The sequence below is a fragment of the Besnoitia besnoiti genome, chromosome VI, assembly GCF_002563875.1.
Source record: "Besnoitia besnoiti strain Bb-Ger1 chromosome VI, whole genome shotgun sequence".
Classification (NCBI taxonomy): Eukaryota; Apicomplexa; class Conoidasida; order Eucoccidiorida; family Sarcocystidae; genus Besnoitia; species Besnoitia besnoiti.
Window position 1 is genome coordinate 3,475,805 of NC_042361.1, and position 249,656 is coordinate 3,725,460.

At 58.0% G+C, this 249,656-nt stretch overlaps 35 protein-coding genes and 4 non-coding genes across 39 annotated transcripts; 17 read left to right on the forward strand and 22 right to left on the reverse strand.

Moving 5' to 3' along the window:
* Positions 1–1,131: 1,131 nt before the first annotated feature.
* BESB_068960 (exonuclease III APE) lies at positions 1,132–8,830 on the reverse strand (the record flags this gene model as incomplete). Its single annotated transcript, XM_029365289.1, has 14 exons — positions 1,132–1,398; positions 1,608–1,673; positions 2,335–2,396; positions 2,843–2,922; positions 3,522–3,589; positions 4,013–4,094; positions 4,370–4,406; positions 5,074–5,159; positions 5,623–5,672; positions 6,285–6,344; positions 6,807–6,838; positions 7,059–7,214; positions 7,556–7,604; positions 8,030–8,830. The coding sequence occupies 14 exons, from the start codon at positions 8,828–8,830 to the stop codon at positions 1,132–1,134; spliced, it is 1,896 nt and encodes a 631-aa protein (XP_029218872.1).
* A 3,877-nt stretch (positions 8,831–12,707) lies between these two features.
* BESB_068970 (HEAT repeat-containing protein) lies at positions 12,708–18,971 on the reverse strand (the record flags this gene model as incomplete). Its single annotated transcript, XM_029365290.1, has 8 exons — positions 12,708–12,865; positions 13,317–13,445; positions 13,873–13,993; positions 14,350–14,541; positions 14,939–15,184; positions 15,564–15,658; positions 16,126–17,242; positions 17,982–18,971. 8 exons carry the CDS (start codon positions 18,969–18,971, stop codon positions 12,708–12,710), a joined length of 3,048 nt encoding a protein of 1,015 aa, XP_029218873.1.
* Positions 18,972–23,164: 4,193 nt separating this feature from the next.
* Positions 23,165–25,779, reverse strand: BESB_068980 (uncharacterized protein; the record flags this gene model as incomplete). The annotated part of the gene is made up of 3 exons (XM_029365291.1): positions 23,165–23,870; positions 24,280–25,181; positions 25,606–25,779. The coding sequence occupies 3 exons, from the start codon at positions 25,777–25,779 to the stop codon at positions 23,165–23,167; spliced, it is 1,782 nt and encodes a 593-aa protein (XP_029218874.1).
* Positions 25,780–25,922: 143 nt separating this feature from the next.
* Positions 25,923–27,623, reverse strand: BESB_068990 (uncharacterized protein; the record flags this gene model as incomplete). The annotated part of the gene is made up of 2 exons (XM_029365292.1): positions 25,923–26,330; positions 26,646–27,623. 2 exons carry the CDS (start codon positions 27,621–27,623, stop codon positions 25,923–25,925), a joined length of 1,386 nt encoding a protein of 461 aa, XP_029218875.1.
* A 1,423-nt stretch (positions 27,624–29,046) lies between these two features.
* BESB_069750 lies at positions 29,047–29,119 on the forward strand. Its single transcript has one exon. It is a non-coding gene; the product is annotated as a tRNA-Arg (tRNA).
* Positions 29,120–31,136: 2,017 nt separating this feature from the next.
* Positions 31,137–35,966, reverse strand: BESB_069000 (methyltransferase domain-containing protein; the record flags this gene model as incomplete). The annotated part of the gene is made up of 7 exons (XM_029365293.1): positions 31,137–31,409; positions 32,223–32,322; positions 32,777–32,883; positions 33,703–33,766; positions 34,050–34,103; positions 34,446–34,540; positions 34,908–35,966. 7 exons carry the CDS (start codon positions 35,964–35,966, stop codon positions 31,137–31,139), a joined length of 1,752 nt encoding a protein of 583 aa, XP_029218876.1.
* Positions 35,967–36,421: 455 nt separating this feature from the next.
* BESB_069860 lies at positions 36,422–36,494 on the reverse strand. Its single transcript has one exon. It is a non-coding gene; the product is annotated as a tRNA-Lys (tRNA).
* A 957-nt stretch (positions 36,495–37,451) lies between these two features.
* On the forward strand, positions 37,452–40,329 carry BESB_069010 (dolichyl-phosphate beta-glucosyltransferase; the record flags this gene model as incomplete). The annotated part of the gene is made up of 3 exons (XM_029365294.1): positions 37,452–37,654; positions 38,020–39,583; positions 40,072–40,329. 3 exons carry the CDS (start codon positions 37,452–37,454, stop codon positions 40,327–40,329), a joined length of 2,025 nt encoding a protein of 674 aa, XP_029218877.1.
* A 1,317-nt stretch (positions 40,330–41,646) lies between these two features.
* On the reverse strand, positions 41,647–44,596 carry BESB_069020 (ribosome recycling factor protein; the record flags this gene model as incomplete). Its single annotated transcript, XM_029365295.1, has 5 exons — positions 41,647–41,835; positions 42,304–42,360; positions 42,488–42,571; positions 43,116–43,210; positions 43,900–44,596. The coding sequence occupies 5 exons, from the start codon at positions 44,594–44,596 to the stop codon at positions 41,647–41,649; spliced, it is 1,122 nt and encodes a 373-aa protein (XP_029218878.1).
* A 1,357-nt stretch (positions 44,597–45,953) lies between these two features.
* Positions 45,954–51,648, forward strand: BESB_069030 (putative thioredoxin; the record flags this gene model as incomplete). The annotated part of the gene is made up of 9 exons (XM_029365296.1): positions 45,954–46,840; positions 47,240–47,540; positions 48,211–48,333; positions 48,682–48,782; positions 49,183–49,246; positions 49,606–49,700; positions 50,225–50,495; positions 50,993–51,085; positions 51,520–51,648. The coding sequence occupies 9 exons, from the start codon at positions 45,954–45,956 to the stop codon at positions 51,646–51,648; spliced, it is 2,064 nt and encodes a 687-aa protein (XP_029218879.1).
* Positions 51,649–53,287: 1,639 nt separating this feature from the next.
* BESB_069760 lies at positions 53,288–53,360 on the forward strand. Its single transcript has one exon. It is a non-coding gene; the product is annotated as a tRNA-Asn (tRNA).
* Positions 53,361–54,309: 949 nt separating this feature from the next.
* On the forward strand, positions 54,310–54,382 carry BESB_069850. Its single transcript has one exon. It is a non-coding gene; the product is annotated as a tRNA-Lys (tRNA).
* Positions 54,383–54,973: 591 nt separating this feature from the next.
* On the reverse strand, positions 54,974–64,764 carry BESB_069040 (putative tRNA synthetase; the record flags this gene model as incomplete). The annotated part of the gene is made up of 7 exons (XM_029365297.1): positions 54,974–55,067; positions 55,384–55,820; positions 55,911–56,455; positions 56,972–57,759; positions 58,264–58,470; positions 59,115–59,219; positions 59,753–64,764. 7 exons carry the CDS (start codon positions 64,762–64,764, stop codon positions 54,974–54,976), a joined length of 7,188 nt encoding a protein of 2,395 aa, XP_029218880.1.
* A 2,374-nt stretch (positions 64,765–67,138) lies between these two features.
* Positions 67,139–68,524, reverse strand: BESB_069050 (uncharacterized protein; the record flags this gene model as incomplete). The annotated part of the gene is made up of 1 exon (XM_029365298.1): positions 67,139–68,524. One exon carries the CDS (start codon positions 68,522–68,524, stop codon positions 67,139–67,141), a length of 1,386 nt encoding a protein of 461 aa, XP_029218881.1.
* A 2,184-nt stretch (positions 68,525–70,708) lies between these two features.
* On the reverse strand, positions 70,709–72,160 carry BESB_069060 (uncharacterized protein; the record flags this gene model as incomplete). Its single annotated transcript, XM_029365299.1, has 4 exons — positions 70,709–70,864; positions 71,096–71,142; positions 71,310–71,615; positions 71,983–72,160. 4 exons carry the CDS (start codon positions 72,158–72,160, stop codon positions 70,709–70,711), a joined length of 687 nt encoding a protein of 228 aa, XP_029218882.1.
* A 2,302-nt stretch (positions 72,161–74,462) lies between these two features.
* BESB_069070 (NMD3 family protein) lies at positions 74,463–77,656 on the forward strand (the record flags this gene model as incomplete). The annotated part of the gene is made up of 3 exons (XM_029365300.1): positions 74,463–74,731; positions 75,294–75,507; positions 75,794–77,656. 3 exons carry the CDS (start codon positions 74,463–74,465, stop codon positions 77,654–77,656), a joined length of 2,346 nt encoding a protein of 781 aa, XP_029218883.1.
* Positions 77,657–78,459: 803 nt separating this feature from the next.
* Positions 78,460–80,748, reverse strand: BESB_069080 (uncharacterized protein; the record flags this gene model as incomplete). The annotated part of the gene is made up of 1 exon (XM_029365301.1): positions 78,460–80,748. The coding sequence occupies one exon, from the start codon at positions 80,746–80,748 to the stop codon at positions 78,460–78,462; it is 2,289 nt and encodes a 762-aa protein (XP_029218884.1).
* Positions 80,749–83,715: 2,967 nt separating this feature from the next.
* Positions 83,716–85,236, forward strand: BESB_069090 (uncharacterized protein; the record flags this gene model as incomplete). Its single annotated transcript, XM_029365302.1, has 1 exon — positions 83,716–85,236. The coding sequence occupies one exon, from the start codon at positions 83,716–83,718 to the stop codon at positions 85,234–85,236; it is 1,521 nt and encodes a 506-aa protein (XP_029218885.1).
* A 1,136-nt stretch (positions 85,237–86,372) lies between these two features.
* On the reverse strand, positions 86,373–86,891 carry BESB_069100 (uncharacterized protein; the record flags this gene model as incomplete). The annotated part of the gene is made up of 1 exon (XM_029365303.1): positions 86,373–86,891. One exon carries the CDS (start codon positions 86,889–86,891, stop codon positions 86,373–86,375), a length of 519 nt encoding a protein of 172 aa, XP_029218886.1.
* A 2,539-nt stretch (positions 86,892–89,430) lies between these two features.
* BESB_069110 (peptidase, T1 family protein) lies at positions 89,431–91,862 on the forward strand (the record flags this gene model as incomplete). Its single annotated transcript, XM_029365304.1, has 4 exons — positions 89,431–89,499; positions 89,975–90,128; positions 90,667–90,909; positions 91,546–91,862. The coding sequence occupies 4 exons, from the start codon at positions 89,431–89,433 to the stop codon at positions 91,860–91,862; spliced, it is 783 nt and encodes a 260-aa protein (XP_029218887.1).
* A 1,583-nt stretch (positions 91,863–93,445) lies between these two features.
* BESB_069120 (OTU family cysteine protease) lies at positions 93,446–95,113 on the reverse strand (the record flags this gene model as incomplete). The annotated part of the gene is made up of 2 exons (XM_029365305.1): positions 93,446–94,163; positions 94,824–95,113. 2 exons carry the CDS (start codon positions 95,111–95,113, stop codon positions 93,446–93,448), a joined length of 1,008 nt encoding a protein of 335 aa, XP_029218888.1.
* A 1,985-nt stretch (positions 95,114–97,098) lies between these two features.
* BESB_069130 (uncharacterized protein) lies at positions 97,099–100,080 on the forward strand (the record flags this gene model as incomplete). Its single annotated transcript, XM_029365306.1, has 5 exons — positions 97,099–97,319; positions 97,536–97,641; positions 98,313–98,449; positions 98,758–99,130; positions 99,622–100,080. The coding sequence occupies 5 exons, from the start codon at positions 97,099–97,101 to the stop codon at positions 100,078–100,080; spliced, it is 1,296 nt and encodes a 431-aa protein (XP_029218889.1).
* Positions 100,081–100,990: 910 nt separating this feature from the next.
* Positions 100,991–115,306, reverse strand: BESB_069140 (uncharacterized protein; the record flags this gene model as incomplete). The annotated part of the gene is made up of 12 exons (XM_029365307.1): positions 100,991–101,213; positions 101,440–101,503; positions 101,868–101,937; positions 102,182–104,755; positions 105,033–105,579; positions 106,131–109,811; positions 110,172–110,260; positions 110,690–110,761; positions 111,174–111,424; positions 111,647–111,835; positions 112,389–112,536; positions 112,967–115,306. 12 exons carry the CDS (start codon positions 115,304–115,306, stop codon positions 100,991–100,993), a joined length of 10,248 nt encoding a protein of 3,415 aa, XP_029218890.1.
* A 4,069-nt stretch (positions 115,307–119,375) lies between these two features.
* Positions 119,376–120,558, forward strand: BESB_069150 (uncharacterized protein; the record flags this gene model as incomplete). The annotated part of the gene is made up of 6 exons (XM_029365308.1): positions 119,376–119,416; positions 119,556–119,739; positions 119,838–119,940; positions 120,121–120,238; positions 120,329–120,402; positions 120,512–120,558. 6 exons carry the CDS (start codon positions 119,376–119,378, stop codon positions 120,556–120,558), a joined length of 567 nt encoding a protein of 188 aa, XP_029218891.1.
* A 764-nt stretch (positions 120,559–121,322) lies between these two features.
* Positions 121,323–122,888, reverse strand: BESB_069160 (meiotic recombination protein DMC1 family protein; the record flags this gene model as incomplete). Its single annotated transcript, XM_029365309.1, has 10 exons — positions 121,323–121,356; positions 121,416–121,542; positions 121,594–121,643; positions 121,703–121,862; positions 121,916–121,934; positions 122,002–122,163; positions 122,220–122,374; positions 122,430–122,577; positions 122,641–122,733; positions 122,787–122,888. 10 exons carry the CDS (start codon positions 122,886–122,888, stop codon positions 121,323–121,325), a joined length of 1,050 nt encoding a protein of 349 aa, XP_029218892.1.
* A 4,816-nt stretch (positions 122,889–127,704) lies between these two features.
* Positions 127,705–132,395, reverse strand: BESB_069170 (RNA methyltransferase, TrmH family protein; the record flags this gene model as incomplete). Its single annotated transcript, XM_029365310.1, has 6 exons — positions 127,705–127,810; positions 128,173–128,260; positions 128,615–128,750; positions 129,067–129,199; positions 129,652–130,374; positions 130,942–132,395. The coding sequence occupies 6 exons, from the start codon at positions 132,393–132,395 to the stop codon at positions 127,705–127,707; spliced, it is 2,640 nt and encodes an 879-aa protein (XP_029218893.1).
* A 3,781-nt stretch (positions 132,396–136,176) lies between these two features.
* BESB_069180 (uncharacterized protein) lies at positions 136,177–143,864 on the forward strand (the record flags this gene model as incomplete). Its single annotated transcript, XM_029365311.1, has 8 exons — positions 136,177–136,223; positions 136,897–137,080; positions 137,667–137,792; positions 138,368–139,264; positions 139,929–140,133; positions 140,605–141,648; positions 141,930–141,986; positions 142,753–143,864. The coding sequence occupies 8 exons, from the start codon at positions 136,177–136,179 to the stop codon at positions 143,862–143,864; spliced, it is 3,672 nt and encodes a 1,223-aa protein (XP_029218894.1).
* Positions 143,865–144,182: 318 nt separating this feature from the next.
* BESB_069190 (phospholipid-translocating P-type ATPase, flippase subfamily protein) lies at positions 144,183–149,370 on the forward strand (the record flags this gene model as incomplete). Its single annotated transcript, XM_029365312.1, has 9 exons — positions 144,183–144,308; positions 144,790–144,974; positions 145,071–145,275; positions 145,757–145,897; positions 146,452–146,673; positions 146,866–147,081; positions 147,720–147,841; positions 148,146–148,602; positions 149,191–149,370. The coding sequence occupies 9 exons, from the start codon at positions 144,183–144,185 to the stop codon at positions 149,368–149,370; spliced, it is 1,854 nt and encodes a 617-aa protein (XP_029218895.1).
* A 2,330-nt stretch (positions 149,371–151,700) lies between these two features.
* On the reverse strand, positions 151,701–155,221 carry BESB_069200 (uncharacterized protein; the record flags this gene model as incomplete). Its single annotated transcript, XM_029365313.1, has 6 exons — positions 151,701–151,775; positions 152,322–152,431; positions 152,975–153,046; positions 153,481–153,619; positions 154,174–154,223; positions 154,483–155,221. 6 exons carry the CDS (start codon positions 155,219–155,221, stop codon positions 151,701–151,703), a joined length of 1,185 nt encoding a protein of 394 aa, XP_029218896.1.
* Positions 155,222–156,417: 1,196 nt separating this feature from the next.
* On the forward strand, positions 156,418–157,962 carry BESB_069210 (uncharacterized protein; the record flags this gene model as incomplete). Its single annotated transcript, XM_029365314.1, has 1 exon — positions 156,418–157,962. One exon carries the CDS (start codon positions 156,418–156,420, stop codon positions 157,960–157,962), a length of 1,545 nt encoding a protein of 514 aa, XP_029218897.1.
* Positions 157,963–160,327: 2,365 nt separating this feature from the next.
* Positions 160,328–199,247, reverse strand: BESB_069220 (uncharacterized protein; the record flags this gene model as incomplete). The annotated part of the gene is made up of 22 exons (XM_029365315.1): positions 160,328–163,527; positions 163,936–164,462; positions 164,582–165,000; positions 165,055–167,794; positions 168,319–170,651; positions 171,045–171,947; positions 172,144–174,018; positions 174,315–174,797; positions 175,135–175,909; positions 176,133–176,625; positions 177,067–177,110; positions 177,381–177,844; positions 178,127–178,812; positions 179,163–179,275; positions 179,339–180,477; positions 181,038–183,808; positions 184,341–189,367; positions 190,049–193,177; positions 193,515–195,347; positions 195,802–197,936; positions 198,380–198,616; positions 199,047–199,247. The coding sequence occupies 22 exons, from the start codon at positions 199,245–199,247 to the stop codon at positions 160,328–160,330; spliced, it is 31,527 nt and encodes a 10,508-aa protein (XP_029218898.1).
* Positions 199,248–202,755: 3,508 nt separating this feature from the next.
* On the forward strand, positions 202,756–206,166 carry BESB_069230 (uncharacterized protein; the record flags this gene model as incomplete). The annotated part of the gene is made up of 5 exons (XM_029365316.1): positions 202,756–203,442; positions 203,610–203,672; positions 204,210–204,255; positions 204,383–204,587; positions 204,813–206,166. 5 exons carry the CDS (start codon positions 202,756–202,758, stop codon positions 206,164–206,166), a joined length of 2,355 nt encoding a protein of 784 aa, XP_029218899.1.
* A 1,118-nt stretch (positions 206,167–207,284) lies between these two features.
* BESB_069240 (adenylate and guanylate cyclase catalytic domain-containing protein) lies at positions 207,285–211,950 on the reverse strand (the record flags this gene model as incomplete). Its single annotated transcript, XM_029365317.1, has 13 exons — positions 207,285–207,411; positions 207,539–207,720; positions 207,868–208,017; positions 208,209–208,277; positions 208,379–208,645; positions 208,776–208,922; positions 209,037–209,189; positions 209,617–209,799; positions 209,919–210,115; positions 210,252–210,441; positions 210,627–210,717; positions 210,889–211,177; positions 211,527–211,950. The coding sequence occupies 13 exons, from the start codon at positions 211,948–211,950 to the stop codon at positions 207,285–207,287; spliced, it is 2,469 nt and encodes an 822-aa protein (XP_029218900.1).
* A 6,109-nt stretch (positions 211,951–218,059) lies between these two features.
* Positions 218,060–219,118, reverse strand: BESB_069250 (uncharacterized protein; the record flags this gene model as incomplete). The annotated part of the gene is made up of 1 exon (XM_029365318.1): positions 218,060–219,118. One exon carries the CDS (start codon positions 219,116–219,118, stop codon positions 218,060–218,062), a length of 1,059 nt encoding a protein of 352 aa, XP_029218901.1.
* A 2,080-nt stretch (positions 219,119–221,198) lies between these two features.
* On the reverse strand, positions 221,199–222,575 carry BESB_069260 (uncharacterized protein; the record flags this gene model as incomplete). The annotated part of the gene is made up of 1 exon (XM_029365319.1): positions 221,199–222,575. The coding sequence occupies one exon, from the start codon at positions 222,573–222,575 to the stop codon at positions 221,199–221,201; it is 1,377 nt and encodes a 458-aa protein (XP_029218902.1).
* A 1,683-nt stretch (positions 222,576–224,258) lies between these two features.
* Positions 224,259–226,824, forward strand: BESB_069270 (ACR, YggU family COG1872 domain-containing protein; the record flags this gene model as incomplete). The annotated part of the gene is made up of 5 exons (XM_029365320.1): positions 224,259–224,416; positions 225,028–225,209; positions 225,628–225,726; positions 226,314–226,369; positions 226,747–226,824. The coding sequence occupies 5 exons, from the start codon at positions 224,259–224,261 to the stop codon at positions 226,822–226,824; spliced, it is 573 nt and encodes a 190-aa protein (XP_029218903.1).
* Positions 226,825–227,071: 247 nt separating this feature from the next.
* BESB_069280 (uncharacterized protein) lies at positions 227,072–228,284 on the forward strand (the record flags this gene model as incomplete). The annotated part of the gene is made up of 2 exons (XM_029365321.1): positions 227,072–227,339; positions 227,698–228,284. The coding sequence occupies 2 exons, from the start codon at positions 227,072–227,074 to the stop codon at positions 228,282–228,284; spliced, it is 855 nt and encodes a 284-aa protein (XP_029218904.1).
* A 2,427-nt stretch (positions 228,285–230,711) lies between these two features.
* Positions 230,712–236,641, forward strand: BESB_069290 (putative eukaryotic initiation factor-2B, gamma subunit; the record flags this gene model as incomplete). The annotated part of the gene is made up of 11 exons (XM_029365322.1): positions 230,712–230,804; positions 231,322–231,472; positions 231,935–232,231; positions 232,581–232,808; positions 233,141–233,307; positions 233,776–233,827; positions 234,191–234,330; positions 234,749–234,847; positions 235,240–235,323; positions 236,003–236,206; positions 236,549–236,641. 11 exons carry the CDS (start codon positions 230,712–230,714, stop codon positions 236,639–236,641), a joined length of 1,608 nt encoding a protein of 535 aa, XP_029218905.1.
* Positions 236,642–237,745: 1,104 nt separating this feature from the next.
* BESB_069300 (RecF/RecN/SMC N terminal domain-containing protein) lies at positions 237,746–248,374 on the reverse strand (the record flags this gene model as incomplete). The annotated part of the gene is made up of 14 exons (XM_029365323.1): positions 237,746–238,261; positions 238,855–239,155; positions 239,621–240,225; positions 240,657–240,784; positions 241,550–241,661; positions 242,043–243,038; positions 243,471–243,677; positions 244,131–244,286; positions 244,869–245,015; positions 245,431–245,658; positions 246,168–246,377; positions 246,942–247,124; positions 247,615–247,818; positions 248,159–248,374. The coding sequence occupies 14 exons, from the start codon at positions 248,372–248,374 to the stop codon at positions 237,746–237,748; spliced, it is 4,209 nt and encodes a 1,402-aa protein (XP_029218906.1).
* Between the last annotated feature and the right edge of the window lie 1,282 nt (positions 248,375–249,656).

Sequence of the window (249,656 nt, forward strand, 5' to 3'; positions counted from 1 at the left end):
ATCTGCCAAGAAGTGCGCTCCTGTCGTTTGCTCTGCGTGGTGGTCGGTCGCGCTTTGCTCCTGTGAGTATCCTCAAGGCAGTTTTCTCTCTCCCTGTCTCTCTATCTGTCGTCTTGTCCCCTGATTGTCACGCTCCCTAGTTGCGTTCGCGAAACTCAGTCAACTGACCCTGCGGTTGAACGGGCACGGCCGATTCCTGCGAACCCGTGTGGCATGTTTGATACTTAATCGCCTTTGGTGGGACGCCAAAGAGGTGTCCGCTGTCTTTGCATTGACCTGGCAACTTGAGTCCTCCCGTGAGACTGTCGTGGGTATCAAGGATGCTGAAGCCTTACAATAAAATCCATCCTCTTGAAAGCAGGAGTCCTGCACTTCCGCACAACGTTGAAAAGCTGTCTCTCGAGACACCATCGTCTAGCCTTTGTAGCCTCGAGATGGTGCTGCCAGCACTGGTGCCGAGAAGCGCACGTGCATCCACATGCACACATCCACATGCGCAATTACTGCAACCTACCTGCCCGTACAGACGCCTGCGTCTCAAGACACGCATGTCCGCACGTGTGCAGGGTCGAGCTAGCGGGCTGATGTATTGCTAAATATCGATACAGCGGTATCCCTCCATGTAGATTAACTCTACGTGCATGCACGCGGATGCATGCGCAGACAGCACATTCCCACAGGGTGCCAGGCGGACTTTCTGCGGGCGTCCGGCTCGCGCTGAGAGACCCTCGAAAAAAACAGAACCAAGCCGCTGCCTGTAACACGACGCCTTGACTTCTTTCGGGAACCCAAAAGCGAATAACGCACCACAATTTCCTTTCATGTAGTACGTTCACGGAATTGAGCTGCCAGCAATGACAGTGCTTCCTCGCGTCGCCTCAGATTCCACTGTCTTCCAAACGCTCGGTTTTATGTCGTCGCACTTTCTGCGGCGTCTGATTCTTGTCGTGTTGGGTGCTGGTGAGTTGCGCGTTTCGCTTCTCGTTTTTACCTGTCTGTGGCTTGCTGGGTGCCCGATTCCGCCCCCGTGTTGCACGTATTTGACGCGTCCTCCCCCTTATTCTGTTTCTGTGTCACGAGGCAGAGTAGTTCCTTCAAGGCGCACCAGGACTCCGCCAAACAGCTCCTTCGTTAGACGGCTTTGGTCGCTTCGCTCCTCCTCTCGCTGTCGGACGAGTCGGAGACGACAATCGCCTCGGATGCTTTCTCAGGCTGCTTCTGCTGTTCGCGGCGCTTTTTCTCGAAAAAGCCTGCCAAGGCGCCCTCCCTCCGCTTCTTCGCAGCGGGCGGCGTGGCAGACGCGCAGAGGGTTTCAGAATATACCGCCGGGAGCTCTGCGACTTCGCGCTCCTTCAGGCGCACTAAAACGGGACAGTGATCAGACCCGAAAAAATTCGACTGCGCATGCACACGAAAGAAAGACAAAAAACACGAAGCCAATGCACAAAAAAGCCTGCTGGAGCTTCTTATCGAGACAAAGAGGCTAATCACGTCTACTCGCTCGCAGGCGAACGGCAGGCAGACCCGGGTTGCGGACGAGTTTTACTAAAATAGATTTTTTGTATGAAAACATACAGGCGACACGCCGTTTAGCTGAGTCAAGTTACCTTTGACTTCCCGGCTCCACAGATCCGCACGAGCTCCACTGCCTCCATCAATGGCTTGGTCAGAACCTGCGTGGCGACAAGGGCGACCGAAAACAAGAAAACCTCAAAACAAGAGGGCAAACATCTTACACAATACAAGCATCTACGTTATAAACCGCGGTGGAATATGTGAGAAGTATCCACAACAGCTACACGCCCGAGACAGTCACAATAAATACTTCACGTCGATTGCGCGCAGACCCGCCGTATTACAGACGTAGACGTTTCTCTAGGGGATCTCGACAGTGTCAAGCATACACGCAGGTACAAGGATACTTATGCATATATATATGTGGCACGCGCAAAAGAGTCCATCATATACAGTTATCAATCCACTCTTTTCACAGAGATCATTCCCTAGGGATTACGAAAGGCGCGCACGCATATCTACCCCTAAACCTTACACGCAGGGGAATAAATACATGTATATATATAATAACGCACGCCATGCCAATAGTGCATGCGAGGCTCCCAGCCAGACACATCATACGACAGCGTATATCCGCGGGCTGCAGTCTCAACTAGCCACATGATACGGCAGCGTATCTACGCGGCTCCAGAGGGCACATCTACTAAAAAGAGAAGAGGCTTTGCCCCCTCCGTGCGCGTGTAACGGACTGCCTCTGCGCCTCTGCTGCAGATGCTTTCGCCCCATAGGGTTCAGGGCTTCCGCACACAGGCCGCTTACGATGTGGTCGAGCCGCATGCCGAGGCCCCGCAGCATCCCGCGAGGTCCCGTTCCCCCGAAGCCTGAAAAACGAAAACCAAACGGACACAGAGCCACTCCTTTGCGGCGTCTCCTCGGCTTGCGCGCACACGCGCAGACAGAACTTCCTCTCTCCCGCCGGCTCGCGACGTTCCTGAGGCTCGCCCCGCTCACATGCACTTTCTCTGCATGTGAGCGGGGCGGCCACTGGCCATGGGAAACCAGGCGAGACGGCGACAGAAACCCCAAAAGCGAAACCTGAAACAATCGAAGGACCCGCGCACGGATGCACGAAGGGCAGCCGCCGATGAAGCGCCACGCAGCGCTTCCAGTCCGCATCGGGAGCGAAACGCGCGCCCCCGCGATATCTTTCGATGTTGCAAACATCCACGCGCGCCGCTCGGCTCAGCCGCGCAAGCGGAATGGACGCATCTCTGCACAGCCGATCGGCGGTCCAGCTACAGTTGATCAGGACTGCGCAGGGACTCACCGCGCCAAGAATACTCCGCGCTCTCCAGCGGCGGCGGCTCCGTGCGGGGATGCAGCCCTCTGAAGGCGTCGACCAAGTCCCTGGAGGAAACAGTGAAAGTTCAGCAAGAAACAAATTTAGATTAGAGCCGCGCAGAGTCCTCTGCTGCCTGTGAAGTGCGGGTGTCCGCTAGCAGCCTGCTAGCGAGGATAGAGGAAGAAGGAAACGGACGCACCGCAGCGGCCATAACACGTTCAGCTCAAGCAAGAGGCTAGACATATGTACATGTAGGGAGGCAGAAGCGTCGTGCGATACACAAAAATAGAAATACACACAGATGAAGACATATGAAGACATATACACATAAAAAGATAGACAGATACATAGACATATAGACTGAAAGGTCGAGGCATGGATCAATAGACATATATTACACAGAAAGATATACAAACAAAAATACGAACATACAAGTGAGTTGATGTGTGGCTGTGTGACTGCAGGGTGCGTGAAGCGAGGGAGATATCCTGAACAACGCGGCGTCGCCCGGCATCCCACACACACACATCCGCGAACACGAGCGAACGGCATCCACAGCCTCTTCGTCATTGTGTGACTGGTGGCGTTGCGGGACAGACGCCGAAACGCATGCAGTTATCTCGCGACCAAACGCGTCGAGTTGTCCCCCGCGGGTCTCGCTCACCCAGCTTCGAGGATCTCCCTGAAGCGCCTGCGCTCAGCATCTGTGCACCCGGCTTGACCGATATTCTCCTACAAAAATAAAATGTTCGCCATCCTCCTCGGAGGCGTATCGAGGCGATGAGCAGGGGCGGTGTGCAGAGTGTGGCTGCGGACGACCCCCCGCGCATAACGCTGGAAGTAGCCTCGCATTCATACATACGGCTGCGCAGCAAAAGGACGTCATAGCAGTTTTCCTTACGCGAACACCTTGTGCACGGACCTGTCCGTTGATGCAGGTCTACCCACTCTCATCTGCTCACGACCGTGCTCGGCCAGGCGCAAGGTTCGGAAAAAAGGGTGCTGTCGCAGAAAGCTGCTTAGACCTCTCAGCAAGTGGACACTCAACAGGCGGGGGAGCAAGAAGGCGACACGGTGGTGACTAAAGAAGCGGCAAGTGCTCTGAGACCTGCAGGACTGGCTAAAAAGGTAAACATGCAAAGAAAAGAGCCCTACAGGATCAATCGTCCCGTCGTCGTTCTCGTGGATGACCGAACGAAATCGCTCAGGATCAGAGAGGTCGATGTCCTCCGGAGCGCTGCACGCGCGAAAAAAACGCAGACATCCAGCACAAGCAACCACAACCCTAAGCCCTCAAAACGGGTGAACCCGAGGGGCCCGCAGCGTGTTTCCTTCTCTCTGCGTTGCCTCCTGTGTGCCGGGCGCCCCCTTTCCCGCCCGTGTGTATATAAATTATTTTTTGAATTGAAGGCCTGTCTCGGACTGGCTGGTATCACTTGTGGAGATGCTTATGGGCAGCGGGAAAATAAGGAAATATTTGAAAATATCCGAGATCATGCCCTGGGAGCCTACCAATTGAGATCTCCGACCCAGATCAACGGTTTTTTCACTGCAAGCGCACAGGCGAAAGTCCACAGAAAAACAGACTTGCCTCTATAGACATACGAGAAGATTCTCTTTTAAAAAGACTTATGTGTCGACCCTATATACGCACTCTCGTCGTCTGAAACGCCCTGTTTGACGCGCTTCAGGGACGGCCTCTGTATGACGACAGAAATCCGCCGGGCACGTCCAGCGGGTGGCCTGTCTAGCGCTGGGCACATGCACTTATGCGTTTACATTTATAAAAATGACCATGTGTGATTAGATAAATATATACAGTTTATGGACATGTGTGCGCTGATATATTCGTATAGACATTCACAGATATATTTATGCATGTATGAATATCGTGTAGAGAGACCTGCGTTGTGACGCTCGGGTGTGGTATAGAGCATCCATGCGCAGGCGCGCCGAAGCCTGCGTACGGAGTTAAAGGCCAGCCTAAATGATACAGGAATGCGCCGCAGCGAGACAGCATGTCGCCCACACATATCAAACTGCAGAATCAAAGCCAAAGATCCCCTGTGACACCCATACACTGGAAAAAGGACATCCCCCTCAGCCGTACGTATGTACATATATATACACAAGTAAATATATAGTTCTATGCATAGATGTGTGTGCATGGACTCACGTGGCTGTGTGTGTCGCAACGCATGAATGAGGAGACTTACGTCGCGTGACGAACTCGCGCATACGCTCATCCCACAGCCGCCGCCTCTGAAACGATTTCTGTGTACCGCCGTTGTTGGGACTGTACCTGGAAAGAGGCAGACATAGCGAAACCCTCAACGCCAAACCTGGAAAGCGGCAGAAATAGGGAAACCCTAACCCCTAAACTGCGGGCCCGTAAGATCTAGAGCAGTCGCAGCATACGCGACGGAGGCCGACAGGCCGCGAAAACTGAGACGCAGAAACCTTCGCAGCGCCTGCAGGCGCGCATGCACCTGCCGGTCCTGCAGAACAGTTTGCAGCGATCATGGGCCAGCCCCGCTACCGCCAGCAGGAACACATACTTTTGCATATTTCACAGCTGTCCACGTGTGACATGCATGCGACCACACTACACTGCAGCCCCAAACTACAGTACCACACATATCCATATATATACATACATATATGTGCATTAATCTATATAGACAAGACAGAATCACATAGGTCGGAAGCTCGAAGGCGGCTAGGAACGAAAACGCAAGCAGGCGGGTGTGTTGAGGGCAACTTACGTTGCGAGGACGCAGAAGGGATCGAATTCAGCCAGAATGACGCGGCCTTCCTAATGGACGAAACCAGACAAGAATCCTCTTGGCGAGGTGACACACTAGAAAAAGAGAGACAGCCAGATTTACAGGCAGATCTGTAGATAGATAGAGAGGTAGAGATGCACAGATTGATAGGCAGATATATAGATCGATAGACATATCGATAGACAGATGGAGAGGCAGCGAGATGAAACGCACTGTCAGCATTGGCGAGGAAGGTGCTTTCCGAACAACCAGGCCAACAGCCCGCAACATGTCGAGCGACGCTACACAGGGGGAAGCGCATGCATATCTGACTCGGGCAAAAAACCCCAGTGAATTCGAACAAACGCAGGCATTATAGCCTGGGCTAGTGACAGTGACTCCAGCTACGAGGTGCAGAAAACAAAGTCCTCTAGGATTGCAGTTCTCCGCTAACACACTGGACTTCTTAAGACAGCTGAACGAGTTGCACGGCGCCACTGAAGACGCGCGAGGCCTTCTCCGTTCGCGACCGTCTCGCAGCAAACACCAGAGAACGCAGACGACTGAACGCAGGCCGGGCAGTTCAGCAACCGTAGCGAGGCGAGCGAAACCTGGCGAATGAACAGACTTTTTTTAGCGACAAGAAACCCGCGCAGACTCACCGGATCATGCTGCTGCGCTGGCCATTCGCCCAGGCAAAGATTGTAGCGCACAGACCGGACCTTCGAAACAAAGACCAAACGAAGAAAGAAACAAAAAGAACGGGGACCTCACGCAGCCGGCGAGCCACGCGAGACGGGGGACGCACCTGGACACAGTGGGGCTCAGGCGAAAAGAAAAAACAGCCTTCCCCAAGATGTGAAGCCTATGCATTTGCTCATTCAAGTCATCTATCTGGCAGGATCCCCCCCTCGCGGCTTCTCTGGGAGCCACACCATTCGCCCTGTGACTTTTTGGCCTTTCCTGAAACGCGCGAAAAACTCAAACCAATATACGTCCATATACATGAACACAGGGACTATATACGCTGCTAATTAGTAGATCTAGACACACTCGCAGAGCTCGTTGCACCGTGCGACTCCAAGGCATGTCTCTGGTTAAACATGTACATACAAAGGCGTATATATGTGTATCCGTATATATGCAGCAGACATTTGCCCTCGATTTGATGACTTCGAACGCACCTGGATGTCTTTTTTGATAAACATCATCTGCCCTGAAGACAGCACACGTGTAGAAACGCAGAGCGTCCTCATCCATACCCATCTTTTCTCCGCATCTCTGTCGCTTCCTTTGATATATTTAGGCTCACCTACCTCCATAGTTCGCGCTCGCCAAGACGAACTAGAAGCAGCTCCTGCCGAAAAAGCCTACCTCTCCTCCTCTCCCCCCCCCCCCCCCCCCCCCCCCCCCGGCCGCCACTGAAGAGTTCTTACCGCTGTAGCGCCAGTCGGCGAGGGAGATGAGGAGCTTGTGATGAGGCAGGAGTGCGCCGAGCGTCTCGGAAATCTCCTTCGCCTCCACGCTGCTGACCTTGTCGGACGACTTTATGCGCGAATGGTCACGCGGCATGCCGTCGCCGCGCTTCGCCCCTGCCAGACAAACCAAATGCAAGAAATATACGCACACACTAATCCATATGTATATATATATACACGTACTTATATTTATATATATATATATATATTCACATGTGTATGTTTGCAGATACGCGGAGGTGCACAGGCACGCAGTGGATACGGTAAGGACACAAACACGTGAAAGAGGAAAAGGTAACGCGCAGACACCCTCACGAAAGCATGTACTTGGAAGCCAGTATATATATGTGTACATATATACATGATATGTATATATATGTATACACATTCGCAGCTATGGAAGGCTGGAAGCGTCTCATCGAAGCCGGCAAGATGGTCGAAGGCCAGCCCCTTACCAGGAGGTCCGTGGGCAGCAAGCTTGACTTCCTGGAAGCAAAGAATGTCCTGCGAAGTCAGCAAGGGAACACAAAGAAAACAAAACGTGAATGTCACGAGGCGAGGTCGCCAAGGTGCACGGGACGAGCGGCACCAGCGGCGAGCGGGGACGGTCGCGGGCGACCCGAGAGCCAGTCCGCTGAACAGCGAAGAAAGCGGAAAAAGAGCAAGGGCAAACGAATCGCAAATGCCATCGAAAAACCTTCCGCCGCGGAGTCGTGTTCGTAGCTGCTAGGAAGGCGCGGAGGCTCGAGCGTCGCGCCTTCATCGACCCTACAACCTATGGAGGAAGAAACGAGAGACTCAGCACGGAAAGATGCGACGCAAAAGACCAGGGATGTCTGACTTCGAATACGTGACTCTCATCACAGTTCTGCTCCCAACAGAGAGAGCTCAACGCTGCCGCTGAGAGGGGGGCAAGCTGGGCGCCATACCGGCTCGGTTGTTTGGAGAAAGCGCGAGAAGAAAAACCACTGCCGCGGGTCGCGCATGCGAGCGGCGAGACTGTTGACATTCCAGGTGACGATGCTCAGCGGTGCACTCCGTTTTTCCAGTTTTCTCTTCGCAGGTTGTTCCCCCGCATCGCAGGTCGTTTCCTGCTTACCCGCCACACTCTCTGGCTGCGGCACAGCGGAAGCGGACGCGGCGGAGAGCGGCGATGCGAGCGAGGAGGCAGTCGGCGCGGCGGGTGTCCCTTCCGCGGACATCTTGGTGCGTCGTCTCCTCTTTAAAGGTCGCTCGGGCTCTGCGGCGCAGGACGTTGCATGCGGCGCCGCCGAGGCAGGAAGTGGTGCGGGCAAAGAGGAAGTCGAACGCGACGCGTGGGGATACCCACGCGGCGCAAAGGCCGGATCAACGGAAAACTTAGAAGAAAACCGAGGCGCCAGAGGAGGAGGCGCCGAAGAGGACTCTGGATAGTCAGCAGCGAAAGTGCAGCCGCCGCAAGAAATCGGGCGAAGCTGTGGCAGAGACCTCCGAGGAGACAGGGAGGAGAAAGACCTTTCAGAAAGACAGGACGTAGATAGCCGCGGCACGGGAGCCGCCAGAGAGCGAGAGAGAAGAATCGGCGCGCCTAACGAGGCACCCGAGCGAGGGTGGAGAAAAGACTGAAACTCGTTGCAGCGGCGGCTGCAGACATGCACCCATACATCTGGCTTTTCCTGCAACGCAAGCGCGCGGCACGGTGTCGAACACACATGGACCAAGGAAGGGAAGAAGAAGCCGAGAGGCCGCATTGAGAAAAGCGTAAATCCTGGGCAAGAGGGACGCGAACCGAGTTCAATGACAGATGAGGAGCAGCGAGAGTCAGATAGAGGAGAAGAGCCAAAGACACCAACCTCGAGGAAGAAAACGAGCGTGCCGAGAAGCTCGCGACTACGAAACACAAGAGGGAGAGGCCTACAGAGGCAGACGAAGAAGGAAGATTCACGAACGAGAAAAATCAAGACAGGAGAGTCCGATGATGGAACAAATGTGGGCGGAAATACTCCATTGGAGGGTAGACATCAGGAGACAACAGCAAATCTGCCATATGAAGTAGACGGGGGCATATAACAAAGAGAACGAGATGAAAAAGATCAGAAACTGGATTTGAGGGACGACGATAAAAGGCAGACGTGGAAGAGAGGGTTACGTGTGTACGGACGGAGAGCGGAGAGACACTCGGACACAGGCACAGGGTAATCGTAGGAACGGGCGGGCCCGCAGGAAACCAGAAAGCAAAGAAACAGACAGCGAAATGGATGGGTGGCCGCTTTTAGAACAGAAACGAGGCAACCCAACGCCTCGGAGTGTTGCACAGCGGAAACCTCTTTAGGCGTCCGAAGTAGAGACAGCGAGACACTGGAGTGCAACTTTGCGTGACTCGACGACGCAGCCTGAGACGGACGACGCAGCGGAAACGGGCACCGCAGTATCCTTAAAAGACCTTTTCTAGGAAACAAGAGTGTGCAGTGAGTCATTTACCTAGGAAATAGTCGAATATCTGTGTAAAAAACGTCTTCATCAACCGCTGAATCTCGCGCAGTACCGCAGCCAGCGAGCGCTGTGCGGAATCGTGTGTATGTAGACTCGACTCTGAAGCAGCAAGCAACGTTCGCGCTCGCCAGCCGCCTTGCAAGGAAATTCTTTGCAGCGGAAACGAGGGAGAAACGTACCTCGGTACAGAAGCATGCTTGATGCGAGAAAGCATTCCCCCGTCTGCAGCTCGTGCAGCTGGCGAGCACCCTCCTTTTGTCTTACTCTGGTCCGGCTCACTGCCCGCCCGCTTGCATGCGGGTACAGCGCGCTATTCCGACTTCCCTTGCGTTGAGCCTCCGCACTCTCAGCTCAAGGGTGAAGCTGAGGATTATGGAAGTGTAAGGGCTGAACAAGAAGAAGACGCCTTCTGGAAACATGCCTCTTCTGCGCTACCCCTCGTTGCTGCAACCTTAATGCACGCTTACAGACGAAGAGCGCTCCTGAGCTGCATACGTATGTGAGCAAGAGATATTTCTTTGGACACATGCATGCGTCATGGTACCTCAAGCTACACCCATGGCACGAACACGTAGTTCAAGTACTCTCAAAACTGCTGTAGATCGCCCATATAAACCAATGTAGGTACACATGTCCATATATATATATGTATATGTATATATATATATATATATATATATATATATATATATATATATATATATATACCGTGATTGGGGCGAAAGCGCGGATCTCCGTCCCTGTAGACGCAGCATTCCTTCGTATTTCATGACAACCTAGTCTTCTTCTGCATGAACCCTGAAGGCTCGACGTTAGGCAGAAGGGCCTCCAGACTTCCATGGCTATATAACAAGCCTAATCAGAGATAACCGTACAAGTATTACATATATATACATATGTATATATATATATATATATATATATATATGAACACAGCCATGTACTGCCTGTGGTGTCTAGAGAATGTCTGCATACGTGTCGCGGTGTTTCCTCGGCTCACGGGTTCCCGCCTTTTGCGCTAGCGGTTTTTTCTTAGCTGAATGTCAACAACGCTACCGCATGCGGTGCATCTCGTTGAAAGCGAAATATGCATATGCATATAAGGATAAATAAGAATACACATATCGCCAGATAATCAGCACTCAGTCTGGCAATGTTTCCGTCGAAACGTCGGGGAGCGGCGGACGCAGAGGAATGGAAGAAATAAATTGAACATGGTGTTGATATCGTGTTCTACGGAAAACATACGTGCGTGAAACGGTGCATATATGGGCTCGAAAATGCATATGCTATATACGTCTTTGCAGACGCGTGCACGCTTCGCTTGCGAGAAATCCATACGCATATACACACATTTACATGTACAACGTGGACATCGACTGTGCTTGTGCTTGGCTACATATCTGACTACCTACATAACGGCTAAACTGCATGTGGAGGAAAACGAAACACCCCTCTTCGGAGCCCAACGCGGGCCGCAGGCGGCTGTGCTATCCTACAACAGACACTGTAAGAGGCCTGCAGAAGACGCTGCCTCTCGAAACAAAAAAAGCCCGTCCCCTTGGTCACATATAGTAGACACGCATACACCCCGGCATACACACATACGTATTCTGGCTACATGCATATCTGTAAATGTAGTGGAAATAAATGTACGCAAACAAGAGGCTCTCTCCCTGTGTCGAAAAAAAAAGAGGGCAGATCAACGCTATACAACGTGAAGAAAAAGAAGGAGCGCGACTCGAGAGCTACAAAAACACACGTCAGTGAACGTAACTGTGCGTAATTGTTTAAGACTCAGGGGCACATAGCAGACAGAACGAGCAGAGCCACACGCGCACCTGCAAGTGCGAAGCTCCCGCGGCTTTCCTCCCCTGCGTCCTCATCTCGAGGAACAAAAACCGAAGAACGTCGCGCTCTCCGCGACTCACGAGACCCACGCCAGCCTGCGAGCCGACCGAGGGAACGCGCATGCGCGCAGGACATCCGCGCATGCGCTTCACGCAGACAAAGGCGAAGAAGAAAGCGGAAAAGCGACAGACAGGGAAAACGTCGCAGCTCGCGCTCAGCGCGACAGGCGGCGCGGAGGAAGGACAGCCAACGGCCGAGAGGTGAAGAGCGGACAGCGAAGAAAAAGGGACCAAAGGCTGCTTAGGCCCCCTGAGCGCCTCGTTCGCTGGCGCTCCTTCGCTCGAATTTTCTCGATTCGGCTGGCCGCGAAGCAGAAAGCGAAAAAGACAGTCCACGCGCGAAGGAACGACAAAACGACGCGAAAACACAGAGCCAGACGAAGAGGCAAAAAAGCGTGCGGGAAGCAGCGAAGCGGAAGACTATAAAACACATCCATAAAACAAAGACCTCAGACGCACCGGACCGACGCGGCCCTGGACGACAAAGACACGTACTCACTGACGCATCGAAACACGCACACGGCTGGCGAGCGTAAGCGAAAACAAGACAGCGGAGACGCCCCCCCTTGTCTCACGCTCCCCTCCTCATAGAGATTCAAAACAAGAACTCTTCCCACGCCAAGGCTCTTGGGCGCCGACGCGAACGCAACACGGCGGATGCACCCACGAACGAAGACCCTTCCATGCTCTCAACAGTGACGAACCCGACACAAAAAAATTCACGCGCGCCACAGAAAGCGGCCTTGCTGCCTTGCTCCCTTCTGCAACTACAGAGACAGACACAGTTGTTCGCTCCTTCACACATGCATGCATATACATATATCTAAATATATACGTACAGAGAAATGAAGGAGACGAGGGCTTGAGGCGGCCCGAAACGCGGCACGGGCGCCACGCAACGCGCACTTCTCACTTGTACGTCTGCGCGTGTGCTCACCACGCAGACACCCGACGCAGGTGCCTTGGACGTGTTGACTTTCGCCGTCTCTCACGCAGGCGTCTGCTCTTCGTTGAGGCCTGGCGCACAAGCTCCCTCTCTTTCTGGCGGACGGCGCGCTGCGACCGAGAAGCCGCAGCGTCTGCGTATTAGCGCCTGCAGCAAGCATGCGCATGCGCTGACGCACAGGCAGAGCATCCCCGGGGACACACACTGAGGCCACTTCGCAGCTCACGCTCACACCGGCGCGCGACAGACAGACAGACGCGGGAGTCGACAGACGATGGCTTAAGAGGCGCTGGAGAGCGTGAGCGCCGCCTGGGGCCCCTGCGACGGAAAGAACCGAAGCTGAACGGCCTGCTGCATCGGCGGCGGCAGGAAAGGCCGCTGCGTCTGCGTCGTGTCGAAAAGCGCCTGCCAGTGATCCGGATACTTCTGGCTCAGCCCTGAAAACACATCCGCAGGCATCCACAGGCGACGATGCAACGCCACGAGACACACTACCATCACGCAGTCCGCGCGCTGCGGACATCCGTGGACTCAACGCCAGACGCACAGCGAGGGAGAGACAGATGGACAGAGGTTAAGGCCACGAAAGACCCTCTCATCGGCCGCTGCGCCAGCAGCACGCTTACACGTTGCACACGACTTAAAAACGCATATAGAGATGCATATATAACATATATACATATAAATATGTTTTATAATACTTATTCGGTAACCCATCGACGCGGAGGCACGCTCGATGATCACGGCCGACGCGCACACGCGTGCAGAGACTGCGAGACGTGCAGCATGGGGCCTAACATAGATCCACGCATAGATCTATTGTATATGAGATTAAGGCAACCGCAAGGCAGATTGAAGCAGAGAGACACGCAGCTTCGGTGGGCGTACCTTGAACGACAAGAGTGAATTTCTGGTTTAGTTTCTCGGGGCAAGGCTGAAAGGCGAGCATGCAGAAAACGAGCTCGTAGAGCGTGTCCTTGCAGCCTTCTGGGTTGATCTCAATCAACGAGCAGATACCTGAGGAGATAGAACAGACAAAAAACGCGTCAACTCAGTTCACAAGTTTAGGACGGGCACTCCACGGACCTACAGCGCGGCGACGTGGCGGACACGTCGAGAGAGAGAGAGAGACTGCGGGACACGCGAGCGTCGCGCCACGCGGGGCCTCACGATTCTCGCGCGTTCCCCGAAGCGCCGCAGGAGGCCTCTTGCCGAAAAACAACGCACATTCCGCGCAGCGAACTCCAGCGAGCACAACAATCTCGCACGCAGTCTGTGTGTGCCGCCACGAAGAGTTGCGGATGAGCGGTTTTCTGACACCTTCTCCGCCTGCGGCGAAAGCCGCAGGTGAACTCGTGGAAGAGCCCGAATACAGGCATTCGACTGAGAGACAGACAACAGACTCTGCGCCAAACACGCACGCGAGCTCCGCAGCACTACTAACCATCAAAGCCATTGGCCTTCTCCTCGTCGTTCTTCGCGTGACGCATGATGATGCACCACTGCTGAAGGAAGTCGCTGAGATGCGGCGCAAGCTTTGCTGGGCATACGAGCGCCAGTCGTCCCTGCGAAACAGCGGAGAAAAGAGATTGACGCAGGCTTGTATAACCATTTAATGTAAGCAGAAGATGCGTAATGCAAGTAGAATGCAACGTACACAACGCAATATAAAACGCAATAGAAAGATTCGTTTTAATGGTACAGTCGTGTACGCTGGCAAGAGAACGCCCGGCGCGGCAGAGACAGCACCGAACGGAAACGCTCGCGCCGCCACCCGCGCTCACGCGATTCGACAAACGCAACACGAAGGCGAGGGAATGTGCAAGCTCCACGCGCACACTCAAAACAAAGAAAACGCGAGATGCGCGACGCGCGAGCAGCGAAGCGCGCCCGCAGAGCGTGGAGACATTGACTATCTTACCAGAGAGATGCAGACGTTTTGCAGCAGCGAGCGGTGCAACTCCGGGCAGTTGATGATGCCGATCAGCTTGGAGGCGATGCTGTCCACGTGCGGCTCGATGAACTGCGGCTCCGCGCGCAGAGCCAACTCGCCGATCGCCCAGCCGGCGTTGTTTTGCACGCTCGTCGCGTGGTGCAACAGATGCTCAGACAGCTGACAAAAACAGAAAAGCGGCAGAGACGAGCAGCTGATGAGTGAGGAACACACGCCGAGTCGCGCCCTGAGTCCAGGCGCCATCCTCTCGACACTCCGCCCCACATCTCCGGCTCAGCCTTCTGTCCTGTGCAGAATAATTGGGACTATCCCGTTACGTTAATGATACTGCATTTGGTAATGGGCTTTACATCTTAACTGCTATACATTTCAGCCCTCGCGGGAGGCGCCACTCTCCCACTGTCAACACACGGCACAACTCCTCCTGCAGCCTCTCGCGGTGTTCTCCAGACTCGCCACTGAGCAACCAATGTCTCATCCCCACCCCCCCTCGAGAAGGGCCGCATGTGCGCGACCTCAGGACAGCCTCTTTTCTTTTTTTGTTTTGGGAACTTACTATGGGCATGAGGACGGCGAGGTGGGGCTGGAGAAACTTGGCGCAGTGCTTTGAGAGGTCGCCGACGAGCGCGAAGGACGACTGGAGCATCCCCGCGGAGGGATCCTGGCAGCAGCGCTGAAGGAGTTGGAGGAAATTCAAATTCTGTTGCGCGAGCAAGTCGCACATCTTCGGTCCCAGCGCCTCCGTCACGCCGCTCAGGAGATCCAGGCACGACTCAATCAAATCCCGCGAGGGACGCTCCGCCTGCAGGAAGCAAAAAACCGTGTTCCAAAAGGGCTGCAGCGTGACGAGACGGGAGGCGAGGGCCGCAGAGAACGAACAGCCGCGAGGAATCCGAAACAACAGAGTTGCACCATCCCGATCAGCCGCTGAGAAAGTGAGAAAACGGCAAAAACACACTGCTCCACTCCAACTGCCGAAACTCACCACGCCTGTTCATATATACATATATGCATAAATACATATATGTATATATATGAGAGAGATATACTTGTATATATATATATATATATATATATATATATATATAAACCCGCGATCTGGAAGCATGGCATACGACTGTGAATGAGGATGCAGCAAAGCGTCGATGCCAAGAGAGTAAAGGCGAGTGAAGAAAACGCACCTGCTCGCCCTTCTCGAAGCGGTCGACTTGCGTCAAGGACTCCATAAGGATCCAGACGCAACGTTCGGTCACCGCTTGCGCATACGGGACAAAATCTAAAAAAAAAAAAAAGACCGATAAAGTGAGCGCCCATAAAGCATGCCGGCGTTCTCGAGTGTGGCTGATTCTCGAGAAAGAACGGCACGGATAGTCACGTGGCAGCGGATGCAGCAGACATGGGGCCGAAAAGTCAGACAGCGTAGACTCGTGCGCGGAAGCAGCAGCCGCCTCATGAGAATCGACGACGTCTCTCGCGACAGCATCATCATGCAGACACGCACGAAGGCGTGCGTCAACACAGTCACCCATCTCTCTCTATACGCAAACATATATATATATATATATATATATATATATATATATATATATATATATATATATATATATATATATATATATATATATATGTACGCATGTGTTAGTATATACAATCATATATACCATATACACAGATGTACATGCGTATCTATATCCCTATGAATACAAATAATATGTATATATGTTTGAGTGTTTTGGGCCGTACATGCTCCGAGAGCAGTTGCGCAGTTGGTGACGCATTCGAAGAGGCCGATAAGGCCAGGGTCCTGGAGGGTGGTGATGGCTTGGAAGCGCCCAAAGAGAGGTTCCATGATTTCTCGGCTGTAGGCCTCGGTGGCGAGGGCCGATCCAACTGAGTCGGCGAGGGTGCCGACGGCGTCGTAGAGGATGAGCAGGTTTTTGGTTTGGTAGAAGCGGAAGGCCTGTTTGAGTGTGGAGAGGATGTCGGGGAGGAAGGGTAGGAGATGCAGCGAGGCCTCTTCCTCAAGGGTCGCGAAGGCGGAGCACGCGGCTTCCTGCACGCGCTTGTTCCGGTCCAAGACGTGCTTCAGGATCTGCGCCAAGACCGGCTTCAGGAACTGCTCCTCGTGTCTGCAAATCCACGACGCGTAGCGACTCACGCACCAGCACGAGATGCTGCGCAGCAGCGGCTTGGGGTCGTCGCAGAGGTTGAGCAGGAACTGGAGCACATTCGGCAGGTAGGGCTCGAGGCTGTCCTGGCAGCCCTGCGCGAGCGCGCCGAGGGTGAGGACGGCGGACTCGCGGCGTTCCCAGTTGGGATCAATCAGGCTCGCCTCAATCAGCGGGAGAATCTCAGGAAGCACGGCCTCGCGGTAGACCGAGGCGATGTGATCCAGCGCGAGTGCGCTGCCCTTTCGGACCGACCAGCCGTCGCCCCAGGTGCCGCGGCTGTCTTCTTCCTCGTCTTCCTCCTCGGCGGCGTCGTCGCACTCCGCAGCGCCTGCCCCGTTGTTCTGTCTGTGGAAGCGCGGCTTGATGTCCCGCGCCTCGTCGGCAACTTCTGCGTTGTCGTCCTCCAGCTGCGAGGCGTCCATCGACAAGTAGTCGTACTCGTGGTAGGTCGTGTTCCGCACGAGCAGCGGCAGCAGCGTGGGCAGCTGCTGCCGCAGCAGCTCCAGCGCGCGGTCGCGGTAGTCGTGCAGCGGCTGGTGGTAACCCGAGTCTCGCAGCAGAACCGGCCAGAACTCGACAGCATCCAGCCGCACGCGGTAGTCCTCGTGCCCGCAGCACCGCACCATGAACGACAACACCGCCTCCCCGCTCGTCATGTTGAACACCACGTCTGGGCGAACCTCCACGACCTGACCCCTCGCACACACACACAAACGTACTCGATTCAGACCCACACACTCATATACACATACACACATATACACATATATGTGTGTGCACACACACACGCATACACGTCCATACAGAGTAGATAACATGCATACATACATGCTCGTGTTCATACATCCATACACATTTCCACACATATACATATACATATAATACGGAAATATATATACTTACATAAATACAGCACTCGAGGCAGAGGCGGGTGAAGCGCACGGCGTGTTGAGATCCACAAAGCCCAGTGGGAACAACGGAGAACCAGACTGCCAGTAAGGAGGCAAGAATCTACACCTGCATCTACAGACGTATAGTGAGCTACCCATGCACTATACACACCTTCGCAGGAACATACACGTCGTAGCGCGCGACATGGCGCGCCGTGTCGCGACGCCAGCGAAAACCTCAAAGTGTGACTCCAGCTTGAAGACGCATCAGCGGAGACGCACACAGCAAAGCCTCGAGGAGAGGCATATGTACAGCGTTAAACGCGTCGCGCTTCCCCGGCACAGAGTCGCCGCCTCATCCCGCAGAGTTGACGCGCTCACGCCACCCGAAGCACAAGCACGTACACTAACACAATGAGAAATAGTTACGTCAATATGCAGATAGGTGGACGGCGTGGTGGTTAGATATGTATCTATGTAGATATATAGGCATGGGGCGTGCAAGATGCGCACGCGAGTCTGTAGTCTGTCCCCTCACCTGAACCATGCCCTGGACGACGAACCGCGTCATTTCGGAGTCCGCTTCTTGCGCGAGTTGTCCGAGGAGTTGCCAGTAGCGCGGGAAGAAGCTCTCGAAGATTTCCTGCGGCGCGAACGCGCGGTTCTGCGCAAAGTGCCCGAGGCAGGCGACGGCGTGGCGCCTGACGGTCGGTTTGTGCGCGGGCAGAGCGAGAGTGAACAGCTTGGGGAGCAGATGCGCGACGCAGAACTGCGCAAACAGCTCCTCATCCTTCCCGTCCTCGGCGCCTGCGCCCTTCTCTGTGCCCCCGCCGCGCCCATTAGGCAGCGCGTCTCCGCCGCGCGCGGCCGCGGCGGTTTCGTTGGGCAAGTCGGCCTTGGCGGCGGCGCCCTGCGTGCCGGCTTCTGCGCGCGAGGCGCCGAGGTAGAGGAGCGCGGGGAAGGCGTCTTCGACTATCTTTGAGAGCGCAGAGAAGGCGCCGTCGACGACGTCTTCGCGGGGGTCGTCGAGGAGCTGGAAGAGGCGCTCAAGCGCCTCCGGCCAGGCGCCGATGCCCTCGAGCGAAAGGAGACAGGTGATGGCGGAGCCGGCGGCAGACCGCACGTTTTTGTCGTTCTCCTCGATCGCCGCGAGAAGGCGCGGGCGGATGTACAGCGACACGAACGGCGGGAGCGACTGCGGCTGCTTTTGTTGCAGGTTACTCTTCAGCGTCAGGCCAGCCAGCTGGCGCACGTCTGAGGGCAGACGGGTGGAGGAGAGAATCTCTGTCAGGTAGCAGGGCGCGTCTAGCATTGCGTTCAGCGTCTGAAACGCCTGTGCCACGTGCTGCTGCACTGCGTTGTCTGTTGAACCGGCCTTCTCGAACAAGCCGACGATCTCCGCAAAGTGGTCCGCGTTCGGCTGCCACTGCGCGCCGCCCGGGAGAGACACCGAGGACCCAAAGGACGCCGCCGCGCTCGCCGCCGCCGCCTGCGGATGCAGCAGCGAGGAAACCGGAGGAGACGCCATTTTCGGGGGGGAAGAGAGGGGGGAAGGGCGGGAGGATGGAAGGAAATGGGAGGCACGGAAGAAAAGCCGCGAAGGAGAACGCCAGCCAGGCACCCGGGATGCAGCTGCGGGGGGGGGAGGGGTGTAGGATGGGCGCGACGTGAGCAGAGAAAGAGAGAAGAGAGAGCGAGAGAGAGACAAGAAAAGCGAGACAAACGGATGTGGAGAAAACAAGCTAGCGCGGGAGCCGTAGGAAGAGAGGAGGCAGGGGAGAGAAACGACGCGATCCGCAACGAAAATAGACTCAGCTCTACGGAGACACCTGCGACAAAACAAAAACTCACAAATTACGAAAAAGGCGTACGGGACGCAACGGAAAAAAACGGATACAAAAACGACACAACGGAAAGAGAGGGAGGGACGGCCTTCTACCTCTGCGAAGGAAAAACGAAAAAAGTACCCACTGTCGACGCGACAGCGAAGAAGAGAGGGGACCGGCGGGAGAAAAAAATCGAAACAATAACGGGAAGAGCAACGGCGCAAATGCGGCGAGACGGCGGCGCGGGCAAAGAAGCGACGGGCAAGCGGGACGAAGGAGACAATGGGGCACAGGCAACAAAAAAAGTCTGACACAGACGCGAGGAGAATGCGAAAACCAGACAAAACGAGCGATACAAGCGACTCGGGAGGCGGAGGGAGCGCCGAGACAGAGATGCAGGAGGGAGAGAACGGACAGACGCCGGGAGTTTCGAGGTTTGGAGGCGCCTCCTCTGAGAAGGAAGAGAGGGAGAAGAGTCGATGAGAAGAGAGCAGAAGAGGAAAAAAGAGCTGCAAGCAGAGCGATTGTCCCTCTCTTCTCTCTCAGGTCTCTCTCCGGTCTCCCTCGCAGAGAAAAATGTTTGCTTCTTCTTTCCCGCGCCTTCTCGCGAGAGCGGAAAAAAGACACAAAAGGGCAACGACACCGAACGAAGGGGACGCGACCGCGCAGCACCGCCTCGGCCGGCGGAAGACGCCGCTTTTTCAGAGAGAAGAGAGGAGAGAAATCGGCGGTTTCTTGAGGAAGCAGAGAAGAGAGACTCGGCGGCGAGAGGCACGCGCAGAACTCCCGCGCATGTTTCCTCAGGGAGAAAGCGCGCGCGTCAAGCACCCGAGTTCTCTCTGTCTCCTGCCGGCTAAAGGACGCCGAGAGAGCAAAAGACAAAGCGATAGAAACGATGCCGACTACAGAAAAGCGCCAAGTCCACACAAACTGGAGAGAGCGAGAGCTGCGTCAAAGCGGCCGACGACTGTGTTTCCCCTTCTCAGGTCTCGGGAGAGCGACACCACGACGAGGGTGGCTGAGAGAGAGAGCGGGAGAGAGACAATGCTCCGGCGGCGCGAGGCAGAATGGAAACTACCCAGCAGGGAAGGAAAAAGAGGCGAAATGGGACAACATCAGGAGAAGAAAGCACAGACGGGCAAGGCACCTCCTCTCTGACGGGCCTCGCTTTTCCGCTCCTCCTTTCTTCGCTCTCGACTCTATGCGTCGTCCTCGTGTCACAGAATATAAGGCGAACCGTCAAAAACGTACCGCCTCGTGCGGCTCTGCTCGCACGCAGACTGCGCTTTTCACCCCCCTCAGCTTCTCAGCCGCGCTGCCGCAGAGCTGCACGTGCGGTCTTCCGCGACGTTGCGCGGGCGCGGCTTTGCGCGGTCGCTCCGCGGAGGCGCGCAACGCGAAAACCCGCGCTTTCGGCTTTCTTCTCGCCCTCCGCCACCGCGAAGGCGCCGAGAAAGTCATGCATTCCAGAGCGGAGAAGAAAGAGAAGGCGTGAAGACGCCGGAGGGCGACGCCGTCCGGCGTTTTCCCCGCTGCGCGCCCGGCGCACATCGAAAGAGAGCAATGCCGCGGAAGAGGGCGGCGACGCTCCCACGACCGGCGGCGCCGCGTGACTTCGCCCAAGAGACATACGCCGCTTCCCGGCGAGAGGTGACAGTTCCCGCGTCGCTTCCGCCGGCTGGGCTCTCGAGTCGCACGGCCGCACACGCGGAAGCACCATAACGGAGGCGCAAGCCCGATGGTCTGCTGCGCCAGCCGCCAGTAGACACGCACATGCACACCCCACCGAGGCGCGACGACGCCTCAGGCCTCAGGCGTGGCGCGAGGAGAGAGACGGAGACGCCTCTCAACTCGAAAAAAACGAGGCTTCGCGAACCCGAGAGCGCTCACAGGCGCCTCCACCCGTTTAAGTGTCGAGGCTCTTTCTTCACTGCGATCTAGAACTTGGAGGCGCGTCAGGCGACGTCAGGCGTACGCGGCAGCCGTGCGCAAGCCTGGCGAGGTCGCTTCTCGGCGAGGGCGTCTTAGACCACACCCTCTGAGGGCAAACTCTTCGCAGTTTCACGCGCCGCTTTAGATGAATACTTCTTCCGTGTTGAGCGGCGCCGCGACCATGCTCTCCCGCTCGCCTCGGAGGGCAGCAAAACCCGCGCGCCCAGTGTGTCGGCACGACTGAACTGCGCCGAATCCGAGCAGCTCTCTGGATTTACGGAGAAAAGCCAAGAGGCAGCGGACGGCGTCGCCCTGTCCGGGACGAGGCGCGGCCTACGGACTCTCCCGTGTAGCGGCAAACCGTCCACCACAGGGCTTCATGCAAATACGAAAAAGCTCTCTCTGCGGTTTCCCCCCCTCAGAGGGCTTCCTGCCCGCGTAGGAGCTCCGCGGGGCAGACGCCCAGGAGCCTCTCGTGCCGCTCGACTCAGCTGCAACACCAGGCAGTCGCCTGGTGTTGCAGGAATGGATGGATATCTCTGCCAGTTCGCCTTTCGAGGGGAAGCTGTAGACGATTAAGCGATAGTCCACTCAACTAGAAAGGGGCGGAGTGGCGAGCGCTTGATATTTTGCTTTTGAGCGAGATGGCAACGGCCACACACTACCGAAGGCAAAAGAAGCAAAGTACCCCCTGCCGCAAACCCGATGGACGCCTCCGAGCTGCATTTGGGATCACGCGAAGCGCCGGTGCGCCAACGCCCGGCTTGATTTGGTCTTCCCTTCTTTACTCCCTATCGTCTTTCGCTCTCTGGCTCTGTTCCAGTGCTCTCTCTTTGCCTGTTTTCTCGCTTTTCAGTCTCTCTGAATGCCAGGTGGGCGGATGCCTTCCAGCCCGGGAACCTCCGCGCACTCATCCGACGGTTTCTGTCTCTCCTCAAATTGAGGCTTGCTTTTCTTTAGCCCCTGTTCTTCTCGCTTTCCTGAGCACGCCCATGTGGCATGTCTGGTCTGTCTCTGTACCCGTATTTCTCTTCAGCTTTTCTGCCTGTCGCTCCTACATTACGCATTGCCGACTAGCGACACACAGCAGTACCAAGGTGACTACCAGGCCTACTACAACGCATGCGCAACTCGTTTTACCCTAACATTAGATCATAAATGCTCGACAGCGACCTGAGCGGAACAACGTAAGTCACACAATGTAGCTGAACTCAGAGTTTTAGCTGTGAGCAGTTTTTTGTCTGCTCTGACGCCGTTTCCGCGGCGGCCAAGCGCCGCAGCGAAAACGGTCTCGTGGGTACACGAGAAGACAAGAAGAAAAACGACAACGAGGTCTGCTAAGACTTCGCGAAAGGAGACGAGACAGCGCCACGGCAGAATGGCGACGGCGCAGAGAGGATCAAACGGGGATCGGCCGTACCGAGACGCGCAACAAACCCCCCTGTGAGTCCGCAGAGAGAAGAGGCAAAATCGATTTGAGCAAAGAATATCCGCGAGCACGGGCGCCAGTCAAGAGTCCCACAACGCACGACGCGCGAGGAACCTAGGGTAAGAGAAAAACAAACAAAATCCGGAAAATTCGGATACATCGAGGGACGAGTCTCATAGCTGGACACACAGAAAGACGAAGTTGCCTCCATTCCCTGCTCGGTTCCACTGCTTGCACGACGACCACCACCGCGCGCCTGAGACCGCAAAGCACGTCGGGCGCCTGCCTCTCAAGCTTCTTCGCAGAATCTTCCGCCCCTCCGGTCATGACACATCGGCAAGAAGCGAGGGCGCCCTCAGACGTCCCTTCTCCTCCTTCCCTCCCCTGCCTGCGCCTCGCAGCCCTCTCTCCACGACGATCCATGCGCACCCGTGTACACTTACACAGATGCACGTATACGCTGGTGAATATGCAGGTGTGTGCGTAGATGAAGTCATACGACAGCATGCAGAGTCGTGGTGCCCAGACCGCGCGTCATTCGCTGGTCGCTGGGACCGAGCTCGTCGTCGCTTTGAGTTTCTTTGGCAGCTGGGCGGTCGCCCCCTGCGCGCCTGCGGCTGGGTGTGCGAACGGCCTTTTTCCCGTGGACTTTGAGAACTCGTTCGCCCAGGAGCTAATGCGCGTCTCCATCGCGTCAGACCAGAGCGCAAGTCGCGCCAGCGCCTGGCTGAGTTGCCGCGGGTCGCCGAGGCCCTTTGCAGCCTCCGCGGGCGCGCCGAGGACGTCGGTCAGAGTCCGCCCCAGCGCCGCGCCGACGCCGTCGCGCAGCTCGTCGAACGTCATCGAGGCGAAGGGGATGACCGCATCGCGCGCAGCCGCTGCGTCCAGCGGCGCCGCGCACTCCAGCGCACACGCGAGGAAAGGCCCCAGGATCTCCTCAAGCACTCCCCTCACGCAGAGACCTTCCGCGCCGGCCCCCGCACCCCCAGAAGCCGACGAAGCGGCTGCGGCGGAGGACGACGCAGTGGAGACGGCCGCCACCGTGCGCTCGATGTCGAGGAGGCGCTCACGCATCTCGCGGTCGCTGTGTGCCGACATGACGTCCAGCTTCTCCGCGAGGGACGCGAAGGCCTCCGCGCCCAGAGACGCGGTCGCCAGCGAGGCGGGCCACGCGTCGGAGCCCAGCGGATGGAAGGCCGCAACCTCTGCGGCGAGCTGGCGGCAGTACGCCCCGAGGTCACTGAGAAACGCAGACAGACACTGGTGTCGCCACACCTGCTGCTCCCCCTAGGCTCCAGTCTCTTCACCGTTCGCAGTGGGTCCCGACAGTCGCACACCTACCTCGCTACCCTTTTCGGTTCAGGTGCATGTCGCTCTACCTACTCGGGTCGTCGGACGAAAGGAAAATAAAAGTATACAAATATGCAAGTCGACTCGTCCATCACCTGCAGCCGCAACGAACTGGCCGCTGCACCCGAAATTCGCGACTACATATATCTGTATCAATGTCTATACCTCTCTCTATCCAGCTATCTATATCAATCCTTTTCTATCACTCTACATCTACCTATCTGTATCTATCTATACATGCGGATATGTGCAAAGGGGTGACGGCTAGCAGCGTCTCGGTGCGCGTCATTCCCGCTCACCCGTTCTTCAGCGCGCATGAAATTGCCTTCGCATCGCCTGCGTCGCTCGCGCCTGCGGGTGCCGCTGCAGCCCCGGGGGCGGTGCTTGCAGCCGCCACGCCCGAAGGCTTGGCGAGGGCGGTGGCCTTCTTCGATGCGACTGCTTGCGCCGGGCTTCCTTCTGCAGCCTGAGCGCGTGCGGCTGGCGAGACTCCGACCTTCTGTCCCGCCTTGCCGGCGAGGGCCGACGCGGCCGTGGCCTTGGCCTGCGCGCCGCCCCGAGCCACGCTGCCGCTTTTCGCCTGCACAGACAGCGACGCACCCGCCGCCGGCTGAACCGACGGCTGCCCTGCGGGCGGGCGTTTTGCGGCGCCGGCTGCAGACGCAGGCTTCGCGAGCCCACGCGGCTGAGCGACGGCCGCCGCAGACGACGACGCAGCCGCGCTGAGCTGCGCCTGCGCAGGCACCGGCGGAGGCGGCGCGGCCTTCCCCCCCCGCCAGGCTGCGGCGCCCGCTGTGCCGCTCCCCCGGCGGGAAGGCGCGCGGCGACAGCGGAGCTCTTGGGCAGCGGCGTGGCGGAGGACGAAGAGGCGGCAGGCGGCAGCGGCGGCGCGGCAGCTGCCTTCCCGAGCGGCGCCAGCGCAGGAGGCCTGCCTGGGTTCTTTGCACCAACTGCGCTCGGCCTTGGCGCAGACGCGGGCTGCTTCGCCTTCGCGAGGTGCGGGGGCTGCTGACCAGCCTCGGCGGCTGTCTGCGGAGCAGCAGTCCTGAGGCCTCCCGCGGCGAGTCCTGCTTGCGGCGGCGCGCGGCGGGACGGACTCGGCGCCTTCTGAGGAACGTGTGGCGCGCCGACGGCCTGCGGCCCTGGTGCATGTCCGCCGAGTCCTTCTTCTCGTTGCAACGGCTGCGCGACCCCAGCCGCCCTGACCGTCAGCGAGACACCGCCCACCCCCCAGGAGGCGGAAGAAGGCGCAGCGCCAGCGACGCCTCCCCCCCCTCCCCCTGCTGATCTCTCCACGCTTGGGGCGGCAGGGCTCCCAGCGGAAAGCAGCGGCGCTGAAACAGATGCAACGGCGTCGGCTGCTCCCCGCGGCGCCAGCGGCCGCGCGGCGTGTCCTGAGGCGGTCTGCGCGTCCGCGTCAGGAGGCCGCTCCGCCCCGCGCTGCGCGTCGACCGCGGCGGCTCCGCCTTGTGCCAGCGGCGCGCCCTCGAGCGCGAGAGGCGACGCAGACCGCGAGGGCGGCTTCGAGGAGACCAAAGATGGCGGAACTTTCGGGGAGAACTTGCCTGCGGCCGATTCCCCTGGGCGTCCCCTCTGTCCGATGTAGGGACACTGCCGGCCGCCACCTGGGGCTGGCGAGCCGCCCGCGCGAGGCCCTCCGCCGCGGATGCCGCAGCAGAGACGCCTGGTCCAGGATGCGACACGCGCGAGGAGGCAGCCGCGGTGAGCGTCTGCTGCTGCTTCATCCTCTCCGCCATCTGCGCCTCTCTCTTGCGTCGCATCAATTCCTCAAACGACATGGGTGCGTCGAAGTCCTTCTCACTCCCCCCCCCGTTGTCCCCCGCTCCGCTCCCTGACGACGTGCTCGCGACCTGCTGCCCGGCCGGCGGCGGCGCGGCCGCGCCTGCCGGCTCGGCTTTCAGCGACCCCGAGGGACCCTGCTTCAAAAGAGGCTGCGCGTTGAGCGCCCCTCGCCCCCCCTTGGCGAGCTGCGCGCCCGCGCCCGGAAGTCCCCCCCAGCCTTCTTAGCCGTGCCGCCCGCGGAGACCTCTGCCTTCTTCGCGCTCAGAGGCAGCGAGCCTCCAGCGCCGCGCGCAGTCTCCCCCGCCTCGACTTTCGGCTCCGCGCCGGCCTTCGGCGCAGGCACGCCCGCGGCTCGCTGCGGCGACAAGAGAATCTGCCGGCGCAGCTCCACGCCCGCCGCGACGCGGCCTGCGGAGACCGGAGCCCCAGGCCCCGCCGGCGCGGTCGGAGCAGGCAGCGGCGCAGACGCGGCGTCCGGAGCCGCGGCCCCCGCCAGCGGCCCCCGTACGGTGGGAGGAGACACTGAGCGAGGCCCGGTCGTCGGCGGCTGCGCGACGCAAGCAACACACCCCAAACGCAAAGAGGGTGGGAGAAAGCGATTAGCGCGAGCAAGGATTCGCTCTCTGAGAACGGCTGAGGAGGAGTTGGGCTGGGCGTCAGCAAAACGTGAAGCTGCAGTTCCCCGACAAGAAACAGTTTGCATGTCGGAATTTTCCGGTGTGTGTCCAGTCGCGATGTCCTCCCTCTCCCGTCCGCGTTGCCTTCCGTCGCGCTGCATCGCCCCCGCCCCCCTCCCCCTCCCCGTCCAGCCGCAACCCCCCTGTTGCACATCCTCCTTCCCTTTTTTTTTCGCTTTCCTTACCGTTTTCGAAGGCACTTCTCCGCCCGCAAACTTCTCCGCCCGCGCCGCGGGCGCGGCGGAGCCCCAGGTGGCGATCGCGGGCGGCGGGACGACAGGCGCTGCCTTCGCGCCGAGTCCCCTGCCGAGGGCGTGCGTGGCGGTCGCCTCTGTGGGCGCGGCTTTCTTTTGAGAGGCCACGAGCGACGGCGGGGGCTTGAGCCGCCCGTCGCGCTTCGGCTGTGGCCCCCCCGCGACACCCGCCGCCAGCAGCCGCGGCGGCGAGCCAGCTCCCAAGCCGCCTCCTCCACTCATCCCGCGGTGCAAAGGCGCCGCCGAAGCGGCTTCTGGTGCGCCTCCGACCAGCCCCCCCCCCTGCGGCTCGACAAACACGTCACGAGGCGGCGAAACCCGCGACGAAGGGCCTCCGTCCGCGGCGAACGCGCTCGCCGTGAGCGCCGCCGCCTCCTCCGCGCCCGACGCAGTCAGCGGCAGCGAGGGGACGTGCAGACCTTCAGAGGGCGGGGGGGCCACGAGCGCGGAAGGCGCAGCCCCCAGAGGAGGCGTCCCCGGCGTCGATGCGGCGGCCGCTAGCGCGCTGCCCACCGAGGCGCCTGATGATGCGGAGCGCTGCAGCCGCGCACGAAGCGCATGCAGCCGACTGAGTTTTTCCCCGACAAACGCCCCGCCGTCGCCACGCCCCGCGCCGACCTCTGCGGAAGGCCTCGCAGCGCGCGCAGCCGGAGCTCGCGGATGCGCGCCAGCGGAAGGAAGAGACGCGAGCGAGGCCGGCGGCACTGCTGGGGCGAGCGCCGGCGAAAAAGTCGCGGCTGACGCAGGCGGCGCGACGAAGGCCGTGTGCTCGCTGGAGGCCGGGGGGTTGAGCGCAGACAGAAGAGACAGCGGCGGCGGCGGAGGCGGCAGGCCAAAGTGAAGCGAAGCCGAAGGATGACTCGCGCCTTCCCCTGCAGTCACAGGCGGCGGAAAGTCGCCTTGCCTCATGGCGCCCGTCGAAAGAAACAGAAAGGACGAGCGAGAGGATGCGGTCGACAGACACGTCGCAGAACCGCGGAGCGACAGCGATTGAAGCGGCCGCCACAGGGGAGAGATGGGAGCAGCTCCGGATGCGAAGCGAGCGAGGGCGAGAAGAAAAACAACACAGGCAACACAGGCGTGGGTCACGCCTTTCTTCGCGGCAAAGGCGAAACAACGAAGACCTCGCAGCGAGCCTTCCCGCAGTCTCCCCCTGCTGGCCGCTGCTGGATGCAGAGAAGGCAGATGGGCGAATACTGCTTGGACTCGAGACGCAGATTAACAAAGCGGAAAGGAGAAGAGAAACAAAACGCGCCTCCCGCCGCGACGGCGACGGAGGAAACGCGAAGACGGCGCGGAAACCCCTGGATGCCGCACGAAGCAGCCTGAGAAAAGGTAAACCTCGACACCTGTACACGTTTTCTTGAGGTCTCACGCGTAAGCAAACCGATGAAAGTGTAAGCGAAGCGGAACGCAGCACACTCGACTTTCTCTCTGTTGTTCAGAGAGATGTTTGCCGTTCGCGCGTGCTACCAGCATGCCCTCCTAACGTTCTTCTGTCAAGTGAGGGAAGAAAGGGAAGGCGATGGAAAATCGTGACGTCTCCCCCCTGCTGCAGTCGCGGGATATCGACAGGAGTCCGAAGAAAGGCGTAGAGAAAGAAAAAAAAGAGTAAATATGCCTCGCCTGGTCCTCCGTCGCTTTCCTCGGCCGTGACAAGGGGGACACAAGGGGGGAAAGCGGGTGTAACACACTGGAGGACAGCGGAAGTGTTCTCGCCTTGCGAAAAAGAGAGAAAACCAGGTCTGAAACACCCTAAAAATTCTTGCCCGTTGAGTGTACATACACCCGACCGAACACCCGTTCGCAGGCATTCGCCATTTCCAACGGCGCACGCAAAGAAACACATGCTTGGCTCAGGATAGCTGTTCTTTTCCGCCCCGTTCTGAGTCTCGCATGCCGAGCTCCGGCGGGGCCCTCCGTCTACTCGGCCGCCTCGACTCACATGTCTCAAACTTTTCCGGCGGGTTCAGACGCCTTTCGGAGACTCAGCAACCTCTCTCCTTGAACCTCGTGCCACGCTTCGTGTGTAGCTGTTTTCCACTGTTGTGGTTGACGGAAAAATGGAGAAAAGGTACCACGCCGCAGCAGTAACAGAAGCACGTGTGAAAAAGCTCCCAGCGGGGGTCCGTGTACCTGCGTCGGAGCGCGGAGGAGCGGCACACCGAAGATACCGCGCTTTTCTCGCGCGTTTCCCTGGATTTATCAAGGATTGAGAAGTGATTAATGAAGGCAGACACTAAACAATTCTACTTTCCCGACGGAAAGTGGAACGGGGAGTAGTGGCAGACTTAGTCTGACTCCTGGTTCGCAGCACCAAGAGGCGGTGTCAGGCGGCGTGGCCCAATGGATAGGGCGTCTGACTTCGGATCAGAAGGTTGTGGGTTCGAGTCCCATCGTCGTCAAAATGTTTGGTCCGGATAAGAGCACTTTTTCTGTTCGCTTGTCTTATATTATGCTGGAAACAAGCTTCCAGGCTCCATTCTTTTTGTGTTTATATTCTTGGGGTTCATCTGAGGTATGAGGCACAGGAGAATTACATATGGCGTTCCACTGTCTTGCCATTTTTAGTTTATTCGCGCTTTCCTTGCTTGTCGGTTCCTGTCTCCCTTTCCGTTTTCGCCTCCCTGAAACCGGTCTAAACGAGACGCGGAAGACCGCTCCGTCAAGGCTGATGCCCTTTCCACTCCATGGCTAAGCAGACGAGATGCGTTTGGCAGCCATACATGTATATGTATGTTATATATATATATATCTATATATATATATATATATATATATATATATATATATATATATGAATGTATATACGAAGAGGCATATCACTGTGCCTCATATGAGGAACATGATACAGTAGAAGCTCGGGGGGAGGTGCAAAAACAAAAAGAACACGCAGTTTTTCGTGGAGGGTGGATTTCCACAACTCTTGAGACAGCACCAGAACGCGCATACGCACTCGTCAAGGCCCGCCCATGCTCATGCTGACACGTGGAGCCCTTCGCGTCCACCACGCTCTCGCCTTTTCTACCTGAAAGGCGGCTGGATCTAGATTTCGCAGGCTTTACATCTCACCAGTGGAATTATAGTAGTTCAGGCACACCCTTTCGAGCTTCGTTCACGCAATCCGCGCCGCTGCGGGCAATGCCCAGCGAACGGATCTTCTTCTCTAGCATACATACGTATATATAAGGATTTCGATACGTAAGTAGATCAGTTCCGCCATGGCTATGCTAGGGAGTATGTATAACAACATATACTTTCGTCCAAACGACTGTTTAGGGTTTAGTGCTACTGACGTCGCTCATCGCGAGTCATCTACTAGACGGTGAACCAGGATCTCTGCTGCAGTATGAATTCTGATTCTGTGAAACTGAGCGGCCGCCAAAGGGTGCAGAGTCCGCCTGTCAGTGTACGCATCATCTGTGAACGTGTGAGCGTTCACGTGTGACTGAGACACGCGCCTATTCTGGCCTCACGTGCTTGCAACTCGCCTCCATCCACATGTATTGCTCGCTAGCTGGTGTGGCTCTTCCCGGGAGAGTCACTCGATGCAGACCGCATGAAAGAGCGTGGGCGTTGCAGCTGCCTTGGCAGGAGAGAGGAAAACCGCAACTCCACTCCCGGGCACGCAGGGTAAAGCCGAAAAGAAGGAATTAAATAAAAATTGATTAAGTCGAAGCTCAGATGCCGCCGGGGCGTGCTACGGAAAGGAGGAGCCGCGCTGCCGTGCAACATAAAAGCGAGACCCCCAACAAGAGCCTGCACCCCAGAGTAACGACTTTGCAGTTTCCTCAAAAAGCCGAGACCCGCTGCCGCCAGATAAAACATGCATGCGCCAATAGTTATGCTCTCAATATATATGTATATATCAGCAGCGTGCCACCCTACACTAGACAATTATATACATATATCTATATATACAGTTTTACTGTGACTAGACCTAGATTCAGTTGAGGCATAGGCCCGCCGCAACGAGACCCGCAAACAACGAAATCTCGAAAAGAAGAAGGAATAAAATGGGAGCAAGGGCACGAACACAAACAAATCTTCTAAAAGAGGCCAAAGTACAAGAATAACGCAATATGTCTTCGCTCTGTGTGCGGCGAGCAAACACTGAGAGAATAAAAACGCGCCCTCTACAGCTCTCCTTTTTTCTGGCGACCTATCGTGCCTGGTCTCCAGCCCCCCTCTTTCGTATTAAATCCTGCGTCTTTTTTTCGCATTCCGTCCTCTCTCATCGCCCCACTCTGTCTCCCTCTTGCTGCATGTTTTCTGCCAGGCCTGCTCAGCCGCCTGCTTCTCCGCCTTGGTCGGCCTCTTGCCCCTTATCCCTCGTTCATCCGCTTTCTCTTGCACTCTCTCCGTCCTCCTTGCCTTCCTTGACTGCATTGCGCCGCCTCCTCCCGAGTGTCTGCCGTCTCTCTATCGGCGTTTGTAAATGCAGGGCCGCAACAGCGACGCTTCGAGCTTCGCCGCGGCTGCCCCTGTCTCGTTCTTCTTTCCCTGAACCTCCCGTGAGTCTGCGCCTCGCTTGCCTTCGTTCGGATGCTTCTGGCCCTTCACTCCTCTTCCCTTCGCCTCCTCGCGCTGCGTAGCCTTTTTCGCGCCTGCACTGTCTCCACCGCCCTTCCGCCTCTCCTGGCCAGGCCCGCCCTTGCGAAACTCCAAGAGAATGAAAAACGACTTGATATTCTCCTAAAGCAGCATTCACACACCCACACGGCTCGCAGAGCATTCCTCTCCTATCCCGCAGTTGCAGAACTCCCGCGCCCGCGAGTTACCCCCTAAGCCCTTGACCCTACAGCGGACAAAGGGTGTCTCTCTTCTGGTCTTTTCCGCGCTTTCATAGAAAATGACCTCTGCATGTGCGCCCTCTGCTGGCCCTTGCGAAGGGCGTGCTGAGGCTGCAGAAAGCATCCGCGCCGCGCGTTTGTAGCGAGCGGCCGCGGGCATGCCGCGGCGTCTTCGCCTGAACGATTCTCGGCTTTTGAGAGTGACTGGCGCTCGCATGCACACCACACACGTCGAGGTCCCAACACCCACGCGCGGAGCGCCTGAGCGCTGCCTGTTCCTGAGTGCGACCTCAGATGGATGCGGCGCAGACTCTTCTGCAACTCAAAGGTGGGTTCGAACGAAGATCCGCTGAGCCGCGCGGGCTGCCCGGGAATTCGACCCGCGGACCTCTCGCACGCAGAGCGAGGAACCTCCACTCGTCGACTCAATCTCACGCGGCCTCGGCGCCAAAGTCGCCATTTTGCAGTCTTGGTAGCGAACTTGAAGCACACAGCGACCTGCTCTCCTGGTTTCCCTTCCGCGCATGTGCCCCAGCCTGATACTAGACCTCACAGCCGCCGCCCGCATGCCCACACTTTATGATATTACTATAGAAGAGTGATGTTTTTATACCACGCTCGGACTCAGCGGCTGGCTTCTCCTCCTCGCCGCGAAGGCGTTTTGGGTGGAGGCGCTCGTTTTGGGATTTTCTCCTTTCAGCGGACTGCGTCTCACCGTGGGCGCCGCGAGCAAGAAGCCCAGGCCCTCTACACCCCGGATAAACGCCGAGACGTCCTGCACACGCGAGAGGACCTCCGCGATCTTCAGAATCCCTCTGAGCGAACGCAGCGAGGGAAAGAGGCATGCAAGGCGGCAACAAATGAGAGGACGGATTAAACAGCCACCCGCAGAAGACCGGCCTCCCAACATACACGCAACGGAGCGAAAGAGAAAGAAGGCGAGACCGCGTCGGGAATCGAGTCCAACGGCACGCGAGGGAGCTCTCGCGGCGAAGGCGTCCACGTGGAGATGAAGCTGCAACGAAGTGTGATATTTAGGTCGAGAAAAAACGGCGGAGCGCATGAAGCGGGGGAGGGATGGCGGCACAGCATTACAAACGAGAGACACGCAAGAGAGAAGGCGGGAATCGAAACCTCGAGCGATTCTGGAGGAAAATACGCAAGCCCTCGGGGGGCCTGGAGGCGCGCGGGCACGCCTGCTGAAACCTCATCAAGAGGAGGAGAAAATTGGAGAGATGCATGCAGCAGAGCGCAAATCAGCTTCCTCACCCAGGCCTCAAGACGCGGTGCGCCTCTTGCACGAAGGAGGGCCAATCACGTCCCATGAGACTCAGGCAAAAGACCGCCGCGTGGAGAGTCGCCGCCTCCAACGGAAGCTGAAAACACGCACGCAAGCATTTTTTATCAATCCAATTAATCTTTTTTATAAAAAACTAAAAGTTTAGAATACCTTTATTTCCATACCTTCCACATAATTTATCTCCTACTGTTAAAAATCTTTTTTACAGATAAATATTCTACTCTTTAAATAACTATTATTACGATTTTTAGATTTATTAGAGTAGGAGTTTATATTTTTTAGAAAAAAATCAGTGTTACTTACTCTACCATTGTTTCCAGTTAGAATATATAAAGGGTTATCTTTAATGTTTCTAGTTGTTTTACCAGAACTGGAATATATGAGTTTAAGTATAGGTTTATATGTAGAAGTAGGTCCGAAAAACCTCTCTGATAGAACCGCGCCGTCGCAAGAGAATAACTCAAGCCGCGCGCGGAGAGGCGCGCGGAACACGGGCAAGCTGAATCGCGGCGCAGCCACGCGACATAGGCGCACAAGAGCGTGCAAATCGCCAGACACAGAAAGGAAACAGAAAGCGAGCGAAACAGAAGGCGCTGAGGCAGAGAGACAGCGGCCACAGGAGATGGCAGAAGCGTGCGGGCGCGAGGCGCAAGACGAGAGAGCGGAAGGAGATAGAAAATTACTGTCTTCAGAAACCAAATTCGATGCAATGAAGCGTGAGAGGACTCAATCACGACACGAGATAGAGCCTTAAAGCGGCGACCTAGGAGGCAGGGCCACAAGCGAACGAACAGACTGGAGACGCGAACGAACAGACTGGAGAAAGAGAGAAAAGGCGCCACGAAGCTGGTAAGGAAAGTAGGAAACGAATGGAAGAGAGGGTGATGCTTCTCACATGTGCGACATTGCAGGCTATGACTTCAGGCCGGGCGGCGACAAGATCGAAGGAGAGAATATTCCTGAAGAAGACAAAAACCGCAAACAAAAGCATCTCCCTCAGACACAAAACGCGCGTGCGAGACCGCGGGCGTCGCCAGCAGACTGAACAGACATCCGACGAGTCACGAGCTCTTATTCTCCAACGCGAACTCGAAACGAAAGCCAGAAAACCCCGCAGGACACACATTCGGCCTGACCAGAGCTTACGCTAAGAGCGCGACGAACGCCTCTGCAGAAGATGATGGGCACACGCCACGGTGGAAGAATAAAACATAAAAAGAAGGAACAAACGGAAAATCCTACCTTTCGGGGAAGACGCGCGAGAGCTCCGCCTCGCCGCACCCGAGATCCGCGATCCTGCGCAAATCGAAAAAAAAAAAAAAACCGGAAAAACCCTGAGGTAGAGAGTGCCAAAGTCCAACCAGCAGCGTCTAGAAATGAACTCCACACCGAAACACGCAGACTCGTAGACGGCGTATACGCATATACATATACATAAACGTAGGAACATACATATACAAATATGTATATGTACATATATACATATATATAAATATATTTCTATATACAGCATGAAAAGATGGAGCGCGAGACAGCAGACAGGCGCAGAGGCTGAGGCGAACTCGAGGTGCGCTATGCATGCTGAAAAAACACGAATCGAGAGCCGTTGGCTCGACCCTTGCCGCTTGGCAAACGCACCTCCACGACGGCGGTAGGGTTCGAACCCACGTCTTGATGTAATCGAGGGGGTTGGAGGGCCACTGCGCGACTTGCACGCGGTAGCCTTCGTGGTACTGGAAAGAAATCGAAAACAGAAGAGACGCCAGAAGGGAATCTGCGACAGAGGACTTCGCTGGCGACCAGAAGGCGACAGCCCAGCCACACACGCCGGACAAGCAAAAAATGCCGCGAGACGAGGCCAGAGGCGACGCACACGGCAACCGAAGCGTGAACACGCAGAGAGGAGGGAGGACGCAACAAGCATGCTGCAGCAGATCCTTGGCCTGCGAATGTACCTGCTCATCGCAGAGACGAATAGCTCCATTTTTACGTGGACTCGCATCCACAAGAGAGTACTCACGAGCGAGGCGAGCGCAGTTTGGCTGTATGAACTCTCTTTCTGTTTTTTCTCGAGACAGGGAAGTCTTCCGCGTCGCCTACCGCGTGGAAAAGCGAAGGATCTTTGGTGAACGCCGCGAGCGCCTGCTGGCCGGTTGAGGTGTACAGACACTGGTTCAGGGAGCGGAATCGACTGCCTTGGAGTTTTTGAAGCAGCGTGTTTTTCTGCGTTTGTAGCGCCTCTCTGTGCCGCTCGAGCAACGACCCGCCGCCGCGAGTCTCGCGCTCCACCGCCGTCGCGTCGCTCCTTCTGTTGGAAGGGTCGCTCCGTTTTTGTTTTTTCGGCTCTTCCTGTGCGCCGTCTTCCTGCTTCGCCGCCTTCTGCCGGTGTCTCTTCTTCTTGCTTCGCGCCAGGTCGTCGCCTCGACTCGACGCGCAAGAATCTGCGCAGTCGGCCTCGAATCCACCTGCCGCCAATGCCTCTGTCTGCCCACGGTTAACCTCCCTGTCTTGGGCGTCTCGCTTTCTTTGGCGTCGTCTCGCCTGCTTTGACATCCCAGCCGCGGCGACATGATGCTCGGCGGAGGCACCCGCTGCACGCGAAAGCGACACGTGAGGAGCAGGAACAAAATTGGAAGCAGCGGCAAGCTGTTCACCAGCGTCCGTAGAGCCCTGCGGGCGGGTCACGCCAGCCCCGGGCTGCTTCTTCTTTTTCTTCTTCCGCCTCCCTTCATCCGCCGACGAGCGCGAAAGGACTTGAGGCTTTTCACTCGCCCTCTTTGCGCTGCTGGATGGAGCCTGATCAGCGGCCGCAACCCCTCTCTCGCGTCTTTTCTTGTTCTTCTTTCGCGCTTGCTTTTCTCCCTCGGCGTGCGGCTCGCGGCCGGCTTCAGCGGTGGACGTTGGAGATCGCTCACGAGTCTGGGCGCATCTCGTCTCTTCACTCTGCGCGCGCCGCAGCTTCAGCTCGTCGCCGCTCGACGTTCTGTTTCGCTTCCCACCGTCAGTGAGCTCAGAGGAATAAACCCTGTCGGCGGCGATTGCAGCGAGGCCAGGAGGCTGCGACGGAGTCAGGCTGCGCGCGAAGGACGCAGAAGGAGCGGAAAACGAGGAAAAATTCCTCTTGGGCTTGCGTCCCGAAGAGTAACGCAGAGACAACATCACGTCGGAAAGCAGAGGACAAGGCGGAAACTCCTGGCAGCATAGAAAAAGAAGAAAAAAGGGGCATGCACTCGAGAGAGCGCAACGGTAAAAGGAACGCACAGAAGGCGACGCACTCGTCACGCAGCGGCCTCCTCGCTTTCTTCCGTCTCTATCAAAATTCAGAACTATCTTCTCCCTTTTCCTCTAGTGCGGACCCAAATGAACAGACACCAAAGAAAACAATAACGCACTCTCTCTTCCTTCTTACGTGATACGTCGGCATGCGCATGCAACGCACAGAATCGACGCGAACGCGTCGACGAGTCTCGGCGTTGCAGGCTTGCGGCTCTTCTTCGGATGGAAAAACAAAGGCGAAACGTTCGCTGACTGAGTAAAACTGTAGAAGCTGCGTGAGCCGTAGACGTGAACAGGCAAAAAGAAGGAGGCCAGAGAAGAAAAAAGCGCTAGAGTAAAGCCGACGACGGGGCTCGAACCCGCGACCACGAGGTTAAGAGCCTCGCGCTCTACCGACTGAGCTACATCGGCGAGGACGCAGAGGAGCACAGTAGCGGTTGAGAGAAACGGAGCAGAACGGTAAATAATTATCGACAGAAAATCTAAATTTTACGGAAAAAACTCAATCAACAGCAGTGAGCTTAAAGAGACTTTTATCTTTCTTCTTGCTCTTGCTAGTGGGAAGAACGGAGACATCTGAGCGGTACGGTGCGTGTGCGTGGCTGGCGATCAAGGAAGCCAGACGACAAAGGCGGGTGAGGCCAGGGCTGGTCGCCTCGGGGTCTTTTTTGCGCAGTGCTGAGAGAGAGAGTCAAAACTCACGAGAGGCGAGAAAAGAAGCGTATGTTTGAGAAAAACTAGGCAAGACGAGAAGAACGCGCGCGTGTGTCTTGAGTGGTTTTCTGTCTCCTCGCAGGTGGGAGATGGCCGGCGAAGCAAGGCAAATGCGAACGCGCGCTCGAAAGGAAGCGTTTCACCCTCTTTTTCATGTTCTTCTTCCTGGTTTCTTCTCCTTTTTTTTCTTTGCCTTCACCACTTCTCCAAAACACCTCTATTCTTCTCCCTCCTCATCTCTGTTCGTCTCTCTCTCCTTCTTCTCTGTTCTTCCCTCCTTTCCTCCCTCCTGTCTTCTCTCTGTCGCGCCGCGGAAAGCTCGACTTCTTGTCTCAGTTCTCTCTTCCTGCGTCTGCCATAGTCGCCTTCTCTCCACTTTCTCTTTTTCGCGCACGTACTCCTTACTATCCTTCCCTATACGTGCCACGCGACGCTCTGTTTTCAGCAGTTCGGGTAGCCTTTTGACGCGGCGCTTCCGCCGCGTCCTCCCGTATCGTCTCCGCTATCCAGGCTCGCTTCTGGGTCCTCCTTCGCTCAGTCTCTCTCTCCTTCTCTGCGGCTGCGCCAGCTCTCCCTGCACACGTCCCAAGCCCTTCCGCGTTGAGTCGTCGTGTCTCTCTCCTCCGGTCTCATTTTTATAAATTTTGCAGCGCCATGGGGGGCAGCCTCGCAGCGCTGCTGCTCGAGTTCGCCGGCGTCTGGCCGCCAAAGGGCCTCCCAGCCGCGCGGCCGGCGCCCGCGCCATTTCTTTTCTGCGTCCTCCTCGCGGCTGCCCTTCTGTGGGCCGTCGTCAAGCTCCTCCTCTGGCTGCTCGAGCCGCTGCTGCAGTGGCAGCAAGAGAACGGAAAACCGCCTAGGTGCGTCGACCGCGTGCGAAAAAAAAGGAGTCGCCGAAACGAAGACGCAGCGAAGCTTCCTCGCGAGCTTCTGCTGTGCGTCGTCCCTGTGGCGGCAAGGATTCAAGGCGCCTGAAGGATGCGCGTCGCAGATGAGGAGAGGGTGGGGGGGAGCGCTCAGGAGAGCAGCACCCTCTCAACTCGACTCTGCTCGGTGCGTGAAGCGGCGTCCATGAAATCCCCTCGGCAGCACTCGCCGGTGGTAGGGAAGGAAGCGTCTCTGCGTGGAGGGCGACGGCGTGTTGCGGCTCGAAGGCTTTTTCTGCAGCGAATAGGAGAGAGGCCTTCACTCGCTTGTTCGCGTGTATATGCTGCCGTGTGTTCAGGTCGTTTCTCCTTGCGCCTTTGTCGTCTCTCTCTCCTGGAGCTGCGTTTCCATCGTGCTCCCTGCCTCCCGCCGCGTCGCCCGCGTCGCTTACTGGGGCGGCCGAAGACCTTCTGCAGCGTCCTCCCTCCGTCGACCTCACTGTCGTCGTTCCCGCCTTCAACGAAGCGCTGCGGCTGCCTGTCGCCCTTGCTGAGCTCCTCTGGTTCCTTGAGGCGCGCCGCGCGGCCTCGGGCCTCTCTGCCGCGTCTTGCCGTCCGGCTTCTTCTCTTTCTTCTTCCCTTTTATCTTCTCCCGACTTGGCCTCCAGCGCACGCGCGCGCCCGGAGCGGCAGGCCACTGAAGCCGCCGGCGCGGGGGGCGTGCCCGCGACCGCGTCTCGCGCGCCTTCTGCGCCTCCAGACTCCTCGGCGTCCACCTTTTGGGCGCGTGTCGCCTGTCTGTCGCCGCCCGCGGGGCTCCTCGAGCAGGCCGTCGAGCGGGCGCCTCAGTCGCCCTTTTTCACGTACGAGATAATCGTCGTGGACGACGGAAGCTCGGACGGCACATGTGACATCCCCGGGCTGCTCGCAGCCGCGATCCTCTCACCTTCTTCGTCGCCCTCTGCAGGTCTCGCCGCGCGTGCCGCCTCCGCGGCCTTCGAAGAGGCGTCGCGTGCATGCGGAGAGGTGCACCGCGGGACAAGACTTGCCGAGCCCAGCCGTCAATCCGCGGCCTGCGCCTGCCCAGACGCCTCTTCTTTCTCTTCTTCCTTCTCGCTGCAGTCTTCTGTCGCGACTGCGGCGGTGCGCGCGGCGGCGAAAGTCCATCTGCGCGCACAGCATAGACTCGCCGAAGCGTGCCCTTCGCCCGAGGAGAGGCCTGCAGAGGCGAGCGCAGAGGCAGAGAGTGAAGCCGCGAGGAACGACGCCCCGTCGCCTCCGCTTCGCGGGGAGGGGGCGGGTGTTCCCGCGTCCTCGCCGCTCGCTGCGGTTCGCCTTCTGCGGCTGAAGACGAATCAGGGTAAGGGATTTGCTGTGAAGCTCGGCGCCAAGTTCGCACGCGGGCGACTCCTGCTGATGGCGGACGCCGACGCCGCAACGCCGGTCGAAGGCCTCGTGCTGCTGGAGCGCGCGCTGGCTGAGAAGGGGCGACGCACGTTGGGGACTCTCGCCGCGAACGACGCGCCTCAAACAGAGCCGGGCGCTGCCTCACAAGCGCACGCCGCCGCGCCGGAAGTCTGCGACGGCAGCAGGGAGGAGAGTGACGATGGCGCCAGCGAGCGAGGCTCTATGCACTTGCCGCCCTCTGCGTCCACAGATGCGACCTGGCGAGTCCTATGTCGGCTGCGCGCGGTGGGTGACTCCGGCGACAGCGCGGGAGAAGAGAGAGAAACAGGAGAGGCGAGTGGCGAGGGAGACGACGGCAGCGCGTCCTCTGCAGCTTGGCGGACGCCGCTGGTCGCTTTCGGGTCGAGGCGGAAGCTCGAAAAAGCGGCAATCGCCTCCCGCAGCTGGCATAGGAACTTTCTGATGCATGCGTTCCACTGGTGTGTGCGCGTCGTCGTTGGCGATTCGCGAGTTAAGGTAAAGCTGCGGCGCGAGGCAGGAGGTGCTGACGCGTGCAGAGTGCATTCCTCTGCGCCAGTATGACTCCAGCCGGAAGAATCCACCCACAGCCAGTTTCCTACCAGCATATCTACAGTTGTACATTCTCGTATGCGTACACAGATGTATCTATCTATAGAAATATAGATATGTAGATGTATGTTTCTACGTCTATCCATATCTACATGTCTATCTGTCTCTCCGCAACTATCTTTCTAACCATCTGCCCATATATCTATATACACATTTTTCTCTCTCTCTCTCTGTATATATGTATATCTATCTTGTATCGAAATCCATAGCAATACATTTGTACAGGCCTCGTCTGTCTTTGTGCGGAATGGCTGCGCGAGGCAGCTGGGCGCTGTCGCGCCCTCCGCGCTGTGTCCCGCTGCGGCTTGGGATATGTACGGAGGTCTTGAGAGGTTGCAACGCGTGGATGCTGATGTGCCTCGTGCGTGGCTCAGGACACTCAGTGCGGGTTCAAGCTCTTCACGCGGGCGGCGGCTCGCACGCTGTTTCCACGCATCCATCTGCGTCGCTGGGCCTTCGACGTCGAGCTCCTGCTTCTCGCGCGGAAGCTGCGCGTCCCCGTCGCCGAAGTACCAGTCGCGTGGCTCGAAAAAGAAGGCAGCAAACTGCATGTCCTCCGCGCCTCCTTCCAGATGGCCCGCGACATCTTGCTGCTCAAGTGTATGTACGCTGCAGGCATCTGGAAGGCGTGAGTCTGGTGCGCGACGCAAGCGAAGCGCTTGCGTCGCGCACCTGTCCTCGAGGATTTTCTTTTTCTTCTCCGCCGCCGGGCGCTGCGAGCGCACCGCCGCCGCGTAGAAGGCCTTTTCAGAGGGAGCGGGCGACGCACGGAGGATGCGAGGCCGCAGGCGAATGATCATATTTTAACTTTTCACCCGATCTGCTAGGACTCCAAGTGCGAAGTGAGGCCTCCCATTACTTTTTGAAGAGGAAACGTCGAGGCGTGTCTGTGGAGGCACAGAGCGCCGCACGGCGCCCCTCGCTTGTGCAGAAGTCTGCAAATCGTTCTGAAGGATTGTTGCGCGCAACCGCGCCTGATCCGCCTCAGGGCCGCAAGGCCAAGAGGCGACCGCCCACTCACGAATTTAGCGGTTTCAGGTAGACTGTTAGAAAAAATTTCTCGTAGCGCCCCGAAGTGAGATTCTTAATACTATTTATAGGTATTGGTGAACAACTCAAGACGAGCTATGACTCCTCCTGTATCGTGCCCTTAAGAGCTGATCTACTAGCCACATGCTTGCGTGAGTTTACTGTTTGAAGCAAGGCAGTGAGGCTCTTCTGGCGTTTTGCCGATTCGCGGCCTCACTCGTTTGCATCTGCCTCTCTAGCCCAGCGAGAAGAGATTCGTAGATCCTGTCGGGGCGTCTTCTCTGCCTGCACTACATCCTACAGAAACAAATGCGTAATTCTATACCAATCGACGCGTAGAAAGCTGCGCTTGCGTGACTTCACGCGCGACAAAGAAGGACAGCAGAGAAACGAACTGACTACAGGGCGCTGTGTTAAGCGCCGTAGCTCAGGCGCGAATCGCTCTCTCAAGGAAGTGCCGATTTCGCATCACGGGACGCGCAGCAGTCAAGGGCGGTTAGCCGCGGCGCGGAGACCTCCTTCGCCGTCACAGACGGCTTCAGCAAGGAAGCGAACCACATGCGAGCTTGGCGTCGCGGCGACTCGACGTGTGCATCTTTGAAGACGAGACTCAAAAAAAAATTGAGAGGAAGCACATCTCGTGAACTGCGCTCTCGTAGTTCCACGCAACGCCCATGTACGAACAAAACTCAAAGCCAAGAAAAAAGTCTAATGCGAGATGTGGGGCCGGTTTGCACTCGCAGAGCGACTCCGTAAAACATTACTTACAAATATATATATAGTTATATAGGTGTAAATGGGGATGCAGACCGAAGGACAGAAAACGAGAAAACCGCCAGGGAGACGCCCGAGGCAGTCTGCACAGAGGCCTCTACGCATGTATGCATGCGTAGATTTATATCGAGAAGCGAGGCGTGACGCTAGACCAGCGTTTGTTGGATTTTATCGTTGAAAACTTTGTCGCACTTGGTCACGTAGTTCTCCATGAGTGACGTAAGCGTGGCGTCGAGCTCGCGCCGCTTCACGTCGTCGATGCTTCGAGTTTTGAACTGCAGCTTATGCAGCTGACTTCGCCCGGCCTGCCGCAGATTCCGAACTGCACTCTTGGCCTGGGAAGGAGAAAAAATACAGAAAACGCCGAGATTCCCGCGGCGCACCTATCACTACGATGCACGCAATCTCCACCTACACTATACGAAAGGACAGAGAGACAGAGGGTCAGAACTACGTTTGTAAGAATCTAGAAGATGCTGAAAAGCTTAGAGATACGTAATCATATAAATATATATATATATATATGTAATACACATAAACCTAACAAGCACGTATGCGCGTAAGTGCACAGATCCACGACTAATGACTGGAGAGGCCAGCAGCGGATCTCCATCGCAGGATCAAAGTGCTTCTAGCACGCGACTCCCGCGCGATGTCCAGCGTATATAAATATATGTGCATGTATAGAGACATACAGATAAACAGGTAAATAAAAAACTAGATAAAGACAGACAAATATATGTACATATATAAATATATGTGTGACCTAGCACTGTGAGAGGTCTCGTTGATTATTTTCCTACGGTAACGAGGAAGACTCGCGCCTTCGTCTTGAGCTCCTCGCGCATTTCCGGCGTCATCTGAGCAAAACGGAAAACATCGGACACGCATGCGCGTTTTTTTTTTCGCACTTCTGTATCTCTCGCCGCGGCTGCTTGAGTGCACCATTTGCGGGTTTGCAGAAATTGCGGTTCTACAAACGCCTACCTTGGGAAGCTGCAGCTTAATCCCCGAGTTACCTTCCTGCTGAATCATCCACTTGGCATCTGCCACGCGCAGAGCCGACATAACCTGCGTAAGAGTATAAAAAAAATTGAAAAAGAAGAGTCGTGTTGTGGAACGGAGACAGGAAATGGAAGATACAGGACGCGCACAAACAGAAACAGTTTCTGGATATTTTTACTAAGAAATTACGATCGCGAGGCGCGAAATACCGCCTCACGCTCGCAGATGACATCCGGGCGGCAAGACAAACACAGGCTGAGCCTGCACCGTTCGTTTTGACTGGAGAGAGAGAACTTCTGAGGCCGCGCAGGATGAAACCGAAGGCTGCCTCGCACGCCAAGCACCCGGGTGCCAGCGCGAAGGAGGCGAGCTGAGAGATTAAGATCGGGCCCATGCTTCCGCGCGAGGCCCTCTGCTCCCCGCGCCCGCGGAGTTTCGCGCAAGCGGCCTGCGCCAGAAGCGGCATGCGCCAGAAGAATCGAAGCGGAAATCGGCGAACCCCTCCTCCTCTCGCGCGGAAGGATGGGTTGTGCACTGTTGTTTTCCTTTTGCCGAGATGCGCCGACGGACATGGAAGCACGGATACCGCTCTCCGCCCTCGCCTGCCTACCTTCGACAAGTTGCCTTCGCTGAACACGTGGACGTGGACGGTCGACGCGCCTCGCACGACGACCTGCGCGAGGTCTGAGAGAGGCTTCTTCTCCCCTAAAGCAATAAAAACAGAGACACATACAGAAAGGAAGATAGACCCAGATAGAACCAGATAGACACGCAATACAGAGATATAGATATGGAGAGATATAGATAGATATAGGTACACGGACATACATAGATACATAGATACATACATACATACATACATACATGCATACGTACATACATACACAGGGTGAGACTCTTGTTCACCGCCCACGCACTCCCAGCTGTGTTACGCGCTAGTTGCCTTGTCGTGTTCCCGCTTGAACGCATTCTCCTCAGGGCCGCGACCTTAGAGAGAAGGATGTTCTGCGTCAAATGTACGCGCCAAGCGAGTTCGCCGGAAATCCTGGGCGCGGTGGCACTTCAGGGCGAGCGCCTCCGGCAGGTTGCGCAAGAGTGCAGCTTGGAATACCCGAACGGCGACGCGGGAACAGCATTTTATGACTCGAGACAGGGAAGATGCCAAGAGTTGTGCATGGTGATCTTCTCAAACCGTATGGGCGGCGCCAGTCCACCGGGACGTTCTTTAATCCTCTCTGGCGCCGGCAAAACACTGAGAAGTCACGAGGCCTCTGCAGCGTCCGCGCGGCATGCAGAGGGTCAGAAGAGCACCGACTCAGAAGCGTCGTCTCTGCCCAACACAATCGCCAGCGAGAGAGCCAAGAGGGAAGCAAAGATCTCGCTGTCGGGCTTACCGCCGGTGGAGATGAGGATTTTTTCAAAGTGCTCCGCGCGCTCTCTTTGCACGAGCAAGGCGGTGAGATCCGTGAGCATTTTCTCGATGGCGTGCTTCATCTCCTCTTCGTACTGCTTCACATCGAAGGTATCTACGTGAGCGTCGCGTCCTCCGCGACTCGCAGGATGCTCCCTGTTGTCTTCTTCTTCATCTTCTTCTTCTCTCGCGAAGCCGCGAGCCTTGGCGCGCTCTAGCCCCTTCGCCCTGCCGCCCACGCCGCGCGGAGCGCGCGCAGGCGCGTCGTCCTCTCTCTCTGCGTCGCCGCCGATAATTTTTAGGACTTTGCGCATGCGCTTGTCTTCCTGTCTCCCGTCATCCTTGCCGCCCTTCTTCTTCTTTCCGCCGGCCATCTCTCGCCGCGAGTCGCTCAGCCAAGGAACCTGAGTCGCTAGCGGCTGCAGCGACCCTTCCGTGCCGCTCACCGCAGAGAAGGGCGAGGAGAATGACGCACAGCAGCCAGGATAGAAACAGGACGGAAACGAATACTCCAGAGGCCAGCGATCAAGAGACGAAGACGTGTAGGAAGGAGCGGGTGACGGCGAACCCGTCGCAGCGCGCGAAGAGGCCTCGCGGCGGCGCAGCGCAGCTGCAGACTCCAGAGGAGACGACGCAGAGAGAGAAGGTAAAGCAGGAAGGCGCGGCACAGTGGGAGACATGTAAGACGACGACAAGAAGGCCAACGTTTCCAGGGTACGAACGTACGGTTGTCTATGACAGCGTGGGCGCGACGAGATAAGCGACAGCCGAAAAGCCGGCTCCCTCAGCGAGGCGGACGCCTGCATCGTCAAAAGACATGAAGTCAGCTGCCTCTCGGGTCACTTCCTCTATTGAATCCTCCTTTCCTTTGTCCTTCTCCAGCTTCTCTTTGTTCTACCGACTTCTGTTCCTCTTTCTCGCTGCTTTACTCTGCATTAACCTGCAGCTCGACGGGGGCGGAGCCTCGTCGCACGATCGAGTCCGGCTGATACATCCAAGGCAGCTCGCTGCGTCTTCACAATCGGCCGCGGAGATATTCCGCTTTCTATTTTGGGGAGAGCTTCGAGGCGAATCGCGGAGAAGCAAAGGACGCCGGCTCGCGATTCGCGAGGGAAGAAGTGAGAGAAGGGGGTCGCCGGGGCGCGGCTGGGAGACAGCTGCGCGGAAGAGATGAAAAACGGCAAAAGCGAGCGGCGCGAAAAGAGCGAGAACACACGCCAGTAGGAAAGAACGACCAGAGAGAGATGAGTTGAGGCTTTGAGAAGTCCCATAGCTACATATTTTCTTGCACCTTGCAACAGAACGGTGACTCTTTTCGTGCTGCATGTAAGTGTGCGATTTTTCACGGGGTGTATGTAAACGGCAGATGCGATGGCTCGCAAGAGCGTTCGCCGTCTCCCTTTCTGCGATTGCAGTGCCCGACCGCCTCGGCAACCCGAGAAACACTGCCTTCCGCTTCATCTCTGCATGCTCCTCTCCATCTGCATGATTTCTGTTGGCTTTCTTTTCCGTGAGAAAGAGGAACGTCGCGGCTACGCGTAGAACGGTGAGTCGGAGTTCGCGCCGTTCTAGTCTCCCGCGGTCAAGGCGGGGCTGAGGCTGGATCGCATGGATGTGAGGTCCCTTTTCCTTTTCTCTTCCCTCTTGATCGCCCGCTGAGAGCGAGGTCACTTCGTTTCGTCGCATTTTTTCCGCTGTCCCTCTCCCCTCTGGCTGCATGCCGATCCGCTCTGCCGGCTCAACCTCAACTTCTCGCAGTCTCCTCAGGGGGGCCCGATCTTTCTCGCTTCTTTGCAGAGCGAATGCGCATGCCGCCGCGTTTGCGGTCCATGTTGTCTCCAAGCGTATGTACACGCGCGTCAGTTCATGTTTTAAACCCTTTTTCTCCGGGTTCCTCCTGCGTTGAGAGCTTCCCGGTCGGTACCTTTTCTGCTGGGCCGCCGTCTGTCGCCGCCCCTTCTGCTCCATTTTGTCGCCGATCTGCGCGTATCAGGTCGCTTGCTTTGTTTTCACTCCGTTTCGTGCCGACCGTTCACGATGAAGCGCGTCACGCTGCGTTCTGCTTCTTCGCGGGCCTCTCTCGTGTCTCTCTCTTCTTCCTCTCTCTCCTCGCTCTGCAGTCTCCGCGCGCCCGCTGCACACCCTGCCCGCCTGTCTCCCTTCGCGGCGTCGGCGTCAGTCGAGGCTCGCTTTCCACTGCTCCTGGCTGCGGGCGCGGTTGCGCGTCGCGGAGTTCAGATCAGACTGGCCTCTGGGCAGAGTCTCTTCGCGTCGCGCGAGTCCCTTTTCGCAGGTACGTGGGCGCGGCGGGCTGGCAGACGCTTCCTCAGCTCCGCAGACAGCGCGAAGAGCTCCACCTCCGCGCAGGAGACGCAGGCGAAGCCTGAGGCGGCGCCGGCTGCCGAAGGGCTTGAGGGCGAGGCCGCGCAGCCTGTCCTCGAGGGAGGAGAGGCCGCGAAGGCGGAGCCGCATCGCGGCGCGGCGTTCTCGAAGTGGGCGCGGAGAGTCGCGTACTCCTCTCTCCTCTTTGTGGGGGGCGGCTTCACGTTCCTCTTCTTCGCCTTCCCTGCAACACCGGGCGGCGACCGGTTCGCCTCGACTGTGGAGGCGGTCGCGGCGCTCCTGGAGATCCGGCGCGGGGAAAACCAACTCGAGAAGGAGAAGAAAGGCCGCGAGCGCGCGAAGGACACCTCGCCCTTCGCCTTCCTCGCGGGCGGAAGGACGCAGGAAGACCCGCTGGCTGACTTTAGCCTCGTGACCGACGCCGAGTTTGACAGAACCGACGAGGCGCTCGTTCTGTTCGTCGACGGCGAGAAGGAAGCCGAGGCAGAAAGAGAGAACATCCGCAGCCTCAAGAGCCTCGTGGAGCGGCTGCAGGCTGAGGGAAAACTCAGCAAGAACATCCGACTCTTCTACGCATGGAGGTACGTGCCCAGATGCGAAAGCGCTGGACACGAGCTCGCCGCCATGCGCGAGGCAGCCCGTTTCCAAGAGACTCTGCGCACCTCCGCAGGACGGTGGCGCTTCGGCGCTCACCTCAGTGGAGATTCATCTTTGGGGAGCGCGTGCGTTTTAACACGCGTTCAGAGGAATCATCAAGTTAGCTTCTCGCGTTAAAATGCATGCATATACATGCATGTGTTCACACGCGTGCGCAGGAGGGGAGGCGAACAGCGGACGACACGATCTCAGGCTCTCCTCTCTCTGCAACGCGCAGGTTTTCGGCGGCGTCTAGGAGCGCGAATCAAGTACTGGATGGACCGTGCTCGAGGTGCGCGTGAGTACGTGTCTGTCTTTCTCGCCTTGTGTTTGTTTGGTTTCAGGACTGCTGCCAACTCGCCGTGTCGGGGCGAGGGTCCTGCGGTCATGCTCTACAAGGGGCAGCGCCGGTCGCGGCATCCGCTCGAGAGTCTGCTTGACGCTGGGAGCGCGAAGCAGGCCGCGGAGAAGCAGAGCGGCGGGGCCGAGCCTCGCGCCGACAGCGACGTGGCGCAGGGGAAGGAGGAGCGGGTTTTAGAGACGTTTTTCGTCCCGATGAGCGAGCCTGAGAACAAAGCGCGGACCAAGCGCGAAAAGGAAAAACACCTGCCCCTACGCGTCGTTGGCGCCAACTTCCAGAGAGACGTGAGAAGGAGGAACGTCTAAAGAGAAAAAGCGGAGGCTCGCAGCGGGCTGCAGCTACACACAGAGAAGCCGCGGAGCGTTCTCGCCCCGTCGAGGGTCGAAACACTCGATTTCTGTGCGCGCAGAGACAGACAAAGCGAGCTTTCATAGTCTGAGAGAGCTGCTTCAATCGCTGGAGAAAACTTTTCGACAAATCCCGCCATATATGTGCACGTTTTTTCTATTAGATACACAAAAGTATATACCCAGCATTTCGTGCTGCAGTGTTAAAGCGAACAAGAGGGATAGATACCGAGCTGAGGACGTGAAGAGGCAGATTCCAGTCGCGCGATGAAACAGACGTGCAGATTTAAGTAAACACTGTGGCGTGGAGGAGGCAGAGAATGCGCGGCTTCCGGACACCTGAATCGTGGTCACGAAGTGCAGCTGACCGCGGAAGTTTAGGTCTCTTACGGAATGCGTTTTAACCCTAAATCCTAGGTGGCGGGGGCGGCTCGGCTACGAGGCGAGGCCTCGTAGAGTCACCTCGGCGCCACAGTGGCATTGCTCTGCTTCGCGAGATACCTCCCGCCGACACGCGGAGGAAAAGGTCTCGCTGGCGATTCGCGTGGATGCCTCACTTCCTTGCATGCACCACGCCTGTGGCGGTGCGCTGTTTTGCTTTTTTCAGGTGTTGGACGAGGCGAAGGGCGGTAAAACCATCATTCTGCAGCTCTTCGAAGATTCGTGCTTCCTCTGCTTCCTCATGCGACCATTCATCAACTCTGTGAGCATGCTGCTGGCAGAGTACGAGGTACGCTCCAGCGCTCGGCTCGATTTTTTTTACCTTCCTCCATATGTCGCCCCTGGCCTCAGCCTCTCTGCGTGAAGGCGCCGCCGTCGTCCTCTTCTCTTACGCCTCTCCCTTGTTGCTAGTGCGTCAAATCTCCTCTTCTCGCGCTTGAAGCTGTCCTGCGTCGGGAGATGGAGCGCCCTACTCTCTGAGTTTTTGTTTGCCTCTGCGGCGGTGCGGTGTCGCTGACTTTAGCGGCGGAATGAACATCGCGTGCACGGAGCTTGCAGCTGCTTTCTCGGTGTCGGCGTCTTCCCCCGAGCGCCGGCGTTTCGGTTGTGTTTTGTAAACTGTTTTTTTCCCACGCAGGTGCCTGTGACTCTGAAGAGACTGAACATCGAGAAGAACGACTTCCCCGAAGGCTGCCCCGTCACGCGCGCGACGCCGACGTTCGTTCTCTACCGTGCAGGGTGAGAAAATGAGAAAGGCGTAGAAAGTGGAAAAAATCAGAAAAAAAATATGTGACTTACAACGCTTCGCGGAGGCGCGAACGTCTCTGCCGTACAGCATATGAGCCGGCGAAACGCGTAGTGTCTCGCGCGTTTGCCACGCTCTGCTTCTTGACGGCTGAGAGGTCTTCCACTCCCTCCTCCGCGATCGTCAACTCTCTGAGGTCGTTTGTCCCCCGCCCCCAAGTGTCTCGGTATATAGGACGCCATCGCTTGCTCCTCTAGCTACATACAAATACATGAAGATATAGATATATAGATAGGCAAATAAATAGGTAGATCTCTATCCATGTTTATCCGTGTTTTGAGATCTTGTTGGCATGGTTCCACTGGTTCGTGTGTCGCGCATTTGTTTTTCCAGGCAGGAGGAAGGCGAGAAGTGGATGGAGTTCAGGCCGAAGGATTTCATCGAGAAACTAGAGAAGGCAAGTCTTGAGAGAGGGTCAAATATTTCAGCTGACTCAATCTTCTGCCTCTGTTGTGTCTGTGCCTCCCACCTACAAACTGTCCGTATATATATATATATATATATATATATATATATATATATATATATATATATATATATCAGATGCATATGAGCATTTTAGAGGTCACCGCGCATGTGAATCTCTACTGGTGTATGATGTGGTTGCGAGTGCGAGGATTCAGCGTCGCAGCGACTCTGAAATGCAAAAGTGTAAATACAAGTATGTTCAGCATGCAGGCGGGATTCGCACTCGCGCAGAGGCTGCTTGTGTCTGCGTGCTTCACGCGTTGATATTCTTTGTGCGGGTTTTTTTAGGAGTTCGACATCCCGATTGAGCTGCGGCTGAAGTTCAGCAGTCTCCTCGACCGCCTCCACGAGCGGTTCCGCCGCTTCGGGCTCCTTTCTGTGTGGTGCGTCGCGAATTCCACGGCTGTTTTGAGTTTTCAGCTTCTCTAGTGCCTGACCTCTCTCCTGTTGCGTATGTCCTCCTGTCCGCACGCGGGAGTGCCTCAGTGTCTGCGAGAACTTGTGTTGGGTTTCCGCTCCAGCATCGGTCCTCTTTGCCAAAGGAGAGAGGCGCGTAGCAAGACGCGAGAAGCAAGTTCATGGACACGCGGAGTAGAATGTTAGCAGCCTGGAGGGGCATACAGTTGCACACAGTTACGAGTATCTATACAAACGCTGGTATGGCGTCGCCTGTGTGCCTGTCATGACATATATATATATATATATATATATATGTATATATATCTGCATATATATGTATTTATATAAATATACGTACGTGTGTGTGTACATGTGTACCTAAGTGTATTTATGTATATACGTATACGTATGCACATGTGTACACATGCTTACATCTATATATGTGTATGTGCATGTGTGCGCGCGGGATCAGGACTGTGGCTGCGGCGTGTGTCGTTTTCCGCGTCAGGCTGTTGGAAGTTCGCAAAGTCGAGGACGTGCTGCTGGCTGCCCAGCAGCGAACCGACGCGCGGGAGCAACTCGAGCGCCACGGCCTCGGCAGCCACGTGGAGCCTTCGGGCGCGTCTTCGCCGACTGCAGAGACTGCGCGCCGCGCCGAGGCTGCAGGCGTCCAGAAAGAGGGCGACGGTGACGCGAAAGGCGACGCGGAAGGCGACGCGGACAAGAAGAAGAAGGACGACCTCGAGTTCGATGCAGTCGTGTCCATGCTCATGAGCCAGGTGAGGCGCAGAAATGCTCTTCGTGCTCAGAAAGTGCTCATCTGTGCACACTTGCATATATATATTTATTTGTAGAAGTTTTTCAAATATTTGTAACTTAAACTGAGAAGTCAAGTAGGTACAAACCGTACAACGATTAATTATGTCCATCTGTATATCTAAGTTGAGACTATCGGTTATATATTTTAGACGCGAACTTCCCGGCTAAACATCCCTTTTCTTTGAAACACACTTAAATACAAATGTATGCACTCGAGGTGGGAAGCGAAGGGGGATTTGAGCTGTGGCGTGTGTCTCTTTCTATACGGTTTCGCAGAATGGAAACTGAGTTGGGATGCACGCTGACGGTTTTTTCTGGAGCCCGTGCGGCTTTGCTGGAGACGTGCGCTGGCCGTCTGTCGCTGTCGCTGTTTCTCTCCTTGCTCGTTTTTTTTTTCACTGTACCGTCCTCGACCTTTACGAGAGGAGAGTGCGCGGCGCGTGCGCTGTTTGCGCAGGACATGAAGCGCGAAGACGACTTGGAGGAGAACCTGAAACACCTTGAGCGAGAAGTCGCGAACGCTGAGGGCGACGCAATGGCATTTGGAGTTGTAAGAGATGAAATCTCGCAGTTGCATGCAGACAAGAGGGGCTATGGCACGAAGACTCTTCAGAGCCCACCGAGCGCGCGCATCCGTTGCCGTTTTGGGCTGGGGCGTGCGTGGGGGTGGGCGCCCTCTGAGAGCAGCTGTCGCAGCTTGAGCGTCGGTCTGAATGCAGTTTTATTCTTCGTTTTTAGCTAAGCTCCTCTCGCCGGCTCCTATGGTTTCTCCCAGTTGAGAGCAGCCTGGGGACGGGATCTCGCTCGCCGCGGCTTCACTCGCCGTCGTCGCCCGAGCTGCATTCATCGAAGCAAGTGGAGCTGTGCGCCGAGCGTCAGACAGCGCCAGAGGCTTCCCCTGAGTGCCTTCGCGTTACTAAAGACGCGGTGTAAGTGACCACACCATCGTGTGATTTGTCTGTTTGCGTTTTCGCTGCTTTTCAGATGCTGGGAGAAGAGATCCTGCGCGCAGACGTTGAGCACATCGTGGACGCTTTGCTCGAGACGGAGGGCCGTGCCAGCCAGCCTGCACCGAGTGCTGACGCAGCGGAGAAGCAGATTCCGAAATTCTAATAAATGCCCCGAAAAATCGTGACCTCTCGAGGCCATTCCTGGCTCTACTGTGTGCCCGTCTTCTCTCTGCGCAGCGCTCGCCCTCCCCCCCTTTGCAGGAGGGGTTGCGATCTCTCTCCCTCTCATTCTGGCTCTGCCAACTCAGTTTCTAGAGGCCTGAAATAAAAGAGCTGAGGCTGAGGGAGTCTTTTTCGAGCGTCGGCAGCAGACGCAGGCAAGGAGGAAAAGAGGAGGGGGAGGTGCACGTGTGTGTGTGTCTGTGTTCGGCGCGAAATCTACAGAAAAGACGTTGCGGGGGGAGGGGGGGGCGGGGAGGCAGCGGCTGAGGAAAGGGTGAGGAAAGGGTGAAATGCCGCCGCTTACCCGGGTGTGTCTCTGTGTCGGCCGTGGAGAGAAAAACTCTTTTTCTGTGGGCGGTGCTGGCTGCGTGGCTCTGTTTGTCTTTTCTGTTTCGTTTTTTTTCTAACTCATCTGCGTGTTCGTTCAGTGAGCCAAGTGAACAGGCAGAGAGTAGGAGGCGCTTTTCTGGTTGCCTGCCTGTCTTCGTCTTCTGTGAGTTGCTCTTCATCTCAGTCTCTCCCACTCGAAAGATCGCGCGGCGACTTTCTCCTGAGTTTTTTCCTTTTGCTCGCGCACCAGCTGCCCTTCTTCACCGGGTGCTGGTTTCTTCAGCGGTCGCTGTGCACGCTGGCGTCTGTGGATGCTTTCCGTTGCTCAAAAAAGCGAATAGAGAGCCGAAGTTGTACTGGGAAAGACACCGAAGGGGACTTGCAGCGGGCGGTAATAGCAATGGTCAAGAACGCACTTGGATCTCTGTCGCCTGCGCGGCGTCTCAACCGAATTGGAGGACATAGGCCGCAGTTAGGGGTGTCGAGTGCACACGGAGGGGAGGGGCACTTCGAAGAGCTGCTCGCAAGGAAAGATTTAGTCCACAGTTGAATCTGATGTTAGAAGGAAAGTCGCGCCGCACACCGCGTTCTATCGGCGTCCGCAAACCTCTTAGGGCTCGGGTACACCAGTCAAGTGACCGCTCATTGCTTCGTTGCTGGAAACCTGGCTCTTCGATGAACCATAGGCTCACACACAAGGAAAAAGGTTCCACGCTATCCTTTCGGTAGCCACATACTCCCCTAAGCGAGGGATGCTCCATGGTTCGTCTTTTCCTTCTCATTTTATGGAATTCCACAGGACTGGAGAGACAGGAAACTAGTGTGTGAGAGACATGCAGCGCGAGGTGGACGTCAAACCTCTTACCTCGTATTTAGATCGAGAACATAGATAAGCCTTTCAGTACAGCGACTCACCTCGCGCGCTGCCTTGTGGTTTTTGTCAGCCTCAGAGCCTTCGCCTGAGAGCGGAGGACAGGCTCGGTTTCAGTCTGAGAACGATGCTGCTGAAAGAGGAATCTTTGCTCGCAAGTTGAACAGGCCTCTGCACTGCCGCGCTTGGCATTCCGAGAGGTCACCGCCGCTCCACTTCTGCTTGAGGTGCTCATACGCGCCCACTCAGACACATTTCCAGCTCATCCACTCGCACTCGTCACCCTGTATCCAGTTTGGTGTTGGTCATCTTTTTTATGACATTCTTTTGGCGGAGTGATTGATTTCCACGTGGCCGTGCGACTCTAGACGTAAGCAACGTCGATGTAGCTCAGTCGGTAGAGCGAGAGGCTGTTAACCTCGCGGTCGCGGGTACGTGCTCCGTCGTTGGCTTTTCTTATATGTCGTTCTTACCTTTTCGCCCTCTCCTTGCTCATTGTTCTTTCTTCTTTTCGCTGTTTTCTTTGTTTCGCGACGCTCTAGCGTCGCGTCGCCCCTTGCCTCTGAGGCGTTTCTCCGGCGCTCCAGCAGGCCAGGCTCCGGGTCCGTGTGCGTGATCTGTATCTGCGTCGTTGTTTCCTTTGCTTGGCACTCAAGTTATCATGAGTCCCTAACCGCCTCGGCATTGGCAGGCAGCTTCACTGTTGGCTGTAAAACCTCGAAAGCCACGCGTGCGGTGCGTCTCATTGGCGTGTTGCAGCCGTAGTGGATTCAGTACCACGCGCTCGAAGAGGCACTCGCCAGATGCAGGCGGCGGACTATAATACACGACCACATCGCGCTTTAAATCCCATTTTGTTTGGATCTAGCGCACCTGCCTAGACGCTTGCCTGCTGAGGAAGAAGCTGACGAAATGGTGCGTGTTGCGTCTGCTCGCCTCAATCGCCAACCTCTCGGCACCCCCAGTCTGAGATCCGCAGACTGGAGGTTCAAAAGCATAAGCGCCATCACTCCTCGTGTAGTGGACTGCTGGCAAGGGGGCAAAGTGTGCCGAGTTCTGTTAAGACAACTGACACTACGTCTTCATGCAAGACTCTCTTTGTCTTTGTACCAATATATATTGGTGGTTCGGAAGTCGTTTTCCCAAGAACTAACGCGATCTCCTACTTTGTACTGGCGCAGTAATACAGTGAACGATGCGCTCAGCCGTTCTCCCTCGTACCGCGCCCCGAACTCGCCCACCACCGTGAGGCAGCCTGAGCCTATCGCAAAACGGGCCTGTCACAGGCTTTCAAAGGCGCTTGTCTAATTGAAAAGTCTGGTCCGGTGGAGAGAAACTAGTGGGAAAAACACAGCACCAAAACGAGTTCAGTGTGACAAGCTCCCGCAAAGGACACGCAACGCCGATGTAGCTCAGTCGGTAGAGCGCGAGGCTCTTAACCTCGTGGTCGCGGGTTCGAGCCCCGTCGTCGGCTTTCTCCTTCATTTCCTTCGCCTGCGACGAGGGTCCTGCAGGCGTGGTTTCCTTTTGCTTCTCCCCGATTTACTTTGCTTCATTCTTCGTTTTTTACTCGACGTCACCCCGCGTCGTGAGGTCCCCAGCCCTCAGCATGTCCCCGGGTCTGGGGTCTCTCGTTTTGTTCTCTCTTCTCATTCGTGTGTTTGCCACAAGAATCGTCGCTGCCTCTTTGCTTGCCTCTTCCTCAACTTCGCCATTCTTTTCTTCCTCTCCTTCCTCTCGCTCTCCTATCTGCGCTTTCCTGTCTCAAGCCCCCGCTGCCTCAGGCGTGTGTTCGTTCGCAGCCTTCCTCCTCGCCCTTTCATCAACGTGGCTTCACCATTCTTTCTTTTCGCTCTCTTTCTCTCTCCGCTCCCTCTTCTCCTCTCCGCCTCCTCATTGTCCTTGTCATCGTAATATCACTCGTTATCTCTTCCTCTCAAGAGGGACTTCACAAATTTCGTTTCAACGGCAAAAACTCCCTTCGTGTTCTCTTCCGTTCCAGTCGCTTTCTTCCCCTGTCTCTCCTCTGTTTCGTGTGCTTTCCTCTCGTGGGCCTCCCTCTCCTTCAAAGTCTCTCTGCCTTCGCAAGCTCGTGCTTCGCGCGCTCAAGCCGCACACGCAGTTTCCGCTGGACGTCTGCCGGAGCTCTAACCGCGAATCTGAAGGAAGAAACAAACAAAATGCAGGTGAGAACGGCATACAGAGCGAGTCTGCGGCCTCAACAAAAGAACGAAAACCTGTGCTCTGCCAGGGAATCGTCGTCGCCTTCGCTTCGCTCCGCAGTCCCGTCCTCTCTGTGATGATCGTTCCTCTGTTTCTGTTTACGGTTGCCTTTTTTCTTCAAGCGTTCGCATCCAGTACGTTTCTTTGGTCTCTGGCGTATCGTGCTCCCATTTGCTAACTTCCCAGCACCTTCATCCGACCGGTCGCTTCTTCTCTGAAGTATCTTTCTTCGAGTGGAGTTTGCGGGCTTACTCAGGCACTGCGAGCCGCGCCTCGAGCTCCGCAATCTGTTCCTTCAGCTTCTCGCCCTTTCTGTGTCGCTGCGCCGCGCTCTTCTCGCGTCTCCTTTCGGCGGCGTCCGCTTTCTGTTTGTCATCACCGTTGTCTTCTCTTTCTCCTCCGCACTGCCTCGCTGGCTGCGACGCGGCGCAGGGCTGCACATCTTCAGGCGGAGAGCACGCAGAACGCCGACTCGCGCACAACGGCGACGGCAGCGACCGGCTTACGCGGATTTCCATTTTCCGCACGCTGGCGTCAAGCTCTGAAGCGTCCTCGCTGGCGCGTCTGCCTTCTTCTAAAGGCGTTTCGCGAGCTGCGCGGGGCTTGCATCCTGGTGACCGAGAGCGGCGAACGACGGAGAGCGCCGACGGCGCAAGGGCCGCCCACGTCGCTACGAAAAAACGCTCTCTCTGAGGAGTAAAAAAACAGAAAAATCGAAGATTCCCGCGAGTGGAAAAGCGTCAACGCCACCAAGAGAGGACGCGGAGACCTGCGCTCACGCGTGCAGCGCGCAGAGGAGAGAAGGCCGCGCGCGAGGTTCTTGGGAGCCACACGCACGCGGTGCCCAGACGAAAGGGAAACCACAAGTGAGCGCCAGAACTTCGGAGCGTTCCTCTTCGCGCCTTTCTCTCGCTGAAGCACCCAGAGAAAAGCAAGTTAGTCAGCCCACACTCTCCTTCTCCTCCCGCGAGCGCGTATCCTTCCTCCGCGAAACTGACGCTACTGGGCACGACGAGAACGACGCCGCGCACACATGCAGTCTCCCTTCTCACTTCAATCAAGGCGCTCAGCGCATCGTCCTCCGACGCAAGTTCTACTCGAAGCTCGCCTCGCGGGACTACGCGCTGACCATCTCGATCTACTTCAGGCATTCGCGAGAAACTCTCTGTTGTCCTGCTCGGATCCTCGTCCTCGGGTCGCCCGGCGGGCTCCGCCTCTGGCGGCTCTTGCGGCTGGAACTCCTTCACAGCTCGCCGAATTCGCCTCACGACAGTTTGCAGCACTGGGAAGAGCCGCAGCGCCTCAGTGTCGAGGCGCGGCCTCTCTGCAGAAGCAGAAAAAGCGAGGAAAATGCATTAGAAAAATATTAGAAAAAACAGGGGTGATGCCTTACGGCTTTAACCTTGATCCGCTCATATAGCGTGTGGTAAACGCGTTTTTGCGTCCTTGGTTTTCTTTTGGAGAATACCTCGGGGCTTCAGGGTTTAGGGAGAGGGTAAACCCTAAACCCTAAACCCTCAGGGCTTGTTGAAATCCATAGGAGGCGGGATAGAGCCGGGAGGGTCGCAGAAGCCCGAGCGGACGAGTAGTTCCGCGACATGTCCACAAGACGACGCGCCGAACGAGACGTTAAGACGCGAAGGCGAACCAAGGTGGCTCGGGACGCCTGCGAGGCGCACTACGAGGCAATCGAGAGACGCGCAGCGCGCCTCAGTCGAGATCGTGGCGGCATGTCGGGGCGAGGCACAGCCGGAAGATTCAAGTCAGCCTCAAAAAACCTGATTGTTTCGCAGCTGCTTCACAATGGACGCTCAATAAAAGAACCTCGAAGGTCACTTACCTGAGGAGTGCAGCGCCCAGCGTGAGGCCGCCAGTGCGCGAGGCAAATTCAGGGGCGGCGAGGAATCCAGGCCAGAGACGGGCATCGACGCTGAAGGACCTACGGCGCCTCGAGCCTCAGAGGACACAGTGGAGGACGGCGACGGCGTTGAAGAATGGGCGGATGTGCCAGGGTGAGGCGCAGCTGAAGCCGAAGGCGCAGGTGAAAAAGTTGACGGGGTCTCTCTAGAGAAGGTTGAGCAATCAGAGGCCCTGAGCCGCTCGTGGTGTCTCGGTGCGTGCGGGAGAACGACTGTCTGAAAGAGAGCCTCGGTGACGAACGGCACAAAAGGGTGCAGCAGGCGCAGCGAAACATCGAAAACGGAGAGGAGAAGTTCACTCCACAAGCCGAGATCTTCCACTAACGCAAGGCGCGTCTCAGCGTTCATCCTTTGCTCTTGCGTCGGCCCCCCCTCTTTGGGCTCCAACGCGGTCGCACGCGCCCCCTGCTCGCCCGTCGCGGCCACGATCGTCTCCCAGGCCTCGGGGCGCGCCTCGCCGTCGCCGGCGTCTGCGCGAGGATCCTTCTCTGGCGCTGCACGCCCTCCACCTGCGTCTCTCTCTCCGCCGTCAGTTCGTGCGGGTCGCGTCTCTTCGGGCCTGCCGGAGTAGACCCGCGCCGCCGCGGCAGCCGGGATGAGCCAGTCCGCGACTTCTCGCCAGAGGAAACTCTGAAGGATCTGCGCAGCTGCACCGGTCTCCATTCGCTCCAAAAGCGCAGAAACCTCGCGAGCCACGGCCAGCGACCGGCTGCACGCGGACAAAAACTCCACAGCGCTTTCGAGGGTGTGCGCCTCATTATGGTTACGACACACAGGCATGAGATTTCGCACACACATACATATATATACTTACACACATAAAAATACATATATATACATATATACATGTACTTCTGCGTGCAGAAGTTGTTTTGGTGGAGTTGCAGCTTCAAACGAGTTCACTTCTCGGCCGCGACCTATTGCGCCGGAATCCGCGAGAGCATCTGCGCGCGTGCAGTTCCTATGTATGCGCGCAACTACGTAGACAGAAACAAAAGTATGAGTATATCAGATAAATATAGATATCCATATATACTTGTATATGTGCAGCGCGTCTAAACTGGTGACGAGTTTCCAGGATAACCTGGTGGCAACTGATGGCTAGCCAGGGCTCCGCAGGTCTCGCAATACGTGAAGGCCGGCGAGCCTCGTCTCTTTGCGAAGCTACAGTTGAAATTTGATGCGCCTGAGCCACGTCCGAACGATGGCTTACCTCCAGAAGTAGCGCGCCACAAGAGGAGACTGGCAGCTTCGTCTCTCCGCGGATTCCTCTTGGCTCGCCTGCCCTCGCGCGTCTTCTGCCGGTCGGTGGCATGCGCCGGCGGTCTCGCCCCGGGCTTCGCTCTCGCCGCACGACGGAGACGATGCCCGCGCCGAGGCGGAGAACGGAGGAAAAGTCGCAGCAAACCTCTCGACGAACCTAAAGCGCGAGATGCAGGGCAGCAAAGGAGCGTGTGCGCATGCGAGAGGGGCGAATTTGGCCAAAGGAGATCTGCGTGTTTTGAGAGCTCGACGTCTGGTATTCGTCGTGCAAACATCTACGCTCACAAGCTTCCACGCGGAAACAGACCTGTTTCCGTCGATGCACACACACGTCCTCCCATGCAGAGACGGGGGGGCGGGGTGGGGGGGTGACGGTGCAAATGACTAATGGTAAATGCCTATTTTGCTTAATTGTTTCAGTTTTGTTACGAACGGCATGTCAATCGAGACTCTAAACCCTACGCATGCAAGTCCGCCAACCACCCCGCAGAAGTATGCAGTTCGCAGAGCCGAACTTGATCACACAATTCTGTGTGCAGACGCATACTTATGCACGCCCCCTGACATGCAATTTCGTAGGAAAATACCCCTACTTGCGCCACGCTCCCAACATGTCCTGCGTTGGCTCATGCGAAGAGACAGAGGAGGCAAGCGCACCAGCAGATCTCCGCTTCGAAAGCGGAGGAACGATCTGGCTTCGCGGCGGCGACTCCCCGTGCGTGCGTCTGAAAGATATGGTCGATAGTCCCAACTTAGATGCGCAGGCGAAGTAATGAATCCGTTGCGACTTTTTCGGCTCACCTGCCGACGTTCCACAGCTTGTGCAGAAACCGGCGCGAGACCGCGAGGGCCTCTTGGTCGAAGGCAATGGAAGAACCCGGCGAGATCCCGCTCAGCAAAGTCCACCTGCGCGAGCAGAGAGACGAGATTCGAAGTCGAGCAACGACATGCAGTCTGCGCGCGGCGCGGAAGAGCCTCTACATAACGCCTGGAGGCGAAGAAGGTGCGCCGCTGCATCGTGCATCCAGGAAACTATGCTCCCATTAACGAGAACCATAGTGTAAGTCAGCAGGCATGCACTACCAATTAGCGTGCCCGCCTGCGAGGAAAACGTGACAAAAACTCGAGTCACAGCGAAGAGAGGACACGAACGCAGACTAAAGAGGGCGAGGGCGCGCGGAGGCGTCCCAGACAGGACGCGACAGTCTCCTCACGCACGAGCGAGACGACCGCGGAGATGGGACACACACCACAATCCGAGAGAGACACGAGAGGCACGCGGCACACGCTCTCCTCGCTGTTCGCTCCCAAGCGACCTCGACGCCTCACGTGTGCCCCCTCCCCCTTCGCCCTTATCTTGTCTCCATGCTCGCGCTCGGCGCGTTCTTTCTCTTTTCTTTCTCGCCACTCTCTGTGTGGCGTCTTCTCTTTCTTCTCACCTCAGCGCGTCGGCGCCAGCCTCCTCGATGACGCGGTTCAGGTAGCCGCGCGCGACGTTTCCCTTCGTTTTGCTCAGCTTCTTGCCTTCGCCGTCGACCAACAGCCCGTGGAGGGTTACGCGCGAAAAGGGCGTCCGCCGCGTGAGCGCGCCGCAGAGGACGAACTGACGCAGCACCCAGAAGAAAAGAATGTCTTCGCCGGTCACGAGCTCCGTGTGAGGCGCGCGCGGCGCAGCTGACGGCGCGCATCCCCTCCCCTCGCGCGAAGAGAGCGGAGGCAAACGCGCACTGTCGCACACAGAAAGTGAGGCGGAAGGCGAAGATAGAGGGGATGGCGATGAGGAAGGAGGAGAAGAGAGAGCAGTAGAAGCTGGAGAAGGGGAGAAGGGAGCGACGGCGGCAGGTGTCCCACTTGTTCGCTCTTCGCTGGCATCTTCATTGCTTTTACGATCTCTGCACGCGGCCTCTGCGCAGGCGAGAGGCCAGAGGGCGCTGCTGAACCAGGTATCGAGGACGTCTTTCGTCTGCGCAATCTCAGCGTAGATGTCTTCTTCTTCGCCGCGCGTCCGGGTCGTCTCGCCCCTCCCGTTCTCGTCTTCGCCATCCCCTTGTTCAGCTGGAAGCTCTCTGGCGCCGTGGCTCTCCTGTCCACCGCTCGAGGCGCGCAGCCGAGCTCCCTGCAGAATCGTCGCTGCCCTCTCCTTGGGGTTCTCGATGCCCGCGCGAAGAAGGTGCCTGACGATTTTTGCTTCAATCGCCTTCCACGCGTCCTCCTCCGAGGCAGCCACCTCATCCCACGCGTATTCCACTCCCCCCCCCAGCTCGTCTTCCTCTCGCGCGTCGGCCCCTACTCCTGCCTCGCCGCCGCCCTCAGTCTCTCCGCTGTGCGGCGCCTCACGAGCGCGGTCGCGGCGCCCTGCGCGGCCGCCTGTCTCCTCCGTGCCCCGCGGTCCTTCTCCGCTCTCTTTTCGCCTCTCAGCCTCCGCGAGGAGGCGCGCGTCAGCCTGAGCAGCCCCCCTCGCGTCCCGCGCGCTTGCTGGTGTCGCGTCTTCGCGCGCCGCCTTCGCACTCACGCCCGTGTCCGTGCCCGTTTTCTCTACAGTCTGCGCGGCCTTCTTTGCTGCGCGAGACACTCCGAAGAGCCGCACTCGCCACACGGGAAGAGGCACCCCCCAGTCCAGCTGTCGGGAGAGACACCAAGGCCGCAGGCTCGCCTGCGCGCCGACGAACTTACTCCACTGGCGCTCCACGCGTTCAGGGAGCAGTTGCAGCCGGCGCCGCGCACTCCGCGCCGGTGCAGCCTCTGCGTTTTCTGCGCGCCCACCTTCCTCCTCGGCGTCTTCCTCAGGGCCTTCGCCCTGCGAAGTCCCCGCGAGATTCGCCGCTTCGCGGGCCGCTGCCGGGAGGTCGAGCAGCCACTGCGACGAAAGCCGCAGCTGGACTTCTGCGCCCGTGCGCGTAGACGTCCATTTGGGCCAGTTGCGAAGGAAGCTGCGTGGCGCGACCCCTGGGGGGGCGTCTCCGCTCTCGTCAGCGTCTTCCCAGTACCCCAGCGAACCGCGCTCGCGGTCTATCTGCCTCCACAAGTCCGAGGACGAGGCCGACGCCGAAAGCGCAGAGGATGCGCCGCCGCGGGTCGGGGCGCTGCTCCCACTAGTGGACGCGCGGCAGAGACGCTCGGGCGACGGCGCGCCTGCAGCGGCGGAAAGCGAAGCAGGCGCAGCGCCGAGGGCGAAGGACGGCGCAGACGCCGTGGCCTGCGGCCCTGAGGGCGGCGTCGGCGCGCTCATCTCGCCCGCGTGCGGACCCTCGGAGAAGGCGGTCACGCCGACGCAAGCGACGCGCAGCGCCAACTCCCTCTCCCGGCTGGGCGCAAGGGTCTCCGCGCATCCATCCGTTCCCAGACGATCCTCCAGTGGCGCCCGAGAAACACCTGCTGGGTCGCCGGGGCGAGGCCAGCTGGCGACCGCGCCAGTCGTCTCCCCGATGCAGGATGAGGAAGACGCGGCCGGCGCAGACGATCTTGAAGAAGAAGCAGAGGACGGCCGCGGGGCTTGGAGCTCGCGAAGGCGCGTGGCGGCAGCTGCAGCAAGGGGATGAAGGTATTCGCCGTCGTGGATGAGGAGAGGAACGGAGCGACCGACCCCGGGCAGGACGACCTGCCAGGGAAGCGGACGGCCCGTGGCAAGAGGCAGAGAGCCCGGCCTCGCACGAGAGGTGACACGCGCGAGAGAGGAAGGGAGACCAGCGGCGTAGTCTTTCTCAGCTTGAGCGCAGAGACGCTGAAAAGCATGCGGCTTCACGCATACGGCGGCGACATCGCGGAGCTGCCGCGGGTCTTCCAGGCAAATCGCGACGCGGAGATCGTTCTCTGGCGCCTTTGCCTCCTGCCCCTCCTCGCGCATTCCTGGGTCATCTGCCCTCTCTCGTTCACTGTCCTCTGTCCGCGGCCGGTCGCCGGTCTCAGGGTCTTTTGTCGGGAGCCCCGGGACAAGTTTGCAAGCGAGGAAGTAAAGCCGGGAGGATTTTCCTGATTCTGTCGTCTTCTGTACGCCGACGTCTTTCCCGAGCACTCCACTCGCGCCTCCGTCTTCATGGGCCCTGAGCCACTCATCCCGCTCCTCTAAATCTCGGCGCTCAGTTCCTGAATCGGCGTCCGCGCTCAAATGCGACGCTGTGCGCTGGAGCCCCTTCTCGCAGCTCGTCTGGCTCCCTCGTGGCGCGCGACCGACCTCAGTGCCACCGTTCGCTTGAGCTACGCTCGTATCCGCCTCTGCCTGGGGGCGAAGCGCCTCGTGAAATCGCGGACTCGCTGGCAACGCGCCGTCGCCGCGCGCATGCTTCAGGGCGTTTTTTTCGGCCTCGCGCAAGGCATCCAGAGAAGGGAAGAGGACTTCGAAATCCGCGAGCGCGGTCCGCGCCTCCGTGTCCCACAGCGTGAGGTACTTGCCTTTCCGAATCAGGCTCCGCCGCCACAGCTGAACGAAAACCCGCGCGACCAGTTGGCTGTACGCGGGGTCGAGTGTATATACACTGCGACGCCAGTCGCAGGAGCACCCCAGTCTTCTCTGCTGGCACCGGATTACGTGGCGGCAAACGGCCGCCCACCGTTCCAGCAGCGCACGAGCCCCGCGCCCGCTCTGTTCTGCGACAGGCGACTCGCGCGCCGCGAGGCCTCGAGGCGCGGCGTTTCCTGTCTTCTTTTTCCGCTGCGCCACGCGTCGCTCGTGGCGGCGCAGGAGCCAAGCCATGGCGAGGCCTGCGTGGTCCGTGCCGGGGATCCACTCGGTCGGGCACGCAGACAACAAGGCGTCGGGGCGGCGGCCGTCGCCCTCTTCGCTCAGCGGACGGCTGGCGGAAGGACAAGTCGGCCTTGCGAGCCGCGAAAGGCTGGCTACTTCTGCGTCTCCCGCCCGGCTGGCGAACTCGCCTCCAGGCAGATCCGTCTCCGCCTCGGGGCTCCTCTCTGCGTCGTCGACGCCCTTGGCCGCCCGCTCACCGTCGCCGCTTTCCCTTCCTCCACCCAGGTCTCCCCTCGCGCGTTCCTCATTCTGCGAACTCTCTGCATCTGCGCGAATCAGGAGCATGCGTCTGAACCTGACCAGGAGATCCTGGAGCGCCAGGCTGGCTGCGTGCCCCAGGTGCAGCGGCCCCGTGAGGTTGGGAGGCGGCATGAGCAAACGGAAGCGGGTGGGCACTGCGTCGCGTGTGTCTTCCTCCTTGCTGCAAGACAGCGGGTCTCTGGGGTCGTTTTCGCAGAGCGCCGCCAAACGCGGGCGTGCCGGAAGCGTTGCATCCGCAACCACGTGCGCCGCGGCGGTGTCGGCATCGAAAATGTCAAGAGTTTTCTCCCACCAGGTGTAGAGATGCCTCTCCCAAGTGCGGTGCGGAAAGGAGCGCGGCAGCCCCGAGGCGGATCTCGCGTGTGGCTCTGGTGTCTCCTCTGAAGATGAGCAGGAAGAGGCGTCAAGCGGGAGAGGTCGGAGTCTGTGCACGTCCCCCCTCAAGCTCCTTGCTTCTCCCTCTTGCCGCCTCCTCGTTCCGAGCCTCCTCACCGAAAACCCCCACGGTTTTGAAGAGGGCGCGGGCGACGCTTGGCCGTCGATTTGCGCCTCCGCTGGCGTGCAACCCGGCGCAAAGGCGCTGCTTGCGAGTCTGCTGTGGGTCGACAGAACACGAATCTCGCGAAGCGGTTCAGCTGGGCTGGTAAAAGGGCCGCGCTTCCACGCGTCAATGGCGAGCGGCAGCGTTCGCCCGTGGCGGCGAAGAAGGGGCGATGAAGCGCGTGAAGGCTGACGCGCGTGTCCCGTCTTTGAGAAGACTGGCAGCGATGATAAAAGAAATGCGGCACAGGCAGCAGGAACCCGCCCAGGTGAACGCTGTCTGCCGTCAGCATTCGGTCGCAAGCGTCGCCTCCAGCCGCACCACCCTTGTGTGTCATGTTGTGCCGCGGAGCGGACGAATTGCTGGCGACGCCTGCTGAAGTCCAGCGGAAACTCCGGCTCAGTTTCGCGACTCCAGCGACCCCCTCCCCCGTCGACGTCACGCGGCAGCCATGCAAATAAATCCAGGCCTGACGGAGAGAAAGGGAAGGCGGAGGAAGCGTCCCTCCTGCGGTGTATCGACAGCGCCGACCAATCAGATGCGCCAGACAACGCGGACCAAACGCGCCCGCGTCTATTCGGGACTCCCGCGCGACGCGAGCTCTCAGCTCTCGCCTGTCTGTCTACGGAGCCCAGAAGCGCTGCCTGAGGAGAGAGAGTCTGCATCGGAAGAGAGGCGTCTGCGACCGCGTCGCCCGCCCCCAAGCTGGCAAACGAAAGAAAGGGGCCTGCGGATGAACCGGCGTGGCTCGGCTGCGGCGCGCGCAGGCTTTCGGCGGGAGTGGAGGGCGGAGACCTGACGAGAGAGATGCAGCAGAAAAGGCAAAGACGAAAAACAATGCGGATCTGGGGAGAGGCCGAGGCGGCACTGCGGCCTCGCACGAGGCGCCCGCCCTCCTGTGAGCCCATGTTGAGGCTCCGGAGCGCGGCTGCGACGGCGAAGCCAGACTGATGCAGACAGCAGGAAACAGCAGGGCGCAGAGAAGCGAGACTCGCGTCTATCTGTTTGGTTCGGCATTCATTTAGAGCGCTCTGCTGGCCGTCGCAGACCGATCCCTGGAGGTCTCGTCGCCCCCGACCCCCGCGAGCTCCGCATGCAGTCGGCGCTTCGAAGGGCCTCGCGGAAACGCGACGAACGGCATTGTCTTCCGCGTAAGAGTGGAGAGGCGGATAGGCGTTCACGTAGCCAGAGGGAAATCATCGCAAGAAAGGATTGATTTGCGAATGCAGGCGGTGAGCATCGCCCGCTGGCACGCGCCCTAAACCCGCCGCAGACCCGAGCAATCGAACCCCCAAAGCTCTCCAACGATTTTTGGCGGACGAGCGGGGCTGGGCAGAATATAGATTAATTTATCCACAGAGTAGGAAGGTAGGCTTTAGGACAGTGTGTGGAGGGAGCGACAAAGAAGGTAGCTCGTAAGGCCTGTGCGCGTGTGTCTTGGAGAATTATGGACGACGATGCAACAAACCGTCGTCGTCGCCGTGGAGGGTCTCAGCTGCCAGCCTGTCCTAAATGTGCATCTTCGAAAGTGAGACTTCCGGCGTCGAGCGGAAAGCGCGATCCACTCTGGAGTTCGTTACGAAAGAAAGTTGGATTTTCTACGCTTCGTGGAAGCCTGAGCAGGCTGTCGACAGAGAGCATGCTGCAGCATGCGGCGACGTCAGGGGGCTGCATGCGGACTGGGTCAAGCCGCGCACGTGTCTCGGTGTGCCGCTTGTTTCTTTTCATCGTGGCCAGACATCTTGCCTATTACTATGTCCGGACGTTGTCAATCTTTAGCGCGTCATTTTCGTATTCTGACGCCGCCACCGTTGTGCATGGCGTGAGCAGTCCGGCAGAGGGCCGAAGAGTCGTAACGTGATTCGCTCTTGTTCACAGCACTCTCCTTGCTCACGTCCATGTTACGTTCGCAGCTCACACTAAACCAACCGACCGAACCCCTTCCTGCGCGCGGGCCGTGAAGCCAACGCTCCTCTGTGTCCTTTCGAGAAAACCTCCCGATCCCGCGAGATGCTTGCAAAGTCGCCTCGCAGGTCGCGGTAATCGGCTCACGTGCAGTGTAGAAATCTCGAACGCGGCAAACGGCGCTCCATAGCAAACCGGCGGCGAGAGCCGCAGCACCACAATGCCAAGGTAGCCTCTGCACAGACAGCCAAATTTTGACGAAGGGAATTGCACTGCGACTCTGCTAGAGACCAAGTGTAAAAAGCCCTCAACATCAGGCAATCGTTGCGGGAGGTCGCCTCCCGCTCTTCCCTGTTGTTGCGTCCAAATGAGCAGACTGTTTCTCTCTTGCACGTGAGGTCGGCAAGAGAGTCACAAGAATGCGCAGAAGCAAAATGGGTATCCTCCGTGCACTGCTCTGGGTTAGGGAAACGGAAACTTCGTCCTCATTTCGTCAATTCTGAACTACCAGGGATATCATGACGTTCGCTTGAATTTCCCCTAGTCCAAAACGTGTCCAGTCTGTGGGGGTATCTACAAGCTGCGGCAGTAAAAGGCTGAGAAGACTCAGCGGCATTTGTTAACAATTACTCAACCGGACAATGTGGGGCCTTCGAATACAAAACGAATTCAAGATTCAGACACACAGTTGGTATCAGAACTGCCTTTTTGCCCCTAAGCACGTCAACTAAACGCGGCGACATACGGAAGCCGGATGGTCTGGGGAAACAGTGATTCTGTTGATTACGGCAGACAGCATGGGATTGATGCCCCATTTGCAAAATGCCTGTCGAGCCCTCAAACAGCAACCCCAGCATGCGCTAGCACGTGATCAACTTCCAGATTTCTTCGAAGCTTGGCTCAGTTCAGTTACGGAAGAAACGCTACAGAATGCATCTCTAGAAAAAGTCTGCTGAAAATCAGAAGTACGTTGTTACACGTAACGTGGAGAAATCCAGCGCACAGACGGATTCTTCTACGCTGCTGAACTGTATTCTAGCCTAGCACTCTATGCAACTCACAAGAATGAAAACGGCTTCACCGTTCACACGGCGAGGGCATAACACTGACAACCTTGGGAAGCACCCTTCGCAGCCGCTCGCGCAGCTGCAGGAACCTTTTTCCCGAACACAGAGGAATAATCTCTAGCGCAAGCAACTAGGTTCGTGTCCACGACAAACAGACAGTCGGACAGCGAAGATAAAAAAGCGCGCAGGGGACGCACCACCTAGTCGGCCGATGCCAGAATAGAACCTGGTGTCTCACGAATCGCACTCTTCGGTCCGCCAAATAACCGCAATAATCCGCCATCGGTAAACAGACCCGACGCGTACCTTCCTAGCCTACTCGCTCCGGCAAGTCGCCATCAGCAGAAGAGCTGCCAGGATCTGCAATCGTAGGGAGCTTTGGTGCATTAACTTTCGGCGAATGAGTGCTTTCGAGTTCCTTCTCGGTCATCTCGGCAAGCTGGCCATCATAGGCGTCGTCGAGCGCGTCGGCCAGCCATGCGAAGGCGTTTCGATCGTTGCTGCTTCCCCTTGGTGTCGATTCTTGACTGACAACCGCGCTGTCGGTGTTGAGGATGGCCTGTTCTGAATGTGGGCGGTCGGATCGTTCCCTCTCCGCGCTTTGTATCTCTGCCGAGGTCCCCCCAAAGACTGCATCATACATTGCACTGGCAAGATCGTGGAACGGCTGCATGGTTGGCCACATGGTCATCGTGCCACTGCTAACTTCCCCGCCGCCACTGCTATCATCCACATTAGCAGTATCTGCACCCGCCGGAGAGTCCTCGTTTGAGAGAGTGGAGACCTCATTCCTCGCGAACGGCGGACGACTTCCAATCGTATGGCGGCGAATGATCTGTGGATCTACAGTTCGCCTGTATGTTATGCGAGGGTCGTCGGAGACGAAAACGGTCTCTCCATCAGAACCCCATCTTCCCATTCGACCTGCCTCGATTTCCGTTCCCGAGTGACTGCTCTTGTTCTCGGGGGGAAGCCCTGCAGAGCCTGTTCTTGCCTCACGAGCCTCTTCTGAACCGCTTGCTTCACGCTTGCGCCCTGCCTGGAATGTTTTAGGGGTCCCTGCCTCTGTGGAACTCTGGCCTTTGTGCGTCCTTTCCGCCATAGAGGTTGTGCCACCGGATCTATTCTCGGCGGGGTCTCGTTCTTCTTCAGAGGTGAGCTGTGCCCCTTCTCCTGCGCCGACTGAGGGCGAGTCACGGTCTCTCTCTCTAGTGCCCTCAGGCAGAGGTACGTTGGCAAATAGCAGACCTGGTGTAGGGAGGCTTCGCTGTGGCTGAAGCTTTCTGATAGAGGTTTCACCGTAATCTGCAGAGCCCACTCTGGCTGACGCGTCCGCGCTGTCCCACTCCTTTATGATGCTGACTCCCTCCATGGATCTGCTTGTACGCTTCAGTTGGTGAGGTTGCCTCTTCCAAGACGCCTTCTTGTCTGGTGTCGCCATTTCCGAGGTGTGCTTCAAAGACCCCGAGTTCTTAGTCGACGTTGAGGACGCCGCATTTTGCCCGAAACGCTCGGCATCACGGGACGCTGGACCAGCAGATCGATTGTCGCTATCTCCAGCTCCCTCGTCCACATCTCCGCTGAAGTGACCAGCTCCGACCTCGGTCATAGACGCAGTACCGTCCGCTCGCCCGCCTGGCAGCAAAGCGCCCAGCGGCCTGCCCGGAGATTGCTCAACTGCTGTCGTCTTATCCATTGCAACGAAAATTACTCCGCTAGCCGCCCTGCACAAGAGAGGAGGCACCATGAGGATGCACGGATAGATCTCAGAAGTAGTTACATACAAAATCAGGGACACGCGACGCCTTCGCAGCCCTAAAAGCGGAATCAGCCGCGAGTTTTTGGCCAGGTGCTGTACTTTGGGTATCCGTCATTCTAACACGGCAGCCCCCCCCATCACTTTCTCAGCATCCCAGTGACGAAATAAAAACTGCCCCATGCAGTACACGAATCAGTGGGACTCACCTGGTGTGAACTACGGAAATCAGCAAAGTCTGGAAAGGGCAAACTGCGGATGTGACGACTCCATCATTGAGGCTTGGAGGGGGCATTCCAACAGCGCCATTGACGAGACGCGTGGGCATCGGCAATTGACCGGTCGCGCGGCTCGGCTAGCACCATCTAAGTTGAATTATGCCACTGTCGCATGCCCCAAACTAACGTATCGTTACTGCGCGCACAATAATGATTCATCGCCTAGACTTGCTAGCCAGAGGCACGAGTGGTGCCCGACAAGACTTGGTGCCTCTGTTTAGTAGTTTTAGCGTGGTGATCCTTGTTGCCTCAGTCTGCCGGGACCCTTCAACACGCTCTCGCGAAGATGCTTCTGAAAGAAGCAGAGCCCCGGGTCAACGCTGCTGAATCCCGTCACCCTGCGCGATTGCTCACAGTGCTTCACATCACAAACATGTCGTAGTGCAGTTCTATGTGGAGCAGCTAGTCATGAAGTCTCTTGATTTATTGCACTACAGGACGGCGACAGTTCATCATCAGCGTAGGCATGAGTGTGTACTAGAGTAGAACTCGACGGGGTGCGGGGCTGCGCCGGCAAAGCGGCCACTGCACTCGCCAAGTAGAAGCTTTGCCTGTGGAACTGAGGAAGTACGCAGGGTGGCAGCTTCCAAGCACACAAGATAATCGCGGTGCTGAAGTTTCAATAGTTCATCTGTCTTAAGCTGTCCAGTGTGGTGATGGTGTGCTACAATAAAAAAGAACCTGATGCATGTAGTTCATAACCAGAGTCATCTTTAGGGTTTTAGGAACTGTTAGTCCGCGTAGCAGGGGAGGTGACTGCAGTTGCTTGTAGACGGCCCCCACACGTTTCCTATGGATTTGCACCGCGCAAAGCATCTCTACGCCCTCCGGAAGGTACCTGCTGTACTGCCCTGTTACCCCTCAAAACACACGTTAGACACCGACGCCTGCAAGGGAAAAGGCAAGATTACTGGCAAACTTATCAGGACGTGTCGGAGGATATATGGAGTGGCCCCTGCACCGCCTGCGCACTCCAAATTTCCACAATGTGCATGAAGTAACAAACGTCCGACACACGCCAGTTTCCCCTTTGCCATTGTGGAAAAGGCTCTTCTTTAATCGAACCAGTGCTGCTGTGCCTCCGTTCCCTGGCCGAATTGTTTAAAGCATCCAGCGAACCGATTGGCGCGTCGGATACCCGTGCTGGACTCGTAGCGAAATGATCTGTATCGTCTTCGCTGTCAGACACAATGCGTCGTCATGAGACCGAAAGCCTCCGGCCCAGCACAACTGCGCAGTTGGCTTATGTCGTGACAGATTTGGAGCTTCTACTAGTCATCTTCGGCGCGAGGATACAGTACAAAGTTAGTTCAGCTCGGAACAAAAACTTCATACAGGCATCATTTCAAGGGGTGATGCATATAGAGACGATTGCTGCTGCGTCGTATATGTGTCGCGTCTTATCTTCCCGCAGACTGTAGTTTTTGTGTTCATACCGGGTCGCGGGAGAAGGATAAAAGTCAACACGGTGAACACGGAGGTCCAGATGCACATGCCGGCTTCCTCAGATCGGTGCCCGCTTAGCGGCCAGTCGTCTTACAAGCATCAGACATGCACCTTGCGGCATTCCACAAAAAATGTGGTTGGAGTGAATAAACGGCTTCTCATCTCAGGCAATAAACAATGGTGCGGGCTCACTAATTCTCCAAGAGCTTGGCGTGGAAAATACGGAAGAGTGGGTCTGGTGCAGTTGGGTTGATTGGTAGCCCGTACAAGTGGCATGATTCGACATGAACATAAAGCAGACGAAGTTCGTGTGATGCCCGTAACGAAGGCCAAGCAGACAGCTATCCTGCAGCGTCTTCGCCCTTCCCGCATCCCCCCCCCCCCTCCTGGGCTAGCCGACTCAGCACAGATCTTGAGAGCTATACAGGAGCTGCAGCTGAGCGGTCTCTCCACACGCTTCGAGTAGCCGCTGGCTGAATTCTTCTGGTCCCAACACGACGCGGCGACCAACACAGTCCATCGCCTCCGCCAGCTGCACAACGATCTCGTGGACGCACTGCGACCACACCCCCAAGCATCACACAGCGGAAGGCAATGTCGAAGATCCTGTGGAGCGAGAACCCGCGTCAACCGCTTAAGGACGGAGGCGAGAAAGTTTTCACTATCTGTGCACTCTAGAGGCAGTGTAGGTAGCGCCGTTCTACCAACTCCTGCTGCTTCGAGTTGTGCCTCCTTCCGTCTCTTCTGCATTGAAAAGGCAGGGCGAGGCTGCCGCAGTGCGACTCACCGTTAAATCCGATTCCTGGGTCAAGACGCCACACTGGAAAGTCTTGCCTGAAAACAAGCACCACTCGGCAGCGGCGCAGCCGATGTCAGCAGCGCTTTTTAGCGCACCAGACGGACGAATAACTTGAAATGCATGACGAAGACGCGTGTAGGCACAAACCGTTAGACCCGCTGTGAGACAAACTAAGCGAGAAAAAAGGTCTCAGTCGACATACACGAGCAGAACCGAGGAAGAACCATATAGCCTCCAGGCGGACAAGGTTCGTTCTCAGTGGAGAGTACGCTTCCGGAGGGCGGGATGATGTGGCCTGGGAGAGCGTCGTTTCCGCTGGAATTGGTCGCGCGGCGTTTTGAAGACTTTTCGCGAGTCGAATGGACAAGGTGGAATGCGGCGGTTGAGGTAGAACAGCAGTACGCAGTCACAGCGCCTCTCTCCATGCAGTTCACTGCTTCTTGAAGAAGCGCGGGCGGGAGAAGAGAGTCGAGCAAGTGGAGAAAAACACTCAAGTCCTCGCCGGCAACTGCACCAAACGGATGAACAACAGCTACAGAGGAAATAAATTGCCAGGCTTTTTGCGGTCGATGCAAATTCGCATGCTCTAAACGAATGCCGCATCGCCCGGATGAAGCGATGCTCAATCCGGTTGTATGGAGCAACTTTTACGGGAGGTGCCTTTTTCGCATTCGCCGGCAGAGGCGAACAACTTGGAAGAATGGCTCCGCAAAAATGCAGAAAGGGACGCGCACATTCATGGGATATCAGGGAGTATCCACCTGGCAGCTTTGACGACTACGCCACTGGAGACGTGTTTGCGCCTATGGTTCGCTGCGGGACTCCGGCAGCCCACACTCTGTTGAACGCCGCGTTGTGTGGCTCAGAGCTCTCACCTTTGGCCTGTTTTATGGCGTGGAGAACTTCCACCAGCGTCTGTCCTGCTTCACAAGTGCCTCCAGAAGAAGTGAAAAAGAGAGGGATCTCAGAGTGTTCACCGGGGGATGCAGCCCTGTTGTGGCTCCCCTCCCTGTCTCGTTCATTCTCCAGGTGCTCGCTGAGAGAGCTTTCCATTGGGTAGCACAGAGATATTGCGCAGTCCTTGACCTGCAAAATGCTTCTAATACAGCAAGTAACAAGGGCGGCGAGGGGTGAAAGCAAACGGAAATGCGTGGCAGAGAGGTGGCGCAATAGCTCCCTTGCACCCCCAACGAGAGCCAACGCTCGAGGCCTCCACTCGACGACACACGTGGCCTATTTCCACATCCTACGCAGTATTCGTCGAAGGAAACCTAAAACGAAAACGGCGGGGCAGGAAATCGACTTTTTTTTCAGATGAGGTCGTGCAGCTTCGTTGTTGAATTATGTACTACGCTGCAACCGGGCCGCGGTGGCAGGTTATCGCTGTCGCGGCGCCCTCCCCCCCCCCCCAGCAGAAAAACGCTTGTCAGGATCTGAGCGGAGCGCACACGTGCTCGATCGAGGACACTGCGCTGAGCTCCACATGTTTGTTCGCCATGCGGAAACCGGAAATGCACGATTGAGCACCGGAACGGAAGTGCATGCATGCGAGGAAAGTTGACCGGTTCGCGCCTCGTGCGTAGGTGGCCGTGAGCAGTCGCCACGACGAAGTCCGTGGCACTCCAGATGGCGGTCCACCACTAGAACCAACAGTTTAAGAGGGTCTTGCAATAATTATGGGCATATGGATTCATCCCGGAAAGCAACGCGATACTGTAAGTCAAGGTGTAGTTCACAATGACTGTGTTTTACTTCCGCCCAGTCGTTTGTTGCGCGGCACGTTCCAGAACTTGGGGCAGGTCTGCCGGACACGCACTTACAATAGCCAGTAAAATGCTTCTGCGTCAGAGTCCTGCACACCTCGTTAGTTGCAGAAGGCGTGCCACAAGATATATGCATGATACGGGTGGTGCGCCAGGCAGACATGATGAGATGCTAGGGCAGGCGACTAAGATTGAGTCATTGCCACACGGCCTCCCAGCAGAGACTCGTGTGTCTCGCATGGCCGGACTAAGCACGACGATGCTCTTTGCCAAGTGTACGCTCTTGGAACCTTCGGAAAGACGCGATACCATCACATCATCTGCGACGCCTGACACGTCAATTTCCTACAGAGCGAAGACACCTTGCCGTGGACCTATCCTAGGTCCGCTGCAGCTTTGTTAGCCCTGCAACTGGCGACCCGCTACGCGCTGAAATGATCCCGTTGTGACAAGGCCTCGAGAAGGACGAGCCACGCAGCCGGTGTTTCAGATGTCCCTTCTGTCGGTCCACAATGCCTCTGAACAGTACGTACGCAGAGGGGTTGCGCTCTAGCTGCCGCTTCAACGGCATGTCTAAATACACTGCGTGATGCGCTCCCTCTTCAATGCAGCGCCCTCTCGGGAACAGTTTCACGCAACGGTTCACAGGCCCAGGACTATGGTGCTACCTACACCTACTGTCTGAGCGTCGGTCCAAGCGGGCAACCCCTTTTCGCTCTCCTGATGTGGCAGCTCCAATCCCACGTTATTTTTTTTTTTCTGAAAAAATTTGGCTGCGCCCTCGTTCGCCCTCGTTTCCGCCACCATAGGAAGACGGCCGGTGCAGGACTGCGAGCCTGCAGGGTAGACGCTCCTTCACTAAGACATGTTTCGATAGTGATTGAAAAAGTGAGTCAGCCACACGAACTGTCCACCACTAGCAATGCCAGCCAACCCTCGAGGTTTTGCGGCGCCGCAGCACCTTCCTAAGCTCTGCCGCACGTGCAGCACACGTCGAGGCAATTTGGCTCGCACGTTGTGAGGCCTCACCAGCGTTGCCGCATCGTCGCGCATGCATGCAACTGGTCTGCAGAAATTCAATGGGTCATGGCGACCGAGAGGACTCTTGCTCTTGCTCGAGTCTGTCTGTATAATTTGGGCTCGCCTCTGCAGTTTTTCGCATGTTTTTGTAGGACGTGATCACGTCCGTTGTTGTGAGTATCTCGTGGTTCAGCGGCGTTCTTGTTGGACTGCGTTCGCGAGCGTGGGAGAGCCAGCCCACGTCTCCGGCGTTGCGCTGCCGCCGAAAAGTTGTATTCGGTTCGAGACTGGCTGGTTTTCTGCGGGAGCTGAATTATATACAGCTTGAGAAGACCAGTTGCCGGTGGCGACGCTCGGCGGAGATTGCGGGCTGCGTGGTTTTCGCCACGGGGTTCGTGTAAAGAGCGAGAACTCTGTGCCCCCCGATTTTGAGTTGATCGCATGTGGCGGGCGCCGCGAAAACGACCTCGCGCCTTTCCGTCTCTCCGCGTCACCGTCGAAGGCGCTATGCCTCCATCTGGGTTCCGTTTATAATTTCTTGGCTGCCTTCTTTCCTCTCCTTCCTCGAAATCATGCAAGTTGCCCCCGACCGTCAAGGAGGGGGAGCCGCTTTGGCGCCGGCCTGCGGCGAAGCCTCTGAAGGCACGTACGCCTCGGTTCTTTGCTGCATGTGCGGATGCAGCATTCCGCCGTCTCCTCGAAGCATCTGTTTGTCGTGTCTGGCACAGCAAGTCGACATCACCGAGGGCATTTCGCGGACGATCGTCCTCCCGAACTGCAGGACTTGCGGCCGGTACATGCATATCCAAAACAAATGGCTCCAGTGCGACCTGGAATCGAGGTAGGCGCGGCAAAAAACCTCGAACACGGGGGACCACTTTCTCACCAAGTATCAAACGACAAGCTGCAAGCAGTGTACGCAGGACGTGCCGAGATGTCATCCGCGGAGCCGCACGGTACCACACCGAGGGATGTTCTTGGTCTTCTCGGCACGCTGCAGACGAGCCTCATTCGTGTGTGGTTTCGCTCTGGCCGAGTCTCTTCGTTGAAAGAAGATGCGTTGATGAAAACGGGGGCATCGATTCACCGTTCCACCGTGCCTGACACTGCGTGCACACGCTGGCCTCCACGCGAACGAAACTGCATCGTGTGAAGGAGCTCTTCAGCGTCTGTCGTTACCCCACTGCCCACGGTCTGCGGATAAGAAGCAAGGCGTCTCACTCGCGCGTTGCGTTGCTTTCGTTTGCCAGACGTCGCTTCTGAGAACTGAGGTCACAAGATTTGACGCATTCTGTTGTGGAATTCCCCAGAGGCGGATCCCCGTATACATGTTCATCTGTGACCCCGCCAGTTCAGCAGACTCGTTCCATTGCTCGTGTGTGTCTGTGTGGGTGTGCGCGCAGAGAGCTGATGGCGCTCTGCCTCAAGAAAGTGCGCGGTTTGAAGAAAGTCGAGAAGATCGTGGACTGTCAGTGGCTGTGGACGGAGCGGCACAGCCGGCGAGTCAAGCTGAAGCTGACGGTTCAGAGCGACGTGCTCGATGGCCGCGCCGGCCTGCAGCAGTCGCTCATCATCGAAGGAGTCATCCAGAGTACTCAGTGCGATGAGTGCAAGAAGGTAGGAGCTCGACTTGCAGGAAACCGAGACGACGCACTGTGCTGTGCTGCTCGCGTCGCCTGTATAGCTCTCGGGGAGGACACCCGTCCATCTTGGGTTTCAGCCGGGCGTGTGAGGCGTCGTGCGCGCGAAGACTGTCTCGAACTGCCGTCGCAGCGTGGGCAGTTTCGGCGCCTATCGCCGTCCTCGCGACCCCCTTCGCCTCGCGATGACGACGGGGACCTTCATGTGTGTGGCATTGAAGCGGTGTCGCGTTGTTCTGTTTCTTCTATTTGCGTGTCTGCAGTCTTTCACACCCCACGCGGAGTGGACGGCGATGGTTCAGGTGCGGCAGCACGCGGAGCACAAGCGAACGTTTTTGTTTCTTGAGCAGCTGGTGCTGAAGCACCGGCTGGCCGCGCGGCTCCTGAACGTTGTGGAGAAGTCAGACGGGCTGGACTTCCACTTCCCCAGCCGACAAGCGGCGCTGCACTTTGCAGATTTCTGCCAGTCGCGGTTTCCGTCGGTGGCGCGGCAAGCCAAGCAGCTGATCAGCCACGACGCGAGCAGCAACATCTACTACCACAAATACACCATCAGCGTGACGCTGGCCTCGGTTTGCAAAGACGACCTCGTATACGTTCACCGCAAGCAGGCGCGCTCGCAGCTCGGCGGCTTCCCGACAATTTCGCTCTGCACGCGCGTGGCGGGCGCCGGGATCCAGCTGACCGACCCGTTCTCGGGGAGAGTCGTGAACGTGAGTCCAGAGAAATACTGGAAAGCGCCCTTTCTGCCGCTCTGTACCCGCAAGCACCTGACCTCGTTTCTGGTCCTCGACGTGACCCCCGTCGACCGCCCCGAGTATTCGCGGCTGCAGGCGAGTCGCCGCGACCCCGCGCCTCGCCGGGGCAAGGGCGCGCGGTCGGAGCCGCAGGGCGACGAGGAGGACGAGGCAGGCATGGGGCCCGACGTTGGGCGCGAAGGCCGCTCGGCGGAGCTGGACGACTCGATGGCGGGGGGCGGCGCGCGCGGCGGGCACGGCCGGCGAAAGAAGAAGCGGAGGAACAGCAGCCCGAGCTCGCAGGGGGGCGGCGAGGCGATCTGGCACCCGGCGCGCCCAGACACGGCGGCGGCAGGCAAGGGCAGCGACTCGGCTGCGGACCGCGGGGGCAAGTCTGCTGCCGGAGGCGCGCCGTCGGTGCCCGGCGTCTACGAGCTGGAGCTCGCGCGCGCCTCCGACGTCGGCGTGTCAGACCGAAGAGTCGTCACGTACTCGCATCTGGGGCGGCATCTCAGCGCAGGCGACTGGGTCCGCGGCTACGACCTGCGAAGCATCAACTTGCCCGGCGCCGCCGACGACGAACTGGAGCGCGACGTGGGTGGCGCCAAGTCGCGGACGGCGTCGGCGGGGAATCCTGGCGGGCGCAAGGGCCGGCGGAAGGGGCGCGGCCGCGGCGAATCCGACGACGACGCCGACTTCTCAACCGCAGAGATTCTGAAGCACCAGGCGGATCTGCGCCAAGAGGAAGGTCTGGCTGCGTGCTCACGGTGGGAGGTTGTCGTCGTCAAGAAGATACCGCCGCAGCAGGTCCTCGGCGACGGCCCGACCGGCGGCGCGCGCGAGGGCGCCGGCAGCCGCGTGCGGCCGTGGGTGCTGCAGACGCTGCGCAAAGAGCGCGACACGGAGGGCGGCGCCGGCGGGAAGAAACGCGGCGGCGGCTACCGAGGAGACGACATGGGCATGGAGGCCGAGATGGAGGCCTTCAAAGAAGAGCTCGAAGAGGACCCGGAGATGCGCGCGCAGGTCAACTTGTGGAAAGATCCGCGCTACGCCAGCAGCCGAGGTAAGAAGAAGCAAAGCCGACAAAGGAACAAGAAGGCCCAGGCGACAGCGGCGGAGGCCACGCACGACAGCAAGGAGCAGAGGAGAAAGGCACTCCCCAGCGAAGCAGCGGGCGACGCCAGCGCTGAGGAGGACAGCAATGACGAAGACGCAGAGGAGCTCGCCTGCCTCATGGAAGGCTTGACCCTGGAGAACGGCGAACTCAAAGGCGTCACAGTTGAGCCTGGAGCGCGGCTGGAAGAACAGGCAGACGACGCGAGTCGCGGCGGCAAGCCCGACGGGGCGGTGTCAGACCACATGAACTTCGAAGACGATGGAGAACTGTAAGGGCCGCTCGGCGCGGCGCCGCCACAGCGCTGTGACAACCCGACGACGCCGGCGTAAAGAAAGGGAATGCCAGTGGGGGTCAAACGGGCGAGCTGGACAGGGTGTGGAACTTGAGGGCGCCTGCGGTTCTCCTGTAGTTCGTGGCAGAACAGTGACTTCAAAACGATTCTAGGAGAACGCTAACTACTCAATGACAGTCCGACCCTTCTGCACGGCTCGACGAGGGGAGGATCGCCCCGCGTACGGCCGACCCCGGCGTTATAGCTAAGAAGTGAAACGCCTTCTGCACTGCGCACCCTAAGCGACATCGTTCGTTCCAAATGGCGTCACGAGGCCACTCAGTTGCGATGCTTCCACGGCTATGAATCTAGAATCACGCTTATCCTCCAGCAAAGCCTGAGCGTCGGCCGGATGTAGCAAAGCACACCAGTAGGCGCGAGCGAGTGGCTCCAGCTACTCCCGTCCGAGGCAGCGGGAACGCGCACGACAGAAACCGCGTTCGCTTTATTCCGTCTACCGCGGCTGCGGACATGGCTCACGCAGCTGGCCTCTGATATCTACAGAAAACACACTGACGCTGACTGGTCTAGAACGTGCTAGCGGAGCAGCATGCATAGAGTAAACGGTATCGGGCGTTCTGCTGTGGAAGCGGAAGAGGCATCGTAATCCATCACACCGACAAAACTTGCGACAGCGTGCCGCTGTACGTAGGAGCACGTCTGTCTTGCCCCTCCGGCTGAGGCTTCGAGGTTGCGCGAGCGATATTCTGCAGAATGCATCACAGACGGGTAGTTGACGGCCTCTCACTTCGGAGGCGACCGTCCCAGATCCTCTTTCATCCACGAAGGCCACAAAGTCAAGCGTTCCATCGTTTTTCGAATGATTTCCAGGTCGCGTTCCTTGCTCTCCTCCGTCTGCTCTGTGCATGCGTCCGTCTGGAGGCTCTCAGCGCGGAATGTAGAATCACTCGGGTCGCGGGGCCCCTCCGCCGGGACCTCAGGCCTGCCCGCGGAGCCCGCGTCTTTTGGATCTCGACTCCGCTCTCGCGCCGCCGGACATTCGCCGGCGTCGCTCATCCGCGGACGGATACGAATTGTCCACGCACGCGCCTTGCTGCCGGAGGTCTCCGAACTCGCACAGTTCTCCTCGTGTTCTGTTTGAATGGGCGGCCGGGGCTCACCGTCGCTCGCGGTCGCCGCCCCGCTGGGCACAGCTGGCGCTCTGTCGCGTGCCTCTTCGTCTCGAACTCCTTGAACTGCTGCAGTCCGCCCGGCGATCCATATGGTAGCAGATGAATCCACGTGTGTTTGATGGCCTGCCTGCTCCGGCGGAAGGGGCCCGCGGGTCTGGAAAGCCGTGGGGACACCAGGGCCCCATGCGGGACGCCCGCCACCGCGCGGCGGAAAGTCTGGGGAGCTTCGCGGACCCCAACGCGTCGCGCCAAAAAGTGGCTTGCCGCGAGGCGACTGCAGGCGCAGAGTCTCTCCCTTCGATTTCCGCCGAGACCCGAGGCCGCCGCGCAAACGCGGCCTCCGCCCCTCCATGCGCACGCCCGGCTGAGCGGACCCGGATGACAAGTCATCCGCAACTTCTTCCTTCAGAGAGTCACCTGCATCCCAGCTGGAACTCGTCCATGAGCCCTCACTCGCGTCTAGGCTGCCGCCTTGTTCGTCGCTGCAGTCCACGGGGCACGGCGCGAGCCCCGCTTCCCAACAGATAGCTCCGTGGCTCGTCTCGAGTGGCGGCAAGACCCCGGTTCCATCCCCCACGAAAGACGCCGCGCCGACCGAGGCCGGAGAAGCCTCTGTTACAGTATCGTAATCCCACGCGCCTCGCTGAAGGCCTTCAATCGGGGCGAACAGACCGTCGCCCTCCGGCGGCCCCCCCCCCATCCCATGCGCAGGAGTCTCCGTGTGCGTCCGGCTCCACGAGAGCGCACCTGGGGCGCTCTGCGGCCGCATGGGCCCCGGCGAGGCACAGAAGCACGAAGCGGCAGTAGCGCCCGCCTGTGAAACGTGAAGCTGGGCGGGGCTGCAGCTGGCGCTGGCCTCCGATGAGAGGGGGAGCCCATCCCTTGCCCCGAGAGAGCGATCCCGCGCCTGCCCCGTGCGCATGGAGTCGACCGGAAAGGTCCGCACGCGCCGAGTGCGGCGCGCGGGAGCGAGGCCCAGAGTGGGCAGGGAGCCCCCCAGGGGCGCCGCGAGAGCCTGAGGCACAGGCCCCGGAAGAACGGCAGGCGAAAGCCACGGCGTCTCCGCGTCCCCCAAGTCGGACCGCGGCGACGACGGCGCCTCGGAGCCCGACGCAGAGGACGGCAGCGTCTGATAAACGCCTATTTCGAAGCCGCCGTCGCGGTCGCTCTCCGCTCGGCGACCGCCTGGACTCTCGAGCCCGAACGGGGCCTCAGCGGCCGCTGCCCCCGTCTCGGAGAAAGTTGGGTGCCTCAGGAGGGCTTGAGAGCACTCCTGGGACGACTCAAGCTCACAAAGAGTGAAAGCGGGTCTTTCAAAGGCTGTCTCACGCAGATGAGATCTGTCGCGGTGGCGTGACTCTAGGCCGCGACCTGGCGAGCCCCCGTTTCGAGTCCTGGCGCGGACCCCAAAAGCGGCCCGTTCACGCAGAAGATCGCACTCGCCCCGCATCCCTGCCGGACTTCCGCGGCGCCTAAACGAGAGGGCGGAGTCTAAATCGAGGACGTCAGCCCCGCCACCGCGGAGAATTCTGTGCGTGGCTGATTCGGCGTCACTGGCCAGGGCGTCGCCCGCAGCTGCCGTCCCTGCTGCTCGGTCGCTGGAGCAGACCCCCCCAAGGCGAACCGTTCGAAGGTAGTCTTCCTCCAGCGCATGCAGCAAAGCGTCTACATTTCGGAGGGCGCTCTCCTCCTGCGTGGTGTCGCCGCGCGACCATGCCGACGGCTTCCAGAGGCAGCAGTCCCACAAGTCTCTCGACTCTTCCGCGCGCCGCGAAGAGCTGCAGATTTTCCGCGGAGCGGGCGGGGCGCCTCCAAGAGGTATTCTCGTTTTCCTCGCGCATGCAGGCCCAAGAGGAGAGCCGGTAGGTGCCTCAGCTGCACACGGCGAATGCCCCGTCATGACACTTTGAGAACGAGCTGGAAGGCATCGAGCACCTTCACCCACGCGCTTCACGCGGGCTCGTGTTCATAAATACTTAAAGCTCCGCGATCGTGTGGCACACGCACGCAGCAGTAGACGCTATACTGCAACCGGCGGCCCCCTGGCGAACTCAATGCACCGCCAGCGAGGAGAGACGCGGCGCTCGACTCAAAGAACAGAAAACGTGCTTCTCCGCCTCTGCAAACGCAGTATCAGGCTGTCGAGACCTTATAGAAACGACTGCAAAAAGACAAGCTGCCACAAATCAGTGCTCGACCAGGTGGGACACGAATTGAGTCTCTAGCGGATGAGAGTCATACGAATGGGCAACTACAAACCTGAAAAATGTCTCTCGTGCCACACCGGCATGGTGAACGAAAACGGATGTAGTGGCAAGACACTTGCCTAAAAGGCAAAGCGAGAAAAAAGGCGTTTTCAAAACACTCACTCCCAAAACGGCCGCGATGTCTGTCACCGGCTCTCGTCTGCATGCGCATACGTACGGTTGCACACGGCTCGGTTTCCAGAGATGCAACTTGAACGTCCTCGAGAAGTCGACCCAAGACAGTTCATTGCCGTTCAGGCGCCTGATTCTCAGGCAAGAAAATGTCAAAAACGGCAGCTACATCGCGGGAAGGCCTAGACATGTGAATGCACGCCTGCAGGCCGCACGTGTGTCTTGCCTGGGCAAAGCCGTTAAAGGACAACGTGCGAAACAGGCATGCTTGCAGCTCATCTGCCCAAAATCTTGCGAGTGTAGTGAGTGTCAGAGTTGAAAGCAAGTCAACGTGAGGGCTCGGCTCTTCAAACAGCGGCTCCTCTGCTCTCGTTCTTCAGTTACGGGGGAGAATACCATTAAAACACGAACGGGCGTGCCTCGCGGTACGCAAGTGGCAACAAACTGGAGCGTCCTGTTTTCTGTTGGGCTCTGTTAGGTGAAGCATGCAACCCACGTATCGAGGTTGGCGTGGGCAGATTTTCGTAATAATGGCATTCCATGTCTACCATCCCTCGTGCTGGCAGACCGTGCCTGTGTCGAGCGATCTAGCGATGACGCATGGCTCCCCGATGTAATACATACAGGGTTCAGGGATACCTATACATTGCGTGGAGCTCTCTGAGTGTATCAAGAGCACCGGACGCTGGTGCACGTTCGGCACGTGAACTTTTTTATCTGCAGCGAGTAAAGCGCGGACAAAACATCTTCCTAAGATGCTGGGGGTCAGTGGCTGTAGTTGAACGTTGCAGTCGAACTGCGTCGTCAGCAGTGACTGTCCTGGACATATCACACATTATCTACGGCAGCCACCGCCGAGGCGTGATAGCCCCAGCCTCTTTCCGTTGTGCCTTTGCAGTCATCTAGGCTCAGGTTACATTCGTATCGAGAGGGAGAAAACAGCATCTTCCTGAAGAGCGTCATCAAGGCCTGTGTCGGCATCCTATGCAGGTCATACTAGTAGGTTGCATCGCGCCACTCCTCTCGACCTCTCCCCGCTACTGAGAGACATAGGGGGACCGGACCGCGAACCTCAGTCGCCGTATTCTGATGTTCTTCTACAATTGCCCAATTAGGCCTGTTTCTTAGGGGAAGCCGTATACGAGTCCGCTGTTGTCTGTGCTGCCACGCGAGGTCGCGAAAGGGCTGGAAACTACAACACTGGCGCAACGGGAATCGCCTGTACGCAGCATGAGTGATGGAGCTAGTCGACTGAGGCGAGCGTCAAGTACTATACAGCTCGACGTCAGCGGTCTACGCTGCCAACAATATCGTGTCCACGTTTGCCACTTATGCTCAACGGACCGGTCGGTGGAAATGTACAAGGGAACTGTTGTGCCGTAGCTATAGGCGAGCGCGCACCCCCCAAAGTTCTTTCGAAATCGGCTTCCTGGCTTTTGAAGTGTCAGCGCACGCGCGGAGTAGCAGTCTGGCAAAGACGGGGATTTTCCGTCCGTCCGTGCACTCTCATTAGCTTATCAGGACGGTGTGTTGTGTGTATACGTTGGCGACCACCGTGGACCTCCAGCGATCACCAGACGAGAAGGCGTGACCGGCTGCGGTTCGCGCGCCTAGGGACGCGTTCACGCTGTGCCATGAGTTCTCGGGAGTGACACCGACCCAATCGCGCCCCATGAGCGATACCCAAGACACATGGATGGATATGTGGAGGGGCGGGGGACCAGCTGTGAGGTACAGCAGCGCTCTTCTTTGCTACACTTCAAGTTTCGACGTCCCTCAGAAGAGCAGTAAGGGGTGATTCCGGGTTTTGCATGGGCGCGGTACATCTAGAAAGGGGGATCCGGTGCCGCCACGACTGCGGGCGTCGCGTAAGTTTCTCATAGGCATCAGCGGGTCACGGTCAGATATATAACGCTGGGAAAAAGAAGCCTTTAGGGGCAGGGGCCAAAGGAAACACGGCCAGCCAGTTTTTCCTTGGTATTCATGCCACGAGGACTCTCCCGATCCCTTTTTGGGCCTAGACGGCGAGTGAGTGGACCTTGACAGGGAGAGGACGACAGGGCGGCTAGCTGTGGCACTCGAGAGACGCGGACGATGTCTGCAAGCGGAGAAGCAAGTGTCTTGCAACGGGACACCGCGGGGGCTCTCTTGAACATGCAAGTCGAACTTCCTTTCCGAATCAGCCGTTTTCGCCTCCTAGAGAGTGCACTGGTGACAAGCACCACAAATTGCCGCAGCCATTCTGGACAGACGTAGAGTGCGGCTCCTATGCAGACCTACCGATGTAAAGACGACGTGGGTCCGTTCGCCCCGGGCGCAGCCGTCCATCCTAGTTTCCTGTGGCAAAAGCCTTCCTTTTCGCAAAGTTTTGTCAGGCTCTCTTTCAGAAATTCCGGAGAAAAGCGTTTTTCGTCTCACGCACGCAAAACCCTCTGTGTGCTGAAGCTTGCGCCCGCGGAGCTCCTGCGTTCTGACGTTCAGCCGACGTGATGGCTGAAAAAGGGGACGAGCAGTACGCCGGAGAGCAAGGAACTATTTTCCTTCCGCCTGCAGCGAAGCAGGCTGAAAATGGTGTCGACGCCTCCGTTCCGGCGACTCAGCCGAACGTGCTGACACCCGATGCAGCAGATGCGAGGGAGAACTCCGACTTACTCTCCGAGAGGTCTGAGGTGGAGGAACGGATTGTCTCTGATCCGTCTGCTACACCGGATCCCTTTCCTGGCTTGAAGCGTGTCGCATATCAGCACTCTGGCGGCTTCGACGGTGCTCCACGAGCGGATGTGGATGAATCAGAATCTCCCCTCTCGCCCGCTGACGAGGGCAGCCCAAGGCCTGGGTTCCTGTCCTGTTCGATTTCTTCGGATTCGCTCATCTACTCCACCAGCAGCTGTCCCCAGCGGAATGGCGGCGGTCTTCAGCTTGGCGAAGACCAACGAAACGAGACGGGGGGTCAGCAAGACTCGCATGCAGACAGCCGGTACAGCAGTACCGGGGTGACGCCTCTGTGTGTGTCTGGCTCATCAACGCCTCGAAGCTCGCCGCTCTTCCACGTACCACCCGAAGCTCAGGATTCTGCAGGCGTCCCCCTTGGCCGCCCCTCTGCTGAACCTACGTCAGACGCGCTGCCTGGGGCTGAGCAGCTTGCATCCTCTGCACGACTTTTGCAGCATACGCCGTCAGGCCGCGAACTCCAGGGCGCGAGCACCGCATGTGGACAGTCTCTCAGCGGGCCTTCAGGCATCGATGTCAAAGAGCGTCCGGCGCGAGTCAGCACGTGGGTTCCAGTAGGCGACCTAGGCCAAGACAAACGTACAACCGACTCGTTCCTCTTCCAGAATCTGGAGCAGCACGTATGGCGCATCCGGCTAGCCAGGGAACTTCTTGCCGGGCTCATCGGCATGCAGGCCGTCTTTTCTCTGACCAGCTTCATGTTCGATAATGCGGCTGCCGGGATTGTGGCGCTCTTCTGCATGCTCGGCAGCATGTTCGCGCATGCGGATCGGAGGCCGGCTTCCTACTTACTTACTGCCTTTCTGGCGCTGGCGCTGGCCTCCACGGTGCTGGTAGCCATCTGCACGCGCGTCCACGGCTTTGAGTCGTACTACGAGGACGACGCTCTGCAGCTTGTGAGCGTTGGCCAGGTTGCGGTGCTGCTGCTGGTCAGTGTCATCGCCGCTATTCTCACTAAGCTCACCATGAACTTGGAAAAGAAGCAGAAGAAGAAAGCCGAAAGCTGCACGGCAGGGCCTGGGCAGCTGGTGCTGCCGGGGGCACTCTCCAGTGCGCTACTACAGCGCGGCGCTTCCAATGCTCACTACGTCTTCAGAACCGCTGGATCGACTGCCGCCGCTGCGACGCTCGAGACGCGTCCGGTCATCAGCATTCCGCCTCTCTTGCCGGAAGAGGAGAACGAGGGGGGGCAGAGACAGGAGGCTCGCACTTGGGTCGACGCGACTCTATCAAGAGAACGGCTGTGGCTTGTCAACAGTAGTAGTGTACTGTCTGCGTAGTATGTGGGCTCTGCATCCTTCCGTCTCCCTGGAGTTATCTCTGGTGGAAATTCGTTGAACTAGGCCCTTCCGCGGAGAAGACACGCTGAAACAAATCAATTTTCGAATATCCTCTGACCCTCCAGGATGAATCAACGAGCCCACCCACAGGCGGGGTGATTTAATGTTCATTTGCGAGACGAATAGGCGTTTGGTGGCCACTCCAGTAAGGGCGGGAAGCCGGAAGGACACACGTCAGAAAACAGGGTGCGCATGAAGTTTCGTCGGAAACACTTGCGTTCCAGGGGTTCATGCATGCAGGCCTCAGAATAGCCGCGGAACAGACATCGTTCCAATGCTATGGCACACGAGCCCCTCGGGTATAAGCAGGAAGATTCAGCAGTCTAGTTATAGATCTAACGCGATATCCTTACATCCAGATCGGCTGGTTTTTCAGAATTTATTCTACCCTCTAAGCGGCTTTCTGACAGCTAGAACTGGTCCTCGTGGGGCGCCCCTCTCCGGGGTAGTTCTTCGAAATTCCCCTGATAACGAAATCCCACCACAGGCGGTCGTGCATCTGGGAGAATAGGCCTGTAGGCACCTACATTTCGTCAACGAGTTGCACAGTGGACTCACATCGCATGTTCAGGTGAGCAATACGCAGCCTCGGCAGTGACAAGGCACAGAGGCTGTCCGCACATACGGAGTTTCAACAGCGCGGTGGCCAAGATAAAGACGGAGAATGCATGGTAGCGACTCTCGATGGTCACCAGTCGCTTGTGACCATCAACTTCTTGCAGGGCAAAACGGTGTCCTGTCGCGATCATACGGTTGATAACAAACTCATCGTTAGAAGGAAACTTTGCACGACGAAGCGAGGCTTGCGCAAAAAAACAAGCATGTACTCTGGAAAAATAAATCAACTACTCTGGCAGTGCCTGTCAGCACCTGGCACACAAAGGGCTTTCTCTTCTATTATATATCATCATTCGGATCAAAGTAACAAACCCTTCGAAACCCCTCGAGTCAGCTCACGCGCATATCTCCTGGCCAATGCACATAAAGTGAGGGGACTTAGAGTCTTGGTTCTAGAGCCCACGAGAAACGGTCGAAGGGCAGCAACCACGACCGAACGTCAGCGGATAGTAACACTCTCAGCGCGGCACTGCCTTGTTCGCCATTTCCTTTTCCAGGGATGCAGCACAACGGGTCGAGCTAATGACAGCTTCAAGCTCCGCAGACCACTGGCGGCTTGCAGCCGTGATGTGCTCCTGCGTCAGTGTGTCAGCTGCAAGCCCATTGACTCTGCGCAGTAGCCAGTCTTTCAGTTTCTCCAGAGAAGCGATATTCGCTCGGGTCCTGGCTGCGTCGTCCGACATGCCCTCAATGCCCCTGTCGTCGATGTAATCCTGAGGGGAATCTTGTACCCACACCTGTGACACATTGAGTTCTGGTGGCTTTGATGTCTCTTTGTTCCCAAAGCGACCACTGTCTTCGTCCTCTTCAATTGGCTCTGGGACAGTTTTCAGTTTCTCATTCTTTTCGTCCTGAAGGGCGGACAGATCGTTGCTTGCGTCGCCCCGCTGCGGTGGGCTAGAGTCTGACACCGGCTCAAGGAATCTTCCTCTGAAGCTGGTCTGATTAGGCGGGGTGGAGATGGGATCTACCGCCATTGTTCCCATCGGGAACGACGCCGGCGGTGGCGTTCCGTGTCCCCTGGCACCGAGACTACTCCGGTTGTTTGCTGCCCGCAACCTGCCCTGCGACAACGTGCCAAGTGTTGTCACAGTGTCTTTTGCTGGTGGTGAGTTGCGGTCTTCCGTGGTTGTGAGCACCTTTCGATGAGGTTGAGCAGAACCCTCTGCGCAGACCATCAGATTATGCCATACTCGGTTTGTCAGTGCTAATCTCGACTTCCGCTGAATGAGAGAAGGGACCGTTGAAGACACCCATGGAATGCACCAAAGAATGCACACTAGCTGAAATCGCCAAACTCCTAAGAATCTCTTCATACTGAATTATGTTCCAGCGTCACACAAACTTGATTGAGAACCGCCAGGTCCCCACATCATCAGATCAGGAGGCGATGGGGGCGAATAGTCGCCTCCGGTTTGCAAGCGGTATTAACCTGCTGACAAAACGAAAGGTCTACTAAATGACGAAACGCACCCCGTCACACAAAACCAACTTTCAAAAAAACACCCACACAACAACTAAAATCCACAAAAGACAAGTAGAAAGATTTATGGCTCGGTCTGATCCACGCGAGATGAGAACACGCAGTCGACGCGGCTCGCTCGTTCTGTATGGTCTAGCTGTCCCAGTCTCAGCCGCAACGGTCTTGCTGTCTGAAATCCCGTTGAAGCGGCCTCCACGCACTGCCGCCCTCGGTAACGGGCCGCTGTGGCGTGCTCATGCGTCTTATGAGTAAAACGTCTCGCTCGTTTGAGTAAAACAGCTCGTTTCGGGCAAGTTGCGGCGCAGGCGGTGGCGCCACCGGACACCTCATCCATGACAAGGGCCGAGCACGTCCATTTTTGCGGATGGTGGCTGGTAAATCAGACTTCCTCAAATAGTGGAAAGAATGAGTAATACAGGCATCACAGCGTCGTGCAGACCTGTCTCGCAGAAGTGCGATCAGCCAGACACGACGGTCGGGTTCGGACAGCCGGTGCTTGTACGCTAGCTCCTCCATGACTCATACCACACAGTGGAACCATACCACAAACATTTCCTATAGCGCTAGACACTGCTGAAGGCATGCTATGCCACTTGCCGCACTTATGGTAAGGAGCGCTCACATTACTGCAGGCCTGGTAGTCTGTCGTCAGGCTCCTGCAGTGTGTAAGAGTACGAAGGGTCTCAAAAACGGCTCTAGTTTGTTTTGTCCGCCTGCCCACCGCATGTTGTGTGAACACGCAAATGAAAGCAGTCTCGTAGAGCCGAGCGCACTGCCTCGGACTACCTTTACAATGCTCCTTATTTTCACCCGCGGCGTTGCACCACGAGCTCAATGGGGGTGCCAGCACACTCAGATCGAGCTATATTACACAGCCTAGCTCTTTCTGATGCGCTGAGCACAGAAACGGAGCCAGGATTTCCGGAGCCTGCTCCTCGGATATGCGTTACGTCGCAGTTTCTCAGCAGTACGCTCACGAAAAACTCGGGTGCGCAGCCAAGGCGTTCATCGCCGGAAGCTGGTCAAATCTGTCCTCGGCGGTGACAATTGTCTGTGCATCCGTGAGCTTCTACTCTGCAGAGGAAGTGTACTATATGACACGTAAATTTAGAAACACGGCTGTGGAGTACACGCCGATATAAGTTCTGTGCGTGAATGTGTCTGGTTGCCTCCAGAGTAACGAGGCAACACTCGTGGGTCGCGAAACTCGTGCTTTACTCGCTCGCATGCATGGACGTGCCCGCCTTCTCGTCGCGGAAAACCCGACAAACGGCTTTTACGTTTCTCTGACATGGAGGATGCTGGACTTCGTTGGAAGCAACATTCTTCGGATTGTTTTTGACCAGGACGACAAAGAAAAGCCCGTGTGTCTCTGTGTGTGCGTGCACAGTCCCTGTTTTGTGATTCTGTTCCGTCCCCCGCCCCTTCCCTGCTGCTGTCTTTTTCTTGCAGCAGCGAAGACTTTTGCGTGTGTTGCGTTCTTTGTCTTGCCTTCCTGCGTCTCGTGCGTGCTCTCTTCTTTGTCGAATGTGTTCCGGCAGCTTCTATTTTGCCGACTCTACCTGTTTTTCACTCAAGCCAGCAGGCACTTTTCTCGCCCGTCTTTCGCCGGCTGCGGCGTCGCCTCTCCATCGGGAGTTCCTCTCTGCGGCAGCCGTCTCTCCTTCCCACTTTCTGCATTCCGCCTAACTTTGTTAACTGCTTCTGTCCTTGTCTGCACTCCTGAAGACCTGTCGACGCGAAGACGCATAGACGGAGGCCACACAAGGCGTGCACGGCCGCACAGTTATGCGTCTGCCCTCAAGTCTTGTTTTTGTCTGCACACACGCACTTTTTCGGGGCTCACTAGCCACCCGGTCTCCTTCTTCGCTCTCTCTTGAGCGTGCAACTCTTATTTTGTGTCTGTGGCGATATCTCGAGTTCTTTTACCCTCTGACCATCTCCCTGACGCACTCGTTGAGCTGCTTCCTTCAGCCGCCGTTCGTGCTTCCGCGCTCGCTTCCTCTTTTTCTCGTTTGCTGTTCCGAGCCACCATGGCGGGCACGGGCGCAGGGTACGATCTTTCAGTCTCTACTTTCTCTCCCGATGGACGCGTGTTCCAGGTGAGGCCTGCAGAAACTGGACAATCGCCGCACACAGTGGCGCAACGCCAGCTGAAGCAGTACCAGACAAAGCACCCACGAGAAGCAACCGAACAGCGTCTCAGCTGAGACCTGGTTACACGCTCGGCGGTGCTGTACAAGATATACTTCGGAATATCCACATATACATATTTATATAATATATGTATGTGTATTTGCGCGCCGACGAGGGAGGGTGCTGCGTTCCAGAATCTAACAATGACATGTCGTCGTTTCACGTCGAAAAGCCCCGAAACAAGACTCGTAGTTTCCGCGGCGGAAACTTCGAGCGAGTGCGCTCCCTGACGGCGAGATCCGGCATGTACGGTGTGTCGCGCGTTTGGAATGACGATTCTTTTTTCTGTGACTGACAGCTTCAGAAGGGTCTGTAGCCAGGGCGGCATACACCTGACTTAGCGAGGGCGCGTCGCCGTCGCCGCATGTTCTTTTTCTTCAGGTCGAGTATGCGGGAAAGGCCGTCGACAACAGCGGGCTCTGCATGGCCGTCGTGTGCCTGGATGGAATTCTCTTCGCCGTTGAGAAGCCCAAGCCTTCGCCTCTGCTTCTCCCCAGCTCCCTCCGAAGGATCGCGGCCGTTACAAAAAACATTGGTGAGCACAGCAGGCCGAGACCAAGCGTCTTCTTTCCAATCAATTCCGTGGAATCCTAACATGCGCACATTTGATTGACATTTAGCCGCTAATATCCAATCAGCCAATATAGCTTTATCTCTCGGATCACCCTGTTACATTTGCTCCGTGGGATTCCCAGGTTTATCGATGATAGCTTTTTCTCGGGAAGATACAAGACGAGTGGACTACTACTATAAACTTCCAAGGTCTTTGCTTACCGGATACATGTTCTCTTGTGCTTTTCATGATCATCCTGTCAAGCGCCCACTACACAGCGGCATTTTGGCGCGTTGGGCCCACCGCTCCTGGTCGCCGTGCCTCGTCGCTGCAGGTCGCTGTTTTCTCGCCCTCCTCTACAGAACTCAACGCGCCAGGATTTGTCAGTGCGTCTATGCGTTCGTGACTGCCCCTTTGTTAAACCCTAAACACCTAAATCTATACGGCTGTGTATCAGGGGCCTTCGGGACGAAGGTGTCACGCTTTCGGCGTTCTAATTTTTCAACTTTTTCTCTCCCAGGCATCGCAGTCGCGGGGTTGGTTGCAGACGGCCGCCAGATCGTGACGCGGGCGCGTCAGGAGGCCGAGGAGTACAAGAAGACGTTCGGAGTCGAAATCAGCGGCGGCGTCTTGGCTGAGAGGATAGGCCTCTTCATGCATGCCTACTCGCTCTACTGGAGCGTGCGCCCGTTCGGCGCCTCCGTGCTGATTGGCGCCATTCAGGAGGAAGTTGGCGAGCCCGGAGCTCCCCTCGAGATCAAAGGTAGGCGATAAATATGAAGAAAAAAAACTTGCGAGGCCTGGCCGCTGGCCTGACGAGCAGCTAATCGAGAAACACCAGGGGGAAAGAAGCGCCGTTTCGCGGCCGCGGGTGCCGCCGAGAAGCCCCGACACGGAGCGCCACGTGTCTCAAGACTTGACTTAGGACATACTTTAGATACGTCTTTTCGGACATATATACATGTATATATATGGGGGAAGATGGTTTCGGAATGTGGGGGCTGTCAAGCCAAGCAGAGAGCTCGGTGGATGTCTCAGGCTTTATTCTCCGCCCTCTCGGAGGCGTTCGTCCTCTGGGACTGGCAGGCGCCCGCGAGTCGGAAGGTCATCCTATGTGCGGAAAGCGTTCGTCGCGTGTTCGAGCTTCCTAACTCCACGCATCCACGCTGTGTCCCCTGGGGATTCCGAGTTACCTGTGCGCGCCAGTCATGTTTTTTTTCTCTACGCCCGTCTCTTCCCGTACAGCGCCGCGTCTGCCTATATCCACACATATCTATTACTTATATGCCTATTTATTTCTGTTTCTCTGTGTCTGCATGCCTCTAACGTGGCGATTTCTCTGACGTCAACTGCCTGTCTTGGTTTTTGCCTCGGCCTCGCGGCGTGTACGCATCTTCAGGCGAGTTGTACTGCGTGGACACGAGTGGCTGCTGCAGCAAGTACCGCGCGACCGCCCTAGGCAAAGGCAGGCCTTCGGCGAAGACTGAGCTGGAGAAGCTGAAGCTGGAGACGTTGACGACGAAGGAGGCCCTCGAGGCGCTCACCAAGATCTTCCTCGTCGTGGATGATGACGGCAGAAAGGAGGGAAAAGTCGAGATCGAGGTCGGCGTCATCGGCAAAGACACCTGCGGCATGTTCAAGATGCTGCCCTCCGAGGAAGTTCGCCAGTCTGTCAAGCGCGCCAGGGAGGCGCTCGATGAGATGGACGAGGACTAAGTGGACACAGCGTAGACGGCTAGACACACGCTGGATACCAGCCGCAGACGAAGCGGGAAGCGCTCGCGCCTCGAACGGGCGGCCAAGTCAGCTAACAGCCACGCGTCAGCGAAGACACTCGAAGACAGAGAAGGCTGGCCTGCGCGGCGAACAGGTCCCACTGACACAGACTGCCGGAACAATGGGCGGCACGCCGCGACGGTTGGAGCGAGAATGCATTGGTGTACCGTGTGTCTGTAGACTTAGATGCATACGCGCAGGCGCCGCGTTTTCTCTTCTGTACTCTTGTATGCCCTGAGGGGCAGCACAATGAACATCTCCGGCGTGCCTAGTTGAGCCCCACACACTCGAACGCGGCAAATTCGCCTCAGTGAAACAAAACTTTCTTACTTGCGCAGTAGGTACGCGCGTGCTGCGCGACGACCGACAGGAGAAACCAGGGCAAATCGCTGAAGACGCTGTCCACAAGGAAGCCCACGCTCGACAAATAAAAGTCTACGTCCAGCCCCGATGCGACTTGGACACACGCACTGGGTAGAGACTCGACGACGCCCTTCAGCCATACAAAACCACCTTATGCCTGTTTCTAGATCTCGACAGAGGGCAAGGACGCCGCCACAAGATGCCGACGAGGTACCGGATACACCACTGTGCCCCGCTCCCTGTTTCCTCTACAGCATGCTAGTGCTAGCCCCTCCGTGGGCAGATATTCCTTCGAGACTACACACACCTGGCCGCCTGCTTTGAACGAGCTTGTGGTGGCGCAACACGCGTGATGTTCCCCGCTATGACGCGACGGCAGTCTGCCGGGAGGCCTTCGCATACTGATTCTTGCACACCTCAAGAACCGCTGGAGATAATCTTCGTGACCTCTCTCGCCGACTCATGCTAGCGCTCTCGAGATAGAAACGTATTCAAACAAAAGCCCGCGCACCACACGCGCACTTCCATGTTTCTCCGGCTAGGCCCAACGACCACCTGTGACCGTGACCGCATTCTTCTGAAATTGTAAACCTACGCTATTGGTGTATATAACCCGACACCCCGTTGATACAAGCCCTCATCCGTTTGGCGATCATGCGTCTTGGCTTCGCTGTTTCAGATCTGGTCATCTGTTGAGAAATGTTTCGCAGGGCAGGTCTCGAAGCAAGACGCCACACGCTCCTATCCTGAACCGGCGGAAGAGGAGGGGGGTGGGACCGACCGGAGTACGACCACGCCTTTATCATCGGGAGTCAACTTGCAGCAGCGGAGACGCATATATTTGCACTGTCGCTCTGAAAACTGATTTCGGCGCAGATCACCGCGGGGACACACACACATGCCACACACATGCGGAAGGGTTGCCGACGGCAGCAGCGGCAACCCTTCCGCAGAGTTCACGCGCTACCAAAAGAAATTCAGCGGCGCCGTGTTCTGCGGGCACGAGGGCGGCTGGCACGCCGCGGTCGCAGCCGTACGGGCGATCTGCATGTACAGAAGGCTACACGCCTGGAGCCCCCAGCTGTTGCCTGAAATTGGACTTTGTGGGCGATGGACTGTTGCGTGAAGAGATTTGAACTGTTTCGCGAGTCGGGCAGGGGCTAATCGGAGCCCTCCTCGGGCGTCGGCACATGCACAGACGTGACCACGTCAAAGTGGATGCGCTTCGTGTTGATCAAGTAGACCGCAGGTACCCCCAGGGAGTAGTCGTCGTCAAAGTGTTTGTACGAGTGGATCTGCCAGCTGCTTCGGTAAAGACTGGGGCGGCCTGAACCCGCGCCGCGCCTCCCTTTGCTTTCGGCCGGAACGTAAACGGCGATGCGCCCTCCGATAAGCTCAGCGGCGGCGTCGAGTTCTCGAGACGTGGCGAAACTGGACGAGGAACTCATGTGCTGCTTATACATATCCAGGAGCTGCGTGCGCGAAAGACCGGCGCTCCGCCGCCCGCGCAACCTCAACTCGCTCATGATATCTTGCTCAGACAGCACGTCCTCAGAGATCAGCGAAGGTTTCTCTTCAAACATATACCGGACGACCGCCGCTCGCACCTGAGGCGCAAACTCCTCGGAGCCCGTCAAACTCGCGCTCAGAGCGCGATAAAAACACGAGCCATCGCCGACGATTTTTCGCACCCCCGCCGGCCTCCCGAGAAGCGGAGAAGACTGAATGAGCGGCCCCCGCTCCACGTTGGACGCCGCGATGCCTAACCGACTCGCCGCATTCTCTCGCCAGCTCATCGGCGCTTCACGAAAGCCCAGGCGCTGGATGACAGGCGGAATGTACGCCAACGGGTCCTCCCCGCCCCTCTCTGTGGCTCGTCTGCGAAAAAGCCCACGGTGCGAGACGGACAAAACACGATAAAATCGAGCAAGGGGAAGCCGGAGCCACCCACGGACGCGAGTCACCTGACGCTGGAGTCACTCTGCGCGAGATAAAGCGCCTACGGGAGGCGACAGCCTGCCACGGCCTTCGATGCACACAAACATATAGACATGCGGAAGACATGCACACACACACAAGAAACAGAAAACCCGGAAAGGCAAAAAACGTTCGGGCGACTGGAGCAGACTTGTCGGCCTGCCTCGCGCCTCCGGAAGCACACATGCCAAGACTGCGTAAGCGCTACGCGCACGACTGTGTCGAAAGAAAGGCGACATTCACAAATGCATACGGATACGTACACCATACACATGTCGTTTATGCATGAGGCGGATGCCAGCGTGATGACGGCAGGTGCCAGGCAATGCGCGCTTTTCAAATTTGGCCTCGGCGTGTCTACGTGCCTCACCAACAGCATTGCATATAGCGATGCGCCTGGCCTGCACGCTGATGCCGCCTCCTCACGCCGAGATCGGCGCCTGTCGGTGCTCGCCGGCACCGCGTCTGCGTGTCGACAAGACTTTCGCCGCTACGCGCCCTTCGAAGAAAGATTTTGGCGAAAATGCCGTCTCCAGATGGTCTTCGTTTCGATCTCCTTACCTCGGTCGCGCCCCCATCATGGAAGCTTCTGTCGAGAGCTGCCTCGTCTGGACCGCGAGAATCAGCGCGATCGCGATGAGGAGGGCGGTCGGCTGCGCGCGCTGGCTCCCGGGAAATGTCATCCCTGGCAGCCTGTGCGCCTTGAAGAGCTCACCACGGCGGATTTTTGCGAGGAGCCTCGCGCCTTCCCGCGCCTGCGGCTCCCCCTCCAGCGTAGAGCGACCAGGCCCCGCAGCCGGCGAAGCCCCCGGAGATCGCCTAGCGGTCACGCGAGCCTCTCTCTGCGCCATCGTCGCGAGAGCCTGAGCACGACACCCAACTGCCAAACCCCGCGCAGAGAGAGGACTCTCCGTCACAAAATGGTGAGCTGGGGCGGAGCTGCGGACCGAAGACCGGCAAAGAGCGACGGCGCGTCCGACCTGGGGAGAGCCCGCCCGACGTACACGCAGAATAGGCCTAGCTGCTAGCGGAAACGAGCGACAACGCTTCTGCAAAAGAACCGTTTCGTACGCAAACTCGCAGAAATGCAGGAAAAAACCCCCTTGCCCGCGAGCAAGCGGGGAAGTCTAGGACGAAAGGGACACCCGGGAGCGGCGAACTCTGCAGGGGCTTGGAGGAGGCGCGCAGCGAGGCAAGCGCGCAAACAGCATGGACTTTCGAAAGATCCGGGCGCTTACTCTTGGCCGCAGAGGAAAGAGCCCACAAAGAACAGATACACGCGTGCGCCACGCAAAAAATTCGTACAGACTGCGCTAGCAGAGCAATGGGGACGACGCCGGGAACGGAGGCTAACTTGAGGCCCAAAAGACATGCGAGGCCGCCGTTTTTTCATATTTCAGCGACGAAACGCCGAAGCGAGAAAGGCCTGTCGCACAGAGTAGCAGCATCACCATAGCCCTGCCTTACTTAGGACAGTCGCTCAGCTCAGCCTCTTCCCTCCGGGGCTACACGACCCTCGTGCAGCTAGAGGAAAGCCGACGCACGGAAATACGAGAGACACAAGCCTCTGCAGGCGCAGAGTTGCTGGGTTCCCTCGCTGAACTCTAGAATCGGCCCTCTGAATTCAAACAGAGCTCTTTCCCTTGCCAGAGATGGCTGACACCGAGCCCGGCAAGTTTGACTTTGAGTCGCACTCGGGGCCTGCCGAGACTTCCCGTGTCCTTGCTGTAACGGGCGCGGCAGTGCAGCGACCGAACACTCTCGTGGCTCGCTGGGGACACGCGGAAAAAACTCACTGGATGTACAGGAAAAATTCCCCCCCTTCCCAACGTGGTTCCTCTCTCAGAGACAAACAACCAAATCAATGTCCAGACGAGAGCTTCTGTGCTGCGTTCAGCTGAGACCCGGAAGACCAGCGCGCCTGTCAAAAACTCTACACGTGCAGCTCCCACGTTCAGAGGACGCCTACGGCCGCAAACCCCCCCCGCGAGAGCCACGCGACGTACTTCATCTAAAACATAGACGACGGCGTGCCAAAACGTCGTAAAAATTTACCCAGGTGAACGGCAAGATGTGCGGAGCTTGAGTACGGGCTTGGAGACGCCCGAGCCCGATCACGACGCAGTGAGACTAACTTTTTCGCGGCGACAACCCGCGGAGGCAAACGGCGAGCGCATGCGCCTTGTCTCGGACCCTGCGAGCGCAGTCTCGATCGCCTCTCCCACCGTAACGTGGACAGACGAGCTTGGGTGGGCGAGAGAGACTGAGACGCCTGTACTCAAGAGCAAAATCGCCTCATCTGACTTTTCGCGGAGGAATGCCTCAGCAGAAAAGGCGTCGTTTGACGTTGTCGGCGGTTTCCCGAGCGGCCAGCGACTGTGTGCGTGCATACACCCGGCTGCATGTGCGCGGATTGGACTTGCGTTCACGTTTGGTCCTTCTCCGGCAAAAACAGTACACACATCACGGAAGACAATTTGCAGGGTTCCGCTCTCTTTCTGCATTCCTCTCGACTAGATTGGTCTCCTCTGGAACGGGCTCTAGAGCAAGGAAGAGAGTCGCAGGACCGACCGCGCTGCGACGACAGACTTTTCGGCCGGCGCTAAACTGACCCTTGACGCAGGGAGGGCCGCGAGGAGCGCCAGAAACCCGGCAGGCAGAGGAATCAGAAGTTTTCTAGCCCCCAACCGTAGGGAGACTGTACTGCCTTCCTTCAAGCAGGAACACGAGAAGGAGCGGCGTGCTGAGGTGCGAGGGGGACGACAAGCTTGCTGCGAGGAACGCCTCCAGGGAAGAGAGCCGCGGAGGACCGGCTCGGGCGGATTCCGTGAGACGAATGCCGCCAGAACAGGACAGAAGAAAAGGGAAGGAGAGGCCTCAGAAGGGCGAGGTGACGCAGGCGCCACGGGGAGGCTTCAAGCGCCGCGCACGTTTCGTTTCTTTCCCGCGCTCGTCCCTTCCTAGCAACACAGACGTCGCGAAAATGAAGCCTCGGCGGCCAGGAAAGCGGTCTTGCCAACGTGGCCTAGAGATTTCCTTCGATCCAAAGAAGCAACGGTAAGCCTCAGCAGGAGAGCATGCAAGGAGAACTGCAGATCCAGGGCACGCCGCACCGGTGCTCGCGGATTCGCGTACGGTGACGCACCACATGTTCCTGTCCTTCTCCCGTACAGATTAAGATTTAGGGAATTATATTAGCGGGTTAGCCAGCCGGATCTCGACGAAGGACAGACAGTTCGCCCCTGCGTGCTGTTGGCTCTGTTTTCGTCCCAGCGAGTTCATCGACGGATTCGCAAAGAGGAAGGCCCAGCGGCGGCAGGCAGCTGCTGAGCAAGCCGCGCAGAGAGAGAAGGAGGAGCGGCGGCGTCTGAAGCGCGAGGTAGGAACGGAAATAAGATTGAGAAATGACACGCCGGACTGACGGCCTGGCTCGCCAGCAGGAAGTGAGGTAGAAGTAGTGAAAAATAACCGGAAACAGACGGAGACGGGGAAGAGCCGTGGGACGACAGAGGGGAAGCGAATCACTCTATCAGACGAACTCAGGGTATCTGCGGTCCACAGAAGAAAAGACACTTTTTCAGGTTGTCAATTGCAGGCGACACCTCCACACCTGTCTCTCTCTCTCTCTCTATATATATATATATGTACGTTTGTGGTGTAGAAGCAAATGAATCGGATGCTCTTGGGCAGTGCCTGTTGTGGGCGCATTTATAATTGTACTCCTGTGCACCTATCGTCCTAGGTCCACTATACCTGTCTGAAAGACCGTATGCGTCGAGGCAATTAGGACTACGCCCAGTATGCCTGCGCGTCAAGGCGCTCTGTGAACAGCAACTCACATGCAGTGTCGTCCTACGTATGTGCATATACACATATGCTAATCCATCTGCATTTCCGCGTGGCGCCTCTAGACGGAGGTCACGACCCTCTCGGAGTAGGACGGCGTGGAGAGTGCGCGAGGCCCACTGCGGGAAGAAGCGCTGACGGTGAGTAGCCAGAGGGGATGCTCGTTTAACTTTTTTTCGAAACAGAGTCTGCGTGTCGTCTCAGAAACAAGAACTCATGATGAAGCACCTCGCCGATCTCGACGAAGCGAGGAAAAATGCCGCGCTCGCGCACGCGCGAGCCCCCCTGCGGAGAAAAGGCAAGTCGCTCTCAGAGAAAGAGAATGTCCAGCGGTGGATTAGGTTTGACGTTTCTCGTTTCTCGCATGCTCGCGGGAGTGTATGAGTGCGAGTTTTCGCAGGTTTTCCAGGCAGGCGTGCGCCTTGCTGCGAGTTCAAGCGACAGATGCATCCACGTTCTCTGTGTAGTCAGGTTTCTTTACGCTCGCTTGTGCGGAGACGAACGCGCCGTGTCTCTGCGTTGACCCGATTCATTTCCTCCCCCACCTAGAGGTCACGCGCTTCGTACAAAGCAGGCACCAACACATAAAGGTCCTCGCGAGGCTGTGTGCCTCGATCTACATCTCAGCCTGCGTGCGGGCTCGCCACAGACGCACTCGTGTATCTTACCGCCTCTCGTGCACACGAAGAGACTGGCGCCGGAGGCACTCGCGCGCCCTCGCGCGCGAGGATTCACTCATCGAGAGTGAACTTTCTTCCTCCTGCGCTGCAGAGCACGAGCCTGCACCGACCTCCCGGGAAGAGAAGCGGAAAAAAGGAGACAAAAACGAAACTTCAAAGAGAAAAAAGAGGACAGAGCGCGAAGGCGACGCGCGCGAGTCCGCGCGCCCGGCAAGGAAAGCCAAATTTGAAAAAAAGGGGCGCGATGCGCTCGCTGAAGGCGGCGAAGGCGGCGAAGGCGGCATCGAGCGAGAGGCCTCCTCGCGGAAGGCAGACGCCGCAGCTTCGCAAAAGCGTTTCCAGGTGGGAGCCTAGACTCCGCTCGCTGTCGGATCTGAGAGGGCGGAAGAGGCGGATGAGGAGGCAGAGGCAGGAGACGCGCAATCTCCCAGGGCAGCGAGAGGAAAAAGCAGACCACGCTGAAGAGGGGCGTCAAAAAGAAGCTTTTCCGGCGCCTTAGACCGGCGTCTGAAGCGGCGGCCTGTAGAAAACTCCATTCACATAGAGGGCGGCGTTGAGGGGCGCAGTCACTCCAGCACACTGCGCCGAGGTCCTAGGTGTATAGAACATGTAGATGTCCATGCGCTGCTGCGACGGAAGCACGTTCAGAAACACATGCGTATCGTGCTGACTGGCGCCTTCGATTTGAAGTGAAGCGTGCACCCGTGTCGCGGCGCGATCCTCGCTTGCTCTCGTCCTGCATGCAAGCGCAAGCGGCGGGCAGGCCGAAGAAGTCGTCCACAGGGGATGTTTGACTGGATTTCCTTCTCCTCATGTCTTGTCTGCGCGTGCAGAGCGTCGTAGAGTTCCTCCCGAGTGCGTCGCCGGACGCTTCGGTGGCAGATTGTGAACGCTCGCCGTCCTCGCGAGAGGCGCACGACGCGAGCCTCGCGCCGTGGCTGTTGGGAAGCGTCGTGACCACGTCGATCGGCGCGTTTCTCGACTCCTTCGAGGCAACGCGCGAAGGGACGGCTGCCGGAGATGCTGCGGCTTCAGCGGCGAGTGCGGGCGGAGAGCTCGCGCGCGTCCAGCCCCGCAGCACGACCGCGGAGGCCTCGGCGGCGCACGGCGCTGCAGGCCCTCCTGCCTGCGGCCGCGCCTTGGAGAAGAAAGCCGGGCGCCGAGCGGCGAAGGCAGACGCGAAGACCGCCAGCGCAAAGAAAGCTAAGAAAAAGGGAAAGTCGCGCACGCAGACCAAGCGCGGCAAAGGCAAGCGGGGCAAGAGACCCAAGAAAGGTCGCGGGCGGGCTTAAAGCCCGCCGAAGCGCAGCTAGACCCGAGTGTGAGCCAGTCGGCGAGGCGCCGGCAGAACCCACGTCGTGTGAGTCTTTGATACCGTGGTAGGCTCAACGCGGCCCGCGGCTGAGTGTGGGGAAACCGCGCTTTCCTGTCAGACTGCCGACTGTATCGACCCAACTGCTTAAGCGATACGTGCCGAGAAGATGGTGTTTCAGAAAAATATTTCGTGTCTTTGCATGGCAACCTACACTACATGGCTTCAGTGAGATCCCGGCTGTGCAAGGCGCGGGTTTCCGCGGCAGTCCACGAGCCGCGGCGCAGCGTCTCGCCGAGGCCTGGTGTCTGCGTCTCACAGTTGCGTGCTCAGGCAAGTATACGGAGGCGCTCTTTTGCTTGTATTTGCACATTGATTTTTTATCTCGCGACCCCGTCTCACGGCGGCGGGATGCGCGCTTGGCGAACCTGCAAAAAATTATTTCATTATCGTCTCAGGACTCGACACTGGAGTACACCTCCCGTTCGCGCTTGCCCCAGTCTGTGTAAGCGCTGAGGAAGTCCAAAACACGCGCTTCCGCGCCCGCTGCACACGCCCTCAGCGGCTACCTCTGCCGCCAGACAGCCACGAGAAAGCTGATTCGCGGCAGAGGCCACTCTAGCCACTCAGCGCAGAGCAGCTTCCAGAGCCGGACACGCAAAAAAGACCGTTGTGTGCTTTCCATTGTGCGGCACGAAAGCGGGAAAGCGCCTCCGGTCGACGTCGCCCACCCACAAAAAGGAAGAAAAGCGACGTGCTGCCGCGCCTCTCTGAGAGTCTTCACACATGCACCGAAGCGCATGTATCTGCAGTTGGCACGCGCGTATTTGCAGCACTCGAAAATGAAGACGTTCACTTATAAACATGTGTGGACTCGCAAAGGCCTGAACCTACAGCGCACTGCTGCGGCCCGCGCCGCTTAAAACAATCTCAGTAACTGCTAAAAAGCTCTGCACACAGCCCACACCCATGAAATCCTCGCACAGGTAGCTCTCAACACACAAAAACACACATATATAGGTGAATACGCATATATATATATATATATATATATATATATATATATATATATATATATATATATATATATATATATATGCATGTGTATGCAACCTCACATCCAGACAGATGCACCCATCAAGAAGGTGTCTTTGCACATGGATGCAAGAACTCTCGCGCACACGCATTCGCTCTTCGTGGATTCAGGCGAAGGCTGCTGCTGGGCTGCTGTTCTCCGCTTCTGTGTGGGGGGGACCTCTCGTCGCCGACAGGAGGCGTTCCATCAAGCCCAACCTCGAGGACTTTGCGGAATTCCATTTCTCGTTCCTTATGGATTCACTTCGTGGCGGCCGCAACCGTCTGCTGAGGTTGTCTCTGCTGCGTCTTCAGCTGGCGGTAGAGACCTGAGCGTTGCAGGACGCGGCGACAGACGAGAGACATTCCAGCTCTCGGAGATGCAACACTCCGCATAACGAAAATAAATCGCACGACTGCTACATGGTACTACGGCACAAACATAGCTACACACATACAGATATATATCATGTATCAATATATCATATATATATGTGCATGTGTTTTGCGACAATTACATGTGTATGCCGCGTGAGCTCCCCTCGTAAGGGAATCCTTCTGGCATGCAGAGAACGCGTCACACCTGACACGCGAGATAACGCGTACAGACGAATATATAGATATATGTGTAAATATATTAAAACATAGATATACTTGTGCGTCGAGAAATTTGACGCAGGAAGGCGAGCGTACCTCGGACGTGGTCGATGCAGTCATGGGCGGCCGGGGCGCTTTCGAACCTCAGGACCATCAGCGGCTGCGTCTGAGACAAAACACAGAAACAACACTTTTCTCTTTCTTCGAATCTCCTCAGTCCTCCAGCACGCATGCGTACGAAAATGCGACAGAAGGAGCTCGCCCCCCTACAATTTACAGAGATACCAAACACATGTGCAGCATTCGATGGCTGCTGGATAATGAATCCACCCAGAGGACTTTCAGGGAGAAGGTCGCTCAGCGTTCGATTGGGCGTCGCTGCCGCACGGGCCCCCGGCATGCGCGCGTACCTTGTTCGCATTGAAGTAGAAACAGAGAAGCTTCGAGTTGTTCTTTTTACTGGTAATTTTGAGGATTTCTGCGAGTTCGAACGAGGCGTAGACCTTGACGACCTCCACCATGTGCGGAATGTCTTCTCGCGCCTCGTCCGCGAAAAGGCATTCTTTCTCATCGCCGGAGGCCTTCCAGCCGCGACCCTGTCCCTGCGCCTCGGCGCCGAGGCCCTCCTCGCCGCTGACATCCGGAAGGAGGCCGCAGAAGCGCTCGACTTCGCGGCCTTCAATCAGACGCGACCCGCCGACGACGAATCCCAGAAACGCCGGTGTATTCTCCTCAGCCGCTTCGTCGCGTTCGCCTTCGTCCTCTCCCGCACTGCCCTGACTCTCCGCTCGAGCACCCTCAGAACCCTTCGCCTCCTCTGCGCCGCTCACGACACGGCACACCTGGACATCGCCTGTCCCATCTTCCGCCTCTTCCTCTTCTTCCGCTGCGCCGCCCGTCTCCTCCCTGTCTCCGTGTCCCGGCCGCCCGTCAACCGTCTCGGCTTCCTCGCGCTCTGCGCCGCCCACTGGATCCTCGGCGCTCGCCTCTGCGGCGTCTGCGCCCAGCTCGTCGCCTTCGGCGGCGTCTGCGACTCTGCCTACGATCCTGCCGCGTCGGACCGACATCGGCTCCGGCGCACTGACCAGGAGGAGTCGCCGCGGCGTGACGAGGATTCGGCAGGCCTCCAGGGAGGGCCGATTCATCTCCCAGCAGCGCAGGTGCTGAAAGCCCTCGCCCAGGCCCGCGGAGACGAACTGACCCGCGACGGAGCCCGAAAGCGACCGGCAGAGAAGGCGCGCAGACGCGCCCGGGAAAGCCGCCTCCGTAGCAGCGTGCGACGCAGCTTGCTGCGAGGGCGCGAGCGAAGGGCAGGACGGCAACGGGGTCGCCTCCGCCGAAGACGCCTGGAAAACACCAAGGAAACTCCTTCGGCTCTTCTTCGGCGCGGAAGGCGCCGCCACAGCCTCGGGTGTCTCGACCAGCGGAGGCGTGGATCTCACCCGCTGCGAGCGACCCGAGGCGGGCGCCATCGCCTGAGACGAAGTGCTTTCGAGCGAAGACGCGGTCGACCGGTGACGCGCCTTCGCGGACGCTTTCGCCGGCGACTCGGGAGGCGAAAGCACCACAGGCGCAATGGAACAAAAAAAGTACTCTTTCTCCTCCGCGGGCGCCTCTTCCTCCTCCCCCTCCTCCTCGCGTCCACTCGCCGCGTCTGCCTTCTCGGCGCTCGGCGCGCAGCTCGGCGCGCAGCTCACCTGCTCGCCCTCCTGCCCGCGCCCCTGCGCGTTGGCGCGGCCTTCGACCGGCGGGAGAAGCCTCCGCCGGCGTTCGGCTGTCTCCCGCGCGCGCCTGCGCACCTCAGCGGCCCAGGCGGCCTCGCGGGCGTCGAGGACGAGGTCGAGCGACGGCTGGAAGACGCCTTCGATGTAGCAGTGGAAGCAGCGCAGCTGTTCAGTGAACTCGGACGTGACTAGGTCTCTCCAGTTGAGGAGATACAGACTGACAGGCAGCGCGGGAATGTGCGCGAGCGTGCTGCTCCTCGCCGGCAGCGCCGCGGGGCCCACAGTCGCGCCGCGGCCTCCGTTCTCGCCCCCTCCGTCTGGTCCGCTGAGCGGAGCCGCATGCAGGACGGAAACCGCAGCTCCGGGCCTCACCGCCAGCCGCGCGGAGAGAGGCGAAGGCTCCTGCCCCCCACCGGCCGTAGGCTGGGCGCGCCCCTCTGCGCCTCCTTGGTTCGCGCGCGAGAAGCCGAGAGGGCCGCCGCCTTCCTGAGAAGGCGCTGTGGGGTCGACGAAGCAGCAGGGCGGAACTGCGACGCCGCAGCTCGCGCAGCACGCGCCGACGGAGGGCGAGGGAGACTGTGTGGCAGGGTACGCCGACAACGAGGGCGCGGGGCCGAGAAACGGCGGCCTGCTGGATCGCTTGCCGCCAGCGCTCGCGTGTGCCTCGCCTGACGACGCCAGGGAGGGGGGCAGCGCTTCCGAGGGCAGGGAGCTGGAGCGCGGAAAGCTCGCGAGCGAGACGAACGCTGGCGCACACGGTGGGAAGACAACAGACTGAGGCAACGCACAGCGACACTGCGGACAGGAGGAAGGAAACATGAGCACTGCCTGGCCGCAGGGCGCCGACGGGATGTGCCGCGACGAGCCGCCTCTGGCGGCGCGTGACGCAGAGAGAGGAGGATACGGGCTCAGCCACACGCCTCCTCTGTGCCCAGCAGACGGCCCCAACGCGCCTGGAGACCCTGTCCCCGGCGCCCCCCCCCCGGCGCAGAACGCGGAGACCGGAGTCCCTTCGGGATGGTAGGGGCAGACGCACCCTGCCCCGCCGCTCCCGGCCTCGGCGAAGGACCCTGGCGACCCAAGGCACGCGGGGAACTTGTCGGCTTCGCCGTGAGAGTGGTGTCTCCGCGGCTCGGTCGTGAGAGGAGACAGGCCGGCCGCCCCCCCCCCCGGGCGCGGCCCTCCGCGCCGTGGCTCGCGGAGCCCTGAAGCCGCGGACTGCGCGTCGTTGAAAACCGGCGCCACGCCCCGATGAGTCCGCTGAAGGGGATGGTGCCGCCGCTCTGGCTCGACGCTGGCGCAGCCGCCGGCAGCTCTGCCTCTCTCTCGCGGTCGCAGCGGCCCATCTCTTCTGCAGAGGTTGCCGGCGACGGTGCAGACTCGCCCCCCCCGCTGCCGAGGCGAAAGCCGCCGCGCTGCGTGCGCCTTCTGCCTCTGCCGTCCCGGCGTCGCCCTCGTCTCCTGGGCTCGCGCCGCCCCGGCCGCCGCCGGAGACAGAGGCGCGAGGGAGTGGCGCCACCGCCCCGGGGCAGGTCACCGAGCCTGGGCGCGGCGAGGGCTGGCTGGCGGCGTGTCCGGGCCCTCCCGCGGCCGCGGTCGCGCCCTGGGCGTCTCCCCCGTCTTTTCCGAGGCTCTCCTGCCTCGCCGGTTCCTGCAGGAGGTGCGGCGTAGGCGAGACTGCGCGCGGCGAAGCTGAGAGGCCCCTGAGGGGGAGGAAGGAGGCGAACGAAGAGCCAGCCCGCTTGAAGGTCGCGTCCTTCTCCGCAGGCGGTCTGAGTTGGCTCGAGGCCGCGCTGCGACTGCGCTCGGAGGGGCCGCCGGTGCCGTGGAGCGGCAGCGCGTGAGAAGATTTCCGCGACGACGAGCCCGGCGGCGACGCCCCGGCGAGGTGGACGGATGGCGAGGACAAATGACGGCTAAGGACGTGAGACTCGCGCTGATTCCGCTGGCGCTCGCCGTCCTCCGCCGCGGTCGCCCCGGCGCAGAGAGGACATGCCGCGAGGTCGTGGTCGACGAGCTCCAGTCCCTCGCGGAGCGCCAAGTCGTGGCAGGCGCGGTAGCCGCCCTTCACGATGCTGACCCAGCTGGACGCACACAGACAGGGAGCAAACAACGGGGCGCCGTACAGCGAGAGAGAAGGACCAAGAGAGCGGCGAAGCGTGTGTGTTTGCTGCCGAAGGAAAGACGCGGACGCGCCCGCATTGACACCGAGACGGACGCGCCCGCATTGACACCGAGACGGACGCGCCCGCATTGACACCGAGACGGACGCGCCCGCACTGACACCGAGACGACGCGCCCGCACTGACACCGAGACGACGCGCCCGCAATGACATCGAGACGGACGCGCCCGCACTGACACCGAGACGGCCGCGCCCGCATTGACACCGATACGGATGCGCGTCGCCCAAAGATTTCCCGGCCGTCGGGAGTCGCTAGGGACTGCAAGACGGCGACGCGCGGCACAGAGAGACTCAAGTGAGACGCACTGAACAGTTCACACGGGGAACACCGGGATGCGGCGATGAGTCACAGGCTCGCACGCCCTGCCTGCGACCCCGCCTCAACCCGTTTGTGCCTCGCCTCGCACGTCACAGCCTCTCGTAGTTTCCGCGCCGCTTCGCTTTCGGCTTACCGGACAGCCATTTCCTGCGTGAGCACGCGGTAGACCTCGAGGGCGTCCTCGTCGTTGGTTTCATCGGAAGTGATGAGGCAGGCGTGGTGCGTCGGAACTTGAACTCGCTCTTCCTTGAAGGACTTCTCGTTCTCTTGCAGCGAAAGCGCCCTGCTGTAGAACTGCGGCGCCGCGGCGCCCGTCCCGGCTCTGCCCCCGAGCAGCGAAGCCAGAAACAAAGCTGTCGACGGGCTGTGGCTGTCCCTCTCTCCCGCAGAGAGCCGCGACGAGGAGGAGGAAGAAGCAGACGAGGCCTCGGCCGTCACGGCGTCTTGGTCTTGCTCCGAGGCGGTGCCTTTTGTCGCCCCTTCGGCCTTCGCGTCTCCACTGGAGGTTCGCCTCTGCGCGGCCTGTCTGTCGTCCACCGGAACAGCCGCACACGCGCTTGAGACTTCTTCCGGCTTCCCCGCTGCTTCCGAGCAGACGCTGATGCCGTAGGTGGCTGGCGAGGGGGCTAGCGCCAGGGGCGCTCCAGTCTCGTCGCCCCTTGCCGTCGCGAGACGCCCGCGGGCCCCCGCTTGAGCCCCGCCCTCGCCGAGTCCCTCTGCGCGGTCTTCGCAGGGAAGCAGCGGCCCAGGCGCCTCGCCGCGGCGGAGCGAGCTGGCAGGTGCCGGGCTCCGTATCGAGGTCGACCTGAGGCCTTTTCCGCCGCCGCCGTCCTCGCCTCGGGCTCGCGCAGGCCCCTGAGGGTCCGCGCGCCCCGCGAACGACACTGCAGAGGGCGCAGACGGGAGAGGCAACGCCTCGAGCGAAGGCGAAGGAGGCGCCGAGGAAGGAAGTGACAAAGGGCAGAGAGAGGAAGAGGGGAGCAACGAAGGTGCAGAAGCGGGGTTGCCTCGACTTCTGCGTCTGACTGAGGACAGGGGGCTCTCGCCCTCAGAGAGGCAGTTTCTGAGCGCGGCAGCCTGCACGTCCTCCTCACCCAACGCCGGCCGCCCCGAGGAGGAAGCCACTCGACGCGCCGGCGCGCCCTCTCCAGCGGCGCGTGCAAGCCCACTGACCGCTCCTGCATGCGGCTCAGTGCCGCACACTGGCGGCAAGCGGAGCAGGCGACCTCGGCGACTTCGGCGGACGCGCAGTGGCCTCGGACTCTTGCGCGGCTCGGCGGTGCTCGAAGGATGAACGAGTCGCAGCGTCCCCTGCGCGTCCGCCAGAGTCTCCGGGGCAGCCCCAGCAGCGCGGCTATCCCGCGCGGACGCGACGCGCGGCGAGAAGAGCCGAAACAGATGCCTGCTCCTTTCGCCTCTGCGGCGGCGTTCAGCCTTGGCCTCTGCGATTTCCACCGGCGTCCAGTCCTCGTCTCCCCCGACAGCTTCTTCGTCTCCGTGCATGCGGCTGGGACCTCCCTCGGCTTCCGGCGCTTCCTTCTTCGCGACGTCCGCAGTTCTGGTGTCGCCTTCAGGCCCTTCGCATTCTGCGTTCGCGGTGGAGGAATGAGAGGCCGCACTCTGCCCGCCTTTCCGCTCTTCGCTGCCTCTCCGCTCCGACCTGCGGCCCTTCGCCTTCTCGGCGTCGCGTGCTGCGGCACTCCGCCGGAATGCCCACCCCCCGCGCCGCGCCTTGCGGGGCGCCGCGACGGAGATGTCTCCGTCGGCCTCCGCCCGCCGGTGGTCGGGCTCCGCCGCGGGCGGAGACAGCTGGACGGGGACGGCCTTGCGGACTGCATGCCCCCCAGGGTATGCAGTCTCTGAAGGGAGCTGCGGAGGCGCGGGGCGACTCGGGAGAGGCGTAGAGTGCGGAAAAAACGCGCCCTTCCCCGCCTCAGTGACAGAGCAGAATCTGTGTTTCCGCGTCCTCCCGTCGACGCACAAGCGATAAAAATACGAGCCGTCAGAAAACACGCCGGCAAGCTCGTCTTGGTCGGTTTCGCCTTCACTCGTCGCAGGCGTCTCCCCGCTGGAGTCCGCACACGAGACAGGATGCGAAACGCTGGCGGACCAGAGACTCTTCTGCGGGCGAGCGGCCGCGGACTTCGAGTCCGCAACCCGTCCTGCGGGACCTGTCCGCTCGCTGTCCCTTGCCGCTTCATTTCGCGCTGCGTTCTCCCGTGAAGACGAGCGCGAATGTGTCACGCCGGAGCTCCCCCGCGCGCGGCCTTTGGAGGCGGGAAAAGACCTCATCCGCGTTCCCGATTTCCCACAGGGTCCCAGCGCGTCACACGAGGAGAAGGAAGACAGCGACGACGCGGAGACGTTCCTGCTGATACCGCCTTCTCTCGCCTTCTCCGCTTCGAAACTGCCGTCCTCGCGAGGGTCGCTGCGTTGCCCTTCGCCTTTCGCCGCGCGCTCGCTTCTCTGCTCAGGCCATCCGCCGCCAGCGGAAGATGCAGCGCACGACGACGACGAGGCGTGGGGGTGCGGCCTCCGCCGAAAGGTGCGAAAGAGGCGCGAGGCGCCTTTGCCGCTCTTCCCGAATTTCGAAGAGCCCGAATGGTGGCCGCGAGAGATAAGCGCAAGTCCCTCGTCGTCGCCATCTTCCGTGTCTCTCGCGTCTTCTCCATCCCCGATTTCTGCTGTCTCTTCTGCGGGCGCCGCGCTCAGCCTGTCTCCGCACGCCAGATGCGAAGCAGCAACACGGGGCAAAGAAGCCTCGCCGACGTGTCTATCGAGGTACTTGTCCACAAGGGACGCGACGGCTTGCGCGCCCCGACGCCGCGCGTCCTCCTGGGCTGACGCCGGAAGAAACAGAGAGGGCTGCGCCGTGGCAGAGGACGCTGAGCTCGCGTCTGCGCACTCCTTGCCACTCCCCCTCCTCGAGTTTCCTTTCTCTTCGCTTGCGTCCGCCCGCTTGAGGCGCGCGCCTCCCGACGTCTCCGCGACAAGGCCTTCGCCTGCCGAGGCCGCCGCGCGACGCGAACTTTGGCGGGAAGCGCGCTCATCGAGCGAGCCCCGCGCCGGCGCGGAAGACACCGCGGCGGAGAAGGACGAAGAAGACGACGACGGAGAAACGGCGGCAGAGAGCGAGGCGTCGCTCGCTGGCGAGCCCGCGGTGGCGAAGGCGTGGGAGGAGAGGGGCGGCGAGGCGGCCGCGGCCGCCGCGCCGGAGGACGAGGCCTTCGCCTTGGAGACGTGGCGGGAGGAGGTGGAGCGGAAACCCCCCGCGAGGTGGCGAAGCCCCGCAGGGAGGAGCAGGGCAGAGGGCGAGGAGGCGGCGCGCGCAGAGGCATCTTCGTGCTGTCCGTGGGGGTCGTAGACGCCCAGAAGAGCCGAGAGTGTCCAGCGCCAGTCGCCCAGCAAAGCGACGTGGATCGCCGGCGGGAGGCGACCCGCCTCGAAGCTCCAGACAGGCCGCAAATCCAGCAACAGCATCTTCCACTCAGGCGGCGCGCGGGACGCCGGAGCGACCAGACTGCGCGCGGCCTCGGCCGCAGCGGAGGAAGAAGAAGGCGAGAAAGAGACAGGAGAGGGAGACGCGCAGGGCGGGGGAGACGGCGAGACAAGGGAGACTGGAGACGCAGAGCGCGCCGAGAGGAGCTCAGGCGCCAGGGATGACGCGGACGCAGGAGACGCCGATCCAAACAGAGCCGCGGTTTGAGGCTTTGAGCACGAAATCCGAGACTCTGCGAAAGGTCCAGACGGGGGCCACGAGCCCGAATACCGCGGGGGCGCGCCGACAGGACGACCGGTCAGGCCGTAGGCATGGCTGACAACGCAGAAAAAGACATTTTCGAGTGCGCGACAAGAAGTTGACACAGCAGAGGCGAAGAGAGCGAAAGGAAGCAGGCAAGTCCAGTCAGAGACGCCCTTCGAGACTGAGTGTGGGCCCACAACGGAAAAAAGAAAGGCAGCTAAAGAGGAGTGAGACGGACTAACAGGGCACGTCACCCAGGCGGATGAAGGAGGCCTCAGCCTTGAGACGGCAACGGGAAAACCGAGCGCGAGCGAAGGAGAGAAGGCGCGAATCAGATCGCGACGCGGCGAGATAGGAGACGAGATCGTAAAAGGAAAATAAGAAAAAATTGAGAACTCAAGCAGAGGGAGACGACGAAAATGGGAGACTCACTTGAGAACTTCCTGGGGGAAGGTGAAGAACGCGGACTCCGCTTCGAGCTGCTGGAGAGGCTGAGGGCTTGCACTCGTGAGCGTGCCTTGCTGGAAAAAAATCCAGAAACAGAAAAAACGTTGTCCCTTTTGCAGGACCTTTTTGCTCGACCAGTCGACTCTCAATGGACAGAAAACTGCAAACAACCGCGAGTTCGTCATGCACATAAAGTACGCGAACATATGCAGAAACGTGTGTGCAGGAATGAAGAGGAGAAATGATACCCGACCGCGAACACGCTCTCCACAAAAACAGCACAGCCATACCTCAAATATATATATATATATATATATATGCATATATGTATACATGTATGTATAGCACAGGATGCACCGCGCAAGTAGGCGAAACTCGGGTCTCGTGTCTCTCCGTGAAAACCTGCCAAAAGAAATGTCGGTAAGGCGCGTTCCAAACCAAAGCCCGTAGGCAAAGCCCCGGAGAGCGAGAGATGCGTCGAGGCACTGGCGCCCGCGACGCACCTGCGCGGCGAAGAGGCGTTCGGAAAAGCTCATTGGCGTTTGCGCCTTCAGCTCCTTGGCGAGCCCCCACAGCTGAAAAAAAGCAAAAATTGGCCACAAAAAAAAGAATGCTGCTACTGCGCGGAAGATGACTGAAGTGTACACATGCCGCAGGGCGGCGACGCCTCGAGAAGCACTCGGGTGCAGAATATAACACTTGAGGTACCCGCGAATTCGAATCAGGACGCCTCCAGCTATTTGAGCGTGTAGAAACCCGATCAGGCACCAGAAACCACCAGACGACCAAACTGCGCGCCTGTTTCTGTCTTTGTCGCTTGCACGTCTGTGGCGCTCGGATCTGATTTTTAGTTCTTCGCCTTTCCCTGCTCCCTTCCGTCTCGCGCCGCGCGAACTCCGAAAGAACCCCGTTCAAATTTTTCGGTCTTCTGTACGGCTTTATGTCGCGAACGAAAGGGCCGCAGACGCCTTTCGCCGTCCTCCTCACATGTCTGAGTTGCTCGACTGAGTGAATGGTGATCTTAGACAGCGTCTCCGGCAGCTGGGAGACTTCGGTGCGACGGATCTCGCTGCGGAAGCTGATGAGGAGGGCGAGCGCAATGAAGGGGAAGAAGTACTGGTCGTCCTCCGCGATGTATTTGTCCCACAGCGCGAAGAGAACGAGCAAACTCATCTTGGAAGAAAAGAGCGTGAGAAACCACGGCGTCACGTACAGCTCGGGCGTCACGAAGTGAACCTCTACAAAAAACACACATTCGCAGGCATCTCTGTCGAAGGATGCAACCCCAAACCGCAACCTGCTGGAGCACGCGCGAAGAGAAACACAGGCGCGCGGACACGAGCCCGCGCTGCACCCAAGCATATATGTACAGTGGTATCATCCCCAGCACATAACTGGATATATATATGTAATTGTATACGAGCTATACAAATACCTTGACCTAAACTACGCTTTCTCACCTAGGAAATCCGCGAGCGCAGGGTCGTGGTAAGAGAGGAGATGCTTGAACAGGTGAAAGGAACACTGGAGAGTAGTGAACTCGTCGTCAGAAAACATCGCGGACAGAAAGCGCCCCGCGAAGACTCGAAAGCACTTGAAGACGTCGGCGACCGTAAAGCCCTCGCGGCCCTTCAAATAGAGAAAAGGTGCTGAAGACACACACCGAAACAAGAACGCCTGAACCACTGATACGAAAGAAAAACGGTGAAATTTCATCAAGGCTCGGCTTCTACGCCGTCGAAGGCGCATACAGGCAGCCGCATCTACTCACAGACACACACGGACATACGTACCCCTAATTATGCTTTGATTTTGTCTCGTAATTCAGCTAAAAAAACAGAAATCCTGGATTTTACAGCAACAATCTGTCGTATATATAAGAATGCAGGGGCGGCAAGAGACGCATAGACACGTAAGATAAGCGAGAAAAGTATGGGAACACCCAAACGGGGAGACTCACACCTGCCCGATTCTTCCTGGAGCCCCACACTCGGCTTCCGCCTGCCCAAGAGCCGGTAGGAAGCGTGCGGACAAAAGCGCGCATATACAAACATACGCATAAGTATGCATGCATATATATATTGGCCTCGACGCCTCCTGGCATTTTTTCTGAATGGCGCGCGCCATCCGGGATGAGTTGCGCCACAGAACCCCACTGGGATCGCGAATGCGCAGGGAGACTTGCTGGCGTCGCTGGCTCACCGAGAAGCTCGTTCAAACCCTGCTTGTACTTAATCCCTGACGCCTTGCAATAGCAAGTGAGGAGCTTTTCCATCCAGGCGCGGCAGCCTGCGTCGCGGTAGAAGGCCAGCGACGCCCGCGTGCGCTCGACGTCGCTTCGAATCACGCGCTGCACGCAAAGACAGACCGGTCGGGCTGCGTGTCAAAAACGCGGGTTCGAGAGCTGCTCGCATGCAGGCCCTCCGGGCGACGCTGCTGCCCCGTCAGGCTAGCCAGCTGCGCGCCCGCCGTCGCCGTTTCTGTGGCGGGCTGGCGGCCTGAAGCCTAGCCCTTGAGGAAGTACGGGTGTGTGGGTAAAAAGAGATTAAGAGAGATAGAGGCACAGAAAGAGCGAGAACTGGAATCTACACGACGCGTGGGAGCATCGAGTGGAATGCCGCACAGGGCGAGGCCGGTCGCACGCATCTTGGTCGAGCGTCCCGTGTCTCTGAGGCGGAGTATGTTTTGTTCTCGAGCCTTCTAAGCCCTAAACCCCGAAAGCGTGTTTTGCCTTGTAGGCCACCGCGGAGCGACCTTTCAGCGCGCGCCACGGTCCCTACCTGGTTGGGCTCGTCGAGGGCTGTCTCCTTGACTGCCTGGGCAAGAGCGGAGTCGCCGGGCTCGTCCGCGACCCCGAGAAGTGCTTTCCACGTGGCTCCGCGCAAATCCATCGGCAGCCCCACTTCCATGCTGAGAACAATCTGACGGATCTTTGCCACGAGACTATCCTTCTCTCTCTGGACGCGCTGCGCTTCTTCTTCCACCTCCTGTTTTCTCCCCCAGTCGCGGTCCTTGCCTGAGGCTCCAGCGGAGGTCTCGCGCGAGTCGCCTTCCGCTGCGTGCGCCGAGTCCTTCTGCGCCTCCTCGGATTGGTTCGCGGCGCTCGACTCGCCTGCGTCGCTTTCCGCCGCCTCGCTCTCCGTCGGGCGCCTGCCTCCGCGTTGAGCGTTTTCTCGAAGCGCGTGAAGAAGCTGCACCAGCTCCGCTTCGAGAGCTTGTTCGTGGGCGCTCAGCGGCTCGCGGCCACTGGGCGACGGCGAGGAGACCCGCCGGCGCGAGGGCCCCGGAGGAGACAGTCCCCACCGCCCTGCGCCCGCGGGTACCACAGACCCGTCGGCCGCAGGCCTTGACTGATCCAGAGCCGCAGACAGCGAAGTCCCTGCTCGGCGCAGCGGCCGGAAAGCCGAGCTCCCACCAGGCGCAGGAGGCGAAGAAGGCGTGTGAGGCGTCGAGAGAGCGACAGCGACCGCAGACGACAGTGCAGGAGGAGGTTCCGCGGCAGGCGCGAGCACGTGGTCCGCGCGGGAAACAAGCTGACCTCCGTGTTCATCGTCGATGGCCTCGAGCTGGCGTTTCTGCTCACTCATGGTTGCGTCGTTTCTCTTCTCTCTACAGTCGACTTCTGTGTCCTCCTGCTCTGCCTTCCCCGCATCGTTGAACCCCGGTCTGCAGGCCTCGCCCAGAGCGTCCTCCTCGCCTGCGCCTTCATCCCCGTCGTCGCCCTGGCTACTTGCCCCTTGATTTTTTGCCTCGCCCCCAGCCGCGTCATCTTCGAGCGAGATTCTCTCTATCGTGTCTTCTGCGTCCCCACCGGCCGCAGAGGCAGACCGCCGCGGAGCACCGCGTACCTCCGCGGAGGCATCCACCCCATCTGCAGAGGGCGCAGCCTCAGGCTCGCCGCCGTCGCTCTCTGACGTACAGGACAGCAAATGCGGAGCGCGGAAGGCAGACGCGTCCGCGCCGGCAGTCTCTCGAATCCACGCACTCGCGGCGTCGGCGTTGCGCGAAAGCGTTCGGGTCCCGGCGGGCGACTCCTCCGCGCTCAGATCCGGCGTGAGCGCACGCCGCGGATGACAAAGGCCGAAGGCGTCGACAAGCCCCGCGCAAGACGCAAGGCCAGCCGGCGGAGGACGCGCGGGACGAAGAAGAGAAGGGTCAGGCAGCGTCAAGGCGGGAGGCGAGGCAGGCGCGTCCGAAGACGACCGCCCGGGCGAAGAAGACAAGCAGAGTGCCGACGCAGACGAAGACATCTCGCACGGCGAGGCGGCATCAGATAGGACAGAGGCCGAAAAACACGGAAGAGACGCGGTCGCGTGCGGAAGCGAGGACGCGGGCGCTGCGTCGGCCGGAGGGCATGCGGCGTGCCCAGGTAGAGAGCCCGCGAGGTCTACGACGCCAGCGGCAGGCGAAGACTGGGGGGGAAAAGACCGGGGTTCAGGGTTCGAGGACGCCGCACAGGGACAGGACGGCGCAGAGAGAAGCGGGGGGAGGGCAGACCCTGGGGAGGCAGAGAAAAAGCCGAAAGGGGCCCCCGACGCAGACGCGGGCGCGGGGACGCGCTCCGCGGACGACAAAGAGACAAGAGGAGAGGGTGGAGCCACGGGCGAGTCCGAAGGGGCTGCTTCGCCGGAGCCTGAGTCGCGCGAGACTTGCGGCAGGGATGACGATGCCGACGGAGACGAGGCGGGAGATTCAGAGGGCGAAGAAAATGGCGAGGCGCCGGGAAGCAATCCGTCCGACGTTTCTTGGTCTCCAGTTGTCACCGGAGCCATCGAAGTCGTGCGTTTCTCTTCCTCAAGATTCTCCGAGGACGTCTGGTTCTCAGCCTTGCGCGAAACTTCCTCGGCGAGCGCCTCGCGCATGTCCTCTTCGAACCCTCCGTTTGAATCGACGGCTTCCAGTGCGCCCTCTCCGCCTTCGCGGCCTCCCACAGTCTCCACTTCCCCTGCGCCTTCCTCTTGCGGCTGCTCCGGCGCGCTCCCCCCCACACCCCACGTACACGACGGCGAAACACGCGCGACGCGCGTTTCGTTTCCGCTGCCCCCCCGCTCGACAGGCGACATCTCTGCAGCATCGGGTCGCTTCTGCGTCCCTTCTTGCGCGGCCTCCATTTTCTCCATCTTCTCTACGAAGAGGCAAGCCTCCGAGACTGTGCTTCGAAGCTCGAGGGTGAAAACAGCTCGACGCAGAGCTCCAGGCACAGCGTTTTCGGGGAGTGAACAGCATGCGTCTGCCCAGCTGTCTCGCCCTGGTCGGCGCGCGTTGCGCCTCTCGCGGCTCGTCTGGCGTCCACGCTGCCCGTCTCTCCTCGCTGGCCGCTTGCGGCGAGAGGGCTGCCGTCGCCCTCCGCTCGCGCGTCTCCTCGAGGCGGAGCCGAAAGTCGCTCCGGCGCCGCTTCGTCCTCGCTTGCAGCTCCGGCGCGAGGCTCGAGCGATCCACTCTCAGCGAGGGTCGCGCCCTCTGGATGGCGCTTGAAGCCTGCCGTCGTCGCCTAGCCGCTCGCGCAGGCGCGAGGCATGATCTCGCTGCCGCCGTCGGTCTCTGCTTCCGCACAGCCGCGCCCGCTCTTCACGTCTTTGCGCTCTGTACGTCCGCCCACTCGTCCTCGGTCTCTCAGTTCCTTCTGACGTCGGCGGCCGCGCGCTTCCTCTCAGCGGGAGCATGCCGCCGTTGCCCCGAGAGGAGCCTTGCGTGCAGGCAGGCGCTTCACACGCGGAAGAGGCAGAAAGCGAACAGCGAGAGAGGCGCTCCGGGAGAACAAGGCTAGGAGGGAGACACGGATGCGCGAGCAGATGGACGCTGAACGAGAGCCAAAGATGAGGAAGACTGCGACTGGAGAACGAAAGAGAGAGTAACTCCGTAGGCAGCGCGACCCACGGAAACGCAGTGCTGTCGGCGGAAAACGAATTCCCCAACAAGCAGACGGAGAAGAGAAGGCGTGATATCGGAATGGCCTGAGGGAGACGATCGAGCCGCAGAGGCCCCGAGAAGGAACGACGGCAAGCGCCGACTGGGTTGAAAGGAAACAGGCAGGAGAAGAACAAGAGACCGAAAGGCGCTCTGGGTCACTTGGCCCTTGAGTGTACCTGTTGCCAGCCCCGAACATGCAACGAGGCCGGTGGGTTGGCGCGGCGGCCGTTCCCCTTCAGAGATGGCGATGTTTTGAGGGCAGGACTGCGGGCACGCACAGAGAGAGGAAGAGCGAGGAGAGAGAAGACGACAGTAAGAGCCTCGCGAAGCATGCAGGTCGGGGAGGCGAGAAGGTGACGACGAAGCTCTCCGCCGACGTCGACCCTGCGACGCTGATTGAATGGGCTCGGCGTCTTTCCGCGCGAAGCGCTGCACTCCGCGTGCGCGCTGTCGTCCCAGCCGCGAGGGGCACTCGACTTCAGATCCAGGCTGGCGAACGAGGCAGCGAAGTAGTACAGGCTACCGCACTCGCTGCACGCCCCGCTTCCTGGCTCAGCCCTCAGGCCGGCACGATGGCGGCGCCCAGGGCACTCTCTTCACGCAGGCCTTTGCGCTGTGACTCTAGGCTCCGTGCGCGAGTCGCGAACGAACCGATGGATTCATCCACCTTTCCAATTTGCAGACGATCGCGGGCAACGGCGCTTGCCGTCCCCTCGGTCAGCGAGGCAGACGCGCCCCGTCGGGAGAGGAGCTGCGCCTGAAGGCTGGCCGGCACAGAGAAGGCGCGCGGCGGAGGTCGCCGAAGCCTCGCGACGACGCGTGTGAGAGAAACAGTAAATCTGCGGTGGAAAGCGAACGAGACAGAGAGCAGCTTTGCCTGGGTGGCGGCAGGACGCGGCCCGTCGCCGCCATTTTCTCCCTGGCAGAGCTCAGGACCGAAGAGAGGCGCTTCGGTCCTGTAGCAGACGAGAGGTAGCAGCACGACAGCCCTCAGAAACAAAGTCCGCTCCTTCCATCCATGCAGCGCGCCGTTAACCGAGACCTCCCGGCGAGACGCCGCCGCCGCTTACCAGCTCAAACAGTCTTCAGCGGACAAAAACAAAGGCCCCGCTGCAAATAGAGACGAGAGACGAAACACGAGGCCGGAGAATGGCAAACGAGAAGACGGGAGAACGAGGAGGGAGATCGAAGCACACCGGCAACGTCTTGCCGACGCCGGCTGCAGGACCCCGACCTGCGCAAAGATAGTCGAAACCTACGGGGATGCGAACAAATTAGAAGATGCCGCACAGAATAATTATGTGAGAGACACACACACTAGAATACCACTCTGCAAACCAGCTCAGGAAAGAACTGCTGACCCGACAGCAGACGGACAGTCGCGTGACGTCGCAGTCTAGAAGCCCGGTTCGTCCGCGCTGCCGAAGTGGCTAAAGGGAAGCAGAGCCAAAAAGTGTCTCACCAGGAAAGCATACGACGATCAAACCTCGAAAACGAGACGCGTTCGAAGTCGCGTCTCACGTTCCATGCGCTTTTTGTAATCAGACCACGGCGGAAGAAGGAGCATGCAACAGGCGGTGCAATTCAAAGCGGGGCACGAGCAAAAAGCAGCGATGAGCGAGCCAGACGTTCGCTGCATACAAGTCTCTTCAATTAATTTGCTCATTTCACTGGCAGCCATTGCCACAGGTAACAGAAAACAAGAGATAACCCGTACTTTACGGTTAGCTCTGATGTGTTTCAGACCAAGGCCCCATGCTGGTCAACCATGCCTGCCGTCAAATTGCAAGTCGAGCGCCTCCTCCAATTCTCGCTCAGCTCGTGACACAAGCACGGCGCTCCCATCCCCCCCAATTTTTTATAAAGTGAATTACACCCAGCAGAGCTCGAAAGACTGCCGCATAACTCTCCGTGTCAATATTACCTCGTTGGGCTATGTGCCGCTGGGAGTCCTCGCACAGCAAGCGACGTGTGTAGTAGCGGCGCGCCATCGCACACGCAACGGATTTCAGCATGAACGCGGCCGCACACAGCACGGAAAGAGCGATGGCGTCAGATGCTTCTGCGAGCTGATCCTTTCTCTAAAACGCAGAGACTGGAGAGACAAAACGTATTTACACTTGATGCCACACTCACGGCATTTCAGATAGATGCCTGAAGGAGTATATGAAGAGTCTCTGGTACGACTCAGCAGATGCACTCAACTCTACAAGACATCCCAATACTCCAGTATATAGGAGGCAAACAGCTAAGCTAACAGAAGAAGACCAACAAACCGGAACAACGTCTTGCTTGATTAACAAGGTGTATGGGAGGCACATGGCGGTTAAGAGGTACAATACTGATCTCGCCGGGCGCAAAAATAAAAATCGCCTTATGGGCGGGAACGAGCATGGCTACTCCTGGCAGCGCTCCCTGCATGCCGATGCATAGCTTCCTGGAGAGCAGCGCGGTTAGATCTTTGCTGCTGGTTCTTGATCACTTCTGCTTTGCCGAATCGGCAAAAGGTACAAGAAGGCAGCGTGCATTTCTGAGCTTGCCGTCTGGAGCTTGCAAGTTTCTTTGCTGATCCCTTTCTCTCGGAAGCGACCACGCTGCGACCCAGGCTGCCTGGCGACACACCCGGTGTGTATCCGAGTACGACTAAATGACAAAGTCTTTCCTGTGGTTCTATTGGCATCTTCTTTTGTGTTCCCCGATCCAGGTTCCAGGCCTCGCGTGACAAAAGCTTGAATATCTTTTCACTGTCTGTCGTGGGGTGACAATTTTCCTCCCCATCGCGTATCGGGGCTGCCCACAGTAGAAATCAGTCTAACATCCCTGACTCAATCCTACCAGGCTGCGTGTCTCGTTTTGTGGAGACTGGATTCACAGCTGTGTACGAACAGTCCAGTGCGCCCTTTCGTATCGTGTACGACCTTTGCCAAATGCAGCACTGCAGCACTTCCGTGAATCGTAACCTTCGCGGTCGTTGACACAACTGCACGAGTCTTCCAGAAGGGAGTACTCCACAGAAGTCCACGGGCCATTTTAGACATTTTTTGACGACGCTGCATGGCCCGGAAGCGTATAGTGGTGCTAGCGGCTGAATGCGGGTAATAAGACCCCAGCTACCGCAGCGCATAGTCTGAATACCTCGCCATCCATGCACACGACGTCGTCTTAAACCACTTGTCAAACCGGCACACTGAAATCCCTTCCAGATCAGGCGCTTCTGGAAATTCCACTTCGCCGACAACATCTACAGTAGCTAGGAACTCTTGGCCGCCATCGCCTACTATGGAGAAACTTGACGAAGAGAAGGCTGAGGCCCTTCTCAGGTACTGCGGCCACAAAAGATCAGACGCTGCTGCATCAAATGCCGTGTCCACGCAGCTGAATCATACAAATTTAAGTCGAATGGAGCCCTCGGCTAGCTTCTCCCAACTTTGGGGTTGACATTGCCTATATTTTTCGCAGGGAAATTGTGACCCTGGAGACCTACGGCTCGCTCAGTCGAAAGGTTGCGCGCTATGAGCTCGAGAAGCGTATGGGGTTGAAGGAGGATGATCTAAAGCCTTTCAAAGACCAGATCAGCGTTATCCTGGAAAAAATTGTCGACGATATCACTGCCAATCAAGAAAATGACGAGAGCGGCAAATCGGTACGGCCATAACGTCGCTTTCGCCCAGCGGATTCGAAGAGGCGTAGCGTTCGGTCATCCCCCTAATCTTTGTACCGTGTCCATCCTCTTGCCCGCAGGACGAATCGGATGGTGAAAAAGAAGAAGACAGAGAACCTGAAAGCAAAAAACAAAAAACTGGCAACAACGTGAACGCGCCAAAAAATTTGAAGAAACTTCAAGGTACCAGACGCGGCTGCGGAGAGAAGTGTCCCCGTGGCCGCTGAGCCCGGGCTGCAGCCAGCGTTTCATGATGGCTCTTTCAGATGTGTTCCACAGATGAACTGCGTGGTGTCGCCTCTCGCTTCCACCCCGCTCGAGGTTTTTCGCTGCATCTATTTCTGTCCCAATCCTTGCGCGCAGCGTCCCTTATGTCCAAAAACGAGTTTCTCGACAAGGCACCGGTTCTGGCATCCCGAATCGGTGACGAACTGCTTTTCGATATGAGACCGCGAACCTTTAGTAGTGGTTCTTGTGGCTGGTACGTTACAGGGACAACTGAACAACACGTCCCATACGAGCGGCCAGTGCAAGGGCTCATCAGCCGTGCTGTTGATTTCCTACATTGCAGGTTCTACGGATCCAAAGTAGCGATCAAAGTGGGCAAGCAAGAAGTCTGGTGTCAGCTTGGCGTCAACTGTACGGGTAAGATACTAAGATAGCGCGTGCAGTTTGAGTGGGGCAGCACACTTCGTATGGGTGTCGCAGGCATCACTGGAGTGATGGCACGCTACGGCTGATGTGCTGTCTGCAGTTCTTGGAAGCAAGGAGTGGGATGAGAGCCGAAAACGGAAGAAATGAGGCAATTACACCCGCGATCTACACCTCCCAAGCTCTCCTGGACCGAACAACGTTGCCCCTGTTCGGTCATGCCGTGGGAGTCGTTCCAATTCCCAGGGTAGACACTACTGCCAGCAGGGACGTACAAGGCGTTGGATGAAGGTCGTGCCACGCTCACGTGTCAATAGTGTCTATTCTGTCTTATTAGGCTATTGCCTCTGAGGACACTGTGCGTGTTCAGTTCGTGGGACTGTTCACTTACCCCTGAACTTCAGTGGTGCGAATGTTCGTGAAACGCTGCTCAGGATGCATGCTAGATACGCGCTCCCGAGAGGAACCGGTGCGCATCAGAAAACTGGAAGTCGCGCCTTTCATCCTGCATACTCATGCGGCGGCGGAAGACGCGTGTGAGCAGGGAACGGAAGAGTTGTACTTCTTCGACACCCCAGGTCTAGTGACACAGCTCCGCGCTGTGCCGCGGTGCCAGATGGCTGTGTATGTTGTCCTATGTGGGAACGGATTGCACATTTTGGACAGGCATGTTTTTCGTTAATCTGTGTTAATCCTCACATATCGTCAATGATAGCGGATGCGGGGCGGATCCGCTGTTGTGGATCTTCGGGTGTGTGATTAAGGTCGATAAGAAAGCATCCCGTCAAAGAATGGGTGTGTCTCTCACAAAGCAAGCAGCCACAAAGAGCTTCCAGCAAGGAAACGTGCGCTGCAGAAAACGCAGTTCGAGAACAATACGATAAAACGAGCAGGTCTAGCCCGCAAACATATCATCACTCGATGGGATCGATCACTCCCTTGGACGACCTGAATAGTCAAAAGTTATACGTGCATCTTGTGTGACAGCGTCGCAATTCTAGACTTACAATTGGATGGTGCACTCAGATTCCGGCAAATTAGGTGCATCGTACACTTTTACAATGCGTTGATCTCCTTTACCCTTGCGCATCGAAAGTCGTGTCGTCGATGCGTGACCGAGAACGTGTCCCCCCACTGAGGCAACGGTAGTCCTAGTCCAAAGCGGTATTATGTGGAGACTCTTACCTGGACGGGTGGGGTTTACTGCAAAAGTTAAACCTCCTCCCGGGTCGGCCCTACACATTGCTCAATGCGCGATCACACTATTTGAGCAGGCACTGCCAGTGGTAATTACATGACTTGGTTTGTCAGCAGGACCGCCAGGTTATACTGTTCCGCCAGCTTCATCATTGCGCTGAGCATCTTATTCAACTTCTGCTGCCTGTCGGCCAGTTCTCCTCTGCCCGAGAAATCCACTCGAAACAGAGCGATGATAGAATCTACGATAAGGACAGCTGGAGGGCGAACGCCTTCTTGAGTGGAAGAACCCGCGTTTTAGGGCGCCTACCAAATCGTTCCTCGCACATCTGGACAGTTGCGGTTTCATGTGGGTAACGAAGAAACATGCCTCAGAAAAGGAGAGAAAATCCTAACCTTTGCCGCAGCCAGTGTTATGAGCTGATACATGTGCTCAGTTGTGAACGCTCGTGCATACATTATATTATCGAGCACGCAGTCTCCATCCAATCCGAACCGCTCGGCTATACATAGGATCTTTTCCGGCCGAAATGTACCCTCTGTGTCTATGTAGCAAACCTGAACGCTCGTGACCAGCTCGATAACTCAGCTCTTTGCAGGGATATGCTGCGTACCTTGCCACATCCTCCCTTCATTTCCCGTGGAAGCTGCGCTGTCACACACACCGTGTGGCATATCTGCGTCTTGCCACATCGGTTTTCCCCAAATAACTCTGTGATCGACATCGTCTCGAAGCCCCCTCCGAGGAGTTGATCTAGCTGATCAGAACCTGTTAGGACTCTGTGAGCTTCCTCCCCGATCGCTGGAACTCAATCTTGGCATACCCGTAGTTATCTTGATGACCCGCCCCCGCCGTTGCGTCAACTCAACGCCAGTGATGAAAGTATTGCACATGCCCAATTTCGCAGCAGCCTCAACAATCTTCTCAACTTTCGCTTCCGAAATTCCCTTGACCAGACATAGTTCTTTTTTCTTCGAGCAAGCAGAATGAATTCTCATAGCACAGTGTGCTAGCATTCGAGTACCGGCGCTCACTGTTGTCTGGATGACTGACAGAACCGTGCAGTAGCCAGCTTGCTTAAGCTTGTTGATGTCAGCAGCGTTAATGCCGGCTGCTTGCAGCTTGTCCTGACACCGAAAAAATATCGTTATCTTTTCCCCTTTTACCACAGCAAACGTACGATGCTTTGGAATGTGTCGCTCCCCTCATCCGCAACCGCCTCCAGGTGCGGGGTGGACGAAATGTGCTTGCGTGCCGATTTGCTTTCCGTCAGCGTCGCCATCATAACGCGCTGATTCTGAAAACGAGCTCTTTTGCTTAGCTAATTTCCCTAAGTGTGTTTGACACAGTGTGTGGCGAGCTAGCAAAATACTTCGCCGATGCGACGTTGCTGGCGAAGCAGCTACGCCATACCCTGCCGTCAGGTGTAATTACACGAACGAGCGCACCGTAAGGCCCGGGGTCGCGCTCCGTGTTGATATCCGGTCTGCTCTCCAGCATGGATACTAAGCGTAAATCATCAGCATTTGCACCGGCTACACTTGCCGAGCAGAGCAAGAAGCCACCAAAACCATCGGGGTTTATTGAGTCTGCCTCCCCTGACGACAGGCTATCCACCACTACCGGCGGTGGCGAATGAGTCTGGGTCTGGTCCAGGCAATAAGGCACCACATTTTCATGTATTGCACGACTCAAGATGTGCTGTGCAGCCTTTGCATAAATGTTGATGCTTCTTTTTGCCGTGTTGGCTGATCCATTATGAGTAACGATAGCAGTTCCACGTGTTGCCATACCTGGAGAGGATGGCGCATGGCGCGAAGGTTACTTGATTGGGACACCAATAGGTTCCCGCTACACTCCACTTGCCGCGCCATGCTGTGACGGAATGCATCCGCTCTCGTATGGCTCCTACAGTTGCTCGAGGCCTTAGAGAAACCAGACATCTCCACCAGTTTCAGACCATCATCTGTGGGCCAGCGTGTTCGACGGTCAGATCAGCAATGGCGGATTCAGATGGTGCGGATAGTCGCGCGTAACCGTGTGCTGTGCCCTACTCAGGGTGCTCTGACTCCGGCGGGCGCAACCGTAAAGTTGCCGCGGGACTACGCGGTGCCAGATGGCACGGAGTTCTACCAAATGCTAATCGAGAGACTAACAGCCCTCCTGGATCGAATAGATGGCACGGGCATGACCCCTCCTCACCCGGCAGTCCATTTATCCTCCCTGCATGAGGCATTGTCACAAAAGTAAAAGATTATGGATCAGCTTTGTCGCTTATCAAGCACACGAGGCCTATATCACTGTCGCAAGGTCTAAGGGTTTGTATTCCCCTCGTCGGTGTCCCACCGCGGTAGCGACCGGGGGACGCCGTTCCTTAGCTCCCCGAGGTCTGGTAAGGCAAAGGAACGAGAGGTCGCTTGTAACGACTGAATCAGCGGCCCACGACAGTATGCAGAAGACAAGTGGGAATCCGAGATGACCACACACACATTTTCCCACATGGGAGCTTTTGTTTTAATTCTGTTCTGTGCGGTCTTGCGCCATTTGTTTCACCAGCGCTGTGTCACACTGGCAGCTGCTGCCTACATGCGTCTTTTTGCTGGTAAGACCACCGCGGTAGGCAGTAAACAAAAGGGGGAACCAATGGTGTCTGTGACTTACCAACCTGTCAGATATGCAACCGAGTGGACCTCCGAGAAGCCACGCCGGAAGCCCCCAACTCCTCCGCATCGAGGAGAGACGGATACCGTAAGTTCACTTGACCCAGGGTCACCGTCGCGTCAAGACTGGATGCACCTCCTCGACGGTCTCCCGTCAGGACATTTGTCTACACGCCCGAAACATATTCCTCAACGCCGCTCCAGGTACGTTCACGCAAGGCTCTGCAAAGGACCCTTCAGTGAGATCAAACTATCATACTATCCTCGTCACTTGGCTTTTTCCACGGATACGTTTGACGCGCTAACACGTCACACCTGCAAATGTTTCGCCAGTATTTGCGTGGCCCGGGCTGGGAAAAGGTTCGTGCTGGTGTGAAACATCCATGGCACTAGTTGGCCGTTCCGTGAGGCAAGCGTGCTGAGTCAGATATGCCGTGACTTGCTGTTTCCAACTGCATCTAGTACATGCCGGGGATGGTCAGACTAAACCTGTTAGTTCCTGACCCCTCCGGATATCTTACGTACCTGGTTACACGCGTTTACCATACGAGTACGCACTCGCGCAGTCATTTGAGGTTACACGGGGCGGCAAGTTGACGCTACGTCTTCCCAGTTTCCGGTCTCCGCTCCAGTCGTTGCTGGATTTCACGGGTTCGGTATTTTGTGAAATTACATCTGGCAGCCACCGGAAAAGAGACGAATCATCAGAGCCAGTGGAAGGTCCTTCAGTATGGTGGGCAGTTTTAACGTGTGTGGAGGTGACCACTCCAAGTCCAACAGAAGCAGAAGTGGAACCAATGCTAACTGGACAGACGCTGGCTTCGTGTAGGGGTTGGAGTGCGGGACCGAAGCGAGAACCATCATCGCAGAGTGGCGCCGGTGGCCAGAATGAGGAGAAATGACACAGATGGAGCACTGTCCTGCGCCCTTCGTGAGGCAGGCGCCGCGTTTGCGACCGCGGACATCAGACCCGGCAGCCACCCAAGAATTGGGCGCAGTGCAGTCTGCAGACGCAAAAGATCATGCGTACAGTAAAAAGTGACGCCCCCAGTTACAACCGGCTGAAATACCGCCCCGGAGGTGTATAGGGTTGCCTTTAATATTTCACTGTCTGATGCTCCTTTTCTTGATCGGACACCACAATACGTCTCGAGAGTTGTTTAGCTGGTGTTGGTGGTTGCCCTGACACGGTAGAACAGCTGCGAGAATAGTTCTCTAGTTCTTCCACTCCATTCGCACTGACCAGCACTGCGAGGGGTTTGAGCGTTGGCGACTAGCGTAGAAGCCTCGGCCCGGTTCCTCAGGGAACCGGTCGCGGGTCCTGCTACACAGTAAAACCTATATTCCGTTTGCAGAGATATGCATCCGGAGATATTTTCTGTCTTCACAAACAAACGACCACAAGCTACAAGTCCCCATTTTGGCATGCTTGACAACGAGAGCGACTGCTGAACAAGCCGGACCGGCCCGCGTCCTGTATTGCAAAGAAGTGACACTGTAACACACAGACAATTCTCTGTAAATATACGTGCCCGATACCACATTGAGGAGCTCCTAATACGTCCGGGGCGGTCTCCCTCGGTTACCGAATTGTAACGCCACGTGTACGACCTCGTAATTGTAGCATATACTGGCGTGAAACACCGCCTTTTTCCCTTTCTCCCATCGAAAGAGAACCTCCCATCCTGCATTTGTTTCGTGGGTGTTTCACGTCTTTCCGATAGCTCTGCCGCACTTTGGAATCGGTGGTTCACAGGTTGCCCACTGCGACTCCGGTGGTCGGGAAACAGAGGATGCCTAAGCCTCAGCCGCTGACAGTATTTGTGCAGGGCGCTGCTGACTGTGTAGCGATGCCTCCTGTCTCAGCCTGCTTAGGCTCAAGATCCCCTGTGACTACACATTTGAACCCACTTTTTGCGGGTCGAATTGGCAGCTCTCGACTGGCGATTTGATCTTGTTAAACTAGACTCTCGAGAAATTCCTTCCGAGGCATTGTCAGCAGCAACTAGCGGCGGCTGTTGCACCACGACACACAGTGGGAAACTGGATGTGCACGTGAGGAACGATTGCGTTGTCGCAAGAAGCGCGTAGATGGCCAGCCGTCAGGTTGCTAGTCGCCGCCTTGCCGTCTGCCGGGCTAGTTTAGCGCGCGTGAAAGTCCACTGACCCCCAACCTGACATTGTTTTGGACAAACACGCGTGTTGAGCCCCGGATCCCACCGACAGCGATACTGCATCTCTACTTTCCGGCCACCCATACTCACTCCAGCCCAACTAAAACTCTGCACCTTTAACCTTCATACACCACAGGGACGCCTGCCTCTGCACTTACGGGCAAGTTCTGCCAGTTAAAAATGCTGATGGAGAGCGTAGCTCGCTATGCTTACGGTGTCACCCTCGGGACAGTGCCTTTTCAGGAATGAAGCGCGCTCTTCGGGATCGATAGTTTCTTTAAACTTGGTTCGTAAGGGACATTCGTCTTTCATAAAGATGCCCAAACTGGCGGGCCGAAATGCACCACTGAAGCGGAGCACTGGTGGGCGTCGGTTCTGCGCAGCTCGGGAAGTTCTACGCTCCTTTCAAGTAGAAACGACGGACACTAGTCTCACAATCACTCTACGCTGTCCCATTACATGGCTGCGCGCATCCGGACGTCGCTGGACAGCTGCTCGCCCTCCCTCAGCTGTGAACAAGATAATGTGTATTGCAACGAACCCTTGCTCAGGGCTCGCTGTGCTGCCGCAGCCAACGACAATATGCATCATGTCGTGCACGCGGGGAGGAGGGCCTGACCTAGGGTTCAGGTACTTTCGCGTAGGAATGCGTGCACCGGTACCCGTGGCAGATACTTCGCCGCTACGCAGAGCCGCAAAAACACGAAAGGGGAGGGCCCCGAACACACCCGTCACTGCGTGACGTGCCATGGTATGATACGACAAAGCGTGTGCTTTCGTCGAAAGCTAGCGCCCGTGGCATCCTCTGCATGGTAGGCGCGTGCACCTGCGAAAGAGGTTGCGGGGTTGACGCCCCACTGCATGATTAGAGGGGCTCCTCACACGCGCCAGCAATATAGGGCAGCGCTAACACGTATGAGCAGCTCCGCTAGCTACTCCGGCCCGAGTACGCGATTTCTCTAGTGAATACATACTTCAGATGGAGTACATTGGACTAAACGTGCGTGAAGTTCTTTATTGCCTAGATCCACATTCGCTGGCGCTTTTTCTTAGTCATCTGTTTATCCTGGCTTCAATGAAATCGTGCGGCTGCTTTGTAAAGTCACAGAGAGAAGGAATTGGAGGCAGATACTAATCTAGATGTCCGCAAGGGGTTCCCCTTCATGAAGCAGCGCATGACTGGTTTATGCTTTGTTATTCTCACTTCTTCGCCCCAAATCTCACGGAGAGGTCGTCGGCTACAGTCTCACGCGAAGTCATCTTTTCAAACCACGGGACGGACCATCAGTTTCTTCATTTCATACATGACAATTCCCCCCGCAACTCCGACGTTGAGCGAGTCGAGAAGGGACGACATAGGCAAAGCGACCCTGCAAACAGAGCACACAGTGAATCTCCCGACAACTTCAGGTCTCGACACGCCTCCGGCACCACCATTGCCTGCGTTAAAAATCGCCACCCAAATGCAGTACACAGGATCCTGTTGGGGCTGAGGTTTTAGCGAACCTACCAGCGGCTGAAGCAGGGACTCCGACGTGAGTCGTCCTTCAAGGCACGTGGATGCCCGCTGCTAGAAGCGGACAGTGCGGTGCTCCCAGGAGAAAGAAAAAGAAGAGACCTGAGGACTGCAGGCAGTTTTTAAAGACCGCCCCGTTTTCTCAGGGAACATCTCGGTACCTGTTTAGGGTTAAGGGTGCCTAAACCCATTTGCCGTGAACAGTTCGTCTCTTACCTTCGGCAGCGCTGGAGAACTACGTCGGAAAGGCCGCGAGACTCGTTGCCCAGGATGCAGCACATACCTCGACGCGACGCAAGCACATCTGCGCAAACGCACATGCGACTGGAAGAAACATCGTCAGAGTTCCTTTCTGCTCTCAAAAAACAGGGGCAGCTTATCCCGCGTCACTCAACAGCGGGCTGCTTGACGTGACAAACACGGAGGTGCGACGTGCGCATTCGACCTGTATCCCGCTAAAGCCTCGATTTGGTTCTGTCTGTCGCCGCACACGCGCACATGACGCATACCCGGGCACGGCCGCATGCCCATGACCGCAACTACGGGACGTCCGCAAGGCAGCCCCGCGCGTGCGGTCCCAGGACCCTCTGCTGCAGAAGTCAGATAAAGCAGACGCGCCGCGACGACGTCCCAACGATCGCCAGTCCATGCGCCCTACCTTTGAGTGCATTGGGCCTGTCTCCCTTGACATCTGCCGCAATAGGGACAAGGTCGCTCTCTTCACACATACGGAGAAGATTCTCCGCAGATCCGTGGAAGTGCGGAATGTTGTAGTGCAGCCCTCGGCTCACTTCCTGCGAAACCAGACAACCGGAGCCAGAACGGATAAGAACGCGAAGAGATAAAATGCACACACGTGCAGTATATAGTGAAGACTAAGAAAAGTAGAAGGGAAGAGAGCCTGACGACGAAATGTGACACAGAACGACTTCCGGCAAACGACACAGAGAGGAACATTCAGACAGGCACCCAGCCGGACAAGAGGCTAAACACAAGCAGGCGAGAGGTGCGCAGTAGACAGGGGGCGGGACGAAGCACAGCGAAGTCAGCTGAGATCGAGGAAACACGTCTCCGGCGTCGTCAGCTGAACTTCACGTATGAAGTTTGTACCATGACTTTCCAGTTGAAGGGATCCGCAGTGCCATCGACGTAGTAAATTCCATCGAAGCCGAGAGCGGCTGCCGCGCGAACGAGAATCCCAACATTCGAGACGTAGCGCACGCCATCCAGGGCTAGGATTGATCTGCAAGCAATGCCAAACAGACACTGCAGCACATGATGCGCACACGCAAGGCGCGGAGAAGACGTTCTAAACAGCCAGAGTGTTGGTAGCCAACACGTCTTACATCACGCGTTTGGCGCACAGGTATAGAAAATGATAAATAGGTAAACACTGCCTACGCCTAGAGTCGGGAATATTGCTCGATTTCTCACGGCGTTGCCGCGCGTGTTAGGGACAGCACTGGGCGGCCGAACCGCACGCGAGACCAATTCACTCAGTCATCGACGCACAACTCGCTGCGTACCGTTTCTGTTGTTTGCAATGCCTTTCGCCTCATGACCAGAGCTGCGACATTCCACGGTCTCCCTTCTCAGACATGCCGCTCCCATCGCAACGCAGACATCACACTTTCCTAGCCTGGTTCGATTAAAAACACACCAGATCGTAAAGACCGTCCCGCGAGGCGTCCTCACCGTGCAGACCCAAAGTCGAAGCTTTCTCGAGGCCGTCGGAGAATGCCAATCACTCGTTTGCTTCCCGTCTTGACCGACATGCCCGAGTGAGGGAGCAGGTCGTCTTCCGCGTCGCTTCGCAGGCCGGCACTTGCAGGCATAGGGAACCCTGGTGCGCCTCCAGTATTGAGCCATACGGACTCCTTCGCCTTGCCTGGCGCAGGCCGGGTGCCGACTTCGTTCGCTCGAAGCCCCCTATCCTTCCTTTGTTTCTGCGGCAAAAACTCCGGCTTCCGTCTAACCATCAAAAACTCCATGACCTCGCTGTACGTACACCGCGTCTCCTGCGCACACACCTTGAAGGCCGACGGAAGACCTGCCAAACCGGGGTTGTCTGTCAAGAGAAGCTCGAACTCCAGCTTCGGAATCGTCGCGCCGTTGCTCGTGGCAGGAAGCGAACCAATTCCTCGCTTCTCTCCCGCTTGTGCGCGCCTACGCTCCTCCGCATCCTCTGCACATCGGGCGCCCTCCTTGCCCTCCTGGCCAGCTGCCGGCTCCCACAGCGGCGTCGCGGCGCTGCGGCCTGCCCCTGCGACGTTCCATTCTTCCTCCGTGCGCTCTTCACTCGCCTCGGCAGTCGAAAAAACCTCTCCGCCTTGCTCAGAAACGAAACGCCGGTACTCAGGGCTGCACATGAAGCGAACCAAAGGAAGCCCCAGGACGACCACGCTGTCGTAGCGGCGCCTGAAACGCAGAAAACAGACAAAAAACACACTTGTGCACACCAGCCGCTCGTCTCCATTTGGTCCGCAGACGCAACTCTGCGCAGAATGCCCATACATACATGCGTGGACACCGGCAAACGCGAGAGCCCCCTTTGCAGGGAAGAGGGAATCGATGGAAAGAAGAGAATCCGAAGCATGCTCTGAAGCTTCCCAAGAGATAATGACGGAAAAAAACGCCTTATACGGACGAGAGGATGCGGAAGGCACAAGGCACTGACATGCGGCCATGCGGTCGCCCGCATCGTGCGCGCCTCACGCCGAAGGACGAACTGTGGAACACATGCTGGGAACCGTATAGACTTTCGCGACACACAAAGCATGTACGCAGAGGCATATGCGCGCTCACCCACGCTTCTTGCAAAGCGACGTACTACAGTGAGAATCTAGAAACACACGTGCCCCCAAAAATTGATAGGCGTGCATGCATATGCACATGCTTCATAGCTTCTTGGCACATGCATGGACAAAAGACCATTAACGTATCTTGATTGGTTTCACGCGGATGCGTGCAGCTCGTTCCGCCTACCTAAGGTCTCCTCGCCTTTTCAGGCGCACAATGTGTTTGATGAGTTCGTTCTTTTGGCTGGTGATGAACGTGAGCTTCTTCACGCGATCTGCCTCCGCGTCGCCGTCTGCTGTCGCGGGCAGCTTGACCGAAATCAAGCTTGAGCGTTGACTTTTCCTCTTCTTTCTCTTCCCTTCGAAGGCGCCTGAATCTTCGTCTCCCGCTGCTTCTGCGTTTGCTGACTCTGCCTCGCGGAGGTCTCCTGCCCAGAAACCGTCCATTTCGCTTTCCGCGCCACTCGCCTCTCTTGCTGCACGCTGCCTCTGTGTCGCCACCGTCTTGGGCTCTTCTCTTCTCACAGATAAGGCGACGCCCTTTTGGCCCTGGTGCATGCCAGACGGACACTCAGCAGAAAACGACCTCCCTGTCTGTCCACTGGCGCTCAGCACTCGCTCCTGCGTGTCTTCCGCCTCGGCGCGCGCCGCACTCAGGTCGAAATGGCGACTGTGAACGCTGGCCGCGAAACCTGGCTCCAGGGGCGACCTTTTATTCGGAGCAAATCCCTCCGCCACCCGACTCTCTCGCGCCAGACTCGAGTTGCCTCGCCTGCTGTCCGCCTCCTCTTCCGCGCGGTCGCGGTGCGCCTCCCCGCCCGCCTTCTGAGCCGGCAGAGCCTGCGAGACTAGAAAGCTCGACTCCGTTTCTAAACAGAACTCCGTCGGCGCGATGTTCTGCAGCCAGGCTGGGAGAGGCCGCGAAGAGGCTTTTTCCGAAAATCCGCGCCGAGCCACGACTGCAGCGAGAGGCAAACGAGAAGAAGCGCAGTTGGAAACAAAAACCGGCGGAGAAGGCGCCGGTGCGGAGGCAGGCGAGGAAGAATGGGGAGAAGCGGAGCGAGAAGGACCTCGGAGCGACGGATTGCAGAACGTACAGCCAAAGAGCGTCGCGCGCGGGCTGTTCCACCTGGGACTTAGACATAATCCTTCGTCTGCGAAGGCCAACGCCTCTCGCACATGGGGCGGAGACGGCGAAAAAGAGTGAGAATCAGACGACGGCGAAAAGGAAGACAAGAATCCACGAGGAGCTAAGAAGGCACACGAACGAGGAGACAGATTCGGAGCTGACGTGAAGCCCGATTGCGAAACAAAATGGGGCCGTGAGTGCAGAGAGGACGCCAGAGGTGCGCCAGGCGCGCAGTAGCACAACAGCTGAGAGGGAGAGGCAGAACAAGAGCCTGGAGATGAAACCAAAGGAGACGGCAACACCGAGAGACAGGGCAAACACGCGGGAGGTGAAGCGCGCCGGCAGCGGCTCGCGGCTCTCCGCTCCGAGCCGACAACAGTCTCTCTCAGAAAAGACGAGGAACCTCCGGATGCCGAAGACGAGAAAGGCGAAGAGACAAGCAGCCTCAAACTTCGGACCTTAGCCAAAGGCTTCTCCACAGTTCCAGGAAGGACGGAAGAAGAGGTCGCCATGTTGAGGCACGAGGCACCATTCGAGTGAGGAAGACGCGATTCTGGCGTATAGCGAAGACACAAGGAGACAGATAACCCTCCCCAGCATCCGTCCCGCCTCCGCTCTTGCCTCCTTCGTTGCGCCTCGGCCGACCTTCTCTTCTTGCTCGCCTCGGTCGATCTTCTCCCTCTTCTCTCCAGACTGGGCGTCACACCACCTCCTGCGCTCAGCGGAACGTGGCGCTTCAGCGCTCACTTCATGAGTCTCCTCACGCTAAATTCTGTTTCCCTCGAAACCGGAACCAGGGTGATTCAGGTGGAGCCCGCCTCGTCAGCGCCGCAGAATGGATAGGAGAGCTCGAGGACAAGCCTTGGACTTCTTTCCAGCTCTTGCGCGAGTCCGAAAATATGTTTGGCGGACACAGGAGGGGGCGAGATCAAGTTCCTCTCTCCATGCCCTGCGACGGGGGGCAGCAGTTCGAAGACCACAGGAGACAGGCGATCGCCGGAGGGGAAACACGAAACTGGGAGAAAGGCAAAACGAAGGGAAAATAATACGGAGAGGCGAAAGAGAAAAGAACGATGCCGCGGGAGAGGAAAACCGTGGAGGAAGAAAGAGCGACGGCCGAGAAACAACGCGACTCAGCTGCGCGAAGGCGCGAAAGGAGAAGCGCCCACAACGGATTATTCAGAGAGCGTCCAACGCGTTATTTAAAATAACGGAAAAATACACGAAAAAGCAAAGAAATCGCAAGACGTGGCGAACAATTTCAGGGAAAGGTTCCTTACGAGGGAGACGAAGGGAGACACACATCTCTCCCACTTCGGCTGACATTTGTGAAGAGTCGTCTCCAATCGCGGAAACGAGACTTGTGATGCATTCAGGATTCGTTCCAACAGAACGGAAGCCACGCTTAAACACCATCCCACTCCTAGTGAGTGCTCTTTCGTTTGTGAGCAGTGAGCGACGCGAAGCATTCTCCCGTAAAACAGACACTCTGCGAAGAGTCTTTATCCCGGGACGGAGACGAGACACCCGGCGGCCGTCGCTTCGCAGGTCCCGAGGCTCTGGTGAAGCTTCTGGACTCCGCAACTGGGAACGCGGACTGCGAGCGCGTTAAAGCGGCGCCATGGACTGCTTGACTTTTTCGTCAAAAGCGTAGACGCGCGCCTACAGGTGCTTTCACTCAGCGATTTCGAGCCTTGGCATGAGGCAAGGAGCGCAAGCACTCCAAAACCCCGTCCGAGGCGGCATGCGGCTGCTTGCGGCCTTTCTGGGCACCCCCGCCCTGGCGCGTGTTCGTGTGGCTGTGCCGGGAGAAAGATACCTGCATGAAAACTCTTGGCGGCGCACCTGTCTCTCTGAGCGCATGCCCACGCAGCGCCGCACGGAGAAACGACGTGAGTCGGTAGATGCGGGCGTGGCACAACACGCCAACGGAATCGACGCGCTACACACCAGCCGCATACCGCGTGCTGTGACGCACGATTCCGCGCGAGAATCTGCCCAAAGATATTGCAAGGACGTGTGAGTGGGCACCGAGGGGGAGAGGCGAGCCGAATGGAGACGTTAGCGAGGCCGCAGTGGCGCATACTCAGAACTTCGGTAGAAAGCTCAGCCGGATGTCCGCACGCGCACACCCGCAGAGGCACGGTCTGCAGGACGCTTCGGGCAGCTCTCTATGCATAAGCATTTCCCCACAGAGACCGACGTGCGCGAGCCGCCGCCGTTGCCGGCTGTCTGTCTCCGTTCGACCTGCGCAAGGCGCCGCCTCCTCACCAGCGGCGCTGAGGAGGGGACGCACACAGCTCATACGTGCCGACTCAAGCTCTTTCTACTAGATCTTCGTCCCTGTTTTTCGCTCGACAGTGGCGTTTTTCAGTGGAGGTCCGTGGCTGGAGGCTTGCTGGCTAGGTCCTAAGTGTAAATGGGTCCTGTCCACCGCAAAAAGCCGCGCGAGAACGCAGAGCCAGCTTCTCTGCATCTCTCTGCAATGTGTGCACCGTTGTATACCGAAATGCCCGTGCGTTCGTTTCCATATTTGCATGTAGGCGCGAGGTGACGCCGTGTAGTAGCCGCGAACCATGCGCGCCACTAGCTCAGCAGCAGGGGCCTGCTTTACCGGACATGATCTGCTGTACGCGTGTGTACACGACAGCCCTGCTTTGCCTGGATGCGCGCGCATACATGGACATTGGAGGTCAGGTGTTTCTTCTAGAGCCCAGGGGCTGCGCCTGTACCAGCCGGTCTCGAATGGACCCTACCTGCTCTCTTTCGCCGTCAGGGGCTCGACGCAGCGCTCGGAATCGACACGCTGCGCGGGCGGCAGATGCATCGCGCGGAAGTCGATTTGCTTGGCGCAGCGGGCGCGGCGTCGGCGAGGATGAAGAAGCTTCAAAAGGAACGCTGCGTTTCGCGTCTGGTCGATTTGCAAGGTTCTTCTCTACTTTTTCTCGCTAGCTCACCCTCTCTCCTTGCGCGTTAACCCTACGCAGCTGCGGCGGCCTCCGTTTTTTTGGGGTCTCTTCTCACTCGCTTGCCTCCCCACGCTCCCTCCGCGCGATCTCGGTTCTTTTTCGCACGACCTCGCTCGTGTCTCGCATCACTGTGTCTGGCGCCTCGTCTCCTTCGCTTCTTAGCCTCGTTTTCTCCACCAGATCTTCAAGAAGATTTAGGCTTTTTTAGCAGGTTCTCGCTCTGCGCGTCACCCCCTCTCATGCAACGGCTCTTGCTTGCGATCTTTCCTCCTCGTCTGCGACTCGCCCAAGACACGTCTCCATTCCCCACGGCTGAAGCTGCTCCGCAGGAGGGCGATAAGAGGATTTGAGTCTCCGAATGCGAGTTTTCTGGCTTTTAGCCTTTCAACGGGGTAGCCGGAAGATCGTCTACGCCTCTCTCTCGCAGCGCTCTGCTGCTTTGCGCAGGTGTGTGCGCGGGTGCTGCCGGAAAAACAGGCGAGGCAGAGGTCAGGGCAGCGAGGCATCGATGCTGCAGCTCGACGGAGCCGCGGCTTTTCTCCGTTTTTCTGCATCTAAAGTTTGACACGGAGCGAAAGTCGATGCCCGCGCCCAGCAGGGAGGAAGCGTGCCCCCTCACGGTTGCGAGCGGCGCAGCTAGAGGCGAGGCCAAGGGCAGCTAGAGAGGGGAGGCCTGAGGTGGGTTCTTTTCTTCTTCGCCTCCATCTTCCTTGCCCGGAGTCGCTTTTTCATGCATATTCATCTTTCGCCCCTCCTCTAGGCCAGCGCGCGGCTGTGAGAGCGAACCCAAGAAGCCAGCAGGACTCGGGGCTTGGACAGTGGAGACTCTCGTGAGGAGGGCCGGAGGCAGGGTCGAGATCCGCGTGGCGAGAAGGAAATACAGCAGAGATGAAGGAAGCCATATACATGCGTCTCTTCATTTACCTCATCTTTTCACTTCCGCCTCTGCAGCCCTGACCTTCTGACCTCTCACTCCAGTCCCTCGTTCTCCCGTCAGCCTCTCGTTTGTTTTCACGGCTCGTTCTCGCGGAGCCCTTTTCCGCTCTTCTTCCTCAGCGTCCTGCCTCCGGACTGTTCGCTTGCATCTCTTGTTCTTTCGTCTGCTCCTCCCACTTTGACTTCGCTGAGGTTTAGGCCTCTGCGTGCTCCGCGACACCCTCCTCGCGCCTTCCTTCCTCAGTTTTTCCGGTTTTTTCGATAGGGGCCTTCGTGTTCGCCTCGTGCATTCGCTGTACAAGCGCTGGCGCCCTTCAGCCTCCGGAGCTGCTGATTACCTTCCCAACCGTGGCCTCGGCGCAGCAGAAAGACTTGGACCGGCGAGAAAATGAAGAAGCAAGGTCTTTTCTCTCGCCTTTTTCGGCGGAAGGACGGGTAGGCGCGCCTTCGTGGAAGGAGGCAGTCAGCATACGCTTGTAAAAACAGGAACTTTGTTTTCTCTCAACCCGCTGTGCCTCCGTGAAGATAGGTAGCTGACCGTCCACTGGCGTGCCGCGTTTAAGACCCACGCGTCTCTCTCAGTTTCGGCTACTGAAGCAAATCTGTCGATGCACGATCCCTCGCGGAGGCTGGAAAGCCCGTTTCTTCGCACATATTCTCTGAAGGCGCACGCGGTGCCTGAGAAGCAGATGTACTCGCGTGCGGAATGCCTGGATGTTGCCCTCCTCGATCCCGTCGGCGGCAGTAGTCCGTCCCTTGAGTCTTTGATATCAGCGCGAGGCTCAGTGCAAGCGACTCATTCTGAGAGGAAATCCTCGAGGAGACTATGCAAGCGATAGATCGTCGGAGGCGGCCTTCCAGTAGAGAGAATGGGCTCCCTCCTCGCACCCGAGCGGCGTGCTTGCCAAAAACTCGCGGTTTTTCTCTTTTCGCTGGCTTTCTTGCTTTGCTGCTCTCCCGCTGAAGCTAAGACTTGCGAGCCGACGCATGGTTCGCTGCTGCTGCCGCAGTGGCGCGTATTTTTTCTTGTCGTCCCTTCTTGCCGCGCCGTCTCCTGCTCCGCCGGGTCGCCCTCACCTTTTTTTCCCGCGTTTTTTTCGCTTTTCAGGAGCGCCGACAGAGACTGGCGGGTGACGCTCAACGGCCCCCAGACGCAAGATGCATGCAGCAATCGCGTCATCACTGCCAAATACACGCTGTGGAACTTCCCCTTCAAGAACTTCTGGGAGCAGCTTCACCGCATCTCCAACCTCTACTTCTTCTTCATTGGTTTCCTCCAATGCATTCCTCAGGTGCGCATTCGACTTCCACATATATGCATATCTATATATCCATGTATGTATGTATACCTGCACGTATATATAAGTTACGCTGGATCCTGCCTGCCGAGAGATAGATCCAGAGAAGAAAACCTTGGTGGACGCGCGCGAAGAGAGAATGAGCGCGATGCGGAGGCGATTGCGACAAGACTAGCAGTATACTACATTTGCGTGTGTGAACTCCGGCGTGCGATGGCATATAAATATATCTATCTACCTATATATATATATATATATATATGGTTAACACTTAACAGTGTTCAGAGGGCTCAGGCCCGCGCGTTAGACTGACTACTGTGTATGAGTATCTTTTGTTTCCCTCTCCTCGAACTTTTGTCTGTCGTTTTATTTTCAAGGCTATCTGCTCAGTTGTGCGTAATTATGTGTCTTCACACACCGGCCCCCTTCCGCGTCACGCTGCTGCCGGCGGCGTGCCTGCCTGTGTCGAGGATCTTGTCCCGCCTTCTTTCGGAGTGTCTCCGTGTCTGGCGTGCCTCTGGCTCTGCTGGAGTGTCTTCTGGAGCGTTTAGTCACGCGAAGAGCATTGTTTGTGTTTCAGATCTCTGGAACCAGCGGCATCCCAAGTATCAGCATGCCCCTGTCGGTCGTCCTCATATGCAATGCGGTAAAAGACGCCATCGAGGACTACCGGCGCCACAATGCTGATAATCGAGAAAACACACAGGTAAGACTCCCAGTTGAACCCTGCGGTGGCCTGAGTTTCCTTGGATTTCGGTTTTTTCGTATGCGCCTCTCGAAGGCCTCGTCTCCTGTCCGTGCGTACGCCAAGCCCTAGACCCCCTCCTGTGCTCTCCTGAGTTCTCGCCGTAGGCGTGGCCTGCAGACATTCTCTCGTGAGCTTGCATTGGAACTCCGTCGATCCTCTCTCCTCACTGCGACAGGGGGGCCGCCTCCGCCAGGGTTTGCTCGCCTTCATCGCAGCCCGGCCTCCGCACTCGTGCTTCGTGTCGGAGGGGGGGGGGAGGACCTGGCGACTGGCTCCCGTTTGTCTTGCCTGCGACGCTGAGCCGGTAGCTTTCTCCCTGAGACTGCGAGTGGCGCCTGCCCAGTCCTCCTCTGCGTGTATGTGTCGCGCCTTCATTTGCGCTGTCTGCGTCTGCCTTCGCGGCGCGTCTGCCTATCTTGCTTCATCGCCAAAGCGCCTTTTCCTGTTGTCGGTCGCTAGCCGCTGCTCTGGGTCACCGTTTTTGTTCGCCGACGGGGTCTTCGATGATCGTCTTTGATCTGTTTTTTTCTCAGATTTGCCACGTCGCTCTGCGCGGTTCGTCTCCCTCACCGGTGGCCGCAGCCCTCTCGTTTTCAACCTTTTTCGCGCGTTTCCTCGCTCTCCTCTGTTGCCGTCGGCGCACACGCTCGGCGCTGCCGCCAGCCTTTGCCTCTTCGTCATCGCGTGCTGAAGCGGCTTCCTTGTCCGTTTCGCCTGTTTCGTGGGAGAACCTGGAGATCGGCGACGTGGTGATTTGCGTGCGCAATGAGTTCTTTCCCGCGGATATTCTTCTGCTCGCCTCCTCGGACTCCCACGACATCGCCTTCGTGGAGACTGCAGGCCTCGACGGCGAGGCGAACCTGAAGGTGAAGCATCTGCAGCGGGACGTCTCCCTCTGGGTGGGGCATCGCGGAAGCGCTGAGCGGTCGCCCTCCGCGAGGGCGGATGCGGGCCTTCCAGAGGCGCTCGCCGCTTCGCTCTCTGCCGCAGACGCATGCGCACTCTCCGCATCGCTCGCGAAGCTCGCGCGCTGCACAGGCTCGCTCCGCTGCGATAGCCCGAACAAGGACCTCCTCCACTTCGACGGCGCGCTAGCGCTGTCGAGGATGAAAACCCAAGACTCTGCGTGCGCTCTCGCGGAGACTGCCGGAAGCGAAACCGAAGGCGGTGAGGTTGCACGCGTCGTGGCTGCGCAGCAGGGCACAGAGGAGAGGGATGGAGCGCCGGCGCGACTCGACGTCGGCAGCCAAAGCGACGACGCTGCCGACGATGCTTGCGAGCACGCGCGAGACGAAGCGAGCGAAGCGATTGAGAGCATCACGGTCCCAATCAATATTCATAACATCCTTTTGAGAGGCTGCCGCCTGCGAAACACCAACTGGGTCATTGGCCTCGTCATCTACACCGGCGACCAGACAAAAATTCAAATGGTAAGCACGTCAATAGCTGTCTTGCTCTTTCTGTCAAGTGCCTCGCCGCACGCCTGCGGGCGCTCCATTCCTGGGTTCCTAAAGTCGCGCTTCGCAGCAAGCGGTTCCGCGACACAGCCCTAGATGTCTCTGCGAATCCGAGCATTGCGCATCTCCGTCCCAATATGTTGCGGCGAATGCATATTCATATATGTATGGCACCAATCATATATATATATATATTATGCTTGAGATGCCATAAAGTTGGGAGTACCCATGTGGACGCGCGTCAGCGTGCCGTTATCTGTATGTAGGCATTATGGGCGTATCTTATGTGTCCTTGCTTGGTGCATGAGTCTAGCGTTACGGGTGCCCCTGCTCTGCCTTCGACCAACCGTGCATGGTAGTTTGGTCTGCATGTGTGTAGCGTCTCAGTGTTTTATGTCCTGTGAGTTTTTTCATATGTCCGCCGTCGAAAAGCTCCTCCGCGTGAACTATCCACCGGCACCCCCACCTCCCCCACCCCGCCAATATTGCCTGTTTCATGCGCTTCCTGTGTCGCGCCTTATCCCTTATGTGCAGCCTTTTTTTTCTGTTGGCTTTGCGTTTTTGCGTCCGTCTTTTCATCTCCACACCCCGCGGCCCTCTTATCTTTCGTCCACACTTTGCAATCTGTTTGTCGCAGAACTCTGGTCCCCCGCGGCGCAAGATGTCGCGCGTCGAGCTGCGCACCGGCCGGCTGATTCTCTGCATTGCGCTGCTCCAGTTCTTCATCTGCTGCGCCTCTGCAATCGCCAGCACCTTCCTCTGGTTCTCGCCCTCCGTGGATTTGCGAAAACGCACGTATCTCCAGGGAACCGTGGAAATTCACCAGTTCCCGTTTGTCTTCTGTAAGGTGCTTAAAATACTCGCAGACCTGTGCATACCTCCCTGTGTAGTTGCATCGTCGCCTGCGCTCATCTCTGTCCGCCAGTGGAGGTGTATATCTGCATGCATCTGGAGTTATATATACAGCCAATTCGTACAGATCGAGACGTGCGGCAGTGCCGGTTTTTTTTCGCGTGCGGGAGGCGGCGAGCCTCCTTGTGTTGGAGCCGTGTGTCTACGCAGATTCATGGCTACACACGCTGGCGTTTCCCTCTGGCGCGTTTTTAGGGCGTTCCAGACTGCATGTGCCCTTTATTTGCCAGTGCACGAGTCCTCAGTCTCTTCGCGGGCGCCTGCCTGAGGCCACGGGCGGCGACTGGGCTCCTCGTCCAGACGCGATCGGCGTTGGCGGAGTCCGCAGAAAACGCGAGGAGGGAGGAGGCCCGGTTGCGAAAATCGAAGCTGGTCGGTGTGGGGCATTTTGCTGTTTTCAGGGGTCACGGAGTTCTTCACGTGGATTGTGTTGACGGCGAACTTGATCCCAATATCGCTCGTCCTTCAGACTGCGCTGGTCAAGGCCATGCAAGTGGCTTCCATAAATGGACCCAACGTCGACGTCTTTGAAGAGAAACGCGAGATGAGTGGCTGGCGGACGTTCAGAAACAACGTTCTGCGTGCGTCCAGGGCGGAATATCGCCTCGCGGCCTCGCTGTCTCCGCCGTCCGCCTCAACTTCCGCAACTTGTGCCCTCGGCTCGCCGCCGTCAAGCTTCGTGCCTCCGGGCGTGCAGGTTCCCCTGGAGGGGCAGCACGAAGAGACCTTCGGCGCCGGAGAGACAGAGGGCGAGACGAGGGCACGTTCGCCGGAAGCGACAGGTGGACAGGCCCTGGAGCAAGACAACGACGTGGCGACCGGAGGAACAGCCTCGTCGGCCAGTGCGCATTCTCCGCTTTCCTCGTGGGTCTGGAGCCCCGCCCTGAGGGCGACGAAGAGGGACGCCTGCCGGCAGTCGCTGTTCACCAATGCGTTCTCCTCTTCGCTCGTTTTCTCCTCCCAGCTCAGAGACACAAACAACGAAGAATCGAAGAACGAGAGTGCCGAAGTCTCAGAAGGAGGGAAGCACGCGTACCCCGCGGATGAGGCAGAAACTGCGAACGGAGGAAAGCCGATCGCGCCGCACGAGAAAAAGTTCCGCGTGAAGCTAAGGGACGGGCAAGGGCAGCGTGCCGGCGGCATGCAAGACGTGCGCGGCGAGGCCTCAGGAGCGTTGCGGAGACCTGACGCAGCACGCGGGGAGGAGACAGCAGAAGGAGGAGCCGCAACGGATGACGACTCCGCGGTGACTCATGAAAAAAGTGAGGGAACCGAAGACAACGAGATGGAGGGGTCTTTCTTCGTTGAGACGGAGAAAGAAGCGCATATCGTGGCGCGGACCTCGGATTTGAATGAGGAGCTCGGCGAGGTCGGCTACGTCTTCTCAGACAAGACTGGAACCCTAACCGAGAATGTCATGGAGTTTCGCAAGTGCTGCATCCAGGGTAAGAGCTCCGAACGAGACAAACAGCTGAAGACAGGTAAACTGCGGAGCGACCCCCCTCTCCCCCCTCACCTGGTTAGAGTGAGAGACTTCAGCACAACGTATGCGTTTTTCGTCCTTCTTTTCAAGCTTCCGCCGTGTTGGGAGCTGCTGCGCGAAAAGCGACGCACAGGGACCCCGCTTACAGAGAGTTTACGTCCGTGGAGAAGCCCACGCGAGCGCTTTTTCTCTCTTTTGAAGGCCCGTTTATTTGCGAGTTCGCGTGTGCTGGCCGCGCTGCAGGTGTTCGCTATGGCGACGAAGAAATCCCGGAACCCCCATCCAGCTTCGACACTGAAAGTGAGGAAGAGCGATCTATGCACGCCCTGGTGCTTGGCTATCTGGTCCTGTACAGCGGGCCTATCCACGATATCTGCCTATACAGAAGAGCAGATGTTTGCTCGTGTATGACGGAATGCTTGTTCACTTGTACCAATATATTCACAAATCTATCCACGCATTTATCTATTTATGCTGATACATCCATATCTCTGACTTGATCGATTTTAGACCGCCTGCCTCCCAGTGCCTTCTGCTGGACGCACGCGGAAATCCGTATAGTCGCGTACATGCATTTAGATGCAGACATCTGCCAGTTTTGCGTTTTTTCGTCTTGCCTTTCATTCAGCGTCTCGAGAGCGTCTGCCGCCGGAGCCTTGCGCGCCCCACGTGCGCGTGAGGGACCCGATGCTGCGGGCTGCCCTGGAGGACCCTGAGCACCCGATGCATGCGCACATCGTTGACTTTTTTCTCCACCTCTCCATCAACCACTCCGTCCTCGTCGAGCACCACGGCCCGAGCGGAAAGTCAGGGTGAGACACCAATTGGCGTCTGACTTTTTCCGTCTCCATCCACCCTCTACACAATTATATAGTACTGCTCGCCAAATACATGTATATATATATATATATATATATATATTCATATATACGCGTTGGTTAAACATACGGTAGTGGGCGCTCTCTCGCATGTTCCCGGTACGTTTCTCCAGTCTGTCCCGGTTAGTTCGAACCGTTAGCGGATTGAGAGGTTCAGTGCGCCGTTACATATATCTGTATGTGTATAGCGCCTGTTTGCGTCGCGCCTGCGGACTCAAGTTTGGCGTCTGAGTTCCTCTTGTTCGTGTTAAGGTACTCTGCCAGCAGCCCGGATGAACACGCGTTCGTGTGCGCGGCGCGTCACTTCGGCATCACCTTCCGCGAGCGCACGCCGACAGCTGTCGAGCTCGACATTTTGGGCCGCGTGGTGCGCGTAGACATTTTGGCCGCGTTCCCCTTCGACAGCGCGCACCGGCGCTCGTCGGTTCTGTGCCAGATCTCAGAGCCGCGGCGGCAGCAGGCGCAGACGGCTTTCTGCTCGCCGTCGCCTTCGCCAGTCAGGGCGGGAGCGCGCGACACGCTGGTGCGCTTCGAGAAGAAGGGCGACAGCGACAAGCACATCGCGGGCGCTGCGTTCCATGGCGGGCATCTGCGCTCGTCCTCTTCCTCTCCGCTCTCGGCCTCGACAGACACGTCAGGCGGGGCCTCGCGGCTCCCGAAAGGGGCACGAGGCCTCTCGCCGCCGCCGTCGAGCCCGTCCTCGCCGCCGCCGTCGAGCCCGTCCTCGCCGCTCCCCTCGCCCGCTTCACGGCGCACCTCGTTGCTCGGAAACACCTTGCCCCGCGCGCCCGCCGCGCCCGATCCCGAGCCTGAGAGTTCCGCCGACGTGCCCTGGGGCGTCGCGGCTGATGCAGAGCCCGAATGCGTCCAGCGCGTCGTGCTTCTCACCAAGGGCGCCGACATGGTCATCCTGCCGAGACTGAGGCCGCTGCAGGGCGCGCCGTCGCGTGGGGTCGGAGCCTCCGAGGAAGGGCGAGGAGAAGATCCCGGCGACGTTGCAGACGGCGGCGAGGAACTGCGAAGGAAGGCGATGGAGCGTGCCCTCGAAGCGTACGCGGCCGAGGGACTGCGGACACTCTGTATCGCCAAGCGCACCATCGGCGACGACGAGTTCGCAACATGGTACGACGCCTACCTCAAGGAGCAGCTCACCAGGTCCAACAAAAAGGAAGAAAGGCTCTTCAGGCAAGTCGAAAGACACCGCCATTCACGACGCCACGACGCGAGCACACGCATCCGCCTGTACACTTTTTTCCCCGAGCGCATGCGTGTGGATCGAGCCGGCGGGCGCGCAGGGTAGCTGCCGTGACAGCCTTGACGCAGGCGCGGACCGAAAAAGCAGTGAAGGTCGCATCGCAGATGCGACAGCATTTGTTTTCGCGTGGATGCTTCTGCCAGAGGGCCACGCGTAGCCCAAGATTCCGAACACTCTTGTTCCTGTGAATATATATGTGTGTGTGTGTCGTTCGAGACTGGAAACGTTCTGTAGGTATGCCGTGCTTCATTGCTCCGTTGTGACCCGCCGCAGCGGCACGCGTGTTCAACCTCTTTTAGGGTCTTTTTCTAGCGGTGGCTCCGCGCACTGTCACTGACGGTTTGTGAAGGCTCTCGGCGTCAAATGGCTTTCAGACTGGCGGAGCAGCTCGAGGTGGATCTCGAGCTCCAGGGCGTGACGGGCGTCGAGGACCGCCTGCAGGAGGGCGCGGCCATGACCATCAAGAAGCTGCGCCAAGCGGGCATCCACGTAAGTGCGCCGGCGCGGTGGTCCGGCTACGACGAGAGGCACTCTTTCGATGCGATACCACGCCAGTACGTGCTCAAGCTTTGCCTACACTTGTCTCGACCCTAAATCCTAAATCTTTATTCGTGTTTCTTTTGATCTATGCGCTCTTCTTTCTCGTCTCCATCTGTCTTCCGCGCAGCCTTGTCCATCGCTCTCTCTGTGTCTATCTGTCTCACGAACCTGTCACGGGACATCTGCTGCATCGACATACATTTTCAAGCTTGTGTGTGCAGCAGTGCGCATTTTCTGGCTCCTTGCAGCTCGATCCTGGCTCGAGTTTGCGCGGAGCGGGTGTCCCCGTCCACCGACTCGTCGCTACATCGATGTATTCCCTCTGTCTCCGAGCGTGTCCCACTAAAACCTAAACCCCGCGTGCGTGCATACCTCGCCAGCCGTCGCCGAGGCTCCTCGCGTGTATGTCTGTCTTCACGCACGCCTTCAGGTCTGGATGCTGACGGGCGACAAGACCGAGACTGCGCTGAACGTAGGGCTTGCCACCTCGTTGCTGGTGCCGGAGTCGCGGCTCTCGCGCTATCTGTGGGACCGGGACGAGCCGAGCGGCGATGGGCTTCTCCGCCAGCTCGACGCTGACCTCCGCGCGCTAGCAGCCTCTGCGTCCCGGCCTTCGTCGCCCGCCTCGATCTCCCTCTGCGCTCGCGGCGCCGCGCTGTGCGGCGGGCGAGCCCGCGCCAGAGTGGCGCCGGACGAGGCGAGCGAGCCGAGTGCAGCGAGTCCAAGCAGCGGCGAGGTTTGTGCGAACAAGGGCGACGAGGCAGCCGGCGAAGAGGGAAAGCCGCCCGAGGCGCTCATCGTCGACGGCGAAGGCCTCGCGTTCCTCCTCGGCCGCCCCGACCGCCAGACACGCTTCATTCAACTCTGCTGCGCCTGCCGGTCTGTGATTTGCTGCCGCGTCGCACCCCATCAAAAGGTAGGATTCACTGCCACGACGCGAAAGAGCGAACGCACGACGCGCTACGAGAGTTTCTCTGCACAGGGATTGAGCGCGCCTCAGCGGTGTCCCGGCTTTCTGCGTGCCGCGAGCCTCGCCCTCTATGCCGGAGGATACGCGTACCAGTATCGTGTTGGTCGTCCTGGTCTCTGTATTCCGCGGAGGGGACTACGTACGCGATCAAGGAAACGTGTTCCCCTCTGCGGTGCAGCTGGATGGTGTGCGCTGTGTTTCCGACGTCGCCGTTGCCACTGTGCCCTTCCCTTTGTCAACTGCATCATCGGTCAGTGCGTCCTTGAAAATCGCTCCGGTTGGCCTTCGTGTCTGTATCCGCTGCGTGACGCGCCGGCCGGTCCCAGGTCGCTCTGCTTCTGGGCTACCGTTTCGGCGCGCAACTGTCTGCTCCTTTTCTTTCAGTTGTTTCCTCGGTTTCTGTCTGTGAACTCGCCGGGCTGTTCAGGGAGCGGTTGTGTCTCTAGTGAAGGCGGCGACGCAGAAGGTGACGCTCGCGATTGGCGATGGCGCGAACGACTGCAACATGATTCGCCAGGCCCACATCGGCGTCGGCATTCGAGGCAACGAGGGACACCAGGCGTTCAACGTGAGTGCTGCTCCAGACAACCTCAGAACGAATTGACGCTTCAAATAGCCGTTTTGCCACGCTGCCGTGCGTTGTCGCGCAACGCTGCGCCTGCGTCCGCCGCAAAGCGGGCGTATATGGACGGACGCGTCTAGGTGTAGCTTCGATGGCTGACACGTTGCCGAGAAATTTCCGCTCTTTGTCGTGGTTGTGTCGAGCTAGGTCTCTAGGACGATGTCGAGAAAGCATCGTCCCATTCGATTCTGTGTAGTACGCATTGTGAGATGCATCCACGTACACAGCTTTTACTTGTCTCTCAATCTCTTCCTTTTCCCCCCGCCAGTGTGAGCTAAAGCGTCGTGTGTATCGCCTCATATATGTGTATATATTTCTCTAGTCATGTGTATGTGTATCACCTCACATATAGGAATATAAATCTGTCGCCATGTGTATCGCAGCATATATACATATAAATAGGCTCTTCTTTTGGCACAGAGTGTGCTTGCAGCAGCAGCGCGAGGAGTGCGACCTGCGTGTGGTCCATGGTGCGCGACTTGCTTTCGATTTCTTTGCAGTGCTCGGATTTCGGTTTAACTCAGTTCCGGCTGCTGCTGCCTCTGCTTCTCGTGCACGGACGGTACTGCTACCGGCGGGTGGCGACTGTCGTCCTCTACATCCTCTACAAGAACATTCTCCTCGTTTTTCCGCTGATCTACTTTGGCTTCCTCTGCCTCTTCTCCGGCCAGCGCTTCTATCCCGAGTTGCTCAGTCAGATCTACAACCCGGTTCTAACTGCGGTAAGAAGAAGCGTCCAACCTTGGTATCCCCGGGAAGAGTCACGCACGCAAGTATATATGTATATATATATATATGTATACGTATATCCGTGTCTACGTTTGGATGTGCAAACAAGTCTGTCGGTGGATGTCGCTGCAGAGTGCGCGTGACCCGCTTTAGTTGACCTCGCTTTGCTTCCTGTTTACGCGCAGGTGCCTATCACCCTGTACGGGGTTTTCGAGCGAGACGTGGATCGACACGCGTCGCTGAAGTTCCCGCTGCTTTATCGGCTCGGTCAGATGAACTCCTTGCTGAATCCGCGGACGTACTTCACCTGGATCTTCCGCGGCGCCTGGCACGCGGCAATCATTTTCGTTGTCGCTGTCTACGCATTCGGATATGACAGCATCCCTGGACCAAATGGAAAGGTAACATGGCAGTCCAGCAACCGCACACATACCTCCGACTCTCCGAATCTACGCCTATATCTCTTTCTCTGTCAACGGATATATATATATATATATATATCTGTTGTGCGTAGTCTGGTGTATACAGTTTTACAGTTGGGGATGCGGATAGTCTTCCCGGCAAGCGAGGGAGGTTCACAAGAATAAAGTGAAATATAGGTACAAGGCACGGACCTTCCCCATGAATTTCATATATATATTTTTATATATATGTAGCTGGGTATGTCTCGTCCGGGGGACGTATAGCTGAAGAATTGCGTAGCTTGTGGCGTCTGCAGGGTGCGCGTGGCCTCCAGTCTTCCTGATCCGAATATCCTCGTACTTTTATGTGAAAGCCCTAACCATCTATAGATGCATGTGTGTACGTGTGCATGTAGAAGACCTAAGTGAACAGATGCGCGCGGACTCACGCATATGTTTCGCGATAGTATGCGGACGCCGTTGTGTCTGCGCATTTAAGAGCGAACCAAGACATGCGTGTCTCTGCCTGGCCTCCGGTGGGCGCGTCAGTTGCCATGCAGAATGGCGAAGGTCTTCATGCTGCGGATCACGTCCGATCACTGCTGCTCGTTTCCGGCCTCTTCCGTTTTGCCCCTCAGCCTTTCGATATGTGGATGGTTGGCACGATCGTCATGGCTGCGAACTGCTTGGTCGCGAATTTCGCCATTCTCTTTGCGAGTTTCCGCATCTCGTTTGTTATTGTCTTTGGCATTGGATTCTCGTAAGTGCAAAGGAGAATCGGACTCAGGCCCAACATTGAGATATGGACAAAACAGAAAGTAGTCGCAAAAGCCTTTTCCGTATATTCATACCTTCCCCGCGCGGCTGCGGGCATGCACCGTGGCACATACAACGCATGCGACCCGCCTCGAGCAGCGTGGAACTGACTGCCACCCACCATGTTGACACGTATTGCTGCAAGACCTTTCAATTTTGTTGTCTGCCTCCTCTTGCCTTTGTTTCTTGGGAGTGTCTGTTTTTCAGTGTTCACTGTTTCTGTTTTCGCGTCTTGGCTGCTTTTTCAGGATGTTTTCGTGCGTCGTGCTGTTTTTCGCGGCGTCCACGGCCTCGGTGGGAGGCATCTCGACGGGAGCTCTTTTCCTGATCTTCGAGTCCTTCTTCACGGTGTTGCTCTACTTCCTCGTCGTCGCCTCCTTCTGCCTGGGGCTGCTCTGGTTCCAGCGGAGTTTCCGCGTGGCGTTTTGGCCGGAGCTCGTCGACTTGATTCACCGCCGCGAGTACGCGGGCCTGCCGCTGCTCTCTTTGGCTGAGCTGAAGCACCTGAACCTCGCGGTCGCGGACGAAGAAAAAGGCGACAAACAGGGGCGGTCTACGGACGACGAAAGCCCCTCGAGCGCGGACCGAGTCGCGCGACACGCAGACGAGACGAAGGAAGCCCCGCCGACGGAGAAGGCAAAGGGCGAACAACGGAGGCACAGGCTGAGGGAATGGGTTACGAACTCGCTGCTGCGAAAGAGCCGAGTAAGCGCAGTGAAGGGGAGTCTACGCCATCGAGGCAAAAGGCCGGCTTAGCCTCTCTCTGCCAGAAGCGCAAAGACGCGGTCCCGCGTCCGCGTGTAATAGGGACCACATCACGCTGGCGGGTGTCTGAACACACCATTTAAGGAGAATATTTCTAGCAGTCTAACGCAGCCCGGCACAGGCGGAGCGCTCGCGCGCGTTGCTTCCCTTTTCTCCTTCTCCCGTTGCACATCTCGCTTTCTCTGCCGTCCACTGTCGTTTCCGGCCTCTTTACCTCTGCCGTTGCGGTGCTTGTTTCGCTGGATGCCCTCTCGGCTTTTTTCGTTTTTTGGCGGCCCGCGCGCCTTCTCTTGCACCCACCAGTCTCTCGGCGTTTGTCTTATGTTGCCATGGGGGCGTCTCATTGCGGGCATGCGGCAGTGCCTGCTCGCGGTTTCACGGCTGTCGCGCTGGCGTCGGCGTGAGCGGACGCCCAGCCTGCTTCAATAGCAGGCTGTTCTCTACACCGCCTTGGTGAGGCCGGGTGGCTGCGAAGTTCATTATCGCTATTGGTTTTCGTTTCCTGCGTGTTTTCGTATGGAACGTCAGGAAAAGACAGCCTCGGCGGCTCGCAATGGTCGATATATGGGTTTGCCTTCTCGGAGCCCACCCCATCCGCGTGACCCTGCAACGCTCGCTGAGCATCTGAGGCTTCCCGGCACTGCACATGCGGCCGTCCCCTGCCCGGACCCCCCCCCCCCTCCCCCCACTGCCCTCGCTTCTTCCTAAGCCGCTGGATTCGCGTTCATCCGGTGGATACAGGCGTAATCATTCTTTCCATTCCTTTCGCCAGTTTCGTTTTTTCTGATGCTCCTCCGTCTCGGCCGCGCTGGGCCGTCCCCTGGCGGTTCTTCGTCGTGCTTCTGCCGCAGTTTTGTTCGCCTTCCGTTTCTGACTGGCGACCGCCGCGAGCTCCTGCGTTTGGCCTTATCGTCGCGCCGACGTCCTCCGCAGTCTCTTCTTCCGAAACCCCGAAACAAGTCTATTCACTGTCACTTGCTTCCCTTTTCCACCGCTACAAAGCCTGCACTGAAGCCGACGAGCAGCGCAACTTGCGTGTACGGGTCTTTTGAAGCAACGCAAGCTGCCATTGCCGTTTCGTCTGGATGTGCGGCTCGCAGGACATGGAAGGAGGTGATCGAGCTTTAACGTCGTTTTTCCTGTCGGCGGAGCTTCGGCGGCCCGCATCTGATCTGCTCATTTCTTTCGCGGTTGCCTCTGAGTCAATCTATTGTCTTCCCTCTCCGCGTTCCCTTCGCACGACGGCGGAGCCTGAGACTCTCACGCGCTCTTCGCGCTGCCGTTGTTCAGGTGGAGGAGCGGGGAAGTGAAGGAAGGGAATCGTGGACAGGGGAGACGCTACGCGCAATAGCAAGCGTCGCCTGCAGAGGCGCTGGCCTCGGCATCCCAGTCGACAGGCACAGCGGTGACTCGGCAAACGAGTATATAAATATATATATATATATATCTGTACATATACATCTGGATGCGTGTGCAGCTTTGTTCGCACATACATATATACATCCCTATGTATGATTTTATCACTCTTCGTTTTTTGAATATAAACCGGATTTGAAATTATGCGTTTACTGCAGTCGAGTGTATATGGCAGTCGCTGCGTGAAGTGTGTCTGTAGGGACGCGGCGCCACTGCCCCGCGCTCTGGATCATGAGCAACTGCTCGTACACTCGTATGCATGTGTATCCGAGCGTGGGGTCTGCGCTCTAGGTACATATATATATGTGCCTGTCTACAATTTACGCTGCAGAAGGAAATGCACCATCCATATGGTGGGATTTGACTCCTCAGCAGCGCGATCTGCGCCAGTCAGCGCTGTGGCACATCTGAAGGGCTGGTCTGTGTCTATACAGCGAATATTCATCGTGACCGTGCGCGTGTGTCTGTCTCGCGTTGCATGCGTAGGTCGAGGCGCGAATACTCGTGAGTGTTGCTCCTGTCTAGAGTGAAGCCCTTTCCGGACACGTGCGTAGTTGTCCGCATACGGCAGTATGCATGCATATTTATGTGAGTTTGCATGCACGCATGCGTCAAGTACGTGTTCTATGTGCGGTGACTGCGCATGTGCAAACTCGGGAACATGTATTCCGCGAACAGCTGAGCTGTTCATCGAGAGGAGTGTGCTTATCCCTGGCAGTGAGAACGGTATCGGGCGCAGACAGCCTTCTGTTGTTTCGTCTCCGGCGTGTTCAGCGCTCGCGTTGAACCGTCAGAGTTTGCCGTGGACACGGCGGTGTTTCTTGATTTTGAAAGGCCGTGGGCCCTGTCGCAGTTGTTCCTCGTTCCTGTGTCTTTTGTTCGTTGCACCTTGTCATTCCGCTGGGACTCGGGTCATAAGCGGAGAGCGCGAGGGGGAAACGCGACGCCTGCGCGGGTGCAGGCGCGAATCCGTGGCGTGCTATGGTGATTGAGAGACTACGTCTCCTGCACGATGTGCAAAGATGGGTTTTTGTGAGGTGCCTATTTTTTAGTGAAGTCGGCGCGCTTCTTTTCCTGCTGGGGTGTGAGTGAAGACAGCCCGGCATCTCTTACTGGAGAGACGATCAATCGAACGCAGTGCGAACGAACAGCGGAAGGGAGATACTCGCACTCCACAGAGAGACGTGCGAGAGAAAACAAGTACTCTTGTAACAGAAGCGGAATGGTCCTAATAGCATAGCCCGGTAGACGCATAGTATAGTTGACAGCCCTCCGCCCTGCTCCCGGTCAAGAAATTCACCTGTGAGGCAGATCGAGCTCGCAAGTGAACCCGTGACGAATTACTCACCAACGAAAGAACCTGGTCGTGTGCGTCGCAACTAGTTCGGGTATCGAAGCATGGTTCTGCAGTTTAACTGTAAAAAGTCTTAGTTCGGGAGGAAACGTGCGAGCAAGAAAACACGCTCGGTACGGGAGCACACGATTCCCTTTCCACGTCTATGCCTGCACCCGCCGAATGGCAGAACTACATGAATAGACGTCTATATATGCATGCATAGAAAAGCCATATTTTTTGTACGCAACTGTATGCATGCATCTCGCATGCAATGCCATTTCGTTGATTATCCTGACCTCGTCCAACTTGAACGCAGGTGACCCGCGCCATTCGAAGAGGGGCTGTGACCAGCTTCCCCGTTCTGAACAAAAAACAGGAAAACACAAAAACAACTCTGCTTCGGATCCCACCGCCTAAACGTCCTTGTTGTAGAGTTTCGAAAGCAACAACTCGTCCGCGGATGAATGGGCACTTAACATGTACGGCCGCATGCAGGAGAGATTGAGAGAGTCAGGAGGTGATGACGCACACGTCACGCAGGCGAGTACATATATATATATATATATATATATATATATATATATATATATATATATATGAGCGAATACCGCCCACGTATTTATACGTGCACGTAGCTGTTTATATGTGTTCCACACACATAAAAAAAATACTCAAAGAAGCGTTTTATGTGTGTGGAACAGGCGCAAGAAGATCCAGAGTTTTTTCTCTTTGCGCTGAACGTGTCGACGCAGCGCTTGCAAGGGCCCCAGCAGGGAAGTAAACGAACGGCGACTACGTGGCAAGAATCAGGGCAGCGATTTATCCACTCCAACTCGGAACGTAGTCCCTGCTGAGGAATTCGCCAAATTGTCTTCTCTAGATGGACCGTGTATTCCTGGCCGCTCACGAGTCGAGGAGGAGACAGGCGCGCAATCCGCGACCGAAGCAGAACCGGAGACGCCCCGAAAATCCCGCCTCCTCTTCCCAGCATGAACGGCGCAACTCGTTGAACAGCCGCTGCGGCGAACAAAACAAAAGGACAGTCTGAGAAGACGAATCGTGAGTACAAACGGATATGCCGATTCGCATATACCTCAACAAACACGCCCTACTTGGTGCTCTATTGATGAACAGTAGAGGTCTCAGCGGAGACAGGCTCAAACACACTCATGTTACAAGAAACCCGAGACGCTGGCAGCCGAGCTGAGGCGAAGTCCAAAGACACACATACGCCTTTCCGTTGAGCGTGATGCACTCGCATGCAGATGCGCTTACGCGTTCGCACAGAACGCACCGCGCTGCGCTGGCCTCAACTTTTTCGCGCGTGTGGGATTCGAGCGGATCATGGGATGGACGCTACGAACCTCCAAGTGAAGCACAGATGCGTTCTCAGTCTTTTGCCGAAGTGGAAATTCTAAACACACGTGCATAGTCTAGGTATCTATATGCTGGTCAAGATTGGACGTGCGGAGGACTGGAGAGGGTAAGGCATCAAGGGCGAGAAGAGGCCCCCCGACAACGGCGGACAAGCGGACGCGTCATGGGAACGCATGCACTGACCGAAGAGAAGCAGAGCGCCGGTGACAACCAAAAACGATAGAACGATCCACCGGATCCACGGGGCTCGTCTGTCTGAAGGACATGCGCAAAGCGACCAAACCAAAGCACCTGCTCGACGAAGCGAAGAAGACTAGACAGCCAGGCACACTGTACATGCGCGTGCGACGCTGTTCGGAACGGACGCGCAGTACGCAGTAGACGTATGTCCAAACAGGCAATCCGGCCCAACGCGGCCGAGTGCCCTGCTGAACGCGTACTGAACTTCACCCACCTAATGGGCTCACTAGAAGGAATACGAAACTTCAAAAGAAACATGACATACACATATATGACAGGCGCGTAGCCCCTCGTGCTCTACGAAATGTCCGCCACGCACAACTGAGGCAGCGCGCGGCTGAGGCCTCAAACAGCTCGCGCCGGTACGCGACTTCGAATCTCGCCGTCTCCCGGCGGCCTAAACATGATCTCGCATGAACATAGTTTTCGCGGCTTCCATCTCCGCTTACCAATGCAGTGCACAGACACGGCGTCCACTGGAACGGCTGCGTCTTCGCCTCCCTCGGGGGGGCCAAGAAGCGCGGCGAAGGTCTCCACGCACAGCCGCCGGGTGCACTCGCCGCAGCCCGCGGAGGCTGGCACGAGAACCTGAGGGGCAAGAATTCGAAGCACACGCGCACACGAAGCCGTAAAACAGCAAACTCTGTCTCGATTAAATGCGTAGTACGCCGGGGCAGTGGCGGAGCGTCCAGATCTGCGATTGCGATGCTTAGTTTTATCCTATTGTTTACTCTAGGTGGTACTACAGGTGTAGTTATGGGTAACGCTGGTATGGATATTGCCCTACACTGTGCGCGGGTCGCGCGTCGCACGAAGGGCTTGGCAGGGCGCCCCAGCTGCCGAGAAGCGCAGGTCGAGCGTCTAAGCGAACCCGCGACAGGCCACTGAGCTTGAATACACAACAAACAGCGAAACGCCCATCTCGCGTCTGTCCTTCTCGACGCCAGTGAAGCGCGCAACAGAAGCAGAGGCAAGTGTGACGCGCGCGGCACGTGGAGCACAGATCGCCATCTCCGCTGAACTGTCTGGAAGGCAGCTGCGCGAGAGGGTTCCAGTGAACAATTTCGTCGAAATAGTCTCATCGCCACCTGTGCGCGGAGACACAGAACCATGGCAGGGTACCCTTGCTGTGCTCGACGTACCTGGAGCTCGGCCCCAGAGGCGCGGTCGCAGAGGCAGCGGCAGATGTTGGCTAAGCACAGCAGACACACGAGACAACAGGGAGCGCAGACAACCTAAGAGGCTGCTGAGAAACAGAGCGGAGAAGACACCTTGAAGCCGCCAAGAGAGGCGACGTCGAATCGAGGAACGAGACGCAGAAGGGAGAGGCCAACCGGACGGAAGCAAGAGCCCGCAGGACGACGCAGAGCGCGCCCATGCATCGAGGCTCCACTCCTGCGTCCCTCGCGCAGCCAGACGAGTTGGAAATAGACGCCAACTCGAAAACGCACCTTCCTCACTCAAGGCGGAATTCTGCCTTGTCTGCTCGACGTCCGCACTCGCCGAAGTGGCGCACACGAGCAGAAACCCAAAGAGAGACAGTGCGAGGCCCGCGAAAGAAAAGAGGCGAGGGCGCATGCGGAAAAGCCTCGCGTGTCGAGAGCAAGAGGAACGACGACGCAGGGAAGGCCCCACGCTGGAGAGGGAGCAGAGAGGCCGCGAAGAGAGATGAGACGGACGGGTCGCGCAGGAGAGGGAAGAGTGAAAAGGCTGATGGGACGGAGCATGCGAAGGCGACAACGCAGGACGACAAGAAGGCAGAAGGAAAGAAATCGGCAACGGAACTGAGAAAGAAGAAGCCCCTCGCGGGCAGCCGACAGAAACGGCACAGGGTGGAGACAAGAAAGTTAAAAAGGAGGAAGACGAGCGAGGAAAATGCGACTGAGAGGAAAACAAGGAAGAACAGGGAAACGGCGAAGAGGAAGAATTGGAAGACGTCACGGAAGCGGGTGACGCAGAAGGCTGTCGCGCAGCCTGAGAAGACGCGACAACAGTCCGCGAAGAGACGCCGGCAGAAGGTGAAGAGAGAGCTGCCGCAGCCGCAGTAGGTAGCGTTCCGGATGCACCACAGCGGGACGATTTCCGAGCATATCGAGGGCGGGATGGACATGCAGAGTCCTCAGGAGACAAGGAGACACAAGAGGCGCGACCCCCAGAGGGCGACGCCGACGGAGACGAGGCCGCGCCCATGCTCGAGCCGACAGGTAAAAACTAGGACAGGAAGAAGGAAATTCGAGAAAAAAGAGGGCAACAGACAGCCACAGCTGCGAGAATCAATGCACGAACATGGAAACAAAAGGCAAGAAGGGCAGGAGACCGGGGACGAAGAAGGCTCTGATGTGAAACAGAGCCTACGCGAGACGCGCGAACGCAGCGGATATGGGAACCTGTGCGGCAGGAAATAAGCTTGAAGACAATACAACAACACGACGTCCAGTGGGAAGGACGGACGAAACCCAGCGGAGGTCGAGACTAGCAAAATTGCCGCGCACAAAGGAGACCGGCAGGGAGACGGCGCCTGAGGAGACACCGCGCTTCTGACGCGCCTCCTTGCCGCTGGAATGGAACGGACGGAAGCGCTTCATCAAAACGAGAAGATTTTTTTGCCCATCAGAGGTTACTCACTATCCTAGGAAGGAGAAATACTTTTTTGTAGTAGCTTTCTGTTTTCTTGGTAGCTTGTCTTGCCGGGCGCGGCGAGTGCATCTCGCCTGGTCAGGGGCACGCATGCGCAGGACGCGGAAGACAAGTCACCAAAAAGAGGGAACAGAGCACGAATTCTCAGCATTCCATTCTCGCGTTCATGCCCAATCTTTCTTGAACTCCAGTTTCTCTCCTCCTGAGCGCCGAGGTCACTTCCGCGCAGAATCATGACGAGCTTCTTGCTTTTTAGAAGACCTCGGAGCCTTTGTGGAAAGTCGTCTGCGTTCTTTGGCGGCGAGTTCCTTCTGACTGTCGTTTAGAGCAAGGTGTCTCTGTGCAGCGGCCATTCTCATGCGCTTTACTAGCCTGTGAGAACGGCGTCGTGGTTTCAGACCTGGAATCGAAGTCGCAGCGGCGGTGTGGCGTGCGCGGCTCCCTCGCCCAGCTCGCGAATACCGCGCGGCGGCGACCGCATTCATTTAACACTCCATTCGGCGCCCGCTTCTCGTATGCGAAGGAGGCGAAGCGCGAAACGAAAGGCAGCAAGGAGTGGAGCCCACATGCTCACCTGCAGCGCAGGAGACAGGATCACGTCCCCCTACGACGCTGCATCTATCGAACTCTCAGCAGCGTTTACAGCTCCGCGTTTGCCGGCATCGTGGCACCAGAGAAGGCATGTATCTGTGTCATCGGCGCTTCCCCATTCCCGTCTCTCTGCAGTGTGCTTTACTTCTCTGAAAAGTATGGCGGCGGCGCTGCGGTGGCGTGGAGACGCAGAGGCGAGAGATGAGCGGAGCGAGTCCGACACGGGGCGCGTGGGCGCGCGACCTTCGGCAGAGAGAGGCGATGGCGACGGAGGCCCGGGGCGAAGCCGTGGAGACGAGTGGCTCCCGGCAGACGAAGATCGTCTTCGGGGAGGAGACGTCTCACCGGGGCGCCGGGAGAGGCCAGAGGTAAGCGACGACAGAGCTGGAAAAGACGAGACGTTCTTCCCCCAGCCTGCCCGCGGCGCGGCGCTTCTGCGGAATTTCTCTCTACGGCGTCGCCTCGGCCTCATTGAGGGACTCGAACCCGCGACGCTCGGACGCGGGCCTCGCGCGATTTATGCGTCCAGCTCTTCTTGCGTAGGGCATCCTGCATCGCCGCCGCACATGCCGTCTCCTCCCTCTTCGTATCCTGTTCCCAGCCCTCGCAGCGTCCGCATGTCTGGCTCCGGCGACGAGGCGCGGCTCGCGAGCCTCTCCCCTGCGTCGCCCGTCTCCACGTCCTCGCCTTTCCCCGCGGCTCGCTGCTCGGTGTCTGCAGCGTCGTCTCCCTCTTCGGCGGCGGCCTCGCGGCGAGCCGACCTCCTCGCGCCGTTCACCACCCTGCGGCTGACACTCGCGCCGGCTGCGATGCTGCGGGCGCAGAAGGCGAGCCTGCCGCAGGCAGACTCCCCCCGCGCCTCGCGACCGCCTCACGGGCCTGCGGAGGCCGAAACAGAATCCGCTCGCGAAGGACGTGAAGAATCCACTGAAAGGGACGACGAACCCTCTTCAGCAGCGGACTGCGGACTTTCTGCGACGCCTCCGCACTTGAAGACACCTGCGCTTGTGGTGCCGAATTGTGTTGGCGGGGGAGACTTGAAGGCGGCTGACGAAGATCGCGATGGGCGACGGGATCCCCGGAGAGAAGAGGAGCTGGCTGAGAAAGAAATGCAACTCGAGGAGCAACGCGAAGCCCGAGCCCTTACCGAAGCGGCTCTCAAACTCGCGAAGGAAAAAATCAGAGCGCTCGAACGTGATAATGCAGCTCTCCGAGCCGGCGGAGGGCTCCGCGCGTTGCTCGCGCTCTCCGGCGCCCGAGGCCAAAGGCGCGCGAACTGGGCGAGGAGACAGGAGACAGCAGACTCGCCGCTTCTCCACGATCGAGTGGCGTGCAGCTCGCTGAGGGAGAGGGGTCGCAGCGAGGAAGCGGAAGCGGGAGCCGCCGGCAGAGAGGGAGCGGATGAGAGAGGAGAGGGAGAGAGAGAGGCGAGCAGCAACTATATGACGGACCGAGGAGGTGGCAGCCAATTAGAAACAGACACAGATGTTCTGGAGCAGAAGCTGAGGCTTTACAGGCGGCAGCTGCTTTCGCTTTCGCAAGAGAACCAGCGCCTGTGGGACTTTTACGTGCAAGCGACGAAACGGGAGGAAACCAGTAAAGCGGAGGAAAGCAAACGAAAAGAAAAGTCTCCGTCGATATCGGACGTAGCTGACGCGCGCACCTACGTCGTCAGCCGGCCTCAGTTCGATCTGCGGAGCTAGCACATAGAAAATATCAACCCGCCCAAAGGCGGACGACGACATGCCTCAGAGATCTTCAAACGCTGCTCGGCAGTTGTGTGAACACCCAATGAAACTGCGGATTTAGGTTCACGAAAACAAAGGTTGCATAGAAAGCGAAACACGGGGTAGCAGGCAAGGAGCCAAGATGGTGTATGAGGAAACGTCTGAGTGACGTGGGAGTAGAGACACACGTGATTAAGCGATGCACATGTATACGCATATGCATGTACATGCCCATATACATATATATATACATATATATATTCGTGTATGTGCTTTTTCGCAAAGATAGTGGTTTCCGCTGAGCTTGGCTCGGAAGCTCCGAATAGCATGAGGACTTTTCAAGCAGACTCTGTCTTTCCAAGATCTAACGTCACCCGATGCAAGAGTGTATTCGCATGTCTTCAGACCTGACGCACCGATTCTCTGCGCCTCTTTATAGGCAGACAGATATGCATGCACGCATGCGACGATCGTAATGTATGTACACCAATATCTAGATACACGTGTATGAGCAGAGCCTGCTCAACCACTTTGCCTTTCGGCAGTCAGCCTGTATGCGACTCCGGCGCGAGGACAGAGATGAAGAGTCGTGCCTACGCAAGAAGGCTGGCAGGGTACTTGACGGGGGGGTGCTCGTGGACAGACGACATCACACAATCAGCTTCAGCTTGCTTTCCATGCATTTGTGCTCGCGCAACGAACTCTGGAGCAAATCCGACACACGGGCCTGTACATATACGGATGCATCTGTCTTCAATCAAATTTAGACAGACTTCCGTGTTGTACCGGACGCCTCCATGGGCAAAGATAGAAGCCCGACCGGCGCAGGTATTACGGATGCCTCGCTGTGAGTGGCTGTTGCTCTACGCGCCTTCGACAGACGAGTCTATCGTGAATAAAAGAAGGGCGTGTCGGGGAGAGAAGCTAATTAGCGTGTTCCAGCCCATGCGGTGGCGGAGGCGTTCCACTTCAACTGCCGCAGGTGATCGGCGGTATATAAAAAAGGCGGGAGAACTTTAATCAGCAGATTCCCACTCTCAGATGGACTGGCAGTGTCTGTCTGATGCTCCGAAGGACGTTCGATACCAGTTCAGATCTCGAGTACCTACGCAAGACAGTGTTTGCACGCGACGTTGCCACATTCGCTTTGACTGCCTCCGTTCCTGTCTTTTATAAGCATCGACACCTGACCGGTTGGAGCGACTCTCTAGTAGTTTTTATCACTGGCTCTATCGCATGTTCTAGAGTGTCCACGCATGCTGGTGCGTAGGCACGGCGAGGGATCTCGTTTTTATGGTGCAGAAGCATTTTCAGTATTCCAGGAGCTGTAACGCTTTTATTTATTCGATTTTAGTTATAGAGTGTTTTTTAGAAACCACATGGAAATTAACCCACATTGCATTCTATCTCTAAATCATATAACGGTCGCAAGGTACGCCGGGACAACACGTCAGCTAATACGTAGAGTTATCCTCGTCGGATTGTGTCAGCACCTCCACGTCCGCTCACTACTCTCTCCGGTGAACTAAACCCGAGAATTTGAAGCACAACCGTCTACTTGTTGAGAGCGGACGCATACTGGCGACATGCAGCTCGAAGTGCACGAGAGCCGCAGACCGACAGACGCTGTGTGGATGAGTGAGGAGTGAGAGACTGGTGGGAGACAGAGAGTGCGTCTTCGTGCGGGGTCGCAAGAATCGAATGTCAAGGACAAAAGGCGACCAACGTGAGTCGTACGCGGTGTGCCGTCATGGGTATCGGGCGACGAAAACAGTGCGCATGGAGCAATACTAATATAGAGGTATGCGTGCGGATACCTTTCCCGGTGGAAAGCTCGAAAACCAAAATGGAGAAAAAAGAGGATGTTGGAAGTGGTCAATCGCCCACACGCAGGGCTGGCTCCACAGACGGCAGTTGACATCCCCTAGCACTGCAGCTGTATTTCGACTTCGGATGTATTCGCCTTTCTGCGCAGCGTTCCACGCTCGGATTGGCTCGCCCCCCTTTTTCCTCGGACTCGCGCAGGTTCCAACTTGCGCGCCATTTGCTCTGCCTTGCCTCTGCCTCTCTGTCAAACGTCTCGTTCTTCGCCGCCACTAGCGCAATTCCGTGAAAAGCACAGAGACGCTAAACCACCTGCGGCCAGTGCTCCTAATAACCATGGCCGCGGAGTTCGAGTAAAGACTCGAACTCCCAAATGACCTTGTCAGATCTTAAAAGTGGAGCATTCGTTCGCGGGCAAGGCGAGCGCCATCCCGAGAAGCCTGAGGCGAGCCGTGGTCATGTCCTCTATCGTGAGAAGCGGGCGCGACGAGTGCGTGGAGAGAATGAGACTGGCAGTTCATCTTTTGGGTGCTTGCATGAAACTGACGACAGTGTCGAAGGCCCGCGCAGCCGAGTCCCAGTCCCTCACAGGCACTTCGAAGACGACGAAGGCAGGTGGAGGGAGGCGACGCTGACGCGTGACGCACACCGCGGCCTTGCGAAACACGGCCTTTAGAGTGCGACAGAGAACCTGGAGAAAAGTCACGAGAGTGAGAAGCAAATTGCCCTGCGCAGCGTCTCTGGTCTCGTCGTTTTCATTGCGCACTCCGGGCCCCCCGCCTAGATCTCTACGCTTGACTACGCCAGCCGCCGCCTGGTTTCGATCGGCTTCACGCAAGTTGTTGCCGCACACCCCGATCGACGACAGAGTACAAACGCCGCCTAGTGCTTCGTGTTTGCGATCGTTTCCACTTTCGTTAACCGAAGGCGAGAGACGCCAAAAGCGGCGGACAATCGGCCGACAGGTACCGGACAGCCAAGTGAACTGCAGCGCTGCTGAAAGGCGTGACAGCTTCTTCGCCTTCGAGTAGCGGAGCTCTTCATCAGGCATGTCCTCGATTCCTCCGTTATACTCCGCACCCCGGCCTTCTTCTAGACGATGCAACATAGGCAAGATGCGAGTCACGCCGCCAGCATCGTTCTCTGGCTCATCAACTCTAGCGTGCCGTTTCTCACGCCGCGCTAGTGCGGCAGCATCTTCGCCCTTTTCCAGATGCCTTCTGCTTTCATACCTTTTTTGTGACGCTCCCCGCGATGGGGTCTCCGCGCCGTCGCACGTCTGTCCTTCTCCAGCCGAATCAACAACATGTGCACCTCCCAATAAAGCGTTTTTTTCTCCCAACTGGCTGTAGGGAGCTTCCTCGAATCCTACCGCTAGGTTTCTCCCGCCTTCTTGTGCGTGGCCGTGGGCAGTCCGACATGGGATCTGATTCTCAGCATCCACTGACAAGCCAGCATTTCCATCTCGCCTCGTGGCGCTCGCCTGAGACGGGCCTCTTCTAAAGGCCTCTGGAAGGCTTTGCTTATCACACGCTTCGAATTGTTGTCGCCAGTTGTGTTCATCTCCCTGCCGCCTAGGCGTGGCGTCTCCGGCGGCGCCTGTCGCGTGTTCGCGTCTCGTCAGGAATTCGTTAAAAGCAGTCTCTTCACTAAAATCGGGCCTGTGCCTCTCTCTGTCATTCGTCGAGCGCCGGGTGGGCGTCACGTCCCGTCCAGACGCTTCCGCCCTCTCCTCACGTCTCCCGCCGCCTCTCTCGCCCTGCCCAGCACTTTGTTGGACGGCTGCCACCACTCCGCTGCGCGCCGCGGCCTCCTGCACATATATGCGATACGCCTTCTGCGGATTTCGGGCCGCGCGCTCCGAGAGCTTCAGCCCATTTTTCACTCTGACTTGCAACAGAAACAGCGGAGCTGTCCCGCTGATTGCACCGAGCGCGCCGAGATGCCCGAGCACCCGGAAGGACTGGCTGCTGAGTCGCTCCGACTGAAGCCCCGAGAGATCGGCAGGAGGAACCGGCGAGGCGACCGCATGTGTGCGCGGGCGCTGAGGCGGCGACGCGCCAGCCTGGCTTTCGGGACAAGACCCGCCACATCTCGCTTCGAAGCGAGCAGGCACGCAAGACACACTCCGGCGCCTGACGCCTCCGCGGTCGACGCAGGTTCGCCTCACCCTGGCCCCCGCGCTCGGCAGGCGCGAGTCATCCACAGTGTCTGCTTCAGGAGGGAGCGACGACAGGCTCCAGGGCCGCGTGGGGTGCCTCCGGGACCGACTCGGGACAGGTGTCTCTGCCGTCTCTGAGAGGAAGGGACTCTGGAGACAGGAGGCGCGGTGGGCGACAGCTGCGTCACGAGAACCCTCGGAGACGCGAGAGGAGGATCCTGAAGGAGCCGCGAGGCGGCACCTCAAAGCGGCGGTCGCTTTGAGGTGCCGCACAGGAAGAGTCAACCAGGAACACAGCCAGGAGCAGACACGGAAAATGCCCGCTCTCCGGGGGTCACCAGTTTCGTTTTCTCGAGCTAACCAAAAAAGCGTCCTCTCGTGGCTTGCGCGTGCGGCGGCGCCACAGCCTCCACCGCCTCCACCCGTGGCCATGCGCGACGCCGCGGCGAGCGCGTTCATGAACTGCTGAGGCGCTTTCACAGAGACGCTGGAGAGGTCCTTTCGTCTGCAAACCCATTTCAGGACTCCACCCCTCGCGAAGAAGAGCAGCTCCGGCGTGGCGGCAATGTAGTCCGTCCGCGACGTGTCTGGTTCGAGACGGTCAGTCGCTTTGCGAGATCCAAAGGATGCATATCCTCGCCTTCCGCGTAGGCCAGTCTCCCTCACCGGCGCGCTGGTGCCTCTTTTCCTCTGTCTCTGCATGCTCGCGTCGGCCCCCGAACTCTCGCCCTTCTCCCCGCGTTCGCTTGGCAGCAGCCAGTTGGCGAGGCGCCGGCCGAACGCCCGCGGCTCGGCTGCAGCCCGGCTTCTGTCGTCTTCAATGGCGAAGGCTGCGCCCACTTTCGGAAGTGGGCAAGCAAACACAACCGGCTGTAGGCTCTCGCGCGTCTTGGTGCCGTCTAGGCAGTTCGCCTGCAGGCGCCCCGCTTGCGATAGGTAGAAGTGGAAGGCCTGGACAGAGTGATTTTCCGCGAAAACACGCGGGGGCCGCGTCGAGGGTATGCGTGGGAGCCGCCTGAGCAAGACGCGTAGACCCGCGGCGAAGGAGTGAAGCAGCAGCAGAACCGCCCCTGACATCCCAAAGACGAAGGAGGAAATCCCGTAGAGAACGCCGAGAAAGAAGCACATCCACTGCCGACGCCTGGAGGGCGCTAGCTGGACACTGGTCGCGTCTCCTCCCCCGGAGGCGACGACCGCGGCGGAGCGCTCAGGGGATCCGGCGGTTGTCTGAGCCTTTCTGTAACCCTGCTGCGGGTAGTAAAGGAGCGCGAAGACAGACGACAAGAGAAGCTGGAGAAATACGAGGAGACCGCAAATCAAGCCGTCTGCAAAGCTGTCTGGACACTCGAGCCTGATGCGATTCACCCGGAGGAGCGGCGGCCACATGGCGAGCAGTGCGTCGCCGTCAACGAGGCGCAGAGCCTCGAGGAGCTTGAAAATTCCCGCAAAAATCGAACTAAAGCCGTCAGACAAATCCGCAAGCAGCCCCCGCAGTAAACGAGCGAGCACACCCCAGAGGCGAAACCGACGGGGGGTGTTGTCCGAAGGTGGTGTATCTGAGAGGCACCACACGGGAACATATATAGGGCAACCTCCGCGTTTCTGGAATGAGCCGCACGGTGTGTATAAAGGTGACGTAGAGACACGGACGAGCCTCGGGAAGACACACAGGAGCAAGAAGAGGCCCCTGAAGGTACGCCAGCGGAAAAACAACATACAAGGGCCCCCCACTGACGCTGAAGAATTGTGCTGTCTGCAGTGATGAGCGTAAGGAGACTCCTGAAAAAGTCCGCTATAAGGCAGGACACAGCAAGCATGCAGAAAGATGGGCTCGTGTTAATGGCATGTGGAAATGGTGGGGTGTGTGAGTCCAAAAGCGTGAGGAGAGCAAACTCGCATCTTGTGGGATTCATCGAATTGGCGCCACCCCACTGACAGACGCCTGGGGATGGGTGGGGTCTCACGGTGAATAAGGGCGCTGGCGAAGGCCCGGAAGCCTGCGGACAGGTTGGAAACGATGTTTAGAGGATTGCCGAGGACGTCAATCGACGTGACCAGCTTGTGGGCCTGGCGAATGCCCTGCTGTATGTACCACGCGCTGAGCTGATCGATGAACTGTTCCATTGTGTTGAAGACCGACGTCTGCACCACGAGGCGGAAGGCCACAGGAAAATTTGTGACGTCGGTCATGGTCCCAGCCACGAGCTGGAGTTGCCGAAGGAACACGACGTCGCGGTCGGCTTCGAGACGTCTTCTGTGGAACCGCGGAGCTCGCGCAGAGAACAAAATCTGTATGGGCCGCACGCAGAAAGTCTGAATGTAAAAGGGCTTTCTAGAAAAGTCCTGCGCAGAGAGAGAGTCTGGCGGGGGCGGACAGGCGCGAAACTGGAGAAAGCCTTCGGACTGCGGATCACCGCGGGCGGCCTCGCGGATGGCAGTAACGCTGCGCGTTTGCAGCGACCGAAAGTAGAGATTCCGCCACGTTAAAAACCTGTGAATATTAGACACGAACGCACGTGCAAACCGGTCACGCGTATGCTCCTCCCCATAACGCATGTCTGCAGGCGCGAGAGCGCCGCGTTCGCCTGCCAGGAGACCTGCCCCTCTCACCTGAGGAGGTAGCGCACGAGTTCAAAGGTCGTGTCGATCTCGAGGTCGAGAGAGAGAGGTGCGAGTGCACAGTCAAAGTACCGCAGCAGCGTGGCCTCCTCGGTCCACTTTCCGCCGAACTGCACCCGCAAAAAGAGAGTTCTGGCTTCTGCCTCGGCGGCCTCTAGAGGGCTAAAAGCGCCGAGGACGAAGGGATATGTCCCACTAGGGCCGCCAGACACAGGTGGAGAAATAATTGTGTCGCTGAGCGCCGAGCCGCGGCTGTCTTCGGCGCCCCCCCAGTGCCTCAGCCGCTCGTCTGGAGTCGCCAACCGGACGATCGTGGAACTGTAGGCGCCGGGTGTGTTGTTGTCGACCTGCAGGTCGCGGATCGCGAACCTGTAGTCCAAATGGAGACTCGCTTCGGATGCCGCAGCTGCCTCGGACGCGTCGTCTCCTGCATTCGGGAGAGGGCCCTCGGGGCTGAGGCACACAGGCGAAGCCGAAAGTGGAGAGGGGAGACGACGCGCGGTGACTGTGATTCCCGACAGGGCAATGTATGCGAGCTCTTGCGGGAGCGCGTCCACGAGTGAAATGCCGACGCCGTCCAGCCATAACGACACCGACAGTTCGAAATCGGACAATTTGCGGACGGAGGCGGGCGAGGCACCGGCGTGCGGCTCACCGTCTGGCTGGATGCGACTGCCCAGGGACCCGCTGCTTCGACGCCTAGCCTCGGCGGCGAACCCATCCCCTTCAGCCGCTCCAGCCCCTCCAGCTTCTCCTGCGTCTGCCTCATCCTCATCTTGCTCTTCATCCGAGGACTGCGTCGTGAAGCTCAGGTATCTGAGTGTCGCCTTCGGTCGCTGTCGCCAGTCAATGTCTTGCGTTAGGCCCCATGGTGCGGCTGTCCCCCTCCGTCCAGCTCGCATTCTCAAAAAAGGCGAAGAGAGTTCAAACTCGTCCGCCTGTTCGCCCCCGAAGGCGTCGGCGTCTGCGTACCAGCCACCGCCGTTCTGTCCGCGTAATTTCGTGGACAGGAGTCCCTTCTCCGCTCGCCTTGCCCGGAACGCAGCGGCAGCTCGCCGAGCATCGCAGGCGCTGTGGGCGGGTCGCCTTCGGGGCAAACCCGCAGAGGAGCGAGGGAGCGAGTTCATCCGCGTGGACTGCCCCGACCTCGGAGACATATCCTGTTGTCCCTTGGGGCTTCGGCGACGGATACAGAGGCGCGAAGCCGCAGGACTGCCACCACGCATTCCCCGTCTCCAGCGTGCCTGCATTTGCTGTCTGCGCATGCCAGCGAGGCCTGCAGATGCCCTCCTCGCTGCTGGAGTCGCATCGACCGCAGGCTTAGACGATGAGGACAGGAACGAGGGTGACGACGCGACACGCGGAGGCTCCGCTTCGCCGGCCTCGCGCTTCGGAGGGGTGTGACTCATCTCAGACCCCTCCTCTAGTTGAGAGACGAAACTCCCAAAGCTCTCGTCCGACCGCGAAGTCTCTGTTTGGCGTGCCCCACTGCCCAGGCGCACAAGGGACTGGGGCGCAGAGGGAGGCGTTGCGGTTTGGCGCGCGTTGGACGCAGCGTTCAAGAAGGCGGGCTTTTCTACAAGAAACCTTGTGGGGTCGTCAAGGGAGAAAAACGAAGAGGCGCCTCCGTCGCCAGAGTCTTCGTGCGAACCCGGGCCGTGCTGCTTCCTCTTGGCGCCTCGCCCCCGCGGCACCTCCGCCTCGCCTGGAGGGTCAGTCGCATTGACAGCAACTCTTCGCGGTGATTCCTCATCTGCGTCTGGGAGGTGACCTCCTCCTTGCGTTGCGGATCCGTGCGAGGCGCAGGCGCCTTCCACCGGTGTGTTAACGGCACTGTCAGGGCCCTGCAGGACCTTGACGCCTGCAACGACAGCCCCAGCGCGAGCCATAGCAGTCCGCGCTTGCGTGCCGGCCTCTCCGCGGGGAGCGCTTCGAGGCTCCTCCATCGTTTGCTCGCTTTCCGCGCCGCATCGCGCAGTCGCGCCCGCGATGGATCGCAGCCGGTGCCTCCGCAGGGAAAACCGACGGCGAACTGGAGCTGATGCTGTTGTTCGCCATCCCCCCCTGGACTCGCGTTTCGGGAAGGCTTCCGCCGTCGCGCCAGGTGCGTGCTCTGCGGCTCTGCGGACTCGCCTCGGGTCTCCGCCGGGGCGCAGGCGGTGTAGAGAATCAGACACGCGGCGGCCAAGTGTGTGGGTCGCCTTGCGGGGCCGGCTGGGCAGCCGCCTCCGGAGGCGGGAAACGTCAGTTCGCCGCTTGAAGCTTCGAGCCAGCTGCCAGGATCTTCCGCTCCTCCCGCGCTCTCGCTTCCGGCGGGCGTCGCCTTTGAGCTCCGCCGGGTCGGCCCTGCCGCCCTCTGCAAGGCGACCTGACCGGCTGTTCTCCAGGAGGGCGGGGCTTGGAGACAGCATCGCCGTGAGGCTCCTCTGTCTGGAGGCCAAGTCTGTGAGGACGACGACTCGGCGACCGCGAGCCACCTCGGTGGCAATGAAGAGACGGTCCTGGCCTCCACTCAGAGGCAAGGCAGGGTGCGTTTTCACACGCGCGATGTCACATGTGCAGTGGGCGCGCTGGCCGTGGGCGTCGATGACGGTGAATCGGAGGAGCTTCCGCCCGCGCCGAGTAGGATCTTGCCAGGCGTACTCGATCTCCTCGCCGGGATAAAGCAGCTCCTTCATCTCGCGGCCGCCGCTGCCGCCGAGCTTCCGCAGCGCCGCCCCACCGAGCACTTGGCTGAAGTAGACGAGTCGGCGCGAGCGGTTCACCAGCAAGTACTCGCTCTTCGCCGGTTTCGCGAAACATGCAAACATCGAGGCGCCCTCCACGGCTCTGACATCTACCTGAACTATAGTGTGGGTCTTGCCTACATCCGGGACCCGCGCGGCGGCAGGCGCCTGTCTTCGCGACCGGAGAAGGGGCGCCGCGCCAGGCGGGAAGGCCGAGTGACTTGAGTAACTTGAAGGTGCGTTCGCCACGCATGGTGCGAGAACGCGCATCTGCCGGGAGGCCACAGTGTCCAGGCGAATGTCGCAGGACCAGATATGCTTGCGCAAGGCAGAAAATGGGGGCGAACGCTTTGAGGACGAGAGTCCTTTCGAGACAGTCACTTCCACCAATACCGGTGGAGGATGCTGAAGGGGAAGCGGCGCCGAAAAGGCTGCTGAAGTCAACTCCGGACGAGGAAGCGCTCCTGAGGTTTCGGGGCTGAAAGAACGGCACGAGAGCACAAGAAGGAAAATGTTCAAATCCGGTGACTGGCCAGGAGCAGCCATGGCCTCAGCGCTTTGGGCCACAGCGTCAACTGAGATGAAAATCGAGAGTACAACACGATTGACCAAAGACACGTTTGACCCAATCAGAAAACATCTGATTGTCGGTCCGGGGCGTGTGAAAGCGCTCGAAAAGATTGTTTTCCGATTGAGGTTGGAGGTGCACGGAGGCGCCAGATGCAAGTCGTGGCTGCCGTTGAGCGGCAGTCACTGGCAGGTCCCTTTGCTGCCAAGCCTATTCTATTGTTCCATCGCCAACCTGTTCTGGTTTTCGCTCGCGCCCTACAGCTGTTTATCTTCATCGCCCTCACCCTGCCATTCCGCCTCGCCGTGTTCCCAACATCGCAACACGCCCAGGTCTATGAATCGATACATACACATATACCCGCTTGTCCTAACGCAGCGAACATGTGACTGGAGCAGGGACGGTCCTTCCCGAGTCCGTCCTGAGTGACTCACCCCTGTTGGGTTGCGCTGGTCGCCCCTGGAGGAGCCTGGCATCCTAACTGAGAGACGTCCGCAGCTCCTAAGGTCTGCGTGCCGCCGAAGTCGCCCAGCGCCTGGCCGGCGGCTTCACCAAACAGCGCAGGGTCGAAGAGCGAAAATCGGAAGGAGGGCACTCCATTGCCTGCGACCCGCTGGGGGTGGAACGTTTTGAGCTCCCCAGGGGCGAGGCGCAGATACCCGGCCTCGGTATCCTCGTTGCTCTCCCGAACCCACAGGGCGGCTTCGTAGGCATTGACAAGCGTGAAGCGGCTATGCACGCTGACGATCTTTGTGCGGAGAAACGGCGGCGGAGCCAGCGACACGGTCACGCCGAGCCAATGCGCCTTCAGGGTCTCGCTCACAGCCCCGCCTTCCACGCAAACGGCTTCGTGCGCGGGCGTCAGAAGGCCTCCTCGATCCTCCGCGCCTCTCGCGCCGGCCTGCAGCTGGCTGGAGGGCACTCTGGGGATCAGCACTTGGCCTACGTGTCCCACGGTGTCGACGCGAAAGCTTGAGGCGCGTTCGCGAAGGTCCGAAAGCGGATTCGCCGCCCGATCGCTAGCGCCCATGCCATGTCTTCGGCGCCCAGTGCGTGAGGCGTCTTCGCCTGGCAGCTGCTGCGTGTTTCCGAGCCGCCGCGACGTGCACTCCCGCGATTCGGGGCTCCCTCGCGGGTCTGCGTCGGGGGGCGCCGCGAGAGACGCCCGCGGCGAGGGAGACGAGGCGACCGCAGGCGCTTTCGCTCTCGGCGCGGACGGCAGCAGCGTTTGCGACGTGACTAAGAGATCTGCCAGGTGGTTGACGGGCGCGAGCCCGAAGACCAGCTCCTTCTTCTGGCGAGACGCGAGCGACGAGTTCGCTGCAGAAGGGTCCCCGACTGGCGGCGCCAGCAGCCGCCAGTCGAAGGGATCCAGCCGCTGCGGGGGGTGGCGAGGCCACGATACAAAGAGCGGCGCGGGGTGGCGGTTGACGACTAGGTAGGGAGCGTAGAATCGCACGGTGCGGACAGCCGTTTGCCAGGTGAAGGTAAGCGAACCGAGGGAGGCCGCCTCCTCGAGGCTCGCCAGCGCTTCCGCATGTCGCACAGCCCTTGGATTCTTCGTGGCGAGGCACTCCGAGAACGTAGCCGCCAGCGACAACGCTGAAACGTTTCTTGGTGAGGGAGGGCGCCCTCGATCCTCTGCCATGGTCGCGTCCTCAGCGCGGCGGCCCCGTTGCCGACGCCCTGACTGCTTCTGTCCTGAAGTTCCTGCAGCAGCCTCCTCCTGGTCGCCTCGCCCAAGACGCGGCTCTGTGTCAAACTGGCCTCCGCTCCTTCTTGCTTCCCTTGTCGAGCCATCGGCGCTCTCTCTGAGAGACGGGCCCGCTGGCGAAAACTTTCCCAGGCCTCCCTGTGCCTCGCCTGCACCCCCGCGCGGCCCGACGGCCGTGGAGACGCCACCGACGCCGCCGGCCGAGCCTGCAACGGTCTCGGCGCAAATAACGACCTCGGTGGGCTCCAGCTCTGCAGCGAAACGGAAGAGAGGATCGTCGGGGGCTAGCGTCGAGCCGTTGGGAAGCGCAATCTTGCATCGAGAGAGGAGAACGGTCGAGTCCAGAAGAGGGAGGACAAGAGATCGCGCGGCTGCGGAAGGTGTGGCGGCACCAACGCCGTGAGCACTCAGGCACAGGGGCTTAGACCGGTAAAAGTAGGTGAATCGGGAGGCGCTGCTAGAGAGCGCGATTTCGAGCACAAATCCGTGGGAAGACTCTTCGACTTGGACGTCGTCTCCTGCTTTAAGTTCGAAGAGGCTGCAAACGGGCGAAGCCAGTCGCGAGCCAGACGGCGCTCGAGGAGACGCGGCCGCCCACGAATCCCGAATAACGACGCTTTCCAGGCGGGGATAGGAGTCTCGTAGCTTTGGCTCGGCGCGGCCCAACCCGCTCCCGGGTGCGAGCTCGCCTCCCGCTTGCACTGGATAGGCAGGCGGCGGGCTTGGCGGCGATGGAGCAGCCTTCGTCCCAGTTGCACACCAGTATGCCTCGCCACGGGTCCGGATCTGTTCGTTGTACTTTGTAGCGAGTTCAACGAGAGACAGCGGGCCGCCCACGGGCCTCGATGCCTCACGGGCATCCACGCATTCGATCCCCGCAGACGCAGGAGCTGCGAAGCGGGAGACAAGCAGGGGACGCCCGCTGGCGTGCTGCGGACTTCCAGTGCCCGTACGAGGAGACCGCAGTTGCGAGACGGGCAACAACGGGAGATTTGGCAGGGAGGCTGGAGGTAGCAGCGAGACTTGAAGGGTCTCAACAAGCCGATTTCCTACCTGGGGCAGGCGCACACATGGACAGAACCGCTCAGGAAAACTGTGATCCGTGAAAGGTCAAAATCGGCCGTTTCAGCGTTCTTTATATTGACAGCTTACGTTTGTACATGGGGGGCGACGATGCGCGAACATGAACCGTGTTGCCAGCTAATCATCTCGCAAAAAAATGCGTATGCTCATAGAGTAGCGAGACGCAAAAGGCACCAACATGCCTCCCGAGGCTGCAGCAGATATGAACTTGTAGCAAATCCACATATATTTCTACCGCGCGCAAGTGTTCCCCCCCCCCCCCCCCCCCCCCCCCCCCATTCCCGTAGAGATTGCGAGCTCTGTGCTTGCCGTGTTTGCCTTCTGCGTGTAAACCCCGTGTTTAATGTGTGGCCGCTAGCTCACCTGAAGCGGGGCCTCGAGGGCAATCTCGAAATACAGTGGCTCGGTTTCGGAGACGAAGTGTCTGAGCTTTTTGCCATAGACAGTGACGGCGAGTGCCAGGCGTCGCGCGCGCTTCAGAATCGCCTCTTCAAGCACCGGGAGCGCCTGAATCGGAGGCAGCGGGAGCCCAAAGGGGCTTCCCCTCTTCAGACTGTCTCGCATGTCAGCCCGCCTCGCCGACTTCCCCCGGAGCTTCGTCTGGTGGCTCCGCGTACCGCTCGGAGGTTCCGGGCGTCCCCCAGCTTCTAGACCGTCGTGACTGTAGCCTGTTCCCCCACATGCGTGCCTCTCGGGGAGCTCGGAAATGTCTGCGGCTCCCGGTGGAAGCGAGGCCAGTGACAGCCGCCATTCCGAGTCGACGGAGAACCGCGTTTGGCGTCTCTCCTCGTGGCCGCCCTGGTTCCGGGTTCCACTTGCGTCGATGCTTTTCCGGCAAGCGCCACGCTTGTCTCTGGCGTCGCCACTCGCTCTCCCCGCGCCTTCGTCCTCACGCGTGCCTCCAGCGGATGTGTCGCCACCCTGCTTCTCCAGCGGCGGCGGGGGCGCGTCGCCTCTCGGCGGCTCGCGGAAGAATGCGAAGGTCCTTTTGCGTCGCCCTCGCCCGCCTGCAGCTCGCAGCTTGTTGGCGTCGCCTGCGCCCAGAGCGCGGTCGGGCGCGCCAGCGAGGCCCCAGGAATAGAGGCGAGCAAGCCGCTCGAAGACGGCCGGAGCCTCAGAGGGATGCAAAAACTCAATGGCATGCGGCTTCATGGCAAAGGCCCCCACTGAACAGTTGAGGGACTCTGTGAGCAGACGAAAGTTTCCAGCGGGCAGCAACTCCTGGCCGCCAAGCGACCGCGCCAGACAGTACAGGTAGGAGTAGGCCTGAACGCAAAGTAGAGAGAATCACGCGGCAGACTGCGTCGGCTGCGGTCCAGCGCCCGCGTGTTTTAAGAGCTCAGGCTCCATCACGAGTGCTGCGTGCTTATTTTCGGGCAACGCGGTAGGGTGGCGGCGAGGCTGGCGTCCACTGGCCTGCGGTGAGCGCTCCTTGCGGTGGCGGAACCGCCACCAGGCCTACCTCGAGTAGGCGGGGAGTCACTTCGCTCTCCGATCGCTTCGGCGGAGTGTGCTTTCCCAAAAGCCAGTCAAGGGCCACGCGATGGATACTCCAGTCTTCATTCTCAGGGCTGCAGACATCGTGGCCTTCGGTGTCTTCATCGTAGCCGCTGTTGGCGCCCGTTCGCTGCCGCGTGATGGGTGCGCTGCGGCCACCGGCTTGTTCAGCCCCAGCTCCCGCCGCGGACGCTGGTTGAGCGTCCGGCTCTCTAACTCGTTGCCTCTCCACGCTCTCAGTCAAGGGATCTAGACGGGGAGGCGAGCAAGTCGGAGTTTCTGCAGATTCCGGGAACTCGCCTTCGAGTGCAATGGACACCGACTTCTTGTCGGTGGAATCTCGTCTCCTTCTTGGCCTTCCCAGCTCGTACGACCCTGCTGCGTCGCCGTCCTGCGACTTATTTCCATGGTGTTCGCTCCCTGCTCTCATGGCGTGGCCTTCCGTCTCACATAGCCTGTCGCGGAGGGAGTCTGGGCACCCGCCACCAGGCAGCGGCATTCGCGCCTCCGCTGTGGCCCCCTCGCCCGTGTCCTCGGTTCGCCTTCGTGCTCGCTCTAGACGGGAAGGCGGCGCAGGCAGACCATCGCGTGAGTCGGCGCCCCGAGCTTCTAACTCAGTCGCCGACAAGCGCCCATGGCGACGGTTTGCTTCGTCCTGCCTGACCTCGGTCGCCCGCACGACTCGGCGCAGCTCAGCCAGCAGCGTTCCAGACGGAATGATCAAAAACGGCTCGGTCTGGCAGCTCGTCTTCCACGACTCCCAGTCCTCGTCGGCCTCTATCAAACAAGCGCAGGTGTCACTTCTCTCTCTCCGTGTGCCGTCTGCACGGCACGGCGGCTCGTCTCCTTCATAGCCCCTGTCGTGTCCGGACTCGATGTGAAGCGACGATTGGTTCCTCCCGCAAATCTCCATCTGCGCCTTTCCAAAAGACCCGTTTGCACCCCCACGATCCCCAGCGCTCTCGGCATCCTCAGCCTCCGTCCCGTTGAGTTCGCGACAGACGATAGGTAGGCGCGGCGGCCAAGCTGTGCCCACCGGATAGGCTGGACGGGCGTTTGGGGACTGCACCTCCCCCCACGGAGCTGAGGGCAATGCAGACTGTTGGGCGGCGGCGCCGCGGTTTCGGCGCGCACGGCTGAAGAGCCGTTCGACTTCTTGACGTCCTGCCTTCGCGCGTCTCTCCGCGAAGGCCCTCCGCTGGCTGCGCACCGCATGCGCGACGAACGCACGGGGCAGCAGCCAGGCGAGGGGAAGGTGGACGAGCCCTCCGCCTGGAAGAATTTCCAACGGCGCGCAGGAGCCCAGAGGCAACGAAGAATGCACAAAGGAGCTTTGCGCCTGGGACGCGCGGCCAGACACTCTCGGCGACGACTGTGACGACACCGACGACGCCAGCGGCGCTGGCAGAGCTGAGGAGACACCTGCGGGCCTGTCTGCAGAGGCGAGAGGGACGGCGTTGGCGCAGGGGACTTCGCCGCGCCTGTTCCGCGCGCGCCTTTCCGCTTGCCCACGTGAGGGACGGCGCGCGGCGAGCGGCCGCTGCGCCGGTGAAACTGATGGAAACGAATTGCTGCCTCCGCTCGGCGCGTCGAGCTCTCCGGAGGCGTCCCCGACTGTGGCGTGCCCTCCACTGTCAGCACGCGAGTAGACGGAAGTGAAGGAGGAATCGCTAGACTTCCCAGTCAGTGTGGACGGCGACGACTTCACAGAGGCCAAAGAGTGGCTGACGGGGCTCCGAGCGCCCGAAGTCGAGCGCGAAAGAGGCTTTCCACGAGCCCGGACCAGAGGCGCGGGGGCAGGTGGGGGCAGAAGTTCGGCAAGGTGAGGATGAGGGAAGAGCTGCAGCGAGACACAACCAGGCACATGCAGGAATGTTGAGCTGCAACTATGTAGAGGCCCAAACGTATCTCGGTGGAGGTGGATTGAGGCGCTGCATGTTCACTGCGCAGGCGTCGCGAAGCCCGGTTGCATGCCCACGAGACGAACGCAGACCTGAAGCGAGGACAGATGCCTGGTTTCGTGTTGGCGGACAGCCACAGTCAGATCCGCTGCTGCTCATCCCTACATTCGGACCCCGTTCGATCCCGCTGCATACTCGTTTATTCTCATTGATGGAGCGCCTTCTCACGGCTTACCAGGAGCGGTACGGAGCTCCGATTGCGCACGGAGACAACTGAGGACAGGTAGACATTGAAAGTCTTCTGCTCCGCTAGAAACACAGTTCGCACCAGAAGCCTGACGTGCGTTTTTACTAGCTGTCCTCCGCACTCGCCTTCCTTGCCGCGCCCCTCCTTGCTCTCGGTTTTGCTCTTTCCCCTATTCCTTCCGCCTCCGACACGGCGGGAGTCGCCTCGGCTGCGTCGCCGGGTTTTGCTGTTCTCTATTCTTCTCCCTCGCGGGATCCGGCAGCTTGTTGTCTCCGCCTCCGCCCTTTTGTCGCGCTTTGGGCTCACTCCTCTTTCTCTGCCTTTGGACTCAACCCGCTGCGCAGCCGGCGGGACGAGGAGCGAGAGCGGAAGGAAGCGGAGCTGCGTCTCGGAGGCAGACACCGAGAGGTCTTCCAAGTGAAATTCCGAGCCCAATAAACACAGGCGAACTCCCACAGGCAGTGGCTGAGCCTGGACGAAGACACATGAGAGCACAGAAGACTTGAGACGCGTGTTGAGCCTCTATAAGAAGCGGCAGGCACCAGCGGCGACGCGCAATGCCACAGAAAGCATCTAAGCCCCAGCGGCGACACTGTAAAGGCTTCGAGAGCGGCGAGCGCACAGCGGCGTAGTATAACAGAGGTTGCTTTGCATCGATGGATTAATGAAGCGAAAATGTTAGCGCGCGAAATAGATGCGTCTGCATCGATACACGTGCGTTACGGTGTCATGTGAACGCACATTTTTAGCATAGATCATGCTTGTTAGCGTCAGTGTCCGGCCAGCCAGAAGCACAGAGAAATTGTACCTCTTCGTCTTGGGGAAGGCAGATACTGCCGCCGGATTCGACTACGTTCCACTGATGAAACAATTCCGAGTCGCCGCCAGCTGCTCGGCAGAAAGGCGAACCCCAGTCAGGTCCCTCGGTGTCCGCATCTTCATATTCCCTTCCTTCCGCTTCAACCTCTTGCTCTTCATCGGATTCGTTCCTTCCTCGCCAGCGCGGGGGAGCGAACAGAGGCACATGCTGAGCGCCCCCCGTCTCTGCGGACCGCATCTGCCGCTTTTGCCTCAGCCTCCACCGCTTCCGCAAAAGCCGGCCGGCTTCAGTGCGTTCTGGCGAGGCCGAACCGATTCTGGGCGCCTGCGCAAGGGACGCTGAAGAGGAGGAAAAAGAGCAGCTGGCGTGATTGTCGTACCCCCCGCAGGCCCCTCGAGGCGACCGCAGCTGCCCCCCGCCCTTCGCAGCCCGACGTGCAGTCCGCCGCTCTTCACGGCCCTCGCTGGGTGTATTCGAGGACGAACCGGATTCGCCTGAAGATGCGGCCTCCGCGACTCGGTACTCTGGCGTGCCGAGGCTCGACGCCATGGAGGAGGTCGACGGCAGCGCATCAGAGCTGCTGAACAGAGGTGAAGCGCATAACGCCCGTCTTCGCCGGCTAGGCAAAGCGTTGAGGGTAGAGGAGGACGAAGACGAAGACGTAGCAAGACCCCCGCGGTGCGGAGGCGGGGTATCGTGGAGACTCCTCGCGAAGCGTGGAACTAGCACGCGAACTGCCAGCGGCTGGCCTGTCAGGTTCCACCTGGGCGCAGATACAACACACCGCACGGACTCATAAGCTGTCGGGTCAGATACGCTTCAGTGACGTCAATGGGCATGCAAGTGATCCCGACTGTGCGCCCTGTTCCGCCTGTCCGATGCCCCTCTCCCCACTGAGCCCTCGCGCGAGTTTGCACTTCTCTCCGGCACTAGCAACGGCCGCGCGAGGCCAAACTACTTTGTGTTTCTTCTGCTCTTTGACGCACAGCCTTGGGCGGCAATCTGCGCCTGCGCCGTCATCGTCCGCATTTCCTTCGTCGAGATTTCCTGGCTTCCCTGGCTCCTTCAAACCCGGTCTGACCCTTTCTCCCTCTGCCGCTGCGGTTTTGGATCTGTTTTCGTCTATGTTTGCATGCGCAACGGTTTGGCCTTCCGCATCCTCCTGGAGGCCGGCCCTCGTGGACTCCGGGCTGCCTCCTCCCTCTGACCGCCGCAGTTTGCTCGAGTCCTTGTCAGCATGTAGCGGGCCCCATGACTCTTGGTAAGCCTGGTCCCCTGTCTGCCTGGCTTGTGCGGCTTCGTCTTTGTAGTTGTCCCCCTCGGGCTCATCGTCTTTCTCCCGGTACGCTGGCGAGCTGCCGAAGGCAGACGCGATGGCCTCACAGAAGCTGGAGACTGCGGCCGCCGCGAAAGCAGGCGGTGGTAACGGCCCCGCGGCGTGCGGAGAAGCCGTGCATGAAGCAGAGGAGACAAGAGAAGCTGAGGCAACGCCGCCAACGAGAGAACGATGCCCAGACGACGAGGCGAACTCGGTGGAGGGGGTACCGGCGGACGCAGGAAAACACACGCCAGACGGCGGAGAAGAAAGCGCCTGCGACGCGCGTCGGGCTACATAGGAATCGCACAGAGCATGCAATATAGCGCACCAAAATCACTGCTCTGTCCTCACGGTAACCTGCGGCAGCCGGCGACTGCCACGTCGCACTGTCTTCCCTCTCGGCTGTCAAGGAGGGACAAGCTCTGGACATTTCAGGGAAGCAAAACAGATGAAATGCATGCCCGTGTTGCGCAGCGGCAGTCCCTGGCTTACTCGACAACTGCGGCCCAGCGTGTGGATTCTCAACAGCGTTTGCGCGCTCGGGGCTGCCTCTTGCAGGCTCATGGTGTAAGTGCCTGACAGTGCGCCGTCATCGTCCTCACCTTGGGGCGCCTTCGCGAGTGGCTTACACGGCAGAGGGTGGAACCTGACAGAAAGCCCAGAAATGCGAAACGCGGAGACAAGCGAATATATATATGCATATTTATATTTAAATATGTACATTTATGTATTTGCAACGCCACCAGCCCCGCGTCGCCCGAAGCAAAACTTCGAGCTATTTCGAAGCATATGCGCTTTGCGCTGACTTTACGGTGTGGCGCTGTGGAGGAGGCACGAATTCGCATACCCCAAATCGCCAGTCTGCTAGCGCCGCACATCTGCCAAGGCTGGCTGCAGGAGCGTCGGGGAGGTCTACCTGGTCCAGGCCCTCAAAAATGCCTTCATGCTCTCTTCGACGGAGTCTGTGGTCTCCATGAGGGCGTCCATGACGACCGGCGCGACGGTCACGTTGATCCACGTGACGTGAATGGACACGCGCACCCCGGTTAAGCTCTCAACTTGCCCCTTGGCGGCCAGTCCCAAGTCGTCGCCGCCAGGGTCGTCTTCGAGGCTTGTGCGCTTCCCGCCTCTGCATTTCCTCCATCCTCCGGCGCGAGCTGTGCTGCGCGGTGAGTTTGAGTCGGCTTTGCGAGCGGAAAGCGAAACGCGAGGCAAAAGGGCAGTCAGCGGGGTGTGGCGTTCGGCTCGTAAAGGGGTCTGACCGCGATAGGCCCGAGGCGATCGCGCCGAGTGCGAAGGGAACACCGACGGGAGGGCGAGAGACTCGGAAAGCGTGAGGGGCCTGCAGGGCCGTAGGGACGCGTGGCGGTCGGAGGGTACCTGCGGAAAGCGCGGTAAGGGGGCGGGGTTAGATGAGCAGGTGACAGCAGCACAACGCGTGAAGCCCTGGCCGTGCGTCCAGATATACCAGGTTCACGTTTGGTGCATCTACGTGGCTCGCGCCGCACGCCGAGCTGGGAGAAAAGGTCCACGAGTGCTACGCCGGAGGCGGTCTGGTCGGAGCTTGGGAGACCGACGTTTGCTGCTCAAGAGTTCAAGTGTCAGGCGCTCGGCCGCCCTCTTGTCTCCCGCGGCATTTCCTCAGCTGCGTGCGCTACCTACGTGTGTGAGGCAGACGGTCGCCTTCCAGGGCTCGACAACCGACTCGAGCGTCATCATCGACCGGTGGAACATTTCCACGGTGACAGTGAACTCGACGAGGCCAGCCAGTTCGCCCACACGTCCACGGCACTCGCCTCCATACTCCGTGAATCTGGCAACAACGACTTCCTGCTGCGTCTCCTCTGGCCTTGAGGCTTGAGCAGCTGGGCACCGGGCAAGATGTCCCACCCCGCCGTCGACTCTCCGGCGCAAGTGCCCCTTGGCACGAATCGCGGAGAGGCTGAAAGCCTGCGGGGAGCGGTCTGGCGTCTGCGGGTCGGCGCCGCAGCTTCCGCATCTGAGAGAGCGAGGGGAAGCAGCGACGCCTCCGGAGTCTCGCTCGGGTGGCGCGGTCGCCGCCCCTCTTGGGCTGGCAGACATGGCCAGCCGCAGAGTCGTCCGCCTCGGCGACCGGCGCCGCGACCGCCCTCGACTCTCCGCCGGTCCGGAGGCGGATACGGTCCCAGCGGACTCCGGAGACTGTTTGTTTTCGTCTTGGGACGATGGGAAACAGGGCGGGTGGGAGGTATGCAGCGCCGAGATCAACTTGTTCCGGAGTGGGAGGGGAAGAGCTGAAGGCCGAGGAAAAGTTTTTGCCGCGTGGGTGGACTGCCGCCAGCGACCGCCGTTTCCTCGGTTTGCCTGATCTGAAGGATGCAAAGACGAAGCACGGGAGACTCCAACGCCGCGGGCCGCCAGCGCAGAGAGCGTGCAAGGGCCTGGGCACCTCGCGTCCCAACGAGGGGCGTGGAGCATCCAGACGGCGGGCGACGAGAAGAGAAGAGGATTTCTGTAAAAGATGCTGGAGAAGGGATACGCGGCAAAGCACCAGAGTCCGAAAGCGCCGTTGGTTCAATCAAACCTTTCGCACAAACCTTGCTGACATAGAAGAGTCCCCGCTTCGGCGAAAGGCCGAACAGCAGACGAACGCTGAATCGCCAAGACGAGAAAAGGCGGAGCGTGGTTTAAATCATAGATGCACACGATAGGAGCTCACGTTGTACGGGAAACCAGAAAATGATGAACGCTTGGAACAGCGCTATGGCAAAGCACTGGCAGATATATGGTGGGAGAAGATCCCGCTCCGAGCGAGGCATAGACGCTATGAAACTGACAGAAGCCAGGACGGTCTCAACGCGGATGCAGACGCCGGTGAGTGAACTACATTCTTACGTTTTCCTGAACGCCAGATTCACATCCTCGAAGCTGACATGCACCGCGACGTATCTGAGCTTTACGCTCTCCACGGAGAGCGAAACCTCGATGTTGGAGGCGAGGGATCCCAGGGCCGCCCAAGCCGCCTCTAGCGGAGACACCGCAGGCGAGTGTCCGATCGCAGAAGGCCCAAAGGCATCCTGGGCTAGAGCCCCTCGTGCACGGCCTTCCGCAGGTGGGTCCTGCAGAGGCGAGCCGGAGACTGTGTTTAGCCGACGACGCGAACCTCCGCCTGCGTCGCTGGAAGACGGCTCCAGGGGACGAAAAGGTATTAGCGTCGAGCGCGTCTGCCCCCCGCCATGCTCGGGTCCTGGGAAAAAAGTTGCCGTGGCTGAGTCCTCGCTGGCGTCGTCTCTAATCGATTCCCGAGGCTCTGTCAGCGAGCGGCGGGTGGGTGTCTCCAGTGAATGCGGTACTGTGTGCTGTGTCGATGTGCCTCGGGAGTTTGAGGTTATAGGAGCCGCTTTCCGTTTGGACGTATGGCGAATGCTGTCCCGGTGGGCCTGCCCTGCGCGAGCCCGTGCTTCATCGAGGAAGTCGTCAGGTACTGAGACAAAGGAGAGCGCCGGCTGCAGCTGTGTCGGACGCCAAATGTGAGCGGCGTCTTCCGGGACTTTCTGAATCTCTGGCGAGGTACCGACCGCGTTGCCGGCGGCTGCTGTCGGGGCTGCGGTCGCGGTCGCGGCTCCAGCGCCCGGCCGCCAAGACGGGGATGCACTACGAGAGCTAGAGGAGACATTAGGACACGCACGTTCGCCTTGGGTGATGGATGCAACCTCTGGCAGCGTCTTTGCTGAAGAAGCAGAAACGGTCGGGACTGGCCAGCAGTCGGCGTCGGACATCCCATGCGAGGGACCGAACGAGGCGCGGCTTATAGTTGTTGAGAAAGGTGGGAGGCCCAGTTTGTCGCTTGATGACGCTGTCGATGGCAGAAGCATCGGCCGAGGGCGGGGGGACAAATGCGCGGCTGGCGAAGGGGGCGACGGCAGAGGGACACTCAATGCCGGAGGCTCAAAGGCGGCAAGCTGCGCCAGAAGCCCCGATACAACGAAGGCGAGTGAGCCAAGGTAGCCGAGAGCTTCGCTTGGAATGTCCACCTGGAACGCCCACAGTATTCGCGCATATTCTGACCGCTGCACGGTTGTGGAATGAACCCTCGAATCCACATCTGGATTCGCCAGTGCTGGCATCGGCTTATTTAGAGCTTTTTAACCACACAGAACATTGCAGGGTGAGCGTCTCCGCCCCTAGTGCAGGGCTGTCTCGAACGCTGGTCTATCTATCCACTCGTCGAAATGGCGTGGCTTGTCCCACGCATTCGAGCGCGCATGCTTCGCTTCACATACCGCGTACGTTGTCTGTTTTTCTGCATTTGTCTCGATGTGCTTGTAGGTGATCTGCCATAGTAGTTTGCCTCACGTTGGTGAGACGAAAGTTGTCGGTTACATTCCAAACATATTGCGAGAGAAACTTGAGTGTGCTGCTGCTCCGGTGCCCCCCGACCTTTCCGCCGTTCGTTAGACTCCAGCACATTCCTGCTATATCTTGATGCACGGATAGGTTACCCGCCAATTTGCTTCTACGCTGCACTGTATACTCAGCCCGCCAGAGACTGCAGCCTAAACGCTGGTGCTGATTATGCATTCACAGTCCTCACCGCGACCGGTTGTACCGCGATATCCAAGATGATTGCGCTTTGAGACTTTGACCCAGCCTCGTCCGCCGCCTCGTCGTCAGCCCGTTGCATGTCTGGCGTCGGATGAGTCGCCACGAGTCCGCTTCCACGTTGCCGTCTGACTTGTGGTTCTGAGGCGCTCTTCTCGCAGTAGCGGGCACCGTCTGCTCCTTTGCCCGTCACTCCCTTTCGGCGTTGCGTCATCTGGCCAGCGGCATCCCCTACCGCTCCTCCCTCCCCGTCTCGTTGCGTTGGAGCATCGGCGTCCACCTGTGCGTCACTCTGGTGCATGCGCGCGCAAATCGAGGTTGCGAAGGGCTCAAGAAGGTCGGCGCGCCGCACGAGGGCCCTCGCAGGCGCCGCCCATGCCACTCCGAGCCTCCACGGGAGGCTCCGGGCGCTGCCCAGGTCTTCCAGGATGTGGGCGAAGAGCGACCACGAAGAGGCCAGAGAAAGAGGAACCGTGGACGAACGTGGAGAGGGCGAGAACGGGAAGGGCAGGGCGACGCGGCGGGCTGCTTGCGCGCACTCCTGTTGCGCCTGCCAGATGTCAGCGAGGCTGACGGGAAAGTGTGAAACGGATTTGAATTGCACCGGATAGCTCATCAGGTGGGGAAACCGTCCAAGCACTGAGATCCGCCGGCTGTCGGACTCAGAGTCCGCTTCGCGGGGACCCTTATCCAGGATTCCAGCTTTTTCGGCGACCACGCCGCAGTCTCTCTCTGTCTTTGGCTGTCCGCGCGAGCGACTGCGTTCCGCTCTCTCTCTCCTCCGGTCCGCTTCTTCCCCTTGCCTGCGAAAGTCGCTCTGGGGGGCAGCTGAATCGCCGGCTCCGTATGTCAGAGAGGCAGGCTGCTCCTGGTTGGCGGACGAACGCGCCTGGCGTCGCTTGGGAGGCGCGGCAGAAAGGGAACGAAGTTCGCGGCGCTCTCCGCAGATTGACCCTGAAGGAGAAGTGTTTGAACCCGCCGTCGGCCGCTGAGTCGCCGCTTGGCGGGGGTGCCTAGCGACTCCTGGGACCAAGTCAAAGGAGCTGCTCCCGTCTGCGCCTTCCGCAGGCCCAGCTGGGAGCAAGAGCGAGAAACGAATCTGGCGCAGGGACATGAAAACTGAGTGAACGGTGTGGCGTCTGGTCGGACCGGTGAGACTGCTCCACGGGGCATTTCGCTCTTCTGGAAGGAGCTGCGTCCCACGCATTTCCGCCCTGCAGGCAAGACCTTGTTCATTCTTGCCAGAGTCAGAAGGTTTCGTCGTTGGCATGCAATCAGTCGAAAACCACCCGTACGCGGATGGACAGTTTGTACTTCCACTTCTGTCCTCGGCCTTTCTTCTATGTTTCACGTTTGCGCTCGTCTCCGCCGACCGGCCTCGTAGGCCTCCATCCCACCTCCAAGCACGAGAGGCGCCTGCGTCACCCTCCTCTTCCTGTGACGCTGCGGCACTTGCCTCGCCCGCATCGGCCTCAGCTCCAGCTTGTCCCAGAAGCTCCCCCCTCTCACTAAGCTCCGCGTGAGTCAGCGTAGAACGCGTAGCGGCTGGCGAATTGCCAATGTCGTGGGCCAGGGACGCCAGGGACGATTCAACGAACCTGAGGCTTATCGCGGAAGACGACTCTGACTCGTCGTGAGCGCTCCGGGGGCGACCCATGCAAAAGGAGCTGGTCGACGGCGCGCCCGCGAGTGTGACCCCCCTGCCCTCTAGCGGTGAGGCAAGAAATGAGAAACGGCGACCGCGTGGCGTGAGCGGCGAACGGGCAGCTCGAAGCCGCGAGACAACTGAAGACGATGCTGAGGAGACGGAACTCGCCGATGAGCCTGTGCTTGTCTCCACGCGAGACGCCGAGGTCTGGCGGCAAGTGGTGCGATGAAAACAATCAGACGCTGTCGACAACGCAGAGGCGCCTGCGTCGCGGCACGGGGCTTGTGAAGAGGGCGAGGCGCGTCGCGACGGCAAGACGGGCGGGAGCGCATGCTGCTGAAGCGACCCAGAGACGTTCAAATCTAAAACAAACACAGGGGAAAGCCGGCGCCAGGGTGAAAGCTGGGGAATGAGTAGGAACGACAGCCTTCCGTCTGGTCCTCTGGAGGGAGGTGGCAATCGAAGCTCAGATCGTTCCAGAATCCCGCAACCTTCTCCGCCGCCTTCCCTCAAACCCAGCCCCCAGTTCGATGGGTGGAATTCCGGAGCAGCGCCTCGGTGCGCCTCCTGTCTGTCGTCGTCCCACCTGCCTCTTCGCTCTCTACTGCGGCGCCGGCTGCGGGCCGACCCCGCCGCAGCAGCAGAGCCAGACAACGCGCCACGCGACAAGGCCCAGAATGAGCAAAACGCAGAGGGAGAGCGGCTGAAAGGCACGCTAGAGAACGCAGAAGAGCTCACGCAGGGCAGAAGGACTTGAAGGTGCGGGAGGAGGAAGGAGCACCTCAGCCGCCATGCACCCGTCGCCGGCGGCGAAAAGGCCACCGGAGAAGGAGGATCGCCAACTGGATCGGGGGAGGCAGAAGAAGGCTGCTGCGATGGCGCCTCGTCAGGAAGTGAGCCGCGATGTGCCGGATCCGATGCCGGCACTGCGGAAGAGCCCACCTCGCATCGAGAGGCGGCTGGGTCAGGCGTGGAGTGGAGTGAGGCAGACGACACTGAGGCGGGTGAGAATCTGCGCTCGGCATCGGGCGGAGGCTCCGCACCAAGCGGCGAAGGGGCTGAAGGAGGCGGCTGGAGTAGGCACGACAGCGGACCTGCCGCAGCCTGAATCCAGCCTGAAGAGTCGGAGTCACGCCCAGACAGAAACGCAGCAAACTGAAGACGTGGAAGGCCCATGCAAAGAATGAACCCGTAAAGCGATGTGTCGCCACGGACGCGCGCAGAGCTGGGCTTCCAGCGCATGTCCCGCGACCACGATCACTGCATTATTTGCACGCATGGGATAGGAAAAAGTCCGCAGGCGTCTATGGCTCCTCTGGGAGCGACTGCAGAGCGTGTCAAGCACGTGCCCAACTACGTTGTCGAACTCAACTGTCCTCACGGTTGAGGCACCGGACGCCACGACAGAGGACACACCAGACCGGTGCGGCCGCGGGCGCGTCCGGCGCCGGCGCTGCAAGACGCGTTTGGGCGTGAAAAAGAGGCGTTCGCACAAATGGATTGGTCTGGAGAGGTGCACACGCGCAGCTCGCGCTTGCATCTGGACTTATGCAGGCGGGTGGTGCTTCTCTATGCAATTTAGCGAAACGGCAGTTGGTTGAGAGTGAGTGAGCCTCGCGGTACGCGCGACAGGTTCCTGTGTCTCACCTAGCAGCTGGGTCACCGCTTCCCATTCGACCGCCACGCGATATTTACCGACGCGGACGGAAAATGACTGTGAGAGATCAAGAAAGCAGATGTCACCCCGAATGCTCCACGCCTGCGGTTCTTCCTCGTCGCGTCCCTCGCGTTTCTCTTGGCTTCGACCTGCGTGAGGCTCGCGCCAAGGGCCCTCTGCACCTTGCAGTGCCTGCCTCGGAGATTCTGAGTCGACGTAGTCCGGCCGAAGGGGCGTTTCACGCAACTCTAGATTTAAACCGGCGGACCCTCGCGCTGCGTGCGCTCTGTCCGTTCGGAGGCCGTCGCGCCTTCGGTCGTGAGTGGTCGTCTGCTGTCGCAGAGGACGAAGGAGAGACGCGAAGCCGAGTCCGCGATTCGTTACCGCGATCTCTCTTTGCGGCTGTCGAAAGGATCCAAACGCTGCCCCCGTGCCGCCGGGTTCACGACAGATCCCCGCGCTCAGCTGCCTTGTGCTGCCTGCGCCCCGCCAGTCCCTGCACACTTCTTGCGAGCCTGTGCTCCCCACCTTGCCAAGCTGCGGATGAGGCTCGGCCGCGAGCACACGGGGCAGTGAAGCGCTTCCTGGCGCACTTGCAGTGAACGAGTCAAGTAGGCACGTATCTTCGCGAGTCCGCTTGACTCCGTCGGGTTCGACGCCTCCCCCATAAACGACACGTTTCCTCTTTTCAGGAGGGGTCTTTGCCCGGGAAGATTGGGAAGTCGGATCTGTCTCCGCACTGCGTAGTCCCGGGCTTGCAACCAGGCCCGGAAACGCAGGCGGAAACGCCCAGCGCGTCCGCGTCTCGGAAGCCGGACTGCCGAAGAGCAGCAACGCCTCCGCAGCAGACGTCGCGAGCGCGAAAGGCGAAACGAGAGACGCTCCAGGGGCAGAGGCGAAAGGCGGAGCGGCAGGCGAGCCGGCGGACGGAGAGGCCGGAGACGACGGCGAGCCAGGGAATCCACTAGCCCGGGATTGGTATGTGGCATACAGAGAGAGGGGGGACAACGCTGTCGACGACCCGCGAGGCAATGCACAGGGGGAAAGCAGCAGCAGACGCGTGGGGGGAGGCAGAAGAAACAGAGATGGGTTTGGATGCTGGGCTTCTTCACCAAACGGAGAAAGGCAGTACACGGCCTCGAGGGAAGTCAAGTCAATGGGGGTCGCCGGCGGGTAAGCCGCGGCGGCGCAAGCGGTCGAAGGAGCATGCGACGCTCGCCGGCGCCTCCGCTCGCCTTCATAGAGGCTTCGCGCCCGCAGCTCTCGGCTGGCAGAGGGCCTACGTCTTCGACGTAACGCCTGACACGGCGCAGGTGGATCTTCGTGCGCTTCGGTTGCGTAAGCAGTTCGCGAATGAGACAAGCGCAATGATCCCCTCCAAGGTGCTTCCGCGCTCTCCGGTTGGTCTCTAGCGGACGTTGCCACGCGCCTCTGCGGCCCCCCTGACGCTGGCTTGCTCCGAGAGCGAAACGGTGACGAGCTCATCGCCTGCCGGCTTCTGGTGCTGCTATCGCTTTCCTCGAGGGGTTCACCTCGGCCTCGGGGACCTGCTTTTGACAGGACCTCCTGCGTGTCGCAAAGTCTGTCCTGCGTGCCGGCCTTAGTGTCGGAGTCCAGATGGGCCGCCTCTGGTCGTCCTAGGTTGCCACGCTTTCGCACCGACCCCGAAAGGGCCTGGTCGCCCTTGCCCTCTCGGGCTTCTCCCTTTTGGCGAGAAGCGGAGGCAAGGCATAGGCCCGGTGCCTCACCTCGCCCCCGCTCGAAGGGGCTCCCGGCGCTCACTGTGCACTGGCTACCGCGAGCCCTTCCCTCCGCATTTCTACCCGCGCTGGCGTTGTCGACGCCTGAGTCTCGTTCGCCACCCCTTCCTCGCAGCCTGGATCTCTCGCGCGAAGCCGTCACAGCGGCGGCGGTCTTCGAAGAAACGGCCAGCAGACCATTGTCTTTCGTCGCTTTCCTTGCTCTCGTCTTTGCGTCCGCTGCATCTTGCATGAAGCTGACGGCGTCCCCGAAGCCCTCAGCATCCCTGGCCTCGTCCTCAGCCTCCGCCCCGTTGGTCTCCACCCACGAAACGCCACGTCCTTCCCGGGTTCGTCTCGACCTGCCTCTCGAAGTTCGTCGCGCCGACGCGGAGCCCAGTGACGCAGGAGATGCAGTCGTTTCGCTGTCGCCGGTGTGCCCGCTGCGAGCCCCTACCGACGACGAGCGGCGACGTCGCGACCCGGAGAACACTGGAGAGCCCGCACCGGGCCGGGCGGGCCGCGGCAGCAGCACAGAGAACGCCCTCGAGCCCAAGGAGACTGTGCAGCGGGAGCCGAAGGCCTCCACAGTCCTCAGCGTCAGCGCCAGGCTGTCTGCGAAGAAACAAGCGCAGAAGTGCCACGTTGCGCAGGCCTCGGGGAGAAGGACGAAGTTGGCGCATCCGTCCCAGCCAGGAAACTCGGGAGGCCACCATGAGCACGCGGAGACGGGCGCAGGAGCGGACGAGGGGGCGAGAGACGTTGCAGACGAAGGCGGACAAGCTGGCAATGACAGCGACGATTCAGCCTTTCGTGGCTTCTTGTGGGTGACAAGACCCGAAGGCACAGAGAAGGCAGCAGAGCGCCGCGTGTCCGGCACGCTTGCTTGGCCCTGTGTCGACTGAACCTGAAGCGAAGCGTACAGATCGGTTTGGCGTAACTCTTTGGAGATTGCCAACTCTTTGCGAGGCAATGTAGGCCGTCTGTGATCTGTCTGAAGGAATCGGAAGCTTGTCTCACGATTTTGAGCTTTGGGCCTCTCGCTGGTCGCGCTGCTCGCGCCGGCGCCAAGGCATGGATCCTGCATAGAGATTCTTCTTCTTTGCTCAGCTGGATCCCAGGGCACGTTCTCCTCCCCCGTAGGCGGCGCCTCCGGAGTGCTTGTTGAGTCAGCTCGCTCACTGGACGGCGAGAAAGCTGCCTTTGGTTCCAGGGTGCCGGGACCGTCTGCAGCACCTGAGAAGTGCCCCCGTCGAGTGTCTCGCATCTGAGTCGTTTCCTTGAAGATGTTGCGCGTTTGATCGGACGGAGGCAGGGCAGACCAGAGGCGCACAGATAGACTTGACACCTCGAAGAAAACCTCGACGCTAATCAATCTCGGCCTCGGTGGCTCTTCCTCCTGGACGGCCATTTCCACACCCGCCGCTTCTTCCGCCTCACTCCAAATGTCCGCGTCAAGCCGCGCGGGGCCCCATGTGTAGCCTGACCCTCTGCGCTGACGTAAGCCGCACACGCCTCGGGCCTTAAAACCTGCTCTTTGCCCAGCTGAGTTCCGCGTCCTGACCCACTGTTGCTGACGATGCGCCGCGTGTCGCGTGTCCTTGAACCTTCGTCGATTGACAGCTCGTTTTTCTTGGATTCGCGCAGAATTCGGAGGCGCCCGGAAGCCCGGCGAAGACCAGCGCCCGATAAGCAACCGAATTCCCGAGGACCTCCTTCTCGCCTGCTCCTGCGTGGTAGCCTTGACTCTGCTTCGAGGGGCCGCCAGGACAGACGGCACTCTCCCGCGCATGCAGTCTGTTTCCAGAGGCGGTCGCGTGAATGTGGCGGTTTGCTGACTGGAAACAGAAGTCGGTGCGGGAGCTGCATTGCATTTCACGGTCAGGGATTTGGCTTTTCGTCTCCGCCATGTGCTGCAACTTTTCTTCGTCAGGCCGGACAGCCCCGGCAACAAGCGGCGAGGTCTGTGACAAGGCTTGAGGTTACTTCTCCACTTCAAACGTTTTCGCTTCCTCCTGGAGTGTTCCTGGGACGGCCGCCCCGGTGTTTCGTTCTCTCGCCATCTGCCGCTTCCGCGGCCGTCTGCGCCGCCGCGCTTTCGTTTTCGCCCGCTTCGCCGATCCCCGACCATTGCCAAAGACGCACTGTTCGCCGGCGCGTCAAACCTGGAAATGCGGCAGCTACGAGGATTTCCACTCGATGCACTCCGCGTTAGCGGCTGTCCAGCCAGTGAGCGGTGTAAACGCACCGACATCCGGCGGAGGAAGGGCCGCAGACCCCAGCCGGCAATCGCGGACCCGGCCTCTGTTTTTCTGCCGTCCGCGCATCTCTTTTGAATCGACGAGGCGGAGTTCTTGAAGCACGCGGAAGACGGGAACGAACCTTCAGACGAGGCGACGCGCGGCAAGGGCTTGATTCCGGAAAGGGAGGGCGGCAGCACACGCGGGAGACATGGAAGACTTGAGGAGCGCAAACAGCACTCGAGATGCACAAACCCTTTCTCACACCCCTCCAGGTCTTCCGCGGCGGCGTGGCTGCTGGGCTCCACCGCAGACACGCAGCGCCTCTCGCCCTCGCTGTCTCGGCTTGACTCTTCGACCTCCCACGCCGACGGCACCGTGAGCGCCGAATTCGTAAACAGGAGATGCGGAGGCGCAGCGCAACTCCCCTCGGCCGTGGCCTCTCTGTTCAGCGCGATGCTGTCGGACTCGAAGGGGCGATACGCTACGCCTGCAAACTCGCCCGCACCTGGGTCCACGCTTTTTTGGCCTCCCTCAGACGCGTCATCTCCACTCTGCCAGCTGTGAGGCGCAGATGATGCCTGTCGTGCGTTGTCATGAAGAACGTCGTTTGCTACGTCGTTTCGTTTCCCAGCTCCGGAGGCGGCAGGGGCGCGTTGGCCGTGCTCCTCCATGTTTCCTCTGGGCAGCCTACTCTCCTTCCTGTCTCTTTTGCAACAGGGCGTCGAACACCCTTGAGGGCGCCCGCCACCGATTCGTGAGTCCGCTGCGGTGGCAGTGGCCGCGGCGTCTCCGGCCGTCTCTCCGGGCCTCGGGGGGCCTCTGACCGGGTCGCCGTCGCGCCGCAGCGGGCCAGCAGGCGGAGGCGTCACCTGGGCGCTTAAGTTCCGACGGACAGACGGAGGCAGTTCCGCTGCAGGCGCGGATGGTGGCGTCGGCACGGAAAGCGGAGGAAGCGCCGCCAGCACCTGAAGGACTGCGGCTACAGGATACAGGAGGCTGCGGAGGTCGTCATCGGAGAGATCGATGAAGACGCCGCTGAGCAGGCAACAGTCCGACGCGGGTCAGGGAACCAAATGGAACGAAGGCAGAGCGACGATGGGGAGAGACACATTTGCACAGACAGGCGTTCAGGGTTTGAGGCTAGTCGTCACGAATACAGACAACAGAGGCAGGCGAAACGAGACACTCAGGGTACCCCTCTGCGTCCTCCACTGCGGACCTGGGCGCGCAGCTGAACCTTGACGGAGCTTGAAGGCGCGGGACGCTCTGTGCGCCAGCGCAGGAGGAGGATACGTTGTCCCCAACTGGTATACTACTGAATAGATATCCCAGTCATTTGGCCGTCCCACGTGCTACTTCTCGATAAAACGACTTCTCGCTTGAAAACAAAGAAGCGGCGCGGCCGTGCGGGGCGTGACAGCAAACGCGCCATGGCGGGAACGGCAAAGAAGACGATGGGGCCCCTGGCCCCGATAGAGTAAGCATCTGTCTATATATATATATATATATATATATATATATACACACACATACATACCTATGTACATATATATACATATGTGTGTGTATTTGTGGCTGGGCGCAATTCTCGGCATACACGCACAGTTGTATGCGTTCATTGGAGGCTGTTGTGCGACCTCGTGAACTGCGTGGTCGCCCTGCAGCTGGCAGCGCTGTCCGTACAGGCGTGGGAGGCCTCAGGCTGCGTGAACGTACCCCATCGGACTGTCATCTCGCGCGATAAGCCGAAAGGCCGGGAGTCCGCCCGCTCTCGTCAGGTGGCAGACGTCGGCGAAGACGCGGAAGGAACTGGGGTAGAGAAGATACAGGGGCGGCACGGGCTGCCCGCCCGGCCAGCCGCCCCGCGCAGATTGAGTCGAGTCGACCAGGCTCGAGGCTCTGCGTCCGTCGCTTGCTCTTTCGAACCGGGACGAGCTTCCCCGGGGCAGCGGCGCATTTCCCCGCCCCTCTCTGTCTTTTGGCCCTGCGGTGGGGGGGCCTGCCGCGCCGCCGCGTTTTGTTGAGGCGTCCGCTTGACTCGCTCTTTGTGGGGGGCGTCGCGTCCACGGGGCTTCAGCCGCTCTGCGTCCCAGCGTGTGCCTCTGGTCGCCACGCTCCTCGTCCTCCCCGGCAATCTCTGCGCGGGGATTCGTTGGCCTGTCTGCCAGGTGAACGGCGGCCGGAGAAAACTTGACAGTCGGGCGCGACACAGAAGATCGCCGCCTCGACTCTAGGGAGTCCTGCGGCTCGCACCACCCGGGGTGGCGCCTCGCCTGCGCCTCGATCTCGGCGCTGCCGCTCCTGCCCTCCTGCGCCGCCCCAAAAGGCTCACGTGGCCATAGGGCACTCCTCCCGGGCGCGTGAGAACACGACAGAGGCGTCTGCATCTGTGAATCTACAGGGGCAGATGGGACTGGCGCACTGAGTCGGCGGGCCGCTGCTGGGGGCCGTGCTTCGGAGCGCGATGCACGCCGTAACCCATGCGGGGGGCTTCCAGGCCCCGCCTCTTTTGGAGGGGGTCCTACAGGTCCGGGAGCGTCCTGCGAACCTCCCTGCGCTGACCTTCCGTCTGTAAAGGCGTGGGTGGGGAGCAAGGCAGAGCCCGCTGCAGCCGCGCCGAGGCCCTGTGAGTCCCTTCGCGGCTGCTCCCCCGATCCGAAAGCAGAGGCGGAGCTAGGTCGGTGTCGCGTTCCCAGGGCGGCGCCATCGCCGTTTCCTTCCTGTCCCGCGCCTTCGTCTTGTTCTCCGCCACCCACGGCCCACGAGTCCCCAACGAATGCCGGCTGGCTCCACTCCCACCCCTCGCCTCCCTGACCAATGGGGCCAAAGTCTCCGCACACAGAGCGCATGAGCTCCAGAGCCGGCAGGGCGACACCGGCCTCCGCGAAACTGGTAGCGGCCAGCGCTGTCGCCTCCGCAGAGCCGGAGAGCGCGGCGAGGAGCTCGCCGCAGGAACTGCACGTGCACGAAAAGGGCAGCAGCTGGAGGAACGCCGAGGTGTCTCCCACGCGAAGAATGCTGCAGTCTCCGCATCCAAGCGCGTATCGGTCGAAAAGTCGCTCGGTGGAAACGGCCTCAGGTCGGGCCCTGGATGCGCGAGGAGACTCGGGCCAAGCGGGACTCTGCCGGATGCCACCAATCGAACCGCGTTGAGTCTCCTGACTCTCTTCGAACGATCCACTCCCCACGGTGCCCGGGCGTGGAACGCACTTTTGGCCGTCGCTGGGCTCCGCAGCTGCGCTCTCGTTGCGGGAGCAGATTTCCGCGCTTCGCCTGGGTGACTGTCGAGCCGTCCCTCCCTCTGCCTTCGAGCGACTGTCGGTGCCCGCTGCCTCGGATGCGCATGTCTGGTCTAGTGAAACCGGTCTTGAAGTACACGAAGACGACAAAGACGAGGCAGATGACATGGAGCGGAGACCTGGCAATGCACCAGTGGCTTGGTTTTGGATCGCAGGAGACGCTCGCACGCGTTCCGCAAACTGGGTAGCTTCTACGCGAGGCATCTGGAGACTGGAATCGATGCAGAAAGCCCCACAGGAGAACAGCAGTCCAGGCGACCGGGGCTGCTGCTCGTGGAACGGTAGGAGAAAGCGCGCGGGCGCCTCGACGACCACGCAAAGGTCTGCGCATGCGTGCGAGGTATTTCCCAGCATCAGCTCCGCCAGGTAGGCCTCCTGCTTTTCCACAGCTTCTCTAGCTCGCGCCTCCATTCTGGTCAGCAAGCCCGTTCGCTCGATGGGCTCGAGAGCCTTGACGAGGAAGTGGGCGGCGCGCACGGCTGCCGCTGGACTGAGCGTGACGAGGACGGAGTCTTTCACGTGTGCGTACGCCAGGGCGTCGGGTGTTCGCGGCTGGCTTGTGGCCCAAATGTCCAGCCGAATCCAGCTGCCCTTCGTCTCGCCTTGGGAGGGCCGCGGGCGTGCTGGGGCCGAGCTCGTGGAAGCGAAAAACGACGCAAACAGGCCTGGCGCTGCCTCAGGCGACGAAATGCGCGGATTCCGAAACGGCGGAGACGGAAAGGTTGCAGCGCTTCGCGAGGGCGCGGAGTCAGCAGAGGAAAAACCAGGAGATTTCGCGGAGGCCGAGACAGAAGCCGCGCAAGGCAGTGTAGGAGGTACGCACGCGTACGCAGCGGCGAAAGACGGAAGTGGCTTCATCCAGGAGTATGGATCTTCCCTCTCGCCCCTCCACGTCCCTTCGTCGCTTCCTTTCTCGCCATCACTTGCCTTGCGGGCAGGCCGAAGGGCTGTCGAACCGGCCGGGTCAGGAGACGCAGGTTTGCAGAAGGATTCCCTTGAGCCTGCAGTTTCCTCCTGCGGCGACGGCGCCACCGTCAGTGGCTTTCCGCAGACGGAGCAGAAGCCGGGGTCGACCGGGGGCTCTGCTTGGCTGCCGCTGGAGGTCGCAGAAAAGTAAAAGGGGCGGAAGATGAACGGCAGCGAGCACGTAGCGTTTCTGGCTGACGGCGCTTTGGATCGCGAGCCCTCTGCGACTCCTGCAGGAGACAACGGTGTTGCGGAGAAGCCACAGGAGCGGCAGACGAAACGCTGAGACGGGGAAAGCAGGGGAACCGGCCCCACGGATGGGAGGGCAGACGAGGCGTAGCAGGGCGACGGCAGACGGGTGAGAGGCGAGGGGAGAAGCGCTGAAGAGGACGACGCACTCGACGAAGCTGGGGAAGGCACCAAGCTGCACGAATCGGCGGCACGCGAGAAAGGGCATGCTGGTTCCGGTGGAGGGAAGCAACGCATGACCGTGGGAGTCGCCAGTTCCGGGGACAGCAGGTCTTCCACGCTCAGGTCCTGAAAGGAGATGCACGTCGAGGATCTGCCGCCTTCGTACAGCCTAAGAGAAGTGTGAACACGCAGAAATCGAACCGCAGGAACGAGTGTGGTGACATGCACTTCACGTTGCTGCAGGCATCGCCGCCCGTGGACACAACAGCAGTCGTCCACTACATATATATATATATATATATATATATGAAGCCAACTGAAAACCGATATACGAGCGTACAACTAAGACTAGAACGATGTGTGGGGTCTACAATTATAGTCGCCGGGCTCTTTCGCGCGACTACCGGCTTGATTGCTTTTTTGTGTTGTTTGTCTGCTAAGCTCCGTGTGTATGTGCGTGCGCGACCCAGACGTCGCCGCTCTGGCACAGACTGCGGCGCACGTACACGCTGTGGAAGTAGCATTCTCGGCATTTCAGCGAGAGTCGCGTCTCCGCGTCGCCCTCCGTTCCGAGGAAGTTGACGTCCATGCACTCCAAAACGACGACAGTCATGAGGTTTTTCGTGAAGCGTTCTTCGGATAAACTGGCCGCGATCCGTCCTAGCCGTTCTCGCTCCTGCGCATCTTGCTCTCGGTGTCTCTGTTCGGCGCGCTGCTCTCTTTCTTCCCTCCTCCTTCTGCGGAGCCGCGCTCGCGCGCAGAGCCGGCGGAGCCTCAGCCTTCTGTTCTGCGGGTTGGGGCGCTCGCGGCCGTCCGCCGCAATGGCGTTGCCCTCGTCGGACTCTGAATTCGTGGAGGCGTCTTCGCCCTCGAGCTCTGCCCCCAAGTGCAAGGCCTCTAACCGTTTGGAGCGAAAGGATAGAGGCGGAAAGCGGACACTCTCGCTGCAGGGTGTGTTCGAGGGAGGCTGAGAACACGAGCGATACCGGCGCGAGAAGGGGGGGGCGGCCGGCGGATCAGCCAACGCTCGCATGCGAGGCTGTCCCCGCTCGCCCTGCCTTCTCATCCAGCTTTCGTCCTTCACAGCGACGCTCGACTTCGCAAGAACAAAATCTGCGTGTTCCCAACTGAGCATCGGGGTGAGGCAGGGGCTGTCGACCCCACCAGCGACCCTGGCGCCCTGCTCGCTGGCACAAAACCTCCAGCTGTCCGCCGGACTGTCGAACGTGAGGAAGCTCGGGGTGAGTCCTGAGGCTGCAGAGTCCCAGGGGGGTTCGCCGAATAGGCTTCCCTCGCTGTCCGCCGGTTTGCCTTCGCAGTCACGCTCTGGGGCAGAGGCCTCCCACTCAGAGAGGCAAGCGCGAGCCGGCGTCCCTCTTGCTCCTGCTGACGTTTGCCTCCCGCGGTGTCTGCCTCGCTTTCTTCGTTCCTTCTCAAGGAACGGCGGGCCCGTACGTTGCAAGAGTGGCGTCGGCTCTTCGCATGCATATGCGCTGCCGAGGCATCCTTTTGAAGCCTCTGCGCGTGTCAGCAATGGCCTCCGAGCTCTTCCTCTACTGCGGCGCAGCGCGGGTGACCCACTGCGGCGCTCTGAAGATCTTGCTTTGGTCGTCATACTCTCGGTGACTCTCACCTCATTGTCTGCTCTTGGAGACTGCAGGGCAGTTGCGGCCTTCAGGCTTTCCAAGGCTTCAGCCCGTATCCGCAGCACGTCCTCCACCCAGTACGTCTCCTCGAAAGCCGCGATAACTGTCTCGTCATCACGCTCCTGCGTTCCTCGAAGTCGATTCGCTCGCGCCGAAGTGGAGCTTGCTGTCCAGCGTGGCTGGTCGTATCTGGTTTCTCGCTCTTTGGGGCGGCTCCCAAAAGGCCTAGGAGACCCGCTCGGCCCTCTGGGGCTTCCAAGGGACCCACCCGGTGGATCTGCGCGGGATTCTGACCCGCGCGTCGTGCCTGTCGCCGGCAGGACGCCTCTCTCGTCCTTCGACGCTCCTACAAGCGTAGATTCGCAGTCACCGGCTTCCTCGTTCGTTGTCCCGTCTGTGGCGCCTGCACGGCGCGTGGTTGGCCGCGAGCCATCCGGGTGGATAAACGATCGCCGAGAAAGAGAGAGATCAGTGGGCGTCGATTTGCGAAGCGCGTCTCGTTCGTGCAGCGCGGGAGGCAGCGCCGCGTCCAGCGGGCGTTTCGCCGCTTGCCGTCCTCGGAGTAAGTCCATGACAAAAGTTTTCATCTGAGAAACGCGTCCCGATTTCCCGATGTAGCGGGATGTCTTCGCGAGGAGACGCCGTCGCCAGGCCAGAAAATAAGCCTGCGCCTCATCTGGCACCACCTTTCTCCTGAGGGGTGGACGATAAGAGCAGGCCCACAGAGAAAAACGCGATTCAGGCACGCGAGCCCCGAACTGTCTGTGTGCATGCATTTGTAGCCTGTGGCTGTGCCTTCGCGTGTACGAGGCCGGTCACTCTGTCGAGAAGGCAAGCTATCCCACGAGCAATGAACGATACACGTGTATGTAGTCGCGCGCACGTTGCCAATCCGCATGAGAGCTACTTCGTGTTGGTGGATGCAGATATACTGGCAAGGAAACTGAAACGCTTCAGCATAACAGCGGCGGTTTCTGTGCCTGCATTCATACTGTACGAGGGACTCAATCGAAGGCTTGTGATCCCCGTCGCTGTTACGGCATGTTTTCTTTTCGCATCGAACAGATGCCTTGGCCCTCGTCAGTCCGGGTTTTCCTAGCTCCAGCAAAGCAAGTGAGTCCCTCCAGCTGTGCACAGAGGGACGTACATCAGATCCAGGCCTGTGCCCGAAATGAGTTCGCCGTAGAGAAAAATGTTGTAGTCGATCCATTGCAGAATGACCCCTACTTGGTCCACCGTGGCCTCGATGGTCGCGTGCGAGAAAACAAAGTAGAGGGTGAACATTGGCAACGATGTGTCTTCCACGTTCTGTATCCAGAGCTCTTCCCTGCTGCCTGGTCGTTCTCGGTTCGGGGGCTCGTCGCCCGCCTGTCCTCCGGACTTGAGCCTGGTGTAGCCGGCGTCTCTTGCTTCGACACTCGTTCCTCGTCGATACAGTGTGTGCCGCCTCGTCGACTCGCAAGCGGCGGCGAAGCCTTTGGCGCTGTCCGGGCTCCTCGCGGGGCTCGCATGTGGACCAGCAGAGCTCCCGGGCTCTGCGGCTACCCTTCCCTCATCGGAATCAGTGGAACTGCCCGGTCTCCTCGAGAGACAGGCAGACCGCTGCTCGGCCTGGAGAGGGCGGGTGAAGATGCGGTCTGAGAAAGCCGTGCCCTCTGGGCCTGCCTGGGTTGGCCGCTGGATCATGCGCACGCGTAACTCGAGCCTGCCGGGGCGGTACAGGTATTGATGCTGTGGCGCACTGGCCTCCGCTCGAAGCGCCAGTTCTTCATAAGGGAAAAGGTCGTAGACAGTCAGCAAAGGTCCTAGCGCGTCCCCGCCCGCATTTTCCCATGTTCGCGTCTCCGGAGGCGTTCTGCATCCCTCCTGTGATGCTGAAGGGGCGTCAGCGGCTGTGGGAGCTGCTGCGTCACCCGTAGACGCGGCGGCTCCATCGGGTGAGGTCTTGCGAAAGGTAGCGGACGTCTCCCTGCCACCGTGGTCTCCTGCTGCTCGACCTCTCGCATGGCTGCAAGTCTCCGGTTGCGTTACATGGCGAGCGCCAGCGACACCCAGAGGGTGATTAGAGGAGGACTCAAGAGTAGACTCCCGACAGACTTTTTTTGTATCTGCGCCTCTCGTGCGCCGGCTCGTCCTTTGTCCGGCAGCATCCCGAGAGGCTCCATTATCGACAATCGCGCCTCCGAAGCCCTCGGTCCTTCTTCTGTGTTTCGTGCTGTCTCGAAAGTGTCCGGCGAGTCGAGGGTCGGGAAGCCGCGTGTCCGAGGCTGTTGCTGTTTTGCCCTGGTCTCCTCCATCAGTGAAGCTTGGGGGATGCCCTCCTTGCTCGAGAAGGGCTTTCTGATTGGGCACAGGCTCCCGCCCTTGTGCACGATGGCGCTGATGTCGCCAGTCGCAATCCGCCGCCGCCGGTGACGCACGGCCGCCTTCATGTTTCGCTGAGTCACGGTCGTCAATCCAACATGCAGAGGAAGTCGACGCTCGATTGAAAGACGAAAGGGGAGATTGGCATTCTTTGTCGGCTTCGCTTGAATCTGGCAGCTCAGCTGCAGGCACTACCGCTGTCTCGGCCTTGGCAGTCGCAGGTGCTTCGACACAGTGATACAGATCCGATGGCCACCTCTGGTGACTTCGAGCCAGTGCTCTCTCCCGCGTCAAGCGCAGGAGCAGGGCCTTCCTGACGGCAGCTGGCTGAGGAAGCCATGGTGAGCGAGGCCCTTCTGGCGTCAGCGTGTCGAGATAAATGGCGGAGCCCGCAACGACAATTTTCTTAAAGAATATCTCATCGGTTGAGGAGAGCGTCGCGAGTCCACCTCGCCGAAGCGTTGCGTCATTTATCGACTTCTTCTCTCGCCGTGAGAAGGCAGACACCGACGCCGCGATAACACTCTTCGTCCATGACCACAACGACCAGCGCGAGAAACGTGCGCTTAACGGCATGCCCGAGCTTGTATGCCCTCTGGCCTGGTTGGACGCATGAGCTTCACAAGCTGCTCCGTAGCGACAACTATGCGAATGGTGATCAGGCCTTGCGGGAGGTGGGAAATAACGCGACCTAGTGTTCGGTGGACTCTCTTCGTCTGCGCTCGATTCGTCGTATAGACCCTGCTCTCCTCGCAAGGGGCCCAGCGAGGCGTCCACGCCACCCTGGCCGCGGTGCGGGCGCCAGTGTTCATCGCAGTGAACGGTTTGGACGCGACGTGCACGCCACCCGACAGCACGCATGCTCCCTGGAGTGATTTCAGCCTCCTCAAGACGGATTTCGACTCGCTTTATTGTCACCTGGCGATGAAAAAGGCATCCCAAGTCTTAGGTCCGTGGCATGATGCGACTCTTGTAGGCACGTGGCGGTATGGAGGCCCCGCACGCCGCAGTGACGTTAAGGTCTCAAGCGCGACGCTCCGCCCAGTTTACCCTACGGCATGTCTGTCGCTCATACCTCTGCAGGAAGTGGCCCCTGTCTGTCGCCAATTTAAATTCCATTAACTAACAACTGTTTCTTCAGTCGCACTACGTAAACACAAGGCGTTTGCCGGACTGAGACCGCTAGCCCCCTGCACAGTTTGCGCTCCTTCGCTGGGACTAGGTGAAGATTTCAGACGCGACTAGCTCATCGAGCGTTCAAGCTGGGAAACAAGTATTCACGTGTACCCACAGGGCACGCTGGTTGTACGACGGGAGCTTGCGTTGCGGTGCCTATCAACCACTCTAGTGTCCTCGCGTACCTCAACACGCTCAATAATCGCATATACAAGCTTGAGCAAGAGGCTGCCTGCCACGCTGCGATCGCATTTTGAGTACGTCAGGAGCTCGTCAGTTGCCAGACGAAGCTTCTTCTGCTCCAGTAGGTTCTCTCGTACAACAGCCACATCCCACTCTGCTGTCGGGATTGTTGTGGCAACGACGAGCAACCCCTCGGCCTCTACAACCACGGGGTGGGATAGCAGGCGAAACCAGTTAATCTGGGAAAGAATAGAAGGCAGTGGAGGAATGAAAGCCATGGCCGCATTAGTGATGCTTTCGTGAAGGGCAGGGCGTTCTTTACATTCGGTCCGACGTTTATTTCGTCATTTGCAAGCTTCTGCAAGCAACCCTCAGCTGGACTGCTCATATCTGCGCTCCTTCATTTCCGCTGCTATCAGCATGTCACCTCCTCGTCACTGTGAGGAGGCTCACGCTGAGCTCTTCTAAGGTCTGATTTGTCGTTGTTGGTATCCTAACAGGGAGCTCTTTACCGTTTGGCATATCATTGTTCCTCGTGTACGCCCGTCTCTGCCAACAGTATACAAGATAGACTGCCTCCGTGGGTCCGGTATCCGTTACAGTTCACGTGCTTTGTAGATATAACCTGACGTGCCATCTCCACTGGAGGTGTGTTTGCTAAGGTCTTACCCGAACTTTGAATTCCTTAAGTACCCCATATGTGATGCTGATCGGTAGCGCAAACGCAGCCAGCGCATTCTCCTTAAGGCGCAGTCGTTTTAATGCAAGGCGACCGCCTAGAACGGAAGCCTCGAGCTGGTTGGGTACAATACTCTCAAAAAACGGGCACAGTGCAGCGTTGAGTTGCGATATCAGGAGCGACAACAACATGTTGGCGGGTCTTCGTGACGATCCAGATGCTATTCCAAGCTACCAACATTTCACACTTCTGCAGACCCTCACAGGCACGATGCAGTCCAAGCCACGCTAGAGCTGCCCCTAGGTGGCTGACGTGGGTGGAGTGCCATTTGCTGATTCCGGAGAGCTGTCCGTCCAAATGTATTAGTATTAAGTTTTGTCGAGGAGTGCAATGGTCTTCTTGAGGGCATAGTTTCGAGGAGCTCCCACGGCGAGCAACTATCAGCCAGGCGTCAGATAAGCAGCAGTACGAAGGGGGTAATCATATGCCTATGGCAAGGTTGTGAACCCCGCCACGATTCAGCGCATTCGCTACGATGCTGCAGGAATGCAGATGCAGCTGTTCGCTCTTGAAGCATCACGACCGATGTGGCGAGCGATGCCGAAGGAGAAGTTTAAGTTGCATGTAGTCGCGTCTGCCGATAGCAGTAAACTACCAGCATGCAATCGCATTCAGATAACTAGCGAAACAATTCCTGATAGCCGACTGTTCGAACGACCGTCTCGGAAAAGGCTACTTCGCGGCAGGGATTCCCTTCTGCGGGTCCCGGGTAAACGCAAGTCAATGTATGACGGCAAGAGGTACAGTGGCATACATAATAAGGCTGGAGTTGTTGTTATGATTCACCATGTGTGGAAATCACTTGTGCACGCCGGATGGACGAGGGGAAAAACAGGGACAAACCAGCATGCGGGTTTCATGGCAAGCATGCCGTCACCAGTAAACGCTCAAGGTCATGCTGACAGCCAACTCAGTTTTCTAGCAGTTAGATATGGATCTATGGCGTCAGCGAAACGACACTAAGTTACATGGTTGCAAGTTGGGCTGCCGTTTTTCATGCGGAAGTGAGAATGCTCGTACGTCGGACTGTGTTGGGTGAGAACCTACAGGCCGTAAGACAGCGGTCGGTGATGGACCCGTATCTTTCCGGTTGCTTGTTCCTGTAGGTGCCTTATCTCACCAAAGCACTTCTTTTCAGTTGTCGTTTTTGTTCTGCGCTACCAAGCGTTGCCAGCGATTTCTTGTGGGGGCAGCATGCAACAAAAGTGCATATTGGGTGAGTGAATGCACCAGTTGGTTGCTCTAGCGTCGCACCACCGTACTCAACATAATTCAGTCAACCAACTTAAGCATGCAATACATTTTCCCACGGCAGATTCAACGGCAAGTTGCAAAGTCTAGGAGGGCGTGCCGACCTGTTGTGTGAGCTTTGGGCGCTCATCCACGGAGTTCAGGAGTTGCTGAGATGGTATTGGGACAACGCAAGAAATGGAACGGACACAACGAGACACTATTGGCTGTAGCTCCAAAAACACACTTTCCTGAAGCAAACCATAGGATCGTGAAAGGCGTTCAATGGGGACAATGCTCCAGGGGGAGGGGATGCTTAGAAACGGTGTCTTTGGTGTGTTGTGTGCATTGGCCCGCATGCAGTAGAGTAGCTCTCGACAAGTGTTTTTTGAGATAACCCTAATACTTCCAATATCTTGTCACGATGTCGACACGCCTTCAACAGACTCATAGGTACGCAAGCACGGTGCGCAGACAAGTTGCTGTTTCCTCGTCGAATAATTCCCTTGACCAACGGGCAAAGGTAAACAAGCTCCGCCCGCACATCCCTGCACCTTCTTGAAACCTGCTATAATTTCTTCATAGGCCACGTCTATAAATTGCTCGAGGACCGACGCCGTCCTGTCCCCTCTTTATGGAGTAGTCTGGCGACACAGAACCAGTGGAAACGTATCAAATGTATGTCCGAGACGTACAATGGACAAACACGAAGAACGATTCTCTCTGATTCGCCGGCGTCCTGGTGTAAGACTGCCTCAGCACACCGTTTTCCGTGCCGCTCGATCAGTAAATCAAAGGACGGCGCTCCGAAAGCGGCTATTTAAGGAGCCAAGCCCAGAAGTGCTGCAGAAAGCGGTTGTTCGATGACAAACGGCTAGACAGAGGCGTCGGAAATCAAGACGCCTGCACGGCCTGCAGGAGGTACTGTTGAGTCGTCGGTCTATTGACCGCTTCTGATTGGTGGGCCATGGATTCAGACACGCCGAGACCTGATTAGTCCCCCTCTCTGTCAGACGGGCGTTTCAAACGCGGGACAGCCTCCTACACGCCGGTTGAGCTAGATTATTCGGTGCAGGGCCGGCCTTCACTGTGCAGTTTCACGTGGTAGGACTAAATATGTCTGCTGCTCCATCAACGTAAACCTTAACCCTAAACCCTATCACGGTCAATATGGTGTCGCTACGGAAACGTGGCAGGACCCTTTATGTTCAACGAGCTGCATGCTGGCTCCGTCAGCACACCGACGTGAAGCTCCTGCATTCAAGCAAAAGAATCCCTTGCATGCGCACAGCACGCTACTGACTTTGGAAAAAACACTCCCCCAATGCTTTTGTTCCCTGGTTTCTGCGGAACTGTCTGCCCATACCCGCTGGAAGCGAGAAACGCGGATACATTCCGAAATTCAGTGCGCTATTACAGAATGTACACGACGCAATCTGTTGCCGTGACCACGCGGCGAGGAAAACAGCGGGCCCCGAGACTAATGCATTTCAAGGGGACGCAGTTGCCCCAGTAATCGCATCTTGACTGCGCAAGGTGACAGATGACGTATATCCGTAGGGTTGCAATCTCCTGTTCATGTTCCAAGTGCCTCCGCACGCCATCGGACAGGACTCTTTGGAATACTTTGTCTTAACGCGCAGCACACTGCGCGCGCGACGTTATCTCAATGTGGCCGCGGGGAACGGGGGAGCACGGCGGGCTACTTTTGCAGGGGTGCGTATAGTTCCACAAAAATTTCTTCAATTTCTGTTGCCGCTATCGGCGTAGCAAAGCACCAATGAACTGGTTGCCCTGGCTTCGGTATCGAACGTTGCATCGCGCCTCAAACGGGGCCGTACAACAAACGGATTCTGAGCCAGCCCCAAAATAATCGTAGATGCGCGTGGGGCAACAAGAACGTTGCCAATCGTGGCATTGTGAGCGTTTCAGCGCACTCTCAAGCCTATCTTGCAGATCGTGCCAATTCTGAGGGTGCACGTTTCGAAACAGATCGTGCACGACGTAGTCACTGCTGCAGCTGCGGACTTCCCTACATCCTAGAACACACTCCAACCGTGTGGGATCTCCGTGGTGTCACCGAGAGGCCTTTTACCGTGAAGCACCGCATGCGGATCGTTGAAACGCTCGTACGTTGACGACATTCTCAGTCAGGAGGTTTAGCGGCCAGACGCGGCGAGGCAGGGAGCTTTCAAGTCACCGGGGCCCCCTGCTCGTCTTCTGATTAGCGTGATGAGTGCATCGGACGGCTAATGCTGTAGTGCCTGACACCGAAAACTGGAAGCCACATGCGAATGCGCCTCAAGAAGTGTCACGTCGACGCAACGGCCATGAGATGGCTTCGGCTGTGTGAGGCGATCGACATCTCCTCGGGAATGCGCCCTTGTTTGCGCCTTTCTCTTCCGCGCCATGGCGGCCCTGCAGCATGATGCTCCAGTCCTCTCTGCAGGCACAACACGCTCGCTGCTCCGCAACACAGGAACGCGCTTCGTGTCTGTCTCCGGTGGACCCAGCCACGACCATGTGAACGGGACGCTGTCGTCGATCGCGCGGGGCACGGCGGACAGCAGGGGGACGCCAGAAGGCCCCCTGCTTCAGGATGCGTACGATCAGTCAAGTGTACCAATGGGGCCCAATGGAACATTTGTTGTGGGCATGCTAGTCCGGTGTGAAGAGTGCGGTAAAAAGTTCATCAACTCTTTCTACCTGGAGAAACACAAGAACAAACGCCATCGGGGAAATACGCGGAGAGAGACAATGGATGTCACGCCTCCCGACACCGTGGTTTGGCAGGAGAAAGACCCGCGAGAACCTGCTGTCCGATCAGATGTGCGACTAGGCAGTTCGGAGCACTTCTTTGGCGCCCCAGGGCAAACCGCTGATACGGCAACACTAAAGCCCATGTCCTTTGCTCGGCAGTCAAGATTGGCATCTGCTAGTCGCGTGACACCGCGAGTCCTGAGTCGCCAATTGAGCGCCACTCGGTTCCAAAAACCCTTTTTCGAATCGGCTGAACCAGTGGTGCTCCCCGATGTGGGGGACTCCAGCCAGCAATTGAAGGCGGAAATGCAGAAAGAAATGCACGAAGTCGTTAAGGTAAGGTGTAAAGACGGTGGGGTCGCGGTTATGAAAGTAGACGTGAGACGCAGTTTGCACTCCATTGTCAATACTGAGCATCCCCCCTCTCCCCCCCCCCCCCCTCCCGACACCATGCGTCATTTCCCACACATCCTGGTGCAGGTCTATTGATGTGTCTGTTTCAGACGTTCCATACAATGCTGAAGGATGAACTAAGAGGACTGCAATCCCAGCTTGCCAATATTGAGGTACGGCCTCGGCTCGAATGATATGCGTTGCTCTACTCGCTAGCACGCCTCAGATGAACAATGTTGCCTCAAGCGTTGGGCGGAGCCTGCACATCATCGACTTCTGTTTGCCGAGGAAACGCCCGGAGATCTACAGTTCGCAAGCTTACTGCCTGTTTTTCTGTAGCCGCCAGTCCCGACAAGCACACAGCATGTGCTTCTGAACGAATGTTTGCAAAAGGCAGAAGAGCCTGGGCAACCAGTGAGCAAGCAACGCACGCAGAGGGTGATAGAACCACTTTTCTTGACGCTGCGCAGAAGCCGAAATCCTTTGGGACTGAGAACTGAGCCACTACGTATGGGGGTGCATTTTAGGAGTGTTTCGTTCCGCTGCAAACAGGCATTCAATGCCGCGGGAAATACAACTGGGGTCTGCAAGAGTAGGGTAAGAGCGCCTCCGGTGCTAGCGCCGATTCTCCGGCTACTACCTAGAGATGCGTCAGCGACCATCCCAGCAGCATGCAGTTCGCAAACGTGTGTGTGTTTTCGGGCTTGCAGACGTTCAGTGAGGAGGTTCAATCGCATGATAATGATGAAGATGAAGGTACGTCGTCGGCAGAATCTTGCCAGTGGTGGCGAAGTTGTTCGAATCCAGGAGGGATGATGCCAGATCGGCGGGTGCCAAGACAAATCCATGATTGCGATATCCCTTGTGTCGACTCATGCGGCAGACTCAGGCAAGTCGACGCAGCCGGCGGAACAAGCGCCGACCCCCCGTCCCAGCAGCGCTCCAAGTTTGCCGGCACCGGCTGCTCCTACTCCTCCCCCCAACGTTCGACCCTGCCCAGGAAGTCCTGGAACATCAGGAACAGAGGGATCGGAGGAGTCGAAAGCACTACGGCAAGCGGTTCACGCGCTTCTCACGTTCTCACACCGGTAAGAGCCCGCGCCGAGATAACCGCAAAATAAGATAGCCAGGGTGTTCAGGCAACCTTGGCAGCAACTACTGCCTGCTTGACGTCGCGAACAAGAAAGCTGCCCCCCTCTGCCGTTAGGCATTCGCGCGCGCAGCTCCAGAAAACGGGTGTTCGTTCCGACATCGCTCCACTGATGATTATTCTGTTCTGTGGCGCTTCGAATGTAAATGTCTGTCATTTTCAGGGAGTTCCTCGTTCGCTCGCAGTTGGCAGATGTGGTGAAGCACAATTCGAAACCTCCACCCGAGGAAATTGAGCGGCAGCTGGGATTATCACCCGCCACGATTTCTTCGCAGCTCACAAAGAGCTTCTTAACAGCAGGCTTTCAGCACTACCAGCGGTCCGGAATGACAACAGGCAACGCGCCTCAAAACTTCGAACCCATCAATTGCCCGCCAGCCCTATCTTGTGCCGACGGCAGCTGTTGCTACCATTTGCACAAGGAAGTTCCTCCGCGGCGGTTCTCACTGATGCCCAAACTGTTCCGCTTCCGCGACCGCATGCGAAACAGTGCCCCTGTCAACATCAAGTTTCCCTCTTCTGTCCTCGCCAACACCAACTTCTGCAACAGAATCCCACCATCGCTGCCGCTACCAGTGGCCGTCGGAGGCGGGGTTCGCGGAGGAGGCCCCTACGGATACTGTCGAGAGAGCGCCGACCTGCCGCAGGTGCCGCCTGCCTACTCCGCAGCCATGCCGCCCTGCCGGCCAGATGCAGCCCAGGGCGAAGCGGCTTCAGGGTATACATACACCGTTGAGGAGCATCCGTCCCACCCGTATGGCGGGGGTTTCGGTCCCGCGGCATCTTCGCGGCCCCTGCTGGAGATTCGCCCGTACCAGGTCAGCGCCGGTCCGAGGGCACAAGGGCCTTCGGCTCAGCAGGGGGACGGCGTGGGAAACCCAGACCACGGGAATGTGGTTCGATTGGAGCCTGAGAGCGAGAAGCGGTGTTCGCATATCATCCAGAACCGTGCCTCGCCTCCGAGCGGGGGCGCCTCGGCTCCCCTTGGGGCTGCCTTTGACGCTGGACTGACCGGCGACGGCTTTCGCAGCCGCAGTCGGCCCAAATCGATCGCGGAATCGAATCCTGCACAGCCCGGGTCCGTCGGCGACCCACCAGGCGGCGAGCTCTCAGTGAAAGAAGCTTACTTGCGGGAGCCGCAGCGCGCGCTCTCGCCCCTCGATGCGCGCGGCTCTCTAGCCAGCAAAAGCGCCTGGCCCGCGCCAAGTAGTTGGGTGTCGTCGAATGCCTTCCTTCCCTGTGGCGCTGACTCCAGAAGGCCGGAGACGCACGCCAGCTTTTTCGACACTGCTACAGACAGACCAGCGGATCCGCCGGGCGCTAGTCGCCCTCAGCCGGCCGCCGCCTGGGAGTGTATGGTGGATGCCTCGGAAACCGCCACTGCTGCCCATGACGCGTTTGCAAACGCAGCACAGCACTCAAGCACGATAAACGGAGACGGTTGGCAGAAGAGCGGATCTGGAGCAGACCGGAGACAAGGAAGTGGCCCCTGGCAATACATGGTCCAAGACGACTGATGCTCAGATTCTCTTCGTAGATCCCTCTTCCAGCCGGAGGAGGTGTCGTAGGGGCTGAACTGCCCTGCTTTGTGCAAGGCTAGGCCACGACTCAGAGATTCGGGGGAGTAGTGCCGCGGGGAGAGGGTGGCGGGGGCAGGGGTGTGTTGCGGATGGCGTTCCAGTTTGTGATGAACCTGCCACCGTCCGTGATACCTGGGACGGCCAAGTCGGCTACTGCGCAACTGCGAAGCCTTGCGAAGTCGTGCGAGTAGAGGCGTCTTAGTGTCCTTGTGTGTTGTGTCTAGCGTGGTGGCGGATCCTGCTGGCCGCTGCTGCCTTGCGTTACTTGTCCGTTTACCACAGTCCGCGTGCGCTTGACTTTTGGGCCCTTTCAATCGGATCAGGTCCTGCATCCCAGGTGCTTTTGCATTGAAGAATTTGCCAGCTCCTGGCATCTGAAAGTCGTTCGGCAATGTACGCACGCCTGAGTTCTACGTATTGTACTAAGAAGACGTTGACAGATGCATGTGGAACGCTTCCTAAATGAGGGAGTTGAGACTACACAAATGAAGAAAACGTCGCCCCGCCCCTCTGTTGAGAAGACTCTCCTTTCTACTGCTTTTGCAGTCATAACTAGCATCACTACTGCGTTATTGAGACATACGTGAGTCACAGGACAGAAGCGGCACCCGTAGCCGAAGAGAAATGCAAGCGCGTGTGCCGGTCTCAAATCTCCCTGATCGTGTGTGGCTCCCTAGCAGCGCCCTCGAAAGCGGAAAGGGGAAAAGGCAAGGCTTTCGTACGCCTTGCCAAGCCAGCCCAGGCCCACTCTAAATTTTAATAAATCCATTAAAGAAACCTTTCAACACAATACAGATGAATTATACAGTAGATTAATTAACCGGCAGAGCAGCTACATACTGCAGTCAGCATGACCCGTGCGTCGGAAACCTGCAAACTGAAACGTGCTGTCTCCGGATTCGCACGCGCCTCTGGCACGTAAACTTTTACGGCGCTGTTTCCTCATGCCTGCTTAGCCGGGTCGCTGTTGCTCTCGATGCTGTTCAATCATGACGGCTGCGTCGTGGGGGGATGTGGAGAGTGAGATAGAACGCAAGCCTCCTTGCAGGCGATCTTCAGCACTTCTTGAGTATTGACAGAACCCGATAGCCTTTCCAGTTTTCGGGGGCTTTGAAATCCGTCGTCTTCATGAAGTCGAGCAACGCAGTAGAGGGTCCATCTCCAGGTAGAATCTCAAGGCACCTGGCGTGTCGCACAGTCACAGCAGCAGTTCGCTCGTTTTTCGAAGACGCATCCTTTTTTCGGTGTGGCTCAGGGTGGAGGAGGGTGCTGGTTGAGTCTAGACGGCGGCTGCGCTCCGCTGTCTTACCTTTTGAATCCTTCCGACGCTTCGCCCCACTCCCCCTCGACGTATTTGCAGAAGGCGGCTCTGTACTCAGCGTAGAGCTGGTCAGAGAACCCCTCTTGGAGCGTAATGATATCCGCATCCACAACGAACATATACTCCACCCCGGGTCCACGCAAATGCTCCGTCGGTATCTCCAGAACATCCTGCATGAGGCGCGCACACGCATGCCGTTTCATGAGACTCTCAGAATCGGGGACGCGTTAGGCTCTACGGACGGCGGCCTCTGAGTGCGGATAAGTCGCTCTTCTCTCCAGCCATTCATGCCGAGGGGAGGGGTGGCTTTCGCTCACATCAGGCTTGACCACATCTCCGAGGACTCTCTGTGGATCTGCCGGCGCCCGGGGGATCTGGTCGTTGATGTCAAAGCAGTAGAGGCCGATGTGCTGCATTTGTTTCTCGTCTGATTTTACAACATCCACTTTCCGAATGCGGCTTTTGGACTGAAACACATGCCAGTCGAGTCTCGCAGGCTTGCATCTCATGCACTTGAAGCGCCAGCTGACACTCCGTCGGCAAGATGAAGCACACATGAGAAAGTGCGAAATGCACCGTGCTGGGCGTTCTGAGGAGTCGAGACTGTATTCCTCAAGGCGCTCTCAGCATCACTGAGCTGGCTGCGTGGATGCCTCACCTTGACTGACAACATGAAGTAGAGAGATTCGGACAGCAGGATCGGCGTCTGATACACCTTGGTTGCTTCCTGAGGGAATGGGGAGGCGGTCTTGACCGGACACAATGTGACTGAATTGTCAACTATAAATGTTCAAATCTGCAAAATCAGATCTCCTGGCGGTTCCTTACCTGTATTCTTTGAGTGAGAGTGACATGTGGAGATAAGTAGGAGGCGTCGATCTTGAAGTCAGATCCAATGGCGCCCTCGATCGCCCAGCCCACGTGAAGTCCGTAGCCAAGCTTGAGGCGGTAGCCGACTCCGAATCTCGACGACATCCGTGGATCGCGCTCAAAGGCGATCAGGTCGGAGTCTCGCCGCATTTCTATGATTGTCTTCACAAAGGCGACGAGCGCCTTGTTCGCCATTTCTCCGGACTCCACGGCCTCATGGTTGTCCTGCAAACATAAGGAAACGTATCTTTCTGTCTTATTCGCGTTGAGCTTTTCCGACGCTTTCTCGCCACAGTCCCGTGATTTTCGCGCCTGTGTTGCGGCCTGACAAATCCTCCACTGGCGTTTTGCGTACCTTAATGCGGTCGACCTCGAACGCGGCGCCAAGCTTCCACGTGAACAGGAAGGCGTCTCCGACATTCTGATTGGCGGCGCCGTTCCACAGGTGACAGCAGTTGTGCACGATGCCCCCAACTGTATTGATGAAGACCATCACGTCTTCCTGCGAAGAACGGGTAAAGCAGAAGGGCAGGAAACCGCCGCAGAGCTGCCGTGTGTGACGGCTCAGTGTCAACTAGAAGTGCGCTGAGCCGGTCTCACTGGTGGGAATGCGCACCTGGAGGCATTCGGTGATCTCTGTGAAGGAGCGGATGTCGCAGAAACCAAAGATGGCCTGGACTTTCTCGCCCGGTATCATAATGTTGAGGTCGCCGTCGCCGCTCCTCATATTTCGTCCAATGATGCTTGCGCCAGCCTCGCCGAATCCCACCTGCGGATGGATCGTTGGCATGGTAACAATGGCGGTTTCTTGACAAGGATGAGCCGCACACAGATGCATTTTTCTCTTGCAAAGCATGCGACGCGGTGTCTGTATCGCTGTCCTTTCTCTCAAGGTAACTAGGCTGCAGTTCTTGACAGAGACGAAGAGGCGCAGCGACTTCAACAGTTCCAGTGTGTAGAAACCCCCCTGATACGCGACACTTCAATGAAGCGACTATACTTTTACCACTATTTTATGCTACACGATACTACTATTACTACTAGACTATACCGTACTATACTGTAGTATCCTACTGTTCCAGCACACCGACTCAACCCGATTGGCTGACTGAGGTGCGCGGACGAGAAAAACTAGCAAGGCTAGAGTTTAGTGGAGATCGGCGGCCTGCCGTACACGAGGGGTGCGAGGATCTCACTTGCAGGAGTCCTCCAATCTTCAAGATAGTTGTCTCCAGCATTGAGGTCTCGAGCTGATTTGCAGCTTTTTGTTTCTCCAGGTTTTCCTCCTCCCGCGCCTCGATACTTGGTTGCCGAAGGGGGTCGTCTGCTAGTTGCTTCACGATATTCACCATTTTCTCGATTGGAGCTACGACGAGGCGCTGCGTAAGCAGCGTATTGACAAGGGAGGTCGCATCGAAGGCTTCTGTGCAGATGGGCTGTGTGTCAGGTGAGGGGGCTGGGGGGGAGGGGGCTATTCGACGGATAAGCAATGACATACCTGCGTGTCGCGGGCGAACACAAAGATCAAGACGCAGAGAACAACGATCACGAAGAGAGTCAGAAACATGTTGAGGATTGCCTCTTCCTGTCTCTCCTGTCGCTTGAGGAACTTGGCGTACGCGCGTGTATCACGCTCCTCGTAGGTGACCAGGTCTTGTTCATCGTCTCTCCAAGGGCAGTTCGGGTTATAGATACCTGCCGCGGACCGGGAGTCAACAGCGGACACGCACACAACACAGGACAGAGGCGCACAGGCGCTTGGCTGTATCCGCCGCACTTTTGTTCGACTGCGCGCCGCGTGTCTGGAAGGCGGCGCCACTCCCTGGCATACCGGCGCACTCAATCGTCTGCTTCCACGTCAGCACTTGCCCGTCGACTTCCAACGACACGCTCTCGATGTCTCGCAGCTTCCCGCCGTCAGGGTAGCTCGGCACGTAGAGCCACAGCAGTTTTGACTCTGGCTTCGCCTTCGAGACGCCTGCGTACTGGAGAATTTGCCACTTCCAGGCGATGACTCCATTCTGCCCACCGCACGCAGCGCACGCCACTCGCGGCGCTGTCCAGCGCACCACGGCGGCGCAGCGAGGCTCTCTGCACGCTCCGAGGTTGTGAAGCGCTTGAAAATCAGATGGCAGCTGAGATACTGGGCGCGGCGCACGTTTCCGCCCAAGAGGGGAGATGTGTTACAGGCAACGCGTTGTCTTACCTCTGCAACGAGACACGGGAGCTTCGCGTTGTCTGGGCCGCGACCGCAGACGTCTTCGCCGACCCAGTACAGGTTTCTGAGGCCAAGCCATCTGAGAAGGTCAAACAAGCGACTCAGATATTTGTTGCGAAATGCAGTGTTTACACCATTAGGCTGAGTGTGACTCCTGGCGTGTGCTCACGGTTCTACGCGGATCGCAGTTGTTTCTTTCTGAAGCGGAGAATCAGCAGCAAAGTCGTGCTGGAGAGTACAGCCTATTCACCTGGAGTTGTCAATTACAATCGACGTTTTGATCAGCGGCAGGAAAATGAGCACGAGGAGAATGCCCAGGATAACTATCCTCGTGATCATGTCTGAGAGTTGCTTCCCCAGGCGACTGGCTTCCACGCGCTTCAGCGCCGCCTGTTTGGCGTTCAGAGCAGTTCTTGCTTCTTCTTTCAGTCTGTCTTCTTGGTCGGTCTCGCTGCGCGCGGTTGTCATCTTGTACAGCTTCATTAGCCGAATAAGACGGATCAGACGAACCATGCCAATCACGCCAGTTGTGTTGGAATCTTGCGACACACAGGGAACAGACGAATAAGTGCGACGTCTTCACGTCGGATGGGTGCTACTCTGGTGCGGATTTGAGAAGGTAAACGAGATGTGTTTGTTCAAGCTGAAACCGTCTCAGTGAGATACTGCAGGGACACGTCTGGTGTCTGATGTCACTGTTTGTTCCCGATGCGAGTGGTTTTCTAAATCGTGCCAGTGACTTCGAGCTCAGCCTGAAGAAGGATTTCCCACCTTCCCGTCCCGCACGCTTTCAGGGAGCTTATGGTTTAGAAGTTATTGTTCTGCCGTCAGCGCCGTCATGGAAATCAGAGGACCCGGCGCTGGTGGTCTGCAATATGTAAACCATACCTAGGATAGAGCTGTGGGTGTCGTAGCCGTCCATCCAGTCAAGACTCCAGCTGCTGAGAGCGCTGGATATCCACTTGATATCGAGAATGAGGCTGATGGTGGCGGCGAGGTCGAGCCAAAAGAAGAAGCCCCAGCGGTAGCCATCTTGAATGATCGAGAAGAGTATGAATTCAAATACGAAGTAGAGGAGACAAACGAGGAAGAGAACGTAGAAGAAGCTGTCGGCGGGCTTGCCAAAGAAGCATACCCTGATGTCCTCGCCGAACAAGCAAAAGAAAGTGAAAACTGCTGTGCAACAGAGCATCAATGGACTGTCCATGAACTCTTGCAGCCTCCGCAGCTGTGGATCCTTGGTGTCAACGGGAATCCCGTCATTATCTTCCTCTGATAGCTGCTCCTGATACTGATCTTGCTTTGACAACATCATTGTCTTCTCTGTGTGGCGGGTCACGCAGATATTGCTTGCAACCCATCCTTCAAACCATGGAAACTGGAACTGTTAGTTCATTTGGGCTGTCTATGCTGACCATGAGGTACGAAGCATTTTTCCACATACGGCTGTCGAGTTCGACTGGTACCTCCTTACCCATGTAGGGATGAGAGACCTTGTCACAGGGACTTGTTCGAAACAGCTGCTCGGAAGGGACGTTGGGCCTACATCGGATAGTTTGATTTACTATGAATACCTATTCCGATATTAGCTGCTGTTGTGTGTCTGCAGCAAGTTAGAGCAGATGAGGTGTTCTGAAACAAAGCTTAGTTAGTTGCCTTCCATCTATAGCTTTCTATGCCAGAACAAAAGGCTTAACTCCTGTCCTCCAGGATCGTGTGGCCTGCTCCATGCTCCCTTCAGTAAGGCTGGGACAGCAGAGAGGAACAGAAATCATACTACGTTTCAACAGCTCATTCGCCCGCACGTGTTGACAATTGCACGGTGAAATATTTGGCGGGCGTCTCGCGGTGTGGACGGATCAAAAAGCAGGTCAGACATGCTTGTGATTTCTCTTCTGATGAAGAAAACAAACCATGCTGAACTAAATAACAGCGTGTTCTGTGACCTCGTGGATGTCCGGCTGGAATTGCGTGTGGCTGAAGGAAACACCTTGCGACATTTCGTACACGCGGGTGGGTCCGAGCCGCTGTGCAGACTCTAAAAAAGATATAAATAAGTCAGGCAAGTGAGCCACTATCGTTGCGCTTCTCTGGCATCCTCTACGAAGTGTAGATCCTCTTGGATGATTATTATTCCGCGAGGCGTGACAGACAGCTGAGAGAGCGTTAGCCAATCCAGCCTATGCTACGCTCGTCGGGGGCACTGCACAAAGCGCAGGCCTACCGTGCAACGCTACATGATAGCATTCGAAAACAGTAAGGGAGTGAATGCTCGACTAAAATTTATCATCACAGGGGACACGTATTTTTCAGCGTACAGTGAGTTGCAACTAATCTGGGGAGCGTCGTGCGCAGTTCATCCTTCCCGATCACTACGCTTCCACTCTGTGCCCATTCCTAGCATTCTCGCCGTAATCCCCGGTGTTACTCCACGCAGCCAATAGTCGAAGCCTCCCCATTCGGCCTGGCGTGCTCGTGCCAACTTTATTCACCGTGCGAATATTTGGAGGAGCCGAACGGTTTCGAGGTGGTACCTCTCGAGAAAGGCGATTAGGGAGGATATACTCTATAGGATGGCAGTCGTTTCTCACTGAATCAAAAACAATTTCCTTCAGCGAATCCAGCCAGCTAGCAAAGTGGCCATGCCTATGACTAGTTCAGAAATATGAATGCGGTAGCAGGGCCATGCAGCACAAATAAACTGAACATTTACCACGTGTTGCTTGAGCCGACTTGATAACCATATCGCTCACGCGGCAAAGCGATGCGTTTCTGCGGGTCGTAATTATCAGGTTTAGTAACAAATGGATGTGGCAATCAAGAGGGGGCTCCAGTTTTCGCCAGGCGCCTCTCGGAAACTGTAAGCCTTTTGCCGAGATCGTCGCGCTCTATATTTGCAACTGTTATGACGGTTGTTCACATCCCTTGCCCGCCGACCATCGAGGCCGCCCGTAGTTTCCTTTCACCGGAAGCAATCGGTTTGTTCTCATCTCTTCGTCAGACCCTGCCGCAGCAGGAGGTGTGTGCGTAGCACGGATGCGGAGGGGTGCGTTCCAATGCGAACCGCTCGTAGCCAGGGCGAAAGATAGTACAAAACATGCATATGGCTCGAATGCAGCCGTTTGCCTGTAGCCTGAATCAAGAGACAACACAGGTCCGCGCTCACGGCATATTCGTGGAGGGTGTAGAGCTGCGCTTTCAAGAGAGACTGAGGTTCTCACCCCGGATAGACCATGGAAACGACACAGAGGAAACGCATTTCGAATTACTCCTGAACCTTGCGTTGACTGCTGTAAGGAAAGGAAAGCTCCTTTTAGATGCGTTTCTAAATGGTCCGCTGCGCTGCAAAGGGGGCCGGAGTGGCTCTGCTCTGCACACAGACGCTACCCCTGGACACCTGAAACCACAAGTTCGCTGATGCATAATCTAGGAGTCAGCAAGCTCTCAAGAATTAACCCAGAATCTACTGACGGCAATGCGCGGCTCATAAATGAAGCGTTGAGTTACGCCGGCAACTCTTAGGCCGCGCTTCCGTGTTACCATGACTTAGGTTTGGGAGAGTGGCAGTGCTGGGAAGTTCTTGAAAGATTATAACAGTAGGCATGTCGAACGTTCTGAATATTGCCACAGCTAGATTGAAACAAACCTCTCTACCAGTGAATGGATGTCGATATACGTGAACAAGTAGTAGGCGATTCGTGTACCAGCATTGAACCTCCAGCAAGGTGCTTGCCTCAAGTAGGGCACTGAGCGAATCTGATGCGCTTACTTTGGACGCCATTTAATTGCACTGTCGAAGTAATATAACAGATATTACAATTGTGGTGGCAAGGTCCTCCTGCCTGGCCCCCCACGATGGTAGGACCGTGAACTTGCTTCTCCAGTTCGCCGAGAGAAGACACGACTTGAAACAAGACAGAATTTGCTCTACAATCAACAGGAAATTCGTAGGACAGACAAGCGTTTGGTCCTTCGGAACGCGGAAGAAGAAAGCTGCAGTGTCTGCTCGCTTTCGCAGACACGCTCGCTTCTTTTCTCCTTGCAAGCTAGCCACTGGCGAGATGCAGCAAAAGGCGTTCCTCTCCCGTCTTCGGAAAGCGAAACTCGAACTCTCTGACCTGAAGAGTGCACAAGACGGCTTTGTGTAAGGGAATCAGATCAATAATGGCTGGAATTCCCCTTCAAAGGGCGAAAAACTGTGACAACGCCGCAACACGCCACACTCAGTGGAGAACGAAAAGGTACCGTCGCCGCAGGACATGGGTCCGACCTACCCCGACCTCCCCCGCTCGCCGCACTGCCCCCCGCCGTTGGAGGAAATGCTAGTACTTCAGTGTGGAACGTGCATAGGCGCAGCTAAAACACACGAAATCAGACATGGATAGGGACATAAAAGCGACAGGCAACGTAGGCGTGTCAGCGAGAAGTGCGGTGGTGCTCCCCTGGGATGCTTTGCCCGCCGCCAGTAGCCCAGGGGGAGCGTGCGGAGGACAGAAAGTTGGAAATACTGCTCCGCTATGGATGCCGGTAACAGGCTGCAAAAGATTCACGCTGTAGCGGCCAGTGTTTAATTCAGCTGCTCATGATTACGCATTCGCACGATACATTCAACTGCGTCTTCCCTGACTGAATGGGCCGATCCAGACGCAATGCGAAGCCACCTCACGAGTGGTAGCGCTCGTCTACCTTCTACGATACCACTCGCTAGTGGCGACTGTAAAGTACGTTACGCAGGATTATCTAGTGAACGAGAAAGGAACGAGCGACGAAAAGGCACAACTCAAGGCAATACGGACGACAAGCGGAGTGAGAGGTGGAGGGGGTGAGGGAGGGGGGGGGGGGATTCTGTTCGATTAGGGGAGGAAAGTGAGCTGAGAGTACCAACCTCTTCGCCCAGAAAGTTAAAAAAAAAAGGAAGATCCGCTTGACAGTTCACAAACATCTTGCCAACCGCTTATATTCATGCATGGTGCATGAAACTGCATACGCACAGGTGTATTCATGTTAGGTTCTTACGTACATACCTACCTGTGAATCACGCCCGCGGTGCCCTCGCCTCAGCCGGCAAGAATAACGGTATGCAACGCTCGTGCATAGCTCGCGATAACGAATTCAAAGAGGCCGTAAGGAGAAATCTTTTTCGGATTCGAGCTCCCGAAGCTACTGACCCTCCATTTGGGGATGCTGAGGACTCAGCGGCCTTCAAGAACAGAAGCACCGCCCTCCAGCACCTCCGGCCATGGGCTATCGACAAAGTAGCTTCGCAGACAGGAGAGAAATAGAGATTTGAGCACAACGGTATCCCGCCGCCGAGCTGATGTAGACAAAAGGGATGACATTACAAAATGCGAGCAACAGAGTGGCAAGACGTGCAGCGTGATGCAACCTCCCTGCCGAGAGGCTTTTCGTTCCCTTTCACAGGAATTCGGGCTCATGCTCACACGCGGGCGAAGGACAAGTATCCGAAATTAACTAAACCTCCTGCAGGTGGTCTGGAGTTGGAACCTCTGAGCCCGTTCACACCCCTCGAACCGTGAACAGTGCCACATTGTTTTTCAGCAACGCTACAGGCACTGTGATAGAGCAAAAACTCTGACGGGCCTCACTGCTGGTACGCTAAAAATCCTGGTGAAGAATGGAAAAAGTGTTGCGGGTGTGGTTCACAGGGAATGAATCCTGGAGACGTTTTAACCGTGCCTCGTGTAATCCTCAAACGTCGACGGAAACTGGGCCCCCAGCAAAAACACTTCGAACACAAAATGCTTCGCATTCTAAACTGATGGGACACGGCCTTTTCCACCCAGATTTTCATTTAGGCCTACGCACACTGAGAAAACAGGCAGAACAGTTGCCTTTTGATTGGAAACCCAGTAGGGTTTGGCCTCGGCGGAAGGCGCCCTGGTCATCTTCCTGCAACACGTGCTCCCATTTCGTTCGTCGTACAACAAAGTTGCTGGCGGGCTACTGTGGAGCTGCCCCGCTTTTCCGCAGCAAGCATTCTTACGCCTGGCATACCATCCGCAGATGGAACCAGCTACCGCATCGCTTGCGAGGCCGACGGTCATTAATCGACCTTCAGCCCATGAGGAAGAGGCAGCAGGAATGATATCGCTTCGGGGGGAACTGCAACAGAAGCCAGTCAGCGTCCCTGCCTAGTCAAATCCTGCAACGCCTGGAAGTCAGGGCTCCCAACCGCCGCTACCGGAAGAAGTGTGCCGTTTGCCATGCCACAAGTTTCTTCGCTGGAACTGGTAAATTACACTTTCACAGAATGTCTGCAGACACCCCCGCTTTTATAGACGGGGCAGAGCGAACAGCCTCCGTAACTTCTTCCAAATTCAAAGCAGGACACCAGATCTGTAACATCAGTGCCGCAAGCCGCTCCGCATCATCCGATTCTGCAAGTGTTGAAGGTAACTGTTCGCGGCGCGCCAAGGCGAAGCCACCCAAACGCACAGCTCCGTTTCCATAAGTACGTCTGATGCAGCAAGCCGTCCGTGCATGAGTCCTGCCTTATGCGCTTTGGCTTCGACCGTTTGAATGCTTATATTTGCCCGAACTAGCGACGCAGCGCGGGTATACGGCCCTGTTGTCGTGCTCGTGGTGTGCAGGGACTTCAACAAGCTCTCCAGGTCATCAACTGCTTCAGGCATCAAAAAGAAGATATTCGGAGGCGCATACGCTCTGCTCGCCGCTGCACATAGCTAAACTCTCTCTTGACTCTAGTGTACGACGATGGAGAGCACGAAACGGCTTCCAGTGGCAAAAGCGGTGCCTCTGACTCGCGGCATTGCTGCGCTGGTGCAGATCCCTATAACTCCGCAAGCTACATGAGGCGTGCAGGTGGAAGTTTGCACACGCCAGAGGGAGCTGTTTCGGCAGAATTTCCTGCGGCATCCCCGTGAGTTTCCATGGGCGGGAAAGAAAGCCAGGTGACGCCACGAAGCTTTAGGTGTGCTCCACGAGGCCCACAGGCCCCATGTAACGATGATCCTCATCACCAGTCTCTCGTATCTGGTTCGCGCAGTCACGCGACCGTGTCTCAAGCAGAGAAATTGACGAAAGAGCACAGCTCTACAATGGCTCCGGGATCTTCAGCTGCATGCTACAGCTGCACAGCAAAACATATCCCTTTGCTGGAGTATGCACGACGCTCAAAATGCTTCACCGCATTTTTTGAGTAGCTGATGGCTTTTCGATCCACGCTCTGAACGAGACAGAAATCTGGCAACCACGCACACACTGCGTATCGCGAGTGTGTCCTCAGCTACTTCCCTCAGTTCGATAGAGAATATGTGCCTAACACACGTGCATTTACTAAAACGTATTGACCGTTCCCGACGCCGGAATGCCCACGAGGAGCAGCCGACAATGCACGCACCATCCGATGGAATGGAAAACCATCTGGCACTGAAGTGAGCTCACAAAGCAGCCTCGGCGATGACACCACGGACAATATCGGGGACTGCCGCACACTTCTCAAAAAACTCGTTTGACAGTTCGCGCTTTGACTGATGATATGACAGTACCTCTTGCGCTACCTCGTCAAACTGACGGCTTGGGCACCATATCTGAGCGAGCACGATGGCGAAGGTAACCTCGCTCGTCAAAGCAGTATCCGCTGCCGCATCCACGTCTTCGTTACTGTCTCTCAGTGCCCCGGTGCTGGCCTGAGGTGGACGCTGGTCAGCAGCGGTAGCGGCACCGACGGAAAGTGCAGGGGCAGGCTCAGAAGGAAACTGCGCCTGCACATGAACTGCACCGTTGCTGCTGACAAACACCGTGTCGATGCTAATGCGTCCACGTGCAGCTCGCGTGTTGAGCGACACCATTTTTGCCTCTTTCACCTGCCTTGTCAGGCAGAGCCGCGCCTCATGCAAAGGTCCCCGCCCGGGAGTTTCGGTAGCCGCTTCCACCGCCATATCCATCAGAACTTCTCGGAGCGTTTTCATTAGAAGCCGACGCATGAATACATTGGGAATAATGGCAGGATCTGAGTATCTTCTCGGGCACCAGATGCCACTGGCTTTTTTCAGCATCATCAAATCTAAGGGAATTCCATAACCTGATTGTCCTGATGTCGCAGCTCTGATCATATTCATCGCTTGCACTGTTTCCTTCATGAATGAGCCGCTCACACCCGTCGGCCCAACGACAATGGGGAAGGCCTCAAGGAGGGTCTCAGGCGCACTGTTAAGACTCTCGAGTTTATACAGTACACTTCCATACGAGGTGAGACCCACAAAGTCGCGTCTTTTCACAACAGTGGCAACTTTAGTGATTCTAGATTTCAAGGGTACGCTGACTGCTTGAGGAAACAACCTGTTGATAACGGCTGTAACCTCTACAGGCTGCTCTTCCGGCGACCCGCCACTCGAGCGGCGGCGCACAACGAAAGACGCTAAAGTGTCGCATCCATGCGTAACCTTGTTTTCCATTGTCCACTGTGTCCGGACCAAGGCACCCATCCTGTTCACCATCTTTGCGAATTGTCTCCTCCAAACGAAACGGACCGAGGCGGCAATCACCTTGCGTCCAATCCAGCGACCGGCCTTCCCAACGAGACGACCTGCATGACGGAACGGCTTTGCCAAAAAAGTGCGAGCCCTTCGTAGCAGATGCTGACGGGTGCCCGGATGAGGCTTTTGTGCCAGAGTCGACGGCGGAGCTCCCTCTGCATCAGCTCCACCTGGTGACAAAGTAGTAGGTTCCTCATTCTGGTGACCAGTGACCGGCTGTAACTCTGGTTCCAACGGCGAAACGCCCGGAACGTCATCTGGGGACGGCGCTGCCGTTGGTGAATTCCGAAACGCCTCTGTGAACAATGGTGCGCTTTGGAGAAGGGTACGTGTGATTACACTTGTCTGCTGCGTATTTCTGGGTGCTCTCCAACGCTGCAGACAGCCACGATCCCCTGTCTGCACGAAGACAAGTATGAGAAACACTGAAAAACGAGACATTCTCGCAAGGAAATCGTCTTCCGGGCCCCTGGTATTCTATACAAAAAATGGAACAGAAGCCGCAGCACAGGCGAAAATCAACAGGCGAAATCTATAGAAATCGAAAACTACAGCATCACGGGGGAGTGTTCTGGTCACGAGCACCCGGTGACTCAGCTCGGCGAGACAGGGGTTCCTCGTTGCTGGCTAGCTGCCTGCCACCCGTCACGGAGGCACACGGTAACATGCCAGCGCACGCACGAAACCTGAATCTCGGTACCGTAGTGACCCGAAGTGGTCTCCTGATTCTCGATAAGGCGGAAAGCGCAACAATGTGAGAGTCACTTCGGCACCTTGTTCGTTGAAATGAACAACGTAGCAGATAACTCGCACTTCCTCCAGGTTCACACATATGCACACGCACAAGTACCAGTTCTCAGAGGTGTCGTGAAAACCTGCACGCAGTCCTTGTCTTGGCGTTTATGACTCCATGCGAAGGCACATGGCCAAAAGTGATAATCGCGCTAGTGCGGTCTGCTCCAGTGTGGTGGCGAGCACGCTGGATGCAACAGCCTGCATGTGACAATAAACTCATCATCGCTACTACTACATAGGTGCGAATAGTGGCTTTCGTGGGAGCGACACGGCTGGTATGCATGCTAACGCCAATGCTACGCAGGCAGTGATGCTAGAGCTGATTCAATGCCCTCGTACGCGGGGGGGACTGGCCCCATTTGGAGACACATTTGGCACCGAGGACTGACGATAACTCGCGTCAACGGCCTTTTCAAGCATCAGGAGCACACAGCGACTCAACACTTCTGTGGCGGGGAAATGCCCGCATCAGGAGTGCAAACACTAGTCGATCGGTGCAATAGAAGAACGCTTCCAGCGGTCCCCCAAGCTTGTTGGGTGCATCTGCCGCTTGAATACCTTCAGTACGAGAGTGCAGTGATGCGCGGTGATCTAACGCACGTGCTAGTTTTTTCCAAAGACAGACGCCTCGCAGACGCCCGGATGTTTGAAGCACTGCTTCCGTATAAGCTCTCAAAACCGGCGAACCGGATCTACCGTGTCAAACACGTAGACTTTCGGCACTGTGCATGGATTTCTATCACGTTACCTGCAGCTCACTCTACTTGACTTTTCAATCATATCGATCTGCTCCTACGCAATATTTCGCACTTTGACTACGCTTCCGGGAGATCGACATGAGTGTAGTACCTGCGGGATGCATCCTACCAGGTCACGGGTCAATTTCGTAGGTCTGCACCTTCTCAACCTTTTCAGCATTTAATTAGAGCAGATGCGAGCTGCACGTGACGAGAGAGGGACGCAGAACTTCTCCACGCCAGACACTGCGAGTTGCGTGGAAAGAAACTGACACAGCAGTGCATATGCTGCGTGCTGTGATCCCGAAATAGTTGCTGCAGCAAACTCCGCACCGACTGCGTGACAACGTCAGTCTCCACAACGTAGCTTTTGCCCGCTGATCGAAGAACAACTACAGCACACGTACACACAAGAAGCATGCTGGAAAACCGATTGACAGCTCCAAATGCTGAACCCCATTCCGCTGCTTCGTCAGGCAAGATGCCTGCTGCAAAAGTTCACTGAAGTCTCAGAATGCCCCTTCGATAACCAAAATTTTTACACCATCAGGCATTGCTGGACATGCTGAGAAAAATTCTTCTGGAAGCTCACGCTGAAGTCGGTGGTGTATGCGTATTTCCTGCGCCACCGGGTCGAGGCTGCTTGCTGAACACCATATCTGAGCGAAGACGATGGCGAACAAGACGTCGTCACTTAGAGGAGTTTCCGTCTCAGACGTTGACAAATCTTCTTCTTCTGGACTGAAGGAGCCAGCAGACTTCATCCGGGTAGTCGCTTCCGAACCGGTAACGGCCGAAGACGGGACAGCTAGCGTTGCGAGAGTTTGCGGAGGTGGCAGGTGAACTGAGCCGTCTGCGGTGACCAGCAAAGTGTCAACGCTAATACTTCCATGTCGTGGGAAATTTTTGAGAGTTTCCGACTTTACCCTGTAGACCTGGTTTGTCAAGCAGACACGCAGCTGGTAGAGACGCGTCTCTCCATCTGCTGAATCAGTCGCCATGTTGTTAAGCACTTCTCGGAGCGTCGTAAAAGGAAGCCGACGCATGAATACGTTCGGAAGAAAACCTGCACCAACGCTGCCGCGGGGGCACCAGACGCCACTGACATTCTTCAGCCTCAGCAGATCTACAAGCACTCCAGTTTCTGAAGACAAAGCTGCAGTTTTGATCATTTCCATCGCCTGCGTAATCTCCTGTTTCTCCGTGGCGCTCGCTTGGGGTGAACTTGTTAGAATGGGGAAGGCTTCCAGCAGAGTTATCGGGGATCCGCTTTGATCCTTAAGTGTGAATAAGACGCTTCCATAGGGGGAGAAGCTTGCAAAATCCTTTCTCTGCGCAGCAATCGCATCTTTAGACACGAGCGACATGAAGTGAACATTCCGCCCCTGTGGGAGCAGTGTCTTGACCAGTATCGAGCGCTCTGGAGACTGACCCTCTTGCAAGGAGGAAGTAGAATAAATCTGCCTCAGGTAGGGGGCCACCGAGACGCACGTGCTTTCCACATCCAGTTTGGGTTTCCATTTCAAACGCATCTGCGCGGCCAGCTGGTTGATCGTCGTGGTCAGACGCCTTCTCCACAAAGCGCGCGAGGGGGCCGCCAGTATCCTGCGATGAAATAAGCGACCAGCTTCCCGAAGAAAACGGCCTGCATGACGAAACGGTTTTAGGAGGTACGAACCAGCGTTCTTGAGCGCCCGCCGAGCGCCGCTCGCTTCCTGAGACAATGCCGGAGTCGGAATCAACCCCCCAGGCTCAGTATTCTCATCAGGTGAGGCCAGAACTGGCTCTGAGAGTGACCGATCTCTAACGGCCTCGACAGACACGATCGAATTCGCATGTGGACCACCAGCGCTCAACTCTGTTTCCAAGTCCGTTCTGCCCGCCATCCAAAAAAAAGCGGGATGACCCACATGAATGAGGACAAGCAAACAGATAGCAAACACAGGAGACATTGGGGCCGTCTAGTCACTATTCACTGTTGTTACACGGCTGCGCAAATGGTGGGCTCCACAGAAAAATGATGAGAACTATATCGTGCAGCAATATAGGAGTGTAGACGCCCAAGACCTGAGATGCCGACTCATTTGACTCGCTGACCGAGACAAACGCAGACGCACCCGCTCGACTAGCTACCAGGCAGCAACAACTGCGGCACATGATACCAGACACGCTACCTCCAATTTCACGCAGAGGGACGTGACGCAGTCATGCTTGGCGCGCGGTCCGTCAAGTTCACTTGCTCGACAGAAAACACACGATAATCTAATTGAAATTTGACGTCTTCACGGCAGGAACTCCTTACACTCTTCCGAATGCAGAGCGCATACCTCAGTACAAACTCCCATATGCCAGAGCACGTACACCATGAGCCTCATCTGCTCAGACATAGCTGACTACACAGACCGCCGCTGCAGACGCTCGATGCCCGACGCATGAGGCGTATTTCTAGACTACTAACTGGTACATTCACGCTTTAGGTTTGGTGGTGCCTGTGCAACTTTTCAGAACACATTCGCATACAGGGAAGGCGTGACGCCTCGATGAGCATTTGAACTCACACGCGGCGAGGAGAACGCGGTCGTGTGCCTAGAGTATGTCGTGTTTTAAAGATGCGTTGTACTTCAAGATTTAAGACTAGTGCTGCCACTTTTATTGAGAAGTACTTTTGTAGCGAAGGAACCCATGATTGATATTTTGCAGTGGATATCCGGCCTGATCAAAGAAACGAGGAATCAAGGGTTCGGCTGATCGTTTCTACCGCAGTGACTACGAAGCCAGCAACACAGCAACGTGGTGAACCGACACCAGGAGACACTTTTTACAAACTGGGGTGGGCTCAATTCAGTTCGCTAAAACTATGACGCTGTCCCATGGTCGGCTGTCGGTAAACGACCGGCCGAACCGGCCCTGCTTCCCCCGATACTGACGTCGCATCTTACAAACGGTGCCACGCTGTGTAGCAGAAGCGCGGCAGATTTTTTTTTCTGCATGCATGCGCATGCAGCGAAGTTCGACGAGACACAAAATCGAGTAGCGTGTACAGGCCCATGCGTGGCACTCGGCACTCCCTTGCAAGGTAAATCGTCTTTTTACATGCCAATTTCCACAGTGCGACAGCAGGGGCACTTGCCTTGCACACGCTGTCCTGTGTTACCCGAGAACTCCCTGCATTCTAGCAGGCTGTGCCTGTAGGAGCTCCAGTCGTCAAGATATTCTTCGCATCGCCGCTTTCTTCCGCCACATCGGCACAAGACAAGAGATACACAATTGTTTGGTCCGGTTGCATATGGTTCTGGCCTGCTTGCATTCCCTCCTTTTGTTCTGCTGTATGTAGAGGTCGATTTCGTCGGGTTCGCGTTCAACCTCTGTTCTGGCGGTCCCCGGCGTCTCTTCGCAGCCTGGGACTTTGGCCTTTGCCTTTCGACACAAGCAGCGGCGAAACCAAAGACATGCACATTTTCCTCTATTCGGAATTGATCTGCTTCTCCCAGGGCGCTCCACCGTGCCCTTGGTGAATGAGACATTGCAGTTTTTCAAAGACAAACCCCTCGCCTCGTTTCGTTGACTCTATGAGAGTCAGAACACTCATCTGTGCCTTCCTCGCTCCCCTTCCTCGTCTGTCGCCTCCGGGTACCTCTTTCTTCTCCTTGGGGGGAGAGCAAGTTTTTCCTTTGCTTCACGCACGCAGACAGCTCAGCCGCGGGATAGCCATGCCGCCGGTAAGCTCGTTCGTCACTTGTAGTCTGCCGGCTGTCTCTTCAGACTGACTCTCGCGGTACGCATTCCAAATGCTACCTTCCTGTTGCTCATTTGTGGACTGTCGACTCTGGCGCAGCACACACACGCGATTCGTTTTTTGCTTCTCTTCTCTCCCTCGCGATTTTTTTCTGTCTCGCTCGCTGCCTGGCTCGTGGCCGCGCGACGCTTGCTGCGTGTCGTCTTCTCCCCCCCTTACGAAATGCTTCATTCTTTGCTGTCTGAGATTCTGCACACCTTATGAACGTAGTCCTGTCACCGGTTGAGACTTCGAAAGGGCCTGTCGCGTATCTGTACGCTAAACGGCCCGCGGCCTTCCGTGGAGGATGTTTGTGCCGCGCGGGTGCTGTTGAGCCATTCTACTCGAGCGGTTCGCCTGGCTTCCGTTCGCTCGCTGCGAAGAAGTACTCTCCTGCAGTCGCCTTCGCAGCGACGCTGTGGAATGTTTTCGTTGATGCTTCTCGCCGTTTGGGGAATTGTTGAGTCCGGCGAGCAAATACCGTAAGAGACCTCAGCCACTAACCACGCGTTTCATTACTCACGAGAGAAAGAGCCTTTCGCTGTGTCTCCCGTCCAGGTTAGATCCACCGGAAGACCCGCGCCAGCGAAGAATAAATCAGAGGGAGCAAACAAAGCAGGGAGGAAGGACGAGAAGGGCGCGTCCAGCAGTCAGCCTGAGCTTCCGCGGTTCATGAGAATTGTTGACGGCGGCATGACGATCGCTGTGCATGCCAAACCGGGAGCCAAGCAGTCTCAAATCCCAGGTACGCTTCACTTCTTTCCTCTGTCGACCTGTCTCTCGAGATAGATCTCGTCGCGGTTGCCCTTCTCTAGCCTGCACGTTTTGCGCCAAACGAAACTTCGTTATGCCTCCGTGCAGGTTGCATTCACTGGCCGTCGTGGCATTCGGTCTACGCAGATCGAGGCGTATTCCTACGGCGTCTCGTTGGTCTCCTTCGTTATGCCAGCGACGTTTTCTCATTCTCTCCCCTACGCCCCGTGTCTTCCTCCAGTCTAGTATGCATTTTCTCCTCTCCTCTCCGCGGTTTCGCGACCAGCATACACGCGCAATCTCCACAATACGCATCTTCTGAGGCACACGGGTGAAAGTAATATTTAGGCCCGAGAAGACCTTGATACGCACTCCCGTTCGAACGTCGCTGCGCATTTGTATTTCTGCAGCGGTCAGCGAGCAAGCTGAACAATTGGATATCCAGATCAACGCTCCTGCCCGCGAAGGCGCTGCCAACGAAGAACTCTGCGATTTCATCGCGGACACGCGTGAGTTCCGCTCTGCCGGCTCGCCTTGGGGACGACGCTGAGACGCAGACTGCACGGACTGCGGCTTTCTATTTCTGTCTTGAACCAGACCAGGGAGGCACGCCGCTCAGCGGGAGCGGCAGCGTGCCTCCGGGAGCCAGCGATCTGATGGCGTGGCGTGGTGTATGGTGTCTGCACATTTGCCTCAGCCGAAGGTGCTAATTTGTCAGATTAACAGATGGAGAAAGTTCAACAGTGGGGTACACTGCGTCGCCACCCATTTCTGCACCTCGTCATGTGCATTCACTCTGGGGGTGTGAAACAGCTTGAACCTTCTGGCGAAATGTAAAAAGACAACAACCTGGATCGCGTTCCGCACGCGTACGAAACCTGATGGTGCTGGGCGCTTATCCGCATCCTTTTTGGCTCGCTGGCTGACGCGCTTTTGGCAGTGCCTCTATCATCACACGCCGCGTTTCTGTCTTTCCGTGGTCCTTGCCGGCTTTCTCAAGCAGCGAGGGAGAGGGTCGGCTGCTTACGTCAGCTCAAAAAAGCGTCTGTTCTGCCGGTTTGATCTCCGCTCTTTCTCTCTCTCTACGCTCGTTCAGTGAAGCTGAAGAAACGCGACGTGACGCTCCAGTCTGGGCACAAGTCCCGCGAGAAAGTAAGTCGCCAAGAGCCGCACAAACGATCCTGTTCTCCTCTCTGTTTCAGCCTCGCTGCCGCTGCGTGTTCGCGTGCTGGTCTGTGGAAACAGGAGTCCTGTCTCTCAATGGCCTTCAGCTGTTGCAGCTCGTTTTCCCGCCTCTTCCCATTGTCAAGAAGACGCAGCGAAAAGTGGAGTGTCTCGCGAACACTCTCTCAGTACACCTCCGCTCTGAGTTTCGACTGGAGCGTCCACGCTGTCGCGCTTTCCGTACCCTACTCTGACAGCAATTCTCTCCCACGCGGCTCAGGTTGGATCCGGCGAGGAGCGGCTGTCTTCGAGAGTGGGAATACCAGTCTCGCCCTTTTCCTTTTCTCCCTTTTTTCGACTCTCAGGTTCTTCTCATTCAGACGACGCGCAGCCCCGCGGAGCTCCTCGAGACGCTCAAACAGCACAGTGAAGAAGCGTCCTGATCTTCCTTCTCTCCGCCGCTCTCCGCGGTCTCCGGCACCCCAGCAGTTCCTGACCGCAGGCCGCCTGCTGAGACTGCGGAACTCTGAACCCTAAACCCTCGAGTCCAAAGCGCTTCTGACGCGCCGCTGTCGCCCCGAGAGCGTCGCGCACTGCGCGGGCTTGCGGATAGCGCCGCACGTCTCGCGACGGCGTTAATCCAGCTCGAGTCTCTCATCGCTCTCCCGTTTTCGTTGCCTTCGAGTCGCAATGACTGTCGAGACGCCCGCGGCTTCAGACCCTTCCGCCGGCTCCGCGGCGTCGGGCTGCGCGTCTACGCCGTCGCCGTCCTCTTCGCCCGGCGACACCTTTGCGTTCCCCATGAGCAGCTTGTCGGCCGTCGAGCAGTGGGAAGAAGATCAGCTGAAGGAGAAAGCTTCTAAGCTCGTCTCGCCCTTTTCGCCGGCTTCCGAGGCGCAGATTCGCGCGGCGCTCGCCTTCGGGGGCGTCAGCGCCTCAGACGTCCTCCTCGACGTAGGTGAGGCCTGAGGCCTGAGAAGCAGTCACCAGACGTGGAGAGCGCGGAGCCGGGGAGTGCGTGGGCGGTCCCCGCCGGACGACGCTGGCGGCAGACGCGAGGGGCGTGAGGACGTCAGCGGAGAGAAGAATGCCGACGAGGTTCTTCGCTTGCGATTAGCGTCACACAGTTCCCTTCGTAGCATGGGGCCCGGCTCGCTGGAGTTGCGTAAGAATTGTTTCGTTTCGGAACAGAGCTACATCCCACGCCGCGCTCCGCGGGGGAGAAGCGGTCTCGTCGATGTTTGTGCGCGGCAGGAAGACCGAGATTTCAAATCGCCCGCGGCGAATCTCCCTGTCTTGTCTGCTTTTTTTCTCAGGGTGCGGCGATGGAAGAGTGTGCCGAGCCGCTGTCCGGTCGTTTTCTGTTTCCCGTGCGCTCGGCGTCGACATTAATCCATTTCTGGTTCAGGAGGCTGAAGAGTTGGCGCGCGAGGAGTTTCCTGCTTGCTTTTCCTCCCAAGACGCGCGCTTCCAGTTTCTCGAGATGTGCGTTCCATTCGACGAAGACTCGAGCGGCACCGGCGCGCAGCCCACGGACAGCGGCGAAGAGAGCGCCGCAGAGGGACCGGAGGCTAGCGCGCCCGCGGCGGCCTCCGCCCTCTGCATGTCGGAGTTGCCTTCGCAGTACCATCCTTTATTTGAGCTGATTCGCGCAAACGGCGTGACAGTAATTTTTCTGTATCTCGTTCCGCGGCATACCGCGCGCATGTCGAACTTTTTCCGCTTTTTGCTCCGCATGCCTGGCCTGAAAATTATTTCGCTGCGCTTCGCCGTCCCTGAAGGGACGCGGCTAGTCGGGCAGAAAGCTGCGGACGAAAAGTTCTTCGTTCCCCGCGGCGACGAGCCAGAGCTCCTCTACAAAGTGCATGTCTACTCTCGCGCTGCGGGCCCAGCGCGTAGCTAGACTTCGTGGCGCCTGACAGGCTCTTCGTCTGGGGGTGTTTGTTCGCGCGTGTGCGTTGTGACGCGAGCGTCCCTAGTGCTACGCGAGTTGAGCATCCATGACTATTCCGATTCGCAGCTATGCACGCGCAGGTAGATTTCAGTACCTGCGTGCACGCACATGTGTCTGCGTTGGCGCAGGTGTGTACGTGGTGGGTAGCGAGGTGCCTTGCTAACAAGACTGCAGTCTTTTATCCCCTGAGGTACACCTCGGAAAAGTCTGTCATCAATCTTGGAGCATCGCACACGCATTCGTTCGTTCTTCGTCTACACAGCTTTTCATACCCGCCAATTTTTGAGCTCCTTTTTCTGTTGTGTCCGTGAGTTGTGTCCGGAAGAGCGCCGAATGCTAGTCTGTGATTTGTCCGCATCTGCGTGCGCTGCGCATGATTCAAAACGATGTGCCTTTCCACAATGAAGGCTGTTGAGGAGAAAAGTCAGAGAAGCGTTGCGGCGTCTGGGGATGCTCGTAGCAGAGCTTCGCAGCGCCACGCAGTTTCCAACATTTCATCTTTCTACATCTGTAGCGGGAAAGTATGCTTTGCACTGTTGCTAATACACGCTTGTTCAGCCACTGCATATAAATATATATAGGGTGTAGGTTATATATATATATATATATATATAGGTATTTTTCACGTAGGGGGCGGGTAGCTGAGCTCAGATGTTTGAGAACGACGTCTACGGTGCAGACGAATGCCCCTACAAGACCCCCAAAGGTGCTTCAATATGCGTAGCACGTACGGTCATATCCCCGTGTACACGTGAAAGTATATATATAATATATATATATATATATATATATATATATATATATATATATATATATATATACATGGACACATATATGGACACAGAGACGACTTGCAGGATTCGGTTCCTGCAAGCGCTACGTGGGCGGATAGGAGACGGTTACACCAAGCCTAGATCCTAAAAGCAGGCCTCGTCCACTCATGATCGCCTTTGCTTATCTGAAAATCTGGCTCGGTTTCCGCCTAGCTGCATGTCATTCATTGCTATACCTTGTTCAATGGATCGTCGATGCAGCAAGACCTGTGCGATTGAGAGAGGAGGCAGAGCATCCATGCCGAGTTTCGTGAGGTCGATCTGCCAAAATCTCTGTGCAGGGAACCCAGAAAACAGCGCGGGGAATAGACCTTTCTCTGCTTTCTGCCCTGACTGCAGACGCACGCCACGTAAACGGTATTCGATTAGACGTCTCTGCTGTGACGCGCGGGCCCTGAACTTCTGCACCCCCAGCCGCATCGCCTCTTCTTTTCGCCATTGTTCGGTGCAAGCACAAAATGTAGATTACAAAAGGTGAAGAATTCCTCAGATGTGTATTAGGCACTTGGTGCCTGTGCCGCTCCCCGCGTACAGACATTCGATTTGCCTCGATTCACTCTGCTGTCCCGCCTCTGGGTCTGTTACATCGCGAGAAGGAACTAGAGAGGACTTTCCTGGGAGAGCCGCAACAAGAAAGGAGGGAAATTTTTTCTCCAGAAATTTTCTCGTTTTGCTGGGAAATCGGTCTGCGTCGCTGGGACCTACAGACAAACCTTTTTCGCGCTCGTCGGCTCATGAGGGTGCCTGAGGAGCTCCCATCACGAAAAACCGCCAGCAGCTCGTTTCTTTTCGCGTTTTTTTCCCGAGGCGAGTTGTCTCTTCCGTCCCGGAGCGTGCCGCCTCTTCTTCCACGTGAATCTTTTTTTTCGAAAGAGGAGCTCTGCCTCGTATCCTCTTTTATCATTCGATGAAGAGAAGAGTTACGGGGTTTCCTTTCTTGTTACCCGCTACTCGGATACATCCACTCTCCAGATGCCCAAGCCCTGTCGACCGCGTTTCTTGTCTCCTCCCATCGAGGGCGTCTTAGTTGCTGTGTACTTATCGTTGTTACTGAGCGGAGATAACTCGCTTGGAGGCCTGTTTTACGTCGCAGTCCTCTTAGCATACACACGCGCGGCTGCCGGGATCCCCGTCGCCGACTCTGCGTCACCGTCACCTTTTCTCCATCTCCTTGTCGTCGTTTTCTTCCTCTCTGTTTCTTCGCCTTCCCCAGTCTAGCGGATCCGAGGCTGATTTTCTTGCTCGACAGGAAAAGGCAGTTCGCCACCTATTCGCTGTCACAGCGACGCTTGCCGCTGTTTCGCCGCGTTTCTGTTGAATCAATCCGAGCTCCCGCTCTCTCAAGGCTCGTGATCTCTCCGTCTTCCCTTCTCGGCAGTGCTGCTGCGACACCCCTCTTCCGCAGCCTCGCAGTTCACTGCTGCTCTCGGTTTGCGCTTCTCCGGTAGCGGCCGCACAGCGCACCTCTCTCGCTCTCCGTGTCATGACCTCTGGTGTCTTTCCATCTTTTACTTTTTTTCTTTCTTCTCTCTCTTGCCACAAAATGACGCCCTCAGCGACGGCCGCTGACCCGCCCCAACCCCCTGCAGGCGCCTCGGAGGACGCGCGGCGCGCGAACCCTTTCCTCGAGTTCCAAGTGAGAAGTCAATCTGGCCTTCCGTCACATCCTGCCTTTCACTTTAACTCGTTCTGCGCGGGAGAAGACGCAGGCACGCCAGGCGTGTCTGGCTTTCTTTAGCTGGCTCAATCCTTCATACTCATATATATATATATATATATATCTGTATATCTATCTACCTAAATCTGTATATCTATCTATCCCAACTATCCTCAGCCGCACATCCATATTTCTGAGTGTAGTTTGAGGGAGGGAAGGCACAGTCGCGGCAAGAACGTGAGTCTGTGGGAGGGAAGGAAGACGCGACAGGTGCTGCAGATGCTGAGTGTTGAAAATATATTACTATGTACGGCGGAGAGGCTCGAGGCTGTCTGCATCGCTTCACTGCACATATCTCCGGTGATGCGTCGCCTACTCCATCTGCACACACGCCCTGTTTCGTGAGACGGGTGCGTTTTTATCGTTGCGGAGTCTCTCACCACTTCCCGACTCTCTGCCGGCGGTATGTCTGTATCCTTTTCTGTTCCTGGTTCAGGTCGTCGTTCTCGCAGGCGGCTCCAGCTCGCGGATGTCGAGTATCGCTGGCCCCGCGGCGAAGAGCGGCTGCTGCAAGGCGCTGCTGCCGGTGGGTAATCGCCCGATGCTGTGGTACTGCCTGAAGAATCTCCAGGAGTCTCGCTTCGGAGGTGAGGCGCCTGGGAGGGGAGCGAGCGCAAGCTCTTCGACGTTGCAGTCTCGAAAGGTCGGTTTTTTCCGTATCTTCCGCGTCTCGCCGATAAAAACATCGATTCTTTCATCTGCTTAAGCGCGTGTAAATACGTGTCAGCGTGTAGGCTCGCAGCGAGAGAACGAGACACAGGCAGGGGACAAAGTTAAGTTTGACCTATATGTCTGCTCGAATGAAGGCATGCGCCGAGTGCAGTCTCATCTTTGGGAGCTTGTGAGGCGCGCACTCACGTGAAAGATTTGAAATCCTCCAGTTCTCAATCGCAGCCGTCCACGCAGTCCTCGACGCGTCGCGCTCGCGCCTGCCTTGTGAGTCCTTTTTCGGCGCATGAACGGCGTGGGGAGACTGCGTCTGCGTGTTGATCGCGCCGAGGGCATGCATTTTCTTCCTTTTCTCCGCGGGTTTGTGTTTGCTGCCGCAGACGTGATTGTCGTGACGCAGCAGGAGGAGCAGGCTGAGATTCTGGCGTATCTGCGCCAGGAGTTTCAGGACGTCTTCCAGCGGCTCGAGGTCGTTGGGCTCGGCCGTGCGAAGGACGCCGACGGCGGGAAGCGCGCAGACGCCGCGCATGCAGACGCAGACGGTGTCTCGGATGACGACGACGACCGCGTCTGTGGGACTGCAGAGGCGCTGCGGCAAATCAAGCACCTGCTAGTGACTGACTTCTTCGTGGTGCCTTGCGACGTCATCGGCCCCGTAGACTTCTTCAGCCTCGCAAGTACGTAAAAAACGCGACGCAGAGAAAGAGGGGCGCCGGCGATCTGCCCGGCAGACTACTGAGTCGTCATGTAAATCCTACCTTAGCTGACGGCCGCAAAAGCACAAACAATCCGTCTTCTCTGGAATATTCCAGACATGTCTCTCTCGCTCTCTATATATATGTCTGCTGGGCGTTAAGCAGGGCAGAGCGCGCATCGGTGTGGATCCGCGCAGGTCCGATGCCATGTTCGATGAAAACGTCGAGACGCAGATGGAACTGTTCATGGTAGAGGCAACGCTGAGGTGGGGTCTGCGCCGTAGCTGCATGTTGCTTTGATGCGCTTTTTGCGATTTTTTTGCCTTTTCAGACGTTCACCGAGTGGAAAACGCCGCCTGCTCGGTGTACCTACTGCGAAGGGACTACCTCGCGGAGGGCGCAGCGGATTGCTTGGCTGCGCAGGGCACCGCGAAGGGAAAAGGCGGCGGCAAGAAGAAGGCTGCAGAGAAAACCGACAAGGACGCAAGTCGAGGCAACCCCGTGGCGATTGCCTTCGAAGAGACTGAGACGCTTCTCCTCGCGATCCAAGACAGACATAGTGCGTCGCCGGGGGCGGTCGACTTGAGCGAGCAAAACAGACTCGCCCGCGCGCAGTCACACTTAGAGGGAGAGGCTGGGACTTGGCGGGAGAGAAGACGCGGGGGGTGCGGAGCCGCGGAGGCACTTCCTTCGCTCTGCGTATGAATGCGCTGCTGCGTAGAGGCCACGTGGACTGAGCTGTCGGAGCCGGCCCTGGAGAAAAACATTCCGCGTTCGAAGCGGTGCAACGCGTCAGACGACGCCAAAATAGGAGGGGTACGACGGAAATAGAAAAAGACTTGAGCGCGTATTTTTGTCGAGTTTTCCGTTTTTTCGTATTTTTCGCTGCAGGCATCAGCCACGGCGCTCAACTGGCCATTCCCAAGCTGAGTCTGTTCTACTACCCCTCGGTCTTTGTGAAGGCGAACCTCTACGATCCTCACGTTTATCTCTTCAAGCTGGCGGCCCTTAAAATACTCGAAGACCCCAAGCTCCGCGACTCGCTCACCTCTCTCCGCGTATGGAACAAAGAAATAGCTCTGAAAAAAAAAAGGTTGCGGGCGTCGACCACGTGCCGTTCCTGTCTAGGGTTTTATCTTACATGCATGCATCTGTGCGTAGTGCTCAAGCACTATATATATATATATATATACGTCTGTATGTATATGTCCGCGATTCAACGCCACAGTGGAGGGCGATCTCGTTTGGACTGCATCCGCATGTAGCGATATAATATGTGCATGTAGGTATGCAAGTGCGTATGAGTGTGTACGTGCACATGGCTGTATGCATATGCATCTAGCATCTCCCGTGAGGAACTCTAGCCCATTCTGTCTTTTTGTCGTTCACAAAGCCATTCGCGAATCCACATGGACGTATCGCTGTTGAGCGGCAGAAGGACTTTGTCGAAGTCGAACTGAAAACGTAGTGGAGGGGTGCCTTGAGACAACGTCGAGTGCCCAGTTTGCGTTTTTTCTTTTTGTCAGTTCGACCTCGTTCCGTACATGTCGCTCATGCAAATGACGCCGCAAGCTGCTCGTAAGTCCTCCGCCAAATCTGTTTTTCCTCCATTTTTTTCTCTCTCTCCGTCTGATTGTCTCTGCTTTCTTCCGACTTTCGCGTTTCCGTTGGCGGCCCGTGATTCGCCAACTCTTGCGCTGAGTCCCCTCCTCTTGCTTTCTCGCATGCTTCGCTTCCTCCTCGCTATGTTTACTATCTAAATAAAATTTAATTTCAACTTCAAATTACAGTAGAGCTTCATAGGGTCTTTTTTTCCCGATGTAAAAAACCTGTATCTTTACGAACATTTCTGCTTGCACTTTTGTGATGCTTGCTTTTGTCGGGCGCCGCGTGATTCTGGCAACGTGTATGCGGGGTTTTATTTTTTATTTTCATTATTAGTCTGGTCCTCGAGCCGCCTGGACTGCGACGTCTTCGACGAGCTCCTTGAGTCGTTTGATCACCCTGAGCAGAAGAAAGATCAGGAGAAAGAACTCCAAACCCGCGACGACTACACGCTCGCTAACCGCCCGCCGAAACCGGTGAGACGCTGTGGACGAGGACTCGATACATCTTATTTTTGGAAACGGAGATCGTTGGGGTTGCTTTTGTAAAAAAAAATGGGAAAAAATAAAAAATGTAAAATTGTGAATATATTTGTGAAAAAGGAACACCGTAAAATTTGCGCTCCGACGAGGCGACTGAATTATGCCCGCATCCGCAGCTTTTTTCGATGAGGAATCCTGACGAAAGCGGCAGCAGCTGACAACGTGAATGGAAGACTTCACGTGAGCTGAAGGCAGCTGCGTGCTCAAGCTCTCGATGTCGAGGCCTCCAGCCGTTGCGAAGGCGCCTGCGCGGCAAAGAAGGCGTGCTGCAAGGGGCGCGCGACTCAGGCATCTCTCCCTGCATCGCTTGGACTGTTTTTTTTTCGTTAATTTGTTTCTCGTGTGGCCCCAGAGAAAAGGCAACAAGGTCGTCTTCGCGCTCCACCCTGACTGCGCGGGCATCTGCTGCAGAGTGAACAACCTCCACGACTACTACGAGATGAATATGAAAGTCAGCAGACGAAAAAATGGAAAATTTCACTTTCCATTCCTCTGCCTCCTCCGTCTGCGGTGTGCCTGTCGCGCCGATGTCTGCAGTGACACTGGCGCGCAATATAATACATATATATAGATGTATAAATTTATGTGTATGAAATTACGTGTGTATTCGTATGCATGCTTATACGCGTAAGATACGGAGTCTCGTCTGTGAATGCATCGTGCCAATCCACTGAACCTCTCCCTAAACTCTTGCCTTTAGGCAAGAGCTTCAGTGAGAACATGCATGCAGTCATCTCCATGCATGTATTCTTAAGGCGCGGTGATTTCTCGTATTTACGTATCCACCGTCAGGCGCATGATATATATTTCGCCTCGCGTTTGATTTTTTTGGTTTTTTTTCAGTTTTGCAGCAATCGCACCGACGAACTGCGGTTGATCATGCCCGAGTGGATGCTGCCTCCTCAGAACCCGAAGAAGCCTCAAGGGGTGAGTTTTTCTCCCGTGTCTGTCACTCTCGTGGGAGTTGCCGACTAGCCACGTGAGAGTTTACTCCGCAGTCCGTTTTTCTTCTTTTCCGTTCTCTCGGTCGGTCTCCTTCGCTGCCTTCGGCTCTCCTCTTCTTGTCTCTCCTCGAAAGTTTAGGATAATACCCACGCAGGTTTCGTCTTGCATCGCGTTTTTGCAGTCCTCGCTTCTGTTGCGTGCTCGTTTCGTTCAGTTTCTTTCTTCTGTTGCCTTCACAGCTCAAGTTTTTTCTTCATTTTAACTTTGTCTTCGTCGCAGTCCCTCGTGGCGCCCAACGGGATGCCTGCGTCTAAATTTTTCCATTCCCTCGTTTTTCTTTCCTTGTTCACTTTCTCGCACCCTCCGTTCAGCGTCGCTTTTCGACTTTCTCTCCTCTGAATCTTCGCTTCGTTCTCTGGCGTGTCTTCTTCTGTGCGCCTGCCCTCGCGTGCGTTGTCTCGCATGTTTTTTTTTTTTTCGTGTGTCGAGCCGCGCGGCCTCTCTTGTGTCGCAGCTCCTTCCTCTACTTCCCCTCTGTCTCTCTCTGCTTCCGTCGACTGCTTCTGTTTGCTCGCTTCTCTCCAAATGCGCGCGGCCGCCGCCTTTCCCCCTCTGTTTTTCATCTTTGTCTCTTCGATCCATTTTTCTGCTTTGTCTGCAGATGCGAGACAGCACCGTGGCGGACGGCGCGGCGTTCGAGGACGGCGCGGTGGTGAAGCGCAGCGTCGTAGGCGCCGAAGTTGCGGTCGCGGCGAAGGCGCGCGTGACGGCGAGTCTCCTGCTGGAGGGCGCCAAAATCGAGGAAGACGCCACCGTGCAGCGATGCATCATCGGGCGGCATGCGACAGTTGGAAAGGGCTGCAAGGTGAGCCGAGGCGACGAGAGAGAAATGAGGGAAGATGGAGAGGCATGCAGCGCAGACGACATGAAGGGGTTTTCGTGCGAGGCCCGTGAGGTCTTCTGTGGAGTGTCTTCAGCTGGGAGAGACAGGCCGCTTGCGGAACTATTTGCCTGTGTCGCCTTCGCTCTCAGCTCTTTTTTCTTTCTCTTTTTCCAGCTGCCTTCTCCTTTCGTCGCACCTCTGTTCACGAGCAGGTTGAGAAGGAGGGTTTTATAGCTTCACAACTAAAGGATGATTTTGTATAGATAAAGTGTTCCTGAGTACAAAGTGTATTCCAGTAAATTGGGTTTTTTTCTGGTTTTTCAGCTGACAAATTGCCAAGTGCGACACGGCTACTCGGTCCCGGCGGGCACCGTCGCGGAGGACGAAGTGATTCCCCTGTTCATTGAGGACGCGTGAACGCAGTGCGGGAAAAAAACACAGGGCGACTCTGTGAAGAAGACGCTAAGACCGACGCACACGTCTTTTAAAGAATCGGCTGCGCAGCTCTGATCTTTAGCGACCGGAGCTTGAGCACTGAGAAACTGCTGCTTTTTTTTAGTGGCTGAGTCGAGTTGAAGACGTCGGTTTCTCTCGTATTTAACGCGAAGCTTTGTGCGGGCTTCCTCGCTCCAGCGCGAGTCCCTCCCTCTACTCAGTTTCTGGTGAAGCGCTGAAGTGTGGGCATGGATGACGTGCGTCGTCTCGCGCTTCCGGCTAGACGTTTTCCTTTGACGGCGCTCTTTTTGGAGTTCTCTTTGTTCCTCACCTCGTCTCCAGTCTTGTTTTCTGCTTGTGCCGTTCGCCTTTGTTTCTCAAGTCGGGGTGTTTTATTGCCTTGTTTTGTCTCTGCGAACGAACAGCCACTTTTTTCGCGAAACACAGAAGCGATTAAAGTGGCGCCAAAACGCGCGCCTCGCTTTCTCTTGGCGTCTGGACTGGGTAATAGTCTTGGCTGGAGAGTGTATTCTCAACTAAGTACTAGCTTAACGGCGTGAATAAAAAGGCAACTGATTGGATTATTGCAGCCCGTGCAGGACTAGGAGTTAATAGTACCTTAAGTTCTATCAACGTCCTTGGTACTTGCATTTTCTCCACTCGAACGAGGTGTTCCGGTTTCTGCGTTTCATGGTAGTAGCGCAGCTCAGCACGCGCAAGTGAGAAACCAGTTCGTTGGGAATGAGGAACAGGCAGTCACCAGCTCTGGACGTGGAAAGGAGGATGCTTGACAAAGCGTGAGTTTGAACAGACGAGAAACAGAAAACAAATCCCGCGCGGCCGCAGACGGAGAAGGGCGACCGCACCTCTGGGCACGAGGCCGGACAGGCATGGCGACGCCGCTTTAAACCGTAATACAGCCGGCGTCTTGCTCCCTTCTCACAAAAGTGCAGATACGTGCACGTTTTTATTCATTCATTGATGCATGTTTCATCAGAAATTCGCGGAATCTGTCGGAAAAGCTGCATTGACCCCTGAGCTCGGGTTTCTTCCTCTTTTACCGCCCACTGTGTCTGGATACCTCTCTCAGTGCTCATCACCCCGCGCGGATCCCGCTTTGCTCCTCTCTGCCTTCTTCATCGCCACCTCCTCCTCGGCCTTCCTTCTGTCTTCCTCCCGGAGAATCTGTCGCACCGCGTGGACGGCTGCCTTGTCTAGCCAGTACCCGCGCGGCTCCTCGCGTTCCTTTTTAGCTGATTGGCGTCTCACGGCCTCCGCACCGGCGCACAAGGCTCCCTCGTCGTGCCACTTTCGCAGCTGCAGGTGCAGTCCGCTGAAGGGGAAGTGAACAGAGATGCTTGAGTAGTCCGTGCCTTTCACGAGTTGCGGCGTCAGCAGAATGTACTGAACGCCGCCGCCCGCAGGCCGCGCAGGCGCCGCGGACGACTCCTCGGCGCCCGCCAGCCGCGTCTCCACGGCCTCGTCTGTCCCTTCCCAGCCGCGGGCGACGCGCGTGAGCAGCGCGAAGAGCTTCTTCTCCTTCTCGCCGTCGAGCCCCTGGTTAATCTCGTCGAGCACGCGGAATCCCTCGCGCGCATAGGCCTGCGCGCAGCCGAGACCGCATGCAACGAAAGGGGCGTATCAGCGCCGACGCAGCGAGCGCAACACGCCACCAACTCCTTCCGTCCCAAACGGAAGAAGGCGGAACGCGAAGAAGCGCAGCGCTCAAGGCAGGGCGACCGCGAAACCACCCAGAAGGCCCCGTTCGGACTTTATCTGCCGTTTCTGCGATGTCTTCACGCAGCTGTGCCTCGCGCTGTGCATATAAATAAATATGAATATATATATATATACTTAAACAGACACATTCCCGGGAACGCATACATGCACACGCGTGATTATGTATACGGTGAGAATGATGCGAAGTCGTCTTCGTAGACATGAATGGAAGTGATCTCCGAAGCGCAGCAAAGAAAAACCAAGAAGCCACAGAGGCACGCAACGCGAGAACGAGCAGGTGGGCGCAGATGCATTAATATATATTCTGTGTATTGTGTGTAGACATTCTCTCTCTGTATATATCTATGATATACATAGAATCACATCTGTAGGGAGGGCGCGTCACCCCGTTTCCTTTGCGCCGCACTTCTTCTGTGCCAGCGCCGCCTTCTCTTAGCCCCCGTGCGGAGTCTCACCTGGACTGCGAGGAGATAGAGGACAGTGGAGAGCGACCGCTCGCCGCCCGAGTGTCGCGTGTTGAGCGGGCGCGGCGGCTGCCCTCGGTAAAAGGAGACGCAGATGCGCAGCTCCAAGTCCCGGACGCTCGGCGCGGCGCCTCCCCCCGAAGAGGCCGAAGCCGAGGCGTCGGAAGAAGATGAAGGCGCGGCAGGGTCGTGGAGGGCGACGTAGCCGGAGGCGTCCGGGTTGATGAACTTGAGGAAGACGCCGAAGCGCCGACTGACTGTGCTGACGATCTCCGTGATGCGGCGATGCCAGCTGGAAAAAAAGAAAACACCAGCATCCTTAAGCTTCAACGCGAACTCAGGAGAGAGGCGCTTCGACGCGCGTGTGCAGCAGCAGAGACACGAAGAGGTGGTGGTGAAGGGACCGAAGAGGAAATGGCGCACCCTCGCAGAGAGACGACGGGAGCGAAAGCTCTTCTCGCACAGACCGGCGCCCGGAGATAATCACCTAAGTGGACTAGGGGCAGACACTCTCGCAGCTGCGTCGGTTGTCGTCGCCGCGCCTCTTTCCTCAGCGTCGGAGGGGCGCGGGATCTGTGTTGTCTGTCTCACTTCGTATCTCTCTTCCACGTCGTTTCTTCTGCTACACTCACGCGAAGGCGCCAAATCTCTTTTTCTGCACGCGGCTGTCGTTTACGGTGCCTCCGAAGTGTTTTGTGGTTGCCGCAGGCCAGGGAGCGTCTGCTGCGCGGCTGCGTGAGCTGCGTGTTTCACTCACCTTTCTTTGACTTTGTCAATTTTCTCTTGTTGGCTTTTTGCCTTCTCCTCGAGTCTGGCGACGTCGGTTTCCCTCTTTTTCTTCTCCTGGACTTTTGCGCGGAAGTCGCGGAATGCCTGGCGATTGCCTCCACCGCTGCGCTCGAGCTCCTCCGTGCAGGCATCGATGAGCGACTTCAGCTCGGCTTCGTCGTCGGGCAAGTTCGCCTGCCGCAGGTCATCCTTAACTCTCCGCAGGAAGGCGCGGAAGTCTGTGTTGCGCTGCTCTTCATCTTCTTCGATGCTGCGCTCTTGGAAGAGGTCCTCGTCGCTCTCGGCGTCCTCGGAGCGCCTTGGCCGCTTACGATCTACGGTCTCCTCTTCGCTCTCGCTCCTCTCGGCCTCGTCACCGCCTCTGAGCCGCTTCCGCTGCCGCGAGCGGCGGTTTGCGGGGGAAGGGTCTGCGGCAGAGGCCTCGAAGTCGTCGAACGAAAGGAAAACGTTTCTGTACAGCAGCGCGGCCTCTTCGTTCCATCGCTCAAAACTGTCCGCGCGCGTCTCGATCTCTCGCTCGAGGACTGCAATCGCCGCCGCAAGCTCAAAGACCTCGGCCTCCAGCTTCAGCACCTGACCGAGTAAGGGCGGAGTCGAAAGAAGAGACGGCATAGCGAGACACGCGTCTGTCATGCGTTTTCACGCTTTGGGCTACTGTGCGAGGAACAGCACCCGCACACGAGGATGCAGACAAACATCCACACAACAATGCATCTACAACTTTTCGCACACATGCGCTAGTGATTCAGGCAGCCCCGCACGTCTATCGCTCGCTCTCCAATTCGAGACGCGCGAGAGCCCGACAGAGGCGACGCGCATGCACTTGCAGCGGTGAGACGAGAGTCGACAGATCCCTACACCCTAGAGGGCCGTCTGGGAGTGGCGGGTGGCGGAAGGGGGGCAAACGCCGGCGCTGCGAGGCGCTGTGAACAAAAAAGGCGAGGGGATGCGGAAAGCTGAAGCAGACTTGCAAGAGGACTCTCTCCAGCAGAACCCCTTCTTACCTCTTGAGCAGGCGCCTGACGCTCGTCCTTCAACTTGCGCAGCTCCTCGCGGTAGCCCTCGACGCTGGCCGCCTCTTCGCGCATCTTCAGCCAGCTGTCCGCCAGCGCATGCAGCTTCTTCGCCGCAGCTGGAAAATCGAGACGACCGCAAGCGAGCCAAACAGTTCGTTCGCACGGACAGAACTCACTGCGCGACGCGCTGCGATGTGAGGAGAAGTGTAATACCGGCGAGAAGAACGGACAGCGAGAAGAACGGACAGCACTCACCACAGAGAACGTGCATGCATGGATACATATATATATATATATATATATATATATACAGCATAAGTATATATATATATGCGTATGCATACGAGTGGCTAGAGAGATAGAAGGATCTATAGCGCTGCGGACAGCGACAGCACGCGCACACCAGGTACACATGCCTATGTATGTAAATATGTATATATATGGATGAGCGACAAGCGACAGACAGACCTTTAGAGTTGCAGACGCTACAGCGCGTGTCTAGTATGCACGAACTCACTGTCTATCTATCTGCATTGTCCAACCAAGACCACTACCAAACTCGGAACAAATACTTTGAGTTAGCAACACAGAACCTAATGGTACTAGAAAATAGGAGATCGCGTTAGTTCTTGGGAAAACGACTTCCGAACCACCAATATATATTGGTACAAAGAAGTTACCATATCCTCCGTACAAAGCAGGCATTAAGAACATAAAGATCATAGGTAGGCCATGTATCGTTATTATCACACTATCTGTCTATCTATATATTTATGTAGTAAAGCACACACAGGCGATCAATGACGTATACCTGAGGCAGCGCCTGCAGGCTCGCGAAGGTCTCAGCGGTACCGCGCCACTTCGACGGGGGATGCGCCTACCCTGTTCGCTGCAAAGAGCCTCAGAGAGACGATCCCAAATGCGCTGCTGCAGGCGCCGCTGCTCTGCGAGGAGGGCGCCGCGCGGCGGCCGCTTTGCGTCGAGTGCGCGGATCTGAAAAACAGAAACGAATCAGTGAAGAAAAACAGCGTGGTCGCACGCTCGATTTTTACCCCGAATAGGAACTATAATGTCTTTGTTTATTCGATTGTCCCTGCTTCTCAACCGTTTTCGCGTCGACCTTGCCCTGCATCGGATCTGCAATTCCCCATCAAACGAAAATATAAAGGACACGTATGGCTCCTCATACTGAATGGTGGATAGATTGATTGATACATATATATAGATATAGTTATACAAAGAGAGAGATAGAGATAGAGAGAGAATTGGATAGGTATGCGTGCACTGCTTCGCAAGGTACTGCTGCAGTTGTGGTGCGTCCTTTTCTCTTTCTCGCGCTACTTCATCGGGCGGGCTCTTTGCCATCGCCCGTACCTCGGTCGCGACGGCCTCGAAGAGCTCTTTGGCGAAGGCGACATCGTGGGCGGCCTTCGCGAGTTTCGTGTCCTTCTCGATGAGCGTCTGCCTCTCTGCGACAGCCATTTGGCGCCTCCGCGTAACATTGTCGCAGGCCGTCTCCAGCTCCTCGAGCTTCTGCACATGCCGCTCGCGCTCCTGCAGAATTTGCACGCGCCGCGCCGCGAAGGCCTCCTCTCGGCGTCGGCAGGCACTCGCCTCCTTGTCGCCCTCTCCAACTCGGCGCGGCACGCCTTCCGCGACGACGTCGAGGACGCCCGCGAAAGCCGGCGCCAGTGCCGCAGACGAGACAGTCGCAGCTGTGGAGGCCGCAGCCGGCGCGCCGGCGCTGCCCTGTTTCTCTCGACTGGCGGCGGGGGGTTGGGCGTGTGCGGGGAGTCTCGTTCGCAGGACGTCGCATGCGTCGATCCAGAAGTTGTCGTGGATGCTCTTTTGCACGCTGTGTACAGCGTTGCCCTTGAAGTAAACGAGCTTCCGCACGGGGAACTGGAAGACGCGCGCAAGCTCATCCTTCATGAACTGCTGCATGCGCTGCTCTTCCTGCGGCGTGAGCGAGTCGCGCGCCACGAAGATGCTGTTGGCATTCGTGAAGGAGACAACCGTCTCGCGGATCACGGCCTCCACGGCTTCCTGCCGCCGCCTCCGCGCCGCGTCGTCGCGCGTCTCCCCCGCCCCTTCGTCCTTCACGCACCCCCGCTCGCCTTCCGCGGCGTCCTCGACGCTCGCGGCCTCGAAGGCCAGCTGCTCGTGGATGAAACACTCGACGCCCATCGCCTTCATCTGCGCCGTCGCGGTCGGGAGTCGAACGCGCCCGCGGAGGTCAGCGCGGAGTAGGAGTCCGTGGCAGCTCAGGCGCGAGAGGAGCTTCATCTCTTCCTCATCCACGCACACAAAAGCGGCCAGACGCGCCTGGAGAAGATGTTCCACGTACGGCCGGTAGCGCGCCGACCTGACCTGCGCGCAGCGTGAGGCAACGGCACCGACACAAAAGATCATCGAATTCAACAGCAGGTAATGCAAGCATAAAGGACTAGGCTGGGGAGGCTGAAACGTCGCGCAACGAGAAAAGCGTGCGCCTGAATGCGCACGTCTTCTTTGTCGAAAGTCACCCGCCTTTCGCATCCGCTCTGCGGCCGCCTCGAGCAAAGTTTTCCTGACTTGGCGCATAAAAATGAATTACCTCTTTAACACTCGCTTCACAGAACTGAAAGAAAAATTCGTTTAAATTATATAGAAAACTCATGTTGGCGGATCATCCACAGGCCGCGGCCCGGAGAGCCGCGCCGAAACGTGGAGGCCCTCGTCGCTGTGCAGCCGCAGAGTCACGGAGAGAGCCGCAGAGACAGCAGGCGGCGCAGACGAGACAAGACCGCGACTTGCGCTCACCTTGGTGATGAGTGCGACGGGACCGAACGAGTGCCGGAGCTTCTTCTCTCTCTGCAGCTGCAGTGCTGTCTGCAGGCTCTGCTGCCGGCCGCGGTCGCCGCCGCCGGAAGCCAGAAAGTGGAACAGATTCTTCACCGCGGCGCCCTCGCGATTCTCGCGAAGAATCGCTTCTTTCCGCCTCTCCGTCGCGATCTGCCGGTGCAAGTCCTGCACATCACGCGAGCCCCGAGACGCGCGCAGAGCCTCAAATGGCCGCCAGCAATCCTGCAGATCGCTGGACTACGTCGTGCTCTCGGGCGCTTGTGCGCGTGCTTCCATACGTGTGCGACACTAGGCGTGCCGAGAGACAAAAACACAGCCGCATGTGTAAACAGAACTGGAAAAAGGTTTTCGCTCTGAGCGGGCAGGTCTCGCGCAACGCGGGCGCGTCTCTGCAGAGAGACGCACTGATCCATCCACGGCCCTGGAGAGATGCGCTGAGAAAGACAACGCCGCCGCCGGCTGTCGGCGCCACTGCCGCAGACGCGATGAGTCTCGACTGAGCTGCGACGCACCGCGCGGAACGTGGACGCTGAGGCTGCTGGAGAGTCGTTTCTTCGCGGGGAGTTACGTGAATGCTTGCAGATGTGGGGTCAGTTTAGAGTTGGATCTGGATCTCACCTGCTCTTCGCTCTCGAGCGTTTGGAGGCGGAGGCGGGCCTCTGCGGCCTCCTGCTGCAACGCTCGGCGTCGGGCGCTGCACTCCGCGACCACATCCTGAATTTCTTGCATGCGCGCCGCCACGTGTGCCTTATCGCGCTCAGCCTCCAGCCGAACCTGAGCACGCAGAATCTCGCGAGAACAGCGAGATTGGGCTCTCCGCCTAACGACTCGTTCGCCCTCCAGGCGGAGTTGCTGGGAGCTTATTGGCACGGCCGGTAGGCGTTGACAACGACCCGCGGTGAGGAAAGGGAAGCGCGGAGGCTAGACGCCCAAGTCCGAGGTGACGGCATTCCAGATAACGGGTGTCTGCGAGTGAAGAAGACTCACGGGGCGCCCTTCGCGACACGCAGCGAAGACGCGAGAGGTGCGCGCCAACTCGCAGGAGCGGCGCACACACCGCCGAGGCAGATGCGATACATCGAAAACGAAATCACCGGAATCTAAGGACTGGAAGGCAATCCCAGGAGGGCCTCGCGCGCTGCGACTGGCGACACAGAAGGGCTCAACAGCGAGACGTAAGCAGAGCCGCTCACGCGGAAAGAAGAGAAACGGCAGCAGTGTGAGCGCAAAAGGAGCGAACGCGCAGCGAAGCCACAGGAAACACACCAGACAGGTAGTGTGAGAAGACACAAAACAGGCGCGCTACCAGTCAGGCCAAGCAGCACGAAAGCACAAACGCCTGTGGGCGTCGCTAACCTTTTCTTCTGTCGCTCTCGCGCGCTCGAGAACGGTGTGACGAACCGCGAATTCTTTTTCTAGCCGCTCGCGTTCCGCTTTCCACTCCTGCGCCTTTTCCGGCAGCGCCGCGATCTTGGATTCAAGTCTCTCCACGTCCGCCATCGCCTGCGCGAGAGACATTCTCAAAAGTTCCAGATGAGTCACTCAGAGATTCGCAGAGCCTAGCACAGTGAGGCGCTTCTTGCAACCTCGCATCAGATTATTGGTCACGGCAGCATCTGATCCCAGCTTCTCCCTCGTGCGTTTGGCTTTCGGGGGCGGCCCTCCAAATTCGTTTTAAACCCTAAACCGGTTGCATCGTCGCATGTTGTGTCTGATTCTCAGGCGCCGCCCTGGCGACTGGTTTCCGCGCTGTCCCCTGGATCTTTCTACCATCGCGCCACTGTCTGATGCGTCCGCTCTGACGCGTTTGACAACTGCGCGCCGCCTTCTCATTCCTCGCCTCCATGGACGCGTTGCTAGGATTCTGCGTGCTTGCTCGTGTTGTACTTGCTTTGTGCTCGCAGGTGTCTGCACTCACGTCTGCGACGAAGTCCTCCAGCTGCGTGCCCACAGTCTCTTGGGCGCGAATCCACCTGGCGGTGAGGCGGCCGCGGTCCTGGGTGACCCTGCGCAGCACCGCCTCCACGGCGCGGAGCTTTTCGTCGACGCGCGCCACAGCCGCTTTCGCCTTGTCCAGCTTCTTCTCGAGCTTCTCGCGGCCGCGCATCTGCTCGCTGCGGCTCTGCCGTACCGCGGACAGGCGCAGCTGCGCAAAAAGGGCAAAAACGGGGGCGCGGTCCGATGCATGCGAATAAATGGAAAGCCAACTCCCCCCGCGCCCCCTCCCCCCATCCCGGGGACGCCAAGGAAACGACGACAGAGGCGACACGGCGAAGAGAGGGAAACGAGGGCCGCTGAAACCACAACCTGATTCGGGCGAGGATCTGTGTGGGTCCATGCTTCCACAAGCCGCTACAAACACAGGCATCGAGGAAGAAAAAAACCACCTTCACACGCAGAGATCTTAACGTGTGCACCGGTGAGTAGGGCTCGGCGTCCAGCGCATGCTCGACATGGGTGGCTTCGCGCTGAGCGACCGCTGCGAGTTGAGGAGTTCAGCGCAGGCGAGAACATCCCGGGTGCCGCCACACACGCAACGCGTTCTATGCGATGTCCCCAACGCGAGGGCCTGGAGGCCTCAAAAACGCCCGCTTCGTTACGCTTAGCGGTTCAGCTGTAACCCGATGCCGGAGGCCGCATCTGCCGCGTATTCACCTGGAGTATTTTGCCTTCGCAGAGAATGCGCTTCTTCTCGCAGCCTTGGAGGCGCTGGAGCTCCTCGTGCTCCAGCCGCAGCTTCTCGACGGCCCTCGACAGCACCAGCAGGTCTGCGCGACCCTCTGTGAGCAGCGCTTCGGTCTCCTCGCGCTTCGCTTCCCAGTCTCGCAGCCCCACGTAGGCCTCGTGGAGGTCGAAGTCGATGGCCTGAGCGCCGCCACCGCACGCGCGCAGGGCGTCCAAACGCAGCAAGGCTTCATCGGCAAGCGGCGCCCCCCCGCACACGCCTTTAAACGCACGCGCCCGTCCACGCGGTCGCAACCGGCATCTCCGTCGAGACGATCGGCTATACGTTTTAGACGCTGACGTCCGCGCAAGGAGCCCCTTTTCTTTGAAGCACACTTTCCGTCTCGCCGCTAGCATAACCTCGAAGTCCCAGAAGCCTCGCACGCTAGAGGGAGGTTGCGGCGGGCGAAAACGAGGCATGTAGGCCGTGCGAGATCCACGGGCAGCTTACACGTGTCTCCAGGCTAGTGAAAACGACAACGGCGAGTGAAACGAAATGTCAGCGGAGGCCCACGTGCAGGCGGCCGTACTCAGACAGGCATGTGCGTAAGGCTCTGCCGGAGCCGCATCTCTGCCCGCGTGCGTCTTCGTGTTCCTTCTCTCCTTCGGAAGGAAGAAACGCACATCTCTATATCTATACGTACAAATGTAGGGGAGACAGAATTCTATCCAGCTAGCTGCATCCTTCGCAAGGGCGCAGCTCACCCGCAGCGTCGCCATGAAAAGCGCTTCTGGGCGCATGGTGGCGAATTCGGGGACGCGTTCCTGGGGCATGAAGCAGATCAAGTTGTCGACTTGGAGCTTCAGCTTCCTGTGGAACTCGGCGCGAGCCTCCACTCCGCACTCGCGGCCGTTGATGTAAAACGTCGAGGTCGTCTGGTCGCCGGACTGAGCGCGCAACACACAGAAACAGGCCAAACCCAGAGCGAGGCGTGTGCATGCAGAGGAGCTCCATGGCGATGAGGTGTTTTTAATCAATACATGTGTGCGACAGGCGAATGTGCACGCTGGCGCAGGATATAAGAGCTACCCGAGGCCTCCGTGAACTGCTCCTCGCGACGCAGGCCGCCAGGAGTCGATCTCCACCCCGCCTGCTGGATTCCTAACGCTCCAGCGGAGTCGAGGCTACTCTGCAGCGGATGCGCCGGCTTGTGACGCACCACCAGAGGAGAGCCTGCCAGCGTAATCTCGCCCGCTCCTTCGCGGCGCCGCCGCTGCAGATCTTTCGCGGCAGCTCTCAGCGCGCAGACTCTTACTCAGACACTGGGCCTGTACGTGCCTTCCACCAGCAGCCCGAAGAACCCCGGCTGCGTGTAACTGTATACATCTAGAAATGTACAAGTAAAACTAATGCAAACGCATTATCTGGGCGGCCTACCAGCCTGAGTTCGCGCTTGGTGGTGACGAACTCGCCAGGCCTCCGTCCGACAAGGACGCAGGCGACGCTGCAGGTGCTGAAGCCGACCTTGATGAAGTCGCGCAGCCGCGAGCCTCTACGTGAGATGTGCGAGACGTCGTAGCCGAGCCCGAAAGCCATCGCGCACAGCAAGCTGCTCTTCCCTGCGCCATTTGGAGCCGCCAGCTGAAGCCAGAGACGCCCCACAGCAAGCGAAGGATACAAAGCGTCGACAGTTTTCGAGGAAGCTCCTCGGACGCGCGTGGAAGCAGTGCGAGAGGAAGGCAGCCGCCTAGAGATGGGGCTGTGGGACCGGCGCGGCAGAGAGGCCCTCGCGCGCGCGGCCTGAAACGAGAGCAGACGTGGGAGAGAGAGAAGAAAAGGGACGCTGGAGGCATCGGGTACTCACGGTGCAAAAAACACAGTTGAGACAGAGCGGCGACGATGAACACAGGGGAAGAACTTCGCAGCGCCTGCACGGAAGCGCGCGGGAACGTTCCGTCACAGAGGATGACGAAAAACCTACGAGATTGATGCCGGTGAGAAAATTGACCTCGACAGGCCCCGTGTAGGCCATCCAGTTCTCGAGGCGAAGCTGAAGCAACTGCCCAGGCAGGCAATCGCGGACGAAGGGGAATCGCGCCGTCAACTCTGCCTGCGTGGGCGCCACCCGGCGCACGCCGCCTTCGCCCTCATGTTGAGTACCGGAGGCTCCAGACGTCAGCGAGCCGAGACGCGCCATTTTCCGCGAGTCTCTAGCCGAGGAAAAAGACGTGCGACATGGTGCAGTCCAGCGAAGCGGAAGGGACAGCCGGGCGATCGGGTCGCGACGCGAGAGGCACGCGGGAAAGATCTCGCCGGCAAAAAAGCAGGCCTAAGAGGAGAAAGAAATGACTGCGAAGCGGAAGACGCAGGGCCTCATGTTTTGTCACAGATGTGAAAATCGCATGCGTTTTCAACTCTTTGAGAACCCACCGGCTACCTCGGGTCTCAAAACCACCGGTAGACGGCGACGAGACACCGGGCCTCCACACCCCTTCAAAGGCACCTTCCTTCAGCTCTCACGATTCCAGCAGCATGAAACAGGGTCTGAGAGCAGAGGCGTGTCATTTGCAGCAAACGTGTCGCGCGGAAAACCCGTGAACAAGGACGAAGCAACCGCGAAAAGACGGCGCGGCGAAGATACCCCCCTAAAGGAAGGAAGATATGTTTGGCTCGGCTCTGCGATGCCTTTAAACCTACAGAACGGAAAGACAAGCGGAAAAGTGTGGGGATGTTAAAGCAGGCTTTGCCTCAAGTTGTTTTTCAGCCCCCATTAGCGATACCGAGTTGAGACCTTGCGAAGACACCGAAAGACCGATCTGCACAGCACTGCTCTTCCCTCCACTTCTAACATTTCGACTGAGAACTACGTTTCACAGCCCCTCGTAAATCGTCTAAGAGCAAGAGAAAAGAAGGATAACGTCGATCTCGAGAGAGTCGACGAAGGATCGCCGCCAAGCGAGCTCGAATCGTTGCACACATCTGCATGCAGCGTCCGAGGTGTGCTGTTCGGGATTTTCCAAGTGGAGAGACCACCAATAAGTCTAAATTGGTGTCGGCGACGGAACATAGTTGGCCACAACTGGAAGTAACATCTTTCATTGTGTGTGCATCTCACGTTTCTCTCCGCAATCCTTTCACATTCTTATTCAAAAAGCTCCTGGAAGATGCATGCGCAGTCCAGACAGAAGCAGGTGACGATGTCACTCGAGGCACGTCGATTTCGCCTTTCCTCCCTCCACCGGAAGCCGGCTCACTGACAGTTGTTAAGCGCCTAGATAATATGCGGCGAATGACCTATAGCTATCAATTTTGACGGGGAATTGTCTTCTTTGTTGCTTGGTGCATTCCTTCTCCACGACTTGGAGGCTACATGCAGGCGCAACGAGTATCGCACTCGGCCTCAGTGGAGGGATGTGCGGGAGCATGAAACCGACGTCTGATGGGTGATGCATCGGTTTAATGCGCAACTCGGTGGCTGT